This window comes from Sander lucioperca, chromosome 4 (genome assembly GCF_008315115.2).
Source record: "Sander lucioperca isolate FBNREF2018 chromosome 4, SLUC_FBN_1.2, whole genome shotgun sequence".
NCBI classification, from domain to species: Eukaryota; Metazoa; Chordata; class Actinopteri; order Perciformes; family Percidae; genus Sander; species Sander lucioperca.
The window spans coordinates 14818430-15050042 of NC_050176.1; the positions used below are offsets into that span (position 1 = coordinate 14818430).

At 40.4% G+C, this 231613-nt stretch overlaps 14 protein-coding genes and 1 long non-coding RNA gene across 27 annotated transcripts; 6 read left to right on the forward strand and 9 right to left on the reverse strand.

The window, feature by feature from the left end:
* Positions 1-4194: 4194 nt before the first annotated feature.
* On the reverse strand, positions 4195-8259 carry actb1 (actin, beta 1). Its single transcript, XM_031288965.1, has 7 exons — positions 8115-8259; positions 6882-7007; positions 6520-6759; positions 5747-5993; positions 5465-5656; positions 5101-5282; positions 4195-4857 (listed from the first exon to the last, which is right to left on the reverse strand). The coding sequence occupies exons 2-7, from the start codon at positions 7002-7004 to the stop codon at positions 4714-4716; spliced, it is 1128 nt and encodes a 375-aa protein (XP_031144825.1). The 5' UTR covers positions 7005-7007; positions 8115-8259; the 3' UTR covers positions 4195-4713.
* Positions 8260-11164: 2905 nt separating this feature from the next.
* si:ch211-14k19.8 (mucin-5AC) lies at positions 11165-24367 on the reverse strand. Its single transcript, XM_031289289.2, has 11 exons — positions 23830-24367; positions 22760-23146; positions 20316-22361; positions 20129-20217; positions 19943-20001; positions 19266-19429; positions 17750-17915; positions 17023-17214; positions 15256-15477; positions 11728-11887; positions 11165-11617 (listed from the first exon to the last, which is right to left on the reverse strand). Exons 1-11 carry the CDS (start codon positions 23870-23872, stop codon positions 11543-11545), a joined length of 3603 nt encoding a protein of 1200 aa, XP_031145149.2. The 5' UTR covers positions 23873-24367; the 3' UTR covers positions 11165-11542.
* Positions 24368-26677: 2310 nt separating this feature from the next.
* Positions 26678-43325, reverse strand: LOC116042565 (perforin-1-like). Of its 5 annotated transcripts, none has more exons than XM_031288790.2 (11): positions 42629-42921; positions 34997-35027; positions 34275-34561; positions 34108-34187; positions 32770-32815; positions 32350-32492; positions 32117-32255; positions 31924-32004; positions 29924-30417; positions 29734-29827; positions 26678-27514 (listed from the first exon to the last, which is right to left on the reverse strand). In XM_031288790.2, the coding sequence occupies exons 3-11, from the start codon at positions 34542-34544 to the stop codon at positions 27302-27304; spliced, it is 1560 nt and encodes a 519-aa protein (XP_031144650.1). In that variant the 5' UTR covers positions 34545-34561; positions 34997-35027; positions 42629-42921; the 3' UTR covers positions 26678-27301. The 5 variants fall into 5 exon arrangements, with proteins under 5 accessions (XP_031144650.1, XP_031144649.1, XP_031144652.1 ...); XM_031288789.2 differs by lacking the exon at positions 42629-42921 and adding an exon at positions 35111-35643; XM_031288792.2 differs by lacking the exons at positions 34997-35027; positions 42629-42921 and adding an exon at positions 43157-43325.
* Positions 43326-43502: 177 nt separating this feature from the next.
* On the reverse strand, positions 43503-60170 carry LOC116042567 (perforin-1-like). Of its 2 annotated transcripts, none has more exons than XM_031288794.2 (12): positions 59846-60170; positions 58266-58362; positions 57226-57512; positions 57065-57144; positions 56661-56706; positions 56148-56290; positions 55915-56053; positions 55722-55802; positions 55085-55560; positions 54893-54986; positions 54176-54313; positions 43503-44081 (listed from the first exon to the last, which is right to left on the reverse strand). In XM_031288794.2, exons 3-12 carry the CDS (start codon positions 57493-57495, stop codon positions 44007-44009), a joined length of 1542 nt encoding a protein of 513 aa, XP_031144654.1. In that variant the 5' UTR covers positions 57496-57512; positions 58266-58362; positions 59846-60170; the 3' UTR covers positions 43503-44006. The 2 variants fall into 2 exon arrangements, with proteins under 2 accessions (XP_031144654.1, XP_031144655.1); XM_031288795.2 differs by having other exon boundaries at positions 43503-44051; positions 54146-54313.
* A 1873-nt stretch (positions 60171-62043) lies between these two features.
* Positions 62044-69053, reverse strand: pin1 (peptidylprolyl cis/trans isomerase, NIMA-interacting 1). Its single transcript, XM_031288796.2, has 5 exons — positions 68876-69053; positions 65685-65767; positions 64769-64877; positions 64564-64674; positions 62044-62875 (listed from the first exon to the last, which is right to left on the reverse strand). Exons 1-5 carry the CDS (start codon positions 68931-68933, stop codon positions 62766-62768), a joined length of 471 nt encoding a protein of 156 aa, XP_031144656.1. The 5' UTR covers positions 68934-69053; the 3' UTR covers positions 62044-62765.
* LOC116042570 lies at positions 62884-64555 on the reverse strand. The gene is made up of 3 exons (XR_004103260.2): positions 64186-64555; positions 64002-64004; positions 62884-63177 (listed from the first exon to the last, which is right to left on the reverse strand). It is a non-coding gene; the product is annotated as an uncharacterized LOC116042570 (long non-coding RNA).
* ubl5 (ubiquitin like 5) lies at positions 69048-73002 on the forward strand. Of its 2 annotated transcripts, XM_031288800.2 has the most exons (6): positions 69048-69247; positions 69612-69676; positions 72018-72101; positions 72198-72235; positions 72647-72734; positions 72768-73002. In XM_031288800.2, exons 2-5 carry the CDS (start codon positions 69621-69623, stop codon positions 72688-72690), a joined length of 222 nt encoding a protein of 73 aa, XP_031144660.1. In that variant the 5' UTR covers positions 69048-69247; positions 69612-69620; the 3' UTR covers positions 72691-72734; positions 72768-73002. The 2 variants fall into 2 exon arrangements, with proteins under 2 accessions (XP_031144660.1, XP_031144657.1); XM_031288797.2 differs by having other exon boundaries at positions 72647-73002.
* On the reverse strand, positions 70955-92993 carry LOC116042564 (proto-oncogene vav). 6 transcript variants are annotated; one of them, XR_004103257.2, is made up of 30 exons: positions 92798-92992; positions 92255-92349; positions 92023-92139; positions 89232-89348; positions 87967-88025; positions 86844-86909; positions 85879-85987; positions 85103-85198; positions 84875-84943; positions 84669-84772; positions 84469-84568; positions 83902-83997; positions 82306-82374; positions 81890-81976; positions 81720-81805; positions 81494-81629; positions 81297-81406; positions 80503-80604; positions 80298-80392; positions 80101-80123; positions 79869-79902; positions 79542-79678; positions 77684-77749; positions 77371-77402; positions 76138-76248; positions 75213-75300; positions 74901-75033; positions 74495-74646; positions 74246-74403; positions 70955-70981 (listed from the first exon to the last, which is right to left on the reverse strand). XR_004103257.2 is itself a non-coding variant. In XM_031288784.2 (29 exons), the coding sequence occupies exons 2-29, from the start codon at positions 92339-92341 to the stop codon at positions 74350-74352; spliced, it is 2532 nt and encodes an 843-aa protein (XP_031144644.1). In that variant the 5' UTR covers positions 92342-92349; positions 92798-92993; the 3' UTR covers positions 74176-74349. The 6 variants fall into 6 exon arrangements, 5 of the variants coding, with proteins under 5 accessions (XP_031144644.1, XP_031144647.1, XP_031144645.1 ...); XM_031288784.2 differs by lacking the exon at positions 70955-70981 and having other exon boundaries at positions 74176-74403; positions 85103-85195; positions 92798-92993; XM_031288787.2 differs by lacking the exon at positions 70955-70981 and having other exon boundaries at positions 74176-74403; positions 77371-77399; positions 79662-79678; positions 92798-92993.
* Positions 92994-94747: 1754 nt separating this feature from the next.
* On the forward strand, positions 94748-111086 carry sh2d3a (SH2 domain containing 3A). 2 transcript variants are annotated; one of them, XM_036000849.1, is made up of 20 exons: positions 94748-94982; positions 95201-95292; positions 95427-95544; positions 96239-96268; positions 96367-96428; positions 96528-96682; positions 101233-101272; positions 101411-101527; positions 102309-102452; positions 102889-103181; positions 103306-103391; positions 103912-104031; positions 105094-105251; positions 105369-105563; positions 106905-107066; positions 107611-107726; positions 108264-108435; positions 108545-108656; positions 109261-109446; positions 110236-111086. In XM_036000849.1, the coding sequence occupies exons 2-20, from the start codon at positions 95203-95205 to the stop codon at positions 110427-110429; spliced, it is 2550 nt and encodes an 849-aa protein (XP_035856742.1). In that variant the 5' UTR covers positions 94748-94982; positions 95201-95202; the 3' UTR covers positions 110430-111086. The 2 variants fall into 2 exon arrangements, with proteins under 2 accessions (XP_035856742.1, XP_031144821.2); XM_031288961.2 differs by having other exon boundaries at positions 96367-96425; positions 96525-96682.
* Positions 111087-112145: 1059 nt separating this feature from the next.
* On the reverse strand, positions 112146-128855 carry trip10b (thyroid hormone receptor interactor 10b). The gene is made up of 14 exons (XM_031288964.2): positions 128540-128855; positions 123267-123382; positions 123039-123092; positions 121849-121996; positions 121655-121717; positions 121190-121294; positions 120817-120945; positions 120459-120605; positions 118938-119099; positions 115574-115683; positions 115069-115201; positions 114436-114503; positions 113380-113486; positions 112146-113294 (listed from the first exon to the last, which is right to left on the reverse strand). Exons 1-14 carry the CDS (start codon positions 128561-128563, stop codon positions 113149-113151), a joined length of 1512 nt encoding a protein of 503 aa, XP_031144824.1. The 5' UTR covers positions 128564-128855; the 3' UTR covers positions 112146-113148.
* A 6657-nt stretch (positions 128856-135512) lies between these two features.
* LOC116042990 (microfibril-associated glycoprotein 4-like) lies at positions 135513-148263 on the reverse strand. The gene is made up of 5 exons (XM_031289478.2): positions 148167-148263; positions 144525-144722; positions 141582-141678; positions 141187-141354; positions 135513-135933 (listed from the first exon to the last, which is right to left on the reverse strand). Exons 1-5 carry the CDS (start codon positions 148179-148181, stop codon positions 135662-135664), a joined length of 750 nt encoding a protein of 249 aa, XP_031145338.1. The 5' UTR covers positions 148182-148263; the 3' UTR covers positions 135513-135661.
* Positions 148264-149804: 1541 nt separating this feature from the next.
* LOC116042969 (P2Y purinoceptor 14-like) lies at positions 149805-154127 on the forward strand. The gene is made up of 3 exons (XM_031289452.2): positions 149805-149908; positions 151534-151790; positions 153493-154127. The coding sequence occupies exons 2-3, from the start codon at positions 151558-151560 to the stop codon at positions 154076-154078; spliced, it is 819 nt and encodes a 272-aa protein (XP_031145312.1). The 5' UTR covers positions 149805-149908; positions 151534-151557; the 3' UTR covers positions 154079-154127.
* Positions 154128-159658: 5531 nt separating this feature from the next.
* On the forward strand, positions 159659-166792 carry LOC116042783 (P2Y purinoceptor 14-like). The gene is made up of 3 exons (XM_031289153.1): positions 159659-159740; positions 160860-161116; positions 166130-166792. Exons 2-3 carry the CDS (start codon positions 160884-160886, stop codon positions 166713-166715), a joined length of 819 nt encoding a protein of 272 aa, XP_031145013.1. The 5' UTR covers positions 159659-159740; positions 160860-160883; the 3' UTR covers positions 166716-166792.
* A 6134-nt stretch (positions 166793-172926) lies between these two features.
* Positions 172927-201655, forward strand: LOC116042702 (P2Y purinoceptor 14-like). The gene is made up of 3 exons (XM_031289009.2): positions 172927-173172; positions 190278-190534; positions 201029-201655. The coding sequence occupies exons 1-3, from the start codon at positions 173023-173025 to the stop codon at positions 201612-201614; spliced, it is 993 nt and encodes a 330-aa protein (XP_031144869.1). The 5' UTR covers positions 172927-173022; the 3' UTR covers positions 201615-201655.
* Positions 201656-210268: 8613 nt separating this feature from the next.
* LOC116042701 (P2Y purinoceptor 14-like) lies at positions 210269-218341 on the forward strand. Its single transcript, XM_031289008.1, has 3 exons — positions 210269-210431; positions 215206-215462; positions 217664-218341. Exons 1-3 carry the CDS (start codon positions 210279-210281, stop codon positions 218247-218249), a joined length of 996 nt encoding a protein of 331 aa, XP_031144868.1. The 5' UTR covers positions 210269-210278; the 3' UTR covers positions 218250-218341.
* Positions 218342-231613: the final 13272 nt, after the last annotated feature.

Sequence of the window (231613 nt, forward strand, 5' to 3'; positions counted from 1 at the left end):
TCCCCAAAACACACACTGCTACAAACCCAAACGACTGGCTCTGCATACATGCCTACACCAACACACTGGTGTATGCTGAGCCCACAACACTCTTCCCATTTTCCCTCATCACTATGGCTATAGCACCATGCCCCCTGATGGGGAGAAACTCTGCAGGAAGTACAGAGTGTCCCAGGCGGTGTGAATGTGTGAGGAACATGTTCATTGTCGTGTTTGTGTAGGTCATTTCAGATGTGTTTGTTCACCACCTTATTTGCCTCTATGAAGGTTTATTCTCTGGTTGGGGCCAGAACCTCTATACACGGGTGCCTGCTCTACCAGGTGAGCTACCGAGGCGCCCTATGTAGTGCTTTTTTCACAGCAGACATTTTGACTTGTCATAGTAAGAAAAGCACAGCTGAAATTGATAACCTTAACGATGGCTCAATTCCATCAAGTGTCCCAGTAAGCTATTTCAGTGAGTCAGCATGCACAATACCAGGGCCTCTCCTAAGTGGAATGCAGCCATCATTAATGGTTTTGAATACACCTGTGCTTTTCCTATGACATGTCAACATGTCTGCCGGGAAAAATGTCTATCTCAGTAAGTGTTGTTTTTTGGTGAGGGGGTTTTCAAGATGGCGGAGTGAGTGGCAGCACTTTTTGCAGGCTCCGGTAAAAAGTTTCTTTTTAGTCCTTGAAATGTGATGAACTAGTGTAACAACCCCTCTACTATTTAACGAAGTGTCAAAACCCCATTAGGAATTTATATTATTATTATGTATGCATTATTATTAATTATTACTTAGGAGCGTATATTTGAAGTAAAAAAAGAAATTCTACAAAGGGAGGGAGAAAGATCGATAAATAATTCTCAAAGAAGGCTGGCTTGCCCAGGACCAGGCCAGCTCAGCAGCGTCTTTCTCCATCGCGTCCTGCTGCCTCTTCTACCTACACCGGCCCCAGCCCCCAGTCCCCTCTCCCCTTCTAACTGCCTGCTCAGTGCTGCTGCTCATAAGGAGAAAGCAGAGATGGGAGGGGCTGCTCCTCAGTCACAGAACAGAAGAGAGAGGAGACTGTTTTGGTGGCCACAAGAGAGAAATACCTTTGCTTGCTCGCCGGAGAATACTGGCGTCTTTTCTACAGAAAGTCGCCAGATTTGTCACTAGTCGCTTTTATGGAAAAAAGTCGCTAAGGGGATCTGAAAAGTCGCCAAATCTTGCGACAAAGTCGCTAAATTGGCAACACTTGCTAAAAAACGTTGACAGGACGGATCACGTTTGCTGCCGCACAATGACAGAAGTCTGTCAGTGACGGACATACTTTCTGTCGGTCCAATCCCTCTTATATAATACTGTCTATGCTTATATACTGTCTATGGTCCAATCCGATTTTTATTGGATGAGATTTTCATTTCTCACAGCATTAATTAAAACTTTCCTTCAACAATAGTGCAGAACACCAAAAGACACCAGGAATTTAAGACGGAAGATAAAAAGAAGTTAGTGTTTCTTTCAAAATATGAATATAACTTTAAAATACTTTCAAAAAAGGAGATATTGAGATTTATAGGTAGGCTAATAAAAATAGTAAAGAGACAGTATACGGTTTTCTTATTGCTGCAGGATTTATGGTTTTTATTAGTGATTTTTATCAGTGATATCTATTTTTACGCAAGTAAAAATAGATATACCTCAAGGAAACTTCAAGTAAAAGTATTATAATGTGGAAATATGTACATATGTAGAAATACAGAAGTATTAGCAGCTAAATTTATGAAAAGCTTCAAAAGTAAAAGTACTCATTAGGCAGCAGAATGACCCCTGTCAGTGTGATATTACATTATTTTATTATTATTATTATTATTATTATTATTATTACGTATGCATTACTGTGTAAGCAGCATTTTATGTTGTAGTAGCTGGTCATACATTTAGCTAATTAACTTTTTTTTTTTATCCAACTGGTAGTGTAAACTATGACAATCTATAATGCATCATACTTAATAAACAGCATATATTTTGTTTTTGTATAACCTGAATCTTCAACCTACTACTTAACTACTGTCACTGTCAGATACATGTAGTGAAGTACAAATGACAGTATTTGCTTCTGAAATGTGGTGGAGTAGAAGTAAAGTACAGGTGTCTGTGTTATACTTAAGTACAGTACTTGAGTAAATGTACTTGGTTACTTTCACTACTGGTTTTAATATACTTTTCAGATTCTTTATGAAAAACAGTAATCCAGAGATAATCACCTCCAGTGAAGTCTGCCAGGCAGTAGCACAGCTTTCTGATAAGAAAGCGAGTGGGCCAGACCACATTACAGCAGAGCACCTTAAGTTTGCTAGCCCAAAGGTGGCAGTACTGCTTGCCATTTGCTTTTCTGGATTCATGACCCATGGCCTGCTACCTGAATCTATGTTGTATGTCACTCTTATGCCTGTCATCAAGGACAAAGCTGGCAAGGTTGGGAGTTTGGATAATTATAGGCCAATAGCCCTAGCCAGTGTGATATCTAAAGTACTGGAAAGGATTTTGCTTGATTGTCTATGTCCTTATATTGGTGCCACTGACAATCAATTTGGCTTCAAAGCTAAGCTTGGTACTGATTTGTGTATCTATGCCTTGAAGGAGGCAACACAGGGGTACATAAGGCAGAATTCATCTATGCTAATTGGGTTTATTGATGCTTCCAAGGCCTTTGACAGAGTCAATCATCACAAGCTATTTGAAAAACTGAGCCAAAGGGGTGCCCCTGACAGCATTATAAGAATCCTGGCTTACTGGTATGCCAACCAGAGTATGCAGGTTAAATGGGGTAATACAGTCTCTTCCTCATTTGGGGTAAGTAATGGGGTACCTCAGAGGGGGGTACTCTCACCAGCACTCTTCAACTTGTACATGGATGAGTTATCCAACCTATTGACAAGATGCAAAACTGGCTGTATGATTGGTAACACCTTGGTTAATCATTTCATGTATACTGATGATCTGGCCATCTCTCCCAGCAGTGCTGGTTTTCAGCAGCTACTGAATATCTGCTCTGAATATGGGGTGAAATATGATGTGTCGTATAATGCCAAAAAGAGTGCTGTCTTGATATGTAGGACAAAAGTGGACAAAGACCTTTGAGTGTCTGTAATAATTGTTAATTCCACTGTTAAAAAAGGAAGTAAATATGGAGCCAATATGTGGGGACATATGTTAAGCAAGGTTGTCTGCTTTTGAAACAAAGAACGATGTGTAAGGATGGTTACAAAAGAAGTCCTGCTCTTATCAAATTTTCACTAAACCTGTGATGAATATTTATTACTGGGAAATGACACAGTGAAAGTATTCTCCTGCAGCAGTTAGTTCAAGTAAAACGTGTGTCCATGAATTAACAATCAGTACATATGGCTTAAATGATAAATGTGAAGTTTTAATGAAGTTGAGTTAATGTGACCTTGTTTTTAAATTTAATAACAATTTATGACTTAGTAGTCCATTCTACAAAGTCATTGATAAGATCTGATTTATAATTACTTCTCATATTTAGTTGTCCACAGGATGTTACTATGACCAAAAGTTTCACAGTGAAGTGATACTCCACCTAAACTCTTATCTTTACAGTCACAGTTCACTTAACCCTCGTGTTGTCTTTGGGTCAAATTTGACCCATTTAAAAAAAAAAAAAAGTTTATCAGAAAAGTGGGTTTATTTTAACCAAATTTTCAGAAAAATAACGCGGATTGTTCTACACAACGCTTTTCACAAGTAAAATAAATAATCAGCCCACTACTTTCTTTAAATTTGGATGTTTTATTCAATTTTATAGCATTAAAAAAAAAAAAAAAAAAAAAAAAGACAAAAATGTCCGCAAAAGCTTACAAAACGTGGGGGGAAAAACCCCACAGACTTGACTTGCTATTGTAGTAAAAGCACAGGTTTTATTAACACTAACAATGATGCCTTTGTTCTGCTCAAGTGTCCTAGTGAGCCATGACGTGTGGTCTTTTTCACAGCAGACATGTTGACATGTCATAGTAGGAAAAGCCATTAATGATGGCTGCATTCCACTTAGAGGCCCTGGTATTGTGTATGCTGACTCACTGAAATATTTATTGAACACAAAGATTAAAGTGTGTGATACAATACAAATCCTGGGATGATCAATATGCATTTCTTTAGTATTTGTGAGCCAAGCTAAATAAACACCAAGTAGACAGACCAGAATTTTAGACATGTGCGCTTTATTAATTTGTTGTGTACACCAGAGGCTTGAAGCCCCAAGCACAAACCTTCATACATCATACAAGGTAGAAGCTTTGTCTTTCGCATAATGACAAAAACAAACTGGACCAAGTATCGTTTAAGGCTGAAAGTACAAAAACAAAAGATTACATAATTTACATAAGCAATACTACACATCTGTTGGGCAGTGGGCCCAACTAGAGAATAAACCTTCATAGAGGCAAATAAGGTGGTGAACAAACACATCTGAAATGACCTACACAAACACGACAATGAACATGTTCCTCACACATTCACACCGCCTGGGACACTCTGTACTTCCTGCAGAGTTTCTCCCCATCAGGGGGCATGGTGCTATAGCCATAGTGATGAGGGAAAATGGGAAGAGTGTTGTGGGCTCAGCATACACCAGTGTGTTGGTGTAGGCATGTATGCAGAGCCAGTCGTTTGGGTTTGTAGCAGTGTGTGTTTTGGGGACGCGGACTGACAAGTCTGTTTAGAAGCACTTCCTGTGGACAATGCTGGGGCCGGATTCATCGTACTCCTGCTTGCTGATCCACATCTGCTGGAAGGTGGACAGGGAAGCCAGGATGGAGCCACCGATCCATACAGAGTACTTCCTCTCTGGGGGAGCAATGATCTGCAGAAAAACATAAAATAAACAGAGTTAAAATATGTCAAATCAACATCTGTTGGCAAATGCACTGAAATCCTGCAAATATTTTAAGTCTACAGTTAAATGTAGAAGCTAGAAGACGAGCACGGAGCTTCGATATTGCATGTTTGGCCACTGAGTGGCAGTAGAGGTAAAGAGCTTTCTGGACATTTTTTGAATCATTGCCCCAGGGAGGATGGGAGTCAGAGTAATGAGAATGAGATATACCTTGATCTTCATGGTGGTGGGTGCCAGGGCAGTGATTTCCTTCTGCATACGGTCAGCGATGCCAGGGTACATGGTGGTACCTCCAGAGAGCACAGTGTTGGCATACAGGTCCTTACGGATGTCCACGTCACACTTCATGATGCTGTTGAAGGTAGTTTCATGAATACCGCAAGACTCCATACCTGTGAGAGGGTGTAAAGTAGACTGTAAGTTTGTGTTCCACATGCTTTAAAAACTACTCAAGTCTTACCCTTGCTGCTACAACCCCCTATGCTTCCCAACAGTTAACTCCCTCTGTGTTGGTTATCAAACTCAGTCCATAAATATATTTTAACTAGTACACTGATTGAAATATATTTCTTACCAAGGAAAGAAGGCTGGAAGAGGGCCTCGGGGCAACGGAACCTCTCATTTCCAATGGTGATGACTTGTCCGTCAGGCAGCTCGTAGCTCTTCTCCAGGGATGAAGATGAGGCAGCGGTGCCCATTTCTTGCTCAAAGTCCAGTGCAACATAACACAGCTTCTCCTTAATGTCACGCACAATCTCACGCTCAGCTGTAAAACAGACATTTTATAGTCAGATCCAGTTTTCCTGTCAGTTTCCCCCTAGCTTCAAATATTAGCATGTTTTTTGTGTGTGCCAACCTGTGGTGGTGAAGCTGTAACCCCTCTCAGTCAGGATCTTCATGAGGTAGTCTGTGAGGTCTCTGCCAGCCAGGTCCAACCTGAGGATGGCATGGGGCAGGGCGTAGCCTTCATAGATGGGCACTGTGTGGGTCACACCATCACCAGAGTCCATGACAATACCAGTGGTACGACCAGAGGCGTACAGGGACAGCACAGCCTGAATGGCCACATACATGGCAGGGGTGTTGAAGGTCTCAAACATGATCTGGAGGACAGAGAAGACGAGAGATGAGTCAGTGAGTCAAAGTAACTTGAAGTAAGCTAGTACGGGTTAGTACAGTCAGAATCGAGAAAAGCACAGCACACAGGCCGGTTTTAAGTATTAATACCATACAAAACCAGTCAAGGCAATAACCTATACTTTAGTTTGGTCATGTTGACTGCTTGACCTGCTCTACTGTCATTGGTTGCATCATGCAGAAACACCAGTGAAGTTAGATGCTTGTCGGTCTAAAACAAGCCTAATTTGAAATCAGCAGTAACCATGCTGCAACAAGTCATTCCTGATGCATCACAGTGAAGCGAGATAGACACCTGAAGCATCCGCAGAGATGAAAAGATCAGCACAGGATAGAAGAACCCTGGAGATTGAAGGAGCAGGAGGAAATGGACAGATTGAGCAGAAGAAGAGATGCCTGAGCGGCAACACGTTTTCCCGTTGCGGAGCCCTACAGGTGAGCTGAGTGGTTTTCCTGATTGAGAGGAAATGTCAGTGTGTCAGCCCTCGTTACCTGGGTCATCTTTTCCCTGTTGGCCTTGGGGTTCAGGGGAGCCTCTGTGAGCAGGACGGGGTGCTCCTCGGGGGCAACTCTCAGCTCGTTGTAGAAGGTGTGATGCCAGATCTTCTCCATGTCGTCCCAGTTGGTGACGATACCATGCTCAATGGGGTACTTCAGGGTCAGGATACCCCTTTTGCTCTGTGCCTCATCACCAACATAGCTATCTTTCTGGCCCATACCAACCATCACACCCTTTGAAAGAAAACAGGGAAACAAGTTAAAATCAAGACAGAAGTGAACAGAAATGTACGACAGTTTCACAAGCTTTGTTGTTCATAGTTTATCAATTTATATAATTTATGAAGAAACTGTACCTGATGTCTGGGACGTCCAACAATGGAGGGGAACACAGCACGTGGAGCATCATCTCCTGCAAAGCCAGCTTTGCACATACCGGATCCGTTGTCAACAACGAGGGCGGCGATTTCGTCATCCATTTTCTGGACAGAGAAGAGGAGGGATGCAAAAGGGGGAAAACTGTTTAAAACTGATGCTCTGTGACAGTTGTGCGTTACATCTGGCAAACATCAACAAGGTTAAAGCCTTGTCATTCTGACGACTGGACGCTGGATGTCGCAGTGGCGCAGGTCCCAGTCCAATCCCAGAGCTGAGGAACAAAGGCGGTTTCTCCCACTGTCTGGCCATGGCCATATAAGGCAAAAGTGAGAGCAGCTTAGGAGACGGCGGCAGCCCGACCCGTGAAGCCGCTCAATGTGTCGTTAAACCTCAAACGACACCGACACCGGCCACTCCCTTCACCGGAGTCATAACTGAATTAACCATCCACACATCTCTAACGCCCGCTTTAATACAGCAGTTTAACAGTTGAGATGAATGAGCTTCCATCTGTTGTCATGTCAGTCATCAGGTGTACCGTTGTCGTGAGTCGTGACCATCATAGTTACAAGGTGAGGCTATGTGAAAACCAACTTCTAACGTTACCTGACATTTGTTAGATGTAACGTTAACGGTTGTCAAATGACTTCGTAGCTGTAATGTCACAGCCACCTACCTGCAATGTTAGTTAACACCAAGTATTTTAAATTCAATCCGTCTAATCTGCAATCATCTGCCTGTGAAATCGGAGACACCAAACCCGGGGACCGAGCCAAAGCAGATGCTTACATGTAAACGAGAAGGTCAAGCTTTTTGAACGCAGTGTGATTTGTTAAACTGATGAAGTGATGACAGCACGGATCACACTGGTTATTTCACACCATGTGTTAAATATAAATGACAGCATGCCGACACATCTATTACGTTATTGTTACTGGTAGCATCCCTTCAAACTGTAACGGTCCTAATCAGAAACGGAATGAATGACAGCCTAACGTTACGTGATCGAGTACATTTAAATTAGCAGCTCCAAAGGTTGCTTCAACTTGATGGAAGTCAAACATAAAACCTCACAGCAGAACTTAACGTTAACATGTCGACTAAATTCAGTATGCTGGCTAAACATTACTTACACATTTTGTTAAAGAAATGCATTTAAAGTGCGATAAAAATAAAAGAAACTTTAATCTTTTTTTCAGCAGTTGTCTTACCTGTTTGAGGGAGGGTTATCGGCTTAGGAGGGCTGTGACTGAGCTCTACACTCCGGTAGGATGTCTGAACTTGACTGCAATGGAGGCCAATAAATTGCAGGGTTTTATCAGAGCTCGCGCTGCGTCCCCTCTCCATAAAAGGAAAACTTTCTGCACGGCGCCCTCTGATTGGTCCAGTCGCATCCACTGGGTGTGGCGCATGCAGATACAGTCCTGCGCTCTGACAAGTCGGAGGGGACAGGCAACACAACAAATCACCTATATAGGCTACTATCAATACTCTCAATATGGGGTTGTTCAGTGTTCAATTAAACACATTTTTATATCATTAATCATCTGTATTATGATGATCGCAACGGGGGTGATACACAAGTGCGATAGGCTACACAATAAACCTCAGAGCTCTGGCTGCAAATCACAGTCTTCTTGAGTACGAAACAAGTTGAAATAGGCTATGAGCTTTTATGTAATTTTAATATTGCTACATTGAGCTAATGAGCACATTTTGATGCAAGTCAGTCTATCCTATTTTTGTTTTAATCCATGACATCATCCACATTGGCAAGGGGCCCCCATTTTCTCAGAGATTACACAAACTTTTAACCACATTTGATTAACATACCCATGCTATCGTCTTATGTTCTTTATTTGTGAATTGGAGGAAAAGTGTGGGACACAGACAAACAGGTCCATGATTAATTTAAAGTGAAGCACAAAAACAACAGAACTGAATTGCACTGTGCTAAAATGCATTTGCAAATTCAAGGCAGATACTCGTGGTTAGTTGTGCCAGGACATGGGGTGGTTACAATCTCAGGGTCACTGACAGCACTGTTAACACCCTGATTAACACGTCGGCCCTGGCATACCAGTTTCTCACACACACACACACACACACACACACACACACACACACACACACACACACACAGAGCAGAGTGACAGTGACTCTCTTATCTCTCATATCTTGTAATGTTTCTGTGAGTGGAGGGGGGCAGATTAACCTTGCCTGACAGGTGTATCATTTCCAGAACATACCTATATTTGGTGTCAAATTGAACTGTGAGGCATATTTTGAAATTAGTATTGAGTGATCTGACTCACTTTGATATGCATATACACACCTGCTCATTGACACACACAAATATGTAACGCGTAAATACATAAAGGCTTCAGGTCCAACCTGAAATAACTCTTTTAGACAATATATTTATTTTCACGATAACACACTTCGAAGTCTTTATGCAAAGCTCATTTTATAAGTTTACCAAACTTAAGTTGCAGGTGCTGTTTTAACTCAATAAGGGCACCAGACAAAGACTGATAAACTTACAGTAGGAATTCTCACTGGCTTTATGTGTTCCTAATAAGGATATATGGGAGCCAGCTCACCAAACAAGACAGGAAGTAGGTTTCACAGTCAGTGCTTCACTTCTGCAGATGCACACAGGAAGTGACCACACAGAGACACTAAGGATAGAAGGGGGTGAATGAGCTGATCAGGGAATTAGCTTTTCAGAGTGGCATTATCCTGCTCTAGACAGACACTAAACACACACTACACACACACACACACAGGACAACCATCCCTTTAAGAGTTCCTTTGGATGACGTCCATATAAGGAGATGTTGGAGCGAGTCACATGGGGGGGGAAGAATGCACTGCTCATGTCATGTGACCAGTCTGAGGAAATGAATGAATCTCCCTTTTTAAGGCTGTGTGTGCCCTGTGTGGATGTTGTGTCCTTCACCAGTACCCACAGAATTATATGTAGAAAGGGAGGTATCACCCAATTTTGTACTCACAAACTCCTCACTGACAGACATTTCTCAACGTTTCCTGACACTCAATTCATTACTAGGTGGCGTGCGTGACTCATGCACGTATTACAACATGCACGGATATGTACACACTCCCTGCATTGCTCACTCACACAGTCAGAGAAGTTCACAGGCCTGGCTCTTGGCTCTAAGACCGTATATGGAAGAAGCTAGCAGGTAGCTTTTGTGCACTTTTCACTCATCCCTATCTCTAGCGCTCTCTCTCTCTCCCTTCACTCTCTTCCTTTATTCGCCACATTTCCTCTCTCTCTCTGAATCAATCACTCCCTTATTCCTTTTCCCAGGACAGGGACAATTATAGGAGTGCAATACAGTGTAAATATTATCCCATTGCACTCTGTAACAGTCTTTCCCAGTCATTTATGGCATCACATTCCAGCTAAGGTTCATACACAGCACCGAGAGGAGGTCTGGCTTGTGTTTGCTCGAGTGAGACAGAGAGAGGAAGAAGGTATGTGAAATACACTTTAAAATGTAATATTAGAAGATACTAATTTAAAGAGAGAAATTCCCCTAAAAACTCCAGTCTAGTGAACACATCACACCAATTCTGGGGTCTTTGCACTGGACTTTAGCGTGTCATAGAATAAAGGTAAATGTACTACTACTTTACATTGTTTTAGGCCAAAATACATCTCTCACCGTCTTTACCCATATGAGCACTCTCTGCCTCTCATATAATCTGTTGTGAAGCTGTTAACAAATTTCCAGTCCAAACTAAACATCGAGAAATAACATTTAGTTACTATGCACCATCTTCACCCAAGAGGGAGAAAACTTTTTTTTTGGGTTCCTAATAAATTCTTATTAGTCTTATTAGATTTTGACACAGGGTCCCTCAGACACAATATTAGGTACAGTAATAGTACGGGATACACCTTAGTTGATAGTGTACTTGTACTGTGCAAATTCTTAAAAGAAATTTATGATTAATCACATTACATACTTGTGCTTTTGGGGCCACAGAGCAGTTACCTACTTTGGACAGCTGGTAATCCAGTCATGCCTGGAACAAACCAGAAGGTATTTTGAAAGGATAAGTAATTAATCCCATATCTTTTTCATTTATTTTATGACTTACTTTGTGTTTTAATGGTTGATGTGCTTTCTGTAAAATGCATTATGTAAAGCAATTCAACTTCCTGTTGTATGTAATGTGCTACAAATAAACTTCCCTTGCTAAATGATGACATAATGGAAAGCTCAGTATGTTTAAATGCATAAGGACTTACATGTATTAACTGTCAAAAGCAAAAACACAGAATACATTTATTCTTGCCCTGAGTAAGATTTGTTTATTAAAGCATTATATAAGATTCGGTGCCACAGACATTTAGATTGCTTCTTTGTTTTTCTTACTTTACAGTATATCCTACATCTTATCTGAGTGAGCATATAAGAAACAGATTGGAGATTCAAACTGGATGACGTAGCAATAACCTAACAAAAAATATACACTTATATACACATTTACACATATTGTTTTAAAGTTTTTAGCAACAAAACAAGAACATGTGAGCTCTACAATGAACAAATGAGCTGCAAATACCAGTGTCAACATTGGATTTGATTCTTCTTTATGTGTGTCAAGCAGTCCAGCTCTTCCCCAGGTCTACCAGCTCCATGCCTTCACAGTAGGACCGTGGCCTCGACACCCTCACCTGGTTTCACAGGGAAACAACACATAATAAAAACCAGATATACCTATCTCTCTCTCTCTGTCTCTCTCGTTTTCTGTCTCTCACACACAATCACACAGTCAAACACTCACTGCGGGTGTCCTGTGGGAAGCCAGTTGCTGCAGAAGTGGGAAGGGAGTCCACTGAATGGGTTCCACAGGCCAGCTACAGACAGAAAGGTCACTGGCCTTACCTGAGTCCAACACACCATCCCCCATGCTCATCTCGCTTCCCCTCCAACCATACTGAGAGCTACAGGGAATACAGAGAGCCTAGGGATTATTTACACAGACATTGTCTCTATGTGCTTATGTGTTTGTGTGAATAAGTGCCAATACTTACATAGTTTTTGTCAAGAAAAACTTAGGGGAACTATAAGTAATAAAAAGGAAAGGGCCAGGAATGTTTTATTTTATTCATGGATATTGGGTTTTAATGATTCATTCACATCGTTTGAAATACACATTTATTTTATATATATACACACACATATATACATACATATATACACACACACACACACACACACACACACACAGAATCTCACAAAAGTGAGTACACCCCTCACATTTTAGTAAATATTTCATTATATCTTTTAATGGGACAACACTGAAGAAATTACACTTTGCTACAATGTAAAGTATTAAGTGTACAGCTTGTATAAGAGTGTAAATGTGCTGTCCCCTCAGAATAACTCAACACACAGCCATTAATGTCTAAACCGCTGGCAACAAAAGTAAGTACACCCCTATGTTAAATTCCCATAGAGGCAGGCAGAGTTTTATTTTTAAAGGCCAGTTATTTCATGGATCCAGGATACTATGCATCCTGATAAAGTTCCCTTGGCCTTTGGAATTAAAATAGCCCCACATCATCACATACCCTTCACCATACCTAGAGATTGGCATGGGGTACTTTCCATAAAATCATCTCTCAATGCAAATCAAACCAGCTATTAGGCTAACCGACATAAAACCATGCCAATCTCTAGGTATGGTGAAGGGTATGTGATGATGTGGGGCTATTTTAATTCCAAAGGCCAAGGGAACTTTTCAGGATGCATAGTATCCTGGATCCATGAAATAACTGGCCTTTAAAAATAAAAATCTGCCTGCCTCTATGGGAATTTAACATAGGGGTGTACTCACTTTTGTTGCCAGCGGTTTAGACATTAATGGCTGTGTGTTGAGTTATTCTGAGGGGACAGCACATTTACACTCTTATACAAGCTGTATATGAAGGTAAATATGGTGCAAAAAGGGAGAGCTTGTAGAATACAATGTGAGAACTTGCACAACAAAAAATCTGAACTTGTATGTTAAAATTTGCACTTGTAAAAATAACATTTGCACTTGTAAAAAATATTCACACACATGTGATCTGAATTTGAAGTCATACAAAGAAAAAAAAACATGAGAGCTTGTAAAAAAAATCTGAACTTGTAAGTTGAAATTTGCACTTGTAGAAAATGTTCACACACCTGTATTCTGAATGTGAAGTTACAGAAAAAATATTCACAAGTGTGTAGATTGATATTTACATGAACACAATGACAGCTGCAAACTTATAATGCAACATTTACTCGTATACTTTTTTTTTTACTCTGGTTCATTTTCCATCACAACCACAACTCAGTGATTACAACCTCTGGAATCTGTCACTGCAACTTCACATATGTGCTCTCTCGCATCACAAAGTGGCCAATCTGCGCACCTCGACTTTCACAACACTCTTGACGATACATTTGGTGCAAAACTAATTTGTACCTGTGGACTTAGGCTGTGGAGCTCTGAGCTAACAGAACGGGAAAAGCCTTCTTATATACAGTCTATGGGAAAATCAGGGTTTCTATCGCCAGATGAGGGACAACTCTGTCTGGCTTATTTATGTAGCATGGAAACTTGGTGGAATAGCATGCTAGCGTTAGCTAACTAGCAGCCAGCCCGCTTCTAAATAAATACCTTTTAATTATCTAAAGACTTTTTAACAGTCAAACTAAAACACTGGCGGTGAGCTCCACGGCCTGCAGCCGCAGACGGACCGTCATCAGTGGGTAACAGGTGCCAAGTTTCGCATCCCTGCCGAGAATTGCATCCACTAGGGAAAATAATGATTTTATAAGGCAAAGTACTGTTTAAAAACTAGGCAATAGTAAATCTCTTTGTCATGTTCATCAATAATGATTAGGATTTTAGAAGGTTTAGAGACATCAATGTTTTATCAGACTCTGTAGTAGCATTTCCTTGCTACCTAGATGCAATTTTCGGCAGCAATGAATTCTGCAGAAATTATTGTTTCTGCCCAAGCGGGTGCAATTCTTAGCAGGGATGCACAACATCAGCAAAGCAAGCTCTGGTCATGGCCGGGGGATGGGCCGCTGCTACCGGATGTGGGGCTCTCCGTGTCCCGCTGGAGCTCCGACTGCAGGTCGAGGTCGGCAGCGAAGCTTTCTGGCAAAAGCAGTGTTGCTACGCTGGTCGATCCCCACTGATGACGGTCCGTCTGCGGCTGCAGGCCCTGGAGCTCACCGCCAGTGTTTTAGTTTGACTGTTAAAAAGTCTTTAGATAATTAAAAGGTATTTATTTAGAAGCGGGCTGGCTGCTAGTTAGTTAGCTAACGCTAGCATGCTATTCCACCAAGTTTCCATGCTACATAAATAAGCCAGACAGAGTTGTCCCTCATCTGGCGATAGAAACCCTGATTTTCCCATAGACTGTATATAAGAAGGCTTTTCCCGTTCTGTTAGCTCAGAGCTCCACAGCCACAAATAAGTTTTGCACCAAATGTATCGTCAAGAGTGTTGTGAAAGTCGAGGTGCGCAGATTGGCCACTTTGTGATGCGAGAGAGCACATATGTGAAGTTGCAGTGACAGATTCCAGAGGTTGTAATCACTGAGTTGTGGTTGTGATGGAAAATGAACCAGAGTAAAAAAAAAAGTATACGAGTAAATGTTGCATTATAAGTTTGCAGCTGTCATTGTGTTCATGTAAATATCAATCTACACATTTGTGAATATTTTTTCTGTAACTTCACATTCAGAATACAGGTGTGTGAACATTTTCTACAAGTGCAAATTTCAACTTACAAGTTCAGATTTTTTTTACAAGCTCTCATGTTTTTTTTCTTTGTATGACTTCAAATTCAGATCACATGTGTGTGAATATTTTTTACAAGTGCAAATGTTATTTTTACAAGTGCAAATGTTATTTTTACAAGTGCAAATTTTAACAAAAATTTTAGCAAATTTTGCAATTTTTTTTGTTGTGCAAGTTCTCACATTGTATTCTACAAGCTCTCCCTTTTTGCACCATATTTACCTTCATAGCTGTACACTTAATACTTTACATTGTAGCAACGTGTAATTTCTTCAGTGTTGTCCCATTAAAAGATATAATGAAATATTTACTAAAATGTGAGGGGTGTACTCACTTTTGTGAGATACTGTATGTTATATCTTATGCATACTCTTGTATGTTTTTCATATTTTAGACAGACAGATTGATGACAGACAGACGTTCGCTCCCTGATCAATAACATTCTGATACCGTTAAGCATATGAACCATTCATGTGTAATATTGGACTTGTGGTGTGTGTCTGTGTGTGTGTGTTGTGTGTACCTGTGGGGGTAGATTGTATTGATGCGTGTTCCGTGGCTTGCGCAGGTGGAGGCCAGTGACAGCGTGTCGTCGTGGTAACAGCAGGGGCGGTCGAGCGCCCGCAGGTGCAGTAACTCATCGGAGCGTGTAAAGGCGGGATTATCTAGTGAGTCTGCTGATCCTGCCCACGAACGCAACCAGAACCGTCCTGACAGCTCATCAAAATGGTTGAACCTGCGATAGCTGCACACACAACAAATCATAATGTTTGGATTAATATTAACAGGGTACAATATGTATTGTATCTGGTCCAATTTGATATGGGTTTGAGTCAGAATAAATATTTTTCAAACAAATATTTTTTTTCTCCGTTTTATGGCAGTTTTGAAAGTCTCGCTGAAAAAAAAAAATGCAAAAAGCAAACAATGGGGGGGAAAGGTAAAAATGACTTAAGTACAGTAAACTGTGCTCTCCTGTTGGGTGGTCCTGCTGGAGAAAGTAAAACTCTGATCTAAGAGCCCAACTTTCTCTGGACAGAACGTCTCTCCCTACTGTTAATGAGACACTCTGGATTTATGGCTTAACTTCCGACTCCTGTCTGTCTGTCTGTCCGTATCCATACCCAATATTAGAAGTTAATCTCAGCAATAGGATGAAACTATAGCGGATAAAACTCTTCCCTCCCATTCTGTGACTATTAGGTTCAGACGACAACTGTTTTAACATAAAAATGTTGGCCAGCGCAGCTTTAAGAGGCTGAATCCCAATGTTCACACTTCAACACATTTGTTGAAGGCAGTCTATATTTACCTATATAACTACTATTCATCATGTCCACACAAGGCCCTCAAGGAGACATCCAGACACTCTGCTTGGGGTACAGATTTCTCCAGACTTTGCTTGGAAGATTACCCATAGTTCATAGCAATATGGATGTGACAAGAAATTAAAGATGATGATGGTAATAAAAAAGCAGTCCAATCCTGTAAACTACACATCATTTATAAGCCATAATATTGTTATTTGGTGTATGTGAGGTTTATCTTGCATACATTGCAAATGTCAGTAGGCCTATGTGGGTAACAGACATTTTGATTCATCAACATGAAAGTGAGGTCTAAAGTTCTGTCTAATAACACATTTCATCCCCTTGAGGCCCAGCACCCTAACAGACTTAACGTGATGACAGTGAACGTGTCATTGTCTGCAAGTCCAGACCGTGGACATTTGGATTCAGTCAGACCGTCTCAACATTTTCCAAGTCTACAGTGCAGCATTCATCTTCAGTTTGTGGTTTGGCAGCCAGACTGTGACACCTAGTGGACATTACTTTAATTACAATTACTGTTTGTGTAGTTACGCCCATCTCAGTGTTGAGTTTTCCCTTCCCGGATCACAACACATGATCTCCCCAAAAGCGTCCATTGTGTTATTTCTGTGTATGTCACATTAATCGGAGTCATTTGGAGTCATGTTAAGTCAACTGTATTTTTATGTTTACCAAAGCTGTGTGTGTTAACGTGTGTTTCCTCTGTTATTTTAAGGTCCACCCAGAAGCCCACAGGACTGTTCAACACCCACTGTTATAGAAACACAGTTGCCCATTTCATTTATTTTCAACATATTTCTTTTTAACTAGATCATTGTCGAAACATGTAATTATTTATACAACATGTCACATACAGGGTATCTGTGTGATATCTGTGAATTGTGTGTATTAATCTTTGTATTGCAGGTTGTATGTTGTGAGCTGTAATTGTATGTGTACATCAGTGAGTCAGTGCATACCTGCTCCGAGTCTGATCTACTTTGGCCTGGATCAGAATGGCTCGGTAACGTCGTACTGCCACAAAGGCCAAAACGCCAATCACTGTCACCATGATGAGTAAGATGGCAAGACATGCGCCCACGAGCCGCACTCGAGTCATCCTCATGTCACACCTCTGACCCATGTACCAGAAGTCCTCTCCAACAAGGCAGCTGAGACACAAACAAAAAGATGCTTTAATGCACAAAATGTCCTTGAATGGACAGAGTGATACACAATTTGTGTATGTAAGGCTGGGCGATATGGAGAACAACAGATATCACGATATTCTTGACCAAATACAATGATATTGCGACGATATTGTAGGGTTGACAATTGCTGCTTTTGCAAAATATTTTTTACAATGACATTTTAGATAAATAATCATCAATAATGTGGTAAAACAGTTTCAAGTGAAATTAGAGAAAAAATTTTCAAAAATAATTCTAGCTATATACTGACTATTTACATGCATGCACAAAAATAGTGTGATGTTAAAACAAATCTGCAATTATTCAAAGGATATTACCTCAAAATGTTTCACAATAGATTTTCTGAGAAAATTGAGTTAGTGTGTGCTTGTAATTATCAATTTAGACAATCGATATATGATTTCATCACAATATGATTCTGTTGAAAGACGATAAATTATCATATTGAATTATTTGCCAGTCCTAAGTGTGTGTATTAGTGCCTCTGTGCTCTTACCGGCAAACTGGACGTTGGCCCGGGTGGTGAGTACAGATGCCATGGTGGTGGCAGTAGTCAAAGTGGCAGACAGAAGAACAGCTGTAGTTTGAAGGGCCAGGCTGGAACACACACTTGTAGCCTGCTGGACACTGCAGTAACCAGTCACACACATCACCCTGCAGACCTGGAGGGAAGATGTGTTGAAGGATGTGGCTGGTGTTATTCTACAGTTTTATTACTGTCAAGAAATGCCATAAAACAACAACAAAAACATCGTGTTAGTCAGTCTCAGTACTTCCCTACCCTGTCTCTGGCACTCCCAAGCTCATTCCAGTACATACTGAAGAGGTAAATCTTTAAAAAATGGGTCACAAATATATTTGTCTCATTTATTTTTTTTTAAAAAGGAGGAGGAGAAGAAAAGCAATGTCTAAAATCAGCTGGAACCGTAGTTTTTAGCAAATGTTACTCAAAACAGGAGTAAATAGTGTTTTTTTTTTGTTGGGAACTATTTTCCGCTGTGGATTAATACACATTTGGTGCAGTGCTGAGTATTCACGGTAGCAGGATGGTATGTTTGGAATTGACTTAAACTAAACTGCAGTGGCCATGTTCATCATAATGACAGTACATACCAGCCAGTGCAACAGTGTGACTTATTTATGGTTTAAAAAAAAAAATAGTTTCTGGATAACAATGGCACTCTATGGCACAAAGGAATAAGATATATCAGGCATTGGCTACACAGACAATGCTTGTTAGTAGGATACTTTTTTTCCCCCAAGGTGTTGGTTGACTGTACCAAATATAGAATATTACCAGCATTATCCTTTAAATGTCCTCGTCAATGTTAAAACAATAGCTGAAATACCTTGCAGATGGCGGGGCATGTGTGCCAGAAAATTAACAAATAAAAAAATAAATATATATGTTTTGGAAGTCTATATAGCGTAATTTAGTGACTGTTTACATGCAGAGTTGGTTGACTTTTGTTTATACTGTATTATTTGATACAGTGCAAACAAATATCCTTATTGCCCCAAATGATCTACGATCAGAATACACTAACCTAATTTGTCAACCCACAAACATGCAGCCACAGCACAACAACCGAAAGTAAAAGGAGTACAGTAAGATGATTACATCCCACAGTAACACGTTTAATATCTGAGTAAACCAGACGCATTAATGAGATTTCTCATAACTGGATTATGAGCTTAATTAAGTCAATCTAACTGAGTTATAATGTTTACATGGGTCTGTCTGTAACCAGGTTAATTGAGTAAGCAGGAAGAATGGAGTTCCCTCCCAGGTAAATGTAGCCACTGTGGCTGACTGCTAAACTGGCTGTTAAAGTATTTTTTGTAAGACAGAAAGGAGAGATGACAGGAAACCAGGGGAGAGAGGAAGAGAACGACATGCAACAAAAGGTCCTCGGCCGGACTCGCCTTAAACCACTAGGCCACAAGGGCGGCCCAAAAGTTAGGAATCTTTGGTCAGCTGTCTATAGGTGGCCATCTCAAACTAGCCTTACCTCCCAGTGTGATGTTGGTGATCTTGGATGATCTGAAGCTCCTCCCGTCACAAACCGCCTGAGCTAGTCCTGTTCGTTCCATCAGTGATGTGGGTCCAGTCATGCTGAGCCACTGCAGAGCCCCACTGGTTTTAAACTCCACCAGACTCTGCACTGCATTGCCACTAAGACAACAGCACATTCAACTTATGCAACATAACCCCAGTCTGTGCCTGTCATGTATTACCATTATATTTGAGTCACAGAGCTTGGCATCCGATTTTCTGAAAAATTAATACCTGGCCATCTTTGAAAAACTTAGGTTATTCAACAACAATTCTTTGCTGTTCTGAAGGTATATTCAAATGGCAGATAGTTAGCAAATACTGTAGCTGATGGACACACTGCAGCATTCAGCTAAAGAGCCAAATATGTCCCTCCTCTGGAGTTAAGAGGAGACCACAAGAGAGCTAAAAGGACACTGAACATTTTATTTACATTTGTCAATTGGAAAAACACGACTTTAAATGAATAGATAGGTCTGCTGGATGCATACAACTTTATAGTGTGTTACATTGTCAATGTTGTTTAAAATTTGTAACTTGAATGTAATGGTAATATATGAGAGACACAAACTTGAGCTGACTGGAGCTTACTGTAGCCACAGAACATACAGTATGTACTCTGTAAGACCTCACCTGCTCCAGACTCCCAGCAGTCTGCTGAACCCCGGAGCTTTCTGTAGGTACGGCTCCACCTGAAAGAAACAGGGAGTTAGAACTTTGTAGCAGTTACTAAATCAAATTCTAAAGCTATTGTACAATACCATTACTTATATGTGCTTTTTTGCATGCCAGTATGTATGTGTGTACATAATCTCTTACCCAGGCAGTGGTGTCTTCCTCCAAACCTGAAGTAAAAGATGACCTGGATTCTCCAACAATGATCTGCAGCAGCAGCTCAATGGACTCCACTGGACAGAACAAATAGACAGACAGAACAAATATTTCCATTACAACAGGCCTGGACACCCCAACCTATGATTTAATTACACACAAATATGTATAATACCTCTGATGGCTGTAGGTTGGTTTGGCACAATGTAGAACTTTGGTGTCTGACTAGTTGTGGAGCTCCAAGTGGAGGTTAAAACAGAAGGTGTGAGTGCCAAATGGTTCTCTTGGCTGGGGTGTGGGGTTGTCCAGGATGGAGATCCAGCTGTGAGAGTTTGTGTGGTTGTGCTGCTGGGAAACCATTGCCAAGACTTATCCTCTTTAACTACTTCTACCTCTCTATCTCCATTATCTGATTTTGCAGTTATGATTGAGAGCAGAGAAGTATATGTAGTAGTAATATAGTTGTGGGTCTGTTTATGCATAACTGGGACATCAGTAGAAGATGGTAAAGGCATGTGGTTCTGTGTATGATGTGTGTGTGAAGATGTAGATTTGATTGTTGAAGTTTGTGAGGGTTTAGGTGTGGTTTTATGGCTGTTCAGGGGTGTGTGTGCAGCGGATTCAGTGGTAGTGGAGAGCAAAGGCGGGGGTGTGTGCGTTAAATGTGAACTACCAGGAAAAGTAGTGTGTGTTTGAAGCGTGTATGAAGGTGTGTATGAGTGTACGGATGAACTGGTTGAAAAAAGAGGAACAGGAGTCGATGAATCTGTAGACGAGCTGTCATGTAAGAGTGTGTAAGTGGGATGCAGTGTGTATGTTTCAGTGTCAGTAGTGGCTCCTGTGGGGGCGGAGTTCTGGACTACATCTCCCAGTGTCAGAGCTGCTCTTGGTGTAGAAGAAGAAGAACCGGGGAAACTCGAAGTCCGGTCATCAACTTTGGTAATGTCAGGCGAGTAGGAGATAGTGTTAGTAGTCATGTATGCATTAACAAAATTGCTGTGTGTACTTTGTGTTGCTGTTTGTGTCTCTTTGTTGCTTGTCTGTGTGAATGGGAAGGCCGTGTCAGGAAGTGGCGAGCGTGTGAGGCTCTCTGTGCTTCGTGGAGAGTTTGTTTGACTCTGCGTGGAAGAAGTGAAAGTGTGAAGCATCTCTGTGTTTTCAAATTTATCAGAAGACTCGAGCGCAGCAGTTTGACTGTTAACATCTGATGCGGCTGATAGAGATGAGTCAGTTCGACTAATGTTCGGATGAAATGAAGCAGCCTCGACAGCATCAAAAGTTGTGTCATGCCCTGTGATGTGGGTGCCGGACGAATGAGTCCAGCTGGAGCTGTGTGAGGATGACGATGATGACGCAGTGGGTTCAGTATCAGTGTGCGCGCTGCTTGAGTCATCCTGCTGAAGTTCGGTGGGTGATTTTAAAGGATCAGAGGTGATGGCGGAGGTCAGATTAGAGTTAAGTCTGGCGGTGCTTCGCTGGCTCCTCCAGGAATGGGGTCGTTTTTCTCCAGGTGCCCCACTAACAGCTCCACCATGTGGGATTAGGATGGTAGCACTCTCCCAGGTTGTCCTGGAAGGTAGCAAATGGGGAGAAGAGGTGAGAGGTGGGGCGCTGGAGCTGGACACGATGTGGTGTGCTTGTACGGTTATAGATGGTTTAGATGTCTGAGTGTCTGTATATTTGTGTATATCTGTGCCACGCAAGGCGTTGGAGCTACTGTCTGTTGCATGTGTCAGTGCCATCTGGGTTTGAGGGAGCTCGTTGCTTGATTGTTTTTCTGTGTATGCTGTGTCTGATGTGTGAAACAGCGTATCTGTACTGAGTGTTTGCAGAAAATAGGGGTGTGTTCTCTGTCTGGCAGACATTTTGCCATCAGTGAGGTGAGCAGCTCCAGATGTATCCGCTCCATTGTTTGGTTCTTCCTCAGGAAGAGGGAGAGTTTCCCTATCGGCTCTCCCAGCCACAGTGAGTCCCTGCAGGGGTGAGGTGGGGGGCAGCAGCCTCTGTCCCTGAGAGGAGGGACTAGACGCAGACTGAGGCCCAGAACTCCACTCCAGACCTTCGTAGAGGCGACCTCTGCCCCCTTGTGTTCCTCTCACCACCTCTTGACCAACAGGAGCTGCGCTTGTAAAGCTGGTTCCTGTCTGAGACCAACGCAAGAGGTCTTGGTCTGTATGTGGGCTGGTGTGGTCCTCTGAGGAATTCCTCCCATCTTCCTGGACTGGATAACCAGGAACAAACACAAAAACAGAGAGGGAGAGGGTGAGGAGAGACAGAGTGGAAATCACAACAACATAACATGTGATAAGAACTTTCCGACGGACAGATTTACAGCTCACAGGACAGTTTGAACAATACATTTCCACAGAATGTTTCCACAGTTACACATCGTACAACTGAGGTAACCATACTTTTCTTCTACTGTAACCAAAAAATGCTTTTCATGTATTCATTGAGACAACAAAATGTAAAAAAACCCCAAAAAAACCAAAAGGCAGCTCAAAAACAAATCCAAATGTTATTACAACAATTAGATTAAACTCTCGTGATCAGGGTGAAGGAAAGTGGGCCATCCTGACTCAATAAATTAAACTAGATAATTGAGTTATGGTTTCTCACCATCATAGAACAGCTGAATTTCATTTGAGGAGCGTCCTGGTCCTGTCCAATTCAAGGTGGCTTTGTTCCCATCACAGCCGGAGAGCAGAGCCGTCCCCCCACTCTCCAGGACCTGATCTTCCTCGTTCAAAACACAGCGCACTGATACGCTCAAACCACTTTCCAACCATACTGACTTTAAAAGTACTGTCTGACCCAAAGGAATACCTATCGTCCAAGTGCAAGTTGAAACACTTAGGGTTTTGTCAGACTGGTGGTTCAATGGGTTGAGTCTGTTGTTTGTGTCAGTAGAAAGTCTAGGTAAAGTGAGATTGATGCGACCAGCAGGCTTTTGGTCCAGGCTGACATTTCCACCACAGTGGTTGTGCGACAAGGCCAATGTTTTATCTGAGGAAAGAAATAAAGATGCTGGTAAACTCTGGCATATATCTCCTAACCTCTGTGTGACGTTGCAGTGAAAGCTAGTTCATTATGGATAGAAGAAGAAGAAGAAGAAGAAGAAGACATGCCTTTATTTATCCCATGAGGGGAAATTACATTTTCACTCTGTTAGTACAGTTGCACACAGGCCTGAAATACACACACACATGCTCAGACCTATACATGCCATCGACCCTTATGGAGAGATGTCAGAGTATAAATTGTGGGCAGTTTAACCAAAGGGCTATTCATTCTCAGATAATCTCTTTTTTTTTTTTTTTAAAGGAAAAAGTAAAAGCAAAAATAAGAGAAAATTTGTGAAAACAAAACTTAATTTTGCAGTAACAGATCACAGATATTTTCCTTTTTTTTCTTATCCATATATTCATCTATTGGCCCCTTAGATTTGGGTCTGGGCTTGAAGCATTCAGGTTAACACAAAACCCAGCTCTATTATACAGAAACCTACCAACCTATTTCATATTGACAACAGAGAATGCACTATTGTGACTGAATTTAAACTAATCAGTTTTAGTAATACAAAATGTGTGTCCAGCTGCTACAAAGCCCTATGATAACAAAAGGATATAGTATAATAGTGTAAACAATAGGATATATAACAGTTCGCAGGCACTAGCAGATTTCCTTACCTGTTGTGATAATAAAAAGCAACAGGCAGACGTGGAGCTGCATTTCCAATCCTGAGACATTTCAGTGTCGGAGAGCCTATTAATCCCAAATCCATACAGATTGTTCAGATTTACAATTATCTGTGCGTTATGAGGAGTAGGCTACGACCAAACAGCGCAAAGCGAAAAATGATCTCCAGTTTTCCTGCGTAGGCTACAGTCCCAACAAAACGGAGAGGCGTCAGGTCAGAAACTTTCCTTCTCCATCATTTCCTTCTAACGGAAACCGCAGTGCTGTCAGGGGCTCAGCGCCGCACAGTCACCTAAATTAGATGCACGTGTGTCAGACGGTATGTCCTGTAATGTGGGATGGACAGAGGGGCAGTAGGGAGAGAGGTTTTTTACACCGCCTCCAGGCTGTTCCGTTTGGCCGTTTGAATCAATTGGCATTTCCAAAGATGAGAGGAAGGAATCCAGTGGTCGCGGCAGGGGCTGGTTTTTACACACATGCTTAAACTCAACACAGGAAACCTTTACCACAGGAGGCATGAAGACATAACAGGGCGGGGCAGTTCATTAGCGCTTTTACATTTACACCCCACTGTGTGTCAGACCTCCTACTTTTATACAGTCTGTAGCCTATGTGTCTGACAGATAGAGAGTGTTGGAAACCAAAATAAAAACCAAATACCCGGGTAAACTACCCGAACAGAATGGCTCGTTTGGGTTTTGCTTCAATATCCCTCATCACACATGGGCTACTAACAGATAAGCAATAGAGTTCTAGGCTATTAATTGTTTTTTTTTGCCACATTGGGGCAGAATTAGGCTACTCCAAAACAAGCTGCCAAACAGACAGCTCTGAGGCAGTTGCCTGGTTACCAGTCGCAGTGGAAATATTTCGATCCACTGTAAAACATTTCCTTCTGTAAGTAGGCTATGGACCTGTGTAAAAGTCTTGCATTGAAAGGATTCAAAGAAAACCAAACGCTGGCACTCTAATTAGATAAGTAGGCTAAAGTTCTAATGAGTTGGCTGTTTCAGCTAGTTTTGTTTTCTTTGTCTTGTAGGCTAAATAACCTTTAGAAATGTAAGGATGGGTGCCAGATAGAAATGTCTCTCTCTCTCTCTCTCTCACACACACACACACACACACACACACACACACAATGAAATATTTATTTGGGTTGGTCATATATTGGGTTATTGTGTTCAATCAAGTTAATCCATGTAGTGCACAAGAGTGCCACAACAACCTAACCCATTAATTTGTTGTGTTGAATATAGTAAGCCTACCATAGCCCTTTCCCAATTCCCAGTTTGTGCATCCTTAGTCTATATCCACGACATTCCACTTCCGGGATTGCTCCGGTGCCGCAGGAAATTCCACCGGACGCATGTCTTTTCGCCGATGTCCGTTTTCTTCTGCTTTCTTTGTGTTCAGTGCTTGAAGTGGGCCGGTACTCACCGGTACGCAGTACCGGCACTTCAAAATTTTACTCTTAAGCGTACCTGTACTTTTTCTTGCTTACCGCTACTTCTCGCATGTAGCCGGTACTCTACCACTGACAGAGAAAGAATCAGTGTCAGAGAGACCCTAACGTTACATAAACTACATTACCCAGAGGGCACTACGTGACTTACCTCAGTTCTGAAAAGCTGTCTGATGCCTGCAGCCTGACGGTAATAGATTTTTCACTGCTGAAAACCTAGAAACTAAAAATAAGTGTGTCAAGTGTGTAAGTCGTAATGTTAGCCTGGCTTCAGAAAGGTACTAAACGAACGCGTGTGCCAGAGCCAGACACGTCAACAGAGGTCCAAGTCCAACCAGAAACATCAGGTACGATTCATGAGCCTCAAACTAATGTTGATGTGAACAGCTAGCGTTAATGAGGAGTCTGCAGCTACCAACCTTAACGTTACCTTAGTCAATGACACCAACGTCAACAATAACTTGAGTAACTAATCACATGGATGGCCTGACTGTTGGTCAAGGGACCAAATTATGTAGTTTTGCTCCACGAACAGCTGGCTCATTTTTAAAGATAACAAACTGGGCTGCAAAACATGTAGCAGCATCTCGTCACTTGCTGGCCACACAGAAAGGGGACTATTTAGCTGTCAAGAGGAACACACACACACACACACACACACACACACACACACACACACATTATGCATACACACAAAGCTGCTGCTGCTGCTGCTATGAGTAGTACAAGTTGATAAAAGCAAAGTGTGATCTCTGTCTGAAATGGTGTAAACGCACACACAACAAAACACATACATTTATGTTGTTAATAAATAACAAATTGTTTTTGTATCAGCAATATCTCCAAGTTTTGTTTTTCGCTGTAGAAATCTCAAATGTCATAATGATTTGCCAATGCAAGAGAGTACCGGCACCTTTTCTTTCCCACTTCAAGCACTGTTTGTGTTGGAATTTTAAACTCTGGTCAATTTATGAGGACTAATGTTAACTGCTCCTCAGATATCTGCGGGGTAAGACAGCTAGCTAGACTATCTGTCCAATCTGAGTTTTCTCTCGCACGACTAAAACAACTTTTGACCGTACACGTTCAACCAAAACAAGTTCCTTCCCGAGGCTATTTTTGCAGCAGCTGCTTGCGTGCGGAGCTTAGCGCTGCCCATGATGATTGTGATTGGTTTAAAGAAATGCCAATAAACCAGAGCACATTTTTCTCCCATCCCAGAATGCTGTGTGGACTAGCCAGACTCTCCTTTGCAGCACTGTTAAGGAAGGTCTGGCAATGCGAGACTAGTGCATCCTCGATTCCACCCGCCCAAAGGAGATCCGAGTCGAGGAAGAGACTCGAGGAGAGAGGAGTCAAGGAGGTACAAATTTGGGAGCAAGGCCCCATGTGTACCTATGTAGCTTTGAAGAAAAAAACTATTCTCAGTCATATTTTCTGTCATTTTAAGGGCATGAAGCACATGTTTGACTTGGGTCTTTATTTGCATGAGAAGGTGACACAAAAAAAGGATATGACAGATTTTATGCAAGTGAAATTTGAAAATAAACAGCTACATAAGTGCTAAAATACCTGTGCTCACAGGCCTATATTCTTAATTATAATCAGCTGAAACCAGACAAAATGATTATTTTCCATTTTATAGTGAATATAAGTAAGTATGTGAATTTAACCATAATTTAAGTGGTCAAAATATGTTTTGTTTAAAGCTTTAACAAAGAAAACTGAATATTGTGGTGTCTTAATAGGAAAAAAAAAGGTTCATTGCACTTAAAGCAAGTAATTAACAGATCTGATATCACACTTGAGTGAGTCCAACTGAAACCAAGATGCTTTTTTGGTTTGCTACAGCATACATATCTGCTTTGTACATACCTTTCTCTGTGTTCCCCTTTAAGAAAGTTAACAACAAACATGTTGACAATTTTGACTACAAAAAGGGATGACTACATGTGATTTCAGTTGAACTAGAAAAGCGAGCAGCAGTAAAGGCATCTTTTTTACTGTGGGGATGGTTTGTAATGGTTACACCAGTCTCCAGTCAGATGAGGGTCACAGGTCAGAGTATACTGGAACTCAAAGCCGCCCAAATGGTTTTCACAGGTGTATCTGTGTGTTCCCTCTGTCAGGTCCGTCTTACATGATATCAGAAGGTCGTCGTAATGCAAGTCCTCGTCCCAGACCTCCAGCTTCAATTGATTGTATGTGGGCACCTTCATAAAAAAAACTCATCCTGATTAACTAGTAACACAGAACCATTTGAGAAGTTGTCATTGGAAACTGTTTGGAAAACGGCAGGCACTTTTAAACAATACATGGCAGGTGATTGGATGAACCATCTGTCTATCACGTCCGCCATTGTTGTTTTGAACAAACTGTTACCGTCACACACACCATAGTCTCGCTTTGCCAGATCATCCACACTCTGCGGAACGGAGGACTGTCTGGCTAGTCCACACAGCATTACGGGATGGGAGAAAAACATGCTCTGGTTCATGGGCATTTCTTTAAACCAATCACAATCGTCATGGGCGGTGCTAAGCGCCGGACGGAGCCGCTGCAAAATAGTCGTGCGAGAGAAAACTCAGATTGGACAGATAGTCTAGCTAGCTGTCTCAATTTACCTTGCAGAGATCTGAGGAGCAGTTAACCATAGTCCCTTATAAATCCACCGGAGTTTAAAATTCAAACAAAAAAGAAAGCAGAATGAAACGGAAATCGGCGAAAATACATGCATCTGGCAGAATTTCCTGCGGCACCGGCGCAATCTCAGAAGTGGAACGTCAAGGATATAGACTACACACACCAAAACCACACCCGTAGCTGCCAGTAGCTCCTAACAAAACGTTGATTTGCTTGGTCCACTGCTTTTCAGAAACAATGCATTAACCCATACAAATGTATTAATGATCCGAAAAAATGCACAAGATCATATCTGTGTGTACAAACATTTAATGAATTAGGCCCATTGTTCTCGTTACTTTACTGTGCAGGGCAGCCGGATTCTCGCGAGTATCGCAGGATCACATATCACGCGAAAATCTAAACATTCGAGATGAGCCAGGCCTGCATAGAAGCGATCACCGGCGATCGCCGCCCAATGCATGTCGGTTAGATTTGTGTCCGACTTGATCCCGAATTGCTCTGACGTCATGAACACGTAGGCAACGATAACCTCACGAGATCTAGGTGGCCTCAGTTTTGGGAGGCGGACAGTTTAGTATTAAGGATCTTTGGCAAGACCCAGGCGGACCCAGGGCATGATGGCAAACGCCTGGCTCTCAGCTGATCTAACAGCTGATTTGTTCAGAATCGACTCAACATGATGACGTTTTATATAAACTTTTTATTGTTTTTGTCTGATTTAAAGACTTATTCTGTACAGAACACATGTTGTGTGGCTGATAGTGACGTTTAGAAGTCAGAGAGACTAAATCCGTTCAGATTACGGATATTCTACAGTCTGTTGTTTATTAACATCAGCAACAGATCGCATGTAGCCTAGAGCAACAGCTGCTCTGTCATAATAACAACAACTGGAGACTGTGTACAAGCTGATATATGGGTCTGATAACATTTATTAAATTGGAATCGGTCCTAACAGGATGTGAGTGTTTCTGTGACTTCCTGTTCAGACTGAAGGCTGCTGGAAACGGCTATAAACTGTCCGACTTGACCGCAGCTTTTGGTCACCACCCCCGGCTGCTGCTGCCTGCTCTCGTCCACTTTACAGGCGATGCGCAGTTCATCGCAAACAAGCCTAATGTGTTTGTGTCTTAACTACCAGCTCACCGAGCCAATCAGTGTTCGGTGAGGAGCTACTGGCACCGGCCGCAACTGTTTGTTCAAAACAATAATGGTGGACATGATAGACGGATTGTTCATCCAAAAATGGGTTAGTATGCATCATATGAGGATCCAGGAAGTTGAAATGTGTGGCCACTATGCAAAAATCATCTCATAGCCCACTGCTGTCCGTGGGGTTTTGGTCAGATGGTTTGCAACTTACTCTTTGTTAAACACCACCCCCCCTTATGTTAATGTTGCTACACCTCTCAAAAAATACCATTATCATTGTAAACTGCATATGTGCAATGCGAGCACATATGCAGTTTACAATGATAATGGTATTTTTTTGAAAATGGGTCTTCAATTTTAAACAGATGTAATCAAAAGCAGACTTCTCATTTCTAGTTGACTATGCATTTTGTTGGCTGCAGTTAGCTAATTTGATCAGCTAACAGGACAGGCCCAATATTGTCACTCATGCAATTCCTGCCCTGAACAGGTATATTTCTAGCGTAACTTATAACACTTATCTTTTTACAATGCTAGGCTCACACAGATGATATAAATAATAACTCTAGTCTATAGTTCATCTAAAAGTACATCAGACCTACTGAGCTGATCTGTAATGAGAAGATTTACTGACCGTGCCCAGATCGTAACGAGCATTCCACCTGGGGTTGTCTGACTCGATCATGACAGTCCTGCGATAGAAGGATCCGTACCGCATCTTAGCATAGCTGTGAATAGGAGGAAACAAGGAAAAAGCAACTCTTGAATTAATGTTGTTTGATATACCACCTTCAGATCTTAATTCCTGACCTCATTTTATTCACCTATCAGTCGGGCCAGCATAATCTCCTTGCAGATCCCATGCTCGGATAATGGTCACCACCGCTGTTCCTCTCCAGGTTTTTAGAGGACAGCAGTTGGAAGCCAGGTTACGAGCGTACCAGCAAGTTGGTTCTCTATGTGAGCTGCTCATGGCATTGTCTTCTAAGTACTGCTCTATGGCCGCCTTCATCCCTGCCTTCTGTGTCTCAGTTGGCATCAGCTCATACATTGGCCTGAGGGAGTACGAAACAACATCCGGGTGGTCCTTAAGGGTTTTCAGCCAATTCCCGTAGCCAAGGGAGTCACTGTGAGTAAGAGAAAACTCCCCCAACCAACCAATGCCTCCTGACACCTCTGTGTAGTGTTGGTGGAGACCAGAGCTGTACGAGGCGGAGACGTCCTGGTTCTGTAGGACCTTGGTGCAAGACGGTTGGTTACCTGATAATGTCATCTTCCCCAGGCCTACAGAAAAACCCAGTGATAGGCAGGAGTGGACCTAGAGGAAAGGAGGGAAAAAAATACAGTTTACTATACTATTTATATTCATCCAGGCCAGCTTAGGTCTGACTCTCGCATTAAATGCACACACTCAGGGAGAGACAATATTTGTAATGTTACAAGCTAGGTTAGCCTTATGTTTCGTTGTTCAACGAGCCCAGGTTAGCTTAGCCTTGTAACAATTGTCACATTCTCCCTCTCTGTCCCTCCCTCTAGCCACATTTCCACTCCCCAGGCCCTTCATTGCCATTCTTTAACCAGATGCCCTTAGACTTTTCCACCTGTCCCAGTCACCTGACTCTCACAACCAGCCAGTACTGCCAGTAAGTCTTTGTATCTACACCTCTTCAATAAATCCATGAACTCTTGCTGTCTTCCTGGATTGTCTGCATATGGTTGCTTCCCTTGTCATCTCGCACTTGCCCCAGTGACAGAACAATATGGGCACAAATGGACCTGGAAGATTAAACATTTTTTTTATGGATGAACTTAATAGGGTGACTCACACCATTCATTGCCTTCTGAACTACTGCAGAGAAAACCTTCAGCATTAAGCAAAAAGATGCAGCTCTGTTACTGGCCCTCTGGGCAGTGTCTCATAAATCTTTGTTGATGAAATTGCTACCTGGACTGGCAGATAATTTTACTTTTAACACTCCAGCCCCCCTGTCTACTGGTGTTGGCCTGCCTCTCAGTCAGCTAGACTCGGCACCTAGCCTGCCCAAATCCTGTATTTTCTGGACCATATGAGCCTTCAATGGACTAGGTGAGCCTCCCTGATGTTCAGCAGCCATAATTAATTGGGACTCACCTTGCCTTTTTCCATCCCTGTGTTGGAACCCCAAGAAGAAGGAGTGGTCATTATGGCACACAAGGCCATTTGCTTTCTCTGCTTTTTTAGCTGGCCATCTCTGCCAAAGCCCTGCCAGAACATCAATTGGCCATGCGCCTGAGGTTCCCTGCTCCGCCGCGCTCCATCATCCAGGCCACCCATCTCTTAGGTTCCCTCTGAGCCCCTTTTTTCAGTCAGTCACCTGATTGCCATTGTTGCTTTGCACCTATGCATTCAACCCTCTAATAATCCTTTAACCTAGAACTTGGAACCTGTACCAGTATCTATCACTACCTGCCTGACTGCCTGACTGTCTTGCTGCACCTTTTTTCTGTTTACCTGTGGACTCTCACTTACTTCTATTTGGACTCTATTCATGCTAATGAGACTTATCTACACATTTTCTAATCCCTGAATCCCCTCGTCCTGTCTGCCTGAACTGTCTGCATTTGGGTCCTTCCCTTTTCACCTCAACCCAGTGACATTTATGAATTTAGCATACAATTGATTGACATTACTGTATGATAATTGTTGCATAAATCAAAAATATGTTTTTTTTCTGAGAGTCTTTCAAGGCAGTGTAAAAACCTTTGTGTTTGTGTGCATGTGTAGTGTGTGTACAACTATCCATTTTGCTTACTGCGTACACTGTAAAAGCTGTGCTACACGTACCTCGTTTGAGGAGAGCCCATTCAGTGAGGACAAACAGGTACGTACAGCTGTGACTCGTCTGAGTCGGCCCCCGAGGTAAACCTGAAATGAAGTACAATGTTGTTAAGACAAAGAAATATGGCGTTTTTTTAAATTTGTGAATTAAGGACATTATTAATGGAAATTAAAATGGTCTGTGTGTATGAATTTTAACCTGGCGGATGTAGTGTGTGCCATAGGTATGTATGAGGTCCCTGTACTGAGCCCTGGTGGAGGAGTAATAGAAACTCGGCAGCCTGGCCAAATCCATACTGAACTCGGAGCTGAGGGGCGGTCTGAGGGACACACGGTAACTAGACACAAAGAGACGAATAATAAATTATCTTAAAACTTAAAACAACTCAAGTATCCAAACTTCAGTGGGGATGCATGGTCTTCACACCCTACCTATAATGGCTGCAGGTGACCATGTGATTGCTGAAGGAATAGCGGTCCTCTCTGGTCCTCTCTCTAGCAAAGGCATACGCAGTGGAGCGTGTTCCTCCAACCTCCAGGCCGGCAGTCACAAACATATCTACATTTAGGCCAACCTGATAAAAAAATAAAAAAATAAAAGCTCATGAACTGCTTGATGTTTACTCATAATCACCAAAAATGAGGTAAAATAAAAAAGAATCATATGTCTACACATACGGAAGAGGATTAGGGCCACGTGAAAAACGTATTTGAGTTCTGAGTTTAAAGTCAGAATTCTGAGATTTTTTCACGTGACCCTAATCCTCTTCTGTAGTACACATCTATCAGTTATAATAATACTATTCAGAAATGATAATTTAATGTCAACAATAGCTGTGAGAAGTTTCCCACCTTCCAGTTGTTACTGTCCTGGGATGTCAAAGTGTTAATCAGTGAGCTGTGGACACAATTTACAGGAAAGAATAACCATTAAAGCTTTTTCATTTCTAAGTTCATTTTGTAGCTTTTTTTTTTTTTTTTTTTTTTTAAGGCTCAAATGTTATTAAGGGTATTGACACCCAGTTTTAGAATATTGTGTGTGTTCCTACACTTCACAGACTCCACAAGCTATGAATGAGACAGATAACTTTTGGACTTGTGATGTGACTCGTGAACAAAAAAACTGATTTGAGCTGTCACATCATACTGAAATCATATGTTCTTGCATGACTAACAGGTACAAAATAACATTTAGGAAGCTTTCACCCCTGTAGTTTGGTGGACTGCGATTCGGGGGTGAAGTTGCAACATTGTTGCATTGTTTTTATTTGGTTCAGTTTGCTTTCATACTGCACTTTGTCAAATGCACCAAACACTGTAAACACGTCACACGGTCGAAACCATATTTATGGTCGAAACGGTCGCTTCGTTATTGGACAGAATCTCCAAAACTCGCGACACTTCCTGGTCTTACAAATAATGGAGCAACACCAAATTTATAATATAAATATTATATATATATATATATATATATATATATATATAAACAAAGTCTTGGGTTTTCTGGTTCTGCTTCAGTGTTTCTAAAATTTTAAAAGTAGGCGAACAATGTGAGCAGCTGACAGACAGCAGGTGAAGGAGAGAGAGAGAGAAGATGATGTCACACAGACTGATGATGTCACACAGACGACCAGCGATGTGTGGCCAGAACAGCTTATGGATCCGAAACTTATCATCCCTTAAATCATATATAAGTCCGTAAATTGTGTGCAAGGTTGAAATTGCAGGTTAGTATATGCACTGTTCTTGGTTCACTTCCTGTACTTGGGTCGGATTGCGTTCTTACCTAAAGTAAACTGAACTCTAGTTCACTTGGAAGCGAACCGAGACCCCCGCTTTTAAGCGGACCAGAGATTGTTTGTTTGATCCGCACCAGAGTTCAGATGAGCTTTCACACCGCCACAAACTAACCGGACTATCCGACCAAACGCTCCAGGGTTTGGAGCAAACGAGGTAGGCCTAGGTGTAAAAGCAACCTTAAACCTAACCTCTATGTCAGACTTTATGGAGAGACCCCGAATGGAAGAGATAATTGGTGTCCAAGTCTGTGACGTTCAAGATATTACGAAAGAACAGAGAAGTAAGTTCTTTTGCTTTTAGCTTTAGTAAAGTCTGGTGCATATTTCACAGTAATTGACTGACCTGTCATGGTGGATATGATCCATTCAGTAATATAATGTGGTATAATACCTAACAGAGTTGTGCACACTGTTGTAGAGATGAGAATTGCAGCGGCTGAATGCGCGCCAATCCACTGCAGAGACTGGCAGCTGAAAATTAAGGTGGGTACACCATGTTTAACATGCACAAATGTTAAAGTTGCTGTAGATGTATTGTTTACTTAATTAATTAATTACTTTCTGCAGTCTGTTGCCTTGAAGAGAGTTGCTGCAGAGAGTACAGGTGCCAGCTGGGGTGAGGAAAGTCTTCACGTCAACCATGTAGGATCCTTTACGCCGCAGGGTGACCACGTCAAAGCCCTCCCCCACCAGGTTGTGGCCTGGTACAAAGGGAGCGGACTGACACAGGCTGGAGTTCTCAGTCCAACAGGAGAGAACAGGCGAGTGGTGCGACAGAAAGAGCAGGAGACTCAGGTAGAGAAGGGATGGGGTTGAAAAGGTGAGCATGGCTGCAGTCAAAGAGACTGAAATAATTCAGAGAAAGACAAAGAGAGTGGATAAGGACAAATACATATTTGGGAGCTTAAAAAGCAATATATTGGCATATAGCAACTGTCTCTAACCTCAGTCATATTGATTTGCAGACAAAAGGAAAAAAAAATACTCCTCTTCTAACAATGGCTCCATTTAGGGAGTGGCACGACAGAAGCAGTCTAATAAACAACCTTGTTTAATCAGGCCTTAAACCACCACACACGGAGACAAAAGGATAAATGTTGTAAGTGAGGTGCAACGGGGCAATGGGCTAGCGATTGTAGAGTCAACAGCAATTATTACACGTCAAATCACATCAAACCCCTCCTCATACTATGTCCGACCAATTCGGAAATCAAAATAGAGCATACATAGAGATCTGTACAGGAAAACAGTACTACTCTTGTAGTAATTGTCAAACTCACCAAGGCACGATCCAATGACCAATGTTGTGATCTGCAAAAAGCAGAAAATATTTATGCTGGTTGGCAGAGGAGCTACTCTTTTGACAGAAGGTAAATGAGTACAAACTTGTGAACCTTTGTCAAAGCGTGTGGTCACATTGATAGAGCCAGTTTCTCAACCTCCTCAGTCTTATTCTATAGTGGTTGATACAATATGATAATTTCTCTTTCTAGTTGATGCTGCAAAATGTCTAAACTTGGCCCAAATCAGTTCCAGCCTATGAGTTTGTTGTGCAGCAATGATGACACTATCTTGCAATGCACAGCTGCATTCTTTCTTCAGCCTGTCTCCCTGCCAGCTTTGGATCAACCAACTTCCTCATCTTCGCCCATTCACATCTACTTGGTCCAGAGGGCTGTGCTGCGGCAAAGACTCAGACTAATTTGCAACAAGAATTGTTTGGCGTCATTGACTCTTCGCCTCACATTTCTTTTGCTGTCTTGCCCACTTTTTAACCATGTGATCTGGGACTATGGTAAAGGTGTCTGCCCTTTGTGCGTTTTGCATAAACAGACTTTGCATTTGGTTACATGTTGGTTGAACATGGTGTTGCTCTGTAGTTTTGTTGGTTTATGTTATTAAAAGCTCATCTGGCTCAAACATAAAGTTTATGGATGCGAGATGTTACCTGTACACTGTACGCCATATTGCAACCTAATCCATCCATTTGTTGTTGTGGGAGGCTGTTACGTCCCTAATTTGTCTAGGGGTGGAGGACGCAAACAATTTAAAGTAATAAAACCGGGAGACCTAGACAAATGGTAAATAAGGTAATTTACTGGACAAACTCAACACAAAGCAACTGAAAGCAATCTCCAAAAGGAAGACGATTACTGGCTCTTTGTCACTGGCTCGATTCAGGTTTTCACAGCTTCTCACAGCAGCACTTCTCTGCTCACACTGCTCACACGGCTCACACTCTGCTCACTCTGTTGGCTTCCACTGAAGCTTCACCTTCACTCTGGCTTGGCACCTTCCCTGACATCACCAGCACACACACCTTAAGAGAATCACACACACACAGGCAGACAACCCAGCAAAACAAAACAAAACACGGCACGTAACACCCCCTCCCAGAAGAGGAAACCCCTCCTCTATATGCACGTCATCACAAATTATTACATCACTAACAAGGTTCACCATCAGTTCCACGTCATTATTACTGACCCACCAGTCTAACCAGAGTCTCACGTAGTTCCTCAAACTAGTCTCACCCACGGAATAGCGAGTCAGCCACAATGTTGTCGGCTCCCTTCTTATGTTTAATGCAGATGTTTTAACCCTGGGCCAGGAGTGCCCAGGGCATCAAGCGCTGATTGCTGTTGTACATCTGGGCTAAAAAGACAAGCGGGTTATGGTCAGTGTATAGAGTAACTGGAAATGAACTGCATCCTACATACACTTCAAAGTGCTGTAGGGCAAGGAGCATTGCTAGGGTATCTTTCTCAGTGGTGGAGTAGTTCAGCTGATGGCGTTTGAACTTGGTGGAAAAGAAACAAAAAGGATGACACACATCCCCATCACCGTCCTACAACAACACCGCACCAGTTCCAGTAGTACTGGCATCCACCTCAAACTGGAAAGGTCGAGCAAGGTCAGGCGCAGCCAGCACAGGAGCACTACAGAGGAGAGACTTAGCAGAGTTAAAAGCATGGTCGCACTCATCATTCCACACAAAAGGAACCACAGGACTACACAACCTGGTCAGAGGAGCGACTACTACTGAGAAGTTTTTACAGAAACAGCGATAGTAACCTGCCATGCCTAAGAAACGCCTAAGTTCTCGCCTAGTGCTGGGCACTGGTAGCGACACAACAGCAGCCACCTTAGCGTCCACTGGCCGGACCTGCCCCTGGCCAACCTGCTTACCAGGTAACAGTAGCCTTACCAAACTCACACTTGGCCAAGTTAAGGGTAAGAGAGGCGTCTGCCAGCCGCCGGAATACAGTTTCCAGACTGGACATGTGACTCCCCCACTCACTGGAGTAGACCACCACATCGTCAAGATACACACTGCAGTTAGGTACATCTCCTAATACACGCTGCATTAGGCGCTGAAAAGTGGCAGGTGCATTCTTCATGCCGAAAGGCATCACGGTGTACTGCATAAACGCATCAGGCGTGACAAAGGCTGATATTTCAGAAGCTCGCTGTGTCAAAGGAACCTGCCAGTATCCTTTGAGTAGATCAAGCTTTGAAATTCAATTCAATTTTATTTATAGTATCAAATCATAACAAGAGTTATCTCGAGACACTTTACAGATAGAGTAGGGTCTAGACAACACTCTATAGTTTACAAAGCCCCAACAATTCTAGTAATTCCCCCAAGAGCAAGCATTTAGTGCGACAGTGGCGAGGAAAATCTCCCTTTTAGGAAGAAACCTCGGCAGACCCAGGCTCTTAGTAGGCGGTGTCTGACGGTGCCGGTTGGGGATGTGATGAACAGTGAAAATAATAGTCACAATAAAGATAATGGAACAGTGACTAGAAATAGTAGTCGTAGTAGTTCATGTCATAGCAGGGCACTGCAGGGCGTTACAGGATGTAGCGTGGAACGCCAGAGCATAGCTGGACGTAGCAGGACGCAGCAGGGCACCGCAGAGCGTAGCAGGGTGTAGCAGGGAGTGCAGCAGGACCACGGCGACAGCTGCAACCAAGATCTTGGTGCCATCCTAATCCAAGGAAATATGCTGGGCGAAAAAAAAACACAAGGACTCCAGGGAGTAAACTCCCCAGAGCTAGGTTAGTGACAAGCACTTCTGGGACAAGGATGCACACAAATGGAAACAAATGGAAAGAGAGAGGAGAGAGCAGCTCAGTGTGTCAAAGGAAGGAAGGAAGTCCCCCGGCAATCTAGAACTATAACAGCATAACTAAGAGAGACAGGTTAAGGAGAGGAGCCTGGCTGGGCTAGAACTCTCCCCAACAGGATCGGGCTGTACTGGCCTGCCTCCCTCTACTTTTATTCTATTATTGATTATATGGTAGATGAGTCTGACGACTATGAAGAGAAGCAGGTGGGCCGGGCTAGGCGGACACTGCAACTCCTCACTCCCTAACTATAAGCTTTATCAAAGAGAAGGGTTTTCAGTTTATTCTTAACTGTGGTGACGGTGTCTGCCCCCCGAACCCAAATTGAGAGCTGGTTCCACAGGAGAGGAGCCTGATAGCTGAAGGCTCTGGCTCCCATCCTACTTTTAGAGACTCTGGGAACCACAAGTAGCTCTGAATTCTGGGAGCGCAGTGCTCTAGTGGGACAATAAGGTACTAAGAGCTCTTCTAGATATAATGGTGCTAGAACATTTAGAGCTTTGTAGGTCAGGAGAAGGATTTTAAATTCAATCCTGGATTTTACAGGAAGCCAATGCAGAGAAGCTAGTACAGGAGAAATATGATTTCTTTTCTTAGTTCTTGTCAGAACACAGCATTCTGGATCAGCTGGAGAGTCTTAAAGGACTTATTTGGGCAACCTGATAGTAAGGAATTACAGTAGTCCAGCCTGGAAGTAACGAATGCATGGACTAGTTTTTCAGCATCTTTTTGAGACAGGATGTTCCTAATTTTGGAATGTTACGAAGATGAACATTTTTTAGATGGCTGTTAAAGGATATATCCTGATCAAAAATAACTCCATGATTTCTGACAGGAGTGCTGGAGGCCAGGGAAATGCCATCCAGAGTAGCTATATCTTTAGATAATGAAGTTCGGAGGTGTTTGGGGCCCAGCACAATAACTTCAGTTTTGTTTGAGTTTAACATCAGAAAATTGTTAGGTGTCATCCGCATAACAGTGAAAGTTAATTGAGTGTTTCCTAATAATATTGCCTAGAGGAAGCATATATACGGAGAATAGAATGGCCTTGTGGAACGCCAACATTAACAAATTGAGATCGATCAGAGAAATAGGACTTAAACCAGCTTAGTGCGATTCCTTTAATGCCAACTAAATGTTCCAATCTCTGTAACAGGATGGTATGGTCAGTAGTGTCGAATGCAGCACTAAGATCTAATAAGACAAGAATGGAGGCAAGTCCTTTGTCAGCAGCAGTTAGAAGGTCATTAGTAATTTTCACCAGTGCCGTCTCTGTGCTATGATGCTTTCTAAATCCTGACTGAAAGTCCTCAAATAAACTATTGCAGTGACTGCGAACAAGCCGCGTCTCGCAGTATTCTCACTGGACACTGATCCTCAGATTTACCTGAAAGAGACACAAAACCATTAAAGATGAACAGTTTAAAACAGTCATCAGGCACTTCAGGAGTTAGAGACTCTAAGGACTGGACTCTGGGAACATTTTAATCAATCCCACACCCTTAGGCGGTTTCTGAAACGACCCCTGCTGCTTCCGCCTCCAAGCGTCACAATTAGCCACCAAGTGACCGGACTTACGGCAAAAGAAGCATAGTTTATCAGACCTAGGACGCGAGGGAGCGCTGTCGTAACGCACCGGAAGATCAGATTTTTGGGTAGCTTCACATGGAGAAGTATCACGTTTATTAAAAACGGCCTTATGCGTGAGCGTAAACTCGTCAGCAAGGGTGGCAGCTTGCTGCAGGGTGGAAACTTTCTGCTCATTTAAATACACAGTAGTACGCTCAGGTACGCAGTTTTTAAACTCCTCCAACAACATCAGGTCACGCAAAGAAGACAGATCGGCAGCCTTACACGCTGCACGTCACCTGTCAAAAATGATCCCTTTCTCCCGCGCAGAGTCAACATATGTGCTCTGTGTTTTCCTAAGACCGCGGAAACGCTGTCTGTAGACCTCAGGCACTATAACTCATACGCCTGCAAAATGGCACCTTTAACTTTATCATAAGTGAGCCGGTCCACCACAGACAAAGAGGAGCAGGCCTCTTGAGCTTTACCCACTAACTTAAGGACATTTTATAGTTGTGCGTAAAATCGACGGCGTACCTACGCCTCGCCTGAAGTTCACGTCTCTAAAAATGTAACTACACGTCGCAGCGATGCATGTCGCTCAGCCGTGGCTTGGTAGCGTTGCATTCCCCCTGACTCATTGACTGGTTCTCCTTCTCCATAAGGGACCGTTCGGTATTTATGGAATGGACCACCGGAGGAAAATAGGGGAGGGTCACCCAACAATTTTTAGTCTGGGGGGGGGGGCACCCAACTTTTGTATTCATAATTTCAAAGTGGCTTGTTTGGTGCATATTTTTCTATGTAGCTCTTAGTTTCGACCCTCCTTCGCTACCAGATGGGTCTGACCCATGAGTTTGTGGGGGGCAGGGGGAGCTGCCCCCTGGTGGCTGAAACGGGTAATTGCATTGTTTAAAAATTAGTGGAATAATTACGTCTGGCATGACCAGATATTAAATAAATATCTTAAATAACACAAAACTAAATGGTGGTAGGTAATACATCTGATTTCATATACTGCTTTAGTAAAAAACACATTACCTGGCTGACGATGGGAGCAGCAGGACATAAAAAACGAAAATTACTGTTGCACTAGTCTGGACATCTTGCCGTGCCAAGGTTGCAATGAAGGTTTCCTAAATGCCATCTATATACATGTGATGTCAGCTTACTAATTGATTGCGGGTTTTGTGTAGATTTGGATTTGTATACGTTTATTCCACTTTGTTTAAACAGCGAAGTGGAGAGGCCTCGTTCACCTGTTTGGAGCTGGCTGGTGAATGTGACGCTCGTATCGGCCTTGCTGGATACACCGTGACTCTGTTGGTGGATCTACTGATCGCTGTGGATTACTTTTTTTTCGTGTCATTGGATTACTGCAAAATACGGATCTTTTTTCTTAACATTTTATGGTGTGATTGCGCATGGTTTCTGCGTTTGGGGAGGCATCTCAACAGACTGTAGGTCGATCACTGATTGTTCACTGTTACATTTTAGTTGAATTTAAGTGTCGGGGCATTCCGCCACCGCCGAATATAATGTTCGACTTTGGCAGCTTTACCTATGTGCTAAAACATACAATGACTGAGGAAGCCTAGTGACGAGTCCATAGCAACCAGTGTTCAATTAATTTCCCAGTGTGCTTTGCTGAATGGTCTCAATGTTTTATTGTTTTATTTCATGTGAATACTAGTTTACTAGAGGAGTAACTTGGTATTTGAAGTAATGCAGTAATGCAGGAAGTGTGCATTTAGTTTCCATGCTTATTGTGTTTCCACAACAATGTTAGTGAGTAAATCTACTGAAATGGCCACCACACCATAACAGAGGAGTGTGATGCGTAAGATGAGAAAGCAGAGGTTAACTTGTGTATATCATAGCTGTAAAAAAATCAAAGGGTGTCTGTACGTCTATGCAAAGTGCAAACTAGTAGGGGTGGGCGATACCGGGAATTTTGGTATTGATCCGATACCAAGTAAATACAGGGCTAGTATCGCCAATACTTTTTACTTGTAACGTCACAATCTTTGAATAATTTTGTGATTTTGCCTTTAGTTAATTGATTATGATTATGATAAAACACAGAACAAGGATTTTAGGCAAATCTAAATGTTTTTATTTACTAACTAGAACAATATAAAACAATGTAACAGTATAAAAATAATAAAATAATATAAGTGTATATTTTTGAGTTCCAGTGAAATAATTTAGATTTTTTTCAACTGGCTGAATTTATGATAGTAGTTCTATCAGTCTGCTAAAATTGCCTCTCTGATCACTGTGAACAACATTGCTTAATGCTGGAGATTACCTGGATACTCCTGATTTCTTGGCTGAAAAGCCTCTGCCAGAGACCTCTGTCTCTGTGTTGGGGGTCTGGTTTAGGGTTCTCCCCCCTCCTCCTCCTTCCTCAACTTTTTTTGCAGCTCGGAGTTCTCTCTCGGGTGAATTGCTTTAATGTGTTTATGTAAATTGGTGGCGTTACCACAGTGGCAAATTACTTTTTTGCACACATCACATGTGGCAGTGTCCGTATCAGCTGGAGTGAATAAACTCCACACAGCGCTTCTCTTTCTTTCTGCCATCATCACGGGCTTCTCTCACTGTTCTGACCCTCCGCTCTCCGCCTCCGGCAGAGCAGGGAGGGGGAGGGGGCAGAGAGAGAGAGAGAGAGAGAGCGAGAGAGAGAGATGCGCTGTTTGCACACTGCGCACAGACCTGGAGAGACGCTGTGCTCGCATGAACTCGGAGAGAAACTGCAACAAAAGTATCGATCTCATCACAACAGTATCGATCCGATACCAATACTCATCTTGGTATCGATATTTTGATCGATACGCCCAGCCCTACAAACTAGCACATAGAGCATCAATAAATTGCTGGGGAGGGTCATGCCAAATCATTTTGGAGGGTCATAGAAAAATTAATACTGGCGAGTGGAGGGTCAAGTCTATTTAGACTAAAGAACCCAAAACTCCTCCGGTGGCGGATAAATAAGGAACAGTCCCTAAACAACATGAAATCAAGGAGAGGGTTAACTTTTCCTGATACATATTCCCCCCTTGGTCAGAAAGAACAGGGGAAACTTTTTTTCTCTCACATTCTAGAGTCGGTACTCACTCACTCCAAAGCTAATCCCCGTCACTCGCTCTATCACCCACTCCCCACACATGCACACAACAGCACACAAGTATAAACATCAGGTCACTTACGTAAGCTACGGCGAAAGCTCTGCGTGGAGCCTCCGCAGAACTGTAAAACAGGCTTTTCACAATGCCCACACGTCCTTAGGCCACTGTAAAGCAGCAGCAATATGCTCAAATGCACCAAAGTAAGCTTCTACCTCTGACTCACGGAAAACAGGCACCAGTGAAATGTGCATACTCACATCGAAACTGACAGCAGAACTGGGAGAATGTGCGCCAGCAGTGGTAATATTACGGGAAACTCCCAAACCCGCCTGTATTTCCATCTGACGCATCTTTAAAAGCAGTCTCCTCCTCCACCTCCAACTTCTTCAACTCTAACTCTCTGCGGAGCTGAAAATATCTCTCTTTCTCCTCGCTCTCTACCTGAAGGCAAATTAACCACACCTTTAACCTGGCATCCAGCTTAGACCCCGGAGATGAATCAGACATAGGTTCAAACTGCGGCAAAGTGACCGGCTGTCGTTCGGCTCCCTCATGTCGAACAACCGGAGTAACATTAATGGCCTGATCTGTCACATCATGTGCACTCACCTCTGGATCAGGGCCGCTCACGGGTGCAGAGAAAACTCCCTGACTAACGAGACCAGTAAACACAAAAGCCTTTAGCTCAGCTTTTCGGAGGGAAACTGACACAGAAATACCATAATATTCCGCAATCTCATGCAGATCTTTCTTTGTACATTTATCAAACTTACCCAAAGTGGGGTCAGACACAAACGTAGGCTGCCTAATTCAAACGGCGCCATATACACATGCACAATCACGCTGACACAACTAACAGGAGCTTTGACATTGTTTGCAGCTATGTTCTTGAGTGCAGAGTACATCACATGTGTATCTATATACTGTATACAGTAGCTTCCATTTCAAGGACATGAAGCAAATGTTTTGACAGTATTTATTAACATAAGATCAAAAAAGAATTTGACAGATTTGACAAATTAAATTTGAAAATCACCAGCTACACAGTCTGCAGTCCGAATATAAAATGCTACAACACCAAAATTCACCACTCACAAGTTGGTGAGAGTACACAGTAGCTGATGTTATTAATGTTTACATCAGAATATTTGTGCTCACAGGCCTATATTTTAAATTATACTTGGTTAAAAACCAAACACAATGCAAATTTTTAATTTTAAAGTATGTGAATTTAACCATAATGTATGTGATCAAAACTAAATGTTTTTAAGGCTTTACCACTAAGAGAAAACCTAATATTGTGGTGTCTTAATGGTAGGAAAATAAATGTATAAGGTCCTCAGTCATTTCACTTAATACATGACTGGTTCACTGACTTAAAGCAAGCAATCAACAGATCTGATATCGCACTTGAGTCCAGCGTAAACTTGTGAATTGTGTGACCCAAAAAATGCATTTCTCACTGTGGAGATGGTTTGTAATGGTTACACCTGTCTCCAGTCAGATGAGGGTCGCAGGTCAGAGTATACTGGAACTCAAAGTCAATGTGTGTCCACTGGCTCGGGTACGTCACACATGAACCCAGACGGTCATCGTATTGCAAGTCCTCGTCCCAGACCTCGATCTTCAAACCCAAGTGCACCTTAATAATAAAAAAAAGAATATCTTTGAAATAACATTTAAAAAACTATTTCTATTCCATCTATTCCTTACATTTCCAGCATGTTTTTACTTACTTATTACTTATGGCCCTTTTTTTCATTCTTCAATATTTCTATTATATTTTATGTTATTATTGTTAATTGTCTTACGATGTTTAATCTCCACAGGAAGGCTTGATGCTACTTGTCCATGCAATGTTTTTTGTAATAAAGAAGTGGCCCTTGTTTTCTAGCCTAGGGTGTAATTTCCACTGGGGACAAGGGGGACATGTCGCCCCCCCCCCCCCGTTTTTTAAATCCTGTTTGTGTCCACTTTCAATATTATTTTATTTTATAGGTCTCGGCGATCGGCCCCTATTTTAAACAATAAAGAAAGTCAGACATATTTTTCTTATGTATAGTTTAGAACTATTCTTTCTGGCAGAACTTATCATTATTATCAACTTAATTCTTTCCTGGATTTTATATCACAATAGTCCCCAAATGTATGTACAAATGCAGGAAATGGAATTCAAATGGAAAACATTTGTTACACTGAGGACCCCCTGTTTTGTGCCCCCCCCACTTCTCAAACCAAAGTTACACCCTTGATTCTAGTGAATATGGTGACTTGTATTTTTCTCTCACGAGAACTCTGACCCAGAATCTGTGATGGTTGTCTTTCCTGGTTGTCGTTTCTCTGATCTGTAAAGAGAAGATTTACTGACCTTGCCCAGATCGTAACGAGCGTTCCACCTGGGGTTGTTTGACCGGATCATACGAGTCCTGCGATGGAAGGATCTGTACCACATCTTAGCGTAGCTGTGAATAGGAGAAAACAAGGAAAAGCAACAGGTGAATTCATATTGTTGAATGATATAACAACTTCAGATCTAAATTCCTGACGTCACTCTACAGTGCCTGACAAAAGTCTTGTCGCTTATCTAAGTTGTAGGAACAACAAATAATAACTTGACTTGTAGTTGATCAATTGGAATCAGAAATGGTTTATATGAAAGGCAAAGGCTTCTGGATTATGCTTATTATACCAAAATAAAGTTTTGTATCATTCATTGAGTTTTATCATTGAATTAGGACAGAAAGGTCAGATTTGGCTTGGACAAAAGTCTTGTCGTGTCTTTATATGATTCAACCAATCACAGATTAGAGTTTCACCTGTGACACATACTGTAATTAACACATTCCTGGGTGTGTATAAAAAGAACTCCAGCACACCAGACCTTCATGTGAAGTGCAACCTGACCTCTCACAACATGCCAAAGATTCAACCACAGACCAAAGTGCTGATCATCAAGAGCCTGAAGACCAAGTCTGCTGCTGAGGTGGCTGACATCTTCAATGTATCCAAACGTCAAGTGGAAAGGATAAGAAAAAGATTTGAAGAAACTGGTGAAGTTCATGACAAGTCCAGGTCAGGCAGACCCCATAAGACAACTGTTCGAGAGGACCGTTTGTTGCTTCGACAGTCCAGGGCCAGCTCTTTTTCTGGGCTGGCCACCAGAAAACCCTGTATCTATAACAACAGTTTGTCGAATTCTCTCACGCAGTGGCCTCCATGGCCGAATTAGTGCTCACAAACCAACATTAAACAGAAGACAACTAAAAAAGTGTGTTGCATTTGCAAAGGCCCACAGCTTGATGAAAGGATGGACAGTGGAAAAGTGGCAGAAGGTTGATTTTTCTGATGAATCATCCATTGAACTGCATCCCAATTGCTGCAAATACTGCAGAAGACCTGTTGGAACCCGCATGGACCCAAGATTCACCCAGAAAACAGTCAAGTTTGGTGGAGGAAAAATCATGGTTTGGGGTTACATGCAGTATGGGGGTGTGCAAGAGATCTGCAGAGTGGATGGCAACATCAACAGCCTGAAGTATCAACAAATTATTGCTGCCCATTACATTCCAAACCACAAGAGAGGGCAAATTCTTCAGCAGGATGGCGCTCCTTGTCATACTTCAGCCTCCACATCAAAGTTCCTGAAAGCGAAGAAGGTCAAGGTGCTCCAGGATTGGCCAGCCCAGTCACCAGACATGAACATTATTGAGCATGTCTGGGGTAAGATGAAGGAGGAGGCTTGGAAGATGAAACCAACGAATCTTGATGAACTCTGGGAGTCCTGCAAGACTGCTTTCTTTGCTATTCCAGATGACTTCATCAATACGTTATTTGAGTCATTGCCGAGACGTATGGATGTAGTCCTCCAAGCTCATTTTCTTTTTCCCAAGGCACCATGACTTTACAAATGCTCTGATGTTATTGTAGCATGTTTGTGTATTCACAATAAAGTATAATTTCTACCGTACATTACTGTATTTTTGTATGCGACAAGACTTTTGTCCAAGCCAAATCTGACCTTTCTATTCTAATTCAATGATAAAACTCAATGAATGATACAAAACTTTATTTTGGTATAATAAGCATAATCCAGAAGCCTTTGCCTTTCATATAAACCATTTCTGATTCCAATTGATCAACTAAAAGTCATTATTTGTTGTTCCTACAACTTAGATAAGCGACAAGACTTTTGTGTGTGTGTGTGTATGTGTGTGTGTGTGTGTGTCTTAACCTGGCAGATGTAGTGTGTGCCATAGGTTTGTATGAGCTCACTGTACTGAGCCCTGGGGCCTGTTTCACAAAACCAAGATAAGGGATTAAGCCGGGATTTTCCCGTTATCCTGGATGAATTTAGCCTTGACTCGGTTTCACGAAAGCGGAGGCACGTAAATCACCATGGAGAGTTATTCTGTGCAGCTAGCCTGCTCCCGACCAGGCTAACAGCCAGGATTTATTTAATCCTGGAGCCTTTTCTGATCACCCAGCAGTGGTTTTACCCTATTGTTATCAGCCTGGATTAAAATACAACAGGTGCATATTGCTGTTCATTTAAGTACTGTTATTATTTAAAGTTGGGACCATATTTTTTTTTAATAGTTATTCATGTGACAGTCATCGTTACTGTTATATTGCTGTATGAAGACTGCTGTTCATATTGTTGTTAGAAGTTTGATGAATATATTCTGGCAGTTGAGATAATTAGAAAAGGCTGATAAAATTTCAAATGTGTTTTAAATGAAGTCTAGGACAATACAATACATACAATGCTGTACATTTCTATAGTTGATCAATGCACCTTGAATTATTTTAGTTGATTAATTTTTTTTTTTTAATTCTTTAACAATAAGGATCATGTTTGTTCCTCTTCCATGTGCATTGTATTTGGCATTCTTAGCACACAAATTGTAAATTGGAATTGGAAAGAACATATCCTAATTGTACAATCCTCCCAAATTATAGTCTTAGTTCACTGGACCAGTAACTATCTAGTGTTGTAGGCTACTGTACATTCATGTAACAACAGGGAGAGGACACCCCAATGGTTTTTGACCTTATATTTTGCTGGGGGGGGGGGTAACTGATGAATATACTCTGTTCCATTCATGTTTACAGTGTGCATGGAATGTATCACTTAATTATCTTTATAGTTTCTAGATTTTAGAGTCCAATTTCTTCAGTGTCTTTATTTTCTATGTCCACAAGGGAGAAAGGCATATAATATGTAGAGAAGGAAACTCGTCCTCTATAAAAAATAAAAAAACGCGAGAAAACGCGTGGCAGATAATAGCGGACAGACTGAATGATAGTCTAAAAATATACATTTATGAACTACTGCTCTTAACTGAAACCATTCAATGAGTCACTGTCATTTTGCAAAAACGAACAGTTGTACACTTTGCATTAAAAGCGAGCAGTGGAAGTTAATATTAGGACATTTATATTTTAGCCCATGAGAGAGAGGGAGGAACAGAGTGAAAGAGATATTTACGCATATACTCTAGCGTTGTAGAAAATTGATCTTCATGGTAAATTTCCTGAGTAACATTATCTTCTGCTTACTTTTAAGGCAAATAGTACAACTGTTAATTTGTGCAAATGATTAGTAGCCTAATCCTTGAATGGAATGATTATGACGGTTTCAGTTCAGAGCAGTGGTCAGTTAATGTATATGTTTAGGCTACTTACGCATTCAGTCGGTCCGTGATCGTCTGCTACGCTTTCTCTCGCTGTTTCATTACAGCGGCCGTGTTTCTTTTCTTTTTCTGTGATCGACCTCGCGGTCTTTTGAGGAAAGCCGTGGACGCGCATCTATCTGAATTACTTCAGCCTGGCTCGACCTAGTCGCTCCTCCTCAGCCTGGCTTGGCCTTCGTGAAACGCACCAAGATAGGATGCACAGATTAGACTACGTCAAGCCTCGCTTTATCAGTTATCCTGGATTTATATATTCTGCTTTTGTGAAACAGGCCCCAGGAGGAGTCGTAGAAACTCGGCATCCTGGCCAAATCCATACTGAACTCGGAGCTGAGGGGCGGTCTGAGGGACACACGGTAACTAGACACAAAGAGACCGAATATTAAATGATCTCAACACTTAAAACAACTAAGAAATCCAAACTTCTGCCGTGATGCATGGTCTTCACGCCCTACCATAATTGGCTGCAATCTGCCGCCGCTCCAGGACCTATACGCCACCAGGACTCTGAAGCGTGCTGGAAAGATTGTGGCTAGGGATGGGCGTATCGATCCTGTGGTATCGATAGATCGATATACTCACGCTACTCATTTGACATTGATTTCCTTAAAAAAATATCGATATAAACTAAAAAATAATAATTGGGGGTGTATGCATCACTTTCAGCTGTTTTAGATTACTTACTTAAATTACTATGTGCCGGGACACCCCTGTACCTGGCGGCGTATTGATCTGGCCCATGTCACGTGACAGGAGACGAGCGAATGAGCGTCAACGTGCGACACAGCCGATAGCGACACAGCCAAGGGCCTGAAAATGTGTATGTTTTTGTTCATATTTAATTTATTTAATTCATATTTATGTTATTTATTTTAATTTTAATTTTACTATGTATTGACCATAATACATTTTGTGTAAATGGTCTGTATTTGTCTTGTGATTTGTCTTAAATGTAATAATATTTTTACTGACAAAAATTGCCAATAAGAAATTAACGGTATCGATATCGATGAAAATGCAAGAAAAAGTATCGGTATCGTATCGAATCCTAAAAGTGTGGTATCGCCCATCCCTAATTGTGGCTGACCCCTCCCACCCCGGGCACAAACTCTTTGAGCCACTCCCCTCTGGCAGGAGGCTGAGGTCCATCAGGACCACAGCCACACGCCACATGAACAGTTTTTTCCCCTCTGCCTTATGAACAAGGCCTGGAAACCACCCTCTCTCCACACTCCACCTCTGGCTCTACATGCCATTGTACTTACTCTGCTGTAGCGTTCCTTTTTACTACTGTTTAACTTATTTTATTATTTGTTACATTTATTTTTTATCTTTATTAATACATACTGTGTGTATATGTTTATACTTATATTGTTTATATTCTTTTTATCCTTCTTATATTTAGAGAATGTGTGACATGCACCAACAACACCATGACAAATTCCTTGTAGCCTATGTGTAAAAAACGTACTTGGCAATAAAGCTCTTTCTGATTCTACCTGTAATGGCTGCAGGTGACCCTGTGATTGCTGAAGGAGTAGCGGTCCTCTCTGGTCCTCTCTGTAGCAAAGGCATACGCAGTGGAGCATTTTGCTCAGCACTTGAATACACACACTGGCCATCTCATTTATACATCTGTGCAATCTAATACAACAACTCTGTCATAGGTTAAACTTTTACCTGCGTATATTGTCAGACAGGTGATTAATGTAATTAGTTTGGTATGGTATTGGCTGGTATGGTCTACTTGAGTGGACCATTTTGTGTTTCTGAGTGTTTCAGATATTTTGCCCCAGTCATGTATGGAAACAGATTGGACAAAATATTAGAAAATTATTATTAAAGTTATTAATTCTAAGTATAGTTATCATTTATCTAACCTTTTGCAATCAGTGTCATAGATAATGTGTTCATGTGTAAAAGTAATGCTCGACTTCATTAGGATGTGTTTACAAATATTTCATAGCAGAGCCCAGATGATTAACCATGCACAGTGCCCGCCATGATATGGCGGGCAGGTGTAGATTTGATGTTAGAAATGTCTTCTAAAATCTGTGGGCTGTGCCGTTATTTAAAATAATTTCATGTTGTTTCAGATAAATGCGGCGTTTAAGCGCATCACAACCATGTTTCTACAATCAAGGTTTCTGTCGTAGCTTGACCTTCTCTCTGAAAGATTGCTGAGAGTGTTTGCAAAGCGACCGGGGGAGCAGAGCAAAAAGCTGAAAGACATAGCTGCCATGATGACAGTAAGAACTTTTAACTCTAAATTGTTTAACTATAAAGTGGATATGCATTGCATTAGGTCAGTAAAAGATTTATATGCATCCATTGCAAAGCTCAACTCCCTTTACCTGTGAGTACTGATTCCACAGAAAGGACCCAGTCATTTTTATCATGCATTCACTGTCCCACTGAGAAATGTATCTTTCTGGATACAGGGATGAAATTGATGCCAGAAGGGAGTCTCTCACTAAAGGACTCTGCATCTATCTGAATGAGAATCCCGACATCTTGGTGCAGGAGTACATGGTGAGTGTTTTGTGATTAGATTGTGGCTTTGCTACATTTCAAAACTAATTCGGTTAACCCTGTGATCCTTCTTGGACTGTTTAGGTCCATTTGCCCTCTTTATCACCTTGGCAAAGTGATTCCAGCGCTGAGATTAAAACAAATGGTCCAAACAGTCCACTTTTTCTCCATAGTCCCCCATTATGAAAGTGAAAAACAACCTATTTTGACCCCTCTGCCACAGAGGGAAAAAATATTGTTTCTCTTACGTTAGGGATTACACCAGTGTGAAAACACTTCAAATTTGTGAATCTAGCGAAAGAAGGAAAATTCTTCCTACACTGCACTGACCCTCATCTGACAAGGGCAGAATTGGGACTGAGATACAGCCCTGGAGTAAATCCAGGTTAATGATAGAAATCATCTAGGAACATGAAAACAACTTTCAGAAAAAAAATGAGGACGAGAATTCAATCTTTACATTAGTTTGTAAAGCTTGAAGGCTCCTCTTCATTTGATCTGGAATCATTTTTTTTTTTTTTCAGAAATTGACCATGAATGGCAGCATGGCAGGGCATTCTTTGGCCGTAGTAATCTGCTATGCTGTTTACATGGGTTTAAATAAACTATAGCATTAGAATTGCTGCATTCAAAAGCACTCAGTTTTTTATTTTTTTTTTTATAAAAGCTTCAAAAAATGTTTTATCTTTAACCAGGACATGACTGAGGCCACTGCACTGAGTGCCATCGAGAAAACGACAGTGGGAATCTACATCACCAGAGAGACGCCAGGCAATTACTTTTCTGATGTGTGGTGGTTCTTCAAGATCTGGATGATGTGGCCCTTGCAACAGCCTTGCTGTTTGGACTTTTTTACTCTTTGAACATGAGGTATCCGTCATAGCTCCGCTACACTTTCAAAGTGATTTAAAAGGTGGTAATGGAGTTGGATGTGACTCAACTCTCGAGGAAAGCCCAAAGCTTAAAGACAAAACTGCTCCAGTAAGGAGAGCTCACTGTTGTTGTGCACGTGATGCTTGAGGTTGAATTTCCAGATGAACAATCAGCAACCCACAACAAATCACAGCATCCATTGTTAAGTCCACCAACAAAAAAGAGAGTGTCAGTCGGTTTATACTTCTCCTTCACCAAGTGTTTATTCCTTAACTGCCATGTGGACGGTGCCAGTTTTTTCCCCTCTTCCTCTCCTCTACAAGTTCTCTGATTGGCAGCATTCTTCAATCTTAGTTTCTATTTCTCTTTACAAGTGAAGAGATGGACAACTGTAGACAGTCTAAATAGTCCCACCAGGGCCGTGTGAAATGGGATGTTTCAGTTGCAGTAAAGAATTTTAAATACTTCTAAGAATACTGTTTTGAACCAAGATGTCACAATGAGGTCAGTGTTGGAATTTTTGACACTCACTGTATTACTGTTTATCCTATGGCTCTTGCATAAAGGTTTTGACATGCAACTGGTAAAAAGGGGTAATGTTAATTATTAAGAGTTAATAGAAAGGTATTAGACATTAAAATAAATGATTACTGGAAAGGCAATGGTAACTAACGTTTTTGCATTTCAAATCAGTTCTATAGTTAGAATTGTTTACAGTTAATTATTTAATTTAATCTTGATAATAGAGACCTTGAACATGTTTGTGTTGTTCTCTTCGAGGATGGTTGCCTGTAACCTTTTACAAAAGAAAAGGTCTAATTTCCATTCTGTGACTGAGTCGGTAAAACACTGAAAAACTGACATTACTTGTTCACTGTTGATTTGTATAACAGTAGAACAGTAATGTCAGTTAAATTATTTACCTACTGTCACTGCAGTGAAATTAGGCATTTTATTTTGAAAGGTTACTAGTGGTTACAGGCAACCATCTTCAGAGAACAATACAAACAATATGTTTTAAGGCCTAAAAAAAATAAAATTGTAATTGACACTAGAATATAATACTAACATGTAATATGAAAATAACGTGTAGTATTTAAGTGATCAAATAGTATTGAAATAAAATGTATTGAATAGTGTTGAAATAAAGTGATAAAATTGTGAAGGATTAAAATGTTCCAAGAGCTCAAATTACTTGTTTTAATAAAACATGTTTTAATCACACTGTGTCAACACAAAATACACAGGTTTATTGAACATGAATAAGCTGCTGCCAAAGCAAAACATTTGTGTGCAAACAATGTCCACTATTGAATTAAGTTAATCCAACATGTTCTCTTTTTTCAGTGCACTAGTAGTAAAAAAAAAGTTATATTTATCAGAAATTATGATTTTTATATCAACAATTACTGTGAGAAGTTTCCTACCTTCCAGTTGTCACTTGTTACTCTGAGATAACATCTGATCTGTAGACAGTAACTGGGGAGCTGAATTAAAGGAGCCAAAATATACTGACTAGAGCTTTTGAGATATTAGAAAAGATCAGAGGAGAGATCACAAAAGGCTAGGTTCTCTTGCTTTTAGCTTAACTAAAACTGCTACATATTCAAAGAATGAGCTGACCTGCAAAAAGGAGGGATATCAATACAATTAAGACTAGTAAAAGGCTAGTAAAAAAGAAGCCCAGCACTAATAGCAATTTGAAGATTTATTGGATACTGTTTCCCTGAGATATGCACAAAATGGATGTATTTAAAACGGACTAACACATTGATTTTGGTCTTTTGTTGGAACTTTGCTGACAATGAGAAACATTTAAAATAATGCCACCTTTACCCTTAAAGCTGCAGTTTTTGTTGTGTGCAGAGTGCTAATTCTGAGTAGTGTGTTTATCATCCTCATTAGTTGCTGCTATTGTCTGGTTCAACACCTACTGCTTGTTGATGTTTTTTCACAGTTTTATCTTGCATTGATGTTAATTTTATAAGCAGTTTCATTGTATACTATAACATTTGCCAAGATAAAGAATTGGATTTGTGTGCAATCAATAACGATTTATTGCCAACGGCACAGTTTTCCTCTGTAATGTCGCAATTTTATTGCTATTTCTGCACAATGTAATATGGCTGTTCCCGGCATACCTTTTACTATCTATCAACATCATCTACACCTTATCAACTATATCTTTGAATTATTCTAGTATTGGCACTGTGTGAATTACAGAGTATCTAGATATATGGATCACATCCTTTTCTTTAAAGCTACCGCAGCAGTGGGGATAATCGTAGCACCTATATGGGCTGTAACACATTCTTACTCCATTTTTTTTGTCTGCTACAGCATACATATCTGCTCTGTGCATCACTTTCCCTGTGTTCCCCTTTAAGGAAGTTAACAACAAAAACATTGACATTAATGTTGACTACAAAAAGGGATGATTTAATGTGATTTAAGTAGGACTTGGAGATGGTTTGTAACGGTTACATCGGTCTCCAGTCAGATGAGGGTCGCAGGTCAGAGTATACTGGACCTCAAAGCCGCCTCTGTTGGCCGGACAGGTGAATGTGCGTGTCCCCTGGCTTGGGTACGTCACACATGAACCCAGACGGTCATCGTATTGCAAGTCCTCGTCCCAGACCTCGATCTTCAAACCCAAGTGTGTGTCCACCTTAATAATAAAAAAAGAATATCTTTGAAATAACATTTAAAAAAACTATTTCTATTCCATCTATTCCTTACATTTCCAGCATGTTTTTAACTTACTTATTATTATGGCCCTTTTTTTCTTCTTCTTCAATATTTCTATTATTTTTAATGTTATTATTGTTAATTGTCTTACGATGTTTAATCTCTACAGGAAGGCTTGATGCTACTTGTCCATGCAATGTTTTTTGTAATAAAGAAGTGGCCCTTGTTTTCTAGCCTATGGCGTAATTTCCACTGGGGACAGGGGAGACATTCTCGCAGAATTTATCATTATTATCAACTTAATTATTTCCTGGATTTTATATCACAATAGTCCCTAAATGTATGTAGAAATGCAGGAAATTAAATTAAATGGAAAACATTTGTTACACTGAGGACCCCCTGTTTTGTGCCCCCCTACTTCTCAAACCAAAGTTACACCCTTGATTCTAGTGAATATGGTGACTTATATTTTTTCTCACGAGAACTCTGACCCAGAAACTGTGATGGTTGTCTTTCCTGGTTGTCGTTTCTCTGATCTGTAAAGAGAAGATTTACTGACCTTGCCCAGATCGTAACGAGCGTTCCACCTGGGGTTGTTTGACCGGATCATACGAGTCCTGCGATGGAAGGATCCGTACCACATCTTAGCGTAGCTGTGAATAGGAGAAAACAAGGAAAAGCAACAGGTGAATTCATATTGTTGAATGATATAACAACTTCAGATCTAAATTCCTGACCTCACTCTACTCGCCTTTCAGTGTTGCCAGTTAAATCTCCTTTCAGATTCCAGGCTCGGACGATGGTCACCACCAGTGTTCCCCTCGAGGCCTTTTGAGGACAGCTGTTGGGAGCTGGTTCTCTGGTTGACTTCTTCACAGCGTTGTCTTCTAAGTACTGCTCTATGGCCGCCTTCATCCCTGCCTTCTGTGTCTCACTTGGCATCAGCTCATACATTGGTCTAAGTGAGTACGAAACAACATCCGGGTGGTCCTTAAGGGTTTTCAGCCAACTCCCGTAGCCAAGGGAGTCATTATGAGCGAGTGAAAACTCTCCCAACCAACCAGTGCCTCCTGACACCTCTGTGTAGTGTTGGTGGAGACCAGAGCTGTACGAGTTGGAGACGTCCTGGTTCTGTAGGACCTTGGTGCAAGATTGATGGCTAGCGGTACCGGATAATTTCACCTTCCCCAGGCCTACAGAAACACCCAGTGATAGGCAGGAGTGGACCTAGAGGAGGACAGGAGAGAAATAAGGTTTAAAGTAATGGACTGCTGAGAGCAGTGAACAGTGTATTAAAATGCCTCACACTCACACACACATTCATACTCCAATGGCAGTGAAGACATGGTTACTGCGCACACTGTAAAAGGTACGTGTGCTACACGTACCTCGTTTGAGGAGAGCCCATTCAGTGAGGACAAACAGGTACGTACAGCTGTGACTCGTCTGAGTCGGCCCCCGAGGTAAACCTGAAATGAAGTACAATGTTGTTAAGACAAAGAAATATGGCGTTTTTTTAAATTTGTGAATTAAGGACATTATTAATGGAAATTAAAATGGTCTGTGTGTATGAATTTTAACCTGGCGGATGTAGTGTGTGCCATAGGTATGTATGAGGTCCCTGTACTGAGCCCTGGTGGAGGAGTAATAGAAACTCGGCAGCCTGGCCAAATCCATACTGAACTCGGAGCTGAGGGGCGGTCTGAGGGACACACGGTAACTAGACACAAAGAGACGAATAATAAATTATCTCAAAACTTAAAACAACTAAGAAATCCAAACTTCTGCCGTGATGCATGGTCTTCACACCCTACCCATAATGGCTGCAGGTGACCCTGTGAGTGCTGAAGGAGTAACGGTCCTCTCTGGTCCTCTCTGTAGCAAAGGCATACGCAGTGGAGCGTGTTCCTCCAACCTCCAGGCCGGCAGTCACAAACTTATCTACATTTAGGCCAACCTGACAAAATAAATAAGAAATAAAAGCTCACGAACATAATATAGTGTATTAAATACAACCATTTATTTATTTAAAAAAACCACATACACACACACACACACACACACACACACACACACACACACACACACACACACACACACACACACACACACTTATAAAACTCTTATACTGTATGTACTGTGTTTTATTCAGGCCGAAAGGTGCTCCCAATATCTCAGGTTTTTATTTTATATTATGTTGTTCAACTTCAAGGAAAAAGATGCCACTCTAGTAGTAAAATAAGTGAAATAATCTACATATCTATCAGTTATAATATTTATCAGAAATTATGATTTTATATCAACAATTACTGTGAGAAGTTTCCTACCTTCCAGCTGTCACTGTCCTGGGATGTCAAAGTGTTAATCAGTGAGCTGTGGACACAATTTACAGGAAAGAATAACCATAAAAGCTCTTTCAATTCAAAATTCAGCTTTTTTTACAGTCTGTTAAGATATGATTAAGACAAATAACCTTTGGACCGGCAATGTTACTCTGAGATAACATCTGATCTGTAGACAGTAAATGGGGAGCTGAATTAAAGGAGCCAAAAGATACTGACTTGAGCTTTGGAGATATTAGAAAAGATCAGAGGAGATATCACAAAAGGCTAGGTTCTCTTGCTTTTAGCTTAACTAAAACTGCTACATATTCAAAGAATGAGCTGACCTGTCTTGAAGCACTGGAGTAAAATTGAAATATAAAAAATAAATAGCAGATATAATACAATACCTAACAGAGGTGTGTGCACTGCTGTAGATGTCGGCATTGCATCGGCTGATTGAGCGCCAGTCCACTGCAGAGACTGGCAGCTGTAAATGAAGGTGGGTACACCATGTTTAACATGCACAAATGTTGCTGTAGAATTGTTGTATGCTTCATTTATGAATTACTTTCTGCAGGCTGTTGCCTTGAAGAGGGTTGCTGCAGAGAGTACAGGTGCCAGCTGGGGTGAGGAAAGTCTTCACGTCAACCATGTAGGATCCTTTACGCCGCAGGGTGACCACGTCAAAGCCCTCCCCCACCAGGTTGTGGCCTGGTACAAAGGGAGCGGACTGACACTGGCTGGAGTTCCCAATCTGACAGGAGAGAACAGCCGTGCGGTGCGATAGAAAGAGCAGGAGACTCAGGTAGAGAAGGGATGGGGTTGAAAAGGTGAGCATGGCTGCAGTCAAAGAGACTGAAATAATTCAGAGAAAGACAAAGAGAGGAGAAAAGGACACAAGTGAGCATCATTTTAGTTGTAGATGATTATCGGTGAAAGTAACAAGAGCTGCAAATGTTTGCAAACAGGCTTTATGTTTCTTTCCAATTGTTTCATCACCAGGTTGTGGGATGTAAAATGTCAGTTCCCTGATACCCAAGAATAAGTATAAGTTAAGTATAACCTGATGGATACTAGATTATGTTTGAGTCAGGTATCGGTATCAATATACATAAGCATAAAAACATTTACATAAACATATCTTCATGATGAGATGTGATTGAAAGCTCAGAAAAAGTAAGTTAAATAACCAGTGTGTAGGATTTAGGGGGATCTATTGGCAGTGTATAATCACCTGAAACTAAAAATCGTATTTTTGTTAGCTTGGAATGAGTTCATATCTACATAGGGACTATGTTGCACCGCCATGTTTCTACAGTAGACCTCAAAAGACAAACCAAACCCTGAGAGGGCTTCTAGCGTTTTTACCTACAGTCTATGGTTTTTACATTACCTGAAGGCCACTGTAGGTTCTATACATGCTTGGAAAGAGAGGGGTGAGGGTAGGCTTACTGCTAGATGCCACTAAATCCTACACACTGTACCTTCAAGACAAGATTATTTTGTCAAAACTATATTATTTGCATGAATAAATACCATTGGAATAAATATTCTGTATTTTTTCTTTAACTATTGATTTTTTTAGTTTATTTTTCAAAAACAGATTACCTCTTCAGCAGGGTTTCTCGCGTACTTCTGCAATGTTTATATCTTTTGGAGATGAGAGTGTGCCAGGCCAGCCCAAGATGCAGTGTGACTGTTGAGTCTACAGCAAAAAGGAGGGATATCAATACAATTAAGACTAGTAAAAGGCTAGTAAAAAAAGAAGCCCAGCACTAATAGCAATTTGAAGATTTATGGGAAACTGTTTCCTTGAGATATGCACAAAATGGATGTATTTAAGACGGACTAACACATTGATTTTGGTCTTTTGTTGGAACTTTGCTGACAATGAGAAACATTTAAAATAATGCCACCTTTACCCTTAAAGCTGCAGTTTTTGTTGTGTGCAGAGTGCTAATTCTGAGTAGTGTGTTTATCATCCTCATTAGTTGCTGCTATTGTCTGGTTCAGAGAGTAACACCTACTGCTTGTTGATGTTTTTTCACAGTTTTATCTTGCATTGATGTTAATTTTATAAGCAGTTTCATTGTATACTATAACATTTGCCAAGATAAAGAATTGGATTTGTGTGCAATCAATAACGATTTATTGCCAACGGCACAGTTTTCCTCTGTAATGTCGCAATTTTATTGCTATTTCTGCACAATGTAATATGGCTGTTCCTGGCATACCTTTTACTATCTATCAACATCATCTACACCTTATCAACTATATCTTTGAATTATTCTAGTATTGGCACTGTGTGAATTACAGAGTATCTAGATATATGGATCACATCCTTTTCTTTAAAGCTACCGCAGCAGTGGGGATAATCGTAGCACCTATATGGGCTGTAACACATTCTTACTCAATTGTGGTCAAATTATGATCACTTTAATATATACATATATCACAATTCATTTTTAATTCTTTATTTCTCATGGTAATTTCTTTAGAACCATGTAATCCAAGATAATTGTAGATCGGTGTCATTCCGTCTTTGATTAATTTGGTTTGAACCAGACAGCCTCAGAGTAAGTTACAGACGTTTATGAGTTTATTGTTAGTAAATCCAACTGAAAACCAAACCACACTGAATTAACATAAGAATATGTTACCTGCATGATCCTATATAAGAAGGAGAGAGCCTCAACTTGAAGAATTCACACAAATGACATACAAACTGCGATTCCACTCCGGTGCACCCGTTCAATGCTAAAACGGTTGTAAAAGCCTTAGATCAGAACATCTGATCCACGGAATCAAAAAAGAATGAATACTGATCAATACATTTTGGATCTGTAAAAGGTGTGTTTTTAGCACTGCATTGCTTAGCGTTGATACAGTTAAACATTAAAAACCTTGGAGCATTACAATCTTGAACTGCATCTGCTGCTGGTGGGAGCAGAAGTAGGTCAGAATCCACACAATCCCAACATGCTATAACTACAAACTCAGGAGAATCAGTCTCTCAGAAGTCTGTTTAAGTCTCCTGCTAATCTATAAGATTTTTTTTGGTCCTGTTTCATTGATAAAGTTCTCAGCATCTGAGCTCAAATCTGTCTACTGTATCATGCAGGTGTTACTGATTACTGATTTCATTTTAAAATGTATTTTCCTGTAATATTTAAAAAGGTTTTCTATACCTGTTCCAAATGTGCAAAAAGCTGATGTTGCTGCTCGTCTTCCAGTCACCGAAATCTGAACCAGCAAGAGGAAGGGTCTTTGTGCTTTGATCAGACATGAACGGAGGATGGACCTTTTTATCTTCTATCTCAATGGAGAGTATAAGGAAATAAAGGGAATAAAGGGAGTAGCAAATCAGAGGAGATAAGGATAGTTAAAGCAAACAATGGCCCTTACATTTTACAGTACGTCCAGGTCGAAGGAAATAACCTTGGAGTAAGTTTCTGGGGTGTGAAAACAACACTAAGATAAACATGCCTTGAAGAATGTGTCAAAAGAAATATGTTAAAAACAGCATAAGTCATTAATTAAAAAAAAAAAAGCAAATTGGGTTTGGAATGAATGCAAACTCTTACTAAAATACTATGATTGACTAGTTTTTCCCCTACCCATATATATGTACAGTTGTGTTCAGAATAATAGCAGTGTGTTTAAAAAAAGTGAATAATGCTTGAAATCCTTTGAATATCTTTTAATTCCATAATATCAATGCATTGGGAACACTGCACATTCAATTCCAAATCAAAACATGACCAAAATTGATCAAGTTTGTGTTCTACCTTTACAGAAAGTGAAGAAAAAGGAATATTAGGCTGTTCAAAAAAATAACAGTATTCACATTTTTCTTTACAAACCCAAACATTTACTGTATGAACTGAAAAAATGTCTCAAGGGTTTGCTTTACTTTGAATCACTGCACTAATATTTAGTTGCATAACCATTATTTATGAGAACTGCTTCACATCTGTGTTGCATGGAGTCGACCAACTTCTGGCACCTGTGAACAGGTATTCCAGCCCAGGACGATTTAACTACATTCCACAGTTCCTCTGCATTACTGGGTTTTGCCTCAGAAACAGCATTTGTGATGTCACCCCACAAGTTTTCTATGGGATTGAGGTCTGTGGATTGGGCTGGCCACTTCATAACATCAATCTTGTTCATCTGGAACCAAGACTTTGCTCGCTTACTGGTGTGTTTTGGGTCATTGTCTTGTTGAAAGACCCATTTCAAAGACATTTCCTCTTCAGCATAAGGCAACATGACCTCTTGAAGTATTTTGATGTATTGAAACTGATCCATGATCCCTGGTATGTGATAAATAGGCCCAACACCACAGTATGAGAAACATCCCCATAACATGATTTTTGCACCACCATGCTTTACTGTCTTCACAGTGTACTGTGGCTTGAATTCAGTGCATGGGGGTCGTAGGACAAACTGTCTGCGGCCCCTAGACCAAAAAAGAACAATTTTGCTCTCATCAGTCCCCAGAATGTTGCCCCATTTCTCCTTTGGCCAGTCAATGTGTCCTATGTCTTTTTTTCAGCAATGGGACTTTGCGGGGGCTTCTAGCTGATAGCTTTGCTTCACATAGCCTTCTTCTGATCGTAACAGTACTCACAGGTAACTTTAAGTCTTCTTTGATTTTCCTGGAGCTGATCATTGGTTGAGCCTTTGCCATTTTGGCTATTTTTCGATCCATTCGAATGGTATTTGACCGTTTTTTTCCCACGTCGTTCAGGCTTTGGATGCCATTTCAAGGCATTTGAAATCATTTTGGCTGAGCAGCCTATAATTTTCTGCACTTCTTTATATGTTTTCCCCTCTCCAATCAACTTTTTAATCAAAGTCCGCTGTTCCTCAGAGCAATGTCTGTAACGACCCATTTTGCTGAGTATTTCAGTGTGAAATGCACTATAACCAGCATGCACATTTGCTTCCTTCCTTCCTTAAATATGGACCATAACTGACACCTGTTTCTTCACAGAATCAATCACCTCACTAATTGAACACAACACTGCTATTATTTTGAACATGCCCCTTTCAATTACAGATTCAATTACACAGAATATCTACATAAGAATGACATGACACATGAACCCTAACCATAACTTGTCATGACAAAAACCGAATGACACTTACTAAAAGAAGCGTTATGTCAAACATTTGACTTGTTTATGTTTATAACACGTTCATGACAGTGTCATGTCACATGTAGATACCTTCAAGTAAAGTGTAACCCTATTTTCTTATTCTCTTAGGTGTGAAAGGGGTATTAAAGTGTTTCTCTGTGAAGCACTTTAAGCTACAGGTTTGCCGACATGATTGCAGCACTATTATCACAATTCTGTTCTAAATAAACCCCAAAACGAGATACTTACAAAAAAAACCTTTTTTATTGAAAGAAAAACTTCAATTAATGACACAACAGTGTAATATTAATCTAAACGTTGATGCTTTTAAAAGCTGCGGAGCTGATTGTTAAAACCTGGAAGTTTTCATCCGTTCCATCTTTGCATATCCTAAGGGGGAGGAGACATGCACTTTTTAATGGAAACAAATGATTCTGTTCTTGGATATCTGCAAAAGGACAACACATTTACAGCAATGCTAAATGTATAGAACTCAGAATAACAGTGCATTCTCAAACTGCAGGGGTTTTGCAATAACTAGAAAGTATTTTAAACGTCTTATGAATCCATTTTCCAAAACAAGATCGAGGAACTGCTTTGGCACACATACAGTAGGAATGGAAAAGGTTACAGGAAAACGTATGATAAATGGTCCTTCTGAAGACATGCACTCACTTCAACAGAGTCACAGGCACTCATGTTTTATATAATGGCATTGCCATGGTTAATAAAAGGTTTGAGGTCTCAAAGGAATAATCTGCACTACTCCTTAATGTTCAGTGTGATTACATTTTTCATACGATATAGTGCTTGGAACAAAATGATCCCGCTTAAAATAATGCGATTCAGACCATACACTTTGTTTATTGGGCGGTGTGTGTCATTAAATTAAATTAGGTCTGGATGGGTCGGACTGTGTGTGTGTGAAGATATAAGAGGAAGTACAGTATGTGGCGTCTTCCTTTCAACCAGTGCGTAGGATGATGTGGACTCCAGAGTCAGTAAAAACAGGACCGCTCATGTCTCCAACTTTTAGAGCAAAGGAGGCATCTTCAAAAGGCTTCTGCATTTGACCTAAAACATAAATGGATACTTTATATTAAAAGTAATACAATTATCCAGATCCAAATAAAAATTCACACATAGAATATGTTGTACGTTATCATCTGTGACCGCTCTGTACATAAATTCAGAATCAAAAAAAGGATTTTTTTTCCCCCCAAGAAAGTAACACTTAGTGCATACATAAACATATTAAACAGTAATGTTTATATGCTTTTGCTTAAATAATATTTGTTTATTAACTTATAATCATCTCCTTGTTAAAGTTCAATAGGTTTAAGTCAACTGTGGACGTGTCACATTGGCACGGCCAGCTATTCCGTCCCTCCAGGATTTCGCGATCGCGCCAATTCACGCGAATTCAACCAATCACCGCGAATTTGGTGCGACTCGCAATTTTGACCGATCACCGCAACTTTTCCGCAAATTCGACCAATAACCTGAAGTTTCCCGCAACTTCAACCAATCACAGCAGTTCCACGTGAACACAGAGCCAATGACCAAGCGGGAGTGAGAACGGGTTGATCATTTCCTTGTTTGTGATATGAAGACGAGACGTATGTGACTCGAACATCTCACATTTACCAACAAAATGTACAGTGAAAGACCGTGCACAACATTTGAGACCGTCCTGCCAACCTGTATACATTTTAACATCAATGTACACTGTAACGATTTTTCACTCTAAAGTCGCTGCCGTTTCAATCCTGTCGGCTATCTGCAGCGGACACACACACATGCACGCGCGCACACACACACACACACACACACACAGTGGATGCAGGAAAAAAAGGAGATGAGACTACATGATGACCTAAATTGAGGACAGCTGCGCTCATTATTGTAAGTGCAATGATAAGTTAAAGTCAGTACTTTATCAAACCGTATGAATGTGTGTCCCAGACCAGGATAGGAAATTAACTAACAATGTAAAGATCAACAAGCCACTGTGACAGTGACAGATATGTTCAAATTTGATTCATTCAATAAATTATTATTTTTTGTCTTAAATCCATTCATCCGTTCATATTATACCAACATTTGCAACATCCTGAGCCTTTTTGGTAAGGTTACGAGGGAAACTCAGCCCAGAGTAGTTTTATTCTCCCCAAAACAAGTTTCCTTTTTATTTTTTAACGAACTATACAACAACAACAAAATCACAACTTTTTTGCAACTTTCACTGTCTCCCGCAACTTCATTGCAACAAACATACAAAAGACATCGCAACTTTTATCGCAATGTTTTACAAAAGCTCCCGCGAAATCAGGCATTTTGGGCCGCAACAATCTCAAAAAAAGGCCACGAAATCCTGGAGGGACTGGCTATTGAGTTGATTGTTTGCCCCCACGGCAACGATGACAGAAATGACAATGAAATGTATTGGCTTAGAACTGGATAAGAAGTCAATTTATGACAGCTTCTGGCAGACAACCACAACCCTGATGCATGTTTTTGACAATAACTGATATCAGTCCAAAATTTTATTGTTGGTCAACTGTAATTATTAACATCCATCATTACATCTTTTGCATCTATTTCCCTTATGCAACAATGTTTATCTGTATCATCCTAGTATATAAACTAGAACATATTTAGCAACCTATGACATATGCATAACTCTTGCGGATTTGTGTATCCATGAATAGGTAACTGTGTATTGTGTGTGTGTGTGTGTGTGTGTGTGTGTGTGTGTGTACCTTTGCCAAATAATCCCAGGTCTCCACCGTTCTTAGCTGAGCTGCAGTCGCTGAACTGAGAAGCCAGGGACTCAAACATCTCCTCTCCAGATTTGATCTCTTCTATGTACTCTGCGCAGAACATAGAAATAAAGAACAAACGAAACATGTTAGTCAGACTTGATCGAAGCACCCCCCCTCCCCCCTCCACCGATGCCTTACTTACTCTGAATGAGATCCAGGGCCTCGTCTTTAGTTCGTGTTATATTTTGTTCCCGCCAAGAAGATGGACGACGTGACTGATTATGCTTCACCAGGAGGTGAGAGCAGCGTACCTGAGTGAAAAAAAAAAAAGTGTCAAATCACCACAGAATTAATACGACTATGACTACTACTTTGAAAATATTAAAACCTCCCTGGTCTCCCGTACACTCACTCTACAGTTAAACTCTGAAAAGACCTATATTCTTATTATTGGCTCTAAACATACCTGTAGTTAAAATATCTTGTAATAACATTTGACCTCATTTTTTATTTTAACTTGGCATGTTTGGATGATACATAGGCACCAAAGCTTGTTTGTCAGAGCCTAAATGTTGACCATGAAGGAAAAGCACACGCCAATAAGACGACAACAATATAATAATAATTATATGTAGGCTATTTGGACAATACATTTATAAATTATTTCATTATTTTATAATTATTTTTTATTATTATTGTATTTTAGGATATTGTGCAAATATATATGTGTACACTGCAGCACTTCTGAACAAAAAAATACAGATTAACAAACAAAATCCAGCCTTTTTACTACACACATGGGACTGCAACTGCTGTATGAAATGAGCGGGGTGTTGCAGTGCTTCAGCTTCAGTCTAGAAGGGCTGCTATACTTTCTGCAGACCACCAATTGTCACCACTTCTCCGAAGCTTTACAGTTTCCCGCCCCCAAAGTCTCAAAAGGCCTTGTTCATCTATCGCTTATTTTAATCATTACATCACTAAACTAGTTCAGTCTTGGTTTTATGTCATGTTGTAAACTAAACACTTTGTAACTCTTATTTTGAAAAGTGCTCTATAAAAAAAGTTGATTGTTGTTATATAACAATAAATACATCTAAAATATTACACATAATAACCTTATCCGGCTCTCCACGGCCATCTCCCACCGGACGTTCCCACTGGCTGGCATTGGTGATGTGGTTAAAGTAGTACACTTTACCTGGAGGGCAAAAAGAGAGAGAGTTGTGAAAGCTGCTCATTGATTTTTTCAAAATGGAAGCAGGTGAACAAACTGAAAACAACACTGACACATTATGTTTAGGGATGCACCAATCCAATACCCCAGATCAGTATCATTGGCAATGCTAACCTTGAGTGACCAATCCACATTACACACTGTTTCTTTGTCAATATTGTCCCATCATCATCATCATCATCATATAAAATCCAGGGTTTCTGCAACCAGTTGCATTCATTTTGTCACAGCGTGTTGCCCAACTCAATATTAGTGACCCAGCAGGGCTGGGCAATATATCGATATTAGGACTGAACGATTAATCGTATTTGCAATAATATCGCGATGTGTTAAAACGCGATTTGGTCACATGACTCGCGAGAGCAAATCAGTCTGCACTCCGCAGAGAAAGCATCAACTTGGCACGCTAACGCTACACTGTACCTTGAGCAGATTTCTGTCATTCAAACAACTCTGAGTTGTAGTTTAAAACATTTACAGCCATTTTAATAAAATGAAGGGTTTTATTCGGGCTTGAGTCCATACATGCAGTTAATGGATACAGGCAGGGTTCAAAATTAGCACCATTAACCCGCAGAACGGAAGGCTCGGTTGGCAACGATTAGTTCTGATTAGCGGTTAGCTCCGGTTAGCGCCGTTATAAAGATATGGAGTGGAGGAGCTGCCACTGAGAGAGGTAACAAGCATAGATATAGAATGGACCAACAGATCCCGTTGCTCTGGACGGAGACCAGTGAAGGATATTAGAAGCACTTTTCCGGTGATGGCTGAGCGTTACTGCGCAGCCTCCAACTGAGAGAGACGACGTAAACGTGACGTGAGCAACTTGTCTGAAAGTTGTAAGTCTTCTGGTAGCTGTGCCGAAAGAAATCTCAATCATTCCCAATCTTACAGAGACGGAGAGCGTAGGTATATGTAAGGAGATAACATAGGCACAGACTAATTATTGATAACTAAAATGCTAATTAACATTAGTAATTACACTTAAACAGCTAATGTGAGACGAAACTGCCTGCCAGCTTCTCCTGTACTGTACGGTAATTCCTCTACTATGCGACAGTAAGTCGCGTGGTTATGACACAATCGTTAGCCTATTTTTACAAAAACATCTGCTACGGAGCCATAATGTGAGGTACTTCTTCTTTTTTGGTCTTGTTATTATTTCTTTTAATCTTTAACACTCCAGAAATATACTTCAGCATATCATATATAGCTAAAATTAGCATATTGAATGCATGTTGCACAATACATGCACACAGTGGCAGTTCTATCTATTGTTTTATTTCCGCTGTCATCATAGGTAACATGAAATCCAAAATGTTCCCACACACCAGACTATATACGACGCTGGCGCATCCTCCAACTCCGGGCAGCCTTCCTCATCTCTCCCACTTGACATTTCTGCATGGGACATGACCTGCAGCACTCCACACTCCACTTGAGAAGCGGGCGGCTCGGCGCCTCTCAAAATCTGACGAAAATCTTTAAAACTGACCTTTGTCGATCAAAAAAACAGATTCAGCAACTGTATGGCCTAACACTTTTCGGTGAACTATTTTCGTAAAATACGAGATCGTATTCAGAATGAGACGCCATTAGAGTCTGTTTTGAAATTCGGGAGCAGCAAGAACCACGTGACACGTTCGTCCAATCAGCTGCCATGTGTTGCGTTCATGTTGCTCATCCCCCTCGTCGTTTCCAGTAAGTATTTTAACATAGGTGTTGAAAGTGGGCACTACGGCAGTAAGTGGTTAGTGCACATTAACAGTGTACTGACGAACCGTGCGACGCACACACGCTCCGAACCGCTACAAGCGAACCGAGCGGTTCGGATGTTTTTTTCATGAACCGTACCACCCCTAGTGTTTATATACTGTCTGTTTATATAAGGGTGTTTATTGTTGAAATATTTGTTTTATTACTATTATTATTATTATTACTACAACTAATTCTATTTTTCTATTTCTTATACTTTATGTATATTTTTTCTCCTATGTCTACTTAATGTGTATTTGTGTTATTCTGATGTGTGTACATTTTATCTCTTATCTTATAAAGACAACAATGATAAGTGCAGTTTAAAAAAAAGGTATTGAAAAACATATTTGGACATAAACCACATTGTGCTGCACTGGTGTAAGTACATTTACTCTAGAACTGTGCTCAAGTACAAATTTGAGGTACTTGTATTGAATATTTCCATTTGATTCAACTTCATACAATTTAGAGGGAAATTTGTCTGACAGCTTTAGAGCATTTTCAGATTACAATTTTTCATACCCTTCTTGTCCAGTGAAAACTATGTTTGTCCAGATGATGTGTTGATGTTGAATGTTTCTGATAAACTGAAAGATTAAGTGTTCCTTCAACCCTACTTCTTAAACTAAATAAACAGCATATAAGAAGTTAAAATTAACACAACTTTAAAAATCTACAGCAGTAAGATGCAACATATACATGAATGCAGCAGTAATATCATTCCAAAAATATCATATATAATAGTAAAACACTGACAGGGAACATTTTACAGCACAATGAGTACTTCTATTTTTCAAACTTTAAGTTCATTTTGCTGGTAATACTTCCACCACTGTTGTGCTGCAGCCTTTCAGCTAAAGGTCCCAGCTAAAAGGGAGAAAAGTAAACTATAAAAGATGTATGTTTTAATGGAATAAGACTCTACTAAGCTTTTTGGCTTCCCAACATAAATATGTAAACCCTGCTGAGGTCATAGATGTATAGGCTGAGGCTCCTATGGTCTGCACGTGAGGCACTGGAGCAGAATGACGTCATGCAGGGGCCCTGCAGTAGCCAGCTTGAATGGATCAGCTCTGGCGCGATCGTGAAACAACACCACATTTAACCAAACACACCTATAAGACCAAGTTACCCATCACTGGTTTCAGCATATCTCTATTATAGTTTAAGTCCCATACGCCTCGTTTAAACAGTAAACCACGACGCTGAGGCAGCTAGCTCGTAAGCTAGCTAGCTAAGTTTACTAACATATTGCCATTTAGCTAGCTAGCTAGCATGTTTAGCTTCTCGTGACTTCGGTTTCATTAACGTTACCTGAATTGCGGCTCATTCTTTTCTCCCATCCACCCGGTAACTTTTCGTCGTCTGCCATTATTTTTTCTGCAGCAGCGTTTTCAAATTTAATTTCAGTAGCTGCCGTGTGAGTGGTCGGACTGCAGTTAGGCAAAGTACGACAGTTAGCAACGTGTTTACGATACGAGTTGTTTTCAGATTGAGGTCCGCCTTTGACGGGTTTCTCTGTCCTGTCATAGGTTAATGAGGGCTGTCAATCTTCGTTGTGCCCATTTGATTGGTTGAGAAGCTAACACACAAACTGAATCAGCTTTACGGTAAAAACAGGACGGAGAGCGGTCCAGAGAATATCATCGAAGTGGGAATATTTTTTATACTGCTGTGAATTTCCAGGTAGGAATGTCACAGATAACACACCGTTATTATATATGTAACACAATGCTCGACATTTTCTAAACAGAATGTGGGTTTACGTGTGTGCTTTGTAACACTGCGCACATTGGTCTGTAAAATATGTAACATTAGCTAGCGATGTTGTGAGCTCTAGCTAGCTAGCTAGCTGATGTTAGCTAATGTCAAACAAAAACAACCTGCTTTAAAGGCTCTGTTTTTTCATGTGGCGTACTGTGAATGAACCACATTAGCTATCGCCTCTAACTAGATACATAATGTATTTTTGGCATAAGATATATGGGGAATGGCTTTAAATCGACTCAACACTCCCACATGTTATGCTAACATTTCCTTTGGCTGACAGGAACTGAAGATGATCGAGGTGGTTTGCAACGATCGCCTGGGCAAGAAAGTCCGGGTCAAGTGCAAGTATCCTTCTCTGAAACTGGAGATAATCCTGAATAATAATAATAATAATAATAATGATGCGTCCTTCCACATGTGCAATGCTTGGGCCCACGCCATAGGCTGTAACGTACGGCTAACGTAACCTAAGGTTAGATTGTTCACTTCTTGGTATCTGGAGCATTTGTCAGAGCATCAAGACTTTAATTTCAAGCATGAAGTGAAAGTGTAGGTTTAAATCCGCAAGTGCTGGTTAACTGTTTTTCAGATAAGTTTTTAGATTTTTAATTTATTTTGTTTACAATGAATCGATTTCCTAGAGCCCGAGATGACATATTCATAAAAATTGTTTTATCTGACCAATATTTGAACCCAGTTTACTATGATGAGACAGACACAGAAAAGCAGCAGATCCTAATATTTGAAAAGGTTGAACCAGAGAATGTTCCAGCTTCTCAAATGTGCTGTATAAATGCATGTCACTATCCACAGTGCCATGGCAACTAACCTTCCTCTTCCACTTTGGGTTTTAAGGGCTGCTTGCATCCTTAATATTGCGCTACTGCAATCTTCTGAAGTAAGTTAACTCCTACAGTGTCCAGTATGTCAGATTTTCATCATCAGTACTGTTCTCATTAGGAAGCTGACGTAGCATCTTCTGCCTCGTCCACTGTCCCTACACTCCAGTATGTTCTTTAGGTTGCTGTGTTCAATTCTCAGCTTGCTTATTGTTAACTTGCTCTTTCCGTTTAGTTCCCCTACTTCTTAACATACCTACTCCTTTTTGGAGTGAGTGTAAATGTCTCAGTTTTATTGCGCTGTTTCAACACTGTTGCCACTTTTCAGTTACTTTTCTCCACTCTATGCTTTTCCTTTTGACTTCAACTCACCAACTAATAATGAGTGCATTCTTTGCGTCTTTCATTTCAAAATAAGAGCACACTTAATTCAAGACAACTTCCTCCAAGATCAACAAATAAATCCTCCATTTGCGTCCAAAACAAAGTTAGACAGACCAAAATCATGTTGACCTGGTTAGTTAAACTAGAGGTTCTGAATCTTGTTTCAGCCAAGGACCCCTTACAATATAGAGAATATACTGGGGACCGCCTCATGTATGTCCCCTGTAATACTTTGAGATAGCCTAGTTTTAACACTTTTGTAGTATAGTTATGTGAAAGACAACACTTTTGGGCGCCTGGTTAGCTCACCTGGTAGAGCGGGTGCCCATATATAAAGGTTTACTCCTTGACGCAGCGGCCGTGGGTTCGACTCCGACCTGCGGCCCTTTGCTGCATGTTATTCCCTCTCTCTCTCTCTCTCTCTCCCCTTTCATGTCTTCAGCTGTCCTATAGAAATAAAGGGCAAAAAAAATCTTAAAAAAAAAAACAACATTTTTATTATTTATGTGTTTTTACTGACAGGTCTGCTATGTCAGTGTGGTCAGATCCTTGAGTTCCAACCAGACATTTTTTTGTGATAGTTACTGACAGCCTGGCTTGCTGGTGAGGGGTGGTGGTCTTGTCAAACCAATTTAAGGGAATAAAACAACTCCTGGGCCCAGTTTTTCAAAAAATCTGATCTGGATCAAATTGATGCATATTTGTTTTGCTCTTCAGGATCACCTGATCCACCTTACTTTTCTCGCAGTTTTTCTCAGATCACTGTGATCCAAATTTCAGGATTACCAAATCCTGTTTACCAGAGCCTTAAATGGAACCAACAGTGTAGCCTACTGGCTTAGCAAAGAACAACAGGTAGGCAAAATACTGGTGGCCACAAATAGCCATTGTTTGTTTTAATTTTAAGAAACAGAAACACTGTAATCAACAGAAACATTTTACATTCCTTATTTTGTTATAATGTTAAATAGCAAAACAAAAACAATACTATCCAATAGTCTATAACTCATTAGATGTGACATGCTTCATATATGCTTCAAATATGAAGAAATGTATATATCAGTCAACCTTTATTTTATATTGTATTTATCCTAAGTCCCACTGGATTACTTTTGAAAAACTGGGCCCTGGATACCTGAGATGTCAATGCCGGACTTCTAAATTTAGGGTTTTTATGAGACGCCTTTTTTAAGGTTGGCGGCTTAGTTTAGGTTGTGATTAATTTGAGTGTTAATCTGAATATTTTCCAACATTGAGCATTTATTATAGATTTAACAAATAATATTTGTTAAACTAAGAATAAAGAAACTTTTACATCATGATCATTTTAATAAATGTAATGAATCTGAAAATGTTTCACCATGGATCCCACTTTGAGAATCACTGAGTTAAACCACATTTCAAAGTGCTCTAAATGTCTTCTATGCCACCATGTTGCTCCTTCCTTAACTGAAATGTTTCAGCTCCGAGGACACTATTGGAGATCTAAAGAAGCTCATTGCTGCCCAGACAGGAACTCGATTTGACAAGATTGTACTAAAGAAATGGTAAGTTGCTTGTCTGGAGTACTGCCCTGCTTTTACTATAACAAATATTTCTATTTCTTCTATTGGCAGCTAAATGTCCCTCCTCTGTTCCCACAGGTATACCATATTCAAGGACCACGTGTCTCTCGGTGACTGTATCCTTTAAACAATTGAACTTTATTTTTTTTAGCTGCTCTGCCACTAGCTCGGTACTGATACTGTAGCACCGTTTTTTGTATTTTCACAAAAGTCTACATTTTTTTTCAAACTTTTAAAGTAAGCATCGGACTTTTAACTACCAGAGGTCAATTCATTATGTCTGACACATTCTTCAGGGTTCACTGTTTTACAAAATCCATTGCGATGTTCTGATGTGGTATTGTTGATGTTTGCAGTGACAAATGATCTTTATATACCAACGATAACTAAAGCAGTTTTTTTGAACAGAAGGAGGTATTTTTCTGATGTTTAACATATTATTGGTCGTAAACTTGTAATACGCAGAATAGACAGTGGTGCAGAACCCTTTTATACTGATCTGTTGTACTTAACCACGACCTCTGCAGATGAAATCCATGATGGGATGAACCTGGAGCTGTACTACCAGTAGACCACAGGAGGACCACCACTCAATTGCACACAGACGACCCTTTTGCCACACACACACACACACACACACACACACACACACACACACACAGAGAGACAGACAGACAGAGATGGAATCTGTTGCAGGAAACCACCATGATCAGACAACCCAACTGATGGAGAGAAGGCGCAGTATCTACAGAGCAAAAAACACAGACATGACATTGATCTCTGTTTTAGCTTATGATTTTTGCCCTTCAAATTGTGTGAAAGACATGTTGTTTTAACGTTTTTGTTTTGATATTTTGGAATTAAAGCAGATATTTACCTACTTACATGGCTGAGTGCTGGTCATTGTTGTCCTGTAATATTAACTGTAACCTGTTGTGTACCACTTCTCCACATAAAGCACATAAGTTTAAAATGTTCATAATTTTACTGTATGCAAAGGGAATTGCACTACTGTTAATTTAAGTCTTTGCTTTCTAGCTTTGAAGAAGATTGCCAGTGTGCAAAAAAATATAGTTTTAACTGTCTTAAAACATGGAAATGACATCTGAGTATCAGTATACACTTTGTTGGCAAAAGTATCAAATGATTGTGGCCTTTTAGTCTTAGTAGTAATGGAAAGTAAATACATGTATTTACTCAATTACTGTACTTAAGTACAAACAATGTACATTAACAAAGTACATTTTGCTACTTTTTTTTTTTTTTTTTTTTTACTTCTACTTCACTACATTTCAGAGAGGAAAATAATGTATTTGTTACCCAACTGTCTGACAGCTGGACATACACGTTACTTTACAGGTTGAGATTTTGTCATTCAAAAGATCTGATCAGTTTATAAAACATACATTGTTTAAAAGTACCCAGCGCTATATAAAGCTGTAGCTAGTAAAAGCCCACTGACTAAAATCCTGCATACATGTTAATGCACCAATAATAATACAATGTATTAAACAATAAAGCACTGTTAAAGGTTACTTTTATTTAAGTACAATTTTAAATGCAGAACCTCTACCTACAATAGTTTTTTTTTTTCACACTGGTATTAATACTTTTACTTAAGGCTCTGAATATTCTTCCCCCACTAATTGGTCTGTTTTTTTCATGGTTTGGACCAGACCTCTTTGTTGCAGTTAAGTTAAATCTTAGTGCTAACAGCACAAAATGATATTTCATACAATAGTGTGATTCCAACTTTGTGGCAACAGTTTGGGGAAGACACTTTAAACATCACAATGTCCCAGTCTTTATTGCTAAGCATTACAATTCCACTGTGCACAAAGCCAGGCCTATAAAAAAATGTTCTTTTGGTTTGGTGTGGCAGAACTTGACTGTCCTGCTCAGAGCCCTGAGCAGAGGTTGTTATAGCAGCAGATTAATGCCTATACTGTAGTTTTGAAATTAGATGTTCAACAATCACATGTACAGTAGGTGTAAAGTTTGAGTGCTAGCTTTGGTCCAAGTAAGTTGTACATACATGAAGCAGACATTCATCAGATCAGCTGAACAAAAGTTTTATTAACATCACTAGAAAGTCATTGGATCAAAAGTAACAGTATCTCTCTCACACAGCCACACTCGTGTATATGGGTTAATGCAATCGATGGAAATCAGGCATCACATAGACCTCCACACATGAAGTATGGGGCTACACATCTCCTCTGGAGCCACGTCAGCAGTATTCAGAGTAGTCCTCCTCCACATAGTTTGCAGGAAATAACCCCACCTGGAAACACAGGAGCAGTGCAGGTAAGACGAGACGCCTCAAACTCTAAATGTTTTTGTTTTGTTTTGTTTTGTTTCTGCAAATTCCTCACCCGGCCGTACACCTCTCCTTTCCACCAACCACTGTGACCTTTCTTGGAGAGAATCTTGATGGTGTCTCCTTCCCGCAGCGACAGCTCCGAGCGGTCCCTGGCTGAGAAGTCGTACCTGGCCCTCACTACGCCGAAACTATTCACGCTGCCTCCTGTCAGACAGGGCCAACGTTGCAACATGGATGAGCTTTAAAGAATAGTTGGACATTTTGGGAAATTACCATTCGCTTTCTCACATAGAGTTTGATGATAACGTTGATAACACTTTTATATCTTCATTGTGGTGTCAATCTTCTCAATTGACTCTCGGCAAGAAAACGAATAAGTGTATTTCCCAAATTGTCAAACTATTCCTTTAACACAATATTAATAATGAGGTGTGTGAAGTGACAGAGATGTACTGTACCTGGTGTGGGGTTTGGCATGTTGTTAGGCGAGTTGCTCTGTTGTTCTGGCTGTTTGTAAGGCGTACACAGCGTGGTGTCCACATCCTTGAAGTATTCCTTCAAAGAGTTCTGCTGGTAAAACTGAATCATCTCCTAACGCAGGAAGAAGAACAGTAAAAGAAGGAGAAGAAGAGTTTGAGGAACATATGAGACGGATGTTGGATGTTGTTTGACAGAAGGAAATCAGGTTACTCGCAATGTAAATGGAAGTTTCAGTGTATTTCTTTCTGGTCAGTGTCATATTTTAGCCAGATGAGGTTTGTTAGACTTACGACTAAACCCTTGAAGGCTTTCTTCTCGTTGATGCGGTACAGGCCTTCAGTGGACGTGATCTTAATGTGTCGGATGTCCATGTTGAACCTGGAAGAGCAGCGCAAGTCCTCTGTGATTATTAACATTTAAGGGAAAGTTCAGTGTGTCTAATAGCCGAATGGTGTCGCAGCTCCTCTCAAAAGATGGAAAACTGACTTTTTCCACTTCTGCAAAGATGAATGGCGTTCATATGAGAATTCTTTTATAGATCATGTTTGTTTGAGAAGATGTATTTTTCTACTTTTGAGAAGAAGTGATACCTGAGCTCAGCTATCTATCTAAGATTAGCTGAGATCATGACCTGAGTGTGAGGTTAAAACTTAAGACATCTGGGTAACATACAGGGCTGAAACCAACAATATTTTTCATTATCAATTATAACTGCAGATTATTTTCTAAGATTAATCCTTTGGTCCCTAAAATGTCAGACAATTGTGGAAAATGCTCCCAGAGCCCAAGGCAATGTCTTCAAATTGCTTCTTTTGTCTAACCAACAGTCGGAAATCGAAAGATATTTAATTCACTTTCATTTAAGACAAAGACATGCAGCAACTCTTTAAAGTTAAGAAGCTGGAAACAGAGAATTCAATTTAAGAGAATAGTTACATACAACCATTGTTTCGACAGCATTTCAACATGTATACAGTAGGACCTGCTTCACACCCTGAAATATAGTCATTGAAATGCTGTTAGAACAATATTATATGTAACCAAGATGTCTAAAACATTGTTTTAACCAAATTTATCCCAGGTTTAACCGAGACATCTAGCCATCTTTAGACCAAATCAAAAAGTTTATTGGGAGGCCATCTTCAATCTGTAAACAGAAAAGTAAGCATTCCTCTTGACTAAACTCTGTTTACTGATAAATCTGCGAAGGCTTACTTGATGCTGATAGCAAACTCTCCTCCATCTTTCTGCCGCACGAGGAAAGTTCCATCAGACCGGGACAATAACAGGTTTTTGGCAGCGGTTCGGTCCATATTCCCTGCGAACCTTCAAGCACAGTGAGAATCCGAACCTTATTATTTGCTTAAAGCAAGGACTATAAAATGTTAAACAAACAACAACAACAACGTGTCAGGCCAACATGTCTGTTTCAATAAAAAATTACAAAGTTTTGCAGTAACACAGTAATAAGTGGTTTATAACACACTATAATGTAGTTGTACGCAGCTATAAGTATATTTCAAGTGCTTATTAATGTACAGTATTTGTCAGCAGTTATAACTTCTCCTATAAAGACATTCAATATTGTTACAACTGCATCTTACTGTATTGTTATTTATCTGTTTATACACCAGCCTCTATTATGGGTGCCCACAGGAAGAGTTACTGTTGTTGACAAATACATTAAAACCACGTGTATCTGCTTACAACAATGTTATAGTGTGTAATAATGTATTAAGTGGGTATGTACTGATTATAAATGCTAAATAGAGGTGTGAAAACTAGTGCCACCAAAGTGTTTTTTATTATTTTACGTGACTGACGCTTCTTTCAGATTACTCTGATGACGTATGTTTTTTTTTGTTTGTAGAAAAATGATGTGAGTGAAAATTGGTGCAATCAGTGGGTTCCTTTGTGTTTTTCTTTCATTCCACAGTGGCATACTTGATGTTACCACCAGGTGGCACCAATGTATATAATTTTCAAATCCTATCCAGGATGACTTAAAGGACAATACCTGTTTTTTTTAAAGACCATTTTTGAGTCCCCTAGAGTTAGTACATCATTGTTATTATCAAGGTATCATGGGATCGGTGACGAATAACTAAAGGTTATTTTGTTAATGGAAAACAATGATGTGAGGTTCTAGATCGCATCAGTGTCACAATCAATCAATCAATCAATCAAATTTTATTTAAAGTGTAAAATCACCATTGAACATGGTCTCATGTTCACAATGATACAATTTGCCCCAAAAGCGGCTTTAAAATCATCAATACTTTTCAGTATCTGGTTCTGTTTTTGTGGCTATTAGTGATATTTTCTGTCTCAGCTCTGTGGTGTTAATTGTCCCTGTTGCAGTGCACTGCAATACAGGAAGAAATGAAGCTATGAGATAACAGGCATTTGATGAGAAAGTTATTTAACCTAGTTCCCTTTGACACTCACCAGTTGAAGCCCGACAGGTCAGGGGTCTGCTTCTGGCAAAGCGTGAGATCACACAGTGGTTAGATGTAAAACAAAGGTGGTCATGTCTTCCTAATACTGCTAATGTTGGTTTCAGTACATGAAATGGTAGTCAACATATACAAGCAGACATACTGTATACCACTAGACCTATCTGAACATATATGTCATTTGTTTCTTTTCTTGTGCTCAGGTATTTGAAAAACTTTGCTTTCTTTTAAAGGTTTTTATGGCATTTTCAGTTTTCGTGGAGGGTGTTTGGTGTTTCTCTTGTTGGCTGTTGGATTATACTCACAGAGACGTAGGGCTGAACCTTTTGGCAGGGGAACCATCCCATTTGACCAAGAGTCAGGTTCCTTCCCTGAGTGACATACACAACAACAAATCACATGGCCGGACCGGGTGGATCAAGCAGTCATTGCAACATATAAATGATCATTAGATCGACATGAATAAGTAACTTATAAACAAACTACTACTACAACAAATGACTCATATGCAGTTGATATTGAACTGAGGCAATTCACACCCAATTTGCATGCAGGAATTACTGAGGAAGTCTTGCAAAGCTTGAAACAGTATGACAGATTAACCCACAATCCAGTGTTTTGCATGGTTTACCACAAGGACGTCAGATTACTTATAATATTATTATTACTTCTCAAGTAAGTAAGTACGTTCTCATATTATGCTTTTTGGCTTTTTTCCTTTCCTTTATTGTGTAATATATCTTTGTCGTGCACGTTATAGGTTTACAAAGTGAAAAAGCCCAAAGTCCACCCCAAAGGGTCTTACCATCTCTAACAAAAAACACTGTTCACAAACTGCTCCAAACAGCTCTATTGTAGTCCAGCCTTTACTTCCGTGACAAATGCTCGCCTAGCTGCTAGCATGGCACGCCCTCATACACTTCTTAATGGCTAGTAGTCCTTACCTAGCTACTGCGCATGTGCGACTCCCAACAAAGATGGTACAGAAGTGAGATGTCTCACTCTGTAGCTAAAACAGAGAGCTCAACACACAGGGTGAAAAGAGGAGCTGCAGCAATGTGTACTACAACAAATCTATGGTGTTTTTTTTTTTTTTAAATTAAACCATGTAAACCTATTCTGAAATAACCTCTAAATACAATTATGAACCTGAAAATGAGCATAATATGAGCACTTTAATAAACGTGTCCTTACTACCCCTCGATTTGTGTTAATTTAAAATGAACTTGCAGAGAAACTTTTTTTTTTTTTTTTAAAGATTATTTTTTTGGGCTTTTCCACCTTTAATTTTTGACAGGACAGCTAGGTGAGAAAGAGGGGGAAGACATGCAGGAAATTGTCACAGGTAGGATTCAAACCCTGGACATCTGCGTCGAGGCATAAACCTCTCAGTATATGTGCGCCTGCTCCACCACTGAGCCAACCCGGCCACACAACTTGCAGAGAAACTTGATTGAGATTTCTAATCATCACAGCGAGAAATAGAGAAATACAATGTTGCTTATTGTTGTGAATTGCACTTCTGGAATCCAATGATGATGAAATCTCAAACATTGACTATGAAAGTTTCCCACAAACACTTGAATGCACCATCAAGTAAACAAAATTGTAGCCGCTTTATCATGCAACAATAAAATAAGTAAAAATGCACAAATCAACCTACAAACTATGGTATGCTTTAGAAAAATGATCAGTAACAAGGTAAATGGTATCTGATAGGTCTTTTTTCAAGGCAGACTTGTCATAGTAGGTAAAGCACAGGTGTTACTACCAACATGAACAATGGCTGAATTCCATTCAAATGTACCAGTAAAGCCATGGCAGTGTAACAGTCAGTCAGTAAGCCAGCATGAACAATACCAGACCCTGAAACCAAAGCAGCTAAATGGAATTCAGCCATTAGTTTTGAGTTATTTTCCAAATCAAAACCTCTTTAAATGAATCACACACTCTAGGTGTGCTGCCCGGGCACGAGGGAGGGAGAGAAACGAGATACAGAGAGGAAAATGACAAAAGAGACTGAAAAAGACGCAAACAGCTCACACCTACACATTAACCACAGGAAGCAAGGCTTGAAAACATAAAAAAATAATGTGTGACACCCCCCCCCCAACCTTCAGAATAGTAGAGTGTAATATGCTTATATTTGGTTTTTAACGCTACCTCCCACCATGGCAGGTCAGGACCGGCCCGGGTCAGCTCAATGATGTGACCTTTGGAGAGGTGAAGTGGTTGGCCGAAGCCCACAGGGGGCGGCGGCAAGCCATAATACTCTTGACACACCTCCATCTTAGGAAATCCTGAGATCAAGAGCGAGGAGGAGAAAGAGGAGACGTTGATGAGGAAGGAGATCTGACAGGCAAAGCAAGAACTTTGACTCCAGTTATCCTTAAACATTTAGGAGGTTGCTTTGGAGAATAAAAAATGACCACAACACTGAAAGGTTGTAATGTTTTGTCTAAAAATGTGCTGTAACATGTTATTTCTTACCAACGCTGGAATGTCCGGAGGACCTCTGTGTTTTCTGGAGGGGAAAAAAGACAATAAAACTGGTGAAAGCATACTTCAAGATTGATCTATTTGCACACAAAAAAAGGACATTAAAATTGACGTGTAAAATATTGTGCAGGGCGACAAAAAATGTCCAACAAGGGCTTATTCATCACCTCGACCTGAATAATATAAGACATATCATCAATGTCAAAGATAAATGTAGTCCTACCTTTTTCGTTGTACCAGCATGATCTGTATTTCCAAAAGGACAATCCGTGTAAGAAGTGATAATTATACTATTCAGAAGTATTTACGCACGCACGCACGCACGCACACACACACACACACACACACGCACACACACACACACACACACACACACACACACACACACACTTCACACTTTTCACACACACATATACAGACCTGAGTTTCGTCCGCAGGCAGGGACTCTGCCTAAACACTCTTTATGTGCAGCCATTTTACAGCGAGTGCAGCGATAGCCCTGGAAAAATATCCCCCTGCAGACGACAGATAGAGAGATTCAGCCTCAAGGACAAATCTTTAAAAAACAAAACTGGAGCTACAGTAAGAGATGAAATGGAGAGAAACAACTAGTGAGATAAAGTACCTTAACAGCATCGAGCAGGCCTTGCAGGAAGTGGTTTCCTCGAAGCAGTGCATCTGGAAGTCGTGGTTGTTTGCTGTGGCGTTATCTGGACACATATTCGACCTGCAAACATGAAGTAAAATGGATTTGACAATGCTGGGGTAACAAGAATTCACAGAGGTGGATTTGGAGAGAGTAAAAAAGTTGCCCCCTGCCCAGAAAACTTCTATTTGGTATTCCGGAGACTGAAGAAACCAACAGCAGCAGCAACAACACAGTGCAGTTTGCAAATACCATAATCAACAAATCATGTTCATTTCCTAGAGGGTTGAGCAATCAGCAAAACTGCAACATGAAACCATGACAAGTGGCTGCAGCTAAACTTTATCTTCTAATATGTTTAAGATTGTTTAATTTAATTATGGATCATTTAAAAAAATAAAATATTTGATGAAAAAAAAAGAAGTTGATTAACTTAAACCTGCAAATAACTGACTAATCTTTGGCCACTTAGAGGCAGTGAAAACAAGATTTGAACAAAGAAGTCACAGGACAAATATAAGTCTAGCATTTATTCCAACTCCTAAGGTAAATATATTGCTGGTAAATGCTCCATTTTAAGAATTCCATCATCAGATGCTGTACCATCATTATGAGGCTTTATAAAAGGCAATAATTGATCAGCAAAATTACCAGATTACTAATAACAATTTTGTAGCTGCATGAGATTACTACATCAATCCCTTTACTATTATCTTTGGCAAGAATTCAGTGTGTGTATGTCCATGTGTATATGTGCATGTGTGATAACTCACAGAGCCATCTCAAACTGTTCCAGCCATTTCTTCTTCAGTTCTCGGGTTTTGAAGAATAAATCGTATCCACACCTCCCATAGCAGTCCAGCAGAAGGAACAAATGGGACCACTGTTCACAAACACACACTGTTAGCTTCATGGATGCCTAATAGATGCACTGTCTGGTATAACTGTTGATACATTATAGTAGAAATACCTTCTTATTGTCCTTTTCTCCTGAGGTTTCGTCTCGTATCTGGTAGTGCTGTAGTTCAATGGTATCCTTAAGCTCAAACGTCTCTCCGCTCTTCTTCTTACAGATAAACATGGCCTTATCGAAGAGGAATGCATACCTGACGAACAGCCAAACGCACACAGATACAACAGGTCAGATACGTAGCATTAGCACGTGAAAAACACACTGAGACACATACAACACACACCTGTCCTGTTTGGACTTTTTCTCCGGGCTGCAGATCTTTAGCTCTCCGTCGATCTTGGGGCGACCGTAGAGAGCTAGAGACTGAGTCTAAAGGGCAGAGGAGAGTGAGGATGAGCAATAAGGGGGAAAAAAAGACCAAAAAGAAATGAAAAGTGAATCTTGTGACCTCACCATGTTTTCTATGGACAACTGGAAGGTGGTGATCTGTTTGATGATCTCGTTGTCTCGCTTCACCTCGTTCACACACTGCGCCAAGTCCTGCACACACACACACACACACACACACACACACACACACATGAATGAATGAATGAATGTTTAAATATCCTAAATTTAAGTTGATGACAGGCACAAACACACATAAAGTATACATAGAATAAAATATAATACACTTTATTGTCCCTGAGGGGAAATTTGTATTGGGCATAGTGCTACAATCTGTTGTTTTATACCACAAACATGTAACAGAAAAAACATTATAAAGTCAACATAAAATCAACGTAAAAACAACATAAGATCCACAAGCCTTTTAGGATATGAAGGAAGGACACACAGGACTGTAGAGACAATACAACATACACACTTACTCTCATGGCATCAAGAGCTGTGCGGAGGTTGTCTTTCTCTGTGTTGTCAGTGGTGTGCTTCACCAGCTCCTGCAGGAACAAACACACAAATTAAAGACAAACTGGAAAAATGAACATGCATGAGCGTAATGCAGCTACACTCCAGCGGTGGAGAGAATATTCACATCCTTTAGTTAAGTACGTGTACTTGTGTTACTTGAGTAAAAGTTTGGAAGTATAATCAGGAAAATGTACTTAAAAGTAATTACTAAATGCATCAATTATTATATAATATATCATGAGATTATTATTACTCATGAAGCAGGATTTTACTGTTGTAGTTGGTTGAGGTAGAGCTCATGTTTGGCTATTTTATATAAGACTGCAACTACTGATCATTTTTATTTATGGAATAATTTGCAGATGTTTGTCTCTCAATTAATCAATTGATTGTTTGGTTTGTAAAACTTCTGAACATAGTGAGAAAAGCCTGCCTCAATTACCCAGAGCCCAAAGCGACGCAAAGTGACATATCACATTGCTTGTTTTGTACAACAGTGACCAAACTTCTAAGCTATTCCAAATAAACTAAAATTACTAAACTAAAAATTCACATAATTAAAAGGAAAAGCAGCAAATCCTTGAACTGTTTTTGCACGAAATATGACTTAAACGAAAATATGAAATAGTTGCGAAATAATTTTATTAAATTAAAATTAACTTATTGCTGTAAGCTGTACTTGTATAACAAACAAAACATTTTATTTATTTTATAAGCTGTTGGTACAGCAAAAATCTTATTTTTTAAAGTAACTAGTAACTAAACTGTCATGACATGAAGACAAGGATTTAAGTAAAGTACAAGTACCTCAAATGTGTACTTAAGTACAGTACTTACAGAGTAAGTGCCTTTGACTGTTGAAACAGGACGATATGTTAATTTAGAAGAGGAAAAACGGATCTGTCCCATGTGTTGTTTGAATGATATAGAAAATGAGTTCCATTTTGTTTTCTATTGTCCTTTTTATTGTGAACAGCGTGATTTTTTGTTTCGTAGGATAAAGGCAGAGATTGATTTGGTAAATATGGGTGATGATCAAAGACTGAGATGGCTGTTCACATATGAAACATATAAATTAGCCAATTACCTAGATAAAGCTTGGGAGAAGAGGAAAAAAGCTCTTTATCGAGATGAATTGTAGATGAGAATTTGTTGTTTGTGTGTGGTGTGTATGTGTGTATGTGTATATGTATATATATGTATGTATGTGTATATGTATATACATGTATGTATGTGTATGTGTGTGTATATGTATATATTTGTATTCATGTATTCCTCTGAATGATTTGTATATGCGACAGGAAGATGTTTGTTAAATAAGTAATTTTGTGGTGTCTTGTAATCCCATGTGGGATGGGCCAAAATGTTTGGCATGACAGAAATAAAACATAACTAAAACTACAGAGTAAATTTGCTTAGTTACGTTCCATCACTACCGCACGCACACGCACGCACGCACAAGCACACACACACACACACACACACACACACACACACACACACTTTTAAGACATCACGGTGAGTCCTATCAGATATGATCACCTGTACAAACATACCTGTAACAGCAGGTGATATTTGAGGACCCTCTGCATAGGGACCATGAGTAAATCTCTGAGAGAAAAACGACGACTATTTGCTCTGTTCGAACACTCCTGAGAGAGAGAGAGAGAGAGAGAGAGAGAGAGAGAGAGAGAGAGAGAGAGAGAGAGAGAGGGAGAAAAAAAGGAAGTAAATATCTGCAGTAAACCATAGATGGTGGTAAAAAGGATGTTGAGTGTCAGCCTTCCCGCCAGTTTTCCCTCGTGGCCATGTGATACTGAAACAAAAAATCCCTTTAAGGCCCAGAAAGCATTTCCCATGTAAACCCTCCTTATGTAAGCTAAATCTGACTGGACACCTCAAACGGCACACAAGGTCAGTTATTCAGTTATGTTTAAACCTGATTGAGACGTAGAAATTATGTACAGCGACTCCACCTTCAATTCAGACTGAATCGGCACACATTTTTACCTTAAACTATCCAAAACTACTTCATGCCTTTATCAAGCTCTGTGACAAATTACTGTTCAGTGCAAAATCCCACATCCCCTGTGCTTCGGTGTTTTAGAGTGTGTCTTCCTTACCTCCAGTTTCATTCTGATGTCCTCTCTCGTATTTGAAAGCTTGTCCAAATGTTTTGTCGCCGTTTCCACCTGACTACAGTAGCGACCGTACAGTAAGAGCCTGAGGGGGGGTAGTGTATGTTAAAACATATTGTTATAACATAAATGTTTTGTAGTGTAACTGTATAACAGAAAAAGGTGTATGTGTGTGTGTTGTGTACCTTTCCTTGTAGTTCAGAAACACCTGGTACAGGTTCTTGGCCCCATAATTTAGGATAGAACTCCGGACCTCCTCCAACATATTGCGATGGGTGACGGCCAATTCCTACAAATACACATACGCAAAAAAACATGTAAAAAAGGCCAATACATTAAGGTAAATAGGAACTTTACACATACCAGATGTGTGGATAATCTCCTCCATTACCTCTATGTTGATAAAGATACTCTCCATGTCTGGAACCTTGAGAAACTTTTGAAGAGGCTTCATAAAGTGCTGCACAGAAAAAGAAGGCATGGTTGTCATTCTCTTTAAATGTGCGTATAAATGTCTGTTTGCTTGTGTGTCTATGTGTGAGTGACTTTTTCCCGTGTGTGATTTATATGTGTGTCAATGCATGGATCGTCTTTCATCAGATTGTTAACGTGTGCTCACCTGTAATATCGATTCCAGTGTATCGGAGTATTTCTCTTCCGTCTGTCTGATCTCCTGCAGGCAGCACTCACGTTTGTCTACTCCGGCCTTCTGCTGCTGCAGAAACACACAAAAACATGTAAAAATGAAGAATGAAGAGACCGTACCGTAGGATTAAAAAAATATATATATATAAAAAATGATGTAGCTGGGTGACATTTACACATAATGTATTTCCTGGTTGGGGTGTCTTTCTGATGTTAACTTTTAAAGTAGCTCCTATCTGCAAGTAGAGACACATTGCAAAAATCTCTGCACAACTTTGGGTGGTTTGAACGAGTGGGTCATAACACCCACTAAATAAATCTGATGGATCGTGAGATGATTAAAAGGATAGGATAGCAGAAGAATATATTTCTGCTAAACAAAAAAATGTTCAGACTGTCTAATCTTTGCTTTTTTCTTGCAAATTACTGAATACGTTTACCTACTGAGGTCTATTTTTAACCTTTATTCATCCAGGTAAGTCGATTGAGAACAACTTCTCATTTGCAACGACAACCTGTCACATTCACACAGTTACACATTCATACCTGGAAGCTGCCCAGTACAACCACAGTCTGATCTGCTGGCCACTGAGCAGCTGCACTCAAGCGGTTGGGGTTAAGGGCCTTGCTCAAACCTCTAGGCCACCACTGCCCACAACTATCTAAATGCAACCAGTGACAGGAGGGTTACAAGCTGCTGTTGCTGAAAAAGACAGCCCAAACTTTCCTTTTTGTTTGAGGTTCACTCACAGTTTCAGGTTGTTCATCCGTCCTCATCAAGTCTTCATAGATCTCATCTCCTTCGTTCTCCTCGTCCTCCACACAGTCGTACAAGTCATCATCCTCGTCCACGGTGTCACTGAATCACATGATACATGCACACAATGTTATGATCACAGTATTGCTCTTGTCTTCATTAAAATCCCAACAGAGAACATTCCATTATCACTCCACAGAGAGGTCAGAGGTCACACTCGGCTACAGAACAGTATCTGTGTGGGTGGTGGAGATTAAATGTGTTGCTCAATGATACTGGATCATGATGGATAGAAAAAAAAAAAAAAAAAAAAAAAAACATTTTAATGATCCAATGTTTGGACCATCAAGGTCTATATTAATGTTTTTATGTACAAAACAGATGGGTTTGGGGATGATGGGTGCTTTTCTTAATTGTAAATGCAGCTGTCATTTTTGTAGCCTTTTTTTTAAGCAAAGTTTTACCTAAAGAAGACTTTATTGGTATAAATGTTGCATCATTACATTTTCTTTGGGAAGAGACAATCACTTGAAATAAAAACACTTCAGTCTCCTAATTGCTTATTGTGCTCTAATGGCAATCTAATAGCTGTATGGTACGGGAACGTCAGGGTAAATTTGAAGTATTCGTTTTGCTTAATAACTGCTTTCTTGCACATTGGAAGAAATTTTGCTTTGCATTTTTATTTTGTATTTATTTGTAGTTTTTGCAGTTGGCATGAACTATATGTATGCCATGTACTGCATGTACTGATGTGTGTTACTTAAGTTATGATCTAAAATTGGAAGTGGATCTCGCTGTATGTATTGGGAAGGATGAACCATTGGTGTAACTATGTACAGATATAAAGATATAAAACAACACAAAAAAGAAAATCACAACAAACAGGGAGCTTTGTAAAACTACCTTCCTTCATCCTCAAGATTTTATTTTAAACATTATAAGAAAAAGAGCTTACTCTATCTTGTCAGACAGGCCGCTGTAGATCTCATCATCAGGAGTGCATCCTTCCAAAGGAAAGGGCCTAGAGGTGGGGGAAGTGTGTGTTTGTAGGTGAGGGTAGTAGAGAAAGAAAAATGTAGGGAGAATAACAATAAAAGGAATATTGTCATCAAGTGATTAGCCAAGATGCCGTTATGGCTGTGGCACTTAACACTGTAATGTATGTAAAGGATTTCACTTTTTAAGGGATTTTGCCAAGAAAACTGTTATATCTTGAAAATCTTTATCAAATGCCTAGAAAATCAAGGTTTTAATCTACACTTTTCAACAGAGTATAGTCTAGTTTTAACAGAGAGCAAGAAGTCTTTTGTGGCAGCAGGGCTCTGCTGCAACCAGCTACTCCAACTTTGGAAAAAACAGAAAGTATAAGCTACCGTTTTTGCTCCATTAAAATCAATGTTATATATGTTATATATAATATTTTTCATTCCACTACATTTATTTTGAAAGCTTTACTTATTAGCTACATTGCAGACTCCGATTATTAATGCAAAACATAAATTAACTTATAAATCATGACATATTTTTAGGGATAAATCCACCAGGCGGGACATAAAGTAGGTCAAATTTGCACCACCTTTACCAGCTGCAACATTAAACTGATGAGTACACTTAAATGCATCAATAATCATGTTACAATAATATTATATATTTCATTCCGAAATGGGCCTTTCTGCATAACGAGTACTTTTACTTTTGGTCCTTTAAATTAATGCTTATACTTTGGTACTTCTTTCACCACTGCAATACAGTAAGCTACAGTAGTAATACTATAAAATCCTCCTCCTATCTTCATAGGAGAAGGTAACTGTTGACAAATACTGTACATAATAAACACTTAAAAGGGTCCTTATAGACCTTTTCAATGGAATCCCTCATTCATATACACTGCAACAGGAAAACAACTTGGGCACATTTAGAATGTTTTTGTTTACAACTGTGACATCTATATCTGTGTACAACTTCATTATAGTGTGATATAAACCATTTATTTAATGTTTGTACTGCTTGTAAATGCTAAAAATGGGGACGGAAAGTAAAGTGCTATGCAATTACATAACAGTAAGGAAGTTACTTACTGGAATCTTCCTTGTATAGCAATGGATGAATGAGAGAGGATGGACAAAGTGTCTATGACCTGCCACAAACAGAGACACAGTATATAGTTAGTATTCCCTGAACAAATAGACAGTTAGAGAAACAGAAAGCGCTGTTTCACACTTTAAACATTGACGCTGAATAATTCTCTGACCTGGTTTCACTCTTATTCTAACACTCTGACTGTTTAAGTGAGAACTGCAGTATCATGATGAGTGAGCCCAGATAACCAATTTTGTGATCAGAAACAATCTCTTAGAAGTCACACGGTAGCCCAAGTGAAACTGTTTTTTCTTATTAAATGACGTGTGTCAGTGAGTCTGGACTTGGTGTTATGTGTTTTAATGTTAGGCCTATATAACTTCTTATACACTAAATCACCTAGTTGAAACTTTCTCCAGAGTTATAGTGAGAAACACATGCAAATTCAATAGCGGCCTGCTAAAATATGTTTCTTTTCTTTCAGAAAGACAAATAAAAAGAAGGTGGGCCTGCCATGACATTTCTGGTAAAATAAACCTACTGTCCAAATAAAGAAAATTTGTCTCAGTCAGCACTGCTGAACATTTTTAGTCTGATTTCTGCTTTCATTCAAGACAAAGAGAAGTGAAACTCTGAAGGAGAAGTTTAGAGAAAAAAACGTGACTGATTTACAGTCACCTTGACATCTAATAACTAGACTATAAATGAATAGTTAGACTTTTTTTTAAGGAAATATGCATTTGCTTTCTGGTGGAGAGTTGGATGAGAAGTTCATACTGTATATGTATACTATATTTATTGTAATGGTTGACTAACTAGATGCAGTAAATTTGAAGTCAACCTATTGTTAAATTATTTTGTTGTGTATTTTGTTTTCAACTTTGCGTCTCCTTACTTTGTACATACAAATCAAACAAGTGCACATCTTGAATCTCCCATTGGTCAAACTAAACTGCTGTGGCTGCACTGCACCGAAAGTGAAAGACAGCTGTAAAAATACAGAATACATTCGTTCACTCAGCAGCAATTACAAAATCTCCAAACTACTTCCTGTTAGTGCTGTGTGGGTGTCTGCAAGCTGCAGTGAGGAGCCAGGAGTCTGTTCACACTTCTGACTTTTACCATAATGACTGGAGTATGAGAGCACAATGTGTTTCCCTCGTGCAGGAGACATAATTACGATAGATAGATAGATAGACAGATAGAGAGATAGATAGATAGATAGATAGATAGATAGATAGATAAATATTTGGTGGGGTGATACCTTTGCGAAGTCTCGTACATCAAACAGGTCAAAGGCCTCAAACAGTTCACTCTTTCTGAGATGAAACTTCTCCTGACAAACTGCCAGAAACATCCGGATATTCTTTAGGCACAGGAACTAAAAACAAACACAAATGTTTACTTTTACTGAAATGATTAGTTGATAAGTTGATTAACAGAACATTTATCAACCACAATTTTGGATAATCTATTACGCTCGAGGTTATGTGAAGCTGCACTTGATCTGCTGAACTGCTACTAAGCTATATACTAACATAAGCACAATGACAATGTCAATTATGTTTAGCAGGCATAATATTTGTTATGTTCACCCTTATGTCGTAGCATGTTAGCATTCCAACATTGCTAATCAGCATAAAACTTTGTTTGCAGAAAATGAATTCTGCAGGTATGGTCATAAACTAAAGTATAGGATAAATGACATGTTTGACCTGATGATGGTGCTGACAAAAAGTCAGAAGGACCACGAAAGTCAGTAGGATTCATAAACTGAAAATAATAAATGTCTGTACTAAATGTTGTGCCAATCTGTCCAGTAGATGTTGAGATATTTCACAGGAAAAGTGACACGGCGATCCATCAAAGAGTTGTAAAGATATTTCAGTCTGGACAAACATTGGTGGCCACCGATCAACTAACAGACCGGCTGACTGGCTGACATGCTGCTAGCACGGTCAAAAAAACAAAAAGTCAAAAAACTAAAAGCAGGCAACAACATACAACATGCAACATTCAGCATAAACATAAACCTTAACAACTACAAATTAGACTAAAAATGTAAAAGACAAAATAACGTGGCTTTACAAACAAATAGAAGATGAATATAAAGCAGACACAAAGTGTTACACATTACATAAAACATGCAGATTTCAAACAGACTTAATAGATATTGTTGAACACTGTAAGAAGTATTGTTAGATATCATGTTGACACTGCTGTTTGTCTAATGAGCAGATTATTTTACTTTCCCACATTAAGTGACATAGATACCAAATAAACAGTTGCACTTTATATCGAGGTGTATGTAAATGCTGCTCAGCCACACGGCCACAGTAACACGAAGAGCAATGAATCGACGAAAAGAAATGTCTGATACTAAAAGAAGCAGTATGAACGGCAGACTTTTATAACTAAAAAATAACTACAAAAGAAACCACAGAGAGTGCAGTGCACAGTACGACTGACATGGTGGTCAGACATATGTTGTTTTACATAACTTCCTGTACCAGCTGCTCTCTCTCGCTCGTTCGGTCTCTGTCTTTCAGCAGTGGGAAATGCGGAACTCTAATTTGAGAAAAGGGGAAACGTTGACTTCTTACTGATACTGCTACACACATCACATCACTCTGTCAGGAGTGCACACAGGCATATATACATACATCGCTGCAGCATAGTGTAGTGTTGCAAGAGCACAGGGAAGATCCTCTACTTGTTTAATATCATCGTGTGTGTGTGTGTGTGTGTGTGTGTGTGTGTGTGTGTGTGTGTGTGTGTGTGTATGTGTGCATGTGTGTACACGTCAGAGTGGACTCCCGTCCTCTGTTATTCACCGGATGTTTCCTAACCACTATTGACCTCATAGGATTTCCCAGAGTTTCACATGCACGTGTCGAAGCACATTTAGCCCTTCACACACACACACACACAAACACACACACACACACACACACACACACACACACACACACACACACACACACACACACACACACACACAAATACAGACACACACTCACTCACACTTTTAAGACATCACGGTGAGTCCTATCAGATATGATCTTAGACTTCCCTTGAGACATTTAGGCCAACCACGTGACAAACTCTCTCTTCTTCTTTGTCATATCTTTTGTTTTCTGTCTTTCTCATGTCTTCATCTCATTTTTTGCTTACACCCTGACTTCTAATTCTCTCTGTCTCTTTAGATACACATATTGATGTTTTTCTTACTTCTGCTTTGCCAGATTATGTTTTCAATCCAGTTTGCTTGAGTGCTTGTTTATTAGTTACAGTAGCATGGTATCTGAAAAGCTTTCAGCATCCAAGTTTTTAGTGTGGATGCTGATCAAGGTGAACCCAGGAATTTTCAGAAAAGATTTCTTAGATGAGAAGATCAATGCCACATTTACATTCGTACAGTAAACATGCTGGAGCCAGCAGCCGGTTATCTTAGTTCAGCATAAAGACTGGGAACGGGGAAACAGCTAACTTGGTTCTGTCGAAAGGTAACATAATCTGCCTACCAGCACCTCCAAAAGCTCACTCGAATTTGTTTGTTTTATCTGTATAAAAAACAAAATGTATGTGTCTGGTTGTTTCTTGGGTGAGAGCAGTTGCCAGGCTACAGAAAGTTACTGCTAACGGCCAAAGATTGTTCAGATAGAACGGGATATATAACAGGGGTGCTGGTAGGCAGATGTCACATTTTGACAGAGCCAGGCCAACTGTTGTCCCCTATTCCGAGTCTTTCTGCTAAACTAGTTAAAACATGTTGACAAAATCTCATTGCACAAGCAGATTTTTTTTTTTAGAAAACAAGAATTTTAAGGTTCAATAATAAAGTTTCTTGCCCTCTCTGAGTACCTTCTAGTTGTTTCTCTTTGTCTGTCGTTCTTCATCCGCTCCTCATTCTCTACACCTTTATGCTCCCCTGAACAGATATAGATCACAATATTTTCCTATCGGACAGCCTTGGGGCTTCAATGCTGCATCCTGGTAGCTATGGAAATGGCCTATGGAAATGAATCAGGAAAAGATTTTTGTGTGTGTGTTACCTGGGACATCTGTGGCCGCAGGTTGATCTCTCTCAGGTTGACGGCCTGAGGTAGCAGGTTGTTGAGCAACTGACAGAGCAGCACGCCATCTCTCAGAGCCTGAGCCAGGTCACACACCTGGCACAGCACACACACAAACATACACACACACGCACATAAAATCAGACTAAGGGATCTAGCAGGATGTGTGTTCATGAGCAGGTGTGTGTATTGAATGTTCCAGCTGATTTACCTGTGCGCCATCCCATGTGACCCGGTGGTTCTCAGGAAGAACTCGACATTCGATCAACCACATCGCACACTGCCGCCACAACTCCATCTTGTTTTCTGATGGATCGATTGATAGAGCAATGAGATTTGAAGTAAGATATAATTACACCGTATTCATTCTCGCGGGCACAATATTCAGTATTCAGTGATCACTATCGCTCTACAACACCCAGTAGCAGTAGGTCAGTCAGTCAGATCAAATTACACAAATAAAGTAGCTCTGAATCTCACTTTGTCACAGTTGAACTTCTCTTAAACTATAGACGCTGGATATGGAAATTATTGAAGATTTATTCACTCAGTCTGAGACTAAATCAGAAGCAAATCAGTCAGTCTACAGTGAATATGAGCAGTCACTCTCACTCCGTCCTTTCAGAATGAAATATTGAAGCAGCCTTCTTGAAAGTCAGTAAAACAAAACAAAAAGCCACTGCTTCACTAGAAAACTTCATTTCATTTTCTGACTGCATATCAGTGTAGAATAAGTATTACAATTAGCTCTCACCTTCAGTTTCTCCTGGCCGTTTTTCTATGTCTTCTTTCTCAATTTTCTCCTCCTTTCATTATCTCATTGTCAGACTTCAGCGCTCATGTTCTGCCTTTCTTCCGTAGTGGGTGTTCTGCAGAGCTGCACAGTGTCAAAGACTTTTAACTTCATCCCGCAACTTCCTTTTTCCTCTGACGCACCCTCAGTTGCATTCACACTCACAGATGCGCGCACACACACACACACACACACACACACACACACATACATTATGCATACACACAAGGCTGCTGCTGCTGCTGCTGCTGCTGCTGCTGCTATGAGTAGTACAAGTTGATAAAAGCAAAGTGTGATCTCTGTCTGAAATGGTGTATATCATGAAAAGAATAGGAGTGTGTGTGTGTGTGTGTGTGTGTGTGTGTGCAGTACAGAACACTTTATCAAATGATAAATGTGTTACAAGGTCAACCACAACATCATTTAGACAGCCCCCCAGACAAACCTCTAATGTGGTAGAATGACCTTATTTGAGTATACAGCCGATGCATACATGTTATTCAAGTTTGTGGAGGCCATATGTACGTTTCTTGACGAAGATCCAATTTTATGTCTCTAAAATGCTGTAAGAATCACAATAACAAAAGATTAAACCTTTTACAGTATTACAGTACAGTGGGGAATACTTAAGTAAAGTCACATATGTATACAGTATTGAACAGCTCATATTTAATTTGTGAAGCCTGCCCTAGAGCTGTGCAGCAGAGAGACAGACTGCTGTCATGATATAATATAAAAGAAAACTTCTGGAGCTGCTTTTTAAATAATGAAGCAGCTGCTCTGACACTGACAGCACCCAGTGGTGGTTTCTCTCTAATCAAAACTCCTTCACGTGTAACATCTCAAACAAAAACTCTATGAGTCACTTATTTAGTTTCACTGGATCAACAAAAAGTGTAACCAGTGATATCAGCAATTCCAGTCATCAATTTCAGATGTACAACACAGGAAGACAGCAGTTGTGAAACTACGTACATTTAGGCCTAATACAATACTGAGAACTTCCATTCCATGCTAACGTTGTACTTCTACTACACTATAATTAACAGGGAAATATTGTACATTATTTTAAATGCTGCATAGTTACTTTTTGCACAGTGGATATTCAAGATTTGTATTATTGTACCACCAAGTTCAGTGCTGTCTTTTGTTATTTTTGATGCCCCTGATTCAAAAGACAAACTTTTTCCCTTCCCAGCATCTTCCCAAAACCCCTCATGTTGACATTATCATCGTAAGCATAAGTGAATAATAATAAAATAAAAACAATAATACATTCAACTTTGGTCTATGAGAAATTGTGTTTCTGCTATCCTAACTTTTAGTCCATAGTATGCATCAAGCTTCAGAAATGCTTGATCCTACATTACCCATAATGCTCCATGGCATCTTTTGTTACTCTTTGAGACACTTCCTGCTTAGTAATACATCCACGTCTTTCAAATTCAATGCCAACAGTTTGTTATCAGTCACAGAAGACATATTATAACTTAACAGAGGCTGAGTGGTAGTCCTCATAATGAGTAAATTTAACTTTATGTGTAAAATTGGAGAGGTGGCCCTTGAAATCATCCTGAGAGAAAAAGCCTGTGTCACTTTTTACTTCAACACTAGGTGTCATCCTTGTACACATCACCTTTTTTTTTTTTCCTGCAGATGCTGTATTTCCTAAGGTACTGTCTGGACAGACAGGTTGCCAGACACGCCAATGTGCATGCATGCCTATCTCTGACTCGACATGTTGACATCTGACATTTTTCATATTCCTCCTTCTTGTTTTACTGAACTCTATTTCTCTCTCATGCCATGCCTCAACCTGCACTCTCCGCCTCCCGAGTTCATGCTAATTCCTGCACTGTGATTTGCTGTTGTCTGTGTCTGCATACTGTGTGCCCACTGTACGATCTGATTGGCTTTTTGAGAGACCCTGCAGGTTTGAGGGGGAGCGGGCTTCCACTGTTACCACATAGAGAAAGTAAGAGACAGACTTAATGACAGAGGTTACAACACAGATGAGAGCAGCTGCAAAGAAGGAAGGAAAACGGAGGGAAAGTAAGAAAAGAAAGAGGCATTATGAAATAGAATTATTACAAGGAGAAAGAGAGAAGTAATATCCCAGAGTGCCGTGGTGGACCCATACAAACAGGTAGGTGTTACATACTGTAGCTGCTGCAAGGCAAACAACACAGGAGGTCTCTGTTGTGTGTCTGGTTGGCTAGTTTCTTAAAGTAAGCTGATGTCAGACTACTCTTTTATTAGTAGTGTACTGAGAAACTTGTGCAGAAAGAAACATGTACTAGCATGTGTGTGTGTGTGCATGTGTGTTGGTATGTAATAAGTATCTCCTCTGCTTCTGCTGTTCAGACATGAATAATCGCTCCATCGCCTGGTGGCTGAAACAGATCGGCCTGCCCCAGTACACCAAGACATTGGAGAGGGAATATTACGGTCTGGAGGTATGTGAATATGCAAAATGCATCTGTATGTGCTTGTTGATATCTCTTCTTTCTTTTGTTATCTGCTTCAATCTTCATAACTCTTAGTTTCTCTATATTCCTTTCTCACTCTCCCTGTTTTTGTTTCTCTCCAGGGTTTGCTATGTGTAACAGATGGAGAGCTGAAGGATTCAGGGATAGAGGATGCAACACACAGAGAAACCATCCTCAATCAACTTTCAAGACACAGACAGAGACTGGACCCACACTCTGGTGACACTCACTGGCCACATGCAAGCACACATGCGCACAAGGGCTGGACAATAATTCAATATTCTAAATATTCTAATTTAAAGTTTATCAAGGGAAACATATTCTATTGTATTGCATCCAAGCCCTTCAAAGTTGTGACTAAAACAAACAAAACATCCATATAGCTCATGCTTAAGGTTTAAGTGCAGACTGTTTACATACTCATCTTGGATATTAGTTTATTCAAATAGTTGATGTGTTCAAGTGTTTCTGTGTTATGAAACAAGCCTCAAATAAACTCTTATCTTATATTTTAATCATCCTAACAGCTTGTGGAGAGCTGTCTCTGTTGAAGGCATTCATGCTTAGCGTTGGCACTTTGTACAGTACAGTACATGCCTGTTTATTAACTCAAAACATGATTTATTTAGGGTGTTTAATGGCTTGTTCCTCCTTAGTGTAATTTAAAGAATTTAAATGTGAAAATCTAGAGAATATAAATGATTATGTCACATATTAAACCATGTCTTGCATATAGGGGTATTTCGTATAAATATCCATGCACACCAATGAAAGGAATAGTTCAACATTTTGGAAAATTTGCTTATTAGCTTTGTGTCTGGATACAGGTGGAAACATCTAGCTAAAGGTGACAAAAACAACAAGAATCTCTAAAATTCACTAATGAAGATGTTATATCTTGTTTTTTTTTCAGTATCATATTTAACAGAGAGAGATAAGAGTGGTATGGCTCTTCTCTTATTTAACTCTGGCAATACAGCAAATATGCATATTTTACAAAATGTCAAACTATTCCTTTAAAATGTCCTTTTGTCCTCTCAGGTTTGCAAGTGGAGCGCCGGGTGAGCCGAAAGTACTCCCTGGGATCGTCTATAGATCTGGTGAGACCACCAGGTTACAGCGCTACATAGCATCAAAAAACAGTAGACATCACCTGTGACAAGGACGCAAACGTTTTGGGTCTCTACCATTTCCTGCAGGGAAAACCGAGGAAGGATCTGTTTCGTCAGAGTGTCCTGCCCCGCTTCCAGCGCGCTGATAAAAAAAACCGCCTCTCCGCCTCCTGCTCGCAGCTCCGCCCCCTGAACGAGGACAACGCTATCAGTGAGGCGGAGCGCAGTCAGGACAGCAAACGCAGGTAAGCGGTCCCATAATGGGTGGTTTGTGTGTGTGTGTGTGTGTGTGTGTGTGTGTGTGTGTTTGAGACCCACTTTCTCCAGGTTCATGGCTAATAATTAACTATTTTAATATATAATTAAGCATTTGTAAGGTGAAGTAGGTGTAGCCTAAACCAGTGGTTCTCAAAGAGGGGTCCGGGGAGGTCCTTGAGGGAGTTCCAGGGGGTCCCCAACAAAAAGGAATAATTACTTTTCACCATAGTTCCATTCCATAAGTAACACAATGACAGAATGTATGACTATTTGGATCATGGGTTTCATACACTATCTGTAATACAACAGCTAAAAGATAAAGTTCTAACAGGTGGGGGACCCCGGGACAATTTTGCATCAAATGGGGGTCCGTGATCTCTTTTGTGTCAGTTTAGGGGTCCTTGACGTGAAAAAGTTTGAGAAACACTCCACTAGACAATATGAATGAATCCTTTAAGGATATAAAATAACAATAATCTTTACTTTATTTACTTTCATCGACCAGGACCAACAGCTGCTTTTTGATGACTAACATAATAAACATCACACCTTGGGACTTTGATATGTTAGTCACAGTGACAAAGGACAGTGTGTGTGTGTTTGGAAGTTGTTAATATTGAGGTCGGCCTTTAAAAAGAAGTTTAATGTGGGTGGACTTTTAGCATTAAAGGGCCAGTTCACCTAAATTACAAAAAGACATGTTAATTTTCACTCTATCCCTAGTGCTATTAAAACATGCAGATCATTTTGGTTTTATGTGATCTGGTTTGGAGTTTTGCCACCAAAATAAAATGGGAGAGAATGGGATTCAGTTTGTTGTGCTGAAAGCACTGAACAAAATCACTTTTGAAAACCTCAACAGCAACTAGTCTTTTCAGAAACAATGTTCCAGTTCCAGTGGCTTCTTTTGTTGCAACACGACATGACCTAAAGATTTTAGTTTACTATAATGGAGTAGGATAAAGAAAACAAGAAAGCAAATTCTCAGAATTTAAATACTAGAACAAGGGAATATTTGGCACCTCTGCTTGAAAAAATGATGTACACAATTAATAGATTATTAAAACAGTTGGCAATTATTTGTCTGTTGATTATTTAATAAAATTGTTTTTCAGCTGTACGATATAAGGAATTATATAAAAAAATAAATTAAAAAAACCTGCGGTACAAATTATATGTTCTTAAAACAGAGCAACTCAGTTGTCAAACATATGTAAATTTTTACTGAAGCCTGTACTGTACAGCTGTACTAAGTAATTTAATTGTGATCAACAGCAGAAAACATGATCAGAGTTCCCTACTTTGGACTGAACAGTTTGACTTCCCTTGCTGTTGAATTGTGTTATTTTTCACTGCAAATAAACCCCAAATGATTTAATTACTAGAAAATATAAGAGGTAAGTGAAACAATAGGCTACTGTATGCTCTTTTGTTATTTGGATGAACCAACCCTTTTATCTTGTTGTAAAAGTTGTTTCCTTTCATACATAATTGAGTTTTACAACTGACAAGTATTGTAAGTGTGTAAATGGAGGCTGGCTGTCAAGTTCAGGCACATCTGGCTCAGGCTCAGTGAAGTAGATAGTTCCATGTCCTCCGCTCTGATTGGCTGGGGCAATCATTTTTAGTGTGTAGGCTAATAAAAAGTTAGTCAGATCGACATGTCACCGTTTGAAAAGAATAAATCAGTAGCCTACCATATGTGGGATTTATGGTCATATACGACTCTGTACAGCAACCTACCATATGTGCTGACTGCAGCCAGGTGATGTGTTAGCCCGACTTGTGTCGGTATCCGAGGAATGCCAGGCATAGCGGTGTTTCAGCACCGGGGCCTGGGGCGGGGGGAGAAGGAGAGCTCGGGAGGACTTGTGGGAACTCGTCCGAAACTGCGCAGGGAGGGGGAGAAGGAGTGGGCTGGGAGGGACCGGAGACGGCTTGAACGACTGCAACTCCACAGCTGTTGTTTGGCGGCGTTAGTTTGGACCACAACCCGCAGAACATGTCTGGGACGAGTGAGCTGTGAAGCGGACTGACAGGTAGGACAGTTGGCCGCTGGCAAGAGAACGTTTTTTACAACGGAACTTAACTTTTACGTTAACGATAATTTACGCAAGACTTTCGTTTTTAGTCAAGTTGTTGTTTGTTGATTTAACTTTTGGTATGCAGTGCTCTCTGAAAATGTATTCCTAGTTCTGACAAATTAAATTATATGTTTTTTTAGTGTTTCGTATGACAAAAAAAGTCGACAGTGTTACTTTGGTTATTTCTTGTTTGCTTACCTGTAGCAGTTAACGTCAACTGGCTACCTATTGCACAATCTTGACTCAGAAGACTCTATGTTCCAAGTTAGTTAGTATCGTTAGCTATTAGCTTTGAGGTGTGTAACACAGAGGAATACCACTTAGCTGGTAGCCTAAGGCTTATTAAAACAGTTTGAAACATAGCTTAGTGTGCTGTCAGGTTGCATGTCTCAATAGTGGCTCTGCAGCACATTGCACAGGTGTTTCTGTTGTGCCTGGGCCAACGCCCCACAAACAGGATGTTGCACCTTCTTAGCTCATACCCAACAAATCTTAAAGCTGTGATTTATTTAGATCTTTCTGTTTGTATGTGTTATGAATTATTTAATTGTGAATATATGCAGCTAGAATAGTTGTCATTTTATTAAGTAGGCTAGCCTACCCAGCTAAACCTAATAGCCTACTGTTTGAAACAACAGACCTTCAATAAAGGCTGCATTATGAAGGTTATAAAGACGTGTTAGTTTAACATAAATGGTAATTTTGGGTACTGTAGTTTGTGTCATTGTTGAATGTTTTTTAATATTTTATCCACCCAATGTATATCAAGTAGGATAGACTAACTATTTGAGCACCTCTCAGTAGCCTATGTAGTAAACATAATAATAATAATAATAATAATAATAATAATAACATTAATATTAATATTAATAATAATAATACATTTCATTTACAGAGTTCTTTTCTAGATACTTGAAGACACTTTACATGATGAGTTAGGTCAGTAAGAAAAAACCTGAAAAAAATAAACACAACACAATACAAGTGCAGAATAGTAGAGTAGAGTTGAAACATAAGTCGATTAATCAATTAGTCGATCAATAAAGTAATTCTTTGGAACATCTTTGAATGTTTTCAAAATAGTTTATTTTAACTAATTTGATAACATCCTTTTTTTCTGGAAATAAATGTCAAATATTACCTAGTTCTACCTTCTCAGTTGGGAGAATTTGCTGTTTTTCTTTCTTGTGTGATAGTAGACTCTATCTTTGGGTTTGTTGGTCAGACGAAACAAGCAATTTCAAGGCAAGGCAATTCAAAGTGCTTTAGATTAAACATTAAAGAGCAGTTAAAAACAGTTGAAAATTTAAAAACAGATAAAATACGATAATACAAGTTACAGTGCAGTAGTATTTCAAGACACCTTGGGTTGTAGCAGAATGGGAATAATAAGGGAAATTAGCTAATAGCTACAGTAGCAGTGTAGACACAGAGGTCATGTTCTTGTTATTTTTTAGTTTGGAGTTTTTAACAACATTGGGGGACATTCTACAGTTTAAAACTCTCTCTCATAAGCAAAGGCAAATGGATTTGCTAGAAATTCTTGAAGATGTTTCGCCTCTAATCCAAGAGTGGAGGGTTCCAGATATTTAACCTGTGGTGGGTGTTGACACCCGAGTGTCGATAGTCACACAAGGGTCGTTGAGTCACCTGGGAGTTGTAGGGAGTCACATGGGAGTCGTAGGGGGTTGTAGGGAGTCACATGGGAGTCGTAGGGGGTTGTAGGGAGCCGTTGGGAGTCACATGGGAGTCATTGGCACATCCAATCAAAGTGGAGTAAATAAGGTTGAATCAACACCTTCTGAAACAGTTTCAAAGAAAGCTAAGCATTATAGCATTTATGAAAGTAGGACTTATTGCAGGACTGTTATATATGACTGAACTATCATAATATCAAAGAGAGAGAGAGAGAGAGAGAGAGAGAGAGAGAGAGAGAGAGAGAGAGAGAGAGAGAGAGTGTGTGTGTGTGTGTGTGTGTGTGTGGCTGATGTGCTTCACATCAGATGTTAATAGTTGTATTGAGGGTGAAAGCAGGGTAAACAAGAAAACATCACTCCACTGTTTGTGCTCATCCCTCCAGCAATCCCTGAACACACAATTTGTTCCACATTGTTGACCCATGTTCACACAGAGGCAGGCATAGATGTAGAATTGCTAGAATGGGAATTAGTTCATGAGATGGCTGGGAGTTATCAAGTTGAGTTGTTCATCTGTTAGCCTTGTGTTTACAGAGGCAGGAAGGTGGAAGCTTGAGGAGGAAGGAAGAAGGAAAAAGAGGCAGGCTATTAAAAATCCCTCAGTTTTTTGTGGTGTTAATGACAGATCCAGACCTTGGCAGTGGCCTTCCATCCTCGTACTGTTTATGTTCAAAGGGAAAACATGGCACCGTCATCTGTGGCTCCCTGGGGTTGAGTTTAGTAGCTTCAAATCACCTCTTCTCTCTTGTTTTTCAGCAAGAGGAGGAGTGTCAGCGCATACTTCAGCCAGCTGAAGGTAAGAGGTTAAGCACACAGCCTCTCCGTCTCTCTCACTAGTTGCCTCTTTTTCTCTACATACTTTCCCTCATACCTTTGCACATACAAAATGTGAGCACAGAAAACATGCTATAGAGTAACTATGGTCTGGTTGTAGGTGTTTGGCGGTCGGAGAGACATGGACTTAATAAAAAAGGAGCTGGAGGAGGAGCTGAAGCTCAGTACTGACGACCCGACGAGCCATGCATGGTACCACGGGCCGCTGAGCCGAGAGGTGCTCAATGGACCATACTATTCTCACTGCATTTACATTTAAATTAAACATTTTTATACACACAAATTATGCTGCAAAGAAAACTCCCGCACATTATCTATTGCAAAAATATATAAAGTTTGATAGTAAGCAACGTTTCGGTACTAGACCATCTTTATAATATTTTAAATGTTATACATTTTTGCAAGTTAGACAGTGTGCGGGAGTTTTCTTCACAACTTTTGACCTGCTTGTCCCCCTCCGATGCACCTGTCTCACGTTGTACGTAGATGTGCAAAGAATATTTCTATACACACTAATTAAACAAATTAGATTGACTATTAGTTAGGAAATGCGCTTATTGGTTTTGGAAATAGTAGAGGATCAATACCACTCTCACGCCTGTACAATTAAGTATTAAACCAGCAGCCGGTTAGCTTAGCTTTGCTTAGCATAAGGACTGTAAACAGGGGGAAACCAGCACCTCTAAAGTTCACTAAAGCATACAAAAAAAGACTTCCTGGAGTCTTGTTGTCACCCTGAAATATGCCGGCTCATTGCCTCTGCTCCTTTAGCTGTTTTTTCATGTTAATTAGTGAGCTTCAGCAGGGCTAGACTTAGTTTAGATTTAGTTATCTTTGGACAGAGCCAGGCTAGCTGTTTCCCTCTTGAATCCAGTATTTATTCTAAGCTAAACTAACTGTCTGGGAACTAATGCAGTCTAATAAGACACTCCTGCAATAAATCCTACATTCATGAAGATTATAATGTTGACCAACTTAACCTGCCGACTTGTCTCCAGGCTGCAGAGTCTCTGTTTGAGAGGGATGGAGACTTCCTGGTTCGAGACTCAAGCTCTGCCCCTGGTGACTACGTTTTGAGCTGCTTTTGGAAGGATGCGCCCATGCATTTTAAGATCATACAAGTCATCCTTCGACCCAAAAAGGTGTGTCTATGTCATGTGTGTCTGTGTGCGAACAGTGGGGGATAATTGATTAATTATTAAAATAATAAAATTAAGCAACAATGCCAAACATTCATCGATCTCAGCTTCTTAAAAATGTTGTGCTTTGTTTTTTATCACTGTTGATTTAATCTTTTTTGGGTTTTGATTGTTGGTCGGGCAAAACAAGCCATTGGAAAATGTCACCTTGGGCTCTGGGAACGGACGATTTTTTGGGGACTATTTTCTGACCATTTTAGACTAAAGAATTTGTCAATTGGAAAAATAACAAACAAAATGATTTAATCTTTTAAATAAATTTAAGCTAATTCAATTTATTTTGTAATTCAATACCTTGTTTTGGATGGATTTTTGTTGGACTATTCCTTTAAAAGGCTCTGCTTGATATATTGTGTGTGTGCCTCCATCTGTGTGACAGGGCTACTCAAAGAAGCTGTTCCAGTTTGAGGAGGATCGCTTTGACAATGTTCCGGCTCTTATCCGATTCTATGTGGGCGGGCGTCGGCCCATCTCCCAGGCCTCAGGTGCTGTGATCTTTCATCCAATCACACGGACCCTTCCTCTGCGTGTCATCAGCGAGCGTCAGGCAGAGCTCACAAGCAGCAGCAGCAGTAGTAGAGGTGCAGGGAGAGAAAAACACACTGAAGCCAACAAAAGGCGCAGCTTCAGCTCTGGACACACCGACACACTGCAGGTCAATCAACTGCTAAGGTGGGAGGAAGTCTGTTGGAAGTTGTTGGAGTGCAGTCCACATACACATGTATAATGGTGAAACAAACTGCGTACACAAATACAAATGAACTATTCTCCTTAACTACATTTTTATGCGTGACAGGAGTGGAAGTCAACCTGCTAACTTGGAGAACGTTGGACGCGGGCCTTCACTTCAGTCTGCACAATCTGACAGCAACCTACGACCTGGTACATTATACATACATGTGTCTGTCACCGCTAATCCCTAATGTCCACTGGATGCAGCTCTGTCGCAGCCGCCAGAGACAATCCGCAGCCATTCCAGCCACTGTACTGTCATGCAGCAGAACATCTTGCTCGCGGCTCATGTGGGGCTCTTCTTTCCAATCCTCTTTCCAATCCTACTCATATCTCTGAAACATGAAATTCACTTGTAAATGTATATAAATGCTAGTATTTACTGGCAGTTGACATGAAATGAGTATTTCATGATTTTCTTTTTCTTCCTTTGTCGTAAAACACAAAACAATATCAGCAAACCAACTTTAGATATTTGGCTTCTGAAGAATTGTTGCAAAACGCATCCAGTGGACATTTATGGTCAGCCTGTATTGTTTCTCCAGAACTGGTTTGAGGAGGTGTTAAAGTTTAGAGCAAAACCATCATCAGAACACATAGAAAAACACAGAATCCTACAGCACTGTGCTGTTTATCTTTTAACTTCTTGCTGTCACTCTTCCTCATCCAGGTGTTCCACAAAACTCTCAGTCGGAGGACACTGGCCCCGCCCCCATCTCCCCAGTGTTTCGCACAGGCAGCGAACCCCTGCTGAGCCCCCGACCACGACACACACGCCCCTCCAATCCAGGTGACACGCATTTTCATTTATTTATGGTCCGATTTGAAAAAGAAACAACACATAAATATTGAACAGCACACATTTCTGTCCCGACCATCTGCTCTGTCATAATACACAGCTGCAACTAAGGCAATGTGCCCGTTTAAAAATCATGTGTCAGAAACCATAGCCTGCGCGCAGAGCAATAATTGCCACCTTGATGCCAGAAAAGTATGCATAATGGAAGATGACTGTAGAAGACAACGTGGGTTTGCAGACACACATGCCTTTTATGTTTTGGTTCAAGCATACTGTAATTCCTAAATGTATCCAACTCCCAAAATACAAAGAGAGAAGGAGCAAGCTGCAGAGAGAACACAAAAGAAAGAGTGGGCAAGCAGAAATAGAACATACATTTAAACTGCATTTGTTCCTTATTTAAATGGGGTTATTTACAAAAAAACTTGTAGAATTGAGAGTGACATATTAGCGAAGCATTGCCAATATAAAGCATGTATGACAGGGCTGTAGCTCAGTTCATGTCCTCACTATCTTTCTGGGAAATTGTGGGTTTAAGCAACCTGAAGGAAGTTTTTTTTAATTTCACAATACAACAACCATAATTTTATTTCTGGCAGTGTGGAGAGGGATTAAGAACTTCATGTTGGGAAATTAAACGGTGACGCTTTATTTAAGGGTCTGTATATTCAGTATATTTTTTCTATGGAAGTTTTAATCTGGTACTAATTACAGATAAAAGAGACACAGTTCTGAGACACTGAGTTATTTAAGTTTAGTGAGTTGAGTTTATAAGCAGTTATCAATTTTCTGAACTATTCCATTTGAATGAAATTAGCAGGAAATATCATTGAACAGGTAACTATAAGAAATACTGAAAAGTCGCTACATTTTTTTTACAAAAAAAAAAAAAATGCATTTCTAAGATCCTGGTTATGGGCTTTATCTTTGACACAGAGTGGACTAGTGACAGGTCAGGGCCAAGTAAAGGGTTCAAGTACCATAAAAGCACCTCCTCCGAATACGGAGACCGACAATAACACAGACACATAACTCCCTCCTCCGTCCCTGCAGGTGGTGGTGTAACTTTGCGAGGTTCAGATGGACAGCTGCACCCGAGAGCTCCTCCTAAACCTCTCAGGGTCTCTGCATTTTTCGGCAATGCCATCCCCCCCCCACCCACAGACCAGGATGTTGACCCCTCCTCTTTCTATGATGAGCTGGTCATCCGGGTAAAGACCCCATCACGGCTCAGCTTTCATGTTTTTTTCTTCTATTATCTCTCTCTATTTGTGGAAATGAGTCTGCAAATCCTCCATGGAGAGTTTATGTTCACATGTTTTGTCCAGGTGCCACATTCCCAACGGAAAGGTCATGTGGACCGACTGCGTGCAGAGGAGAAGTGGCAGAGCCGCGCCCGCCTCACGGAGACTTCCTTTGGCTTTCTGGAGGCAGAGAAGAGAGAAGCATTATCACAGCTGCCGTTGCTGACGCAGGAGAGGACGGCAGTGGAAGTGGAAGACTGGCATTTTGAAAAGCCACATGTCTGTATAAATTATATATTTTTTGTTTATAGTTTTCACATTTGCATTTCACTTCTAAGTATATATGGAGGTAATACAACATTTTAAAGGATTACAATAGAGTTAGCCATTTGATTTCCAACCATGTACAGTATACTTTACATAATACATGCTGTACTGTTTTAATTTTTCAAATTCCATTGTCAGTTGGTTTCCATTCATTTCCTCGTAATATGAAAAGCAGACTCTTGAAATTTGTTGTTGTGTAATCAATGACAGCTGTCAGGTCTGCATTCAATTTTGTCAAAGATGCGTATTGTTGCAGTGCAAAGCAGTTCCAAATTTTCAGATCAATCTGCAATTTAAAAAGCTTTACCGTGAGCTGAAATGATTAGTCGATCAGTCATCAACAAAAAGATATTGAGCTACTAGTCATCTTTTCCTAAAATGCCAAAAATTCAGTGTTTCCATCTTCAAAAATGTGACCGTTTTGTGTTTGTCTTCGTCTTCTATGATGGTACATTTTAATGCTTTTGTGGTCAGACAAAAACAGCATGTTTTAATTTATCCTTTAATCAAGAAAATAATTTTTTAGTTTAACTGAAAACTAAAAGAATAGTTTTTTGCTTTTCACAGTACTTTAGCATTGACAAAGATAAATGTAGACTTGATGTTCATTCTAATTGATTACACAACTCAAGCGAGTTTCAGGAGTCTGAAAATTTTCCTATCAAACAGAAAATAAAGTGTAAATGATTTGTAGTAAAATATTCTAACAATATCCATCCATCCATCTTCGTTCGCTTATCCGGGGTCTAACAACATGCAAAGCTAAAAGGTGTAAACTACAGGGATGTAGTTATTATCCTAAAATATTCCTCAAATTTAAAGATGGTGATTAGGAGTATCTGATCAAGATTATAATTTTGCAAATTAATTATAATAATTAACACTATATCTGGAACTACAGCAGCATCAAAGTAAACTTTGCATTTTCCTAAAGTCATGTCTATATATATATATATATATATATATATATATATATATGTGTGTGTGTGTGTGTGTGTGTGTATATATATATATATATATATATATATATATATATATATATATATATATATATATATATATATATGTGTGTGTGTATATGTGTGTATATGTGTATATGTATACCCGACTTTTAAAGCTGACACATTCTTGAGAGAATCTGTGCATCTATCCAATTCCTCATCCTATCCTTGTTTTTAACCTGTGCCATGTCTATTTGAAAAGTGCTTTATATCGTTTATTATTATTTAGAAATAACAGCTTCAGAATAAAGTTGTGCACTAACGTTATAATATCCTTCCTACTCCATCACAGGTTGAGTCTGTTTCGTGTTTCCAGTTGGATCAGTTTGAGTCGCTGCTCCTGCCGAAGAACAACCGACCTCTAGAGCCCAACGTCCTGCTGGCACTCAAAGAGCTCTTCAACCGCTCAAACGCCAACACCACCGCTCTGCACATGCTCAGTGTTGACTGCCAGGTAACTCTCAATGTTCTGTATGTTCAATTTGTGTCGTACACCAGTCACAGAGAGAGACATCTGGATCTGCCTTTTAGAGTAGCAGTAGCTCCGTCTGTAGGGAGTTAGGTTGGGAACCAGAGGGTCGCTGGTTCAAGTCCCCATATGGACCAAAGTACAGTGGTGGACTGGTAACTGGTTTACCTCCTGGGCACTGCCAAGGAGCTCTTGAGCTGCACCCCCCTCACTCTGACATCTCACCATTTGTATAGGTACTGAGGTACATGTTAATGTATTTCAGGCCTGTGTGTAATTTGTGTTCTAACAACAGAGTGAAAACATTGTAATTTCCCTTGCGGGATTAATACATTATTATTATTATTACATTTATATTTATATTCATTTAGTATTTTCAAGTTGTTAGAAATTTGATTAACGGCTTTGTGAGTAAAAGTGAGGAATTTTTACTTCTACTGTATCTTTTGCTTAAGACCCAAATTTCTCTTTTAGTTGTTTAATAAATGTAGGCCCTGGCCATTGATCTGTCATTGCTGTTGTGCTGCAGGTAGCACGCATCGTTGGCGTGACTGATGAGCAGAAGACGGTTATGGGAGTTGGATCAGGGCTGGAGCTTGTCACTTTGCCACATGGACGGCAGTTACGACAGGATTTGTTAGAAAGGTAGATGCAGTTCACACATACAGTATAAATTAAATAGTTGGTTCACCCATATAACACTTATCCTTGGTAGTATCTAGCCAGCCATGCAGATATCTTTGGTTTAATTTGTCCAGGTTTTAAGGTATCTCTGATCGCCGACTTCACTACAAACAATGAATGTGAATGGAATTTTGTTTGTGGTGCCAAAGGTATTGGAAAACTAATTTGACAGCCACATATTTTTCTACCCACAGTCCCCCATCAATGTGGATAATACACAGAAAAAGCTGTTAACAGTTTTAAGGGGGACTATTTCTTTGGTAAACGGTAGTATTGTGGATCTAGAGTAACTATGATGCTGTGGACAGAAATGTTGCTGCTTTTTTTGTACATGTAATTTTTCAATTCTATGAGTATCACACAATTCCATTCACCTTTTGTTGTTTCGGGGTGGACTCACCACACCAGTGGGAAGTGAGAAAATTGTCCCCCACCTACTGTTTAATTCAGTCTTCTGTTAACTCAAACCTCTAATCCAGTAATCTCTCTTTTTTGTAGGCATCATCTAATAGCACTGGGAGTCGCAGTGGACATCCTGGGCTGCACAGGGACTCTGAGCCAGAGGGCAACTGTTTTACATAAATTAATCTTATTGGCTCAGGCCCTTAAAGAACACGCCCACAACCTCTACTCCTTCTCAGCCGTGATGAAGGCTCTGGAGATGCCTCAGGTGGTGTAATTGTGACAAATGTATGCTTGCTATATTCAAACTAAGGCCAAATGGAAAGTGATTGAAGTTTTCCAACACTCTTGGTCTGTTTGTGCGTGCACATGTGCAGATAACGCGACTGGAGATGACGTGGCGAGCGCTGAGGAGAAACAACACAGAGTCTGCTGTTTTGTTTGAGAAGAACCTCAAACCCTTCATGAAATTGCTAAACGAGGGAGACGGTGAGTGGTGGTGTTTAAGACAGAGATGCATTACATTACATTCATTTGGCAGATGCTTTTGTCTAATGCGACCTTTCAAACTCAAATGTCATTACAAATTGGAAGTGCAACTCTTCCAAATAAACAGCTAAAAGTGTGCTACTGTGCAAGTGCTTAGGTCTTCTTCTTCTTCTTTAAAAAAAAAAAAAGAAATTAGATGAAATGAAGTGCTAGTATTGGCTGTTGAGGTGTAAAAGTATTTGAATTACAGAACAACTGATGGGAGCTGCAGTCAGTTTGTTTGTCTCCAATATAAAATCAAACAGAGAGAGAGAGAAAAGTCACGGGTGAAATTGATCTTCTCTCACAGACAATTTGTCAGACTTCATGAGGCTTCCTCTGGAGCCACAAAAAGCTTTATACAACATTTTAACATACTGTGTGCAGTAGTACTCCACAAGGCCTTTGATGGGTAAAATCCGCTTTTAATTGAGTGAAGCTCCAGGGAAGAAACCAACTGTTACACCAGACAGGTTTAAACAAGTGCTGTATAATTAGCACTGTGAACCATTTTTTTAGTGAATGTATTGCATTGAGTCTTATGTGTTCATATGACTTTCTGTAGCCTCTGAAGTCCAAGGTCCCATAGCTGTGCCACACCTGGTTCCTCTGCTGATGGTGATGGAGGGTGACGACCCGGTGGAGAACAGTGAGCGAGGCTGTCAGCTCCTCTACGATGTCCTCCAATCAGCTCGCAGTGCCGCGCTGCATGCACATGAGTATCAGCAGCACGCACACACTCTGCTCACAGGTACGCACATTCACGTACCGTACAATAGTGTCCTTTTCTTTTAATAGGCACAGTTATAGTACAGACAATGGCTCCAAGTCACATTCACCAAATACTCTTAACTGCGAAAACTTGTCGTAAATATCTTGAATGTCACCTGTTCATGAGGTGTGAGTTTAGGAGTTTAGATAATTAACACAAACATGGCCCTGAATCGCTGCATAATGCTGCATAATCGGTTTGGGCAAGTTTCATTCACAAAAAAGTTTTTTTTCAAACAGTAAAAAGATGAATTTTCTAACAATTACTGATTTGTAGAAATTGACAATTATAAAATTGAATATTTGTTTTTGTCAAACCTCCAATTGGCATTCCAAAGACAATGATATGGTAAAGACAGTATTACATTTACACAAATTTATTTTAGTTAAGTTGCTATCTGCAGTGTATATATAGTTATTTGTATTTGAGTTGATTTCTGTAAGAAATTCATTCAGATTAAGGCATTATACTGTAATTGTCAAACGAGTGGAGAGAGGCAGACGTTCTCTCTGTACAACTGATGAGTTTTGTTTGTACCGAAGAAAAACATTCAAAGTATGAGAAAACATACAACAAATCTGTTCATATGAGTGGTTCTTGCATGAGGCCTGTTGTAACGTAGAGTTAACAAATGCAAATGTGCACTCGCAGGAAGAGCAAAAGTAAAATGTATATTATACTTAAAAAAAGACGTGTACATTGTGAAATAGATGTGAAATGACATGATCCATTGTATCTGATCTGATGTCTGTCACATTGCTTCAACAGGAAACTGGGAGCCAGTCCCTGAGCTGCTGGAGGCTTTCCGGACTGAGTTTGCCCTGCGGCTGTTCTGGGGTCAGTCGGGGGCAGTGGCTCACAGAAAGGAGCGCTATGAGAAGTTTGACAAGATTCTTTGTGTCCTCTCAGATAAACTGGAACCCGCAGAGATCACCCCACATCAAGCTGACCCTCTAACCTGAGCCTCAGGGTCTGTTTCACTAAGTGAGAGGTGAAATCAGCAGCTTTCTTCACAAGAGGAATAAAAGATGAAAGTGAAATGTTTTTAGCCGAGCCTCTGCGTATTGCATTAGCCAAGGCTGAAAAGGAAAAGATGACTTTCAAGCTTGTCAAGCGACAACTTAACTTATGAAATAAATCATATCTTGAATGTGTAAAACCCTGGGTAGTCCTTTACTGTGGAAAGGGCCGCTATTAGATAGGACAGCTGAAGACAGGAAAGGGGAGAGAGAGAGCCTTGGCCACTGTGTCTGGTGCTTAGCACCGCCCAAGATGATTGTGATTGGTTTAAAGAAACGCCAATAAACCAGAGCACGTTTTTCTCCCATCCCGGAATGCTATGTGGATTAGCCAGACCCTCCTCCGCAGCACCGTGGAGGAAGGTCTGGTAATACGAAACTACTTTTTTTTATCAATCCACACCACTTGTTTGATACCTAAGATTCCTAAGGACCAACATAAACATTATTAAAACTCAGTCAGTTCCCTTTGTACATGACCTGCTGCTGCAAGAGACCACACTGGAGATGGTGTTTTTCATTTGTCTTTCTAAAGCAATAAATGTATTTGTTTATTTTTTGCATGTAATATTTCTCATAAATGATACTGTAAAGAAACAAGAAATTTTTCTCTTTTCATGTTTTCACTTTATGACTCAAACAATACACGTAAATACATACATTTTCTTTTTAAAAACGGATCATACAATTATAGAGAAAAAGATAGGTTAACATTATGTGGCTCAATGAGAGTTAGATTTTTAAAGAATTATGATTGTGCAGTTTGACACTAGAAGTTTGATTTTCTGCTGAAGGAGGAACGTTTCTCTGCACTCGCCTTCAATCCAAGTTCCAGGCGTGTTCAAACGAATGTTCAATTAGTGTGATGTGGAAACTTGAAACCTCAAATGCACATTCACTAAAAAAGTAAACTTTTCAGTGAAGTAGGAAGAAACTTGTGTCCAGCGTTTGTGATGAAAAAATATTCATAGATTGGAGATAGGAGTAAAAGTAATTTAAATATTTTTAGTTAATTGACCATATCAGACAAATTGTTTAAAGCAAAAGTATTTTCATGTCATAAAACATGTCTGGAGTGTGTCTTTAAACACTCCTATCAGATTTTAAAGGTGCCCATTTCCTTCCTTAGAAAGTGACCCTGGTGTCATTAATTCATTTGAAATTTGGTTGAACTGGTAATCTGGATTTCAATTCAGAATAGTGACAAAGATTTTCAAACATGTCCATTGTTTCAGAGAATTTGAGGTCAATAAGAGAGCTCAAAATATGAAAACAGGTGGTTAAACCGTGTAAAACCAGTATACAAGTAGACATAAACCGTCAAAGAAAAAAACAGTCTGCCATTTCTGTGAAAAGTTAGTTTTTTTTTATAAATTTTTATAATTATTGCTTGTTATCCACTTTGAGTTGCACATATTATTGTTAGTTTGTTGTTGTCAGTGCTATGTGATGATCTCGGAAGCAGCAACCTTAAACGCAGGCAGTTCACCTGGTATTTAAGCCAGGAATTAATCCTGTCTTTAACTTTGAACATTATTGCCACTGTGCTTTTTCACCCACCATGTCTTACAATTACAACATTGCAAAGCAAGTTTCCTTGCAAGTCTCCTTTCAGTAGACACACTAACATATCATATGGAAGTAAAAGATTAGGTTCACTTTTTCTTTTCTTCTTGAAACAAAACATTCCCATACAGTATATACACTGAAGCAGTTTTTGCTTGCTGTAACTATTCTTCCTGTTCATACTGGGCTTTAAAACATGCTTTCCTAAAGTGCCTCTGATGTAAGTGATAAGGGACGAAATCCACAGCCCTTGTTTTTGTGTGTGTTTGTTGTTAAATCCCAATGTTTATTTGAAGCCAATATGAGGCAGTCCTCCATTTTTACTCTTTTTAGTATAAAATTGAAATTACATTAGAATTACATTAGAAGCACATTAGGAAGGGATCTCTTCAGGGCCTGTATGAACAAGAGGAATGGTGACAGCAAGCAAAACCTATTTCAATATTCATATGGGCACCTCACTATTGTTGTAAGACAGACATTTAAAAATGTGAACCCTTTACCATGACAGTCCATTGAGAGACATTGGAATGTGTGCACTCCCTATAGAGTAGTGGTTTTCATCCAGTTATAAGTCAAAAAACATATCATCACTATGACAAAAAGAAAAAAATCACATTATCCTATCAGGCAAGAAGTTTTAGATGAGGGCCGGTATTACAAAAAGAAGTTCAGCAGGTTATTGGAGATGAGTGGGAAAGTCAAGTGAGTGGATATAAAGATATGCAGCTTTTAGGCTACTATTATGCTGAATATGTTACACGAGTAGTCACTTAACGCTGTGACAAAAAAGTTCAGATATACATTCAAAAGTTTGGATTTAAAAGCTTAACTCTATAAAGATCAGACAGTCTGCGTTTAGAGACAGCCTGTCCTGCCACAGAGACAGGGACTGTATGATATTGCAATCATCATTGATAACAAGCTTCACTCACTTTCATCTCACTATAAACGTCACCGGCTGAGATAAAAGATGTAGAAAACAGCTTCAATTATCGTGGATGACTTTGTATTCACCCTTGGCTCTTGTTTCCCATCACAAACTCTAAGTGTGTGTGTGTGTGTGTGTGTGTGTGTGTGTGTGTGTGTGTGTGTGTTATGGGGCAAGTTTGACATAGGATGAAGGTATATAGCCCTCTTCTCCACTGGCTCTAAGGACTCTCATCCATCCATCTCCTTTATCCTCCTCCATTATAGTCAACATCTCTCCCTCTGTAATGGAAACGGTGCCCTCACTGTTGCCTGCACACAAACACAAACAATTAAGACCCGTATAAAAAGGCTTAAATAAGATATACGCATGAACAACATGAATATTACAACGTACCTTCGAAGGTGTACAGAGCCGTGCACTGGCCGACAGGAGTTTCTACGTCGTCAAACTCGTCATCGAACTCTGTGTAGATGTTCGGAGGCTGTTCAGCTGCTACAACACTGGAAATATATATATCCAAGATTGAAAAAAAATCAAGACATATCATTTACTCACTTACATTCACATTTAAAGAAATAGTTCTTCGTTTTTTGAGAATTCTTTTATTCGCTTTCTTGAATTGTAACACTTTGTACAGCAAATTGTGGAAACACTCTCAAGCTAATAATCAACACGCTGCATTTCTTTATTCTTTCACTTCTAGTTTTGACAAAATAGAAAAAAAGTAAAAAAAACAAAACCTGAATGACCTCCAATTATAGCATTTTATCCATTATAAACAATCATGGAAACAACTTCTAGTTAATATTTTGAAAACCACATATGGATCAATTCAATATGAATTCACAAGGCCTAAAGAAATAGGAGACCGCTCAATGCCATTGTAATTTAGTAAAAAGAAAGAAATCTTCAGTTCCTACTGAAATGTGTCCATTGTCATATTTTTCAAATAAACACATTGTCTAACCCGGTGTTTCTCATATGGGGGTACGTGTACCCCTAGAGGTACTATGGAGTACGTGTGGAAAAAAAAATGTGTATGTTAATTAAAGAGAATATGCATAATTCCTAAAATAATGATCATATTATAATAAATGCATTTATTAATGGATTCCATTTAAAAAGAATGTTTTGCGAAATATTTCAAAGGGGGTATATTATTAAAAAAAGTTTGAGAACCACTGGTCTAACCCACAGTCAGTGTGGTCCATTAATGACACTGTAATAGCTTGCACAGCCAGCAGTAAACATGCTAATACTCGCCTAGCAGTCCGTAGAGATTATTCCTTCTTCTACTCTTTATGCTAAACTAAGCTAATCAGCGGCTGGCGGTAACTTCATATTTACTGAACAAACATGACAGTGGTGTCAATCTCCTCATTTGCCTCTCAGAAGTTGGTAAGTGAATTTCCCAAAATGTCAAACTTCTCCTATAAATACAGGTCTTACCAATATTGAGAATTATTGTTGATGGCATTGGAAGTCTCCTCTCTTCCCACTGCTTCTGACAGCCACATCTGCAAGGAACCAGCAATAGATGTTAAAGCTTGCACAAATACTGTAATCTGATCTGTCACGCACAATTTATCAGCAACATGTATATGTATGTGACTGTAAAAAGAAGTAATAACTATAGATGTTCCGATACTGATACCAGTATCGGAAAAGCCTCCGATACTGCCTACAATGCTGGTATCGATATTGACAAATACTGGAGTTTATGCACCGATCAGATAACACATAATTTAGCCCTAAAGAAAATCTACTTTAAATTTGTTTATTTCACGTTCTTTTTCCGTTATGACCGATTGCCAAACTGGATAATAAAAGAAAGTTCTACGTCATTCATTGTTTGTGTTTGTTCATGTTTTACAAAGAGTTCAACCTTAGCCAGGCCATACAACAATGATAGAAATCATATCACATCCATACAGGGATAGTAGTATACAGCAGTTAAAATATGATAAAATATATGACACACTGGTATCGGCTCGGTACTCGGTATCTGTCGATACACAAGTTCAGGTATCCAAATCGGTATCAGGAAGAAAAAAATGGTTTCGGACCATCTCTAGTAATAACCTCATATTTGGCAAGCTCCCCCCTCAGGCGGCCAATGTTCTGGGCAGTTTCTGAGATCTGAGGCTCCAGGCTGGAGGGGTCTCCCATCTGTGGATTCTTCTCGTACACACCCTTCATCTTCTCCAGTGCGTCACTGAAGTTAGACGGAGGAAGAAAAGTGTTATCGTTTTGGAAATGTGAGCACACATTAAGGAAGCTTGTCTCCTGTGCGGCACCGCGGATAAGAACAGGAGAGACGGGCAGAAGTTTTTTGGAAGTTGGAAAACTGTCCTACTATTTAATATGACATTAGTGAGGTCGGCCACTGACGCCTGGCTCGCAGTTACAATTCATCCCAAAGGTGTTGGAGGTCAGGGCTCTGTGTGGACCAGTCAAGTTCTTCCACTAACTAATTGGGTGTCCACCAATGAAACAGTTACAATGGTCCCTAACACACCAAAAATATCCAGGTTTGTGTTTTTTGTTGACCAATGTTGACAAAATGAGGTCAAATGAGGAATACCACCTTTGGTCCTGTGTCTTCTGCAGCTCTTTGGTGATGTCGTCAATCTTCGCCTGTAGCTTCTTCTTCCTCTGCTCTGGAGGAAGGTGAGAGAAATCTTCTGCAGCATGTGCCTACACACACACACACACACACACACACACACACACACACAGTAACTATTCTGTATCATGTATACGACAACCTTATCAATGATAACCACCAGATGTCACTCCTTCCTGTTTTAATCTCTCTTTCCCACTGATATTAACACGTCTACACACAGAAAGACATATGTAGCAACTGTAAGTCTCTTTGGATAAAAGCGTCAGCTAAATGACGTGTAATGTAATGTAATGTAAAGAAAGAAACCTAACAAAAGAGAGCTACTTAATTATTCTGTGTAAAGAAAATAAACCCTGTTCAAGGTATGAAAGTAGTGATGGGAAAACAGAGAAAACACACATAATTACAGACAGACAGAGTGAGGAGAAAGACTGTATTCAGAACCGTATCCCCTGAGAATACCACTACGTTTCAGCTGTGCAATGTTTAGAACTGGCTCTGCTGTCAAATTAACTATATATTTTAGACAGTGTGTGCATTTGCTATATGAGAGTTGCTTTTTGCTATTTAATAAATAAGTTTGGCATCACAGAATAAATACTTGGTTCTCTAGTTTAGAGATAAAGTTAACAATGTTCCTTGAATATAAATGTAGTGCCCTGTGCCATGAGAAAACATGTATTTATTTTTTGTAATTTAAAGAGTAACTGCACTACAGGAAATAATTTAGCTTGCTCTGCTAACTAGTTGTGACAACATGCACTTTCTTCCCTTTGTGCAGCATCACAGCTGATTCAAGTACAGCAGACCCCACCCGACCCCGCCCAGCCAGCTGTGATTACAGGTGAAGTCACGTAAAACCCAGTCACACCTGCATTAAAAACGGCTAATTTTAGTGGAATCTGCGTTCACCATGGGGAAGTCTGCAATCTGCATGATTTTTTTTGCATCAACACACACATTTTGCACATTTGACCAACAGCCATCTGTCTCAATCTGGAAAAGAGAGCAGGATCTCCAAAATGGAGGAAGCTATTGTAGCTTGTTAGCTGTGTTGCACTTTTATTTAACCTCTGTCAAGAGTATAAACTATTCCACAAAAGAGGAAGGGTTTGCAGACGGTTATGAAACAGGAGTCAATGGTATAAATATGTGTAAGAAATTGGATGGAGAGTTTAGTGACTCAAATGTAAAGGTAATACATTAAAAGGCACAAACTGGGGCTTGCCTGAGCTAACTACCTAGCTTGGCTTATTATTTCCTCTTTAATAACTCTTTTTGCATTAAATGGACAATCCTGAGTACAAAATGCCACAGTACAGAAAAAATAGAAAGATTTTTTTTGGCTGGCTAACACGCTACGCGCTAGTTCACCAACTAGCCCTGCAATGTGAGTGCGTAGCCTCTAGCCTTAATCAAAGACGCATGGATGAATTTCAACTTTCTCAAAGACGCATGGATTAATTTAAGTGCGCCATTTTCTGTTTTGACCAGGCCTTTATAGCTTTATCCACACAGAGTTCAGTGCAGCATGATCCAGTGTGAAGTTACTTCTTAAATATTAGTTCCCCTTGAAAAGAATTCAGCACCAGAATACTGTCATTAACACCTTTTAAGTCTACCCACTATGTAATGATAAGAAGTGTTACCATGCGTTTTTCAGTGTGCAATATCTAGGCAGAGAGACAAGGACACTGAATGAGATAGGCATACAACAAACACACCACATGGGAAAAACACTTTTACTAACAAGCACGGTACCTGTACGAGTGTCCAGGTATAACAGCTTATTTAGATGAGTAGCATCAAAGAGACAAGTACATGAGGGGGGAGACGTTTACAGAGAGGACCCGAGCAGTTGTCGTCACTCACCAAGTGCGGTTTGTGTAATATCTTTAAGGTGGAAATCCCGGGTTTGATAGAGCGATTAAACTCTCTAAGGCAGAGAGCGAGAGGGGAGTGCCGCAGCTTGGAGAGCGGGAGGGAGAGGGGGATGCTGCCCGGTGGGAAAGGGGATGGGGGAGAGAAAGATGGAGGGGTAAACTGAGGAAGGGGGGGGGGACAAGGGAGCAGAGGAGGAAGAAAATTACACTGGTAAAGACGGGAAAAGAAAAGAAGAAAGGGGAGTCAAACAGATGCAGAGGTTTTTGTAATAAAATGGACAAAGAGCTGTGTTTTTGGGGCAAGTCTGTGCGGCATACTGGAATTAGAATTGGCCCCTGAGGGCAACAGGGTGGTGCGGTAAGACATGAGTGGAATGTGTGTTGAGTTTCCTTCGTGTGGGTGTGTGTGTGTGTGTGTTTGTGTGTGTGTGTGTGTGTGTGCGTACGTGCGTGCATGTGCGTGTGTGTGTGTGTGTGTGTTAATGCATTGTTATGAGACCATGTGAATGTCAATTTGCACTTCTACAATGGCCGACAAGAGCGGGATAAGAAGAAGAGAACTGGCTCCTTTGTATGGATTTGGTTGATTTTTAAGTTCAAAGCTGTCTTAAAATGTGTCTGCAACAAGTTGTCAAACCAAAACGACTTTATTCACAGTTAGCTGTAACATGACACCTTTTCTTATTGGTGTACTGAGAAATGTTGATGTAATTTTAATTTAAATGAAAACATGTCGGTTATTAAAAAGAGAAGTCTGGTGATCTACATTTTTAATTATGTCAACAGATCCCATTAAAAGTCAAAACCAACAATTAATTGATCCTACTAACAAAGCCTGATCTACAGTAGCGTGTTCTTCTCTGCCATAGAGCTCCATTGTTGTCTGAAAACTATTAAAAACACATCAGTGAGACACACCTTTGCACTGGGTGACATATTTCTTTCTTGCATAACATGATTGTGTGGCTGAACGTAGTCCCCAACAGATGCATTATTAGTGTAACTCCTTTTTGAGTAATGTTTACTAAAAAATACAGTGCCCAGTTGTTTTGGTAAAATGACTGAGCCTTTTTTTTTAGATTTAACTATATATTTGTAAGCCATTTTTAAAGATTAACTTTATGCTAAAGATTAAATGTCTGAAGGTATTTAGAGCTGGACTAACACTTAGTTGATTTTGTTTTTTTCATGGGATTTTTTGATATTAAGAAACATAAACACCATCCTTATCCTTTAAGGAAAAAAAGGAACCAATCCAAATTTGTTTTGGATACAATGAGCAAAGAAATAAACTAAACTAAAAGTTTTTTTTGGTTGTCAAATGCAGAAGCAGGTTAAGCAGAGAGGGAAAAGGCAGTCAGTATCTTGTCCTTGAGACGCTGCACTTTTTATGCAAACTCAAAGCAGGCAAATCTCATGTGAACAGAGTGCAAATTCACCTTGTTCTTCTTGCTGAAAGGCCAGAGCTTGGCACGAGCTTTAGGGGGGTTGAGACTGGAGTCAGAGGTTGCTGGTTTGATTCCTTGGATGTAGTCTTCAAACTCAATATCTGCAGGTCGCTCAAAACCAGACTTGTGCTGCTCTATGAACAGTATCGAGTCCTGCAGGGAGACAAACAGACACTCATGATACTGGATTTTTGAGGTTGGTAACCATATTAGCTGATATAACACACACTCACTAACAAAGTTTACTGAGCAAGACATTTTACAGCGCAAACACAAACTTAAATTTACATATATAGCAGCAGCAGATTATTAGCTTAGCATAAAGACTAGAAACTAGTCTACTAGAAACTCTGACCAAAGGTACAACATCAGGGGTTATGTGTGGGACTTTTTTTCGCAGTGACTTCATGGAGTCTCCGCTGGTTGCCAGTCTTGTTGCCTCAGAGTGACGACAATCCAGTAGGTAGTGAGCAAAAAAAAGCCTGAATTTCCACAGCTTTCCCTCTCCTCTCCCCTGTCTGTCTGGCATGCGCACAACAGCCGATAAGAACTCTCTCTTTCTCTGAAATGACCTGTAATTGGCAGAGGTTAGATATTTTAGAGCCTGAAAACACAGCCAAGAGGAGATTTTCCAGGCCAGTTGAATTACGATATGCTGAAAGATTATTATGGAGTGTTTGCCCAACAACGCCAACAATATACTGCCTACAGTACCACAGCTTTAACCATGTGTTAATTAGGGAGCTTTAGAGGTGTGGTTGGACAGAACCAGGCTAGCTGTTTTCCCCCTGCTTCCAGTCTTTGTGCTAAGCTAACTGGCTGCTGCTTGTAGCTTCATATTTAACCGGCAGATATGACAGTGATATCAATCTTCTCATCCAACTCTCAGCAAGAAAGCAAATAAGGAAATGTAAACACCAGAACATGGAACAGCATCCCTCCAAGTTTCAGGACAATGAGATCAGAGGTGTCTTTGATATGACACTGGACAGACAGACACAGCCAATTAACATTCCCCTTATTTTTATCATGTGGCCGATAGACAATACAACAAAATGACCGTATGAACACAACATACATAGACACATGTATAGTCTAACTGGTCTCGCTTTGCCAGACCATCCACACGCTGCGAAGCGGAGGATGGTCTGGCTACTCCACATAGCATTGCGGGATGGGAGAAAAAAAACGTGCTCTGGTTTATTGGCATTTCTTCAAAACAATCACAATCGTCATGGGCGGCACTAAGCTCTGCACGGTGCTTCTGCAAAAAAGCAAAAAACTCAGATTGGACAGATAGTCTAGCTAGCTGTCTCAATTTACCCTGCAGAAATCTGACTAGCAGTTAACAATAGTCCTCATAAATCCACCAAATTTAAAATTCCATCACAAAGAAAGCGGAAGTTAACGGAAAAGACATGCATCCGGTTGAATTTCCTGCGGCACCGGAGTAATCCCAGAAGTGGAACGTCAAGGATATAGACTATAGTCTAACACACATCAAACATTTACCTGTTTCTCATTAATTTTCTTCCCTGCTGTAGAAATTCCGTCTAAACACTTGGTGATGATGGGCAGCACCTTTTTCTCGATGTCTGCAAACTGGCAGTATCCCTCCGCCAGCCGTCGAATCCTCCGCTCATCCATGTCTTGCATTTTCTGTTTGACACATAGACATACACCTGCCTCCTCAAATTTCATATCATATTCACACTGTCTGTGTTTATGAATTGTATATTCAAATGAATATGAAAACACTGGAGAAGGATTACATTTTGAAATGGTGTGTTTGTGATGTATAACGTCACATAAACAGGTGTGTAAGCTCTGCTCAGTTGTACTGCATTGTGAATGTGTGTCTTTGTCTCACATTGAAGATCTGCGGTATCTCTGTGTAGTAGAAGAAGTTTTGTTCCTTGTTGTATTTCTGGAGCTGTGCGGCATAGTCGTTCCTGCACTCCTCCGCTGTGTGTGTGCGGGCATGGGCATGTTGCTTGGCCTTCAGAGCAAAAGATAGGTGGAACCACAGAAGAGAAAGGGAGGGGAACATGAAAGAATGCAGGAAAAGGGAGAAATGATGCAAAACAAAATGCAAAGTGGGAGAAATGTGGGAACAGATGCAGGGAGGAAGTGGAGGGAGGAGACACAAGGAGGGATTTCTCTTTGACTGAAAATATAAAAACCAAAGGTGAAAAGAAATCTGCACTCAGTTGTTGAAATGTGTGTGCGTGTGTGTGTCATACTTTCTCTGCATCAAGCCTGGTGGCATTAAGGTCGTTCTCTATTTTCTCTGCTTGTTGTGTGGCTTTTTCTGCCTCTGCCCACTCCTTAGCAAAGCGCTTCTTACTCTGCAGACATAATGATAATAATACATTTTATACGTAAAGCACTACAAAAAAGGTACTCAAAGGCACCTTTCATTGAATAAACTGAGTATAAACTCAACATAACTAGCCAAACTAACTAAAAATAAAAGGTCTTAGAATTTGGTTAAATTTCCCCTATAATAATAATTAGTACCTAATTAAACAGTTCTTTCTAGGAAACGTTGGGAAATTATAGGAAAAGACGGACCTGTAGAATAAAGCCACAAAAACAATCTGCATGTCGAGACACCACAAGAGGCAAGTGAGAATTTTCTTTCCTAATTTAGGTGATCAAATCCTTTAAATAACAATAATGTGATGGGACAACAATACGTGACTTACACTTTCTAGGTTTTTTAAGCTGATCTCTAAATTCTGCTGGGCCTTCTTGGCATCAGACAGGTGCTGCAATAGAAAGATGTTACACACAGTTACTGTGTTGCAGGTTAAGACAGTGTGACACGTCAATCTGCAATTTGCCAAACTTCCCTGTTCCCTCCCTTCCTCCCCCCATGTGATTTCCCTCTCTCTCTTACTGTTTTGCGTTCCAGTTTTAGATCTTGAAGGTACTTGGTGAGTTCCACACAGATGCCGGTCATCATGTTTTCAGCTATGAGCTCCCGTTGGCCAGCGTAATCGTTCAGCTCGTTCAGGATCTCCTGAAGTGATGCGTGATTGCTGAATCTGCAGCAGCAGGGTTACAATTTGGAAAATCATAACAGCTGAAGAGACCAACATTTAACTGACCAATCGCTAAACCCTCCCCTGAACAGAAAGCAACTTTAACTAAGGCCTGCACGACTAGCCTGTCAAGCTTTGGATTTCTCCACAGGCCGAAGCATTGAGCATGGTGCTCTAATAAGTATGATGGTAGGTTTGAAACACATGAGCAAAAGTGAATGGGATGGATTAAACTGTTTAGTGTACTGTGTTAGTTACAAACATTAGCATGTTCTGCTAACTAACTTACTAACTAACTACAGTAGAAACCTGGCATTTTTTTTTTCAAGATAACTACTTTATTTAGTTGGATAACATTTTTTCCAGGAGTGGAACATCCACCCTGTGGGAGCCAAGATGCTACTATATCAGAGTTCAGTTGAACTGTGGCGGCTCTGTCCTGCTCTTTCTTTGGTTTGGGGAAGTTTAAACCGTAGAAACTCCAGCCAAACTTACATAAGATAGTGTTACATTTTCTAAACTCATCGGTTATTCCTCTTCTAGCCTAACACATACTCTTTGAAAATAAGAACATTAAAGCATAAATTGAACCACTGTGTTGCTTGTCTAAGATTGTTTTCCCACAGTACCGCTGAAAACACACCAAGCAGTGGTGAAGTGCGGCCTTTACAGAATTATCATTTTAAACGAGTCAGCGCAAAACATCAAAAAGTCATCTGGAGTTGGAGTTTTCAAACAATTTACATACAATGAGTTTTAGCGTTACCATTACCTTACGCTAGCTAGCTACACTTGTCATTTCAGCCGACAAAATCCACGGTTGTCAACTAGAAATGAGAAGCTTGTTTTTTTAACTTCTGTGTGAAATCAAAGACCTATAGTTTTTTAATGTACTGCGTGTCGTATTTTGAGTGGTAAATCTGCCAAAGTTACGATTTCTACTGTGTGGTACAAGAATAACTAAGGGGGTTTAGCGAACAGTTAATTGTAATTTTTATACATGCAAAATAAGGCCAGGAAACTGGACATTTTATCGTTTTCTCACTTGCAGTCTTGCTCTTCCTTGCTCCCTCGTTTGGCATATTTCCTTGATAGACTCCTGTTAGACAGTGTAAAAGAAGAAGCGTGACCCTCTATTACACACACACACACACACACACACACACACACACACATGCATAAATGCACAAAGATACAAATACATTTAAGTTACCAATTTATGTAAATATCAATACATATTCAGAAATATGATCATCCAAGCCAAAATGCACACCTGAGTTGTTTGGCGTAGTTCTGCTCTATTTCTGTCCGTTCCCTCACAAACTTAATGTAACGATCCACCAGGTCGTGGCCTGACTGCGTATGCTTTTCGATGTGATCATACTGGTCCTAAGAAAGGAAGAGCACAGAGTAACACATTTTCATCATACATGTATGCACACAAACACTGGAGTCATCTGTTGAGAAACAAAGCTGACACAGTGCAGTCTAAAAGGTTTTTGGAAAGTGACACATTTTTTATTGTTTTGGCTTAGTGCTCCAGCTCTTTGGATTTAAAAAGTAAGTGAATAAAGTTAAAGCTGAGGGTGATTACATCAGTGTAGGACTTGCAGCCATTTTCATGCATAGACAAAATGTAAGACAATGCAACAGGTAATTTACCCCAAAACATGTGCACAATGCATAGGAGGAGTTTTTTTTCTTTTAAAGGTCAACAGGACTAGCTAGACTGAAAGCGAAAACTCCCGAAACAAGAAGTGATGCAGTTCTGACAGAGGAACACTGGAAACATAATAAGTGTCTGTTAATGTCAGCATTATTTTTGATTATCCAACTCTGTTGAATAATCAATTAGCTGATTGATAGAAAATGAATCTGCAACTGTTTTGAGTAATTATTTAAATAATTTTTCAAACATTGTCTAGTTCTGTAGCTTCTCAAATGTGGGTGTTGCTTTCCTTTGTCTTTTTGGACTGTTGGAAGACATCCAACAGGATATTTTGATGGGGAATTTCTTTACTAATTTCTGATATTTTATTGACTAAATTATTAACCAAAACATCAATCTGCAAATTAATAACTACCAGAAAGTATTTTTAGCTGCAGCCTTACTTCAGACAGGCACTGCCAGGAAAGTTTATTTTTAATTCGTCCAATGCATTTTGGTTCCTTAAACTGGAGGACTATGTATAAAAAGTGCCACAATTCCGTCATTGTTGTACTATTAATCCTTTATTTGAAATTTCTGGTTTTGTTTCAGGTCAATCCCACTACTTTCAATTGTTAACTGTCAATATACTGTAGATGCATAGCTGTCTGTGCTTTCACCATATCAGATTTTTTCCACTCTATGATGTCTACTACTTAGTGAGAGACAGATAATAAGAGGAAGTAGTGTAGCAAACTGTTGAGATAAAGATGGCTACATTGGCCAAATAAACCTGTGGCACTGAGACATGCTATAGGGTTGAAACTCATAATTATTTTAATTATCGATTAATCTGCTGATTATTTACATTATATAAAATGTCAGAAAAGTTACTGATCACTTATCACTCTATCCTAAAGCCCAAGCTGATGTCATTAAATTGCTTCTTTCACTTGACAATCAGTCAAAAACTCAACGAAGTTCAGCTGACATCACTAGCAAATCCTGAGAAGCTAAAATTAGCTAATATTTGACATTTTTTCTTGAAATGCAGTGACGTAAACGATTAATGTATAATTGCATTATTAATGCACTGTCAGTGTCACTGACATCTGCAGACACTGAGAACAGCCCTGAATTGGATTTAGGGCTGCAAATAATGATTTTTTTTCCAAGTCCCCCGAGCCCAAGGTGACGTCGTAAAATGTCTTGTATTTGTCCGACCAACAATCCAAAACTCAAAGATTTTCAGTTAACTGTCACAGACGAATAAGAAAACTAGATAATATACACATTTGTGGAGCCAGTGGGTTTTGCCATTAGTAAACAATTGATGAATTAATTATTAAAACAGTGCATCAATTTCAATGGTCGAACGACTAAGCATTTCAACCACAAAACCATTGATTTCATCAGGCTGTGGATCTGACACAAATGGAAACTGGAATTCTAAAAATAACCACACACACAGACACAACCACACACACACACACACACACACACACACACACAGACACAGACACACAACCACACCCACACACAAACAACCACAGACACAGACACACACACAGTATCCTCCCTTCTTTCAATTTTCTCTTATACAAAAAAATACAACAGTGTAGTAGATATTAAGAGCAAACTCTCCTTCCAACATTCCTCTCTCTATTTACACACATTCATGCCTTCAAAACACAATCACACACACAGACACACAAACACACACAGACAAACCTGTCAGACAGGTAACATTTGTCCTCTGTCTCCACTGGCTTATATCTACACAGTGTCATGACATACAGTAAAGGGCTCACTGAATGTGCGTGTGTGTGTATATAGATGCTGCAGGGTCTTATGAAGCCAGAGACACAGATATTGAGTCCTCAGCGGAGAGGGAAGCTAAATAGAGCAATTAGTGATGTCCTGGATATGAAAGGACAGGAAAGGAGGAAGGAACAGGATTAGAAAACATAAGGAGGACGATGGAGTGAAATATACGTTTTGGGCAATCTAGGGAATCAGATAGACGACAAACTGCGATGAAGAGATTGAAGAGCTTGTGAAGAATCTTTGAGATATATTCCTGCATGTAATTACCACTTCTGTTACTACGCCCCATTACTCTATTGTAAAACATCTGCATGTTTGTGTGAGAGGAGGAAATACTGATAGTGAGGCAGAGAGGCTTTAGGCATGAGATAATCATTAGCTCAGTGCAAACCGCCGCCCTGTGAATGACAGTCCCAGGGGTCTCTACAAACCCTGGAACCAGTCGGACTAGTCCCACCCCTCATTGTGACGACATACAGCAGCATTTGTTTCCTGATCCAGACTGATCTGAGGTCAGATTCTAGCTCACCTCAATCATAATGTAAGCTACATAACTGGTTGCACCAAAGTTTGTGCAAAGCTCTTATTAACTACTCTTTCAAACTAGTAATTTACTGAATTAGGTTGCACCATCAAAACTCAATTGTGTTAACAAGTAAAGACTTCAGTAATGTGTAAGTCAGTTGCTAGGAAACACCTGTAGCCCTGTCCTATCGAAAGCAATAAACTATGCAAACAGGAAGTGACTGCAGCATCACATCCTGCACCATAACTTCCAAAAATTAGTTTTATTTGTACTTTATATATACTTGTACTCTATATGTGTGTACATGCCATCTGCTTAAGCACGTGGCAGCTGATATCTATAATAACATAATAAGCTCAGTAACAATTTGAGTTCTCCCCATGTGGAGACCCTGCTTCGGATGGTCGGCCTGGTTTGGCTCAGGGATGCAACTAACAACAACAATTTGGTCAATAAAATGTCAGAACATTGTTTAAAGCCCAAGATGACGGCTTCAAATTGTTTGTTTAGTCTGACCAGCGGTCCTCAAACCAAAGATATGAAGTTCATTATCAAGTAGGACAAATAAAAGCAGCTCATTTGAGCTGCCTGGAACTTGGTAATATTTGACATTTACACTTGAAGAATGACTAATTGATTATCAAAACAGTTGTTTTTACGATTATTTTTTGGGGCATTTTTAGGTCTTCACTTCCACAGGACAGATGAAGACATGAAAGGGAAGAGAGAGGGGGAATGTCATGCAGCAAAGGGCCGCAGGTCGGAGTCGAACCCGCGGCTGCTTCGTTGAGGACCTCTATACATGTGTGCCTGCTCTACCAACTGAGCTTACCCGGCCACCCCTGATCAGACTTTTTCAGTCCGGATACTGATACCTGGGCTTTGGGTATCTGCCAATACCGAGTACTAATCCGATACTAGTGTTTAATTAATAAACTGTATGCCTCACTGTGTGTGATTGGGATCATTCTTTAATGTTTAAGGCAACATCTGGCTTGAATTAAACATTGCTTTCCTAACTTTGTAAAACAAATAAATACATACATATACATTTACTGAATTATTATAAAATAATAAATTGTGCACCAGTAACCTGGTAAAAAAAATCTTCAAAATTACTGGAATAACAATTCAAGGGTAAACCTTTTTAAATGCAGCAACAAATTGGTCAAAACTTTAGGATTCCAATATATAATGTATATAGTATATAAACATAGAATCTTCTGGCAAATTACTTAATTGATTAGTTGGCCAATAGTTTCAGCTCCAGTTATGATATGTTTTGGTTTTCCCACATGAAGTTGATCAAAACCCATCAAACTAAACACAAGCAGCAGCAGCTGGACTATTTTGAACTTCAACTCAACAAACAGAGCCTCACCCAGTCTGTGTTTAACTGTGGAATAATCTCAGAGGCATGTACTGAGACTCTGAACACAATCACAGATTTAATTAAATTAGTCGTGTTTGCTCTTAACCGCCAGCCATTGAACCAACCATCACAAACAGTCAGGATGTTTTGTTTGAACCAAAACACATTATGTACATAACATGCATTTTCTTGAGGTCATCATCTTCCACACCTGTCTGTCTGTGATCAGTGTAGAGCTGAGATGATTCGGATTCATCAGTCGATGGTCAGAAAACTAATCAGGAACTATTTTTAACAATTGATTAACCGTTTATGAAGCACAAATACCAAACATTCTCTAGTTACAGCTTCTTCTGTAATGTGAGGATTTCCTGCCTTTCTGTGTATTGTATGGAGCCGTAAACAGGACGTCTTTGGGTCCTCTGGACTGCTGGTCGGACAAAACAAGCAATTTGAAAACACAATCTTGTCTAATTTTGTAATGTGTTTCTCATTTCTGACGTTTTATAGACCAAATGATTGATTGAATAATCAGGAAACTAATCAAAAGGCAAATTCTGGGGTCAATAAAGTCTATCTAAATCTAAACTAATCCAAATAACTATGTAACTTGCAGCCCTAGATCAGTGGCCACTCCAGTTCCTTCCCTTTACTGTGACTCCAGGGGCCACTGATGGTGTGAGTGATGAGGAGACTGTCTGACCTGATGGCTGTCACCACTGATTCACAGCTGAGAGAGACACTGACCAGATGCAGTGACAAGTCCCACAAATGAGCCTTCAACACTTCCTGAGAGGTGATGTCACAAAGCAAAGCTCAAGTTCGGGCATGCATGCAGGAGAGAAAAGGTGGTGGTGTGTACACCTTAAGCCTACAGTGTGTAGATAAGGTGGAGAGAGAGTAATAAACCTCTCGTCTTTCCCCTCTGTTTATTAAACGGTATGCAGGCAGCAGGAGTTGCGAAATCCTCTGGCTGCATGATTTACAGATCTAATAGACTCCTGTTTCAAGATTACTTAACCCGGGTCTGCCGTGGAAAAACAACAGCCCCGTGTGCATATTTGTGTCGACGAAAACAACAGCGGGACAGCCTACTCTTAAGGGATGTTGAAGGTATTTTCTTTAGTAATGACTTATCCCAGAGGACTCTTCTTGCGTCAGCTGTCAACTTACCCAAAGATCTGTTCCCCAGTCCATGTCTGCAAAACAAGTTCAGATGTTTGAGGAAAAGCTGGAATCCCTCTAAAGGAAAAAAAACAACCAGGTGGTTTTTGGTGAAAGAAATAGCAGGTAAAAAAAACCCCTCTCCTCTCGTGACAAAGATTCCACCAAAACGTTGAGTCTCGAGAGCGGAGATGGCGGAGGAAATGTTTGGAGGAAGTCTACGCCTTCTCCTTGGCACTGACGCGGCCGTCCTGTGTCGTTCTAGCTAGCGAGAGAGAAAATTTGTTCAGGCGCTTTTCCTGAAACAAGTTTGGGTCCCTGTGAGTGAGTGAGTGAGTGAGAGAGAGAGAGAGAGAGAGAGAGAGAGAGAGAGAGAGAGAGAGAGAGAGAGAGAGAGAGAGAGAGAGAGAGAGAGAGAGAGGGAGGAGCGGTGGGAAAACCTTGTTTTATCTTAAAGCAGCAGCTTATTTTCATCATAAATGCTTCTGAAAGCCGGAAACTTTAAATAAACACACATTGTCCGACAGTTACACGAATACAATTCAGTTTTAACAAATAGGCCTAGCCTATTGGACCTAAAAAAAAATAACAAATAAATATTATATTGGACAAGTGATGAATAAATCGCCTTCTTAAATCATTTTACTGCTGATATGTTTCAATAACTATATCGGATAGCCATGCATTTCGACATTTAAGGATAAATCCTATTTTTCATCAAGCGCCACCAGCAGGTCAAAATTGTAGCTATTAGCCTATTAAAATGTAAAATTTTGGTGTAAAGGTAGCCTACAATTTCAACGAGGGCAAGGGGGAATTTACAATGATGTCGAACCATAAACCTATTTGTTTCAACATGGAGTAATTGGGATTAAATAATTCAGGTCTGATATGACATTTTTTTACTCCATACTGTTTTTCTGGTAACGTTTCTGCTGTCATGCTACTAGTATATAGCATATATAGGAATATGTAATATCTTGGTCAGTTCACCATCAGTTTGGACTTATTTCTGCATATGAGATGACGTTAGCCTACCTGTGAGAGAGACCACACCTTTCTCTCCCATTAAAGGCAGCGTGCAACACAATGGCGACACCGCGTGTTCAGTTATCATACGTCCTGTCTGTTGATAACTGAACACCTGAGAAATGCTTCTTGGTTCAAACCAGAGATGTTCACAAGTCATTTTTTTGGAAGTCCAAGTCAAGTCTCAAGTCTTTGAGGGGCAAGTTCAAGTCTAGTCCCAAGTCTTTTGCCACGAGTCCAAGTCAAGTCTCAAGTCTCTGGCCATCTGATCTGTCCCTAACACTGTATTGTTAAATCTTATGAATTCAAAGCATGTCCTGTAGCTGTCACATCATATGGATACAACTATAAAGATACAATGTGCCTGTTCCCAGCATTAGCACAACACTTTGCAATGGTTAGCTTGTTACCTGTGATGATATGTGCTAAATATAACGTCTCTCACTCAAAAAAATGTCGAAGTGGAAATCAAGAGAAAAGTGGCAGCGCCACACCAGTTACAGAACAACATGCATCTCAGTGTCAGTCCAAATTACGCACAATAAGCAGTTTGAACTCACTGATGTAATGCCATTTATTTTCTAAGTGTTGGTACGCTCAGTGAAACTGAGTCCAGCGCGAGGGAGATCCGACTCAGAGGAGGAGAGGTTAGTGAGGCCAGCGTCTCCACGGCAGGTGACAATGCACACGGATCTGCTGCGCCACGCATGGATGAAATAGTAAATAGGACTACAGTACAGAAATATGTGCAGAATTAAGACAGTCAAGACGGCCCAGTGTTTGGTGGACCGGGTACACCTTGTTCACTTAATAGCCTACAAATCATCCACGGGATCAATTACGCATCACATGAGTTTGCCCACCCGACACAGCGTTTGTTCCTGGGGAGATGGATCTGTGCGTCCTGCCTCCTGTGCACCATGGATGTCTGAGCCTCAGCAACTACTAACTATAAAGATACTATTTTCCTGTTCACAGCATTAGCACAACACTTTGCGATGGTTAGCTTGTTACCTGTGACGATATATGCTCAATTTAACGTCTCTTTTACATTAGCGTGTGAGTGAATGACCTATTTGGATGTGTTTTGAGATTGCTGATGAAGTCCGACGTTGTTGATCCGGCATCATTTATCTTGGTGCCACACACCTTGCATGTAGCTGCTCGCTTACTGCCACTGTTTACAAAGTTATTGAAAGAAAAACTAATGACAAAAGGCACAACTCTGGGAAGACTTGGTGTCGCCATCTGCAATGCATTTTTTGAGATATATGTATATATATATATATATATATGTATCTCAAAAAATGCATTTTTTGAGATATATAACATCTCAAAAAATGCATGTACAGAAGGAACATCTTCTGTACATCTTAACAGTCTACGTTCTAAACGAGCCAGGGGGTAACTAAAGGAAAATAAAACCAAAACAAAGCAAACAACTTCATACAAATATTTTGTAAAGCTTACAAAGGTCATATGATCTAACAGTTTTTTTGTTTGTACAGGTAGAAATGGAAAAGATGTATTGTTTAATATTGGCAGCCAGCTCTGAAAAGCTTGGCTTCTTTTTCAAAAACTTTGACTTATGTAAATACAATTTGGTTAAAATAATTATCAAATTTATCACATAATACTCTGAATAAAGCTTTCTATCATATTGAGTGAATCCAAACAATACATTTTCCCAAAGTAATGTGAATTGAGGGTAAATGTGAACAGAAATGAAATATGATAATCTGCTCCAAAGTCTCTTGGTATAAAGGCAAGACCAAAATAAATGTACCAGTGTTTCATTTAGATCTCCACAAAAAGTACAGCTGATATCAATGTCTTTTTTCATTTTCTGCAGATAATGGTTAGTTGGGTAAAATCTGTGGAGCATTTTGAAAGAGATCTCTTTAACTTTGTTGGTTAAGAAGAACTTGTGTGGCAATAGCCAAACCTTTTCCCAACAAATCTCTTCAACATATGAAGACCAGTACGATAAAGCAGCTGGTGTACTCTGAAAGAGTTGACGAGTTGCCTTATTCTTACTTTTAGCTTGTAGTGAAAAACAGATATTCCCAACAGTTGTTTCTTTCACATATGTACATAGGCACATGCATTACGTTGCACATTATGGCAAAGGGCAGGGGACATACAGCTCGTCATACGTTTCCCCGTATATGCGCCAATAAAAGAAAATAGAAATACATTAATACATTTAGATTTAAAAAGCAATAATTGCATGAAAACAGGTTGTTGACGAGTCTCAAAGCTCGAGTCCGAGTCAAGTCTGAAGTCTTTTGGGTCGAGTCGCAAGTCAAGTCTGAAGTCTTTTGGGTCGAGTCCGAGTCAAGTCTGAAGTCAGCTGTTTGTGCGACTTAAGTGCGACTCGAGTCCGAGTCTCAGACTCGAGTCCCCATCTCTGGTTCAAACAGCCTTTTTTAAGTTTTAATGTTTAAAGTGCATGGTGCGCGTGGAAGAGGACACTTAGGCCTATTTATCAGACAAGTCAAAGAAATAACAGAATACATGAAAAAAATAAACAAAAAGCCTTTTCTACTTTTCAATTAGTCTCGCATTGCCAGACCTTCCTACACCTTCCTTCCGTTATCTTGCGGCATTTCCGGCAGCACCTAGCAATCCCGGAAGTGGAACGTCGTGGATATAGACTACTTTTCCGTTAACCTCCAAATGGTAAAATATGAGCAAAAAAAGCCTATTTTTCCCCCTTTAAACTTTGTTGATGTAGGGCCTATTCAGTTATATTTTTTAATTGTCACTTTTTACTTCTTCTCCACTACATTTCAGGTTGAAATATTGTAATTGTCACTTCACTTTATATATTTGACATCTTTAGTTACTTTACAAATGAAGATTTTTGCATACAAAACATATAATATGATGCTTTGTTCTGAATTTCATTACCAAACAGTACAGGCCTATACAAGGACAGCTGACATGATTAGTCGATTCATCAATGGCCGGTTGACAGAACATTTAGATTGTTCTAAGATGCTTAACATTGCATGGTTCCAGCTTCTCAAATATGAGGCTTTGCTGCTTTTCTTTTTAATTCTTTTTAAATTTATTTTAAAATATATAATTTAACAATTTTATGGTTTGGCTGGTTGTGTCACAAAACATTAAGAATGTGTCACCTTGGACTCTAATAATAATAATCTAATGACATAATGTATAACGGTCAGGATTTCTTTTTCATTAAGTCCTTTTAATACCTTAAAGCAGCCATATTATGCTCATTTTCAGGTTCATAATTGTATTTTAAGGTTGTACCAGAATAGGTTTACATGGTTTAATTTTCAAAAAACACCATATTTTTGTTGTACTGCACCGCTCTCTCTCACTGCTGCAGATCCTCTTTTCAGCTGGTCTCTGTTTTAGCTACAGAGTGAGACCTCTTTTCTTCTTCTTCTTCTGTACTATCTTTGATTGCACTGCACATGCTCAGTAGCTCAGATGTAGATCATGTCAGCTAGCTAGCTCCATAGACAGTAAAAGAAAGGCTGTTTCTACAACTTTGGTCAGTTACAAGGCAGGATTAGCTGGGAGACTTCTAAATGAGGGCGCACATGTAAGTAGTTCTTTTGGAGATTATGGTGAACTTGTGTGTGTTGTAGCAGTGCTTTGCTATTGAGAACGAGGTAGCATGCTAGCGTTAGCATTAGCATGCTAACGCTAACACTATGAGCTAATGGTTGCGGTTAGCCTGCTCGTTTCGGCTTGTGACGTCACAAGCCGTGCCGATTTTGAACAGCTCACCCAGAGACTGAAGGCAGGACACATTCAGAAACCGTATCTCACTCTAAACAGCATGGATGTTTTTTTTTCAAAGTTTGTATGTGTGTGGAAGCACCAGAGACACAACATAACACCCCAAATCCCAGAAAAAGTGTTTTTTTCATAATATGGGCACTTTAAGTACATTTACCTGATTATAATTAGGTTACTTTTATATAAGTACATTTTTATGCAGGGCTTTTAACATAGTATTTTTACAGTGTGGTATTGCGTTTATTTAAGTAAAGGATCTGAATACTTCGTCCACCACTGAACAACAACAATATACAGCACAACAATAACATGTATTTATATAAGACTTATAAAATGCAACATTAAAAAGACTAAGACTGAATAAAATGTGGCTTTCCTAAGAAGCCACATCTCAGTGAGCTAAATGACTTTAGGCCAGTCGCTCTCACTTCACACATGATGAAGACGATGGAGCAACTGCTACTTCACATCCTCAGACCCCAAGTCAGCCACTCACTTGACCGGCTCCAGTTTGCATACCAGGAGAAGGTGGGTGTGGAGGATGCCATCATATACCTACTGCACAGAGTGCAATCTCATCTGGACAAGGGGAAAAGTGCTGTGAGAATCATGTTCTTTGATTTCTCTAGCACCTTTAACACCATTCAGCCTGTCAGATTGGGAGACAAGCTTGTGCAGATGGGGGTTGATGCTCACCTGGTATCCTGGATAACAGACTACCTGACGGAAAGACCACAGTTCGTCAGGCTGAAGGACTGTTTCTCTGAGACTGTGATCTGCAGCACCGGAGCGCCTCAGGGGACTGTGCTTTCACCGTTCCTGTTCACCCTGTACACTTCTGACTTCAGTTACAATTCCGAGTCATGCCACATGCAGAAGTTTTCGGACGACACTGCAATTGCGGGGTGTATCAGGGATGGACAGGAGTACGAGTACAGGAACCTGGTGGATGACTTTGTGCAATGGTGCAGGCTCAACCATCTGCAGCTGAACACAACAAAGACCAAGGAGTTGGTGGTGGATTTCAGGAGAGCTAAGCCACACATGCTACCAGTCTCCATTGAAGGGGTCAATGTGGAGGTGGTCAGCACATATAAGTACCTGGGGGTACACATGGACAATAAAGTGGACTGGTCAGCCAACACGGATGCGCTGTATAGGAAAGGGCAGAGTCGGCTCTACTTCCTGAGGAGGCTGCGTTCATTCAATGTCTGCAGTAAGCTCCTCTGGATGTTTTACAAGTCAGTCATTGCCAGCGTCCTGTTTTATGCTGTGGTGTGCTGGGGAGGCAGCATTAAGAAGAGAGACGCTGGGCGACTGAATAGGCTGGTAAAGAAAGCTGGCTCTGTTGTTGGCATTGAGCTAGAGTCGCTCACAACAACTGCAGAGAAATGGACCATGAGTAGGATGCTGGTGATCATGGACAATGACCGCCACCCACTACACAGCACGTTCATCCAACAGAGGAGCATCTTCAGTGGCAGACTTCTGTCACTGTCATGCTCAACAGACAGGTTAAGGAGGTCTTTTGTTCCCAGGGCCATCCAGCTCTTCAATAACACACAAAGGGGGAGGAGAGAAATAAACTTTTCAGTATGAGCCTGTCTCTCTCAGCCCCTACCATTATATCACTTTGTCTGCTGTACAACTGTCTTATAAGCTATATTAGCCCTCCTACACAATCTGGACTGTGGTCATAACAACTACATCTTATAACTTATTCCCTGTTATATATTGTTCTTATTCTTATTCAATCAGTCAGTTAATGTTATTATGTTAATATTTCATAGTCATAGTTAATATTTAATAATACTCTACTGCACTGTTCAATCCCTGCACTGTTAACTTTTGCACTATCACCATTGCACACAGTCTACCATAGCACCTTATCATGGTCACTGCATTTCTGTGCGTGATTTTTATTTTTATTTTTATTCTTATGTATATGCGATATATGTGTGTATATGTGTTTGTTGTGTTAAGGTTGTCTAAGCTACTGGATCCTAAAATGTCCTTTTTTAAAGTATCTATCTATCTATCTATCTAAACAGTAAAAATCATCGAAAAATCATTTAAAAAAACATCAGGTAAGAACATATGTAGCAGATGCATTCAGACTATTTACCCCTAAAAATATTGTGACTGATAAATAAATGAATAAAGAACACTGACATTTCGTATTGATAGTTTTACACATATTGTTGGTATTGAATTAAGTAGGAACGACACAGTTGATGATGCTTCCCCATATCAAAACTCTCACCGGATTGAGGGTGATGTATCACCATAATCTGTCCTAATAATTTACAGGCAATATCGTAATTAATGTGTGCATGTACATGTAGAGACTGATCTGATCTTCATGGCAACAGTCTTCAGGGAGTAGTTCCAGCCCTTCCACGTTTGCCAAATGACGTGGACGTTTTCAAATCCGATAGCACCATGAGGTGCGTACATTCCGGTGGGATTAGCAGTGTGGCAGGCGCTGTACCAGAATCCACCTAGAAAATGCTGAGCACAGTTTTTATCCGACTGGTCCTGATCTTTGTCAAACGTGGTGAACTTCATGTTGTTCTGGCCTGTCAAACTGTCCCCTAGAAATAAAGACAAAAACAATGTTAGCTAAAATATATCTGGTGTTTAAAAGAAGTTCAGAAGCACTTCGTCTACTGTTACTGTATTATCATTTTGCCAGTGAATGACTTTAGTGACCTTTTTTGCTTTGAAAAGTTTCGGATGTACAGTTAATTACGGTTCAGGAATGTGCCTTAAATAGTTGTGGAATGTAACAAAGTACCTTTACTCATGTACAATTTAGGTACAAATTTTGAGGTACTTTATTTTCTTTTTCATGCTTATTTATGATACTTTTTTTTCTCAAATACATTTATTTAACATTACTTTTCAGATTAAATTTTACATTAAAAAACATGCAATAAGCTTATAAAATACTGTAAGCTGTTAGCACATTTCCCCTCTAAACCGCTCACGTGGTTTCATTTAAATAACTGTTTGAGGCTCGAAAAGGTAAAATGATCCAATATTTCACAAAAAAACACAGATTTGAGAAAAGTCCAAAAGAAGAATGAAAATTTATGAAGCAGAACTTAGTTTTTTCTTCTTTCCTCTCACATTAATTATCTCCACCCTTCAGATGTATCTTGTGACCCTGTTATGTGGGCAGCTGTTCTCTCCCCGGTCTGTGTTCCTTTCCTCCCTTGTTTTGTCCCCATTGTGTTTGTGGTGTCTGTATGTGTGTGTGTGTGTGTGTGTGTGTGTGAGATCGCCCGAAAGTAGGTCAAGGGGCGTGGCTGGCAGATCTACCTCTCCGTGCACCACTGATTTCTACCTGCGCAGCTGCCTCTAATTCCACTATTCCACCGGGCAGTATTTATTCCTGGGCATGGCTCTCCACCGGCGCCAGATCGTTGCACCTACCAGTGCAGTAACTAGGCTCCCAAGTTGCAGTTAGCTAACTTGCTTTTTGTCTTTTTGTTATTATCTTTTGCTCCTGCTAACGTGCTGTATTTTCCTTCCGCTCAGACCCACACTAGTCAGCTGCAAATATGGCTTGACCCCAAAAAAATTCTAACAAAACATTTCTCAGTGGTTTACGGTAGTATCGGATGTACTTAATAACATACTAAAAGTTTACCAAAGTTTGACTCCGAGAAAGGCCCCGTTTTCAAAATGGCGGCCGTCGGTGACCGTTACTCCTTTGTATTCCTCCTAGACCGGGAATACTGGTGCCTGATACGTGTTTTGGCCATGTAATATTCTAATTAGCACATTTGCATGATAGATAAGTGATTAAAAGTACAATTTTATATTAAAGCAATCGGTTACAATTACATCCAATTTAATAATACAATTTCCCTTAAGTAATTGTATATTTCTCCTCCTCCTCCTCATATCGTTTGAATAAATTCATTACGACTGTGTGGTACTGTAAAATTAGTCAAAACAGGGTACCGCTAACCCCTTTTATTTTTTGTGTTTTGTTTTTTTACAGATTTTTGAATATTTTTCATAATGCGGTTTTTTTTTTTTTGCCTTTTGTTTTTTTATACTTTTTTTAATACTTTTCTTATTTATACATATCTTTTTCTATTTTCTTCAGTTGTTTCCTCTTATTCCGGTTTATTTTTTATACTTTTTTTGCACTGTGACCTTCCCGTTAGTCGTCGCACTCTTCCTCCCACAGAGGTTGATTATAGTGATTCTCAACAACACTGCCGTTGCCTTGGTCCCGTGGTCCTCTATGACATTCCTTGCTCGATGTGGGAGCAGAAACACATTTGCACAGGACTGGATGGTTGATTCACCATTCACAAGTTTCTAGAATGCTGTCTATTTGCCAACGCTAAAAGTGCGTCGAGTTGTATCACATCCTGTGAAGGCGTGAATAAACAGCAACTGGGAACACAAGTCACTACCCACGACTTGTTTCATCTCACTGATGTTGTACACTTTAGTAGCTTAGAACGAAAATAGAGGCCTAGTAGAGGAGAAGAATCAGTAAGTCTGTATCCTCCCCTATCAAGGTTTTGGGCTGATGTTCTGAGGCCTTGACTGCAGCTTTGACAATGTCCACGTCTGCGTCACCCGATGTGGTCGTAGCCTGTCGTAGTCCTTGTTTGTTGCAAGATCCGGAAAGGAAATCGTCCTTTCTTCCCGCAAACTCAGTCTCTGCATTGAAGTTAACGACGGGGTGAGTGTTTTCACCACGTCTCTGATGCGTATTGTCTTTGATGGAAGGACCTTCGCTATAACCAGTGGTGGAGGGAGTACTGAATCTCAGTACTTAAGTAAAAGTACAAATAACCAGAGACAGTTTGCACCTTGGTCAGCGAGGGCGCTGTGTCTAGCAACCCGTGATTTACAAAGGGCTGATGCTGAGCTTCGACAGTATCCATACCGTCCGCTACCGCAAACGAGGCCTGGCTTTTAAAAAAAGTCCTTATCCTAACCAGCATAAAACGTAAATATGTTGTTAGAATCTGAATGCGGTTGGTTTTATTCCTGGATGTATTTCAAGACGGTTTTATTTTCTTTAACCGTGGAAGCGTAAGCAAATAAAGTGGAGGAGAGGAGATGTGAAGAGGTCCAGCCAAATAAATAAGATATGTACGGCGTCTCACGCAGCCTGGCGGAGGAGTAAACGACGCCGTGGAGAGAAATAGATGGCAACTGTGATTTAACGACGGGAATAATAATAATAATAATAATAAAAACATTTTCATTTTCACTTTTACCGGAGGCTGTATTACCGAGGGTCAGCGGCGCTGCGCCCGGGCTCTGGAGCACCGGAACCGGCTCGGGAGCCGACGAAGGATCGGCGGTGCCCCGTATGTACAGTATCTATGGCAACCGAACTTCACTGGCGAGACGCAGTGTGACGGTCAGGAAGACGTTTTGGCAGGGGGGGAAAAACTGATCAGAAAATGTAACGGAAGGTTGTAGAAATGTAGCGGCGTACAAAGTATAGATAATTGCTGCAAAATGTATGCACTATTGATTCTACTTAAGTAAAGTACAGATACCTGAAAAATGTACTTAAGTACAAAGTATTTGTACTTCATTACATTCCACCACTGGCTATAACCATCAAAAACCATTGCTTTACCGTAATGGCGTATGGTAAAGTCTGCATATGACTGTGCGATGGCACCGTAACTGTCACCCTTTTTCCGTCCCAAGCGGTGAACCAGGGAGCATAATGCTCAGTTGGTGGGATGGAATCCAGGATAGTTTTGTTAGATTTCTTGCTTAAGAACTCAGTGACAGTTACAGAAGATTTCCTTCATAGCTCATTACATCTTCCAGTGAAAATTGTCCAGTTTTCGACATGATCGGGAACCGTTGGAACGACAAAGCGGGATCGATGGTTTGATCTTGGGCAACTTTGATGGCGGAGTCATCTGCAAGGGTTTTTGACCGGTCTTTCCGTTTGAAGGATATTCCAAAACGGGTTTTCCAATCATCATTTCAATGATCTCATTGCCAACAGTCTCAAACTCATGCACATTCACCTCCTCTTTGGCAACAACACCAGTTAGAATGCTTCTCAGAGATGGGTCTGGAGAGAATGGTGTGCAAATGCTAAGCTTTTCCTTGATCTTTTCTAGATCAGAGTGATCTCTTTTCATCCTTGCTTCTGAGGATTCTCAGTGCTGCTCGCTGGTCGTGTAGGTGAGGTCATTGAATTCCTGCGTGGCGTTGTTGTATTCAGATGTGATGGGTGTAGACGTGGTCCACAATGCTCGCATTTCTTCAGTCGTTCCACTTCCAAGGGTCAAGCCTCCACTGCTTTTCAAGGATCGCATCAATGTCTGCTCAATGACAAGGTCAGAGCTACCCAGCCTGCCCAGTACTGGTTAAATAACTTTTACATTGAATGTCAAGTCTGTTTTTAAGCAAAAAAAGGATATGTCCAAAAACACATACTGAGTAGGCTAAACCGTTTACATCTCTGGTTCACCCCAAACAACCTTACAGTAATCTCACAAAATCATGTATTCCATAAGTATGTAATCATGTCAGTGTCCAATGGATTCATAGACTCAGACACCGTGGGGTTACACACCAAGGTTACTTGGCTAGGTCAAATATTGAAGGATTTAGGATTTTTTAAGGGTGTCCTGCCCATCTTGGACGCCATCTTGAAAATGACACCTTTCTAGTGGTCAAACTTTGGTAAACTTTTAGTATGTTATTAAGGACAACTAATACTACAAAAACCAGCTGAGAAACCTTTTGTTAGAATTTTTTTAGGGTTATGTGTTTTTTTTTCATATATGCAGCCGCCTCACTCAACCTGCTGCCGTGGCGTTCCGTGTCTCCAGCTCTTTCACCTCCGGTCTTCCACCACCCCGTTTGGATTCCTGCAAAGAAACGTCTGGACATTCCACTGCCTGCCCGCCTCAGCCCTTCTCCAGTCCTGAGCAGACCTACCTAGTATTTTCAGTTCTTTGTTTCTTGGTGAACTGAACTTTAATTAAAAACAATTTTTGTTAATCTACACTCTTGAGTCTGTGGTTGTTTCTCCTTGTGCTGGGTTTGAACCATAGCCTAACAGACCCTTATGAGGGGACCTGCACCCTAGGTTGGGAACCACTGGACTAAACTACCTAACAGTCTATAAAGAAGTTTAAGTAGCTCCACCTCAACCAGCTACAGAAGTAAAATGCCGCTTAAGCAATGATGCGTAAACAAATGTATAATACTATATCAGTCACACAGGGGATTTTTCTGCAGAACGAGTACATTAGCGAATAATACTTCTGTACTGTCTGTTCTACTTAAGTAAAAGATTTTCATACTTCTTCGCCCCTGGCCTTAAATAATATTTAATAAATGGAATAGAAGATTCAGAATTCAGGTTTCTTAGCGGCTGAACATTCTTCACAGACTCCAAATAAATGGGCCATGCATGTGTACTATTTAAAAAAAAAAGAACCTATTATCTTGGAACCCTTTTTCAGATTGAAAGGGCATTTATGTTTCATTTTTCATGAATCTGACAACAGTTTAATCTGTCTCTGGAGAGCCACATTTCACTGGCATCACAAAAATCAATGTAAGCTGTCATTAGGGGCTTCTAGCCTGTTAGTCCACAGTATTACATCTAACTTTGTAAGGACACTACAAAACCTATATTGAAAAATGAATGATTTAAGGACCCATTTTTATACGAGTCTTGATTTTTTTTTAAAAACCCAAAGGAGAAAGGAACATTTTTCATTTAAAGACATCCTATATCACAGTTCACAGTAATTACATTCATCCATATATCTTGACATTTAAACCTAGACTCCCCAAAGTAATATGCACACTGTAATCCTCACCTGCCGCTCCACCAGTGAAGCTGCCTATGTGAAGCTGATAACCGGCGTTCTCAGAATTGATTGAGAAGGAGGAGTATTGAGCTGACGCCTTCTCTCCCTCCCAGTCCTCCATGTCGACCCGCAGCTCATTATTCTTCCTCATAGTTAGCAGGAAGATGTTTTCCAGGCCTGAGAAGGTGCACAAAGATCTGTTTCATTTCACCTCCTGCACCAAGGCCCTATATGCTATCATTACTCTGCATTTCTTAACCATTTCTTTAGCTATTTCTTTCCCCCTCAGACGTCTCTCAACCCCTCATCTAGTTTAAAAACATACTTCGTCTCAAACACCAAATTAAGATGGAAAGCAGCACAGGCCCCTCTGTGTTTAATGTATTTTTCCCTCAATAACTCACCAAGCCAATATTCTCCTGCCACATTCCCAAATCCAGTCTTATAGTGCCTCCAGGGCCTGTAGAAGTTTTCAGTCCCATCCATCCTTCTCTGAAATACCTGAGAGGGAGAATGGGAGGAAGAGAGAGAAAAAAGGTTACTTACATGAAATATTATGCATTCAATTAGCAAGACTTCAGATAACCTTTTTAAATCTAATGCTTTACCAGGTTCATAGGCGGTGTCAGGGAGGGGCTTGGGGGTACTGTAGCTGCATACTGTAGCTTGGGGGTACTGTAGCTACCCCTAGGATTCCCATAACACCCTGTTAGCGCCCCCAAGAAATTGCTGTGGTTTATTTATAAATGTTAAATTAATGTGTAAATAGTATAATTTATATTTCAAAAATGAATAAATACATTACTAAAACAAACCGATTATTTTTAGACTAAAAAAACATGAAGCAAACACAGGTGATCCTATTCGGCCAATGGGCGCAGCACACATTAAACTTTTGACCTTAATTCCACAGTAACGTATTTACACAGAAGAACAACGCAACATTTGGTAGCCGTTAGGATTAGCGAAGTGAGTGTAACATTAGCAAAGTGTCATTTTTTACTCCGTAACCGTCAACCTGTGGAGACTTTATGTTATATACAGATATGACTACTTTATTTTTACCATGTGTGCAAGTATGAACACTGTGTGAGGATGCGTGCATGTGTGTTTATGTGTGTGGTTGGCTGTCTGTGGTGTATTTGACCTGCTGCATTACTTCTATGCAAATATAAGCTACTGTATGAAAGCTGCAGTAATGATTGTGTAAACCCGGCTTGTTGGCTGGTATTTGAAATATGTTTGGTGGGCTAATCAGAGTTTTATGGTGCTGTTGTATCGGCAACTTTAGTTTTAACTTTAGTTAAAAAACATAAATCAATCTCTCTCTTCCTCTCGTTCGCTCGCTTAGTAAACCGCGGCGGAGGTGGGTGCGTATCTGCATGTGTGTGTGTGTGTGTGTGTGTGTGTGTGTGTGTGTGTGTGTGTGTGTGTGTATTGTTTGCATGTGTGTCAAGGGAAACTCTAAATTTTAGAGTAACCTCACTGAAACGTCAAGCAACCCCATAGCACCAGCAAAAAAAAAAAATCTCTGGCACCGCCACTGACCAGGTTACACCCACAGGTAATGTGAGTATGTATAGCACATGTTACACCCACCAAACATGGAGACATATAAATTTCAAGCTGCATTCATTTTTAGCCACTTGGAGGCAGCAGAACAAGCTGAAAGCACAGCATCTGGGATTTTATCACCTTACAAAGTTGTTATGGCGTGCTGCATTTTTACACATCCAGCAAACCAGGAGCAACTTTAGCATCAATCTGGAGTTTCTGGCCACGTGATGAGAGTAAAATATTTACTCTACTATTACTTCTGTTTTTTGTCTCCACCAACTCCTGAGGGAACTATTTGGCTCTTTGTCTGTCGTTTTGTGCTGTATATAGTGTGGGTTTATCAATCTTAAAGGTCCCATGGCATGAACATTTTTACATTAATGTGAGTTCCCCCAGCCTGCCTATGGTCCCCCAGTGGCTAGAAATGGCGATAGGTGTAAACCGAGCCCTGGGTATCCTGCTCTGCCTTTGAGAAAATGAAAGCTCAGATGGGCCGATCTGGAATCTCCTTCTTATGGGGTCATAAGGAGCAAGATTACCTCCCCTTTCTCTGCCCAGAGAATTTGGCCCACCCATGAGAAAGAGAGAGACATCAGGCTCGTTCGAGATGAACTGCGCCTCGCCTGTAAAGTAGACGAGAGCAGGCGGGAGCAGCCGGGGGCGATGACAAAAATCTGCTGTCAAGTCGGACAGTTTCCAGCCGATTCCAGCAGCCTTAGGCTGAACAGGAAGTGACAGAAACACTGTGATCCGATTCCGATTTGATAAAATGTTATCAGACCCATATATCAGCTCCTACACAGTCTCCAGTTGTTTTTATTATGACAGAGTAGCTGTCAAAATGCTCTACATGCGATCTGTTGCTGATTTACACTGTAGATGATCTGTAATCTGAACAGATTTAGTCTCTCTGACTTCTAAACGTAACTATCAGCCACACAATATGTGGTTTGTACAGAATAAGCCTTTAAATCAGACAAATAGCAATAAAATCTATAAAAAAATCCATAAAAAGTTTATATAAAACGTCATGTTGAGTTGATTCTGAACCAATCAGCTGTTAGATCAGCTGAGAGGCCGGCGTTTCCCAGCATGCCCTGGGTCCGCCTGGGTCTTGCAGTCGGTGAAAAGCAACTGCGCTGCCTGTGTCTCAGAACTGCGGCCACCTTGATCTCGTGAGGTTATTGTTGCCCATGTATGCATGACGTCAGAGCAAGTCGGGATCAAGTCGGACACAAATCTAACCGGCATGCATTGGGCGGCGATCGCCGGTGATGGATTCTGTGCAGACCTGGCTCATCTCGAACGAGCCTATCATGGCTTGCAAACAAGCAAAGTGGCAGTTGGTCAAGGCCAAAAAAGTTACGACTGAGGTGATAATTCATCACTCTGAGTTACACATTTGACCCAGTGTGAAAGGAATACTATGACATTTTAGGCAATATGCTTATTTGCTCCCTTGCTAGGAGTTACATTATTTGATCTGAGATTAGATTCACACCACTCTCAAGTTTGTGTGCTAAATATGAAGCTACTGGCAGCAGTTAGCTTAGCTTAGCATATTGAATAGAAGCAGGGGAAAGAGCTAGCCTGGCTATGTCGAAAGGTAAGACACACATACATATATATAGCCTATATCTTTTGTTATAACTCAAGTCTGACTCAAATCCAAGTCTCAAGCCTCTTAAGTCAACAGCTCTGCTTGTGCTTTTATGTTCTACAAACAGGTTTACAATGTACACAGTCTCATTTGTTTATGTTTATGATGATTAAATGTGACGTGTACTGACAGTCCATCTGCCCCCGTCAGTGTCCATGTCACAGTAGACATGCAGAGGCGTGGTGGGACCTCCTGGGTAGATGATGTACACCCCGCTGGAGCTGGTGTTGTCATGGCGCTGAATGTCATCACAGTCGATGGGCAGATAAAACTGTGAGTCGGAGTGAACTGAGGTCGCAAGAACCAGCAGAGCTACGAATAATGTCCCCTGGATACAAAAGCAAAGAGATTAATAATATCTACAGCACCTTTCACAGTGGTTCCCTGCACTCATTGACAGATATCATACCAACACAAATTAAATAGCATATGTTAGGTGAAAAGAAAAAGCAATTGCAGGACATTTGTAGTCAAAAAATGGTACAGACAACAATTACTGCAATTTTTAGAAGACAAAAAAATAATTAATTTATAATTTGTGGCACAATAATTCAATCAATGCTGCAGTAACAGCCTGTGTTACTATTAATCATCCTAATTTGCAAATTCTTTTTCACACATACAAAAGCAAGTATTAAAATAATGTGTATTTGCCTTTGTTTCTTTCTTTGTGAAGCCAAAAGCTGAGTTTAAGTTCCAGTTCTTCCTAAATACAATAACTTAAAAACATTATTTCCTTACACACCTCTCGTGATATCCAGATCATTTAGTTATGGAAGCTTCTTTTAATATGTACAAACAAAAGAAATCCACTGACCTCGCTGTCAAAATGAGTTTTTTTGTATTTACATGGAAATATTTAATTCCCAATTACCCAAAGAGTTAAAACTCCAGCAACACTTGCAGAACAACTTTATTGTTGGACCAATGTGATTTGGCTTGTGGCCTCATCGGGGGTCATCCATATGACAAGTGTTGCTGGAGTTTACCTCTTCAGACTTTTTCCTTTCTCCATGCAACTTGGAAGAAAGTTGGGCCGGAGGTTTTGTTAATCATTTTGTGACTCTGCAGATTAACAATTTTTACAAGAAAATGTAATCTTGGAATCATTATTTGTCTCCTTAAAAATGTATTTTCTATTGCACATTAGCAGTATATAAACACAGTTTAAAGGGACAGCATTGCATATCAATACTTTTTATCATTAAAAACACCTAATGTACTATACTTTATGGGAGAGCCATGTGTCATGCCTAATGAGGATAATTCATCGATGGGCAACCTCTGAATACATTTTCATTACATCTGAGTGATTCTCCAAACATCTGATGTATTCACTAGCTTCGTCACATGCATGTTAACACACAGGACAGTATTTCATGTTATTCAATGTGTTCATTGTGTGGGATATAGTCTCTGAACTGAGTGGCATGCACACAACAGCAGCAGAGAAGAAGAGTGGCCATGTGTTCAGAGTGGAATCAAGTGTGAGGCAGATCAATTGTTTTTAGTATTGATCCGTTGACGCTTTAACAATACAAATATATTTGTGTGTGAGATTGAAAAAAAAACTAAAAACAAAAAAACTTACAGTTGCACTTTCATATGGCTCTTTGTAGTTTGGCTTATTTAAAGCTAATGTACTTGCACTTACTTCTTGCTGTCCAGAGTTTGTACCTTCAAGGTTGAAAGCACTTAATTGGAAGTCGCTTTGCATAAAAGCGTAACCTAAATGACATGTAATGTAATATAATGATACCAAGATATTATTAAGCCCATCCACCTCCTTTACTTTCTGCTGCTTTATAAGTCACATGATTTGTATTGCTTGCATGTTTTGGTTCACTGTGTATAGAGAACTACCCAGTTACTAGGGATGGGCGTATCGATCCTGTGGTATCGATAGATCGATATACTTACGCTACTCATTTGGCATTGATTTCCTTAAAAAAATATCGATATAAACTAAAAAATAATAATTGGGGGTGTATGCATCACTTTCAGCTGTTTTAGTTTACTTACTTAAATTACTATGTGCCGGGACACCCGTGTACCTTATTTATTTTAATTTTAATTTTACTATGTATTTACCATAATACATTTTGTATAAATGGTCTGTATTTGTCTTGTGATTTGTCTTAAATGTAATAATATTTTTACTGACAAAAATTGCCAATAAGAAATTAACGGTATCGGTATCGATATCGATGAAAATGCAAAAAAAAGTATCGGTATCGTATTGAATCCTAAAAGTGTGGTATCGCCCATCCCTACCAGTTACATCCAAGGGGGTAAGCCTCTCCGTGGAACGCGTAGCTCCTATGGCGCCATTTTGATGCTAATAAGCCATCACCTCCTGTTAGCATTCCATTGACTGCCATTCATTTTGGCGCCACTTTGACAGCGAATAATTTTACATCTGAAGCGTTTAAAGACTTTATTTGTCCATTGTTTATTTCTAAAGAAACACGACAATATATAAACGGCTCCATTACCTTGTACCTCACGTTATGGCTCCGTAGCAGACGTTTTTGTAAAAATAGGCTAACGATTGTGTCATAACCACGCGACTTACTGTCGCATAGTAGAGGAATTACCGTATAGTACAGGAGAAGCTTGCAGGCAGTTTCGACTTACATTAGCTGTTTAAGTTTAATTACTAATGTTAACTAGCATTTTAGTTAGCAATAATTAGCCTGTGTCCATGTTATCTCCTTACATATACCTACGCTCTCTGTCTCTGCAAGATTGGGAATGATTGAGATTTCTCTTGACACAGCTACCAGAAGACTTACAACTTTCAGACATATTGCTCACGTCACATTTACGTCGTCTCTCTCAGTTGGAGGCTGCCCAGTAACGCTCAGCCGTCACCGGAAAAGTGCTTCTAATGTCCTTCACTGGTCTCCGTCCAGAGCAACGGGATCTGTTGGTCCATTTTATACATGTCTATAGTTACATTTGGGATTTCCCTGCTGAGTGACTCTGACCACGTCCCACCATGTTTGCATTACAGCAGTGCTGTGTTTATTATTAGTCTAAGCCTCTCTGGAGCAGAGGTTATCAGGTTTGATGAAATTAAATTCATTTTTAAAACAGACACAAAACATTGTAATCTAAACGATATATCTACATCTGTTCCCTGTACTGTTTCATTAGATATTCTAATATTTTATATAAATTGACTCCGTTTGTTTCAGCGAGTTCACAGGTCTGACGTATGGAAACACAATGTTCACTGGGGCTGAGTGCCTGTTAATATGTAACTAACAATAACTAACTAAGACTATAAAGTCAACAATAAAATCCTCAACATTAATCAACAACACCAACCAATATGCATTATAATAACAGAGAAATTGATTATTAATGCCATATTTTATTAATTAGGCTAAATAATGATTTTTAATTGATTTGTTTAAGATACAATAACACAATTAAATGGTTAAATGTTTAGGTCAGCTATTAAAAAAACTAACTTTGACAGTAGACAGTTCTGCCTCTAGCATTACTATTACTAATAACCTTACTAACACTTGCGCTAATCATTTATTTACTACATTCTTAAGTATCAGCACAAGAATAAGTCATTAGATTCTTTATAGTTTTTCCCCACACAGATCATTTTAACTCAAAATATTAAACTTTATGAAAACATTTGTAGGTATCAAAGAAACTGGGAGCAGCATTTGTTCGTCAAACGAATAAAATATGAATAATACAATTTGGTTTGAATGTTTGAAGAGTTTTCGGTCAATCCCGCAGCGCTTACCTCTATCATCATCATGGAGGAAGGTTTAGAGCTGGGTTGGACTCTGTCAGGTTCGTCTGTGGAAAAACAACCTGGAAAACATTTAACCTGTCTGCGGAGGGAGTGTCTGTGGAAGCATGTGACACTGACAAGATTTGTTTACACTGTCAAAGTTTATCATTATTATTCAAGGATCCATAGAAGCTGAGGTCATACAGTTGCTTTGTTTCTGGGAATGTGGTGGGTTTACAGACCAGTTATTCTACAATTACACACAAATCCACTGTGTTTTTAATAAAGATTTTAATATTTATTTTAGAATATATTCATGCTGTGTGCACTTGCATATTGTACCCTATCCCAACCACCACTCCTGAAAAATAAGGCTGCCCTGAAAGCCATAGAATAATTTGAATACTAGCCCTTAATATTTTCAAGATGTGTTCAGACAGAAAGCGATGCAAACTTTGACTGTTTGGCCTTTTGTTTATTTGACCCAAAAAGCAAATTTACTTATTGTACACGTTAGGTGTAAGCTAGCTAGCAACAGATACACCAAGTTCAACCACACCAGGACTGGGTTCAATTCAGCCTGAACTCACCAGAAACTCTGATTCTGTTTTTTCACTACAGTCTCTTTATCTGTATACATTAATGAAGCAAAAAACTCTGAATGAGAGACAGTGCTGCATGGAAGGCACTAGGATTAGGCAATAGTTATGGTTAGGGTTAAGGTTAGGGTTAGGTACCTTGAATTCAATGGTCACAGCGCTGCCTGGAAGGAGACGTTGGGGGCTTAAAATACCATCGAGCCGACCAAGACCACGATGGTTCAATGGTCTTTCCAACACTAATCTATGCTCATGAGCTTTGGATAGTGAGAAAAATAATTAAATCATGGATGAATTTCGTTTCCTTTGCAGAATGACAGCACTCAGACATCTGGAAAAGCTTGAACTGCTGCTCCTTTGCAACAGTTTGGGGTAGCTGAGGTAGTTCAGGGATCTGACAAAGGACACCTCCTGGACATCTTAGGCAAGTCAAACTGGAGGGGGTCCCACTGCTGCAGACCCAGAACACACCCAGAACAGATTCTTTTGTATATGCCACTATGCCTGATGTCTCAGAGAGGACCTGGCTAGAAAATGGATTAATAGAAAAAAAGTTCAGGCACCATCACAAATGTGGGATCACAAAAGTCATGAGAATATATCTTACAGTACAGACTTGATTGCAATCCATTGAGCTGCTAGGATGGCTGATATGTCTTTATGAGTCATTGTATCCTGTTCTTGGCAACTAGACAGGAAGATAAAAAGTCAATGTGAGAATGAACATGTTATTTAAAGTAATGCTGTCTTACTGCGATACCATCATACCCACATCAGTGGTTTGCTGCAGCCCTTCTCCTACTGTAAAAGCTGTGTAGAAGGAAGCAGTGAACAGGTTAATACATGAAACCTCCCATTAGTTCCTTTATGTGATACATCTTGATTTTTTGGTCACAGTATTGTCTTCTTGGGCTGACTCTGGCAGCAGTTCCGTTAGTGTTTTTGTGTATATGCGGATCTGTAATTTTGGTTCACCTTCGTTAGAACAACCAGAAAAAAATGAGCGATCGAGGAGGAGAAGAAGAAGTAACTTCATCCTTCAACTGGTCAACAGCTACAAACCGGAACAAAGCCAACGGTTCGACTAACTGTGTATGGAACGACACCTCAGCCCACCCCTTCTTCTTGGTGGTCTACAGTCTGGTGTTCCTGGTGAGTTTCAACAATTCCAGTGGTGGAATGTAACTACGGTTACTCAAGTAGCTTACTGTACTTAAGTACAAATGTAAAGTACTTCAGTTGATTCTTTTGATGCCACTTTTAACTTCTACTCCACTACATTTCAGAGAAATATTGTACTTTTTACTCCACTACAGTAATCTGACAGCTTTGCTTTAGTTATAGTTACTTCACAAATTTGCACAAAAAACACATGTAGTTTATAAAATACAATGCTTTATTATCAAATAAACTGAGTGTGTTTATTAACTTAAAAAAGGCTTACAACAGAAGGTGTCCTGAGGCAGGTTGGCAGGCAGGCGAAAGGAATATAACGCAAAATCCAAAAAAACACAACAGAAAACGAAAGACTAGGAAAGGCAAAACCAAAAGGATGAAGAGACGCAGGGAATGACACTGGGAGGAACATCGTAGAACCGACAAGAGACAAAGAAAGCACAGAGACTAAAGGTAACGAGGGTAGTAATGAGAGACAGGTGACATGGGGGCTGATGACCAGGTGGAACACATCAGGGCAGGGCAGACAATCACAGAGGCGGGAAAACACAAGTCAGAAAGTAAAGCACAGAAAAAAACAGACAAAGTAAAACAGAAAACTGAAGCACAAAACATACACATGGGTAGATCAAGAAAAACAAAACAGAACACAGGTAACGCACAACCATGAACAAATAACAGGGAAACTGAATAGACAACATAACACAAAGACAGGCTGACAAGGGTAGACATGCTGTGCAGGACAACTGAGACACATGAGATAATCACAGAAAAAGGAACCCAAAAACTGTCACATGGTCAAATAAAATGAACTAAACTGAAAGTCCAAAGACCCATCAGGTGAACTAGCATCTCTCAAGCTACCAGTCCACACTCTGTACTTCGGTCCCTATGGGGACTTGAACCTGCAACCGTCCGGTTCCCGACCCAACTCCCTACAGACTGAGTTACTGCCACCACAGTTAGCATATTAAAGACTTATTGACAGAACTGTTTTGATCGTTTCTAGTTTCTAAAATGTGAGGATTTTTCTGAATTGAGTACTTTTACTTTTAATACTTTAGGTACATTCCTGATGATACTATATGCTACTTGTAACAGAGTATTTTAACAGTGTGGTATTAGTAGTTTTACTACGTAAAGGATCTGAATACTCCACAACTGAACAGTTCAGATGACTTTTAGATGTGTTATGCCTTTTCAGGAGAGGAAACATTTTTGGGGCGAGTGAATAATTTCCTGAGGAAATAACACTCACAGTCGTGATCTTACTCAATCTCATACCCTAACTGATGTCACTGGCTCTTTGCATGTAACCAGACCTCTGCACAACCTTTAAAGACTCTGAGGCAGCCAAGACAAAGATAGTATCAAGACAATGATAGTACCATGGTTGTTTTTTGGTTGGGCACATAAAAGTGTAGTGACAGCTAAATATATCTTCGCCTTTTTCTAACTGACTTGTGTTAAAAAGCTATGCTATTAGGTATAGAAAATAATTAACTTCTGTCTATCAGATCAAACCCTTTGGTCAGCTCAAAATTATTTTGACTGACTAATTTTTAAAGCTTCATCCTCACTCTGTTCACTTCTCTTCATAGGTGGGTCTCCTCCTTAACGGCTTCATGATGTTTTACTTCTGCCGAGCTCAGCAGAAGCCGTCCAGCAGCATGATGATCTACCTGAAGAACTTGGTAGCTGCTGACTTCCTGCTCTGTCTCAGTCTCCCCATCCGCATCACCAAATATGCCACCAGCTCTGCCACCTTCCACCAAGTTGACTGCAACTTTGGCGCCTCCGTCCTCTTCCTCAACATGTACGCCAGCATCATGTTCATGGGCTACATAGCCGCTAACAGGTAGACCAAGCCAGTAAGCCATTTTGAATCTCATGTTGCCTAAAACAGTCTTCACTGACCTGTTAGCTGTGTTGTCGATGCCTCGAGAGAACAAAGGAAGCGACTCAGAGCTTGCCGTAAAGCAGTATCTCTGGCCATATATGTGTATGACGTCATCGACATTTTAAAAGGCTTTTTAGAACAAAAAAGACACTTTAAACAAATCTAACACCCAGTAGTGTGTATTTTCTTAGCCTCCCCTTTCGAATGCAACATTCAAATTACTAGACAAAAAAATTATATCCTGAGAAAAGTGGATTTTGAGGGGTATAGCTCCATAGAGTCCCATTCATTCTGCACTGGCCTGTGAGCGCCCCCTATATGGAACTCTGGTGGAACTGCAACCAGTTCAGAAGCCGGAAGTAACGAGAGAGTGCAACTTCTTATTAGAAATTCTTTGTTATTACATACGCAGGAACACCAAAAGGGAGGAAGCGTGGGTTAATATGTGGATTGATACTGGGATGTCTACACAACTCTGTGAGTCGATTGACTTCAAAAAGTTCGCCACTTTACTCGAACCAAAGTTGAAAACACCTGTTCATGTATGTCTTCTTTAGTCTGTTGGCTATTTAGGTTTTTTTCCTGGAACACGTCACTTACACATTTTGCACACACTACATCTTGTGTAGACTGTTTACATATTTATGACCATATGTAGGCTACATTTTATATACTGGTGTTATTGTTGAATACATTGTGAATACATATTTCTAAAATTGTATGATGTTTTTGTTGAGTTATTATTACACAATACTTTTTCTGATCTTTTTGAATCCCCCGACAAATAACCCATATTACAAAAAAAGACTAAAACTAATAAAAACTAAACTAAAACTAAGCATTTTCAAAAAATAAAAACTAAACCAGCAAACCCGCTTTAAAAACTAATTAAAACTAAACTGAATTTGAAAACAAAAAGTCAAAACAAAATAAAAACTAATGAAAAATGCAAAACTATAATAACCTTGCTCCACATTTAAGAGTAAACTTAAAACTCTCCTCTTTGATAAAGCTTATAGTTAGTGAGCAATGAGTTAAAGCGGTTACCTAGACCGGCGGGGGAAGGTGTACTGTATAGCTGCAGACACGACACCCCTTCTCTTCTCTGCTTCTCTTCATAGTCATCAGATTCATCTACCAACCCTTATAGAGCTGGCTTAGGTTTGCCTTGGACCAGCTCGTAGTTGTCTGCCGGAGAACTTCCTTTGACACACTGAGCTCCTCTCTCCTATCTCTTTTCATCCATGTGCATCCATGTCCCAGTAATGCTTGTTACTAACTTAGCTCCGGAGAGCTTATTTCCCAGAGTCCTTATGTTTTCTCACCTCACAATTTTACTTGGATTGGGGATGGCACCTAAATCATAGTTGCAACTGCTGCCATGGTCCTGCTCGGCACCCTGCTACGCCCTGCAATACCCTGCTATGCCCTACTAAGCCCTACTTCACCCTGCAATACTGTTACTGTTACTATAATTGCCACATACCAACTGCTGTAATTATTATGAATCATATCTCTCTATATCTGTATATCTGTATCAGTGTCTCTGTGTCCCAAACGGCACCGGCAGATGCCCGTCAGCCATAAAGTAATCCAAACTTATGCGCAGACTCTGGCTTTCCAATGAAGTTAACTATTGACGCCTGCCTCTCCTCTCCAGGTATCTGAAGGTAGTCCAACCTTTAGGAACTCACATCCTTCAGTCAGCGCGGGTCGCTCACATCATCTCCACGGTAACCTGGGTTTTCCTCCTGGCTGTGACAAGCAGCTTCGTCATCCTGTCATTCCACACCCAGGAACCTTTTACCTCTGTCCCAGTGAGCTGTCAAGGCTTTCACAGTGGCCAGCACATCTTGCTCTTTAAGATCATACATGTCTTCTCCACTGTCATGTTCCTGTTTGTCCTGGTCTCTCTGGTCTTCTTTTACTACAGCACCTCTCGCAGGGTGTTGCTGGCGCAGCAGAGGCAGCCGGCGTCCTCCAACTCCATGAAGCTTGCAAAGTCGTGCAGGACTATGTTAGTCCTGGTCAGTGTCTTCTGCTTTTGCTTCGTCCCCTACCACCTGATTTGCCTTCCCAAAGCTTTCCTGTGGAGGCATTGTTCATGGAACAAGGTTTTCTACTACGGGCTGGAGCTGACCATCGTAATGTCTGTTCTCAACGTCTGCCTGGACCCAGTCATCTACTTCATCCTCTGCAAGGGGTTCAGAACCCAGCTTAGGCTGGGAGTGGTGCGTGGAAACTGATAATACCCGCTCATAACATTTTAACTGCCAATAATGTAATAAACTTAATGTAATAACTGCAAATAAAGTTATAAACAAATTGTGGTGGGTTTACAGACCAGTTATTCTACAATTACACACAAATCCACAAAGCCATTGTGTTATTAATAAAGACATTTACATTTAACAAATGTCTCAGCACCAAAAACAAGGTGATAAAACTTTTTAATCACAATAAAAGTAATATAATATAAAAAGAAAATTCTAAAAACGTTAACACAGAGAGTTGCACTGGTGGAATTGACACTCGTGACCTTAGTATTTGACATCCAGAGAGTATTTCTTTATCTAGTTACTGATTAAAGCTAGTTACTCATTTTATAGCAAAGATTAAAAGCAAAGCAATATGCTGTACTTCAGAGTCTTTAAACAGTTACAAACAGGAATAGGCTCTCACCAAGGGGGTAAGCTTCTCCTCGGAACGCGTAGCTCCTATGGCGCCATTTTGATGCTAACAAGCCATCACCTCCCGTTTGCATTCCATTGACTGCCATTCATTTTGGCGCCACTTTGACAGCAATAACTTTACATCTGAAGCGTTTAAAGACTCTATTTGTCCATTGTTTATTTCTAAAGAAACACGACAATGTTTTTGTAAAAATAGGCTAACGATTGTGTCATAACCACGGGACTTACTGTCGCACAGAGAAATTACCGTACAGTACAGGACAAGCTCGCAGGCAGTTTCGACTTACATTAGCTGTTTAAGTTTAATTACTAATGTTAACTAGCATTTCAGTTAGCAATAATTAGCCTGTGCCCATGTTATCTCCTTACATATTAAAGGCATGGATACCTGACCCGAGCCCGACGGGTCCCGACAGTACCCGATGGGCCGGGCCGGGTTCGGACAGATATTTAGAAATGATGGTTGGGTTCGGGTCGGGCTTGGTCACATCAACGCGATAAGGCATTTGTTGTAAAATGGTGCTGCGGCTCCTTTTAAGAGAGCTCAGTGTGTGTGTAAAGTGGGCAGAAGAGAGATAGAGAAAAGAGGAAGCAGACGTGTAGATGCGACCGGAGCAGAGTTGGGGGAATAAGTTTAAGTTTTGTACACAGTGTGTGCGGTGTCCGAGGTAAACCCCAGACTGAAAGCCAAGTTCATTCATCTGCTCACCAGAAACGGGATTTTAACCTCGACGTTATATAACGTCGGCCCTGGAGGTAACGAGTCTCCCCTGGTTTTCTGATCACGGTCGGAATCGAAGCAATCAGGAAAGGTTAACACCTTGAACATTTTAAATTAAACAGCTTATTAACGAGCGCTTGTTCCCCCGTGTGCGCTGATGCGCTCATCTGTTGACATTTCTGAATGCCTTCCAGTTGCTTAATAAAAGCGGACTTTCCACACAAACAAACGTACATGTGTCATTAATATGAGAAAAAAAAACGAGATTTTAACTGTGTCGGGCTCAGGTCGGGCACGGACATAAATATCATAATGCCTGTCGGGTTCGGGCCGGCTTCGGTCACGGCTCTGTCGGGCTCGGGCCGGGTTCGGACGGAAAAATTCGGCCCGATCCAGGCTCTATTACATATACCTACGCTCTCCGTCTCTGCAAGATTGGGAATGATTGAGATTTCTCTTGGCACAGCTACCAGAAGACTTACAACTTTCAGACAGGTTGCTCACGTCACATTTACGTCGTCTCTCTCAGTTGGAGGCTGCGCAGTAACGCTCAGCCATCACCGGAAAAGTGCTTCTAATATCCTTCACTGGTCTCCATCCAGAGCAACGGGATCTGTTGGTTCATTTTATATATGTCTATGGCTCTCACAAGTGCAAGATTGGGTAAACTCCACATTTAATTTAAAGCTCCACGCAGCAGATCCTGTCCTGTGTGGAAACCCCAATAATGAGACAACAGGTTCTCACACTCATCTCGTAAAATACGGACGCTTGGTCAGGTGCCTTTGTCGTTCTTATTGGCGCTAAAAGGCTCCTTTAGCGCTATAAGTAAACGTGCTTGGTCGGGACTATTGCCGTCCCTTTTGACGCAGTTATGTTAAGGAAAAGGTCGTGGTTGGGCTTACGGTTCCGTGACACGCGGGAAGAACGGGATGGTTGGGTTTAGGAAAGAGTCGTGGATGGGCGTACGGTTCTGTGACACGCGGGAGGAAAATAAAAAGCGACTATAGCAAGCGTGACAAGCGGGATGCGAACCCTGCTCTCCTGGGTGAAAGTCCTGTGTTTGTTTGACCCATCCACCACCCCAACTAACCACCATACGCGGAAATTCGCCCTTACATAGTACTCGCTAAATCCTATCTAACTGCTGCTCTCCCCAGTGCGTTACACAAATACGCTGAAAGACGCCTTTTCGTCACATCAGACGCTGACAGCCACTGTCCAAACGTCCTTATTTTACGAGTTCGGAATGAGAACGGGTTGAATGAGACCATAAAAGGCACAAAATTCTGTAGCAATATTGACATATACATGCGTACGCTAACCTACATTGTTCTACATTGTGTGTGGAGCTCACCCTCCCTGAAAGAGACACGAGTTCCCCATGAAAGCCTCATTTGAGATATTCAGGGGGAACTCAAAAATATTGTAACTTTTGGTTTGAAAGGGTGAATCAAATCATTTTCAGTGCCTTTAAATTGTATCTGTTTAAACTGAAATGTCTTGATAATATATTTTTCGCACATAGATGGGTCCATTCATGCTATGTGCGCTTGCATATTGTACCCTAACACAACCGCCACTCCTGAAAAATAAGGCTGTCCTGAAAGCCACAGAATAATTTGAATACTAGCCCTTAATATTTTCAAGATGTGTTCAGACAGAAAGCGGTGCAAACTTTGACTGTTTGGCCTTTGGTTTATTTGACCCAAAAAGCAAATTTACTTACTGTACACATGTTAGGTGTAAGCTAGCTAGCTAGCAACAGACACACCAAGATTGGGTTCAATTCAGCCTGAACTCACCAGAAACTCTGATTCTGTTTTTTCACTACAATCTCTTTTTTTATCTGTATACATTAATGAAGCAAAAAACTCTGAATGAGAGACAGTGCTGCCTGGAAGGCACTAGGATTAGGCAATGGTTATGGTTATGTAGTGGAGGATAAGCCCCACTATGTAGGGGTGTTATTAGTATAGTTCTGCTCTGAACGACTGGAAGAGTACAAGATCTGGGTCTGTATGTCCCAGCGCAATTGGCCCCAGTACCTAATTCAATAAGTATGTTGTTACCTATCTGGCTGATCTCCCTGACCAACGTTAAGCAATGCAAGTATGGTAGGATGGGCTTCAGGACTCGTATCTCTAACACAGTGACCACCTGAAGTGTGTGGTTTCCTAAACCAAACTTAAGGTTTGCACAATCTCCCCCGCTGTGTCCTATACCTAGCTAGATAGGTGGGGCGCCCCTACTCCAGAGCAATATAAACCCAATATAATTTGCTATAACAACTGAGTAGATATCTCAACAAATTATTTATTGATTGACCCTTTAAAATACTGTAAATCAAACCTAGTCCAATTAAATTTGACCAGTATCAACTCTGCTATTGCAGGAATTAATTCCCCCAAAAAATTACATAGAACCAACTAAGGTTCAATGTGACAGAAAAACAATACTTTTCAAAAAATGTTTCTCACTGTAGACAATCCCTTTTTTTAACAGATATTCCACAGAGAAAAAAAAATAAACACCAGCTTGCAGTCAACAAAAACCAAAGCACAGTTTTAGTAAATTATTGACAGTTTAACAGAGCATGCTAATTATCTTTAAATGTTCAGCAATCAATAAGTTCAACCAGAATCACTTTTTGTTTACACTCACTGTCCCTCCAAAGGTGCAGATTTGAGTCCGCTGAAAGTCTATGACAGCAGAAGTCTATTGTCCGTAACAGTATTACAGCCTTAGCTGCTGACGCTCCCAGTCCACGGTCAAAGTAGCAAAAAATAAACCATACCTCAGGCTCTGGTGTAAAGTAATGAACAAAAATCCGTGGCGACAGAATATTCAGAACGGTGTGCCATAAAACTAGGGTGAATCGCTGAGATGGCAGGAAATCCTAACTTCAATATTCACTCACAGGATAACGTTCTCTTTGCAGGTGCGGGTCTGTGAGACGAGGTTGCTCTTCAACTCCTTCCAGTCACGACAACTCTCCTTTAGAGCTTAACTGGCCGCTGAGTAAAATTAGACAACGCTCCTTTCCACACCTTTTACCGTCAAGGCTACACGGAGGGCGGCTAACATCAAAGACTATGTGGCTATTGCTAATAGCTTTGCCGACTTTTGTTCAGCTGAGGAAATGTGTCCTAGATGACGCGAACAGATTCAGCCCTTACTTAAAGCTTAGCAACTCCGACTTGTTGTCCGTAGCCTACCTCATACAATAATTTGGTTCTTTTTTTATTCCGTTCAAGCGGGAGCGGGGCTCTCTAGTAAACTTCAGCGTGCCTTCCTTTTCCGCCCCGCCATTCCATACTTCTTTCTTTTTCTTTTTTTTTTACCCCACCCCCCTCTCACCGGATAGGCTATCTTTACCTTAACTCTTTACTCCTGATAGGGTGATACACCTGTCACAAGTGATGTGGGGCATTAACTATCTGTACCGTTACAGTTAGGGTAAAGGTTAGGGTTAGGTACCTTGAATTCAATGGTCACAGCGCTGCCTGGAAGGAGACGTTGGGGGCTTAAAATACCATCGAGCCGACCAAGACCACGATGGTTCAATGGTCTTTCCAACACTAATCTATGCTCATGAGCTTTGGATAGTGAGCAAAATAATTAAATCATGGATGAATTTCGTTTCCTTTGCAGAATGACAGCACTCAGACATCTGGAAAAGCTTGAACTGCTGCTCCTTTGCAACAGTTTGGGGTAGCTGAGGTAGTTCAGGGATCTGACAAAGGACACCTCCTGGACATCTTAGGCAAGTCAAACTGGAGGGGGTCCCACTGCTGCAGACCCAGAACACACCCAGAACAGATTCTTTTGTATATGCCACTATGCCTGATGTCTCAGAGAGGACCTGGCTAGAAAATGGATTAATAGAAAAAAAGTGCAGGCACCATTACAAATGTGGGATCACAAAAGTCATGAGAATATATCTTACAGTACAGACTTGATTGCAATCCATTGAGCTGCTAGGATGGCTGATATGTCTTTATGAGTCATTGTATCCTGTTCTTGGCAACTAGACAGGAAGATAAAAAGTCAATGTGAGAATGAACATGTTATTTAAAGTAATGCTGTCTTACTGCAATACCATCATACCCACATCAGTGGTTTGCTGCAGCCCTTCTCCTACTGTAAAAGCTGTGTAGAAGGAAGCAGTGAACAGGTTAATACATGAAACCTCCCATTAGTTCCTTTATGTGATACATCTTGATTTTTTGGTCACAGTATTGTCTTCTTGGGCTGACTCTGGCAGCAGTTCCGTTAGTGTTTTTGTGTATATGCGGATCTGTAATTTTGGTTCACCTTCGTTAGAACAACCAGAAAAAAATGAACGATCGAGGAGGAGGAGAAGAAGTAACTTCATCCTTCAACTGGTCAACAGCTACAAACCGGAACAAAGCCAACGGTTCGACTAACTGTGTATGGAACGACACCTCAGCCCACCCCTTCTTCTTGGTGGTCTACAGTCTGGTGTTCCTGGTGAGTTTCAGCAATTCCAGTGGTGGAATGTAACTACGGTTACTCAAGTAGCTTACTGTACTTAAGTACAAATGTAAAGTACTTCAGTTGATTCTTTTGATGCCACTTTCTACTTCTACTCCACTACATTTCAGAGAAATATTGTACTTTTTACTCCACTACAGTAATCTGACAGCTTTGCTTTAGTTACTTCACAAATTTGCACAAAAAACACATGTAGTTTATAAAATACAATGTTTTATTATCAAATAAACTGAGTGTGTTTATTAACTTAAAAAAGGCTTACAACAGAAGGTGCCCTGAGGCAGGTTGGCAGGCAGGCAAAAGGAATATAACGCAAAATCCAAAAAAACACAACAGAAAACGAAAGACTAGGAAAGGCAAAACCACAAGGATGAAGAGACGCAGGGAATGACACTGGGAGGAACATCGTAGAACCGACAAGAGACAAAGAAAGCACAGAGACTAAAGGTAACGAGGGTAGTAATGAGAGACAGGTGACATGGGGGCTGATGACCAGGTGGAACACATCAGGGCAGGGCAGACAATCACAGAGGCGGGAAAACACAAGTCAGAAAGTAAAGCACAGAAAAAAACAGACAAAGTAAAACAGAAAACTGAAGCACAAAACATACACATGGGTAGATCAAGAAAAACAAAACAGAACACAGGTAACGCACAACCATGAACAAATAACAGGGAAACTGAATATGCCTTTTCAGGAGAGGAAACATTTTTGGGGCGAGTGAATAATTTCCTGAGGAAATGACACTCACAGTCGTGATCTTACTCAATCTCATACCCTAACTGATGTCACTGGCTCTTTGCATGTAACCAGACCTCTGCACAACCTTTAAAGACTCTGAGGCAGCCAAGACAAAGATAGTATCAAGACAATGATAGTACCATGGTTGTTTTTTGGTTGGGCACATAAAAGTGTAGTGACAGCTAAATATATCTTCGCCTTTTTCTAACTGACTTGTGTTAAAAAGCTATGCTATTAGGTATAGAAAATAATTAACTTCTGTCTATCAGATCAAATCCTTTGGTCAGCTCAAAATTATTTTGACTGACTAATTTTTAAAGCTTCATCCTCACTCTGTTCACTTCTCTTCATAGGTGGGTCTCCTCCTTAACGGCTTCATGATGTTTTACTTCTGCCGAGCTCAGCAGAAGCCGTCCAGCAGCATGATGATCTACCTGAAGAACTTGGTAGCTGCTGACTTCCTGCTCTGCCTCAGTCTCCCCATCCGCATCACCAACTATGCCACCAGCTCTGCCACCTTCCACCAAGTCAACTGCAACTTTGGCGCCTCCGTCCTCTTCCTCAACATGTACGCCAGCATCATGTTCATGGGCTACATAGCCGCTAACAGGTAGACCAAGCCAGTAAGCCAGTTTGAATCTCATGTTGCCTAAAACAGTCTTCACAATTTAATCAGATCAATCTCAGTTTGTTAATGTTAACGACGAATCCTTCAGGCACGCTAAAGTTAGCCATGTTGTTCCACAAGGCTCAATGCTTGGACCAATTCTATTCATCTTTTATATGCTTACTCTAGCCAATATTATTAGGAAACACTCTATCAAAGGTCCTGACATGCTGCTTTTTGGATGCTTTTATATAGGCCTTAGTGGTCCCCTAATACTGTATCTGAAGTCTCTTTCCCTGAAATCCCACAATGAGCTTTCCTTAGGATGTGCCATTTCTGTGTCTGTAGCTTTAAATGCTATTGAGGAGGAGAGAGGGGGGGCAGGGTGGAGGGTGGGGGTGTGGCCTTGACCAGCTTGCCATGGGCAAAGCAGAGAAAGGGGAGGTAACATTTCCCCTTATGACGACATATAGGAAATATTCCAGATTGGCCCATCTGAGCTTACTTTTTCTCAAAGGCAGAGCAGGATACCCAGGGCTCGGTTTACACCTATCACCATTTCTAGCCACTGGAGGACCATAGGCAGGCTGGGGGAACTCATATTAATGTTAAAAAAAACTCATAAAGTGAAATATTCATGCCATGGGACCTTTAACTTTCACTGTAATATGGATGATACCCAATTATACCTATCAATCAAGTCAGATGAAACCAGTCAGTTAAACTTCAAGCATGCATTAAGGACATAAAATCCTGGATGTTCTACAATTTGCTGTTAAACTCAGACAAAACTGAGGTTATTGTACTGGGTCCTAAACACCTCCGAAGCTTATTATCTAAAGCAGGGCTCTCAAGTTTTGAAGACAGGCAAGAGTGACATTCTATTGTAATGTCAATAGATTGTCAATAGATGTGCAAAATATTGCAATAAGGCTCTCAGGCATTCTGTATTGCTTTCATCTATTTATTCATATCATAGCATAATTTACTTTTCCCTTCTCTACTGCATCTTTTGTTAAGGAAGTAACCTCCTTAAATGTGCATATGACAATTATTCACCTCAATGATACATTAATTCATTTTAATTTATTAATAAACCCCTGGACTGTAATATTGTTAAGTTTGAGCAAGATTTCTGCTCATGTTCAAAACTTTGTCCACACTCAAAATATATGTGTTCTCTGAGATTTGGAGGAGTCGTGATATTTTGAGAAAAATAAAGTTATAATAGTCACTATATTTCAGAAAATAATCTACCTGCACCATAGCCTGTGTGCATTACGTGATTGCTCTGCTGATACGGTAGATCTCAGACCTTCTGACAGACTCAGAGCCTCGTTTGAGACTCTGGTCTCTGAATGAGTGAATGTTTAGGGTCTGTACGCTCCTCTATGCTTTTTTTTTTCATTGGTTGTTGCGTTAAATCTTACCCAGATACAATAGTGCTATTTTCTGATTGGCTATTGTGTAGCCCCTTTCTTTTTTTTGTTTGGCTGATAAGTGGCAGGCTCAACTAAGAACTCCAGGGGAGACGCGCTTGATTCCTGCCGGTTCCATAGTGAGAGCGGCGCGCCAGAGAAATTTTGGGCGCTGCGGCATATTAAATATATTATAAATAGTTTTTCCACGTGAGAAATACAATGTGTGGCAGGAGTGCGTGACAAAAGACCGAAATGAGTGACTGTCACGCTCAATGCGTGACATTTGAGAGCCCTGCTAAAGATATAGCTACTCTGGATGGCATTGCACTGGCCTAGATATATCCTTTATGGCCACATAAAGCAAATCTCAAGAACCGGCTTTTTTTACCTGACTAACATTGCCAAAATTAGACACATCCTGTCTCAAAACAATGCAGAAAAACTAGTCCATGCATTTGTTTTTTCAAGGCTGGACTATTGTAATTCCTTATTATCAGGCTGCTCAAACACATCCCTTAAGACTGTCCAGCTGATCCAGAAGGCTGCAGCACGTGTACTGACAAGATCTAAGAAAAGAGATCGTATTTCTCTTATATTAGCTTATCTGCATTGGCTTCCTGTAAAATCCAGGATTGAATTTAAGATTCCTTCTCCTGACCTACAATGCTCTTAATGGTCAGGCACCATCATATCTTAAAGAGCTCATAGAACCGTATTGTCCCACTAGAGCACTGCACTCCCTGCAGAGTTACTAGTTCCTAGAGTCTCTAAACGTAGAATGGGAGCTAGAGCCTTTAGCTATCAGGCTCCTCTCCTGTGGAACCAGCTCCCAGTCTGGGTTCGGGAAGCAGACACCGTCTCCACATCAAGGTTATAACTGTTAACGAAAACGAACGAAATAACGAAAACTAGGTGGGAAAAAACATTGTCGTTAACTGAAATAAAAATAAAAATGAGGCATTACAAAAAAACGATAACTAAACTAAAACTATTATGTCTGTTTGCAAAACTAACTTAAATAAAATAAAATTATCGAGTAAATGTCCTTAGTTTTCGTCTTTGTCGATCTTTCATAGAGCAAATAACGTTATATCTCTCCGACCTTGACATTTCCCGTAGACATGTATAGTTTCCGACTGGGAACCCAGAAATCCCGACATTCAACGTCAAATTGAACACAACATGTCCGTGGCTCCGTGCCTCTCGCCTGGCATCATAGTGGTACCGAAAGTCGGAAGAAAGCAGCAGTCCTATTTGATTATGACTGTGTCAGATAAAAGCGCCTTGCAGTGGAAGGTGGTAAAATATGTTGGCAATTTATTACAGGGAAAAATCCCACGAATTTGAAAGTACATTTGAGAAGTGCACACAAGCTAGGAGGCTAACCTAGCTTACCTTAAGGAGAACGCAAAGCCCTCTTTCCCCGAAACAGAAGTAAACCCCGGTAACGTTACAGGCATGGATGTATGGATACAGGGCCAGGCAGCATGACGGAGACAACAGCAGGACAGAGAACACTACAGGAAGGCTTTCACCGGCGACCCAATAGCTGCTGGTTATTACCAAAGCCGGTCTATGGAAAGCCATTCCACTCCCTATTAAGCCCCATTGTACCGAATTTGGTTGCAGTTCCACCACTGGGGGTGATTGCGGTCCAGTGCAAAATGAATGGGACTCTATGGAGCTAGACGGCTAAATTTGTCTCTTTCACCTGATTGTCGTTGAGAAATCTCAGATTTGACATGGATTAACATGGATTATAGGTCGAAAGTTGAATGAACGAGCTAGCATTCTGCTAATGAATGCTGATTGGTCAGTGAAAGACTGATTACGATCGGAGATCCCACTTGACTGCATCCGAAGCAGAACCAGAATGTCAGAGTGAATATTTCGGCGTGGTCTTTAAAACATTAGCAAACCTCTTTCTAGCACGTGTATTGACAGGGAGAGCCTAACCTGTCAGCTGTGTTGTCGATGCCTCGAGAGAAAAAAGGAAGTGACTCAGAGCTTGCCGTAAAGCAGAATCTCTGGCCGTATATGTGTATGACGTCATCGACATTTTAAAAGGCTTTTTAGAACAAAAAAGACACTTTAAACAAATCTAACACCCAGCAGTGTGTATTTTCTTAGCCTCCCCTTTCGAATGCAACATTCAAATTACTAGACAAAAAATGATATCCTGAGAAAAGTGGATTTTGAGGGGTATAGCTCCATAGAGTCCCATTCATTCTGCACTGGCCTGTGAGCGCCCCCTATATGGAACTCTGGTGGAACTGCAACCAGTTCAGAAGCCGGAAGTAACGAGAGAGTGCAACTTCTTCCCTTATTAGAAATTCTTTGTTATTACATACGCAGGAACACCAAAAGCGGGAGGAAGCGTGGGTTAATATGTGGATTGATACTGGGATGTCTACACAACTCTGTGAGTCGATTGACTTCAAAAAGTTCGCCACTTTACTCGAACCAAAGTTGAAAACACCTGTTCATGTATGTCTTCTTTAGTCTGTTGGCTATTTAGGTTTTTTTCCTGGAACACGTCACTTACACATTTTGCACACACTACATCTTGTGTAGACTGTTTACATATTTATGACCATATGTAGGCTACATTTTATATACTGGTATTATTGTTGAATACATTGTGAATACATATTTCTAAAATTTTATGATGTTTTTGTTGAGTTATTATTACACAATACTTTTTCTGATCTTTTTGAATCCCCTGACAAATAACCCATATTACAAAAAAAAACTAAACTAAAACTAAGCATTTTCAAAAAATAAAAACTAAACTAGCAAACCCGCTTTAAAAACTAATTAAAACTAAACTGAATTTGAAAACAAAAAGTCAAAACAAAATAAAAATAAAAACTAATGAAAAATGCAAAACTATAATAACCTTGCTCCACATTTAAGAGTAAACTTAAAACTCTCCTCTTTGATAAAGCTTATAGTTAGTGAGCAATGAGTTAAAGCGGTTACCTAGACCGGCGGGGGAAGGTGTACTGTATAGCTGCAGACACGACACCCCTTCTCTTCTCTGCTTCTCTTCATAGTCATCAGATTCATCTACCAACCCTTATAGAGCTGGCTTAGGTTTGCCTTGGACCAGCTCGTAGTTGTCTGCCGGAGAACTTCCTTTGACACACTGAGCTCCTCTCTCCTATCTCTTTTCATCCATGTGCATCCATGTCCCAGTAATGCTTGTTACTAACTTAGCTCCGGAGAGCTTATTTCCCAGAGTCCTTATGTTTTCTCACCTCACAATTTTACTTGGATTGGGGATGGCACCTAAATCATAGTTGCAACTGCTGCCATGGTCCTGCTCGGCACCCTGCTACGCCCTGCAATACCCTGCTATGCCCTACTAAGCCCTACTTCACCCTGCAATACTGTTACTGTTACTATAATTGCCACATACCAACTGCTGTAATTATTATGAATCATATCTCTCTATATCTGTATATCTGTATCAGTGTCTCTGTGTCCCAAACGGCACCGGCAGATGCCCGTCAGCCATAAAGTAATCCAAACTTATGCGCAGACTCTGGCTTTCCAATGAAGTTAACTATTGACGCCTGCCTCTCCTCTCCAGGTATCTGAAGGTAGTCCAACCTTTAGGAACTCACATCCTTCAGTCAGCGCGGGTCGCTCACATCATCTCCACGGTAACCTGGGTTTTCCTCCTGGCTGTGACATGCAGCTTCGTCATCCTGTCGTTCCACACCCAGGAACCTTTTACCTCTGTCCCAGTGAGCTGTCAAGGCTTTCACAGTGGCCAGCACATCTTGCTCTTTAAGATCATACATGTCTTCTCCACTGTCATGTTCCTGTTTGTCCTGGTCTCTCTGGTCTTCTTTTACTACAGCACCTCTCGCAGGGTGTTGCTGGCGCAGCAGAGGCAGCCGGCGTCCTCCAACTCCATGAAGCTTGCAAAGTCGTGCAGGACTATGTTAGTCCTGGTCAGTGTCTTCTGCTTTTGCTTCGTCCCCTACCACCTGATTTGCCTTCCCAAAGCTTTCCTGTGGAGGCATTGTTCATGGAACAAGGTTTTCTACTACGGGCTGGAGCTGACCATCGTAATGTCTGTTCTCAACGTCTGCCTGGACCCAGTCATCTACTTCATCCTCTGCAAGGGGTTCAGAACCCAGCTTAGGCTGGGAGTGGTGCGTGGAAACTGATAATACCCGCTCATAACATTTTAACTGCCAATAATGTAATAAACTTAATGTAATAACTGCAAATAAAGTTATAAACAAAATGTGGTGGGTTTACAGACCAGTTATTCTACAATTACACACAAATCCACAAAGCCATTGTGTTTTTAATAAAGATTTTAATATATTTAATGTCTTTACATTTAACAAATGTCTCAGCACCAAAAACAAGGTGATAAAACTTTTTAATCACAATAAAAGTAATATAATATAAAAAGAAAATTCTAAAAACGTTAACACAGAGAGTTGCACTGGTGGAATTGACACTCGTGACCTTAGTATTTGACATCCAGAGAGTATTTCTTTATCTAGTTACTGATTAAAGCTAGTTACTCATTTTATAGCAAAGATTAAAAGCAAAGCAATATGCTGTACTTCAGAGTCTTTAAACAGTTACAAACAGGAATAGGCTCTCACCAAGGGGGTAAGCTTCTCCTCGGAACGCGTAGCTCCTATGGCGCCATTTTGATGCTAACAAGCCATCACCTCCCGTTAGCATTCCATTGACTGCCATTCATTTTGGCGCCACTTTGACAGCAATAACTTTACATCTGAAGCGTTTAAAGACTCTATTTGTCCATTGTTTATTTCTAAAGAAACACGACAATGTATAAAAGGCTCCATTACCTTGTATCTCACGTTATGGCTCCGTAGCAGACGTTTTTATAAAAATAGGCGATTGTGTCATAACCACGGGACTTACTGTCGCACAGAGAAATTACCGTACAGTACAGGACAAGCTCGCAGGCAGTTTCGACTCACATTAGCTGTTTAGGTTTAATTACTAATGTTAACTAGCATTTCAGTTAGCAATAATTAGCCTGTGCCTATGTTATCTCCTTACATATGTAGCACCCTGCTAAATTTATATATTGTTTATTTTGTGTTCTGTTACCAGAAATACAGTATATCCTGAAATATGGGCCAGTTCAATTGTTCCTGTTGTGTAATACCTTTTTTGTTATTAATATTTAATATTAATTCATATTTGTTATTGAGTTATATAATTGTGAGGTGTTGAAATATCCTCTGTTGTGAGTAACCTTTGAACCTTCTGTCATTTTATTTTGTATTGGGTGGCCAGGTGTCAGTTTTGTTTATTATCCAATCAGTGCCATCCAGAGCGCAGTTTGGCAACCTACCGGATTTTTTTTAGGGGGCGGGACTAAAAAAAGAGAGACGGAAAAAGAAAGTTTTTTTTTTTTTTTTTTTTAACTCTTTATTATACAACAGTCATACAAACAATCAAGGCACAATGTGTTAGTACATTTGTCCAAAACGTGTTTACAGCTTTGAGGTTGAGACAATATATATAGCAAATCAAAATAAAGAAAATAAAGAAAAGAAGATGCTAGGGGTCATTTAGTCCATTAGGGAATATAAGTCCAACAAATACAAGAGTCTTTTGGCGTTTACCTCTGTCATGTATTGTAAAGATGTAGCAAAAAGCTTAAGATCATTCTTCCAACCATTGATGTAGGGTTTGACCTTTAAATATTTGCACCTATGAATAAAATGTTTACAATGCTCAATCAAGTTATTTATCAAGAATTCTAGATTTTTATCCTTTAAAAATAAACCAGCTTTAATTGACATTTCGTTTAATGGTTGTAGCAGTATATCTTTAGATTGAAGCCAGCATTGAAAAGACAGCCACAATTCATTAATCGGTTCACAGTGAAAGAAAATATGTTCGACCATCTCAATATCGCTCTCACAGAAAACACAAGAGTTACTTTCCCAATTAAATTTTACATGTAAGAAGTGATTTGACGGATAAATATCATTTAATATTTTAAATGTCACTTCTTTGGCTTTTGGTGGGAGAGGATACGATAAGGATCGTTTCCTAATCTTTCTTGCCTCTTCATCACTGTAATATCGGAGAATATATTTTCTTTTCAGTTGAAAGGGATAATATTTTATACATAATACACTTTTAATAAATTTGTTAGAGAACTGTTTGCTGTTCAAACTGACACCTTCAACACAAAGAGGCCTCATCTCTGATATAACATTAGCATGAACCAAAAGTTGTTTGGTCATTGTTTTAAAGGGAATTGGAATGGCTTTTATCACTTTAGTGTATTCTCTAAACGAACATTGAAGACTGAATTTGTCACAGAATTCTGTATGGTTTAAAATTTCTCCAGAATCATCCATTAATTGAGACACATTCCAAATTCCTTTTTCCATCCAAGTGTCTAAAAACAATGACTTCCTATTGGATAAAATGTATCTGTTATTCCATAGGGGTGTATTCTGGGGAGTAAAATTGTGTTTAAAAATCAAATTCCAATAGAGGAGAACTTGCTGGTGAAAATCTGATAACTTCGTTGGCAGTTTACATAGATCATAATCACATCGCAATAAAAAATTAACACCTCCCAACTTCTTGAAAACTGCATCCGGTATGGTGAACCAAAAGGAGCGTTCGTTAGAAGTATATGAATTCAGCCATTTTAATTTAAGAACACCGTTCATAACCAAAAAATCAATTGCATTAAGTCCACCCTCTTCAACACTTTTAATCACATCACATTCCTGATATAATGGCATTTATTTTTCCAGATGAAGTTAAAATTTGTTTGGTTGATAAGTTGAGCCATTTTATCTGAAACCTCCAATGATACGGAAAAAGAGTGAGAAGTGAAAAAAAAGTGACGAGAAAAAAAAAAAGAGACGTAGAGATAGCTACGAGCTAGTTGTAAGTTATGTACGATTGATTACATTACTGGTCATCAAAGTTAAGAGCCGGGGGGATTTTTTTTCTTGGTTTTTTGTTAGTGTGTAACCCTGTTAAAACGGGAGAGTGAGCTTTGTCTTGGAGCAGGTTAAATTGACCACGGAGATTTCACTGAAGTGGAGCTAACGCCATAGCCATGTGCGAACTGCTACTACATATTCAGAAACCCACTTTGCCACCGAGTTTCTGAATGCTGCCACCCATGTTGCTGCAATAGATGTGCTCAGGATTCGCGCTGCAGGTCGGAGGTGTCTGTGTTTGGGACGGACGGAGTTTCAGGACGGGTTTCCTCATTGTGTATCTCACCACTGGACAGAAGGGTTCGGATAGATGGTCACTATAATCTTTCTGTTACCAAGGAACCGTGAGTACAGACAATATTCTCTGGAAAGATTTCCACTGAGCTCCAACAAGCAAAACTGTATGAAGGTAAATATGGTGCAAAAAGGGAGAGCTTGTAGAATACAATGTGAGAACTTGCAGAACAAAAAATCTGAACTTGTATGTTAAAATTTGCACTTGTAAAAATTTCATTTGCACTTGTAAAAATAAAATTTGCACTTGTAAAAAATATTCACGCACATGTGATCTGAATTTGAAGTCATACAAAGAAAAAAAACATGAGAGCTTGTAAAAAAAATCTGAACTTGTAAGTTGAAATTTGCACTTGTAGAAAATGTTCACACACCTGTATTCTGAATGTGAAGTTACAGAAAAAATATTCACAAATGTGTAGATTGATATTTACATGAACACAATGACAGCTGCAAACTTATAATGCAACATTTACTCGTATACTTTTTTTTTTACTGTGGTTCATTTTCCATCACAACCACAACTCAGTGATTACAACCTCTGGAATCTGTCACTGCAACTTCACATATGTGCTCTCTCGCATCACAAAGTGGCCAATCTGCGCATCTTGACTTTCACAACACTCTTGGCGATACATTTGGTGCAAAACTAATTTGTACCTGTGGACTTAGACTGTGGAGCTCTGAGCTAACAGAACGGGAAAAGCCTTCTTATATACAGTCTATGGGAAAATCAGGGTTTCTATCGCCAGATGAGGGACAACTCTGTCCGAATTAAATTTTTACAAGTGCAAATTTTAACATACAAGTTCAGATTTTTTGTTCTGCAAGTTCTCACATTGTATTCTACAAGCTCTCCCTTTTTGCACCATATTTACCTTCATAAAACTGAGACATAGTAGAAAAAACCCCGGGGTATTGTTCAGTCATTTCATTTGGACTATGAGGACATTTTGAAAGGTTAACTCACCTGGTTCTGGAAATAAATATAAATACATTTTGAGTATAGCATTCAATCTTTGTGGTCTGATATTTAAGTGTGTGCGATTGAAATGTGATTTTATTTTTTTTTATTTTTGCAAATAAGGGTTATAGTGGTATATGTGCATGGGAGTTTTATGCTCACAGTGAAAAAAGCAAACAAACAAACAGAGCTATAGCTAAATAGCTATATTTAAGCTAACCAGGCCTCTCTACACTTTAGCAGAGTCGCATGCCCGAAGTTTTAGTTGCTGTGGATACATCCTAACTTTAAATTCTAGTAACCTCTCACCAATTCATTCCCCATGCACATGGTAAATCCCAGTGGAATTGAGTAGGAGGGTTACACATATACCTATGCTCTCCGTCTCTGCAAGATTCAGAATGATTGTGATTTCTCTTGGCACAGCTACCAGAAGACTTACAACTTTCAGACAGGTTGCTCACGTCACATTTACGTCGTCTCTCTCAGTTGGAGGCTGCGCAGTAACGCTCAGCCATCACCGGAAAAGTGCTTCTAATGGCCTTCACTGGTCTCCATCCAGAGCAACGGGATCTGTTGGTCCATTTTATATATGTCTATGGCTCTCACAAGTGCAAGATTGGGGAAACTCCACATTTAATTTAAAGCTCCACGCAGCAGATCCTGTCCTGTGTGGAAACCCAAATAATGAGACCATAAAAGGCACAAAATTCTGTAGCAATATTGACATATACATGCGTACGCTAACCTACATTGTTCTACATTGTGTGTGGAGCTCGCCCTCCCTGAAAGAGACACGAGTTCCCCATGAAAGCCTCATTTGAGATATTCAGGGGGAACTCAAAAATATTGTAACTTTTGGTTTGAAAGGGTGAATCAAATAATTTTCAGTGCCTTTAAATAGTATCTGCATAAATTGAAATGTCTTGATAATATATTTTTCGCACATAGATGGGTCCATTCATGCTATGTGCGCTTGCATATTGTACCCTAACACAACCGCCACTCCTGAAAAATAAGGCTGTCCTGAAAGCCACAGAATAATTTGAATACTAGCCCTTAATATTTTCAAGATGTGTTCAGACAGAAAGCGGTGCAAACTTTTTGTTTGGCCTTTGGTTTATTTGACCCAAAAAGCAAATGTACTTACTGTACACATGTTAGGTGTAAGCTAGCTAGCAACAGATACACCAAGTTCAACCACACCAGGATTGGGTTCAATTCAGCCTGAACTCACCAGAAACTCTGATTCTGTTTTTTCACTACAATCTCTTTTTTTTATCTGTATACATTAATGAAGCAAAAAACTCTGAATGAGAGACAGTGCTGCCTGGAAGGCACTAGGATTAGGCAATGGTTATGGTTAGGGTTAAGGTTAGGGTTAGGTACCTTGAATTCAATGGTCACAGCGCTGCCTGGAAGGAGACGTTGGGGGCTTAAAATACCATCGAGCCGACCAAGACCACGATGGTTCAATGGTCTTTCCAACACTAATCTATGCTCATGAGCTTTGGATAGTGAGAAAAATAATTAAATCATGGATGAATTTAGTTTCCTTTGCAGAATGACAGCACTCAGACATCTGGAAAAGCTTGAACTGCTGCTCCTTTGCAACAGTTTGGGGTAGCTGAGGTAGTTCAGGGATCTGACAAAGGACACCTCCTGGACATCTTAGGCAAGTCAAACTGGAGGGGGTCCCACTGCTGCCGACCCAGAACACTGGAGGGATTATTTTGTATATGCCACCATGCCTGATGTCTCAGAGAGGACCTGGCTAGAAAATGGATTAATAGAAAAAAAGTGCAGGCACCATTACAAATGTGGGATCACAAAAGTCATGAGAATATATCTTACAGTACAGACTTGATTGCAATCCATTGAGCTGCTAGGATGGCTGATATGTCTTTATGAGTCATTGTATCCTGTTTTTAGCAACTAGACAGGAAGATAAAAAGTCAATGTGAGAATGAACATGTTATTTAAAGTAATGCTGTCTTACTGCGATACCATCATACCCACATCAGTGGTTTGCTGCAGCCCTTCTCCTACTGTAAAAGCTGTGTAGAAGGAAGCAGTGAACAGGTTAATACATGAAACCTCCCATTAGTTCCTTTATGTGATACATCTTGATTTTTTGGTCACAGTATTGTCTTCTTGGGCTGACTCTGGCAGCAGTTCCGTTAGTGTTTTTGTGTATATGTGGATCTGTAATTTTGGTTCAACTTCGTTAGATCAACCAGAAAAAAAATGAGCGATCGAAGAGGAGAAGAAGTGACTTCATCCTTCAACTGGTCAACAGTTATAAACCAGAACAAAGCCAACGGTTCGACTAACTGTGTATGGAACGACACCTCAGCCCACCCCTTCTTCTTGGTGGTCTACAGTCTGGTGTTCCTGGTGAGTTTCAACAATTCCAGTGGTGGAATGTAACTACGGTTATTTAAGTACTTAAGTACAAATGTATGGTATGGTTGATTCTTTTCAGGCCACTCTCTACTTCTACTCCAGTACATTTCAGAGAAATATTGTACTTTTTACTCCACTACATTAATCTGACAGCTTTAGTTAGAAGTTACTTTACAAATTTTCTTTTTTTTTAAGATTATTTTTTGGGGCTTTTCCCTTTATTTTGAAAGTGGACGGACATGAAAGGGGGAGAGAGATGGGGGATGACATGCAGCAAAGGGCAGCAGGTCGGATTCGAACCCTGCATTTTTGCACTCAAAACACATGTAGTTTTATAAAATACAATGTTTTATTATGAAATAACTGTCAGGTCTGAGGAAAACACCAGGCTTAAGAGTGTAGAGGCAAGGAGGCAGTGAAAAGGTTGAGTGGGTTTATTAACATAAAAAAGGCTTATAACAGAAGGTGTCCTGAGGCAGTCAGGCAGGCAGGTGAAAGGAATATAACGCAATATCCCAATAAACTTAGGAAACAAAAGACTAGGAAAGGCAAAACCACAAGGATGAAGAGACGCAGGGAATGACACTGGGAGGAACGCCGATGAACCGACAAGAGACAAAGAAAGCACAGAGACTAAAGGTAACGAGGGTAGTAAAGAGAGACAGGTGACATGAGGGCTGATGACCAGGTGGAACACATCAGGGCAGAGCAGTATGGGATTATTTTTGTGACTTTAATTCCAAGCAAAACTTCTCAAGTATCAAACAAAAAACACTAACTCAAGCAAAAAAATTGTCACCTCAAAGGTAAAACTTAAAACTTGCAAACAAAACATTTGTGTAGTCGTAAACTATTGGTATTTTATTTGTTTGATATTATCTCCTTTTGTTTACAGTTCCCTCTGCTTCTTTCTCAATGATCAGTCTTCTGCTCTCTCCATCACATTTGCAGTTTTGCTCCCAGCTTTCTCGTTTGCGCTTCCAAACTCTTTGCTTGCAATTCTGACTGGCACAAACATCTTGCGTGAGCAGGTCTTACAGGGGTGCATCCCCATTGGCTAATGGGTTTTTGGAGTGTGTTTGAGTGACAGCTCAGTGCCTGCCTGCACCTGACGTTTCAGTGCAGCTAACGTTAGACTTTGGAGGACACACAAACCACTCTACAGCGGATTCCTACAAGATTAAGATTAAGTGTAAGTATTGATCATATATATTGTCTGTGATCTACGTTGCAAGCATGGTTACTAGACATTTGTTGTTTTGTTGTTAAGTTACTAGCTAGCTAGTGAAGCTGTGTAAGTTAGCATTTAACGTTAAGCTAACTGCTAATGTATAGTAGCTACATGCTGCAGGACCCAAGCAGAGCTACGATGCTGTCGCAGGTAGGTCAGTAACGTAGCTATATGGTCTATTATGAAAAATTATTATCCAGCTAACTACAAATAGTTGTGGTTGCTATTGGTCTGATAATACACAATGCTGGGGTATTGGTTAAGTTGTACAATGTAGAAGTTGTAAATATAATGTATTCTATCTAGAGGTTGACACATACAGCACATATGCAGTGTTAGCACTGCTTAACTGGTTCATCTTTATAGTTATGTGCTTTATTATAGCATAGCATAGCATAAAAACAAACTCAGTAATGATAGCTACATTTACAGCCAAGAGGATGACATTACAAGACAACAAGAATGACAGAATGTCCATCTGTACTTTCCTAATTATGACAAAGACTGGCTATGTCAGAGACTCTCAGGTGAGAGCAGGTTCAGGTGATCCTGTAATTCGTGCTCCTTGAAATTCAGTCGTTGCCCGGCAACTGGAACAGGGTATGTTCAGGAAACACAACACAAAAACAAACCAGACAGACAGGGAAAACATGCTCAAGGAGATGGGTTCGTGACAGGCTATGCTAACTCTAATTACATGTATTCTGTTGCATTTGCAAGTAGGTCAGCATAAGGAAAGTGTTCATAGTGTTTTTAAAGCCTACACATTTGCTAATGGCTACTTAAAAGCAAGTTATTTTAATTGTAAATCACCCAAGCTTAGAAGCCACATTTATCAGTAAGAACTTTGTTACCATTTGATTTGTGTAAGGAACTTTGTTAGCCTTCGGTCTCTCTGTGGAGGAAACACTACGTTTGCAAAGGCTTCTAACAGCCAGGGTATAGACCAATAGAGTATGTATTGATCATATTTTGCTGAGATACTCAATTAACACTTACAATAACCTTTTTTCTGAAGTTTATTTTCATTTGTGTACTTGTAGTTTCTAAGTCCATTGTATGTCAATATATCATACTACAGTATACTGTAATTTAATTTGTGTTTACATTGTTTTACTGTAATTATATTTTAAAATGCACATAATATATTAAAACACTTTACATTCACCCTTGTCTGTTTGGTTCATTATATAATACAGGAAATAAAGATGAGACTATCAAAAAACTTTATTATTCAAGTACAGATACATAAACACATTGAAAACATTAAATGCATACATACACGAAATTTACATTAAAGAGGTTGTAAGGCATTGTAAATGTTCAGAGTCCGGATGGCTTTCTTACTTGTCAGTCCTTTTAAAGTTTCAAAATATAATTTCATGTCATTTTTAAATTGGTGAATTTTCGGTTTTCTTTCAGACCATTTACATTTATGGATATAACATTTGCCAAATAAAATTAAAAGATTCAAAATGAAAACATGGCATTTATCCAAATAATTTCCTTAATAGTAAAAAATGCTACCAGGCTGTCTTGGTCTGTTCAAGCGAATGGGGAGTGACGTAAGTAAAGAAAAATGGCTGACTTTGATGTGGCTTCTGCCTTCTCGCAGGCTGCAGCGAGATGAACTTGCAGCAACCTCGGTTTTGCATATTCTAAGCTAGCCGTAAACCCCCTGTGATGGCCTAAGCCACACAGGTTAAACAGCCAGCAATGGTAATATGTACACAATTTCACCCCATGCTTTTTAGTACACATTAATTTATTGTGCAGTCAGCCACACCCCAAACAATTCCAACATTAAAACAAACACATTACACTGTTTGGTTAATTCATAATCTACGTTTATTTCCTTTAGCTTTATATGGTTTGAATGGAATGCACTCTTTTCTACATTGTAAGGTTTTTGTTATATTAATCATTATTTTCTGTCTTTGTTACCATGCTGGTGGTGAGTCTTTCCCGTGCAGAAAAGGTGTGGTCAAGGGTGAAGGACTGTTATATACTATGGCCTGCCAATTGGGCCGTACCATCAGACGCCATGCTGGAGGGGGGATTTAGGTTTAGGTTGGGTTTATTTTACGGCTGTCAGCATTAACGCATTAATCGTGATGCGATTAAGGGCCGAGCATAAAGCGTACATTTTTTTTTAATCGTATTAATCGCATGCCGCCATTTATTAATTTATTTTCACTTCACTCGGCATTGCGTCGTGCCTAACAGGCTACTATTTTGCCGTACTTCCTCGTAACACATCCTGCTGCTGCAGGAATAGCAACACGGATTTCGGTGCCTCATTCTGGTGCCACTGATATGTCTGCACTTCTCTCTGATGCTCTGAAACAGACGTTACAGGCAACAGAAACATTGCGTAAAGTGTAACGTTTGTCTGTATTTCACTGTAGAGGATTCCGACACCGGGATGTAACAATCTGCAGCTGCTGTTGTCGGAAAAACACAGACGGTGTGTTCAATGAAACTGGTAATTTACAGCTTTTGCCTTTTTCCCATCTGGTGGATGTTTTTGTCATTCAACAGCTATTTACTAGTGAAATAAGTTATTGTTATAGTGATTACATTATTATTAAACATTTAATTTTGACGGTATGGCCTTAGCAATTAACAAGCCATTCTTTAATGTCGCCAACTGTTTAGTACCCTTCTTTTTTTTTTTTTTTACTTTCTTAAAAAGTATCGGTTCAGGCACCGTTAAGGCACCGGTACCGTTTTAAAAGTACCGCTTTAGCACCGGTATCCAAACCAAACAATACCCAACCCTAATATTGACTCTAGATTCAAATGTGTGACTAGAATATAATATATAATAAACAAATACAAATCTTAAAATCAAGTTCATAAAGTCATTTTCTTTGCATTCATTTGATTCCCAATCAAGACACACTGGTAATAATTGATTTCCATTGTTAATATGTACTTAAAAACAGTTCTGAAATGCAAAATAATAGAATTGTAATCATGTGATAAAACATGCGATTAATCGCGATTAACTGTAGAAATTCAACGATTAATCGCGATTAAGCAAATTGAATCGTTTGACAGCCCTAGTTTATTTGTATTAGTTGCAATTACGTCCATTTTGGTTTTCCCCTGTGTGTTATTTGGTTTGGCCAAGTTAGTATATATATGTTCCCTTTTTGTCTCATTCAGGAGGTCAGTTTTGTTGAGTTCACATCTATTTTTGTTGAAAAACCCACTTTTTCAACAAACTCCTGTTTTTCTCATTGTTTTACTGCTTGGTCCATGACAATTGGTGGCAGTGGTGGGATCATCCAGTGGAGGAAACAGGAGTAATTTTTTTTTGTTATTATTTTTCTCCCCTCCAACCCAAGAAGAGGAAAATGCCTCGAGGAAAAGGTGGAAGGAGCCAAAGGGGGACCGGCAGGCCTAACAGTTGCTCAGGAAGGGCAAGCCAATGAAGAAGAAAATGGAGCTTCTGGAGGGGTGGATAGCACAGAGGGTAAGGAGCCAACTTTATCAGATGTGATGGCCATTCTTCATGCTCACATGGGGCAGCAGGAGGCCCGAGAGGCAAAGCAGAATGAGGTAAATGCAAGACAAGAACACCGTTTTAGAGCAATGCAACACCAGTTTCAGCTTTTTCAGTTTGAAGTTCAGACCCGAACATCTCCAGATCCTCTTTCGGCCGACTCCGGGCCGAGACCCAAAAAGAACAATTTTGCTCTCATCACTCCACAGAATGTTGCGCCATTTCTCCTTTGGGCAGTCAATGTGCCCTTTGGCAAATTTCAACCTATTCAGTACGTCTTTTTTTCAGTAATGGGACTTTGCGGGGACTTCTAGCTGATAGCTTTGCTTCACATAGCCTTCTTCTGATCGTAACAGTACTCACAGGTAACTTTAAGTCTTCTTTGATTTTCCTGGAGCTGATCATTGGTTGAGCCTTTACCATTTTGGCTATTCTTCGATCCATTCGAATGGTAGTTGACCGTTTTTCCCACATCGTTCAGGCTTTGGATGCCATTTCAAGGCATTTGAAATCATTTTGGGTGAGCAGCCTATCATTTTCTGCACTTCTTTATATGTTTCCCCTCTCCAATCAACTTTTTAATCAAAGTCCGTTGTTCCTCAGAGCAATGTCTGGAACGACCCATTTTGCTGAGTATTTCAGTGTGAAATGCACTATAACCAGCATGCACATTTGCTTCCTTCCTTCCTTCCTTCCTTAAATATGGGCCATAATGGGCTATATGCACAGTTACTTCCTGGTTACGGACAAGCCAGCCCAATCACTTCCGGTCGTCTGTCGTCAGGTGAGCTTTCTGTCAGAGCCGTCAAAACCAAAACAATGACTTTCTACACTTGTTGCCTTCAAGACTTACCCCGTGTCACTATCAACGATGTACACCGTCTTATTAAGGCCTACTCAACCACGGCATTAAGCAAAAAAGAAAAAGGATTTAAGCTGTACATAACCAGCTATATTCATGACTATGAAGGTAAGTGTACAACGTTACCGTTAACCTAACGTTAACTGATGTTCTGCGAGAGTAGCGTTACATAGCAATAATGTTAACGTTTATAATGTAACATCGAACAATATAATATAATCATGTTAAATCACATATTAGCAGTGAAATGTATGTGAGCTCCTGCTCTTTGAGATAAACAGGCTTGCAGTCATAAAAATAGTGTATTAAAGCTATGTTGTTATGCTCGCGGATTTGTTTCTGTTTCTCAGTTTTTGACAAGAACGAGTCAGGAGAGGTGTCTGTGAGGGCAAGCTGCTTCAGGTCAATGAGGAAAGGCGAGAGACCACAAAACTTAAGTGTAGGGAAATGAGAGCAGGTTCAGTGTTGTAAAAAATGCATTTTAGGAATGAATGGTATTTGCAGTATCAAGATATTAGTTCACCCGCACACAGCAAGTGGGCTTAAACACACCAGTGACTAAATTCCAGTAGGTTATGTATTTTAGTTATATAACATACACTAACATACCTGAACATCAAAAACATATAGGTTACTTTACCAACTTGTATACATTTATTTTACAGATTGTTCTCAAAGACTCTAAGCCTGTTGAACTGCTGGCATGCCAGTGCTCATGTGTGGCAGGGCTTGCGCTATGCAGTCACATTGCAGCATTGCTGTATCAAACATCACATTACAGCCAACAGGGAGCAATAGCTGTCCCCCCTACTTACAGCTGCACAGGGTCTGAGCAACAATGGCACAAACCCAGGACCCAGGTAATGTTTGTTTATAACACTTCCACAATTAAAATATTTCAATCAATTCTCAACAGGTTCGCACATAGACTACATCATCCTTAAATAAGTTATTGTACATTTGTGTAACTTGAGTTAAACTGAATATTTCTGCTACATTCTGTGTCTGCTGTGTCTGGCCACACACACACGCACTGTAGCGTAAAGCTACAGAACACAGATGTGTTCATTCATTTCTGATAAGAACATTACTACCTGTTTAACTGATCAGTTATGTTGTATGTTTTCAGTAGAACATGTCACCTTCAATTACATATTTTCTTATGTTCATTTGTTCTGAGATTATTTATTTGTATCTAAACACAGTATTGTGTAAGTGCTGCTTGTAATGACCACAGCAAAATACACAATGTTTTGTGAAAGCCCTAAAGAAAGGCTGTGGCATCATTTTATTTTTAATTTCACTGTAGCAAAATTATATGTGGTACGGCCATCAACTGTGTTTTATATACAGTCAATGGTAACGGTTTTAACAAACAATAACATTAACAACTATAACAACAACAATAACTATATTCTTTGAATGCTCTGCCTTCCACAGTACCACGCCACAAACATATTGACACCTCTACTTAGACCAGGCTTTTACAAGTGGACCATTCTGGTAATTTAATAGGAAGCATGCGACTACATACAGCTGGTTAATATTTCCAAACATGTTTAGGGGGATAACTGTGTCAAAGAATTCTGCAGGTCTTGTTCTGGTCCCCCGAACCATGTACTGCAGCGATGGTTCGATGACCTGCCAAAACCACATCAGATGGTCATAAGATGAAAATCTGTAAAAAACAAAAGTAGGTCTAGTGAAAATAGGAAGCTTTTATTAAATCTACTAGTTATTATTATTGTACCATGCTCACAATCCTACAGGTGGTTAGAGGTGAACCTGTAACTTAGACAAATGGACGTGCATACAGGAAAACAAATGGTAGGCTGCATTATGCATTTTTGAATTGAACACACTAACACTATAGCAGGGCTCAACATAAAAAAAAATTTAGCAGTAGGCTAAAGCTAGACCAGGGGTCATCAACTACATTTTTCCAAGGTCTAGAATTTTTTCTAGACTTAGATAGGTTACTTAACTAGAAAATTATCTCAGATTAGGGAACAGTTCACTGAGGAGTGATGGTTAAAGTCTTTGATTACTGAAACGTTGTTGTAGTATGCAGTGTCCTGATTGGTGGAAAATGCTTGCAGAAAGAAAGGCCTGTTTATGCCTGTAGAACAGGTAGGTGGGTATTGTCAAGTATTTAGGCTACTTTTTAATCATGGAGGGTTTATTGTAGGCTAATTACAGTAATGAGTGTAGCGTTTGTTCATCTGCACCAGCAGCTGTAAATAATCATCGGTACGGTTTCCAGTCAGTTACATGTGCCGCGTTAATTAACGCACACACCTCGGTTCTGCTGTGTGTGTGTGTGTGTGTGTGTGTGTGTGTAGCGCGGGCATTGCTGTTCAGAATCCCGTCTATGTCGAGCCCTGAATAGTTTAGCAGGTATTATAATAGTATAGCCTATTAAATTACGAAAAAAGCTAGCTTTACATACCTTGTGTAAAAATGAATGTCTGTGTCCGAGCCACCAAATCGCTGTAACCCGAAACGTTGCGTGAGTGACAGTTGCTCCAGCTGCTGCCTCAGCTGGGCAACTTCATCCCGAAGACTCTCAATCTCAGAGATCACCAAGTCCACAAACGCAGGGTCCGGCCTTGAACAATAATCATGATCATTGGCACAAAGAGTGCCAGCAACTTTGTCGGTCTCCATCCTCTCCAGTCTGGCTCTGATCCGCTCCTGTACCCCAAGTCTTACTTTTCCGTGAGAGAAGTTATTCCAGGGAAACAAGACAGGAACGGCGCCTGGCTTTAGCCTCCTTCTACCCCCTTCAGCCGCCGGCTCGACGACGTCCTCTGACACAAAGTGTCTACTGCACACACGAGTGTGGTGAGAGATAACAAACTTTTCTCTTCTGATCTTCACAATCCATTTTTGACGTTGTTGATGGTCGGAGGGGAAAGTGTGGAAGCTCAAAGACAAATTAAATTTTGCTGACGATGAACACAGAGGGACACAGCAGTGCACGGCTGTAGTTCCCTCACGACGCTGAAATATATACGACTTTCTCATCTCTCCATCACTTATGTATTAGGCCTACTGCTAAGAAATAACTATATAGTGGAAGTTCTAAAGAGCCTTCCGTGCATAAAGCCTATTGACACCTGTTTCTTCACAGAATCAATCACCTCACTAATTGAACACAACACTGCTATTATTTTGAACATGCCCCTTTCAATGACAGATTCAATTACACAGAATGAGCAGCATGCATGTCATGACTGTTGGGTCTGTTGGTTTTCTATGACTCTACAACACTTACTAGTAAATTATTTGCCATGTAGAAATATCACTTCTACCAAAAAAATTGATTTATGAGGTTAGTGATGTTGGACTATTATTATTTTGAACACAACTGTATGTGGAGTAGAAGGCCATACAAAACCTATGTGCCCTAAAAATTCTGCTAAAATGACAGAAATGTGCTTTGTACCACGCCCTCAGGAAGAACCTGAGCTCAAGAAGGACCAATCTATTAAAATGACAAACATTGAAGTGAATGAAACAACTCTTAAGGCCCTGCTTGATTCTGGAAGTGATCAGACTCTTGTGCACAGGAAGTTTGTACCCCCCAACATAATCAGCACCCAAGACACCATACCTATCTGTTGTGTACATGGAGATGAGAATAGATATTCAACAGCTGACATGTACATAAAAGTAGATGGGCAAACTTAACTGTTGAACGTTGGAGTTGTTGATTGCTTACCTTTTTCTGCTGTACTAGGGCAAGATCTTCCAGTGCTATTTGATTTGTTGGAGTTAGACCAAAGTCGGAAATGTAATGCGGCTGTTACCAGAGCACAGGCAAAGAAATCAAATGACCATGCTGAGACTCTCTGTGCACTGCCTTTCTACAATGATGAGTTGGAGACAGCACCCGGGAAGTCTGGTAAAACTCATATATAGAGACGGCAGGAGAAGTTCCAACACACTGTTGTGAAACCACTAACCAATCCTGAACCAGAGTTACCCTTAGGATTTAAAATGCCAGTGAACATAATTGAGGCGCAGAAAGCTGATCCATCTTTAGTGTCTCTCTTTCAGAAAGCAAAGGAGAAGGAGCCAGAAGCTGAGCTGGACTTCAACAGAGATGAGTATATTCTGCAAAATGGCATGCTGTATCATCAACAGGGGTCAGTGTTGCAGCTAGTGGTTCCCCAAGCAGTTAGACCGAACATACTTACCTTGAGGCACTCTGTTGCCTGGGCTGGCCACCTGGGTAAGCATAAAACCATGTCAAACGCCATTTCCACTGGCCGGGTCTGTGCAGAGATGTAGCTGAATTCTGTAGAAATTGCCCTCAGTGTCAAATAACATCTGCTAAAACTCCATCCAGAGCTCCTCTCCAACCCCTACCCATCATTGGCACCCCATTTGAACAGCTGGGAATGGATATTGTGGGCCCCGTTGAAAGGAGCAAAGCAGGAAACCGTTACATGCTGGTCATAACAGATTATGCTACTTTTATTATACAGTTCTTTGCCAGAGTAGGTTTTCCTACAGGAAATCCTGACTGATCAAGGAACTAACTTCATGTATTTGCTGCTGAAACAGCTGTACCAGTTACTTGGAATAAGAAGCCTGAGGACCACACCGTATCACCCCCAAACAGATGGACTGACGGAGCGCTTTAACCAGACCCTGAAGCAGATGCTCCGGAAATTTGTCAACAACAGCGGTACAGACTGGGATCAGTGGCTGCCATATCTCCTCTTCGCATACAGGGAAGTACCCCAAGCCTTTACTGGCTTCTCTCCGTTTGAACTTCTGTACGGGCATGAAGTGCGAGGTCCTCTCTCACTGATGAGAGAGATTTGGGAGGGAGGAAATGTGAGGGGGGAATCCATTAATGTCATATCCTATGTTGTCCAGATGAGGGAACGACTGGAGAAAATGCGTGAGCTTGCCCAAGCACACATGGTGGAGGCCCAGCAACAGCAGAAGTCCTGGTACGATCAGTCGGCTCGGCAGAGGTCCTTAAACTCTGGACAGAAAGTGCTAGTGCTCCTCCCCAGTGATGACAAAAAGCTTCTGGCAAAGTGGCAAGGACCGTTTGAGATTCTGAAGAAACTAGGGCCCACCACATACCAGGTGTCAACCCCAGGGAAGCCACGGTCAGGTAGGATACTACCTATAAATCTCCTGAAGGAGTGGATGCAGCGACCAGAAAGAAAAGAGGTGATGCTCATCAGAGATGTGGAAGAGGAAGTGGATGAACAATACTTACCTTCAGCTGGGGCTCCAGTGGACCATGACTTCGACCACCTCTCTGAAGGCAAGCAGCTCCAGGTGAGAGACATCTGTAATTCAGAAGTATTCCAGAAGAATCCTGGTAGGACAAATATTGTTGAACATAACATTGTTGTTTAAAGAAGGGGCTTCAGTGAGACGACTTAGTTACAGGATCCCTGAACACCTACTGGCTTCACTGGAAAAGGAGTTTCACCTGATGTTGTCCCTGGGGATCATTGAGAATTCAAGAAGTGAGTGGTGTCACCCAGTGGTCCTGGTGCCAAAGAAGGATGGCAGCATAAGGTTCTGCAATGACTTCAGGTACCTAAATTCAGTTTCTGTTTGATTCCTATCCTACACCAAGAATTGATGAACTGCTTGAACGACTCGGCAAAGCAAAATACTTGACCACAATAGATCTGTGCAAGGGTTATTGGCAGGTTCCACTCACTGAGCGATCCAGGGAGCTGACAGCCTTCAGGACTCCATTGGGTCTCTTCCAGTTTACGGTCCTGCCATTTGGGTTGCATGGAGCTCCTGTTACCTTACAGAGGCTCATGGACCAGGTAATATGTGACTTCACTGGTTTTGCAGCTGCATATCTGGATGACATTGTCATTTACAGTACCACCTGGAAGGAGCACTTGGAACATCTGCAGGCTGTCTTAGACTGTCTCCACTCTGCCGGGCTGACCATAAACCCATCAAAGTGTCTTTGCTGCTGCAGAGACAGCATACCTGGGCCACATCATCGGAAATGGGGTGATACGGCCATAAGTCAACAAGATCCAGGCCATAGTCATGTCCTTTGCCAAAGACAAAGAAACAACTCCGATTTTTTTCTGGGCATGGCAGGCTTCTACCACCGCTTCATACCGCAGTCCTCCAACAGGGCAGCTCTTCTCACGGACCTGACTGGATCCAGGTGTCCCAATCAGATCCTGTGGACAGAGGACGCAATGGCAGCTTTCTATGACATCCGGCAATCACTAAGTAAGGAACCAGTTTTGTACAGTCCAAATTTTGATGAACATTTTTTTTCTGCAAACGGATGCTTCCGATAGGGGTCTGGGGGCTGTGGTTCTCCAGGGACCACCCGGCGACCGCCATCCAGTTGCCTACATCAGCAGGAAAATGTTCCCAAGAGAGGTCCAGTATTCAACTGTGGAAAAGGAGGCCCTGGCTATCAAGTGGGCTCTCGACTCCTTACAATACTACCTCCTAGGCAGGGAATTCACCCTTGAGACTGACCATAAAGCTCTTCAGTGGATGGAAAGGATGAAGGACAGCAATGGCAGAATAACCAGGTGGTACCTGGCACTCCAACCTTTCCGCTTCAACATCCAGCACCTCCCAGGCAAGAACAACCTCAAAGATGACTACCTCTCTCGCAGTTCCAGCGGGAGTCCTGAAGGGGGGGGGGGCGTGTGTGATGGCCTAAGCCACACAGGTTAAACAGCCAGCAATGGTAATATGGTACACAATTTCACCCCATGCTTTTTAGTACACATATTAATTTATTGTGCAGTCAGCCACACCCCAAACAATTCAGACTTTAAAACAAACACATTACACTGTTTGGTTAATTCATAATCTACGTTTATTTCCTTTAGCTTTATATGGTTTAAATGGAATGCACTCTTTTCTACATTGTAAGGTTTTTGTTATATTAATCATTATTTTCTGTCTTTGTTACCATGCTGGTGGTGAGGTCCTTCCCCGTGCAGAAAAGGTGTGGCCAAGGGTGAAGGACTGTTATATACTATGGCCTGCCAATTGGGCCGTACCATCAGATGCCATGCTGGAGGGGGGATTTAGGTTGGGTTTATTTGTATTAGTTGCAATTATGTCCATTTTGGTTTTCCCCTGTGTGTTATTTGGTTTGGCCAAGTTAGTATATATATGTTCCCTTTTTGTCTCATTCAGGAGGTCAGTTATGTTGAGTTCAGTTTTTCTAGTTTTGTTGTCGCTATTTTTGGTTTAAGTTGTATTGAGTTGACCTATTTTTGAGGCCTAGATATTAAGTTCTTGGTTTATATTGTGTTATGCATTTTTTTTGGGGTAAATAAAAACCCAAATTTATGTTTCCTAGGAGGGTGAAGCCATGTCCCGCCCTACCCTGCCTCTGATTGGCTTACTCTGGTATTCTCACCCTAACCTTAACCAATCTCCTTTTTCATGCCTAAACCTAACAAATTCAACAAACGAAGGCAGCGGGTACCAGCCAATCAGAGGTGGATAAGGGCGGGACATTCCTTCGCCATCCTAGAAACGCAAATTCACCAATATCAGAGCACTTTACGGTCCTCTTCTGCTCAAATGTGTCCAGTGTTCAACATAAAGAAACACATTTCTACAGGGAGAAGAAAATAATACATGAGATAAAATAATGTTTTGCTTAAGGTCAAAATTATGACCTAGTATGTTGAAAATAGTAGTTTGTTGATATTTTGGCTTATTTAGCCTAGTCAAAAATATGAGATAGTTAATCATAATTGGAAGTTGAACGAGCAGTATCTTGAACAACGAAAATGATAATCCATCTATAATGAATTCCCTTTTTCTCCTTTAAGCCCTGTGCAAAATGTTTCATCAGGCAATTAAGACTGCTGCTCTAGTATAATTTCCTGGATTCGGGAACTATGTGGATGATTCGGGACAACTGCCTAGATTCAGGCCCACCTTGACTTAATCCAGGCCCACCCATCTGTCACGTTCTGCATCAGCCACTGGCCTACTCTAGCCTGTTAGTCCTCTAAAATGTTATATAACATTGAGGAAATGCAGGAATTATTTAGAAACGCAGCTGCATATAGAAAATACCCAAAAAATATTTTTAAATTTTTTACCATCGCTTTGGTGACCCCATGGTGCTGCGCCCTAGAGGGTGACAATTTTTCGGGACTCCCGCGGGTCGCGGGAGTCCTGCGGTACGGGAGTCAATTTCACTGTTGGTAATGTGATAGGGATGGAATAGAGCATAGCAGGGCCGTACTGGGACTGAAATTCAGCCCGGGACTTTAAGATGGAGAGGCCTTTTACGCGAGTGCCCTTGGTGCACGAGCAGAAGGATTTTTTGCAGTTATTTTAATTCTAATAGTGTTTTTATGGTATAAAGAGAATCAGAATGGCACATCTTCACCTGTGTTGGACCCTGCCTCTGTCTTTACTGGTTGTACTGCATGAGAAGAACATCATTATATATTTTTCTATCTATGCATAATATGATTGCCTACCCAGCCCTGGACACTGCCCCTGTACCTGTCACTGTTTTTATACTGGTTCCATTCTCCTCCTCCTGCTCTTCTTTCTCTTGCTGCTCTCCTTCCTCCTGCTCCTCCTCCTTCTCTCCCTCCTCATCAATATGACTGCAGGGGTCATCCTCAACCTGTCCCTCTCCATCACTGACCTTAACAGCTAATATACATACAGAGATACAGAGATTCCTTGCTTATAGAAGGATGTTGTCTGTGTGTGGTGACACACTGCAAACTGCTGTTTATAATATATCTCTAAATATGTAAGGGATACATGGCTATAACATGATAACAGCACATTTTTATTACATGGCTACCTACCAAATAAATCAATAATTTGACACAATTATACATACAGCTAATATATGTATGTACAATTATACATACAGCTAATATACATACAGAGATACAGAGATTCCTTGCTTATAGAAGGATGTTGTCTGTGTGTGATGACACACTGCAAAATTATATAATATATCTATAAATATGTAAGGGATACATGGCTATAACATCAAAACAGCACATTTTTATTACATGGCTACCTACCTACCAAATAAATCAATAATTTGACACACAGTATTGATTTAAAAAGGAGTTTATTGTTTTAAATAACGATTGTATTGCTTCCGCTAAAGAAAATAGTTCTGTCTCTACGGTTAGAATCCTGCGTGTCCATGGCAACGCTCTGCTTTGAGCGGACTGTTATCAAGCAATAACAGACTGCATTCATGGCACGAAACTAATACAATCGTTTTTATAGCAAACCGCCTCGCTCTACATTATCTCTTATATAATATATATGCCTATATTTAAATGCAAATATAAATAATTTCAGTGTATAATAAACACATCACTAATTGTGCACCTGTCCTGTCCATGCTGCTGGGTCCTTCTTCCTCAACTGTAACGTTACCTCCTGCCACAGCACCCTTTTCACGGAAAAGGTCTGTTAATTTGGCGCATTTAGCTGCCTCTTGTGTAGGGATGGGCGTATCGATCCTGTGGTATCGATAGATCGATATACTCACGCTACTCATTTGGCATTGATTTCCTTAAAAAAATATCGATATAAACTAAAAAATAATAATTGGGGGTGTATGCATCACTTTCAGCTGTTTTAGATTACTTACTTAAATTACTATGTGCCGGGACACCCCTGTACCTGGCGGCGTATTGAGCTGGCCCATGTCACGTGACAGGAGACGAGCGAATGAGCGTCAACGTGCGACACAGCCGATAGCGACACAGCCAAGGGCCTGAAAATGTGTATGTTTTTGTTCATATTTAATTTATTTAATTCATATTTATGTTATTTATTTTAATTTTAATTTTATTATGTATTGACCATAATACATTTTGTATAAATGGTCTGTATTTGTCTTAAATGTAATAATATTTTTACTGACAAAAATTGCCAATAAGAAATTAACGGTATCGGTATCGATGAAAATGCAAGAAAAAGTATCGGTATTGTATCGAATCCTAAAAGTGTGGTATTGCCCATCCCTACTCTTGTGCCAACATTTTTTTCTTTTTCATTCTTATTTTTTCGGCCCCACCCATTTCTTTCTCTTCTTTCTTTCTTTTCACCATTTTTTAACGTCTGTCTCTGTTGCATCCATACTATCCATACATTCATACAAATCCAAACCTGACTGAAAGTAAACTCTTTTTTCGGCGCCTTAAATTTGAGCCAATCGGATGTCAGGAAAAACGAGGATCAGTCCAAGTTATGAGGGGCCGCTCGTATACCCCCTCAAGATTGAAAGTATTGGTTTGGCCCAGTCTGAAACACACACACACACACACACACACACACACACACACACACACACGGCCGGCCAGGCCGGTCGCGTATGAAAGAAAAAAAACAAAAAAAAAACTGGACCGGCCGTTCGGGATTGTTCCCGGTATTCCCGATGGCCAATCCGCCCCTGGAGCATAGAAATCAACAGGAGCGGGCGGGAGCAGGACGGAGATATGTGTGTTTTGAGTGTGAGAAGATCTCCGTTAGGAATTACGTAATGAAATCGCCTAGGCCTGCAGGTAATGCATGTATACTGTAGCCTAAATTCCCAAGGCAACCTCAGTGATTTGACCGCGATTAACCAAATGCACACACGCGATATCAACTGGCTAGTTATCCTCCAGACTGTGTCCGCGACAGAGTCTGATAACTTTAGACAACTAGGGAACAAAACTGAAGCGGGACGGGATTCAGGAGTCTTTCTCTCAGGATTTTACAGGACAGGATTTTTTTTGGGGGGGGCAGTCCTGTGATCGGGATATGACGGGAGTATTTTCGTGAGCTCGGAATGGGATGGGAGCGACAATTGATTCCCGTGTCACCCTCTCCTGCACCCCTATGCGCCGCATATAGCGCATACCCACTTTTTGCGCCACTGCCAATAGTTTACACAAATGTTTTGTATGCAAGTTTTAATTTTGAGGTGACACTTTTTTTGCTTGAGTTAGTGTTTTTTGTTTGATACTTGAGAAGTTTTGCTTGAAATTATAGTCACAAAAATAATCCCATACAGCAGACAATCACAGAGGCGAGAAAACACAAGTCAGAAAGTAAAGCACACAGAAAAAACAGACAAAGTAAAACAGAAAACTGAAGCACAAAACATACACATGGGTAGATCAAGAAAAAAAACTGACTAACTAACTGATGTCACTGGCCCTTTGCATGTAACCAGACCTCTGCACAACCTTTAAAGACTCTGAGGCAGCCAAGACAAAGATAGTATCAAGACAATGATAGTATCATGGTTGTTTTTTGGTTGGGCACATAAAAGTGTAGTGACAGCTAAATGTATCTTCACCTTTTTCTAACTGACTTGTGTTAAAAAGCTATGCTATTAGGTATAGAAAATAATTAACTTCTGTCTATCAGATCAAATCCTTTGGTCAGCTCAAAATTATTTTGACTGACTGTAATTTGTAAAGCTTCATCCTCACTCTGTTCACTTCTCTTCATAGGTGGGTCTCCTCCTTAACGGCTTCATGATGTTTTACTTCTGCCGAGCTCAGCAGAAGCCGTCCAGCAGCATGATGATCTACCTGAAGAACTTGGTAGCTGCTGACTTCCTGCTCTGCCTCAGTCTCCCCATCCGCATCACCAACTATGCCACCAGCTCTGCCACCTTCCACCAAGTTGACTGCAACTTTGGCGCCTCCGTCCTAATCCTCAACATGTACGCCAGCATCATGTTCATGGGCTACATAGCCGCTAACAGGTAGACCAAGCCAGTAAGCCAGTTTGAATCTCATGTTGCCTAAAACAGTCTTCACAATTTAATCAGATCAATCTCAGTTTGTTAATGTTAACGATGAATCCTTCAGGCACGCTAAAGTTAGCCATGCCGTTCCACAAGGCTCAGTGCTTGGACCAATTCTATTAATCTTTTATATGCTTACTCTAGCCAATATTATTAGGAAACACTCTATTAACTTTCACTGTAATGCGGATGATACCCAATTATACCTATAAATCAAGCCAGATGAAACCAGTCAGTAAGTAAAACTTCAAGCATGCATTAAGGACATAAAATCCTGGATGTTCTACAATTTCCTGATGTTAAACTCAGACAAAACTGAGGTTATTGTGCTGGGCCCTAAACACCTCCGAAGCTTATTATCTAAAGATATAGCTACTCTGGATGGCATTGCACTGGCCTAGATATATCCTTAATGGCCACATAAAACAAATCTCAAGAACCGCCATTTTATTTTACCTGACTAACATTGCCAAAATTAGACACATCCTGTCTCAAAACGATGCAGAAAAACTAGTCCATGCATTTGTTTTTCCAAGGCTGGACTATTTTAATTCCTTATTATCAGGCTGCTCAAAGTCCCTTAAGACTCTCCAGCTGATCCAGAATGCTGCAGCGCATGTACTGACAAGATCTAAGAAAAGCAAACACGGAGCTCGGCTCTTCCGCGTTAACTGGCCCATGACATCACGATGGACATGCGCACCAGCAACAGTTTGTTTGTGTTGTCGTAGCAACTGGTAGCAACATGCTCGTTCAAGAGCTTCTCTCTCGTGTCTCTTACAAGTGGCGAACTCATGAACTCGCCGTTTTCATTGTCTAAAATATTCACTAATGTTAAACATTGTGTTTTCGTTGTTCCTGATCATTTACATGTTTATCTAAATAAACGATGGATGTATTTAGACAACCAAGGAGATTTAATCATTATGTCGTGCTACTAGCTAGCACTAGTTAGCCTGCAGTTTCGTGAACAGAGCTCCTCCATGGCTTCATCTCTCATCCACGTTACAAGCTTTACAGCATACAGCCCTTGGATGTATCATAAGAGAGAACCAAGGCAATGTAATTACTAGCTATGTCTGTAGTAACATTATGTAGGCATATAGCTAATTATGGTATTGCCGTTCTCTTAATACATCCATGCTAGCTACCGCTAATAGCTATTAGCCGATAGCCCCGCCAGTTTAGGAAACGCTTCATACATGACGTTACATCAACGTTACAGGCTTTACAGCATACATACATCCCTCGGGTGTATCAGAAGATAATACCATGGACATATTAATAGAACACATGGTGAATTACAACCATTAGCTCTATCCATTATTACAGCTACAGGACCTTGGGAGAACAGTAATGTGAGCGGGCGGGCGCAGTCCCGCGGCTCTGCTCGCGTCCATAATGCGCGTTCGTCATACCTAGTTTAATAACTGTGGATTCGGCTACTAGCGAATTTTAAAAATGTTAAAAACGTGACGTTTTAAACAAGGACCCTTTAATTGTTCGGCTGGTAAGCTGAAATATAGAAGTTTCTTTCGCCATGCAAAGTCTATGTGAAAAGTCTTTCTGGGCCATGGGGTGCAGTACCACTGTTACTAGTCCGCCAAGCCCATGGTGGCTTTTAGACATGGTGCTCTTCCTGGGGGCTTGCATCTACCCCAGTTCATGCAAGTGCAAATGTAAAATTCCAAGCTAATAGGAATACTTGAAATTGATGGTGGTGGTCAATATTCATGAAAAATTCAATTCAATTCAATTCAATTTTATTTATAGTATCAAATCATAACAAGAGTTATCTCGAGACACTTTACAGATAGAGTAGGTCTAGACCACACTCTATAAAGCCCCAACAATTCCAATAGTTCCCCCAAGAGCAAGCATTAGCAGTGGCTATTGCGACAGTGGCAAGGAAAAACTCCCTTTTAGGAAGAAACCTCGGCAGACCCAGACTCTTGGTGGGCGGTGTCTGACGGTTGGGGTTATGACAGTACGGGATGTAGCGTGGCACAGCAGAGCATGGGTGGACGTGGTGGACGCAGCAGTACGTAGCCGGGCATTGCAGGGAATCGCAGAGCGTAGCAGGGTGTAGCAGGTCCATAGCCACAGCTGCACCCAAGACCCAGGTCTTGGTGTCACCCTAATCCGAGGTGATGTTCTGGGCGAAGAAGAAACATAAGGACTCCGGGGAGTAAACTCCCCAGAGCTAGGTTAGTAACAAGCACTTCTGGGACAGGATGTGCATAAAAGGAAACAAAAGAAAAGAGCGTGTCATAAGAAGGAACTTCCTCGGCAGTCTAGAATTATAACAGCATAACTAGGAGAGGCACTATATTATTGATTATACGATAGGTAAATCTGATGACTGTAAAGAGAAGCAGAGAGAAGCAGGGGTGCTGTGTCTGCAGCTATACACCCTGCCCCGCCGGTCTAGGCGTTCACTGCAACTCCTCACTCCCTAACTATAAGCTTTATCAGAGAGGAGAGTTTTCAGTTTAGTCTTAAATGTAGCGACGGTGTCTGCCCCCCGAACCCAGATTGGGAGCTGGTTCCACAGGAGAGGAGCCTGATAGCTGAAGGCTCTGCTAAAGGACAAGTTTGTGAAGGGCAATTCTGCCGTGCAAAGCGAAAAGACCGTAACTCAATTTTGGTCGAAAATGCGTTATTGTCATTCTTGGAACATTAAAGATCTGCTTTATCATGTGGACAAATATCTTGACTCAATTTTATTGTTTTGGGGATACAATTGTGTGTTGTCTTTGCCGTAACTTCAAAAGCCCTTTGTTTCATGGCGCTTCAGAATGCTCAAATTGAGTTAAGGTACTCTGCCTTTGTTTTGCTGCCCATCAAATCGAAGTTACTCTTTGCCACGTTGGAGTTACGGTGTTGTGTCATCTAATCTTAAGTATTTCTGACACACACAGAATCTTAAAGCAAATATTGGAGTGTTGTTTTTACTAAGGTTTACCCTAGCTTTAAGAATGGCCCATTGCTCTAAAGGGACAATTTGGTGGAGATGGCTTTGAAACGAAGACACCAAAATCAAGGTAAGAAATGAATAATTAAGGCTATTATATATTACAAGAAACATAAACAGGCTAGCTAGCTAGCTAACTGTTATCGATCTCACGACGTGACTTTTTGCCCGAAGACAGCGTTGTGGAGAGTGAAACGGGAGAGCAGAAAAAAGGCTTGTAGTGTGTTAGGATGGCTAGTAACAGTAAATCATAGGCTCCTGTTATCTAAATGATTTTTTATGTAATGGCTCAATATCCAAATGATTTCGACAACGTTTCGACAAAATTTTCAGAGGACAGACGGAGAGAAATCTGGGGCAATTACTGGGACATGCCATACACAGAGAAACGTTGTTTCATGTTTCACAGTGTGAACCAGGCACCAACTGCAAAAGTCTGTGGTGATGGAAACATAAGTCGGCGGGGCAGGTCTTTTATATACAGGCTAAATGATGAAGGCCAGGTCCCACAGCAGGTGTGCAAAAGTTTCTTTCTGTCAACTTTAAGGTACCACCAGACTAACAATAGCCTGGTCCTCTCAGTAATGGGCAAAGAGAACACAGCCTCTCTTGCTCCACCAAAGGATCAGAGAGGAAAACATACACCAGCCAACAAGCTGGACATGAAACCATTGCTGGACCACATTGAGTCCTTCCACCCAACCATCAGCCACTACCGGAGGGAGCATGCCGCATGCCGCCGCTACCTCCCCAGTGACATTAGTGTTAAATTAATGTATGCTGACTATGTAGAAAAAGGCAACAACTGCTCATATGAGTCTTATTGTAAGGCTGTGAAGTTAAGCAACATAAGCTTTACTAAGCTTGGAGAGGAGGAGTGTGAGAGCTGTCTTCTGCAGCAACAGCACGTGAAGGCTGACCACCAGGGGGAGCCTGCAGCATATTGCCCACAATGTGAGAGGTGGCAAAAACATAAAGATGCTGCTGCAGAGAGCAGGTTACACTACAGGTCAGATGCAGACTGCCCTGAAGATACTTCAATCAGTGTTCAGCAAGTGTAGACCTGCAGAAGGTTATGCTCCCAAGAATGCCTGGGGTCAAGTCAGCCGTGTTCACAAGATGGATCGTGGCATATCATGAAACCTTTGCGTCAGTTGGGAAAAAGACGAACAAAAAGAAGACCATCTTTGTTGTTTGGCACGAGGGGATTGCAGGGCGGAGTGCAAAAGAAATCGCATTGGCTTATGCAGCAGCATTGGAGAAGGAGCGGGACATCAAGCATGTGGTCTACTGGGTAGACAATTGTGGCGCTCAAAATAAAAACTGGTGCCTTTTCTCTTCACTTGTGTCCTTAATTAATTCGGACAACATCTCTATAGAAGACATCAGACTACAGACTACAGAAGAGCCAGGGCACACATTTATGAGTGCAGACAGTTTCCATTATGGTGTGGAGCTGGAAATGAAGAGCAGGAGGGGTGGTCTATGATTTCGAAGACTTCATCTCTGTGGTGGGAGATTCAAATGCAAAGAAAGTTGAGGTGGCGGAGCTCAGAAACCAAAGCATCAGGGACTGGACAGATGGCCATTTTGCAGTCAAGGGGAAGAAGATACCCAAACTGGCAGAACTTAAAGTTGTCCAGGTGCGACGTGGCACGTGTGACGAGGAGCATGTTTGCAAAGATGTCCCATGAGGAGGACTGACGGGAGCTGGATTTCCTGCAAAATAAATATCAGCTAAAAATACCCACCACTTTAAGGCCACAGGACAAAGGCATAGAAGATGTCAAAAAGACAGCTATCCTCAAAAAACTGGTCCCCCTCATGCCACCCACCAGGAGATTGTTCTGGAACTCTCTGCCTGTTAGCAACACCGAAAATCACCAAGAGTAATGGCCCTCGTTTCTTTGAAGAACAGAGGGTGAGAAAGGGAACCATTACATGTCTAAGGTTTTACATATATCTTAGTGTTTTCAGATTGTTTTCTAGATGTTCTAAATGCCCAAAAAGTCTGAAAATCTGTTCTTTTTCTTCCTATTTTATGTTTAATGGTGGTTTTCAAACAATGGAATGGTGCAAGTAATGGGGTTGAATGTACTGTATGGGCTTTGGTGTCAACTGAATATCTTTAAGTTATTGGTGGTTGGTCAGATAAAGCAAGCAGATTTGAAATAGTACCATTGGGCTCTGGGAAATTATAATAGGCATTTTTCAAATATTTTTGAATATGTTACTGACGAAATGATGAATTAATTAGTTAGCTGTTAGTTGCAGCCCTACTTTAAACCTTAGTTCGGTCACGACTGACTCCCTCCATGGTTGCGAAGTTTGTGTCTCAGAGTGTCCAAACACTCAACACAGGTGTGGTCATTGATATGTTTTTCTGTTCTGTTTAATATACATAAATACAAAAGCGCAGTATAAAAAGTTAATTTGTAATCAAGGCTAACTGTAATAGTAATTTTAGTAATATCATTTTGGGCATGCAGTGTTTTCTGCCCAAACGTTGTTAGGTAACTGGCACTTCACAAGAGTATGAATCTCTCCCAGCCATCAACAGTAATGTGTTCTTACATGAAATGTCAAAGGTACATGCAGTGTGACTCCTTGCTTGCAGTCAGCTGTGATGGAACTGTTGCTTGCATCCCCCCTCAGCGCATCCCAACGTTTATTGGTGTTTTTTGCCCCCAACGGCTCCTTCCAGGCAGCGCTGCCTGGAAGGCACTTGGATTAGGCACTGGTAATGGTTAGGTTTGGGTTAAAATGACTGTTAGGGTTAGGGTTAGGGTTAAGGTTAAGGTTAGGGTTAGGTGCCTTGGAGGCAGCGGTCGCAGCGCTGCCTGGAAGGAGCCGTTGGGGGCAAAAAAACACCATTGAGCGCATCCCAACGTTTTGACCAAATTTGGATTTTTCCAAGATTACATAAAATGGCAATCTCAAATTCAGGCTCCAAAATGTCTGTTTATTATCTGTGATGTGATTTCTGTACTTGTGTAGTTGTCTTTCAACAGACACTAAACATGTGTCAGTGACATCACCTGTAGTAATTCCACTAATCTGCTACAGGAGATGAACAAGGGATTTATTGTTTTTTGTTTGGTCTGCATTTTTGTATACCATCTGCATTTTGCATTAAATATAATGTAATAAGTAATAATGTGAATTTGTTGTGTGACATTTATTCACTATTAGAAAACAAGCAACATCATCAATAACGACTGATCATTTTTATCCCCTGTACAACTTTTATGTCATCAGCAACCAAGTGAGTGATAAAATGGAAGTTAATGCCTTTTGCCTTAGCATAACCCCTTATAATCTTGTAGATAATACAAAGGCAAAGTACAGTAACTTCCGAATAAGGGTCAAAGGTCAAGTTTGAGTTTAAGATTTTTATGTAGATAAATAACTTAATAAAAACAAAGTATTGACAAATTTCCAATATCCTGCCTACAACTCATTTGGCTGGCTCAGTTCTACACTCTGGCAAGTTAAGGTCTTTTGGCATTTTTATCATAGTGAGGCCAATAGGGTTAATATTGCTTACATTTTAAGTAAAAGTTCTATTGTTATCATAACATTGTGCTAGGGTTAGGGTTAGAGGGTTAAAATAGAAGTTAAGGTCTTTTGCCTTGGTATGACTGATTGTCATTTTGTGGTCAATGCTAAGGCAGAATACAGTAACTTACGAATAAGGATCAAAGGTCAAGTTTGAGCTAAATTTTTTTATGTAGATTAATGTATTCATTATGACAACTACTTGGCAAATTTTCAGTGTCCTGCCTATCATACAATTGGCTGGACAACAAAAAAACTTTAAAGTAATTTTTCTCAGTTTCACACTCTGGCGAGTTAAGGTCATTTGCCTTTGTAGGGCAGAATACAGATTTTGATAATGAACAATTACAAACGTAATTGGGGGCTTTAAGATTCCTTCTCCTGACCTACAAAGCTCTTAATGGTTAGGCACCATCATATCTTAAAGAGCTCATAGAACCTTATTGTCCCACTAGAGCACTGCACTCCCAGAATGCAGAATTACTAGTTCCTAGAGTCTCTAAAAGTAGAATGGGAGCTAGAGCCTTCAGCTATCAGGCTCCTCTCCTGTGGAACCAGCTCCCAATCTGGGTTCGGGAAGCAGACACCGTCTCCACATTTAAGAGTAAACCTATCCTACGCCCGGATCATAGGCGGAGTTTGACATTCGAGCCAGGGGAAAAAAAAAAAAAAAAAAAAACTCATTGTAGAAGCTGAGACCTGGCCTACCACTTGGGGAACACAGCGCGAGCACATATGGATAAAACAAACATGCTAAATAAACATATATGTTTATTTTTAAAGAAGATTTTAAATTACATTCTAACAATTTAACAATTCGCCCTTATGAAATCCAATCGTGGCACGGCTGTCTTGGAACGCAATAGACAGATGTGGCGGAATGCCCCGACACTTAAATTCAACTAAAATGTAACAGTGAACAATCAGTGTTGGAACTCTAGTCTGTTGAGATGTCTCTCCAAACGCAGAAACCAAGCGCAGTCACACCATAAACCGTTAAGACACGTTAAGAAATAAGATCCGCATTTTGCCGTAATCCAATGACACGGAAAAAAGTAATCCACAGCGATCAGTAGATCCACACCGTTTAAACAATGTGGAATAAAACGTATAAAAGTCCAAATCTACACAAAACGCACAATCAATTAGTAAGCTGACAGCAAATTTATATAGGCTACATGGCATTTAGGCAACCTTTATTGCAACGTTGGCACGGTAAGATGTCCAGACTAGTGCAACATTCATTTTCATTTTTTGCGTCCTGCATATGCGTCAACAATAGTCTCAGGTGAGAGCCAGAGCCCTGAAAAAATATTTTTTTTACTAAAGCAGTAGGCCTAGGCTATATGAAATCAGATGTATTACCTACCACAATTCAGTTGTTTTGTGTTATTTAAAATATTTATAAAATATCTGGTCATGCCATGAAACAATGCAATTACCCGCTTCAGCCGCCAGGGGGGGGGCCTGCCCCCCCCCCCCCCCGCAAAACTCCGCATATGGCCCGGATATCCCCTACTATGCCCTGAACTGCTAGGACTATTGTTTCTAGGCATAGTTCCATTATCTTTATTGTTACTATAATTGCCACATACCAACTGCCAGTGACGGACTGGGAACAAAAAACAGAAATAGCTTTTGATAGCCCCAGTGATGGTGAATGTAAACTCCCATGCTATAAACAACTGTACCAAAACATAGACATAAAAAAAAGAATAAATCATCAGAGCCAGCCGCTCCATAATAATATAATATTCTGAAGTAGCCAAGTTTACTGTACCTACACTCCCTCCTGCAGCATTGGTCTCCATCTCTGTTGCTTCTGGTCAGGGGCGCCTATAGGGGGGAAAAGTTAGGACAATTCCAAGGGCCCATGACTGACAGGGGCCCCAAAAAATAGGTAAAAACTAATATAAAATTATTAAACCATCATCATTCAGTATATATATTTAAAATATAATAATACAATTAATGATCTCTTTGTTTTTAGTTGTTTTTGGCAGTAAAAGTTAAATATCCACATTGACCAAAAAGTAAACATTGATATTGACCGACCACCCCCCTGTATCTGCATGAAATGGTTTGGTCTTGCCTTAGCGCACTCAGTGACGGTGTTTAGTTGCAGTCAGTAGATGCGCCAGAACTACAGTGACCACAATGTTGCCAAGTAACGTTAAATCAAAATCTGGTTTTCAAAAAAGGAAAGAGAGAGAGGAAAGACAAAGGAAAGGGTGTCAAACTGTAACCCAGTTTTTCACCAAGAAAGGTGGGTAGCATATAGTCTGTGAGTGGTATTAACCTGTTGGTTTAATGTCCATAGTGAAATAAGCTAGCTAGCTACAGACTAGTGTTAGCCTACATTTAATCACCATTTAATCAGTGCAGGGAAACGTTTAGCAAGATATTCATATTAAATCATTGTCCCTGGTCCTTTTAGCAGACTTAACAACAGATGAGTCAGCAGCACTCCAGTCTCCCCCTAACTGTGCCCCTTCCTGTCCCAGTGAAGAAGGTGAGCAACATTGTGTTCAATGACATGCCAGTTAGCATCATTGCAGGGAGTCTGTGGGGATTTCTCTGTCTCTCTTGCTCTTTTTACCATTACAAAAAAGAAAATGAAATATTTATTAATGACAGAAATTCAAACACATTAATAACAATTATTTTCTCACATAATGATCATTATGAAATAAAATAAAAAAACAACAACCTACTGTCTGTACTGGATGCTGGACAATTGAAAACAGTGAGTAGCTTACCTGAGCCTGCTTGTAAGATATAGACAATATTAACTGTATTGAACTACAAGAAGCAAGACAGTTGCAAGCCTTTAATTAGAGTTATGTAAAGCTTTTGATGGGACAGTAAGGTCCTAGAGATGTGGTGACAACAGCTGCGCAGAGGGGGCCCATTAGATTTTTTTGTCATGGGGCCCAAAATTCCTGGCGGCGCCCCTGCTTCTGGTAATCCACATTCAGACCCACAGCAGGCTTGTTGTTCAGTGTTGGTTTGTTCCATAGATTCGTTATCCATGTCTATCTCTTCATCCTCCTCTTGCTCGTTTTGTTCTTCCTCTTCCTCATATTCCTCACTGTCCTGTCTTTCTCCCTGGTGTGCTGGCTCAGATGTGTCGCTAACATGCTAGCAGTATTAGCGCTAATGCTAGCTAAAACAAATCAGTCAGTTTGCAGCATTTTCACCGTCAGCCAACAGTGCTCTCTTATATTTCTCTCTCTTTTTCTCCCCCCCTCCCTTGTGTCGCTTGATGCCTCGATTCATTTTTTTGTCAACAGTATAGCTTCCAACTTCCAACCATAGCTTCCAACTATTTACAATTTTAAACTTCCAACAACCACGCTGACGCAGACCATAGACAGTATATATAAAGACGCAGACAGACGCGGTCTACTCGATTCTCTCTTGAAATTCCCAGAAGGCATTGCTTCATTTTAACTTTTGCAAACAAATAATCAAATAAAAGAAATGCAGGTAGATTTGTTTTATTTCAAACCACGCGTTTTTGAACATCTGATCTGAATAAGTAATTTTGTTACAAAACAATGCAGACTGATGTAAAAGTTCGTGACTGTAGACTGTAGACTGTAGAAAGTAATCATGACTGTGATATTGAGAGACTCATATGTGCTATAAATACTGATCAGACTGATTAGATTACATTGCTACTAGGTGTGAAGGATTTGGACAAATCGGTTGGCCAAAGAACACTATTATATTTGGTGTATATAAAAAGTTTCTCTCTGCAATAATAATTTTAGTCGATCATAACCCTAAATTTTCTTTTTGATGGTTTCTAGGCCTTCAACCGTAAGGCTGTCTGGATTGCTGTTATGTAGGCCTACTTTATACAGACTCTGGCTTTCCAATGAAGTTACCTATTGACGCCTGCATCTCCTCTCCAGGTATCTGAAGGTAGTCCAACCTTTAGGAACTCACATCCTTCAGTCAGTGCGGGTTGCTCACATCATCTCCACGGTAACCTGGGTTTTCCTCCTGGCTGTGACAAGCAGCTACGTCATCCTGTCGTTCCACACCCAGGAACCTTTTACCTCTGTCCCAGTGAGCTGTCAAGGCTTTCACAGTGGCCAGCACACCTTGCTCTTTAGGATCATAAATGTCTTCTCCACTGTCATGTTCCTGTTTGTCCTGGTCTCTCTGGTCTTCTTTTACTACAGCACCTCTCGCAGGGTGTTGCTGGCGCAGCAGAGGCAGCCGGCGTCCTCCAACTCCATGAAGCTTGCAAAGTCACGCAGAAACATGTTAGTCCTGGTCAGTGTCTTCTGCTTTTGCTTCGTCCCCTACCACCTGATTTGCCTTCCCAAAGCTTTCCTGTGGAGGCATTGTTCATGGAGCAAGGTTTTCTACTACGGGATGGAGCTGACCGTCGTAATGTCTGTTCTCAACGTCTGCCTGGACCCAGTCATCTACTTCATCCTCTGCAAGGGGTTCAGAACCCAGCTTAGGCTGGGAGTGGTGCGTGGAAACTGATAATACCCGCTCATAACATTTTAACTGCCATTAATGTAATAAACAAAAGGTAATAACTGCAAATGAAGTAATGCACAAAATAATATATAGCCTAATAATATCAGATAATGTAAAATAAGTTATAACTGTAAATAATGTAAGGAAGATTTTATTAAAAACTAATAATGTAAAACAAATGAAATGATATCAAAGGCAAAGTTATTACAATTAATCCTGTGTGGAACATGAATGTATGTACAAACATTTTGAACATGGAAATCCTTAATTGAATCATTTACAATAATTTTGAAAGATATGTTGGCTGAGGATTTAGTTTTTGTTGTTTCTCTTTTCTGTACTGAAATGTACATGTTATGTATCTAATTTGTTCAAAATAAACTAAAGAAACTTCATGATGAAAGTTTTTGAGACTGTTAGGTTGGAATGATTAGAACCCAAATGCAGACAGTACTCAGAGCCAGGAGTGTAAATGATAACAAGGTTTATTTGAATGTACTCAAGTGGGACAAAGTCCAGGTTTTCAGGGGCGAAGGCAGGTCCGAAGTAATCCGAAAAGGAGCGGAGCAGGCTTTTGGCGAGATCCAGTGAATGAGATTTCCGGTCTTGAGGGAATGGCAGGAGTGGAGTGGTGGCGGGAGTCAGGTCTAAATTGCAAACTGCAGGCAGAAGAAACGGGATTAGAGGTAGAAAACATTCAAGTAGAACAAACAAGGAAAGTTGGCTGGAACACAGTCTTGCATTTCCAGACCTTTCTTCACAGTGCTGCGCAGGAGTGTCTGGCTAGTGTGGTATCTGAATGTTTACAACTTTGACCAGCATTCCGGGATAGGAAAACGTGCTCTGGTTTATTGTTATGTCTTTAAACAAATCACAATCGCTAAGCGCCAGATGGAGCCACGGTGCCGCTGCAAAATAGCCTCGGAAAGGAACTTGTCTTGGTGGAACGTGTACGTTCAAAGGTTGTTTTAGTCGTGCAACAGAAAACTCTGATTGGACAGATAGCCGTCTGGATTCACCCTGCAGAGATCTGAGGAGTCATTAACCATAGTCCTTATAAATCGACCGAAGTTTAAAATTACAACACAAATAAAGCGGACGGTAACGGACATCCAGCCGTAAAGAGTGACATCCAGCAGGATTTCCGGCAGCAACGGACCAATCCCAGAAGTGGAACGTCGTGGATAAAGACTGGCTGGAACGTGACTAACTGTGAAAGTTTGTCTACGATCTGACGCTGAGTGGTTGAAGAACCCGGTATATGAAGCAGAGGTTGAATGTGGCTGAGGAGAAGCAGCTGGACACCTGACTCCCACACACCTGGCTCCACCCCCGCAATTAAGGTACAGCTGAGGTGGTTCAGGGATCTGATGAAGGACATCTCCTCTCAGGAAAGTCAGTCTAAAGGGGGCCCCACCGCTGCAGACCCAGAACACAGGAGAGATTATACTGTATATGCCACCATGCCGGATGGCTCCAAGAGAACCTGGCTAGAAAGGTGTCTGGGCTCAGACTGGGATAAGCAGCAACAAATAGATCAATTGAAAAAAAAGTGCAGACACCAGCACTAAAGTGGGATCACCCAAGTCATAAGAATTTATCTTCTAGGGACTGACATTGCAATACCTTGAGCTGCTAGCCTGGCTAGTGATAATTGTGGCCTGTTCAGCACAACTAGACAGGAAGATAAAATATTACTATCGCATATTAATACACATCTCAACCTCACCTAACTGGAACCTACCACCTGCCCAGGTAAGTATAGGGAGAGCTAAACTTAAAAAGCAACAATTAACACAGTGTCATTTATACACATCAAATGATAATTTATTGAATAGACAGAGACACTATACTGAAATTAAGGATTAGGTAAACACAAAACACTGTTAATGTTGGGGACGGCCTAGTGAAAACGGAGACAGGCAGCCTTACCACAGTCATCTCAACTTTGTGGTAATCTGTGGTGTGTTATTAATAGTGATGCTGTCTTAATGTGCAGCCATTATAGCCACATCAGTGTTTTTCTACAGCTCTTCTTCCGCTGTGACGGCTGTGTAGACATAAGCAGTACGGGATCTTTCTATTAGACATCCACACTGACAGGCGTAGAGAGGTTAATACATCCGCTGGTTCCTTTATGTGATATATCTTAACTTTTGGTTGCAGTCTTGTCTTCTTGGGCTGACTCTGGCTGCATTTTGTTACCAAGGGAGAGTTTTTATGTATATGCTGTTTGGTTTCACCTCCGTTAGATCAACCAGAAAAAATGAGCGATCGAGGAGGAGAAGTGACTTCATCCTTCAACTGGTCATCAGTTACAAACCAAGCCGAAGTTGACGGTTAGACTAACTGTGTATGGAACGACACCTCAGCCCACCTGTAGCTGCCAGCAGAGACAGTTGCATAATTTAAGTTTCATAAAAGAATAGTTTTTAATTTGATAAGAAACCACGTTTAAATATAGCATAATATATTTATATTTCTCTGCATTTCTTTTACTTTGAAATATGTGTACAAGCTGACCTGTTTATGTAGGCTTATATAGCGGAACTATTGTTCTGAGGTTCGGTTGGTTCAGACGTTTATTGATGTTACACCAGGATTGGAGCATGCAGCGTGTCGGTACACGATCCGTTCTGCCTGCACGATCCGTTCTGCACATGCGCAAGATAATACTGTTTTACCGAGGATACGACCTGCACGATCTGTTCCACGCTAGCCTATGGCTAGTCTCCACCGGGAAGCTAACGTTAGTTTAGCTAACAGCTAATTCGGCTAACCGCTAGCTGACAGCTAGATTCAGTCTAAAATAACGTTAACTCAAACATAATGGGAAAAGCAGGCTACAGCTAAATTAAGACTTCACAGTAATAACAATAAAGACAAGTATTGAGTGATTGTATTTTAAATGAGCACAAGTAAAGTAGAACTGACGTAACAGCTGTTATATATGTTAGGTGTTTGTTATATATGTCAACGTTTATTTTCAAGTTTTATTTTGAGGGTCTTTTAAAGTTATTACATGCTGTCTCAGCTAGCAGTTAGCCGAATTAGCTGTTAGCTAAACTAACGTTAGCTTGCCTGTGGAGGCTAACGGCAGACCGCTACAATCAGCTAGCAGTTAGCTGAATTAGCTGTTAGCTAAACTAACGTCGACCGGAAGCGTGGAACAGATCGTGCAGTGTATGGGTACACGATCCGTTCTGCCTGCACGATCCGTTCTGCACATGCGCAAAATGTTCGCGCATGCGCGGTTGTACGAGGATTTACGACACTGCACGATCTGTTCCACGCTTCCGGTCGACAGCTAAGCTAACGTTAGTTTAGCTAACAGCTAATTCGGCTAACTCCTAGCTGATTGTAGCGGTATTGTAGCAATATGAGAGATAAATTTGGTAATCATTGATCATTGTTTACGTACATTAAACCACGTTTTTATCCATTAGTAGTATCCATCTTTCAAAACATGACCTGCGCGAAAGAGAAAAAAAGCGTCATTGTACCCAGCACTTCTGGAAATGTACTTCCGAATGCGTCTCTGTCCCCAGCACATTTCAAACTAAACTGACGCCCATGATCTTGTGCCGCAATAGATGTAATGTCAGAGGAACTGGGACTAGTTGATATATGGAGGCTGTTTCATCCTCAAGGAAGAGATAATAATTTTTTCTCTCATCCACATTCTACCTGTTCTAGAATAGACTACTTTCTAATTTCTCACTCTCTGGTCGATCAGATTCCTAATGCTACTATTGGAAACATAGTTTTAACTGACCATGCCCCTGTAGACTTAGTTATATTGAGTAAGGAAAACACGAAAGGTTCATTAAGGTGGCGCCTAAACAATTCATTACTAAACAATGAAGATCACTGTGAATATATCATAACAGTAATGAAGGAATTCTGGGAATTTAATGAAGGTTCTATTGAGGATGTTGGGATTATCTGGGATGCCTTTAAGGCATATGTAAGGGGCGACTTATTCAATACAGCTCATTGATAAAAAAAAAAGCTGAGAGGGATAACTTAGTAAAATTAGAAGAGGATATCAAAGAACTAGAAAGACAACACATGTGTCACCCTGAGCTGGAAACTTGGGCTAAATTAAATGCATTAAAGTTTGAGATGAACAACATCATACAAAAAAAAGTTGAATTTGCTTTATTCTGTACGAATCAAAAGTATTATGAGCAGGGTGAGAGAGCAGGTAAAGTTTTAGCGCATCGGGTGAAACAGATGCAAACTTCTAACATTATTCCCTTGGTGTTTGATAAAAATGACAAATTAGTAACACATAAAAAAGGGATAAATGAGGTATTCCAAACATTGTATCAAGAGCTGTATACATCTCAGGGGAATGCGGAAGAATCAAAACTGACAGCATTCATCTCTTCTATTACGCAGACGATATTCTTTTGGTTTCAAGTAACCCGCACACGGCATCATCTGAGATCTCTTCAATTATCGATTCCTTTTCGGAAATTTCCGGATACACGATTAACTGGGGTAAATCAGAGGCCATGCCTCTATTTAAGATATGTCCTCCAGCCATAAGGGAGTCTTGGCAATACAAGTGGATGCCGTCAGGCTTGACTTATTTAGGGATTAAACTAACACCAGGCTTGGAAAGAATTATGCAAACTAATATCTCTCCAGTTATTCAAGCTACCCAACCTGTCCTACAAAACTGGGCAAAAATGAATATATCTTTGTTAGGTAGGATTAATTTGGTTAAGATTATCGTCACTCCCAAGATTAACTATATCTTATATATGTTACCTCTACGTTTTCCTCCCAACCTCTTAAAACTATATAACACTGTTGTAGAGAGTTATGTATGGGCACGCAATAAAGCAAGCTTTAACCGGTCTAAACTATATGCAGCTAAAGAGAGTGGAGGGCTTGCACTTTCCAAAATAGACTGGTATCACTACGCAATCTCACTTTCTCAGTTATCTAAGATGAACGATTCCCTTGACAGGGCGCCAGCATGGGCAAGAATTGAAGAAGAATTAGTATCCCCGACTTCTTTGGAAGCCTTCCTGACTCAAACGGGTAGACCCATGCCTGTTAAGAATCCAGTGTTGTGTTTTGCCAAAGAAACATGGACAAAGACCCATCAAATAATTAAGGCTAGTCCATATCTCACCCCTAAAGCCTCTGTCTGGTTTCATAAAAAATTATTGATAGGCAAAAAAACTGTTCTGTGGGACAAATGGGTCAAATCAGGAATTCATCTTCTTGGTGACTTGGTGAGGGAAAACAAAATTAGACTATTCGATGAAATTAAGAGTGACTATGATCTTAGCAACAGGATTTTTGGAAATTTCTACAGATCAGGCATTGTATTCTAAACAATAGAAAAAACAATCTTGACCCGCCAACTAAGATCCAGGAGCTGTTTCATGTAGCTTGGCAGAACAAAGGTGGAGCCTTCAAGTTCTATGGTCTTTTTCGAGACGTACATGTACCTAAATTGGAGGGTTTGAGGATGTGTTGGGAAATGGATGTGGGTGAAAGAATTACAGATGACCGATGGGAATAGTTGGTTGCCTCTTGGCATATCTGCTCACGGGAAGCTCAAACTCAACTCACTCTGTATAAACTGTTAAACAGGAGTTACTAGAGCCCAAGTAAATTAGCCAGACTTAAGCTAAAGGACAGCGACACCTGCTGGAAATGTGAGGAAGAAGTTGGTACTCTTGTACACATTTTGTATTTCTGTAAGAAAAATGAGCACCTTTGGGAAGGAGTGGTTACTCTCCTGACTAAGATATTTAATTTGCCATTGATTAAATCTCTAGCCTTATGTGTTCTGGGTCTGCTACCGGGCGACATAGTTTTGAATGAACAGAAAAGATTATGGGTTCATCTGGCCACAATAACAGGGTGCAGAATAATATTAAAACATTGGAAATCAACTAGCCCATGCTGTTTTAAGGAATGGATAGAGTTCATGACAAAGATGGCTACTTTTGAACGGGTTACTTAAAGAGTCAGGGGTAGGGAAGATATCTTCAGAGGAGTGTGGGGCCCTTTTTTGGATGTAATAGAAGAAATGTCTGTCTGATTTTTATAACTGGCAACTGGAGTAGGCGTGGTAATTGTTTCTATCAAGGCATGTTTATTGTTTTACTGTTTTATTGTTTAATTTTTTTTATCACATATTGTTTTGTTTTTGTTGTTTGTTTATGTTATGTGTATTGGTTTGTATTCCTCATATTGTTAGGTTTGTTTTGTGTTATGTACAGGTGTGTCTCATTTTGAAACTGTATTCCATGACTGACAGGTGCAGCCGTAGTTAATCTGATCAAAGAGGGGAAGTATTTGGGTGGTAGCCAGGTTTCTATTATGGATCCCTTTGTTGTAGTCTAAAGGATACTCCTGTTGTGTGTTGTATAAAAAGAAAATTGGGGACAAGGAACGTAATTGTGAATGGAATGTTGTAAAGTTTTGGATCATCTGTTGTCCTGTCAAAATATCAATAAAAAAAAAAAAAAATCATATCTCTCTGTATCTGTATATCTATATCAGTGTCTTTGTCACCTGGGGTGGTTCTGTCCGAGGTTTCTGCCTAAAAGGAAGTTTTTCCTGGCCACGGTTGCACTAAATGCTTCCTCTTGCGGGAATTGTTGCATCTTTGTAAATTATAGTGTGGTCTAGACGTACTCTATCTGTAAAGTGTCATGAGATAACTCTTGCTATGATTTGATACTATAAATAAGACTGAATTGAATTGAATCCATACAAAGAAAAATACACCACTTCCATTATGTCAACATACAAAAGACACAAAACTACTGCATACAAAGTAGTGTTCCTTTTCTAGTTTAATTAATTAATGCATATCATGTACTCAAATTCCCACAAAAAATTGCAGCAGTAGAATAATATAATACATAGAATAATACATAGAATAAGGGCATAGCCCTCTGCACACAGTTTAACCTTTACTAGATACAAGATGATTGCAAACATTTGCCAACACCTGAGCAACGAGCGCGTGAACTCACAGGTAATAAATGCAAAGTTTGAACGCTAGAAAGCTCTACAAGATATATAGAAGAAAGAAAAGAATAATAAGAAAAAAATGTATTGAAAAACAAGATAAGAGAAACATGGATGTGCAAACAGAAAGAAAATGATATATCAATATATAACCATTTTGAAGCATTTTTGACAACCACACCATATCACATAGCCTATATCAGAACAACTACAAAAACGACTGTAATCAATTTCTTCATTTATTCCTGGGTAAGCTGTGGCCTGTATTTGGTGTATATAAAAGTTTTCTCTCTGCAACAATTATTTTAGTCGATCATAACCCTAAATGTTCTTTTTGATGGTTTCTAGGCCTTCAACCATAAGGCTGTCTGGATTGCTGTTATGTAGGCCTACTTTATTAAAGTGCTCAGCTATAAAGTAACCCAAACTTATGCGCAGACTCTGGCTTTCCAATGAAGTCGCTTGACGCCTGCCTCTCCTCTCCAGGTATCTGAAGGTAGTCCAACCTTTAGGAACTCACACCCTTCAGTCAGTGCGGGTCGCTTACATCATCTCCACGGTAACCTGGGTTTTCCTCCTGGCTGTGACATGCAGCTTCGTCATCCTGTCGTTCCACACCCAGGAACCTTTTACCTCTGTCCCAGTGAGCTGTCAAGGCTTTCACAGTGGCCAGCACACCTTGCTCTTTAAGATCATACATGTCTTCTCCACTGTCATGTTCCTGTTTGTCCTGGTCTCTCTGGTCTTCTTTTACTACAACACCTCTCGCAGGGTGTTACTGGCGCAGCAGAGGCAGCCGGCGTCCTCCAATTCCATGAAGCTTGCAAAGTCACGCAGAAACATGTTAGTGCTGGTCAGTGTCATGGTTTCCTCTTGAAAAACAGTGAATTGCTCACTCTGGGTCGACCAAGACCACGATGGTTCAATGGTCTTTCCAACACTAATCTATGCTCATGAGCTTTGGATAGTGAGCAAAATAATTAAATCATGGATGAATTTCGTTTCCTTTGCAGAATGACAGCACTTAGACATCTGGAAAAGCTTGAACTGCTGCTCCTTTGCAACAGTTTGGGGTAGCTGAGGTAGTTCAGGGATCTGACAAAGGACACCTCCTGGACATCTTAGGCAAGTCAAACTGGAGGGGGTCCCACTGCTGCAGACCCAGAACACTGGAGGGATTATTTTGCATATGCCACCATGCCTGATAGCTCAGAGAGGACCTGGCTAGAAAATGGATTAATAGAAGAAAAGTGCAGGCACCATCACAAATGTGGGATCACAAAAGTCATGAGAATATATCTTACAGTACAGACTTGATTGCAATCCCTTGAGCTGCTAGGATGGCTGATATGTCTTTATGAGTCATTGTATCCTGTTCTTAGCAACTAGACAGGAAGATAAATGGTCAATGTGAGAATGAGAATGTGGTATACCCACATCAGTGGTTTGCTGCAGCCCTTCTGCTGTAAAAGCTGTGTAGAAGGAGGCAGTAAACAGGTTAATACATGAAACCTCCCATTGGTTCCTTTTATGCGATACATCTTGATTTTTTCACAGTATTGTCTTCTTGGGCTGACTCTGGCAGCAGTTTCGTTAGTGTTTTTGTGTATCTGCGGATCTGTAATTTTGGTTCACCTTCGTTAGATCAACCAGAAAAAAATGAGTGATCGAGGAGGAGGAGAAGAAGTGACTTCATCCTTCAACTGGTCAACAGTTACAAACCAGAACAAAGCCAACGGTTCGACTAACTGTGTATGGAACGACACCTCAGCCCACCCCTTCTTCTTGGTGGTCTACAGTCTGGTGTTCCTGGTGAGTTTCAGCAATTCCAGTGGTGGAATGTAACTACGGTTACTCAAGTAGCCTACACTTAAGTACAAATGTAAAGATATATGTAGATGTCTGTAGATATATATATATATATATACATATAATATATATGTCTTATAGGCTGATGATGAATAATCCTGTCTAAAAAATATGTTAAGGCTTATTTTACCAGTTCAAGGTACTGTATGTGCAGAGGCGTAGCTCAAAATTCTGGGCCCTGTAGAAAGGCATTTTCTATGGGCCCCTCCCTTCATCCACAGCTATTCATTCTAGCATCTTTTTGGGCCCTCCTCACATGAGGGCCCTGGGTACTCAGTCCCCTTTTTCCCCCAAGTCCGACGCCCCTGGGTATGTGTGCTGCAATAATCATGCTTTGTAGTTGCCATCTTTTTTCACAGCAGATGCCTTGAATCTGTTGGTAGTTTGTAGGGATGAGCGAGTACAGCATTATCTGTATCTGTATCTGTATCTGTTAACCATATGAATTATCTGTATCTGTATCTGTACTCGGACTGGGCGGGGCCTAACCCGGAAGTGGGCGGGATTTAACCCAGAAGTGGGTCGGTTTGTCTTGAAATGGGCGGGGCTTTAACCGGTATGTTATTTTAAGCATGCAATTGATATGGGTTGATCAGAAATTGTTATATTTATTGCTGATTAGAAAACTATTTACATGACAGCATCAGCATTGAGCTTCAGATCAATGGTTTTGATCACGATAACAAACAAACTATATACAGAACAAGAACAATGAATACAACACATGCGGTTGCAATTATGAAGTACAATGTAATGAACAAGAGTTTTCATACTCAACATAACTTTCTTTTTTTAACTTTTAATTTTTTTATGATCAGTGTGATTTTTTTTTGATTTTTTTTATTTCCACACCAGGTATGTGTGTGTGTGTGTGTGTGTGTGTGTGTGTGTGAGAGAGAGTAAGAGAGAGACAGAGAGAGAGAGAGAAAGAGAGAGAGAGGGGGGCGGGTGGGACTGTGTTCTACGGATCAAATAGTCCGACGCTGTTTTTCAGATCTGTTTAGAGCCAGCTGACGGTTTAAAAAAGAAAAAAAATCAGGCAGAGACGCAACGCGAGTCGCATTCTACCAAGCACCACGTCTGAACAAACCCCACGTTTACCAGAACTCTACTGGTTAATAAGTAAGTACTACAAACCGTTCGTAAAAAACAAACCTGAAGCTGAAAAAACCCTAAACGTTAACGGAAAAGACCGGCGAACCTGAGAGAGAGAGAGAGACAGAGAGAGAGATGTTCTGTGTGTGTGTGAGTGAGCAGAGCGGGACACAACAACGCAATACATCTGTATGTGTGTGTAGGGGAGGGGCGCTGTGACGACTAGCCTATCACAGAACGCAGACACAGTCAACTATCCAATGAGGATTTTTATTCAATCCGAGCACAGATATTGACTCATAATACTCGTACTCGGCAAAAGTGCTTTATCCGTACCGGATACTCGTTTCAGCCGAGTATCCGGCTCAACTCTAGTAGTTTGTCATAATTGCATGTCTCAATCTGTCTATTTATTTCCCCAAAACTCACAAGAAGTCATGATTTAAGGGTTTAAAAAAATAATAATCATGCCCCCGGACCCCCTTAGCTTAACTGCTATCAACGTTTCATTAGGGGCTGAGCCCCCCCAAAGGTCAGATCCTAGAATTGCCCCTGAAAACAACACAAACAAATTGTTGCTAGTGTGCGTGTCCATCGTGATGTCATGGGCCAACAATGCGGAAGATCCGTGCTCCATGTTTGCTTTATGCGCTTTTGAGCACTCTCATTGGAATGTACGGGGCTTCCCGCCGAACACTGTATACAGTTCTCTTAAAGCACCCATATTATGCTCATTTTCAGGTTCATAATTGTATTTTAAGGTTGTACCAGAATAGGTTTACATGGTTTAATTTTCAAAAAACACCATATTGTTGTTGTACTGCACCGCTCTCTCTCACTGCTGCAGATCCTCTTTTCAGCTGGTCTCTGTTTTAGCTACAGAGTGAGACCTCTTTTCTTCTTCTTCTTCTGTACTATGTTTGATTGCACTCGCAGTAGCTCAGATGTAGATAATGTCAGCTAGCTAGCTCCATAGACAGTAAAAGAAAGGCTGTTTCTACAACTTCGGTCAGTTACAAGGCAGGATTAGCTGGGAGACTTCTAAATGAGGGCGCACATGTAAGTAGTTCTTTTGTAGATTATGGTGAACTTGTGTGTGTTGTAGCAGTGCTTTGCTATTGAGAACGAGGTAGCATAACGCTAACGCTACGAGCTAATGGTTGCGGTTAGCCAGCTCGTTTCGGCTTGTGACGTCACAAGCCGTGCCAATTTTGAACAGCTCACCCGGAGACTGAAGGCAGGACACATTCAGAAACCGTATCTCACTCAAAACAGCATGGATGGTTTTTTTTCAAAGTTTGTATGTGTGTGGAAGCACCAGAGACACAAAAGAACACCCCAAATCCCAGAAAAAGTGTTTTTTTCATAATATGGGCACTTTAATACATCCATGGTCCAATCCGATGATGACCCACATAACTAACATCGGTTATTCACTGACCTAGCTACATATCCATAAAAGAAAGCCGTTCCCTTGATCATTTAAGTTAACACACATAGAAAAAATATCAGTTAAATTAAGGATGACATGGCACGAAAACTAGCTTCAAAAAGGCCAATAAATCCGAGTTAAATGCGGGTCTGCGGAGCTCCTACCCTGGCTAGCTGACGAGCTAGCTGCAGCTAGCTTTGGACTGCTAGCTAGCTGCTGCCCATCGCGACCTACCATGTAATCTAAAAACATGGGCTACGTGTAAATCTTTACTTAAGTAAAGAATAGATGTTAATACAAAATAAACCCTAGTTTGATGTCTTATATTTGCCATTATGAGGTACCTCCCCCCGCCGTTAGCGTAGCATCGCATACCTGTAACCCAGCCAGCTACAAATAACTGGTAAGCATACAGACTTTTAAAAGCTTTGAGATCAGCACCAGTATATGGGGATACCCCGTTTACCATATAGTGGTACAGATCATGTGGACTGAAGTCGGGCAGACTCAGCGATTTAATAAGGTCCGTGAAAACGGAAGGAGGAAGAATTAAGGGTCGGTATCCAATCCTGCGATTGCGCTGACTCGCACACCCTACACACGCCGGCTCAAGACAGCCAGAGTGCTGCTCAGAGCTCAGAAGCAATAAAGCAAAAGCTGTCAGATAAATGTAGTGCAGTAAACATTACAATATTTCCCTCTGAGGTGTAGTGGAGTACAAGTATGAAGTAGCAGCAGGGGCGATTCTAGGATCAGACCTTTAGGGGGGCTCAGCCCCTAATGAGAATGTGACGCAGATATAGTGCATGCAAAAGTGTTAATCTGCACAACCACCTCAACCAGAATCTAAGCTTTCCAATGATATTAACGGCAGTTGCTGTGACCAATGGTTTGCGAGAAAATTAACACTGAACTTACATGAAATGTTATCATATTTGCATTCTGCATAAATCTCTGCACACCCATTACTCTCTAAAATATCTCACAAACTCTTCACTCAACAAATTGCAACAAAATTTCTACATGATCTCCAACTTTGAGCCACAATTATAATGTATTCTCATGTAAACTATTTATGTTAGCACAGACATTTTTGTAAATTGCTTAGTCAGTGTATCCCACCATAATGGTTATTATATTGCCAGATTCCAGACAATCCCACTTACATTATATATATCTCACTTACAAATATGAATATATATTTCTACTGGTATGCTTCCTAGTGACATTAATGCAAAAATATGAAGAAAAACCTAGTGGTGGGCAGGGAGCCCGCCCGCTGCGGAGGAGAAAAAGCAGAACTCAATCTCATACCCTAACTGATGTCACTGGCCCTTTGCATGTAACCAGACCTCTGCAGAAAATCTCAACAATAACCCAAGATGGCACAACCTTTAGAGGTCCTATGACATGCTGCTTTTTGGATGCTTCTATATAGGCCTTAGTGGTCCCATAATACTGTATCTGAAGTCTCTTTCCCGAAATTCAGCCTTGGTGCAGAATTACGAGCCAGTCCCACAATGAGTTTTACTTAGGATGTGCCATTTCTGTGTCTGTAGCTTTAAATGCTATTGAGGAGGAGAGAGGGGGGGCAAGGTGGAGGGTGGGGGTGTGGCCTTGACCAACTGCCACTTTGCTTGTTTGCAAGCCATGATGTCTCTCTCTTTCTCATGGGTGGGCCAAATTCTCTGGGCGGGCAAAGCAGAGAAAGGGGAGGTAACCTTGCCCCTTATGACCTCATAAGGGGCAGATTCCAGATTGGCCCATCTGAGCTTTCATTTTCTCAAAGGCAGAGCTGGATACCCAGGGCTTTACAGGGCGATAGGGTTTACACCTATCGCCATTTCTAGCCACTGGGGGACCATAGGCAGGCTGGGGGAACTCATATTAATGTTAAAAAACCTCATAAAGTGAAATGACCTTTAAAGACTCTGAGGCAACCAAGACAAAGATAGTATCAAGACAATGATAGTATCATGGTTGTTTTTTGGTTGGGCACATAAAAGTGTAGTGACAGCTAAATATATCTTCGCCTTTTTCTAACTGACTTGTGTTAAAAAGCTATGCTATTAGGTATAGAAAATAATTAACTTCTGTCTAGCAGGTCAAATCCTTTGGTCAGCTCAAAATTATTTTGACTGACTGTAATTTGTAAAGCTTCATCCTCACTCTGTTCACTTCTCTTCATAGGTGGGTCTCCTCCTTAACGGCTTCATGATGTTTTACTTCTGCCGAGCTCAGCAGAAGCCGTCCAGCAGCATGATGATCTACCTGAAGAACTTGGTAGCTGCTGACTTCCTGCTCTGTCTCAGTCTTCCCATCCGCATCACCAAATATGCCACCAGCTCTGCCACCTTCCACCAAGTCAACTGCAACATTGGCGCCTCCATCCTCTTCCTCAACATGTACGCCAGCATCATGTTCATGGGCTACATAGCCGCTAACAGGTAGACCAAGCCAGTAAGCCAGTTTGAATCTCATGTTGCCTAAAACAGTCTTCACAATTTAATCAGATCGATTTCAGTTTGTTAATGTTAACGATGAATCCTTCAGGCACGCTAAAGTTAGTAATGGCGTTCCACAAGGCTCAATGCTTGGACCAATTCTATTAATCTTTTATATGCTTACTCTAGCCAATATTATTAGGAAACACTCTATTAAAAGTCCTATGACATGCTGCTTTTTGGATGCTTTTCTATAGGCCTTAGTGGTCCCCTAATACTGTATCTGAAGTCTCTTTCCCTGAAATTCAGCCTTGGTGCAGAATTACAGCCATTACGAGCCAGTCCCACAATGAGTTTTACTTAGGATGTGCCATTTCTGTGTCTGTAGCTTTAAATGCTAATGAGGAGGAGAGAATGGAGGCAGGGTGGGGGTGTGGCCTTGACCAGCTGCACTCCCAGAATGCATAGTTAGTAGTTCCCAGAGTCTCTAAAAGTAGAATGGGAGCCAGAGCCTTTAGCTATCAGGCTCCTCTCCTGTGGAACTAGCTCCCAGTCTGGGTTCGGGAAGCAGACACCGTCTCCACATTTAAGAGTAAACTTAAAACACTCCTTTTTGATAAAGCTTATAGTTAGTGGGTAATGAGTTAAAGCGGTTACCTTGATCGGCGGGGGAGGGTGTATAGACAGATAGATACAGACACAGCACCCCTTCTCTTCTCTGCTTATCTTCATAGTCATCAGATTCATCTACCAACCCTTATAGGGTTAACTTAGGTTTGCCTTGGACCAGCTTGTAGTTATGCTGTTATAGGTCTAGTCTGCCGGGGGACTTCCTTTGACACACTGAGCTCCTCTCTCCTATCTCTTTCCATCTGTGTGCATTCATGTCCCAGTAATGCTTGTTACTAACTTAACTCTGGGGAGCTTATTTCCCGGAGTCCTTATGTTTTCTTGCCTCGCAATTTTACTTGGATTGGGGTCTCACCTAAATTATGGTTGCAGCTGCCGCCATGGTCCTGCTCGGCACCCTGTTATGCCCTACTACACCCTTCAATGCCCTACTAAGCCCTACTACGCCCTGCAACGTCCTGTAATGCCCGGATGTCCCCTGCTATGCCCTGAACTGCTACAACTATTATTTCAAGTCATAGTTCCATTATCTTTATTGTTACTATAATTGCCACATACCAACTGCTATAATTATTATGAATCATATCTCTCTATATCTGTATATCTGTATCAGTGTCTCGTCACCTGGGGTGGGTCTGTCCGAGGTTTCTGCCTAAAAGGAAGTTTTTCCTGGCCACTGTTGTACTAAATCCTTGCTCTTGGGGGAATTGTTGGGTCTTTGTAAATTATAGAGTGTGGTCTAGACCTACTCTAGCTGTAGAATGTTTTGAGATAACTCTTGCTATGATTTGATACTATAAATAACATTGAATTGAATCAATACAAAGAAAAGTACACCACTTCCATTATGTCAACATACAAAAAACACAAAACTACTGCATACAAAGTAGTGTTCTTTTTCTGGTTTAATTAATTAATGCATATCATGTACTCAAATTCCCACAAAAATATGCAGCAGTAGGTGAAATTGAAATGACTAATACATAGAGCTGAATAAGAGTGTAGCCCTCTGCACACAGTTTAACCTTTACTAGATACAAGATGATTGCAAACATTTGCCAACACCTGAGCAACGAGCCTGTGAACTCACAGGTAATAAATGCAAAGTTTGAACGCTAGAAAGCTCTACAAGATATATAGAAGAAAGAAAAGAATAATAAGAAAAAAATTTAGTGAAAAACAAGATAAGAGAAACATGGATGTGCAAACAGAAAGAAAATGATATATCAATATATAACCATTTTGAAGCATTTTTGGCAACCACACCATATCACATAGCCTATATCAGAACAACTACAAAAACGACTGTAATCAATTTCTTCATTTATTCCTGGGTAAGCTGTGGCCTGTATTTGGTGTATATAAAAGTTTTCTCTCTGCAACAATTATTTTAGTCGATCATAACCCTAAATGTTCTTTTTGATGGTTTCTAGGCCTTCAACCATAAGGCTGTCTGGATTGCTGTTATGTAGGCCTACTTTATTAAAGTGCTCAGCTATAAAGTAACCCAAACTTATGCGCAGACTCTGGCTTTCCACTGAAGTTAACTATTGACGCCTGCCTCTCCTCTCCAGGTATCTGAAGGTAGTCCAACCTTTAGGAACTCACATCCTTCAGTCAGTGCGGGTTGCTTACATCATCTCCACGGTAACCTGGGTTTTCCTCCTGGCTGTGACAAGCAGCTACGTCATCCTGTCGTTCCACACCCAGGAACCTTTTACCTCTGTCCCAGTGAGCTGTCAAGGCTTTCACAGTGGCCAGCACACCTTGCTCTTTAAGATCATACATGTCTGCTCCACTGTCATGTTCCTGTTTGTCCTGGTCTCTCTGGTCTTCTTTTACTACAGCACCTCTCGCAGGGTGTTGCTGGCGCAGCAGAGGCAGCCGGCGTCCTCCAACTCCATGAAGCTTGCAAAGTCACGCAGAAACGTGTTTGTCCTGGTCAGTGTCTTCTGCTTTTGCTTCGTCCCCTACCACCTGATTCGCCTTCCCAAAGCTTTCCTGTGGAGGCATTGTTCATGGAGCAAGGTTTTCTACTACGGGATGGAGCTGACCGTCGTAATGTCTGTTCTGAACGTCTGCCTGGACCCAGTCATCTACTTCGTCCTCTGCAAAAGGTTCAGAACCCAGCTTAGGCTGGGAGTGGTGCGTGGAAACTGATAATACCCGCTCATAACATTTTAACTGCCAATAATGTAATAAACAAAATATAATAACTGCAAATAAAGTTATAAACGAAATGTAATAGTAACAGATAATGTAATAAGACATTTAAACAAACTGATAATGTCAAATATAACTGTCCATTATATTATAAATAAATGCAATGTACAATTTTACATAATGTAATCACTGAATAATGTAAGAAAGATTATAATAAAAACTAATAATGTTAAACAAATTAACTGTTCATAATGTAATATACAAAACGTGGTGTGGGACATCCTGCTGCACCTTCCGTTCTCTGTGTGTTGCTGTTCTCAAAATTCCTTCGATACGGGAAACTCCAACAATCTTCCAAATAGCAAGCCACACGCTGAAAATGGCATGTTTTGAACAACATTTGGATTGTGCAATAAGGCAGGCCTGATTGGTTCTTTAAGTGAATGCTTGTAAAGACTAACACAGAATATGTTTATCTAACTGGAATGTTTTGGGACTGATTGACAGGATTGCTGTGCACGAAGTACAAATGGCGATACACTGGTAAGAGGAAATTACGTTTAACCATCCAGCTACGAACAAGGCAGACACACAAGCGCACAAATATAAATCCTCACAACAGCGTAGGCCACTATAGGCTACGGTGTAGGCTCTGCTACATACTATTATAAACCAGCCTTTACTAGACAGGTACAGAGATACCTGTCCTCTCCTTTTCCATCTCCTCTGATCTCCCTACCAGCTAAGCTGCTTGACTTTAACAGCACAGTTATTGATTGCTCATCTCGAACACAGAGAGGGAAATCAAAACCAGGGCCTTCTGAATGATGAACCAAGAAAAGGCTAATTATGGTCAATCTTTCTTCTGTTCTCATAGGCTATATGTCTCTTCTCTCTCTCCATTTTTCTTTTTCTCTCAATCTCTGCAGATGGTGCATTGGTTCAGAGAGAGAGAGAGAGGGAGAGAGAGAGAGAGGTGTAGCTTTTGTAGATTTGTGTTGATTTTCTGCCAGCTTTTGTTCCTGTCGACAAATAATCCATGTTAATAAACGGATTTTGAGGCCATCACAATGTAGCCATTGGGAAAACAGGAGCGATAAATCGGCAGGCAGAAAACAGGTTTGTGTGTGTGTGTGTGTGTGTGTGTGTGTGTGTGTGTGTGTGTGTGTGTGTGTGTGTGAAGTACAATGCCTGCACACACATTGACAGAGAGAGCTTTGAACAGGGTGTATGCTGATATGCTATGTGAGCAAAAGTATGTGGACACTTAATCATATGGGATCTCCATCCAAAACCATAAGCACTATGATGCTGCTAAAACTCCACTCTCCTAGGAAGGCTTTCCACATGATTTTGGAACAAATATGTAATATAACATACATTATTTTACAGGTTACAGGTAAGGGTGCTCCGATCAGGATTTTTGGGGCCGATCACCGATCACCGATTGCTGAGAGCAGTATCGACCGATGCCGATCACCAATCACCGATCACCGGGTCTATTTGAAACCTATTTATCATGTCATATATTTATCATATATTAATTTTAATATTCTTAACAACAATGCATAAGTATTAAAATTAACAGAAGATAATGTATTGTGAATTGTCAACGGTTTACTTTTATTGACAGGAAACGTTCAACATTCCACTTCCTCTGTTAGAAACACACCTTAAACAGCTTAGAGCTTAACATATAGCTAAAGCCTTATTCGGAATAAATTACAAAACAACTGTCAGTGTGTTCTTCAGTGTGTCTTTAGTGTGTTCTGAGCAGGGTGGGGCCACTTAAATTTTTTACCAGCCACTTTTTCCAGAATTCAAATTTATAAAAGAGAGTGCACTATCATATTTTGAATTGCTTTATTAAATTATGTTTGATTATTAATACATATTTTATTAATATAATGCATTTATTATGTGTCAGTAGCTTGTTGATCTTTACATTGTAAGTTAATATCCTATCCTGGCCTGGGACACATTCATACGGTTTGATAAAGGACTTATTGGACTTGGACCACCGATCAAACTATTTAAAGCCTTTATCGGCCGATAACGATTGGTTCCCGATCAATCGGAGCACCCTTAGTTACAGGTAAATTAATCTAGCACTTACAAAATATTAATAAATATATATATTTTTAGGAGAATATCAGATCATATATTTTTAACTGAAAACAGGAACAATGTGAGCTCCGTAGAGCTGAGAGGAACTGCAGTGGGGTGATAATTATCTGTGGGTTCATCACTATGAGCAACACCTTTTACATACAAAGTCATGTTGTTAATGTAAAAATATTTATCATAGCAGGTTTAAGTTCCTCTGGCCGAGGAAAAAAACAGCCCCAGACCAAATGTATATCCAAGTACTTTTGGCCATACTGTATAGTGCATTACATTATTAATGTATTATTGGTTGTTTTTTTAATTATTATTTTTCTTATCAAAATAAAGAATAATCATATGTGCACATTATTTATTAAGGGAGTTCTGTTTTGTGCAAGTTTGTGTCACAATGTGTCTAAATGTGTATTTGTGTGTGTTACAGTCCCAAAATAGCAGGCTCAAGGTCAGAGAGTGTCACAGAAACCATATGTTCTCTGGTTTTAACTCTGCTTCTTCTGTGCCAAAAACGAGGGCTTAAAGGAGCCAACATGCTGTGCCTTTGGCTCGTGTAGTTATGGATTAGCAGCTATCTTTGTAAACACACATAACAACACAGATGAGCACACATTAACAGATGTTTATCAATGAAACAATAAGAGAAACCCCTCAGGGCTGCAGCATTTTCCTGCACCACTGGATGGCACTGCTCCCCCTCTCTCGTCTCTCACTCCACTACTCCCTCCCTCCATCTATTTCTCTCTCGCCCTTTCCCTGCGTCTCCGCATCTTGTGTCGGAGGAAGATTAATATCGCCAGAGAGCACAACGAGGATTACCAGATCGATATCGGAGACAATCTCTTTCTCCCATCTCTTTTACATGGTCTATTCCTCCATTTCCCTCTCCTCTCTGCCTCTGTCACTCACTCGCTCCCTGTGGTTAATTTGTGTTTTCACCCTCTGCCCTTCAAGTCACTCACTGCTTCTGGGCATATAAGGGAAAACGAGAGAGAAAGAAGGGGTGGAGGGTGGACAGATAAGACACGCATACCGAAATATTGGAAAGAAAAAGACAGATACATCTGTGAGACAAAGATGAGAGATTTAGTTTTCTTTCATACCACAGATACTATTGATTTACCATGACCTGCTTGCACACAGTTATAATATGCAAAGCTGTTTTCATTACACAACACCAAACCGGCTAAGCTGAGGCTCAGAGAGAAACAGCAACCCATTTCACACACGGACACAGATTTGTAGCTGAGTGGCGATGATAAAAAACACTGAGAGGTATTTTTGTGTCCTCTCAGACTGAGGCCTGAGGGGGGCTGGAGAGAGGAGAGGAGAGGTGGAAATAAACACAGGTACACAGATCCATACAGGTTTAAAATAAGTGGAACTGAGGTTGTTTGTCCAGTTCCAGGGTGGTAAATGAAATCCTACAAAAAGAAGATTAGTCAATAAACTCAGGTAAACACTTATAGATATAGTGGTGTGTATGCGTGTGTGTGTGTGTGTGTGTGTGTGTGTGTGTGTGTGTGTGTGTGTGTGTGTGTGTGTGTGTGTGTGTGTGTGTGTGTGTGTGTGTGTGTGTGTGAGAGAGTGAAGGAGGTGGAGAGGAACTCATCTTTTATGTATGAGTGTTTGTTTAGCTGCACTTGCAGCTGTGTGCCTGGGTTACTTCCCATCTCAGTCACACACAGCTGACTAATAAACCCTCTCACCACTTTGAACACACCACTGGACTCCAACTCCAATTAGAACTGTCTGAATGTCACTATATTTACCATATATTATGTCCAAACAATCCATTCAGAAACATGACATTTGGTAAATGTATAAATAAATGTAAATAATGTATAAAAACATAAACTTTTTGGTTTGGTGTGGTGCTGTTATTCGCATAAATGGACTTTCACTTGTTTGTTTGTGCAGGTTTTTTTTGCAAGTCAACAGAGAGAGAGAGAGAGAGAGAGAGAGAGAGAGAGAGAGAGAGAGAGAGAGAGAGAGAGAGAGAGAGAGCGAGAGAGAGAGAGAGAGAGAGAGAGAGAAATGTGTGTGTGGGTGTTTACTGGCCACCTCCTGGAACAGAGTTCTGCCTGGGACAGTGTGCCTCACAATCATCTGTTCCCGACCAAACACCCATTTCCTGTGTCCAACTGAGATCCAAGCTGGCCATGCACACACACACACACACACACACACACACACACACACACACACACACACACACACACACACCTTCCTCATTTCTCTATTGCATAATCAACCAAAGTTAAGTCTGCCAAAACTCATGGCGGTATCAACAAATGCAAATATCAAAAAGACTAATGTGGACATACACACACATGCCAACACATACACACAAATTAAACATGACTTTACAGATGTGTGTGTGTGTACGTGTGTGTGTGTGTGTGTGTGTGTGTGTGTGTGTGTGTGTGTGTGTGTGTGTGTGTGTGTGTGTGTGTGTGTGTGTGTGTGTGTGTGTGTGTGTGTGTGTGTGTGTGTGTGTGTGTGTGTAAAAAAGCTCATTGATATGCATGAGTGAAGGCGTGTTATTGGTTCCTACGGGCTCGTTTGGGGCTAATTAGAGAGAGTAATGAGATAAGAGGAGTGGGAGAGGGAGGCAATGCTCTGATGGATGTGGGGAGGGGGATGGCATCTCAATGAAGAGGGACTGAGGGAGGGAGAGAGATCAAATTAGAGGATGAAAGAGAACAAGAAGGGAAGGTAGCGAGGATGAGGTAACACAGAGAATCAATAATGTGGGTTGAAAAGGAAACCTCGGCATCCTGGGGTAAACGTTCCCAGCAAGGTAGATCATCTCGACTCGGCTGCAGACATGTTTCTGCTCACTTAAACTTCACTCGAATGCATAATCACAATCAATTATTCATTCTCATGTCTGTCCCAAGTACTTAACAGTGAGAACCATAAGGTGAGCTCCTCTGTTAGGGTTTACTCCAGCAGATCAATAACCATAAAATGTATGCTATGTGAAGAAAACATAAAAGGAGTCAATTCAGGGAGAGCAGAGTGATGTTTTGTGGTATCTTAAAAGCAACATCACCAAGCCAAGAATAAAGGATAGTTTGTTTGAGAAAAAAAACTTTCGGAATATTTGTTATTTTGAGAAAATCACTCTAATATTTGTCAACTAAACATGAAGCTACAGCCAGCAGCTTAGTTTAAACTGAAACTGCCCCCGGCCAAGAAATAGTCTTACACATAACCCCCGGATAAACCAACAAACTGTCGTTTTTACTCTGTGGTCAGACAAAATGTGAAGCAATATTTTGGGGTCAAAGTCAATGGAAATAGCCTACAGGATTAGCGCCTAGGGCAGTGCATGTTAACAGGACAACACTTCTGCTGGCCTTGAAAACATGTCAACTTGTGTGAAAAATGTATGCGAATCTGCTTCATAAACATACAGAGAGAAGGGGGGAAAGGTGACGAACAGGAGGAAAATAACAGAGCTTTTAAATAACAGAAAGAACTGTTTCTGTTGAGTTCAGTCGGAGGCTGAGCTGAACACAGACACACATGCACTACCACAGATGGACAATGTGTCTGTTGCTCGGTTGCTTAAAGCTAACAGCTACAGCTACAGTTGATCCATTGGCTGTTTGGGGCGAATATTTGACATGGACAGCACAAACGGTGCAACGGTCAAATTTGCGTGAATGAAGCGAGGAGAAAATTCCCTTTGCTTTCTGTCTGACCACTTACATTTCGGTTTGTATTTTTTTTTGTGTGTTTTAAATAAATTAGATATTACATGTTTATTAGTGAGCTTTGGGCATGCTGGTTGGTTGATTTCTTTTTAAATCTTTGGACAGAGCCAGGCTATTGTGTCCCTGTTCCCAGCTTTTATCATAAGCTAAGCTAACCTACTGCAGGCTGTAGTGTCATGTTTAGTGAACAATTTCATCAAACTTTTAATCAAACTCTCGTCAAGGAAGCGAATAAGCGTATTTCTCAAAACTCTTCCTTTAAAAACAAAATCACTTCCAAATATCTTTAGTTGCAAAATTGATATCTTGTATTCCTCATGTAGTTATTAATGCTGGCAGATTAGAAGATATTCACATGGAAAATAGATAAAACAAATAGAAATGGAGTCCTCTCTTGTTCTGTGTTGCACAAACTACTGAGTGTCAATATTTCATGAAATGACAAAATCCTGAAATAATGAAAAAATTGAATGATTTTCGGACTTTTAATAACATCATGAAAAAATGTATGCACTGCAGTCTGGAGCTGCTATTAATTTGTGGTATCTGCAGGCTGAACATATTTGTATGCGAGACGCAATAATAAAACCTTCATCATCATCAGTCATCTGAGTGGAGAATACTGCTGTCTACATTAAGTTTATGTTTCTCAAGTGATTCTGCAGTGCAGTCTGTGTGTGTTGTTTGTTTTATGAATGCAGACATTTACATCGTCATTTGGGTTTTAATGCTTTTAAAATTTAAAGTTTGCTGATACAGCAGTTAAAGGGGAGCTATGCAGTTTTTTTTAGCTTAATTTACCTTAACTGAACAGCTTCGGAGTCATTGGAATGGTTATATGACTTTTTTTGGGGTGAATGGTGGTCGTCTCGCTTCCTCCTAACGCCTGTGAGCGGAAAAACCACCCTTGCAACTTTCAGCCGGCCTCAGTGCCTTTAGGCACTGCACACATACGCCCATTCAGGAACCGGCTAGCTATAAGAACAAGGTAGCGATGGAGTTTTGCACACTATCGTCATGGCTGAGCCATCAAAAAATAATCAGAAAGCTAGGAAAGCATTGTCGGAGGAACAGAGAAAGAGGAAACGTCAGACTGACCGAGCGAGGAGTCAGACACGAGTAAACATCAGACCTGCGTTTTCAGAATGGGGAGAACTGAGACAACCAGAAGCCTGCGAATCTGATGATGACTTGGCGTTCTTGCTATTGCACTTGTAAGTATCTTTGGGATAAACTCTGTTTAATCTTTGTATTTCTTGTTATTGTGACCTCAGGATGTTTGCTATTGTCTGTAAAGGTTTTTATTATGATCGCTGTCTGTTACGGGCTAACTCGCTAGCTTACTACTTGTCTACCTCAGTAGAAATGGCTCCGTGCGTTCGCCGGCTTCTATGAAAACAAATGCACATGACCAGAGAGAGAAGATGGGAGGGGGGAGAGTCGCCAACGAGTTTTTACAACAGTGTTGCCAAATATCTATTCCGAAGCTGTAGGGGGAGCTCTATAGAGAAACCTGCGAGCAAAAAGCGAAGGCAAAGAAATTGCCAAAACTGCATAGCGCCCCTTTAACTTTCATCCCAGCTAAAACACCCCAATAACACATCATATAGACTGTTCAAGGTGACATTTTTTTTGACTGACTGATTGATTAGGTTAATTTCATTGTAACAGAATGGCACAACAAAATGTAATCCTGAGAAAACCTTGACAAACTCAAATAATGGTTTGAGGGTTTGTGTTTATTGTAATATTTTATTTAACCCAGGCAGCTTCTACCTTCGTCACTCGAGTTTGAGTCCGAGTTGATTCACGAGTCCAGAGAATAGCGACTCAAGTCGGACTTGAGTCCGAGTCCAGGACTCAAGTATTCCATCAGTGCCTATTACACATAAAAGTCGTCAGAAACTTCATCCAACTTCCGTGTCCTATTTCTTGAATCCTCGAGTCCAAGCCCAAGTCATTGGTGCGTGAGTCCAAGTCGAGTCACGTGTCCAGAGAATAGCGACTCGAGTACTCCATCACTGAATGGAGACGATGACAAAGAGCCAGGCCAGGCAAAACAAACATCCTAGAAACTAATGGCACTTGTCGTAGATGTCCATTAGGGTTCCAAAGTTTTCTCGGTCAGACAGGTCCAGATAGTGAACCTGTTTAACAACTACGGAGCGGTGACCATCAAGAACAGCCTGAATACATGAGTTGTTAAACATAACAAATGCTTGAAATGACTGAAGGGCAAAGGGGCTCACTGAAGGGTTTAATGAGCATGAAAATGATCTGAATTATATGCTTTTGCTGCGTTCATGTTAAATCATTCAGACCGTAATTACGAGCAGTGAGTGGGGAAAGACATTCCTGGCAACATGGCTGCAAAGCTTCTATCGTTTTTAGTTACATCTATATTAAATTCTGTATTTACGCTGATATAATTACTTCAGCTAATTTAAAAGGAGCTGTACACGGTTTATTTGTATCAGGTTTCACTTATTAAGGAACCGCTCCAAAAACAAAACACAGCAAAAGTTTAGGCTATTAAAATGATGCGGCTGCAGTGGGGTAACCCAAGTGTGAACACTGCAGAGTTGGAATAACAGGTAATCAGAATCAGAATCAGAAAGGGTTTTATTGCCAAGAACGTTTTTTAACACATACAAGGAATTTGTTTTGGTGTTGTTGGTGCACGTCACACATTCTCTAGATGGAACATTAAACAGTATAAGACATCACTCTCCACCATTATCACCAAAACATCTTTTAGAAGAACTGTGTTCATCTATCAAGTAGAGCTGAGAGACTCTATGAAAAGGAAACTTGTGATGGACTAACACCTTACTGAGACACATTATGTTAAATGGTAAATACACCACAATAACATAGCGCTTTTACCTGAAGCACTTCAGTTTTACTTTTAATTCACCCACACTAACAGTCACACACACACACACAAACACACACACACACACTGTTGACGACAAGTAGCCATGCAAGGCGCTGACCTGACCATAGGGAGCAATTTGGGGTTCAGCGTCTTGCTCAAAGACACTTAGACTACAACTACGACCCTTTGATTAGTGAACAACCACTTTTAATAACTAACTAATGTGATGACCCCTCCCACTATGTGGGTGTCTCTTTGGTATTTTCCCTGTCAGTTGTTTAGGAGGCAGGCTGAGTGGCAATTTAATAACTCCTTAAGCTTTTCTTTCACTACTGTGTCTGTTATTGAACCTATCAAAGTTATTGAACTGTATATATGGTGTATGAAGTGGGCCTGGACTCATTGGCGAAAAACGTAATCTGCATGTTTTTACTCAAAGTTGAGTTTTTGCCAGTTGACAGATAAAAATATTTTGTCTCTGCATAACAGCAGTTAAACAAGAATCATTTAAACCAGATTTAAACCTTGCATACCAATTTGTTACTTAACTGCTGCTACATTGCTGATTTACATCATCGCTACCACACACAATTCCCAAGTGCATCAGAGCCCTTCAGGGCCAGGTGAGAGAATTTCAACTTTTGCTGCACTGTTCCTGCACACAACATGGCCGACCGACTAAACATCGGCAGGAGTCGTCATTAGCGGTGTGGGTCGGATAATGACACCCACAGCTTCTCACAGAGGTCCCTGAAGAGATGATCCGGGTGACAATAAGTGACAACAGCAAGTCTAACAGGCTTGTGAGTGCATGTGTGACCGAGTAAGGGTTTACCATTGGTAGTGCAGCTTGATTCTAATTGGCTGTTTTCCCCTCCCCAATGTGCTCAATCTTCTATTAATAGAACGGCAGCCCGGGTGGAACCTGATGAACCTCTTTTCTCTCTCAGACCCCCACATCCTCTCTGCTCATTTACACCCCCCCTTTTTTTTTTACATTCAACGAAGGAGAGCATACTATCTGCAACCTCTCTGACCTCCTCCCACCCGTTTGTGTTTCCCTCCCAGGCTAGTCTTTCAGTCGGTGTCCTTGTTCAATAGGCTGATCCCTCCATCATTATTTAAACATGATCATAGGCCATGTGTCTCTCCCTGCGCTCGGCTCTGCGTTTCAGCTGCGCTCTGTTCCCTCTCTCCAATATAAGGATTATATTTCTCAACTAAAGGTTCTACTCTTTTTTTCCTTCACTTCACCTTTCCTCATTCCATTTCCTTCTCTCTATCCCCCTCAGGTAGGCTCCTTTAACAGCAGTAAATTATTCATCAGGCTGATATCTGCCCAGGAGACTAAAGCCAATGGATGGATGATGGACAGATAGAGATGAATAAATAAAAAGGTAAAAATGATACATCAGGCAGCGTTTTGTCAAAGGATGTGTGTGTGTGTGTGTGTGTGTGTGTGTGTGACTGCGTATCCCTGTGTGGAATTCTGGTGGGTCTTACGAAGAATCACTTCCACGATGCAGAAAATCGGAGCCAATGACGGTGATAGATGGAGAGAAGGGAACCTTGCAGCAGGGACAGTGCCAACGCGACTGGGGCTTCGCCAAAGACAGCAGGGAGGTGGGCAAATCAAGAAGAGAGAGAGAGAGAGAGGGAGAGAGAAATAAAGGTGGAGAAGCACAAAGGGATGGAGGAAAATCAAACTAAATTCTTGAGGGAGTCCATACAGTCTGTCAGTGCAAAGTGAATCCAGCAGTATGCTCACTTGTATCAGAAAGCAGAGTTAAAATGTGTGCAAACTTGTTAGGCAACACGTCTGTCACAAACTGCAATACTACACATGGGCATGATTTACTGTGTGTAATAGGCTGCAATGAGAAAGAAGACAGCTGAAAGAAGAATCGTTAATTTTGTGATCAGATCTGCGCTGCATTTTGGGCCAATATGGTTGGTTTTGGACTATAAGGTATCAGGTGGACAGAAACATGATTCTAAATGAATGCTAATGTTGCTCCGTGTCAGCTGGATGTGGAGGAAACGGTTTGCTAACACTTTTGCTGCATCAACTCAAATGTGTAGTATGTAGGCCTATGTGTTTGGAAATGTAGAAATCAATATTCTAGTGGTGAATCATCTATTTGTGCACAATATAACAATACAAAACCATACAATATACAGTAAACCAGACTACAACCTGCAGTACTGCTATTCTTATATTTATTGATTAAGATCGAAACCTTCACATCTTTTTTTCAGGGCTGAGAGAGGGGCAATTTAGTAAAGCAGAAGACTAATGTGAGGGCCGCTTGGTGCACACGTTTGTTAAGCAACCCAGCTCCTTACAGTACGACCTTAATGCAAGAAAGAAAAAGTTAAGGCATTTATATAAGCGCTGTAATTATATGAGTGTTGCCTCGTTGTGGTTATAATCAACTAATTATTGTTGATGGAAAGGAAATGAGCAGGTGCAGCAGGTTCACATCTGTTCTCTCTCAGGGCTGTTCAGGAAAACACACGCTGAAGAAGAAGTCACCGAAGCAGGCTGAGGAAAACTGGGACTCTTCATGATTGAACTTCACAGTTTATTGACAAATGAGATTGGATTTCCCCCCCAGCCCCAGGTATGCGGATGGATTACTAATGTGTCTGTATGAAGTTTTCATTAATTCATTTTTGGGTAAAATTAGAAGGAATAATTTCATCATTCATTAAATCATTAAATGTTTATTTAAAGGGGTGATAGAATGCAAAACCGATTTTACCTTGTCATAGTTGAATTACGACAGTTTGGAGGGTAAATAGGACATACATAGAACCTCAAAGTCCCATTGACACCTCTTTCCTCTGCAAATCTCACAATTTGAAACGGCCTCTGAAAACGGGCGAATCTCAACAAAGCCGGTAGTTGACGTCAACTCAGGTGGCTGTACCTTATTTGGCTCTAGTATGTACCTTTGTCACGCCCCAAAATGTACATACAAACTACTGGTCTGAGACCAGCTGGTGTTCTGAATGTTGGTTGTGCAGATCTTAGACACTTTATACATTGTTCGTCTGCTATTTCATTACTAAATTCACTTCTGAGATTTTTTTATGTGAGAAATCAACTATGTAGAGCTCAAATGTGGGCCGTTTTACAAAAATTGATGGCTAATTGCAAATTTCGTTCGACTGTGTCGGAGTTCAGAGCTTCTGAACACCACAGTCTGACGTGACAGCCGGCGGGTGCCTGCCGCTTGCCACCCGGGCCGTCCACCTTCACAGACCTCTGTGTGTGTGTGTGTGTGTGTGTGTGTGTGTGTGTGTGTGTGTCGCTCGTTGTAAACCAACCAGTCAGCGCGCAGCTCATCTAAATATTCATGAGCATACCATATAAGGGAGAAAACCTCTCGTTTCAATCCAGGGCTATTTCACAGGGTTGAATTAGGGCACATAGAACAGCACCCGGGCCATTTTCAGCCCAACCAATGTTACATACCCTATTTGGAGACCTTAAGGAACAGTGTGAAATACCCTATATAATCATTCTATCACCCCTTTAAAAAAAAAAAAAACTGAGGTAGAGAGAAAACCCAGCGGAGGATGTGGAGTCATATGTGGTTTTGAAGCAATGACCTTAACTCGAGGCAGTTAGGCATAACATCATTACAGTCACCATGGCAACTGTGATGTTTCCACAATTAAATCCACATATAGCCAGCTCCTTTATCATCCTCCATCGCTTTGTATCGATCCAGCATTTCATATCATCTTCATCAGAGATCCGCCTCTTCTTCTTTGTGTCTATATGTCTTTTGTGTATGTACAATATGTGCTGTGTGTATCTGTGACCATGTGTGTGTGTGTGTGTGTGTGTGTGTGTGTGTGTGTGTGTGTGTGTTTTCGTGTTTGAGTTTGCTGGTCTCAACCAACAGTATTGACTAATCTCTGGGGATGTTACCGTCCATTTTCAGTTCATAATAACCACTTAGATAATAATGAGCAGGTTAACCGTTGCAGCTGCTCCAAAATCAAAACAATGTTCTCCCCTAAATCCCATCCTCCATAACACTGATTGTATCCTTTAGAACCAGTGAAAAACATAATTTGACAAAGAGAACTCATAATTAAATCTGATCTTATCTACAGTATGTGACTTCAAAGAGAGCTCCAGCCACAGCAAATCTATCTTTCATGTAATGTGACTGGGTGTCAGCAATGCTACACATGACAAAACTAAATTTACTGAAGGGTTATTGATGCTTTTTTGCAGCCGTTTGGCATGCGAAACACAGCTGCTACTTTTCAACGTTTGGTTATCACAGTTCTGCCTGCCGTGTCTGGGCACGAGATGTGCACAATATAGTTGTCAAGTTGAGCTTTTGGAACGAGCAATGCAGCACCTGCACAATGTTATTGACACCCTGAGAGGCAAAGAGGAGCACCTGAGCTTATTAAGTACAGATGGCAGAATGGAGAGAGAGAGAGAGAGAGAGAGAGAGAGAGAGAGAGAGAGAGAGAGAGACACACACCATATCCCTGCCAGCACAAAGCTATTTTGTTATGTTCAGGTTATTTTACTCTATTTGGGTTGGAGGTCACCTGTAGTCCTGTTTTGGGTTTGGTTTCAGTTATGAAAGCTTTATATTGTTTTG

Coding starts and splice junctions, on each gene's coding strand:
- actb1 (XM_031288965.1), bottom strand. CDS start 7,004: ATGGATGACGAAATCGCCGCCCTCGTTGTTGACAACGGATCCGGTATG. Junction 6,760..6,881: donor TTGGACGTCCCAGACATCAG/GTACAGTTTCTT, acceptor TTTCTTTCAAAG/GGTGTGATGGTTGGTATGGG. Junction 5,657..5,746: donor TTACAGCTTCACCACCACAG/GTTGGCACACAC, acceptor TCTGTTTTACAG/CTGAGCGTGAGATTGTGCGT.
- si:ch211-14k19.8 (XM_031289289.2), bottom strand. CDS start 23,872: ATGCAGCTCCACGTCTGCCTGTTGCTTTTTATTATCACAACAG. Junction 19,430..19,942: donor CTGCTGGGAGTCTGGAGCAG/GTGAGGTCTTAC, acceptor CTGTTGTCTTAG/TGGCAATGCAGTGCAGAGTC. Junction 11,888..15,255: donor AATACAATCTACCCCCACAG/GTACACACAACA, acceptor TATTCCCTGTAG/CTCTCAGTATGGTTGGAGGG.
- LOC116042565 (XM_031288792.2), bottom strand. CDS start 34,544: ATGCTCACCTTTTCAACCCCATCCCTTCTCTACCTGAGTCTCCTGCTC. Junction 34,188..34,274: donor AAGGCAACAGACTGCAGAAA/GTAATTAATTAA, acceptor CTTAATTTTCAG/CTGCCAGTCTCTGCAGTGGA. Junction 30,418..31,923: donor ATGGGCTCTCCTCAAACGAG/GTACGTGTAGCA, acceptor CCTTTCCTCTAG/GTCCACTCCTGCCTATCACT.
- LOC116042567 (XM_031288794.2), bottom strand. CDS start 57,495: ATGCTCACCTTTTCAACCCCATCCCTTCTCTACCTGAGTCTCCTGCTC. Junction 56,054..56,147: donor GTCACCTGCAGCCATTATGG/GTAGGGTGTGAA, acceptor CTTTGTGTCTAG/TTACCGTGTGTCCCTCAGAC. Junction 44,082..54,175: donor CCAACAGAGGCGGCTTTGAG/GTCCAGTATACT, acceptor ATTGACTTTGAG/TTCCAGTATACTCTGACCTG.
- pin1 (XM_031288796.2), bottom strand. CDS start 68,933: ATGGCAGACGACGAAAAGTTACCGGGTGGATGGGAGAAAAGAATGAGC. Junction 64,878..65,684: donor GCCGTGGAGAGCCGGATAAG/GTTATTATGTGT, acceptor TTTTTCACTCAG/GTACGCTGCTCTCACCTCCT. Junction 64,675..64,768: donor GGCCCTGGATCTCATTCAGA/GTAAGTAAGGCA, acceptor TGTTCTGCGCAG/AGTACATAGAAGAGATCAAA.
- ubl5 (XM_031288797.2), top strand. CDS start 69,621: ATGATCGAGGTGGTTTGCAACGATCGCCTGGGCAAGAAAGTCCGGGTC. Junction 72,102..72,197: donor AAGATTGTACTAAAGAAATG/GTAAGTTGCTTG, acceptor CTGTTCCCACAG/GTATACCATATTCAAGGACC. Junction 72,236..72,646: donor CCACGTGTCTCTCGGTGACT/GTATCCTTTAAA, acceptor CGACCTCTGCAG/ATGAAATCCATGATGGGATG.
- LOC116042564 (XM_031288783.2), bottom strand. CDS start 92,341: ATGGAGTTGTGGCGGCAGTGTGCGATGTGGTTGATCGAATGTCGAGTT. Junction 86,910..87,966: donor GCTATACAAGGAAGATTCCA/GTAAGTAACTTC, acceptor CCCCACCTCTAG/GCCCTTTCCTTTGGAAGGAT. Junction 84,944..85,102: donor CACTGGAATCGATATTACAG/GTGAGCACACGT, acceptor TTTTCTGTGCAG/CACTTTATGAAGCCTCTTCA.
- sh2d3a (XM_036000849.1), top strand. CDS start 95,203: ATGAATAATCGCTCCATCGCCTGGTGGCTGAAACAGATCGGCCTGCCC. Junction 105,252..105,368: donor ATGATGAGCTGGTCATCCGG/GTAAAGACCCCA, acceptor TGTTTTGTCCAG/GTGCCACATTCCCAACGGAA. Junction 108,657..109,260: donor ATTGCTAAACGAGGGAGACG/GTGAGTGGTGGT, acceptor GACTTTCTGTAG/CCTCTGAAGTCCAAGGTCCC.
- trip10b (XM_031288964.2), bottom strand. CDS start 128,563: ATGGACTGGGGAACAGATCTTTGG. Junction 121,718..121,848: donor TAAAACTGGAACGCAAAACA/GTAAGAGAGAGA, acceptor TTTCTATTGCAG/CACCTGTCTGATGCCAAGAA. Junction 115,684..118,937: donor CTTTCAGCAAGAAGAACAAG/GTGAATTTGCAC, acceptor GTGTGTGTGTAG/GCACATGCTGCAGAAGATTT.
- LOC116042990 (XM_031289478.2), bottom strand. Junction 141,679..144,524: donor CTGACGGGGGCAGATGGACT/GTCAGTACACGT, acceptor TCTCCCTCTCAG/GTATTTCAGAGAAGGATGGA. Junction 141,355..141,581: donor GGCAGGAGAATATTGGCTTG/GTGAGTTATTGA, acceptor GCACCTTCTCAG/GCCTGGAAAACATCTTCCTG.
- LOC116042969 (XM_031289452.2), top strand. CDS start 151,558: ATGATGTTTTACTTCTGCCGAGCTCAGCAGAAGCCGTCCAGCAGCATG. Junction 151,791..153,492: donor GGCTACATAGCCGCTAACAG/GTAGACCAAGCC, acceptor TCTCCTCTCCAG/GTATCTGAAGGTAGTCCAAC.
- LOC116042783 (XM_031289153.1), top strand. CDS start 160,884: ATGATGTTTTACTTCTGCCGAGCTCAGCAGAAGCCGTCCAGCAGCATG. Junction 161,117..166,129: donor GGCTACATAGCCGCTAACAG/GTAGACCAAGCC, acceptor TCTCCTCTCCAG/GTATCTGAAGGTAGTCCAAC.
- LOC116042702 (XM_031289009.2), top strand. CDS start 173,023: ATGAGCGATCGAAGAGGAGAAGAAGTGACTTCATCCTTCAACTGGTCA. Junction 173,173..190,277: donor TCTACAGTCTGGTGTTCCTG/GTGAGTTTCAAC, acceptor TTCTCTTCATAG/GTGGGTCTCCTCCTTAACGG. Junction 190,535..201,028: donor GGCTACATAGCCGCTAACAG/GTAGACCAAGCC, acceptor TCTCCTCTCCAG/GTATCTGAAGGTAGTCCAAC.
- LOC116042701 (XM_031289008.1), top strand. CDS start 210,279: ATGAGTGATCGAGGAGGAGGAGAAGAAGTGACTTCATCCTTCAACTGG. Junction 210,432..215,205: donor TCTACAGTCTGGTGTTCCTG/GTGAGTTTCAGC, acceptor TTCTCTTCATAG/GTGGGTCTCCTCCTTAACGG. Junction 215,463..217,663: donor GGCTACATAGCCGCTAACAG/GTAGACCAAGCC, acceptor TCTCCTCTCCAG/GTATCTGAAGGTAGTCCAAC.